The following is a 230,422-nucleotide window of genomic DNA, read 5'->3' as shown; positions in this document are numbered from 1 at the left end:
AAATTCTAAGGGGTGGGGTTGGGGGTGCTTTGAATCTGTCCTTGCTAGCTTTGAGGACAGATAAAGGATATAAATTAAAACTACTATCCTGAAAGTTAGGAATAACTGGTAGTTGACAACTATAAAGGACTTGGGGGTCTCCACCCAGAACTGTTCTATCACAACTCTGGGGGGCCCTTCATCAGAAAGGAACACAGCTCAATCCAAACCCTGAATCGACTGTGTGGCACCACTCACCTAAAATAATCACTTTGTGTTGAATAAATTGTTAAGCATTCAAAACAAATTGAAAAAAAACACAAAGAATCAATATTAAAAGTTTAAAAGGACATCAATAGAGATCCTGAGGACTCTAAAAAGAATAAGATGCTATAAATAGGGTCCAAAGCAATAGTACAGTGGGTAAAGCGTTTGTTTTGCATACAGTCAACCAGGGTTCAACTCCCTGACATCCCATATGGTCCCTTGAGCACCACCAGGAATAATTTCTGAGTGCAGAGCCAGGACTAACCCCTGAACATGGTTGGGTGTGACACCCCTCCCAAAAAAACCCAACTATTAACATGTCTTTACAGTCTGACAGTATATATCAAAATATATATTTTAAAAAAACCCTTTTTTTATATATTGAAAAAAAAAAACATTGTGGGGGCTGGAGCAATAGCACAGCGGGTAGGGCGTTTGCCTTGCACGCGGCCGACCCAGGTTTGATTCCCAGCATTCCATATGGTCCCCTGTGTACTGCCAGAGGTAATTCCTGAGTGCAGAACCAGGAGTAACCCCTGTGCATTGCCGGGTGTGACCCAAAAAGAAAACATTGTGGAACATGTGGGCCTAAAATCAATTATGAATAACTTTGTAAATCATAGTGCTTTAATAAAAGTTTTTAAAATAAAGAAAGAAAAGCCCATTTTGCCTAAACTGACAAAGAAATATAAAATCTCATATCTATTAAAAGATTAATTTAAAATAAGAAGACCATAAAAAACACATCAGTATTTTCTAGAGTCTGAGGAGAGTGAGGGCTGAAATTTGAAAGAAATTTGGGAGAGTTGCTGGATGTGTTCTTGATTTTGATTGTGGATCTTGAGCTGTGTCAAAACTCATATAATTAAATAATGAGATAGGTAAACTTTACTGTGTCTTAATGATTATTATAAAATCCTAGCCAAAATGTGTGTGTTGGGGGAAAGATTTCATACAGAAAATATTCTCTCTGAGAAAAGAAGAGACCATCATTCATTTTATTTTAAAAGGACATTATAAACTTGATTTTAAAATGTAGCAAAGGCATATTAAGGAAGGAAATTTAGAGCACAATCTCTTCTAAAAGCATATATGTAAAATTCTAGATAGGTGTAATAATTCTAAGGAAAATATAGCCCATCCATATGTCTATGAGTAATAATACTTCATGACACAGTGGAGTTGGTGTAAGACTGGTTTCATGTTAAAAAATAATATATGGGAGTGATTAAAACTCTCTCAGCTCACAGATGAGTTGGAATCACATAGAAGAAATTAAAGAATGTATAAACACATAACTAACAAATTCAGCAAAGTTGTTGGATACAAAAAACAACATACAAAAGTCACTTGCATTTTTATTTTCTAACAACAAACAACCCAAAAAAGAAAATTAGGAAAACAATCCTATTTATAAGAGCATCAAAAAAACAGCTCATTAAAGCAATATTTGAAAGAAAAAAATCTCATTTTTCACAGATGGCTTAACTCTCTATAAGTTACAAGCAATTGGGGCCAGAGAGATAGTGTAGGGGTAAAGCACTTTCCTTGCACATAGCTGGCCAACACATAATATGTGTTGATCCCCAGCAACACATATTATTCCTCTGAGCATTGCCTGGTATGCCTTCCGAGTGTGCCAAAAATTTTATTAGCAGTTAGAATTTATAACTTAATTAAACAAAGTCAGTACATAAAAGGTAAATGTATACCTAATATTTCTATATATTTTATTATGAATAACAACAAAAAACACAATTCTAACATTGTCAAGAAATGTCAAATTATTAGGACTGTATCATAAAAACTGTGCAATATTAACAGTAAAACAAAAAATTACACAATGAAGAAATTTTAAAAGTATTGAATAAACAGAAGAATATACCAAGTTTATGAAGGGGAAGACGGAAAGTTGTTAAGCTGTCAGCTCTTGCCAAATTTGCCTATCGATTCAATACAATTCCAGGCAAAATTTCTGCAAACTGTTCATGGAAATTGAAGACAAAGGAATAAGAATAGCAAAAGCAACCATAAAGAAGTTGAAGGACTTCTTACATATAATCAAATTATATGATTTTAAACAATCTGGTTATAGTAAAATACAGATATATGGTGATTAACACACTATGGTTTGGAATTAGGACAGATAGACCAATAAGAGGAACCTATATAAACACTTTCATGGGGTTGGTTCATAACAAAGGTGACCCGCAGATCAATAGGACAAAGGATGTACTGTTCAATAAATGGGGCCGAGTCAATAGCCATCTGCTTGAAAAACAAAATTAAACTTGACCTCTACAACACACAAAAATCAGTTGCAGATTTATTGTGTCCTAATGCATCTAAATATGAAGTGAAAAGCAACAAAGCGTTCAGGAGAAAACAGAATAAAATTATTATGATCCTATACAAAGTCAAGATTTCCCAAAAATATCTATGAACAAGGAAAAAATAATGTATTGACAACATTAAAATGAAAACTTTTATTATCATAAGACACCATCAAGACAATAAAAAGAAACACCAGGGATTGGAGAAATAGTACAGTGGGAAGGGCACTTGCCTTGCCCATGACAAACCCAGGTTTGGTCCCCCGCTCTACAAATGGTCCCTTGAGCACCTCCAGGAGTGATTCCTGAACACAGAGCCAGGAATAAATCTTGAACACTACTGGGCGTGGCCCCAAAATAAAAAGAAGAAAGAAGAAAGAAGAAGGAGAAGGAGGAAGAGAACGAGAACCACCAGCAGTACATAATGATGTCTGATAAATGTGTGTACACATATAAATCTGACAAAATAATTCATATCTGGGCTATATAAGAAAATTTAAAAATTCATAATAAAAAACTGGTAAGTCAATTTGCAAGATTTCTGATTTAGGATGTTTGAAGGTCCAACTTGAGAGGTGAGACCTCAGCAAAAAAGAAGATTTGATAAAGAGCCATATGGAGAAACTAAGGAATATGTTAGGCTGTTTAGGGGGTCCATATCTATAGTTGTAGGCTAGAATACAAATGGAAGTCACATGCATAAATGTCGATATGCCAAACACAGTAACAACAAAGTCTCCAATGGAGACGTTACTGGGCCCGCTCGAGTAAATCGACGATCAACGGGAGGGCCTTTACTTTTACTTACTTTTATATTTAAAATTTGAGGGTATGTTTCTGGTGATGCTAGGTTTCCTGGGCTGTAATCAGTGATACAATGGGAACCTTAGGTGGGCAATGTAGTATCAGGGGTCAAACCCAGAGCTGCTGCATGCAGAGCATGTGTTCCAGCCCTCTGAGCCCCCTCTCCAGCCCTGGTCTTTGTTGCGCTTAAGCACTTAGGAGGCAGAATTATTTCACACTTCAAGGCTGGAGAGATAGTACTGCAGGTAAGACGATTGCCTTGCATGCAGCTGACCTGGGTTCGATCCCTGGCATCTCTGAGCATCACAAGAAGTGATCCCTGAATGCACAGTCAGGAGTATGCCCTGAGCAACACCAAATGTGACCAAAAAAAACACAAAAAGAAAAAAAAAGAACTCTTTTACACTTCAGAACCTTTTGAAGACCTCCTTGAGGATGAATGCCCATTAACTCATCGATCCCTAAAAAACCTTCATGAGCAGGTCAAGGACAATGTTGTACCAGTGCTACATTACAGCACCTAACAGAAGGTCCGTCCTATGGTAATACACTTAGTAAATACTTCCTGGGTTTTTGTTTGTTTCGTTGGCTTTGGTTTGGAATCATGCAGAGGTCCTCAGGGCTCACAGCTGACCGAGTATTCAGGAGTCAGTACTGGTGGTGCTGAGGATGAAACTGGGAATGCTGAGTGCAAGGCAAGTACTCTATCTGGGATACTTTCTCTTTCTCAGAGTTAAAATTTGTTTTGTTTTGGGACAAAAACAAAATGGTTCTGGGGTCTATGAACCTGGACCTCCTACATGGAAAGCATGCACAGATTGAGCGATCTCTCTAGCCCCAGTAACTACTTCTTGAATAAAAAAACAGGGGTTCAGGGATTTTTGTTTCAGCAGGAAAGCACTTACCTTGCAGTAAAGCAATGAGTTTGATGTGCAACACAATCCCATGCTGACACTTGTGATCTCCAAACCACAACCAATTGTGCTTGAACATTGCAGATACAGTGTGGAAGGTCCCCACCACCATAACAGTGAAAGGAAAAGGGGGGATGTTCTAACTGTTAACAATTGATGAGATAAATGTATACCACGATCAGTAAGTTAAGTAATAAAATGTCATGTTCTCTTATCAAAGAAAAATTTAATTGAAAACAATAGTAGTTTAGTCATAGAAGTAGTTTAGTCATAGAACATTTGCTTTTATTTACTTACTCATGTATTTTGCAATTGCAAGATTTTATTTTTTCTTATAGTAAGTGCTATTTCATCATGTCTGTATACCACAACTTCTTTAGTTATCAGACATTTGGGCTGTTTACAATTTTTGGCTATTGTAAGTAAAGCTGCAATAAACGTGAGTAAGTAACTATTTCTTGGCTTCATGTTTTTATGCTCTTGAAATGGATATTAAAGACCCACTAGATGAAGAAGCTATTTGCTGGGTCACACACTGAGTGGATGTAGCTAGCTCCATCAGACAGAAGGCCTGCTCTCTATACCAGTGCATTGCACCCCACCCAAGTTAATCTTTTAGAAGTTCCAACAGTCATCTCATGATTGTGTCTGTTCTTTCTTTCAGACTCAGATTACTTCTGAATTCAGAGGAACTTATTGGTTCCCACAGTTGAAGTTCATTGCTTAGAAATCAAGAGGCCTGGGGACTTGGGGAGAATGCCCAAGCTAGAAGCCCTCTATTCAGATGACGATGGCACAGGATGGACAGAAAGAGAATGACCAGTCTCTGAAGCCACCAGTTGCTCTGATATTGCAGCTCAGGTGCTTCATCTCTGCAAGACTTGAGACCAGGTACCAAACTCCTCAGGGCCTCAGATTCTTTGCTATTGTTGTTGTTGTTGTTGATGATGATGATGGGTCTATACTCGGTGCTGCTTAGGACTAACTCCTGGCTCTGGACTCAGGGATCACACCTGCCAGGAATCAGGGGACCATATGCAGGGAATCAAACCCGGGTCAGCTGCATGTATGGCAGGCACCTCAACTGCTACCCTAGTTTTCTGGCCCTATCAGAATAATATCTTTGAGATATTAGCCCTCTCTTTGGGAAAGAATAATAATGTAACAAGTTTGAGGATTAACTGACATAACATGTCCAGTGTGTGGTTGGCCTAAAATGAACAGTCCATAAAGGAACAAGGACTAAGTTTAGATGCTGCACTTAGAAAACATACTGCCCCCACCAACCGTCCACCTCCCCCAAATTGTGTTTCTGTGTGGGTGTGTGGAGTTGGGATATCCCAGCTGGTGAGCACCAACACCTTCATTTCTTGTTCTTCGAGATGGCAGTCTCCAGATGTGGTTGGGGAATGTTAACATCACAAACCTGTCTAATGCTTCCTCTTATGTACAACTATTCCCTTGCTCAGCCTGCACCCCACACCATCCCAGGCTCACCGGGTGCTCTGGCCTGTCATTTTCAGCCTGCAAAGCAAGTTCTGGGCATCACAGCTCCTTCTGTCGTATTGTTGACGGGCTCTCAGATTAAGATCTCTAAACACAGGTCAGTAGTAGACCTCCATCCAAACACAGGAAGGCTGGGACTAAGCAATGAAAATGGAACTAGTAGAGGCTGGGACACCCCCACACTGTGGCTGTGAAACAGAAGGATTGGAAGAAGCCACAAAGTTCCCCAGTCATTGGTAATACTGATCATGGTTTCCCCTATGACCTGATGTTGAGATTCATGTCAAGGTGTGTCTGTTGCTTAACAGATAGAAACTTGGCTGAACTTGCCTGCAAGGTGTCATATACTTGGGGGGGGGGGGCGGGTTACACCAGGAAGAGACTATGACTTTCTCATTTTATGTTCCTTCAAGTAGTTCTCCAAAATAATTCCCGTTGGAGTGAACTTATCAGTGCTTTGCTAGAGTAAACGACATGTGGGCAATATTCCTAGCCACATTGGTATTTGAAATAGAGTCTGAAAAAAGGAGTCATTCTCAACACAAAGATCATTCATCCACCATCGAACAAATCCTTGTTCCAGATAATGTTCATGGTCTAGAGGACATGGGAGAAAATGAGAGCCTCTGTCCTGGGGGAAGCTTCTGTTTTACTGGATGCTAGCCAGAGGAATTCTGATTAGAGTTCCACACATTCTCAGTTGCTGCTGCTAGAACTTAAGGTTGGGTGACAACTGAGTGAACAGGAATAGATTCCGGAATTTGTCACATCCCACCAAGAAGCTGGTGTGTCCATGTGTTCCGAGTCTTTTCTCCATTGAGTTATTCTTCTGGTATGAACCCTATGACTGCTGCACAGAGAGAAGGAAAGTGGGAAGATGACACAGTGATCTATCATGGCTGGAAGCTGGTACCCATGACCTCTTATCCAGATGCCTCTGATGAAGCCCACACACAACCTTTGCGTGGATCATGTTGTTTCAGTCTGGAGCGTGCTCAAAGTTTGCACACAGGCTAACAGACCTGCAAAAAACTGACTCAATTAGATGTTGGTGGCGGTCTTTTTCAGAAATCAGCCTCCAACATGCTAGCAAAGAATTACATTTCCAGACAGCTGTTGGAAAATTGTATGACTGAAACCCAATCATGAGCAACTTTGTAACTGTGTATCTCATGGTGAGTCAATAAAAACATAAAATAAAATAAATCTAATACATTTCCATGGTCCAAGGGGGAAAGCTTCAGTCAACAGCAAGAGAGCACAGTCACAGAGTTTTAGTAAAAGGGTAGACATACATTTCTTCCCCATCCATAAGCCATGGAAAAAATTAAGGGCATCTCAGTAAGAGAGGAAGTAGCAGATATCCCTGCTTTTCCCAGAAGAGGAGATGGTGGCAGAGAGAGAGGACACAGAAATTCAGTTCAACCTCGTGCTGCTCAGACCCTGCATGGTATCTCCTGAGCGGACATGGCCCAGGCCTGCAGTGTTGGTTTTTCTTTTTTGGCAGGGGGACGGGTCACTCCCAGCGATGCTCCTGACTGTAGAACTCCTGGTTCCTTTTTTTTTTTTTTTTGCTTTTGGGGTCACACCCGGCGATGCACAGGGGTTACTCCTGGCTCTTCACTCAGGAATTTTTTTTTGCCATTGACAATTTAATATAAATTAGAGAAAATTTATATTCAGTTATTCTTCTGCACTGTTATCAAAAGTTTTCCAGTTTCCCACAAAGTAACATTTTCTGATTACAACGTTTAATGGTCAAACCAAATTCAACAAAAAGTTGCTAGTGCCAGAGAGACAGCACAGAAAGTAAGGTGCTTGCTCAGCACCACTTATGTCCCCTAGTACAATCTCCAGCACCACTTATGACCCCTAGTACTACCAGGAGTGACCCCCGAGCACCAAGCCAGGAGTAAGCCCCTGAGTACTTCCAGATGTGCCCCCAAACTCCCATCAAAAACAAAATAACATTAATTCACAATAAGATTGTGGTTCTGCAAACTTTTTTGTTCTGTGTTTTTGGGCCACATCCAGTTGTGCTCTGGGCTCAATCTTGGCTCTATGCTCAAGGATCAATCCTGGAGGGATCTGGGGACCATACATGGTGCTGGGGATCAAGCACATGTCAACAGCTTGCAAGGCAAGCATCCTATCTTCTGTATTATCACTCTAGCCCCATGGTCCCACAATTTCCCACATAAAAGTAAACAACGGTCAGTCCAAGAAAATCACAAATTCTATAAAAACATACAAATAATGTTACTTTTGATAAAAGTTCTTCAAATAAAACGTTGCTTTTGGTAAATACATACTTTGTTCTTGTCTAGATAATGTAAGGAAATGCTCTAAGAGGTGATCTAGTTAACTTGTAACCACCAATATCAATCCTTAACAAATTAATTTTTTTTATGTAGGAGCACTGCTATTTATTCAGCCAGTGATTAGCCAATTGAATTGTGCATGAACTTCACCTTACTTTTTTTTTCATTTTTTATAATTTTATTTATTGAATCACCGTGAGAACAGTTACAAAGCTTTCGGGTCTAAGTCTCAGTCATACAATGAAACACCCGTACCTTCACCAATGCCCATTCTCCACCACCAAAAACCCCACTATACTCCCATCCCACACCCTCCCCCTACCTGTGGGGCAGATGATTTCCACATTACTCTCTCATGGGAGTTTTAGTAAAGTTTTAGTTTAGTTTTAGATCTCTACTTTGATCACATTCAATATTTTGACACCAGACCCACCACATTTGAGATTTTACCCCAACACTCAGATCTGCTGAAAAGGCAACAGTAGACAATTTGTGTTCTACTGCTGGTTATGAATAACATATGATGTCACGTGGCTGCAGTAGGGCCATGTGATTTTGAAATTCCGAAATTTTAACACTTAAATCTGGAGGGATTTATGCCAAAAGCTACTGGGTTTTGAGATTTGCTCCTGAGTCTCTTGGATCATGGCCATTGAGCAGCTTGATCAGGAGCCAGAGAGGCCGTTCGTGGGCGATGAGCTGTTCGTGGGCGATGACTTGGGGCCTCATTGGGACGGGGAGACCAGGACCGACTCCACTCCCATCCTGTGAGGCCCACAAGTTTCATCACTGCGGGCCCAGACCTGACTGTCCAGTGGCCTCTGGAGGATGATGGCCACCGAGCCGCCAAGGGGGAGCAGGCGGAGGGACAGCACCCTTTCCCCCCTGGGGTGGCCCGGCGACAGTAACCTACTGCGTGGTCCAGATGCATTTCTGCCAAAAGCCTCTGGGTTTTGAGATTTGTTTCTGTGTCTCTGGGATCATGGCCATTAAGGAGCTTGATCAGGAGCCAGAGAGGCCATTCGTGGGTGATGACTTGGGTCTCATTGGGGTGGGGAGGACAGGACCAGCTCCATCCCCATCCCGCGAGGCCCTGCATGTCTCATCACTGGGGGCCCAAACCTGACTGTCCAGTGTCCTCTGAAGGATGGCGTCCACTGGGCAGCTGGGGGGAACAGGCCAAGGCACAAAACCTATTCCCACCTGGGTTGGCCCAGCCCGGTAACCTACTGCAGGGACAGAAAGCATTTCTGCCAAAAGCCGCTGGGTTTCGAGATTTGTTTCTGAGTCTCTGGGATCACGGCCATTAAACAGTTAAATCAGGAACCGGAGAGGCCATGCCTCTAATTATATAGCTGAGCCGGAGGTGGTTTGTGGGTGTGTTTCCCACATACCTAACTTTTGGCCATTTCCTTTCTTGGTAAACTTTGCCCCAAGCTTTTGGGGTCTGACCAAAGGCACAGCAGCAATTTGGGGTATCTGGAAGTCTGAAGGTGCCATCAGGCTGCTGATGCACTCGCCTCACAGGTACAGATTGACCTGCTGGCGGCACCATACCCCCCTCTTCATTCAGGAATTACTCCTGGCATTACTCCTGGCGGTGCTCAGGGGACCATATGGGATGCTGGGAATCGAACCCAGGTCAGCCGCGTGCAAGGCAAATGCCCTCCCTGCTGTGCTATCACTCCAGCCCCAGAACTCCTGGTTCTACAGTCAGGAATTACTTCTGGTGGTTCTGGGGGATCATATGGGATGCTGGGGATGGGTTGGCTGCATAGAAGACAATTTATTTTATTTTCATTAAGTACTTCACAATATTTTATTACATTTAATATTCGAACACCAATCTCACCACCATTACACCTTCCCACCACCATATTTTGGATGTGTCCATCCTGAACCCCTACCCGTGACCCAAAGCAGAACCGAAATAATTTATTTTGTATTGTTTGTTATAAATAAACCACTGAAATTGCTCCAAAAAAGCTTTCCTTAGAGAAGAGTGTGTGAAGATTGTATTTCACCCAGGGGCCATTAAGCCCTTCTACATGAGAATACTAATATGTTGTTAAGGGTTGAGCCGTGTGTGTGTGTGTATGTATGTATATATATGTGTGTGTGTGTGTGTACATATACATATATATGTAAAATATATTTCCCTCTAAGGTTGGTTGCCTTCTACTTTAAACCCCATCAAATGTATGAGTGATATGAGGTATGAGATGTTCAGGGATAGGTTTACTCGTGGGTGAGGCTCAGCCTGAGCATGTGGAGACTGGCCATGAGCACAGTGGTCGTTGAGTCCTGGAGGTTTTCAGCTGCCAGGGCTGGGTCCCTGGGGACAGGAAGAGGCCTCACCTGCCCCCCTCCAGGATGCCCCGAATGAACCAGCCTGGTGCAGCGTCCATTGGCATGGCTATGGCAGTGTCGTTTTATGTTCTTTTCTGGGAGAGAAAGACAATGAGTCTCTGGACCGTGGCCATTGATGAGATTATCTGGCACCAGCCAGAGGTGGCTTGTGGGTGTGACTGCCGAGTTGCTGGAAATGTGAAATGCCTGTCATCTTTAGGAACTTATTGCAAGTAAAGAAATGGAAAAATAATTTGAATATGAAGTAATTCTGAAAGGGCTGGTACAATGTATACACACACACACACACACACACACACACATATCAATCTTTGACCTGTGAGTTTACAAAGTGTGGGGGTGTGCAATGCGTGCATTTTGTGGCTGAAAACTGCTTCCCCAGCCTCCTCAGGCCTTCCCAGCAGAAGAACAAAGAGACGAGGGACCCACAGACTGATGGTAAAAATGGGCCGTTTAATGCAGAGCTGTTAGCATACTTATAGAACATCTTAAGGAGTTCAAGGTATAGATACGGGACTGCATGTAGGTGTGACTGATCATTTACAGAGGTAAATGTCACGTCAGTGGAGGTAATTCTTTTGCGGGGATTAAGTTAAAGAAACTCTCTTTTTCCCAGGGATGTCTATATTGCTTTTCTCTTTCCCTTTAATTGTACATATTAAACAATTAAGTTTACTTCTTATTAACACTTGCAGTTATTTGGATAAACACAATAAGAGATATAGGTTCCAAAACTTAGTTCTCTGGACTCTGAGGGCAAGCAAGGATTTTACCATAAATCCCAGACTAAGTACGGTCCAGCTTGTCCTTCCCCATGGGGGTCCTGTCTCTTAAGTCATAATATCTTGCCTCAAGATCGTGCATTTATGCTTTCTAGACTGTCCCATTTTGATTCCAGGGTTGCTTCACTACTCTCCCTGGGTCCATCTCAGTCCCAAGGCAGGACTTCCCTTTTGCAGTGTTAGGAACTACAGCAACTGAAGCCTGAGTCAAGTAATTATGATGGGTGCTCAGGAGTAGATATATTTCAGAGTCAAATATTAGGAGCGTAACATTAACGGTCTTTCTGTGTTTAAGCAAAGAACATTGCTCTATAGTAAAATATAAAAATGCTATAGGGGAAATAGAAAAGCAAGTAATTCATTTCAAATACAAAGTTCAGAGTTACCTGTGTTTTGGCTTATAAGTAACCAAGACTGACTTGGGGGAATTGTGACCATAAAAGGTAAAACACGCGACTGGAATGATAGCACAGTGGGTAGGGCATTTGCCTTGCAAGCAGCCAACCTGGGTTCAATTCCCAGCATCCCATATGGTCCTCCAGTCACTGCCAGGAGTAATTCCTGAGTGCAGAGCCAGGAGTAAGCCCTGAGCAACACTGGGTGTGACCCAAAAAGAAAAAAAAAAAGAAAAGGAAAGGTTAAAGATAAATCAAGGACCTGGAACGATAGCACAGCGGGTAGGGCATTTGCCTTGCACGCAGCTGACCCGAGTTCGATTCCCAGCATCCTATATGGTACCCCCAGCACCACCAGGGGTAATTCCTGAGTGCAGAGCTAGGAGTAACCCCTGTGTATCGCCGGGTGTGACCCAAAAAGCCAAAAAAAAAAAAGATAAATCAGGGGATTAGGGATGCTCACAAGAGTACTGTAAGCTTCTCTGGGATGAGGAAAAGGGGCAATTCACTGATGAAACCTAAAACATTTAGGGTTAATATTCAACAAATGCCTAATTAAATTGCTCTGGGGGATAAGTGAAATGTTATATGAAATTATATATAGTGAACATGCAATGTATCATCACATCTATTTTGCAATTTTAAGCCTCTACTCCCTAAGAAATAGTGTAAATATTCCCTCATTAAATTCCTTTTTTTTCCCTTCAAAGTTATGTAGCTGTACTTCCATTAAAAGGTAAGGTAAAGGCCCTCCCGTTGATCATCGATTTGCTCGAGCGGGCCCAGTAACATCTCCATTGGAGACTTTGTTGTTACTGTGTTTGGCATATCGAATACTCTCGGTAGCTTGCCGGGCTCTCCAAGAGGGGCGGAGGAATCGAACTCGGGTCGGCCATGTTCGCCGCTTGTAAGGTGAATGGCCTACCCGCTGTGCTATCGCTCCAGCCCGTACTTCCATTAAGATTTATTAACTGTTAATGGAATTAACATCAGAAATTTTACTCAACACATGAAATGTAACTTGGAAATCTCAGAGTTTGAAGGCATGGAGATGTTTCTGAAAGGGTGTATAGAACATGGCAGTAACAGCCCACACTTGTTTCAGCTCAGCAAAGAACTTATTTTTCTTTTCTTCGGACTCAAATCAGAGGGACTGAAAATGAAATTTTTAGGCTTAATATTACTGAATCCTAAATCCTTCCATATAACTCACCAACTGCCTATGCCAATCAGGGTGGCAACCAGGAAGAAACCAAATGAAACTTCTCATAAAACTTCTAATAAAAGTCCTGATGACTTTTATTAGTTCTTGTGTCTCATTTCCTTTGGTTCCCCACAATAAAACGTATCTTGGGAAGGGGCTGCCCCAAGCAGTGCTCAGGGGTCCAGAGTCTCCACCAGCTGGAGGATGAGGTGCTGCTCAGTTCTGTAGTCCTGAAGCCTCTGAACCCAGCAATACTCTGGGGATCATATGGTGCCTGGAATTGAACCCAGGTTGGACACATGCCTGTTTAGAGAAACTTTCTCCTGGTCCCCAAATATCTCATGTTTATGTAAAGTTAGCTCACTAAAACCATTTAAAATATTTTTAATTTACTTTTCAGATTTTGGGTTATTTTTTTTTTGGTGGGGGGGTGTCAGTGTTCAGGCTTTACTACTAGTTCTGTGATCAGAGATCACTCCTGGAAGGATTCAGGGAGCATATGGGGTTCCAGGGATTGATCTTGGCTCAACTGTATGCAAGATTAGGGCCTTGTTCACTGGATTATTGCTCCAGTGAGAAACTGTCTTTATTAAATTAACACTGGGGGCCAGAGACATAGTACAGTGGGTAAGCTTTGCATGCTGTCAACCAAGGTTTGATCCTGGGCATCCCAGATGGTCTCCCAGCACCACCACAAATGATCTCAGAGCACAGAGCCAGGAATAAGCCCTGAACAGAAATATATTCCCCACACCCCAGACCACAAATATGACGGGCCATAAAGTAAAGTTGGTTTAAAACATTATTCAGGTTTCAGGTATAATTTAGACTACACCATCTGTTCATATGATTGTATAGTGCCGCAAAAGTTTTTTGTTTCCATTCACAACCACGTAATTGATCCCTTTTAGTCAATTCCTTCCCTCGTGTGCCTTTCCATCATTTCATTCTTCTAATCGAAGAGCTTGTGTTTTGTCAAGTTTGCTTGTTTTACAACACACCTTTTTGATGACCTCGGGTTGAATGTTAATTTTGTGGCACTGTTGATGCACACTTGTTTTCTTTCTTCTACTTGAATCTAGATATTGCTCAAGTAAGCAGAGGCTTCAGTGCTGCAGGAACAGCAGTCCTTCAAGGCTTCATGCATAAACCATGATGCTGGCTTGTTTGCAGAATTGCCTGCGACGTCAGCAGAGGTGTCAGCTCACAGTTGCTGGGAGGTGCCATGGTCCAAAATTGAAGTGTAGAAGTAAATAGATTCCTGTGGTCAGCTTTGAAAAGGCAGTACCTGGCTTTCTCAGGTTTTGAGATAATTCAGGTATCTGCTTTTTGACTCAGTGGAAAGTGGCTTCACATCAAGGTAAGCAAATGCTCATGTTTACCCCCTTTTTGGTTTTCTCTGAGTGCTTACATGCTCATGGTTTTCACCCAATGCTGGATTGCAGGCTTTTGACAACTTAGACTCTTGGCATAGATGATCTGTAGGTATATTCAGAAACAGGAATAGTCACATTTCCTTTCTCCTTATGTGCAAAATGTGTTGCTCTCTGGAATAGTTTACTTCCTAAGTTTGGTGTCTTAACATGTTTCAATAACTGAGTTTATTCTAAATGTATTATATGCCTTATTTATTTTTAAAATGAAAATGATCAATAGTTAGCAGCTGGATCAATAGTTGAGCAGCTAGGGCACTTGCCTTGCACATGGACAACCTGGTTCAATCCCCGGAACCCCATATGACCCCCCAAGTCCCACCAGGAATGATCTCTGAGCTCAGAACCAGGGCTAAGCTCAGAGCACCACCAGGTGTGGCCCCAAAACAAAAACAAACCAAAAAAATGAAAATGTAAGAGGCCAGAGAGATAATACAGGGGCTAAGGTACATGCCTGAATGCTGCTGATCCTGGGGCCATCTCTGGTACCACATGGTTCCCTAGCACTGGTGGTACAGGCCTGGAGGCCCCACTGAGGTGTCCTGTGTCCCCCCTGACCCAATAGGGCCATGGAAGCACCATATTCAGACACTCTGACCTTGAAATGACAGCCTGGTTGGCTGAGAATAGCTAGCAGTGGCTGTGGGGTCCTGGAGCATGACTTGGCAGGCCACCCCAGACCCCCAAAAGAGAATATAAGGTCTGAGGAGATAGGACAGGGTTAGGATGTGTGCCTTGCATTTTGGGACATAGGTTTCTTCCCCGGTGCCACATGTGCCCCTGAGCATTGTAGGGTACAGTCCTGGAGGCCTTGTGCATCTCTGGGGCAATCCCTGATACCACATCACCATGGCATTGATAGTTAGTTAGTTGTTAGTTAGTTAGTTAGTTCCTGGCATTGAACTATCTTGAGTGGCTGACTGAGGATCACTGGAAGTTGCCCCTAAATTCCCTAAATCTCCTTGGGAGAGCCAATCGTTCAGGAAAGATACTGCAAAAGCCACTTAAATAAGATCATAGTGAGACTAGTCACCACAACCTCATTTTCCTTTTCATAATTGAGGGAGTGGGCTGGCAGCTGATAACTTCTAGCACTTTCTCTACCACACAACATGTGGCTGCTGCCCCAGTGCAAGACAGTCCCCAGCTCACGAATGCCCACTGGGCTTTCCAACAGCTGGAGAAACAGTGAAACAAACAAGCAAGAGGATGACAACTTTGGCCGGAATCAAAGGGCTTTGGTCCTGAGTTGAGGACTTGTTCTCAATCTCAGCTTTCAGCGCTGGCTCTGTCCACAGCAGCCACCACTGTGGGGATAAAGTGATCATCAGCAGTTCCAGATACATAGTCTAGATCTCAACCCATTTGTAGGGTTCAGCTCAAATGTCTAGATGCAGACTGTTTTCTTCCCCTCCCCGAGTAACAACCAGGACATGTCAGTGGGGAAGGGTCTTGGCTCAGCCTCTTCAGAAGCTAAAACAAGAGGGAGTGAGGAATCAACCCTTTGGGGAGAAGATGTTTGGGGTGGGTGGAAAGCACAGATGTGGGCTGGAGTCAGGAGTAAGCTTCCAGGCTGGAAACATGAGGGACCCATCCAGGGGCCTGAGCCTCCCACATGTTGTCATTCTGTCAATGAGACCCACACTCTGGCGGAAGGGGCTTCTTCCTAGCAGGGCAGCTCTGTCCACTAAGTGAGTCCCCGGAGAGGGAGCCCTTGGCAGCCCACATCCAAGGGCCTCACACCCTGGAGAGTGTAGGGCTGGTAGGGGCACTATGGTGCTCGCATCATGAAGGTCCCTGGATCTGCTGGGGGTGCACACCAGTGGTGGGGCCAGTCCTGCTGGAGCCTGAGTCTATGGTTGGCTAGACCCGGAAATAGCTTCCCCTAGGGGTGTCTGAGAAGGGCACTTCCATCCTTACCTCTCTATCCTGCTGCCATTGTCTCTCATTTGGCTCTCAACAGTTCATTTGAGAACACTCCATCTTTTTTTTTTTAAATAAAAAATGCATTGGATCACTGTGGGATACAGTTACAAACTTGCACGATTGCATTTCATTCAAACAATGCTTGAGCGCCCATCCCTCCACCAGTGCACATTTTCCACCACCATTGTTCCCAGTGTCCCACCTGCCACCCCCACCCTACCCCACTCTCTGCCCCTGTGGCAGGTACAGTATTTCTTACTCTCTCTCTAATTTTGGGAATTGTGATTTGTGATACAGATACTAAGAGGTCATTGTGTTTGGTCCTTGGTCTACTTTCAGCACATATCTCCCAACCTGGACAATCCTTCCAATCATTATTTACTTAGTGGTCCCCTCTCCGTCCTAACTGCCTTATCCCCCAGCACATGGGACCGGCTTCCAAACCATGGTGTGATCTTCCTGGCTCTTATCTCTACTGTTCTTAGAGAACACCCCATCTTGAAGAATAATAGTGTCCCATTCTTTCTAACGGTCACTTCCAGGTTGCCACCTGAGCTGCATATGCTTGGGGTTAGTTTAGTTTTTATTTGGGGGCCATACCTAGAGGTGTCCATGAGTGACTCTTGGCTCTGTGTTTGGGCTCACTTCTGGCAGCACCCAGGGAACCATGCGAAGAGCAAAGTATGGAAATGGGGCCTTCTGCACGCAGAGCCTGCATGCAGTGTGTTGTACTCTCTCTTGGGCCACCATTTGCAACTCTAAATGCCCATTTCTCTGCTTTGTCAAATTGGCACCTTCCAGACTGTGTAACAGTTGTGAGGAACAGAGAACTTCACAACCATGGGCCTGCTGCTGCAGCTCCTTTGCCCTAAAGAGGGTCCCTTGACTTGAAGTAAGAGTTTACAGGATCTGACATGAGAAAATAATTTCCACTCAATAGTAGTGCTGACCCAGGCCCTGTGCACGGGAAGGTGTTGCTAACCAGCCTCAGTCAGGATGGATCTGACATGTGGTCTAAGTCTAGATTCCCAGAGAAGATACCCAGCTTTATTTCCTTATCAAAAACACCAGACAGGCTGGCACCGTCCCTACTAGCACAATCAACTGTGCCCAGGAGACACTGGCCCACTGCAGCTCAGGTCTGTCCCTCAGTGCTCAGAACTAGCTTTGGCCCCTGCCTCCCAGAGTCGGCTCAGCGCAGGTCTGTGCAGCTGCCACTCATATGCCTAGGACAGACCCTCTACCCTCTGTCCAGGAATAAGCTCAAATGACTTTATTTATGCCTACTCTTTGCATGACTGTCTTACGTTTTCTTTACAATGAATTCCCTTCCTGTAGTCGACTCCACATCTCCTGCTCACTCGCCTCTCAGAACTAACTAATCTACAAAAAGCAGAACCTTCCTGCTGAGCAGCCTGGAGACACACATGCCAAAGCCTCATCCAGCCTCATCCTGTGTTCTAAGGAGATGGCATTTTCTTTCTTTTTTTGTTTTAAATTTTTATTAGTGAATCACTGTGAGGGACAATTACAGACTTAGAAACTTTCATGGTTGCGTTTCAGTCATACAATGATCAAGTACCCATTCCTCCACCAGTGCCCATTCTCCACCACCAATGATCCCAGTATCCTTCCCACCACCACCACCACCCCCCCAAACCCCCACCCCCACTGCACCTCTGTGGCAGGGCATTCCCTTTTGCTCTCTCTCTCCTTTTGGGTGTTGTGGTTTGCAATACAGGTATTGAGTGGCCATCATGTTCGGTCTATAGTCTACTTTTGGCACACAGGAGATGGAATTTTCTGAGACCCCTGCTGAGTTAGTCTAGCACTGTACTTCTTCTCCTTAGTAAACTGACTTTGCCCTCCCCTAAGCTTGCTCTCTCTCTCTCTCTCTCTCTCTCTCTCTCTCTCTCTCTCTCTCCTAGCAAATTTTTTTACCATTCCCGCTCTGCCTGGGTTCAAGTTGTGCTCTGTTCACAAGTGGTCCCTGGTAATCAGCTGTTCTCCCATGTGCAAAACATAGACTCCAGCTGTCTGTGGCATCTCCTGAGCCCACATTTTAGTGGCGTGGCTTTTAGGAAGCACCTCATGGAGTCTTGTTGCTAGGGGATCCAAGCTGATTTGGATCAGAAGTTTGGAACTTTCAGTCCCTCCCTACCTCATCTCCAGAAAAAAGAAAGCCAATCACCAACGGTCAATCTGTCAATCACGTCATTGCAATGAAATCATTCTATGTAATAAAGCCTCCATAAAAACACAAGAGACATGATTTCAAGAATGGGTCGGTGACTACATGGAGAGTCACTCACTTCCCATACCTTGTCCTCTTGCTTTTCTTCCATCTGAATGAGTTATATGCTTTGGTAATAAACTGCTAGTTTAATCATGTTTCTCTGAGTTCTGAAAATGACAGTTGCTATTTCATCACTGTCAAGGTGGAGGGAGGGAGTGGAGCCCCTATCTGGGGGGGTCAGAGATACAGATAAAGTTATGACCTTGTGGCCGGCACTGGAGTGGAGTGGGACTAGAAGCCTTGAGTCTGGGGATCAGATGCTCTCTCTGGGTCAACAATGTCTGAAATGAGCTAAACGGGAGGATGCTCACCTGGTGCTAGAGTATTGTCCAGTGCTGAGGACACGAACACTTCAGACTGGCATGAGCATGCTCGAGTCAGTTGGAAGTGAATGCTCCACCCCTGCCAAGGCTGGAGAAGGTGCAGCCCCCTTAGACAGCATGGCTACAATCTTTCGAGTGCCTCCACCCCTGGAGCCAGAACTACCCAGAGAAGCTTGCTTCCATGTTTCTGACCTGCCGAACTCTGAGATGCAACAACTCTGTAGCTCCAAAATGCTGTGACTTTTTTTGGGGGGTTCACACCCAAAAAGCGAAGTAATCCCGGTGATGCACAGGGATTACTCCTGGTTCATGCACTCAGAAATTACTCCCGGCGGTGCTCGGGGGACCATACAGGATTCTGGGAATCGAACCTGGGTCGGCTGCATGCAAGGTAAATGCCCTACCCGCTGTGCTATTGCTCCAGCCCAATGCTGTGACTTTTTGAGGTGATGTTTTTTGGGAAGGGGCTTTTGGGGGTCACACCTGGCAATGCTCAGGGGTCCGGAAAGCGTCCTGGAGCATGGCGGCGACTGGGTAGTGGAGGTAGTGGAGGTCTGCCAGTGAGGTATTTATCTGGTACCTGGAGGGTGGGTCTTCTGTGCATAATCCAATCCCTGGGTCTCTGGCGGTTGGTGGAAGCAGACAAGGCAGGGTAGGGTGGGGCTCCTGGTTTTAATCCCTTCAGCACCTGTGGTTGGTGGGAGCAAACAGAGGATCTCTGTCCCCAGGTCCATTGAGTCTGGAGTCCAAGGTCTCAGAGTTCCTCTTATCTTGTTCTGTGGGGCTTCACTTGCGCGTGAGTCTCGGCTCGAGCATCCGGAAAGCATCCTGGAGTGTGGCAGCGGCTGGGTAGTGGAGGTAGTGGAGGTGATGACATCGTTCTAATAACACCAAACATTAGCCAAGCAGCACAAACTCTGGCCGACTTCGACTGTGAGTGTGGAAAGGTCGGACTCCAGCTGAATCTCACAAAGACAATGTTTATGAGAAACGGTCTCATTCCTGACATTCCATTCATTCTCAACGAGACAAACATCTCTGCTGCAACAGCTATGTGTACCTAGGTCGAGAAGTCAAAAGACGAATGACCTGGCACCTGAGTTGCGCAGGAGGAAGAGAGCAGCTTGGAACGCCTTCAAGAGCATCTAAGAAATAGCTAAGAGGACCAAGAACCTCCAGCTCTGGGCACATCTCTTCGATTCCACTGTTCTTCCTGCATTAAAATAAGCCTCAGAGACCTGGGCCCTATGCAAACAGGATGAGAACGCTATTCAGGTCTCCCAAAGAGCGATCGAAAGAGCTATGCTTGGAGTATCATGTTTCACTCAAATGAGAGAAAGAATTCAGAGTTCCAACCTCCGTCGAAGGTCAAGAATCTGGAACGCTGTTTTGTTTGCTAAGGCGTCGAAAATCAGGTGGGCTGGACACGTAATGAGATTTGAAGATGACCGCTGGACTAGAGCTGTTACCGACTGGATTCCACGGGACATCAAAAGACCGCGTGGCCGCCCACCTACCAGATGGTCAGACTTCTTTGTCAAGACCCTGAATGATCGGTTTGAGGCTCTTGCTGTTCCTAGAACAAACAGACACAATGGGCTACACTAGCACGCGACAGGGACAAATGGAGACGGTACTGGTGCCTGCTTGAGCAAATCGATGATTAACGGGAAGTCAAGTAATCAAGTGATAATTAATTATTTTATGATATTATTTTATTGATGTCAATAACTATGATATTGGTGTTCACACACCAGATGTTCTGAGATTTGGGGGAAGTGGATGCCGCTTCCACTTGGATATTCCTGAGTTATATCCATTTAGAATAAACCAGTTGATCTATGAATTTCCTGAGTTCTGTTAGCTATACTAATAAATTAACCTAAGCTGAGGAGAAGGTCCTGGGAACTTTTTACACCCAATTGGTTAGTAACACAGGTAAGAACCTGGGGCCTTTCGACACTTGCCTGATTTCTAGGGAGGGGTGAGGGACCTGTGACCGTGAGCACGGAGGTTGGAAGTTCTGGAACACCTGATCTGAGGAAGAGATCAGTGATGGGAGATCAAGCCTTAAGCTGCAGAATCTGATGCTATCTCCAGGAAAAAGAGTGTTGCAATTGAGCTGAATTCTTAGACAGCCTGAGTGTCTAAGAATTTCTTTTAAGTGTGGGAAGCTTCCATACACGTTCACGGGGGAAATAGAGCCAGAAACCTATTCGCCTCCCTACAGGAAGAATGAATGTATATGGAAATTACAGCAATTCTAACATAATGAGTTTGCAGAGGCTTAAGTGATCTCAGAGTTAATATGGTAATAGAACTACTTGGCAACATCATGCCTTAATATAACAATAGTCCTGCCAACACCGTGATTACAGTTTTGGGAAAGAATGAAATCAGAGGACCTGGTAGGTTATGTCCAGATTCCTGACACAAAGAAGCCATGAGATGACAAATGTTACTGTTCCAATTTTTCAATGAAATATCAGTGGCTAATAGCACAAACTTTTGGTTTTGAAGTCACTGACTGCGGGGGCAATTTGTTCCGCAACAACAGATAGGGTGTACAATAATTCACCCTTGGCCCAGAGGTAGGGCTTTTGCCTTGCATGAGACTGACCAGGGTTCATTCCATGGCATCCCATATTGTCCCCCAAGCACCGCCTGGAGTAATTCCTGAGTACAGTCACATTATAACACACTTAACACTCATCTTTCAGGATTGACGCACCATATTTGATAGGGTGCAAATATGGTTTGAACCATGGGAACACTTGCAAGGGCAATTAGAGGCCACCCCAAAAGCCTCTATCCCTCTCGGAGAGCCTGGCAAGCTACCGAGAGTATTCCGCCCACACGGCAGAGCCTGGCAAGCTATCCGTTGTGTATTCAATATGCCAAAACCAGTAATTACAATGGGTCTCATTCCCCTGACCCTGAAGGAGTAATTACAATTAATTATATCATTGTAATAATTAATAAACAAAAATATTTCATTAATAGGGAAAATCAGTACTGCCTGTAAAGGAAGTTTACCAACCCCTAGTAATAGTACTTGGAAGATCTTTGAGAGTTTTGCTTTGAGATGCACATTCAATGCAAAAGAGAACTTTCTCTTGCCACATGGTTTTTTGTCCCTTGTTCTAAGAAGCTGCATAGAATAAGTCAGGCAAACGTGTTTCCTCTACTGAATCTACATGTAATGAAGTAGTTACATGCTAAACTACTAACTCTACATGAAATAAAGTACTTACATGTTACAAGTAACGTGACTTTAATCATGTTCTCATTATTAGATTAGCCATTTCTTAAACCGTTTCATACAGTGGGAATCATTTTCCATTCCATTTGGCTTTCTTTGAACCTATCTCATTGGCTTTATCCTACTTTTTTTAAAATAAGTTTTATAAGTTTTTTTTATAAGTTGTGGTTAAGTCATAACCTATTCTAAACTTGTAAAGTCTTATTTCTCCTTTTAGAGTTCTGTAAGTTTCTTTTTCACCATAGATGTAAAATGAGATGAATATCAAGTGAAAGAGGAATGTTTTGACATATCATATTGCAGTGCTATGATCACAACATGCTTTCGTTCACAGAACACAAGCGATGGAATCTTTCCTCTTTGAGGACATTGGCTCCATAATCCAGAACAAGGCCATTGAAAGGATCATCTCGCCAATGGCTATACAGCTTTGCCATCTGATCATCTCAATGGAGAGAAGAGACATGGACGATGACGTGTTTGCCTCTTTGGAGGAGATGGCAGAGGAATTGGCTCAAGCTAGCGAAAAGTTTGTTCAAGTGGCAAAAAGGTAATTTTTTCAAAGAACTCAGGCCCTTTACTTGGATCAATTTGCAGAAGAGTATAACTAGATCCTTAGAAGATTTCAATAAGAAATCATGTGGGAAGAATAAATTGATAAAACCCAAATCAACTTATTTCATAAGTTGTTATTTACTAGTTGGAGTATAATTTCAATAAGAAAAGGGGCTGGAGTGATAGTACAGTGGGTAGGGTGCTTGCCTTGCACACAGCCGACCTGGTTTGATCCCCAGTTTCCCATTTGGTCCCCTGAGCAACGTCAAGAGTAATTCCTTAGTACAGAATCAGGAGTAAACCCTGAGTATTGTCAGGAGGGACTCAAAAAACAAAATAACAACAACAACAACAATAATAAATAAAACAGGAGTGATAGCACAGCGGTAGGGCGTTTGCCTTGCATGCAGCCAGCCCGGCCAAGCTGGGTTCAATTCCTCTGCCCCTCTCGGAGAGCCTGGCAAGCTACTGAGAGTATTCAATATGCCAAACACAGTAACAAGAAGTCTCACAATGCAGACGTTACTGGGCCCACTCGAGCAAATCGATGAACAATGGGAGGATAGTGTTTGTTTAGTGTTTGTTTGTTAAAAAGCACCATAAAAAAAGAAAATATGAAGAACTAGTTGACTGGATTTTCTGCTAAGAAGCAGTTTTATGTCTCATTAAAATGTTTCTAGAGAAAAAGAAAAATAGTGCCTGCCCCGCCCTACCGAGGTCACGAGTTGCCCCCCATGAGCAGCTCTCCAGCATGGCCATGCCTCCAGAGCCACAGAGACCAATCGTGTAATTATCTGGTCTCGGCAGAAATACTTCCAGGACGGATAGGTAGAATATCAGAAATCCAAAATCGCAATAGTGGCCGCGCAACATCATTTGGTACTTGCAACCAGCTGTAGAAAACAAATTATTTCACAATGCCTTTTCAGCAGGTCTGATTTTGGGGTGTAAACTCTAAATAATAATGGTGCATCTTTTGTCGAAACAATGAATCTAATCAAAGTAGATAGAGTGTTAACTAGAATTCATCTGCCTCACAGGCATTGGGAGGGTCGGGAGGGGGGGTTTATTGGGGTTCTTGGTGGTGAAAAATAAGTACTGGTGAAGGGAAATGTGTTTGATGATTGCATGACCGAGACTTAAACCTAGAAGCTTTGTAACTTTTCCCACAGTGATCCAATTAAAAAAAAAAAATAGTGCCTGCCCTAGAGGCGGGTTGGAAGATAGGAAGGAAAGTGGGGACATTAGTGGATGGAAGCAGACATGAATGAAGAGATTGGTGTTGGAACATTCTACTCCAGAAACTCAATTATGAATAATTTTGTAACTTTGTAATTGACAGTGATTCAATCTGAAAAAAACATAAAAATTGTTTTTAGACCTGCTAGAAAAGTAGTCACAAATCCTTTGGGTAAAAAAAATCTTTTTAGGGGCTGGAACAATAGTATAGTGTGTAGGGCATTTGCCTTGCATGAGGCCGACCCGGGTTCGATTCCCAGCATCCCATATGGTCCCCTGAGCACCGCCAGGAGTAATTCCTGAGTGCAAAGCCAGGAGTAACCCCTGAGCATCGCCAGGTATGACCCAAAAAGCAAAATAAATAAACAAATAAAATAATTTTAAAAATTGCAGAGAAGCAAGTACTTACTTCTCATCAGCACTTCTAAAAAAAAAAAACTTTTTTGAGGTCAAGAAGGTGACTCAGGAACTTGTCTTAGCTTGTGTAATGCCCTGGATCCCATCCTTTGCTCCTCATCACCCTCGAAGCACTGCCAGCATGGCCTCCAGCACAATAACAAATAAAATAAGCAGCATCAAAATTTTATTGATATGTTATTTTGTTTACTTTCTTTTACTTCAGCATTGACTTTCCATTTCTTTAAAATTTTTTCAGCATTGCCTTTCTTAGTACCATAAATGGATATCTATTGAAAGGACAAATATAAGACTTTTTCTGATGTTAACATTAATGCTGTTTTTAGGGGGAAAAAGAAAAATATTTTCCAAAACGTTGGGGGAAAAATTGTGTGTTAAAAAAGTGTGGGTACTCGACATGTGCATTTGCTGCCAACGGAGGCATGAAGGAAGGAACAGGGCCACCAAGCTGGTTGGTGGTCAGTCACTGTTTATTCCAATCTCCATCCTATTCTAGTCTCACACTCTGCCCATCTTCCAGTCTCACTGCGTGCCCCATTCCAGTTTCCTCCTGCCCCTCATTCCCAGGTCGCTTCATTCTCGAGATCATCCTCCCCCTACGTATTTGTTGGGGGTAGCAAATATACATAGGTGAGGTAGCGCAATCAGTATACATAAAGCCCTTCCCTCAGGGGAAGCTTCTAGGACAAACTCTCATCCTGCAAGGATACCATCTGGGGCATATTAATTTTCCCTTTACTTACTCCAGATCCATTTAAATGGTCATTTTAAATTTACTTCCTAATATTTCTAATCATTTTGTATGGACACAGTAAGAGCTTAAAGAGTGGCTCTCCTGGGGACATCCAGCTATATATCCCAGACTACAGTCCTCAGGCCAGATTAGTCCTTCCTAACCACAGCAGGGTCCTTATTCAGTTACTTCTTTTTGGGTCATGACAGAGTTTGTCCATGACCGTGCTTTTAACTTATTATGTAAGTTTTATGGCACTTGGCCTGTTCCTTTTCGATGCCAGAGTAGCTCACAGCTTGCCATGGTTTCATCCAAGTCCCTTCATCAGGACCCTCCTTTTGAGTGCTAGGAACTAAGAGCAACTGAGGCTTAAGTTGAGTAAATATGACAGATGCCCGGTAGTAAATATTATTCAGAGTCAATTATCTCCCATATTACAAAAGCATCAACTGTCTTCCTGTGTCTGTATAAAAAAGGGCATTGCTCTGAAATAAACAATGCAATAAAGGAAAGAGACAAGCAATATTTCACTTCTTATACAAAATCCAGAGTCCCAGAAGAATCTGACTTTACAAGTCACAGGTCTGATTTGGGGATAAGTGATTAACAGATAGGGGAAGCAGAGAGCAAAAGAGAAGTTAAAGACAGAGGAATGGGATTGCCTTCGGAGCACTTGATGGATGTGACCCAATAAACCTGAGCTCCTTGCATCAGAGGAGGAAGAACAAACCAATGTTATCCAACAAAAACCAAAACAACTGTTGGGCGGGGGCGGGCTGGAGATATAGTACAGGAGGTAAGGCACTTGCACTGAGCACCTCCAGGAGTGATGCCTAAGTACAGAGCCTAGACTGATGCCTGAGCATGGGTGGGTGTGGCCCCAAAACAAACCAAAAAACGCATTAGTTTATCTAGAAGGCTAATAAAATACATTGAGTAGAAAGCAAACAAAAATGCCTCTAGAGTCATTCTTTCTTCATTCATTTTTGGGTAACACCTGGTGATGCTCAGGGGGTACTCCTGGCTCTGTACTGAAGAATTACTTTTGGCCATGCTCAGGGGACCATATGGGATGCTAGGAATTGAACCCAGGTTGACCACCTGCAAGACAAATGCCCTTCCCTCTGTACTATCACTCCAGTCCAAATTATTTTCTTTTTGAGTTCCAGTTCCATGCTTAAGAGAAAAGAAACTCCAAGTACAAAATCAGACTTTATGAATGAAAGTTGAATACTTCAACGAAAGTTTTACAGTTTTACTGCCTCAATTTAATGCAGGCATTGGATCAGTCCTTCATCTATGTTTGAATCCAGATTCCTGATGTTTGGCTGCAAAAGTTTTGCAAACTACTATACTTTATCTCTGAAGGTGGAAGTAAAAGTAATCTTATTTCCTTCATTTGGTTGTAATTTGAATATAAGAAAGAAATAATCTACCCAAATGAACATAGTGTCTTACACAAGGAAGATAATGCATGATAAAGATATACCTTTAAAGTGGAAAGAGATCTCATAAATGTTCTTCTTTTCCATTGAACAAGCACTTATGATCACTTACTGTGAGGTCAGGCACTAGTCCAAGTACTGAAAGCAGCAGTGACTAAGACATTCATTAGCCTGCCTTCAGAAACAGAGGAACAAACAGAAAACAGAACATATAATCAAATATAGAATAAAAATCAGTATGTAAATAGAAAACTGGTTAAAGTACAGATATTTCAGTGAAGTGAAAATACATATCAAAATATAAGAAGTATATTAAACTTTACAAATACTCCATAATTATTTTACCAAACATTTAGCACTGTAGCACTTGTTCATCCCCTTGTTCATTAATTTTTTTCAAGTGGGCACCAGTAATGTCTCCATTGTGAGACTTGTTGTTACTGTTTTTGGCATATCAAATACATCATAGGTAGCTTGTCAGGCTTTGTCGTGCAGGCAAGATACTCTCGGTAGCTTGCCAGGCTCTTCAAGAGGCCTGTTTTCAGGGGAAAAAAGAAAAATATTTTCCAAAACATTGGGGGAAAAATTGTGTGTTAAAAAAGTGTGGGTACTCGACATGTGCATTTGCTGCCAACGGAGGCATGAAGGAAGGAACAGGGCCACCAAGCTGGTTGGTGGTCAGTCACTGTTTATTCCAATCTCCATCCTATTCTAGTCTCACACTCTGCCCATCTTCCAGTCTCACTGCGTGCCCCAAATTAATGAACAAGGGGATGAACAAGTGCTACAGTGCTAAATGTTTGGTAAAATAATTATGGAGTATTTGTAAAGTTTAATATACTTCTTATATTTTGATATGTATTTTCACTTCACTGAAATATCTGTACTTTAACCAGTTTTCTATTTACATACTGATTTTTATTCTAGGGAATAAAAATGGGGCGGAGGAATCAAATCCAGGTCATCTGCATGCAAGGCAAATGCTATGCTGTCGCTCTGACCCACCAAACATTTAACAAAAAAAAATACAAATAAAAAAAGATAATATTTTTCTGGCATAACATATCAGCAATATTATTATTATTGCTTTTTGGTTCACACCCAGCAATGCTCAGGGGTTACTCTTAGCTGTGCAGTCAGGGGTTACTCCTGGCAGTGCTTGGGGGACCATATGGGATGTCAGGGATTAAACTCGGGTCAGCTGTGTGCAAGGTAAATGTCCTACCCCCTGCACTATCGCTCCGGCCCCATAATTAGCAAGATTAGAGAATAATGATAAAGCTTCATGTTGGTAGAAATTGATTTTCTCATATCCTTATGATAGACATGGGAAATAGGTATGTTGGGGCTGGAGAGAAAGTCCAGGGGTAAGACATTTGCCTTCCTGTGGTCAACCCTGGTTCCTTCCCCATCATCACTTTTCATCCCCCAAGCACTGCCAGGAGTAATCCCTGAGCACAGAGTCCAGAATAAGCTCCGAGCACTACCAGATATGGCTCCCCAAATGAAACAAAACAAAAACTTTAATTGATGCCTGACAGGGTAATTTGATAATACAGATCCAAAGTTTCAGAAAACATGTGCCTGTTGATCCATTAATTCCAATCCTGCTAATTCATCCGAAGGAAATAGTCATAATATGACTCAAGACATTTATCAAGATATTTGTTGTGTCATTATTTTAAATTGTGGAAAAGAAGGGCTCTGTGGACTGCTCAGTGGCTAAATGAGCCTTTCTTGCAAGCCTGAGTCTGTGGATTCGATCCTCAGTGCTGCCCACATGCATTGGGCATGGCCCAGGCAGCTCTCCTTCCTGGCCTTTCTGGTGCAGCCCCACAGTCGCAAGCTCAGGTGCACAGTCAGATTTGTGGAGATACCACAACTCGAAGATGTATGAGCAATGTGGCCAGGCATCGGAAAACACATGTGTGAGCACCACTACACCCCAGTGAGCACTAGCACTAAGAGTGCTTGTGAGCACCACAGATAAATGAGCACTCCCCTTTCTCACAACAGCCACTGAAGGAGGGGAAGGGGAAAGAATAAGTCAGTAAAAGAATGTGGGCTTATTTAAAATCCTGTGTTGCAAATAGTCCTCAAGAGTAGAACTGTGAGAAAGTAGAAGCAAGCCTAGCATCCTCATTCAGACAGTTCTGACAGAGGATGGTGTAGATGTTTTGCTAACTCGAGGGGCACATGGCGTTGCTTTACCTGTGGAAGCACAGTTTGTTGTCATTATTGTGGTAGTGGTAGAGTGGTGCCTAGGGGTACTAATAGTGCTGAGAGGGGGGACACATATGTAGTTGTAGTTCTTGCACATAGCTGGTTTTTGTCACTTGAGGTCTCATTCTTGGTTTCGTGTGCCTGAGTTGCTCAGGATTGCACCTGGCAATATGAGGGTGCTGGGGATTGAAGCTTGTGGCCTCAAGCATAGAAGATAGGGTTTCTACCACTGAATCACACTTTAGAAATCATAAATAAGAAAAAAATTCTTTTTTTTAAATTTAGGTACCGTACTGGGTTGACCACGTGCAAGTCAAGCACCCTATCTCCTTCCCTTGAGTCTATGTTTTGTATATAGGAACTCCAGTTTCCTACCCCAAGACCACATGGTCTTCTGGGCACATCTGGGTGTGGTTCCCTCTCCATCCCAAAAAGAACTGAAAAAAGAAGATGACACCAAAAGCCAAGAAGGAAGCTCCTTCCCCCGCTCCCCCCAAAGCTAAAGCAAAACCAAAGCTCTGAAGGCCAAGAAAGCAGGGCTGAAAGGGATCCACAGTAACAAAAAGACTAGTGTCTCGCCCACCTTCCCAAGACTCCAAAGGCTGTGGTTGAGAAGGCGGCCCAGAGATACCAGGAGAAGTGTCCCTGGGAGAAACCAGCAGGACTACTGTGCCATCATCAAGTTCCCTCTGACCAAAGAATCGGCCTTGATGAGAGAAAAAAACACATTTGTGCTCATTGTGGATGTCAAAGTCACTAAGGGCCAGGTTAAACAGGCCATGAAGAAACTCCATAACACTGATGTGGCCAAGGTCATCACCCTAATTAGCTCTGATAGAGAAAAGGCATATGTTTCACCAGCTCCTGACAGGATGCCTCGGGTGTTGCCAATAATATTGGGATCATCTAAATAGTCCAGCTGGCTAATCCTAAATACAATTTTTATTATTAAAAAAACTATAGCAAAAATATCAAATGGATATTTGGGTAGCTAAGTTCATGTGAACATTATCTACAGTAGTCAAAAGGTGGAAGCTACCCAAGTGTCCATAGCTGGGGGAATGGATGCACAGAATGTGTCAGACACAAACAGTGGAATATGATTCAGTCTCAGCAAGGAAAGAAATCAGGCAATATGCAACACTGTGGCCAAACCTTGAGGACTTAAGGCTAAAGGAAATGAGCCAGTCAGTCACAGACATGTGCTATGATTTATGGTAGGTTCTGCAGCAGCCAAATTCACAGAAGCAGAATAGACGAAAAAGAGAGTAGAAAGTGGAAGCAGTGGAGGCAGGATAAGAAAAAGAAATGGTAGACACACACACACACACACACACACACACACACACACAAATCTCGGACCTGAGCAACTTGCTGCAGAGATGACTCTGGACTTTGCAATAGGCCACTTTCACCAGGTCACTCCAGACGGGGGCAGGAGCCATCCCTCCGCCTGCTTCCGAGGAATCCCGGTGGCCTCCATCTTCTTGAACTCAGTGAAAGCTCCAGGTATGGGGTGGCAGTAGTGGCAAACACCAGGCTTCACGGGACAGGGGAGGAGTCAGCCCTTCTCCTTCCCCCCTGCCCTGATGGGACTCTGAGATGACACCCACATCCTGCCACCACCACATACGGCTTAAGTTCTCACATGGCCATGATCCAGAGAGACACACACAAATCTCGATTCCAAGCAATTTGCTGCAGAGATCTCTCCAGACCCTAATTATTAAAGTTTTAGAATTCCTAGAGCACGTGGCCACTCTCACAGCTGTGCGACATCATACTCTATCCATAACAAGCAATACAAAACAAATTATCTAGCATTGCCTTTTCGGCAGGTATGAGTGGTGGTGGGACTGCTGTCAAAATAATGAAAATAATGAATGTAACCAAAGTAGAGAGAGAGTATAGGGGAAGTTTTCTGGCACACAGGCAGGGGAAAGTGTGGAATGAGGGGGTAGAGGGTACTGGGAATTTTGGTGGTGGAAAATGTGCACTGGTGAAGGGATGGATGTTAGATGATTGTGTGATGGAAGCTCAAACATGAAAGATTTGTTACTGTAAAAAAAAAGAAAAAGAAACAGGAAGTTATTGTTTTATGGGTAAAGCGTTTCTGCTTGGGGAGATGAAAACAAAATTCTGGAGATGACTGATAGTAATTGTGTAACAACGAATGTACTTAATGCCTCTACACTGCACAAAGGGAGGTGGGGGATAGTAAAGGGTCCCAGTGGGTGGCTGTCATGTGTTGCTTCTGGATATGATTTCCAGCACTGCAGGGTCCCCTGAGCACCACAGTAGTGACCCTGGTGGACCCCAGCACAGATGGGTCAAGCACTACTGAATGCAATTTGGCCTGCAGTGGACCCCAGCACCAGAAAGAAAGAAAGGCTTAAGGTCCGTGGAGAGAGCTCAAAGGGATGGAACTCATGAGCGCACGTGTGAGTGCCCGGGTTCCATCTCTGGTACCCCACGTGCCATTTTTCAGCACCGTTCCATGCTGCCCTGGTGGCTCCACAGGACTGCTCAGCCTCACCATGCCTGCACAGCTAGGCTGAGTATCGCTGGGCATAACCCCTGAGCACTGCATAGGAGCAGTACTCCAGATGATTAGGATGGTCATTTTTATATCATGCATATTTTACCATCTATATAAAGTATGTGGTGGAGTAGACAGGACTGTCAGTGGTATGACCTTGCTATACAATATGTAAGGAATCTGTGGGAAACTAAAATGTTTATAGTAATTTACTTAGGAGTTTGAGATTAGTATTTTTACACTAATTTCTGTTGCACATTCTTTTTGGTGAGGGGGGACAGGAAGAGCTACACCTGGTGGTGCTTGGGGATTGTTCTCTGAGCTCTGTGCTCAGGACCATATGTAATGCTGGAGATCCAACTGGAATCAACCATATGCAAGGCAAGCCCCCTAACCTCTGTGGTAGCTTTCTGGCCCCCTTTTTGCACATTCTTCCTAACACAAAACATTTTGTGTCACAGAGAAAGACATTTTGAGAGAATTTAAACTATTTTTTAAAATCCATTTCAATATAAGTACTGTTGCAGTACTTTTCTGTTCTGGGCAGGTGAATTATTTATAAAGAGGGTTATCTGTTCTCATAACCATGGGATACGGTCCAGTAAAGATGTCAGGGAAATGATGCAGATGATTCCCGTCCTGATGTGGGTTTGGCTCCAGTGACTCTCAGAGCAGCAGCTCAGGCAGTTCTCAAGGAGCAAATGGAAGCAATAAGTACTCAAAGTGCTAAGTGCTTGGCAAGTTCCAGGGTCTCAGGAGGTCAGAAGAATCTTGCCACATCAACAGAAGAACAACATTGGCAGCAGGACGGGGCTTCAGAGAAGTCCCAACAAGAGGCCAACACAAGTGAATGTCTCCCTTTGCTCGAAAATAATCCTATAGGTGGGAACACAGAGAAAAGGGAACACTTCTTCACTGGTAGCAGAAATATAACTGGTTTAACCTGTATGGGAAATGGGAAGGGAGCTTCTGAAAAAATTAAAACAGAGTTACTAAATGACTCAGTAGTTCCACACCTTAGCATCTATCCCATGAACACAAACACTAATTTAAAAAAATTTTTTTTGGAAAGAGCTATGATTTACAAAGTTACTGATAGTTGCCGGCTGGAGCGATAGCACAGTGATAGGGCATTTGCCTTGCGCACAGCCAGCTCTGCCAAGCCGGGTTCAATTCCTCCGCCCCTCTCGGAGAGTCCGGCAAGCTACCGAGAGTATCTCACCCACACGGCAAAGCCTGGCAAGCTACCCATGACGTATTTGATATGCCAAACACAGTAGCAATTGTCACAATGGAGACGTTACTGGGCCCACTCGAGCAAATCGATGAACAATGGGAGGACAGTGACAGTGATTATCTGCAGCACAATTTACAGTAGCTAAGATCTGGAAATAGCCCAAGTGTCCACCTATAGCTGAGTGGATAGAGAAGTGTTGCTTAGACACACAAAGGAATATTATTAACCTATGAGAAAAGATGAAACCTTGCCTTTTGTCACAACACTGGTGGAACTAAAAGGGTCATTTGAGCAAAACAAACTAGAAGGAGAGGAAAAAGGAAAATGCCAAATGATCCCACTCATGGGTAGTATATAAAGAAACAAATAAAAGGAATAGATGGTTCCCGTGACAACGACTACTTGGATTTTGAGTTCAGAACCGAGTTTACCAATTGGGGCAGAAGTAGAGGCATACTAGAAGTGACACAAGGAAAGCAGTGGAGGATCTTGGATGGCCTGGTAGTAGCGGAAGGGTGGCATATTTGTGTATTATTGTAACCATGGTACCTCAGGGGACAAAAATGGGAAAAGAGGACGGGAGAGATAGGAATTAAGACTGGATAGATGGTAGAGGAATTACGACTATTGGCTAGCAAGCAGCCAACCTGCGTTCAATTCCCAGCACCACATATGATCCCCCAAGTACTTCCAGAAGTGATTGCTGAGCACAAAGCTCAGATTAAGCCCTGAGTAGAGCTAGAGCTGGATTTTTTAAAAAGGAAAGGAAAAAGTCTATGAAACAAGTCCCTGATGTTCGTTGGGAAGTAAAAAAAAAAAAATCATAATCATGTGACGGGTCAGGCTCACTGGCAGAGTACCTGACTTGTGTGTGTGAGAACCTAAGTTTGACCCCTGGCTCTATACAGACACAAATTAGATGATGAACATTAGAAAAAATAGTGAGGCAAGAAAGATAAAATTACCATAAGATAACCACAGTGAACATTTAAGTAAACATTTGTTTTTGTTTTGGGCCACACCCAACAGTGCTCAGAGCTTCTCCCACCTGTACACACAGAGACCACTCTTGGCGGGGGTTGGGGACCATATGGGCTGGCGAGTGTGGAACTTGGGTTAGCTGCATGCAAGACAAGAATCCTAGACACTAATACTATCTCTCCTGCCCAACTCAATTGTATCTTAAAGAGGCTTCTATTGGAGTAAAGTAGCAATGTCCTGTAGCACTGTCCTCCCATTGTTCACGAGTTGCTGAGTGGGCCCAGTAATGTCTCCATTGTGAGACTTGTTACTGTGTTTGGCATATCGAATTTATCACAGGGAGCTTACCAGGCTTTGCCGTGCCAGTGAGATACTCTCGGAAGCTTGCCGGGCTCTCCGAGAGTGGTGGAGGAATCAAGCCTGGGTCAGCTGGGCTGGCCAAGTGCAAGGCAAATGCCCTACCACTGTGCTATCAAGCAATAGAGTAAAGTAGATATATGGTAAATATAGACACTTTCATGCCTCGATAGTGTTCTATAACTTCTATGTAGCATAATTTAAGCTAACATTTCATGTGTGGAGGGGTCAGGAAATGCTGAGTGAAACCCTGTCTGTGCAGGCTGGCAGAAGACCCGGAGGAGATGTGGCTCCAGGATGAAATGAAACCCGCGGCAGAGTCTCTGATCTTATCTGGGAGGAACCTGACCCTGGTGGCTCAGAAGCTCCGTCTCCAGCCTGGGTGTCAGAGCCACCAGGAGGAGCTCGTGAGCACAGCTCAGCAGATCCTGGTGGACACCGCCAAGGTGAGCCTTTACTGCAGGTCCGGTTGGCAAACATGGAGGGCACATATCACTCCCACAGACTAAGGTCCAAGTTTCCGGAGAGATCACAAGCAGAGGGTTTAGTTCCAGTTTTACAAATGCTAAATCTAGGGGGCCAGAGCGATAGTACAGCGGGTAGGACGTTTGCCTCGCATGCCGCCAACCTGGGTTTGATCCCAGGCGTCCCATATCGCCCCCCAAGCACTGCCAGGAGTAATTCCTGAGTGCATGAGCCAGGAGTAACCCCTGAGCATCGCTGGGTGTGACTCCCCCCGCCTCCCAAAAACCCTAAATCTAGAAGCTGTCATAGGAAGAAGCCCAGGAGACAGAACAAGTTGGGGGCACTGATACTGAATACATATGCAGTCTCCTCACCCACACAAGGCAACCATTCCCCGAAGAAAAAGGTGCTTCTGGGGTGCATCTTACCTGCCCATGCCTAGCAGCTATTCGCAGAAAGCCACTGGAACTCTGCCACTCTGAGCTTATTTGGCAAAGTGGTTCCAAATGGAAAGCTCTGTGGTGTTGTCCTCGAGCTGCAAGGGTCTCAGGGGAAAGGATGGCCTCCCCATCCCTCAGTGGGACATTACTTCCTGTTGGAATCTAGATTCCTGGTACTCAGAGACAGTTCAAAGGGCTGAGCCCATGGCTCTGCATGCCGGAAGCTGGGGAATCAATCTCTGTTCTACATGATCCTCTGCCCATGGCTGGGAATGACCACCCCCCGCCCCCAAGCATAAATCCAAGAGTAACCCCAAATACCTATGTGTTCCCAAAGCAAACAACAATAGAATCTACATTTCTTAAATATTGGTGAGTGCAGAGCCAAGAGGAACCCTCGCCAGGTGTGATCTGGAAAAATAAAAATAAAAGGCACCGGGGATGCACACTCTCCTGAGCTGGTCCTTCCAGCACCCAAACCTTATTTGCTCTTTTGCCTCTTTAATATGTCATCCAACTTTGTCCACTGGACTGTGTGGGTGTCTCTGTGTGTGTGTGTGTGTGTGTGTGTGAGAGAGAGAGAGAGAGAGAGAGAGAGAGAGAGAGAGAGAGAAGTTATCACTGTCACTGTCATCCTGTTGTTCATCGATTTCCAGGCACCAGTAATGTCTCCTTCAGCTTAGCCCTGAGATTTTAGAAAGTGTCACATTCGAGGCTTTTTGAGGGTCAGGATAATGAGATCTATCATTGTTACTGGTTTTTGGCATATTGAATATGCCACGGGGAGTTTGCCAGAGTCTGCCGTGTGGGTAAGATATTTTCAGTAGCTGCCAGGTTCTCCGGAGTAAGAACTAGATAATAAGAGAAGTTACCATGTGGAAAAATCCATTAACGTTCTTTTTTTGGGGGGGGTCACACCTGGTGATGCTCAGGGGACCATATGGGATGCTGGGAATCGAACCCGGGTCGGCCGCATGCAAGGCAAACACCTTACCCACTGTTCTATTGCTCTGCCCTATCTGCTGTGCTATTGCTCCAGACTCCATTAAACCTTCTTTACATCTCTGCCCCTCTCGGAGAGCCCGGCAAACTACCGAGAGTATCTCACCCGCACGGGAAAGTCTGGCAAGCTACCCGTGACATATTCAATATGCCAAACACAATAACAACAAGTCTCACGATGGAGATGTTACTGGGCCTGCTCGAGCAAATCGATGAACAACGGGAGGACAGTGACAGTGACAGTGACAGCTATTAAAAAGCTCACTAAGGGGGCAGGAAGAAAGAGATCAGAGGGCGGGAGCACAGACTTTTTATGTCTAGCCCTGGGGCTGGGTCAGGTTTAATCCCCACACTGCAAAGTCCCAGGGACAGCCAAGCTCCACAGGGTATGACCCCAAACAAAACAAGCAAAACCCCATCACTAAGACTCAAGGTTAGGGGAAGGACATATTTGTAACTCATTTTAACATCATAAGACACTCCCTATCCATTTTTCATAATTACCACACCATATTTGATGGAGTGATAGCATAGCGGTAGGGCGTTTGCCTTGCACACAGACAACATGGCCGACCCGAGTTCGATTCCTCCGCCCCTCTCGGAGAGCCTGGCAAGCTACCGAGAGTATCTCGCCCGCACGGCAGAGCCTGGCAAGCTCCCCGTGACGATATGCCAAACACAATAACAACAAAGTCTCCAATGGAGACGTTACTGGGCCCGCTCGAGCATATTTGATGGGGTTCAGACAGTAGGCAACAAATCATAGAGGGAAATATATATATATATATACATATATATATACATACATACATACCCATGACGTATTCGATATGCCAAAACCAGTAACAATAGCTGACCCTGAATTAGCCTCCAATATGGCAACGTTGGGAAAGACGAGTTAGGAGAGGCTGCTAAAATCTCAGGGCTGGGACGAATGGAGACATTACTGGAACCCACTCAAGTAAATTGATGAACAACAGGATGATAGTGATACAGTGATAGCTGAAAGAGGGGTTGGAGGGTCGTTAAGAGGGGCTTTTCAGGGCTGCAGATGGAAGGAGAGCGGACAGCAGAGGACAGGATACAGGAAGCAGGAGCACCAGGTCTGCGAAAGGGGGTGGGTGGAGGTTGCGGGGTGGGGCAGTGCGGGGCTGGGAAATCACTCACAGGTCCTCTCTGGGCACGCCAGATCCTCATCCTCATCTTTGTCCTCCCTCAGCTCTCTTTCCTTATATGCTCATGGAACTGGAACTGGGTACCAAATCCAAGCGGGACCCCATGTCATTCAAAAGAGCCCAGAGTTAGGCAGCCCCACATCTTCAAACCGTTACGTTTCTTTCCTTGGTGGGTATGGCGGGTGGTTTTGATGTTGGTGGACCCCACGGGTGACTTATGTGAAGCGGGTAGGAGAAAGACGGTCACTTTCTCCACAACCAACTCTGCCACTTGGGACCCAGGGTTACTCGCCTCACAGAATGGAATTTCAGGAGTAGACAAGCAGTGAAATAGATAGATTTTATTTGGAGGGTTTTTAAGGTGTGGAGGAAGAGGAGGAGGAGGAGGTGGAGGAGGAGGCAGAGGAGGAGGCGGAGGAAGAGGAGGAGGAGGAGGAGGAGGAGGAGGAGGAGGAGAGAGAGAGAGAGAGAGAGAGAGAGAGAGAGAGAGAGAGAGAGAGAGAGAGAGATACTCAAGAGAGAACGCCGGCTTCTCCAAGGGCGGAGAGAGCCTCTACACACATACCAGCATTAAACACGAAAGCATGAAAGTGCACATCTCAAGAGGGGAGATGTGGGCGACACATGTGCTTGGCCACATGGGTGCAAGCAGCACATGGGCTCAGGCAATATATGAGCATCTTTCCTTTCTTCAAGGTGGCCTTTATAGGGTTTCTCCAACCTGCCCCCAAGTGGGGCTTCTTCCCAGGTAAAAGTCCGTGGCTAAGAAGGTTACCAGGGAGGTTGGGAGTGGTGATGATCTTCTTTGGGCTGAATCACTAAGGTTAATCAAAGAGGTTCGAGGGAATTCGAAGAATTTCCTTCATGGGAAGGGTCCAGTCTCCTCAGGGTTCGCTGCTCAAGGTCCTATCCGTATCCACAAAGTGGATCAGCCTTGGAATTTTCCTCCCAGAACTTTTGCTGACCTGTTTCATTGTCCAGGGCCTTTCCCTATCTACCTGCCTACATCAGTTTGGGCCATACCCGGTGGTGGCCAGGACTTTCTCCTGGCCCTGCACTCAGGGATCACTCCCGTTGGACGGGCATACCCTATTCGGTTTGGGTTGGGAGGGCATCAAACCTGGCTTGGCTACGTGCAAGGCAAGCGGTCTACTGCTGTGTCCATCTTTCCGGCCTCAAGTCAAGAGTTTTCTTTACAGGTCACTTTTTTGTCTTCCCATTCTTCTTTGCTGCCCAGAGCCTCTCTACACTTTTGACTTGGGGGCTGGAGTTGGGGTTGAGGCATTTATTTGTAAAACCTGAGCTGGGTGAGCGGGAAGCAGCAGTCTTAAGCATTCCCCGCGTCCCGGCAACTGTGCGAGCGCATCATCAGGCCTCTTTCCCACGACTGTCCCCAAACAGGTCCTGCTCCTGGAAGACGCGGCCACGGCGAGGAAGATGGTCCGAGCGGCGGGATGGTGCCTGGCCTGCCTGGACGCGCTGGAAGCCGCGGGCGACGCCGCCTGGCAGCAGCGCGGGCCCTGGAACGAGCTGGCGGCGGCGCTGCAGCGCCTGTGCGACCTGAGCACGCGGGGCCCGCGGGAGCGCCTGGACCGGCTCCGGCGCCTGCTGCGGGGCTGCGTCCCCGCGCTGCTCGCGGCCGCCGGCGCCCACCTGCGGCGGCCGCGCTCCCCCGAGCCGGCCGGGCCCTGGCTGGCCGCGGTGGCGCTGACCAGGAAGAGTCTCGGCGAGCTCCTGCGCCAGCTGGAGCCGGGTGCGGGGTCCCCGGAAGCCCGCACGCGGCACGGTGCGCTCAGCCGGCGCCTGCAGCAGCTGCGACACGGCCGGCGCGGGGCCACGGGCACGCAGGACGCGCGGCTGGCGGTCGTGCTCTGGCACTGCATGCGCCTGGCCGCGGGCGCCGCGCCCCCCGAGAGGCGCCGCCTGCTGGGGGGCTGCCGCCTGCTGCTGGAGCTGCGGCGCGGGAGCCAAGCGCTTCCCGGCTGCACCGACCCGGCCAGCCCGGAGCCCCGTGGGGAGAGCGAGCCGCTGCGGGCCGCCGCCGAGGACTTGTCTCGGGGTGTCCGCCTGGCGCTGCTGCGCCAGATCCTCGACACGTTCACAGACACGCAAAGCCCCTTCCAAAGGCTGCTCCAGGCCGCTGAGACCCAGCTGGCCGGGGATTCCGAGGGCCACCTGCAGCTTCGCCTCGCGGCCTTCCAGGAGCACGCCGCGCAGATGCGCCGGGTGGCCCACCTGGTGCTGCTGTGCTGCTCTCGGCCCCAGACCGGCCAAGACCTGGAGGCCGCCGTGGCCGGGCTCTGCGCGCTGGAGGGGAGAGTGCGGCAGCTTTTCTCACCCAGACCCACCGGGTCCGGTCTGTACCTGAGTCCCGAGACGCTCGTGGGGCTGCCGCAGGCCTGGGCCGACGCCTCCGAGCGCCTGGTGGCCTGTTTCGATGACGTTCTCCACCTTCCCGAGTTCCTGAGTGTGTCCGTCCAGGAAATGACCAAGCACCTGCACCTGTTTCCGCGGGCTTTGAAGAGCGGAGATGCGGGAGCGTTTTCCAGGCACGTGGTGTACTTGCAAGGTCGGGCCACGCACATCGCGCAGGTAATGGACAGGTTCGTGGGTCAAGACCGAGACCCCATTTTCCGGAATGGCCTCCGGGTCTTGATCCACCACTTGAACCAGTCGTCTCTGGGGCTGCGTATGGCCGCTGAGCGCTACTCCGGAGACCCCAGCCCGCGGGACGTTAATGATGTCTTGATCACGGCCCGGAATCTGATTTCTTCAGCCCAGAGCCTCCGTGAAGGACTGGACGGCACCAACCACCCCGCTATCCTCAGCCCTCTTCGAGAGCAAGTACGAAGCTTCCAACGAGCAAGAGGACAGAAGTATTTTGTTCTCCCCAGCCTGTTGGACTCTCTAGCTCCTGAATTGAAATGTCAGAGGCTGCTTGGGCCTGGAGAAAGTGGCCCAGGGACCTCTTTTCCACCAAGGGACCATCTTTCTTGCCCTTTCATCACTGAATCACACCTGCTCCCCGCCCCCAGCAGACCCAACCGCCCTCTCCAGAAACATCAGCATCCAGCTCTGCCTTCAGTTTGCATCAATCTGCAGGACCAGAAGGTGGCTAAGAACACAGCTCAGAGGGTCCTCACTGGGAAGGGGCATCTGGGGCCAGAGGGGATGGCTGTACTCCAAGAAATCCCAGCACAGTCACCTTCTGTGGCTGGTCTAGCACCCTGCTCACGGGCTATATCAGGCAGGCTCCTGGAAATGGTTCCCCAGCTGTCTGGGAGAATGAAAGAAACCAGCCAGGCTTTGGCCGCGATGGCTGGTGACTGGTACCCACTGTGTCAACAGCTGTTTTGTCAAAGGCCAGATAGTGATCTGCAGGGGAGCCTGGCGGTGTTCACAGAGCTTCAGCAGAGTTTGGCGCTGGTGGTGCAGCTTGCAGCTCAAAATGCGTCCATGGATTTGGGTAAGAAGGACCCAGACTTGACTGGGAATCCAGAAGCACTTTTACAGATGCAAGACCACCTGGAGGAGATGACTGCCCACGCAAAACGGCTTTTGGGCCAGGTTCTGGCCTCTGAGGGCCCCCAACCCCCTGTGCCGTGGGAGAGCATTGAGGCTAGGTGTTTCCTGTGGTCTGCAGCTGTTCAAGCCTTGCTCCGGTGCACAGAGAGGCTCTGCGGGGCCCATGGCCTGTTTCTGCTGCCCCTGAGGAAGGCCATAAAGAACCAGCAGGGGCTGCAGGAAGGGCTGGCTCAGGCAGCACATGTTTCTCGGAGTTTGCAGGAGGCGGCCAGGCTGTCCAGCCGACTGTGTGGAGAGGAGCAGGTCCTGGAGGAGATCATCTTTCTGGCCAGGGAAGTCCAGGTGCTCACGGATGCTCTGATGGAGGTGGCACAGATCCTGGCCACCCCCACCGGTCCATCCCCCAGTCTGTCCACTCGCTTTGAACTTCTCTGCCTGGAGCTCACCCTTCAGGTCCAGGCCCTGACAGGCCACCTCAGCACCATCAATGCTCACTATGAGTGCGTCCTCCAAGAGGCCCTCTGCCCAAGTCTTGCTGAGCACAAAGACCCCCATATCAGGTCTGAAAGCTCCCTGAAAATGATGGTGTCTATTGTTCAAGCTGTGCAGAGAACCGTGGCAGCAGGCTGGGAGCCTGGACCCCAGGGGGGAGACCTTCTCATGGCTCTGGAGGATGTCCTCACCATCACCCAGGAGATGGCCCAGAGGGTCTCTGTGCTCCAGCAGCGCCCCGAGGAGTGGGGGCTGCATACTGTGGACTGGCTTCAGTGGGAGTGGGCAGCCAAGGCTCACCACGCTGCGGCTCAGCTCCACACCTGGAAGGGCGGCCACACCGAGGCCTGGAGACTCCTGGCCCAGTGCTTGAAGCTCAGTGATTTGCCAGTGGAGGCCTCAGGACAGGGTTCTTCCCAGCCCCGGCTCTGCTGTGGGGAGGATGTGTCAGGAACAGCCGCAGGCACTGTGGATTCTCCAGATGCTGCCACCAAACCTGAGCAACCCAGTGTTGATTTGCTCTACTGACAATCCCAACACTAAGACAGTTGCAGCGGGCCCGGGCACCACAGTGGGTGAGCCAGCTTTTCCTCCTCTTCCTCCTCCTCCTCCTCCTCCTCCTCCTCCTCCTCCTCCTCCTCCTCTTCCTCTTCCTACCAGAGCAAGCTATCTCCAAGCCGTGTGAGGAAAAGAAATCTGTTACAGGATGATTTGGGTTTGGTGCTTGTACATCTTTTTAAAAATTTTTTTCTATTTTGTTTTTTCTTTTTTTTTAATCCTATTTTATTGAATCACCATGAGATATAGTTACAAGCTTTCATGTTTGAGTTACAATCATACAGTGATCAAACACCCATCCCTCCACCAGTGCACATTCCCCACCACCAATCTCTCTGGTATACCCCCCCCTTTCCCACCCTCCCCCTGCCTCGGTGCCACAACTTGAAAGTTCTTTATTCCCCTTACAGGACTCTCGTGAACAATTCTAGACCTCACTAATGATGAAACACCTGGAGACCCTGCCAGCTTTGGACTCCCAGAAATTGGCTTTTCAATATGAGTTGAAGAGAATGATTCCCCGTTTCCTAATCCTTGGCCCAAGGACCATCAAATCACCAATGCACCACTTGAGCTCATCCTTGTCTTCAGGCGCTGCAGATGGGGCTCAGCCAAGTTCTCACCTCTTCTCTGCTTCTCTGCTCCTCAGGGAGCCCCGTCTGGGTAGCACACTGGCCCTCAATGTGGTCTGGTTCTTCTCCAGAGAAGAGTTAAGTCATCTCACCACTCCCAGTTTCCAGGACACACCCCAATATATCTAAAAGCTAGCAAATAGTCTCAAATGCTGGTGGGTTGGGGGGATTATTTAACCAAAGCTAACATAAAAATGGGAGCAGAGGGGCTGGAGAGATAGCACAGCGGGTAGGGCATTTGCCTGGCATGTGGCCGATCTGGGTTCGATTCCCAGCATCCCATATGGTCCCCTGAGCACCGCCAGGAGTAACTCCTGAGTGCAGAGCCAGGAGTAACCCCTGAGCATCGCCGGGTGTGACCCAAAAAGCAAAAAAAAAAAAAAAATGGGAGCAGAGCCAGCAGAGGCCCTGGCTATCACTGGCTCTGAAAAGCTCAACTCTCAGTTGCTGAAGTTCAGGAAATTGTCTCATTCAGCTTCACATCCCAAGAGCACAGTCAGTGACTTTGAATTCTCCCCAGCCTTGCAGGTAACTTAGATGAAGTGGGGGAGAGCAGAAGGGGAACATGCTGATGACTTTCCTATCCCACCCACCTCAGTGTCTGGGAAATTGCCTGGGGTGATGGGTTGGTAAAGTGTCAGGGGCACTTACCTTGCCCAGACATTAATGTTCCACTCACTCCATTGTTCAGCTGTCCACCAGAGTTCCACTTGATCCTCATGGTATGGGAGCTTCTGCCGACTATCCAAATTCTTGGGGAGCCATGGTCTCAGGTGGAGACCTGAGACCAAAAATCCTTATTTTTTTTTTCAGGAATAGAAAAGCCAATCCTGTTCACCACCTGAGTTTCCAGACTCATCATCTGTCCTTGCAGAAAATAATTTTAGAAAGAAGCTGAATAATGAGATAAGATCTTTATTTGGGAAACATGAGGAGAGAGAAACATGTTCAGAGAGACCGCCACTTCCCCACAGATGGAGAGCCTAGAACCTATATCTGAAGTTGAGATGTGGGGAACTCCCCAAATGAAGAATGAACTCCACTTGCCTCTGCGGAGCTAGTTTTATAGAGATTTTTCCAAAATGTCCTCACTGGGCACTTTCTATATGGAAAAGAATCTGTTGCTAGGGTTCTGTCTAGGGAAAGAGTTTGGAACTTTGGTGGTCTTTCATCTTCTAGCATAGCCCTATAATCCTGAACAAGTTTCTCCTCTCCCAAGGGGATCCAGCTTGTGCTAGAGTCAGAATTTTACCTGCTCTTTATTTCTGCATCTCATGGGCATCTAGCCCTCAGGATTCTGACCTGCTTGTGGGTTGAAGACAATGTGACTTCTTTAATCCACCTCTTGGTTTTGATACTTGTAAAAAAAACTCCTGCGTGGGCACTTCCTTGCTTGACTGCCTGCAACATCAGGGTGCCAAAAACAGCCTGGAAGTACAGTGCCAGCTCATATTTGGGGGATGGTGGTACTGGGAGTGTTGCAGCAAAAGTTCAGTCAGGAATAGAGCTGTGAAATTAGCCAGGCACCAAGATTTTTTACTTCAATGTGGGAAAGAATTCGAGAGGAAGTCAGAGAAACAAAGAGAGAGGAGTTTACTAAAGCAAAGTCTGCACAAGAGACTGAGAGTTCAGGGCTGGAAGAGAGCTCAATGGACTAAGCACAGGCTTTTACATGCAAGAGCCCGGGGTTCGACTCTCAGCATCATGTGAGGTGCCAAGCACTGCCACATGTGACCCCACTCAGCGAAGACCCAGGAGAAGCCCTTGAGCACTGTCAGATGTGGCTGCCCAATAACCAGGTCTAGATGCTGGTGCCCTGCCCCACTTGCAATGCCAGAGGCTCCTCTTCATTCTTTCAAAATCACGACCAAGTTGCTGATACCCACCAGCGATAGAAAAGCTTGGTAGGAATCATCCCATTATTTCATATGGAATCCTGATGTCAGAACATTTTGTGTTCCAAAGCTGGAACATTCAAGGAGTCCTGATTTTTTTCAAGAAGCTATAGATTTTTGGGAGCCCTAGAGAGAGTACAGTGGTTAGGGTGCTTGCCTTACACATGGCCGACCCAGGTTCAATCCCCTGCACCCCATATAGTCTCCTGGGCATTTCCAAGAGTGACTCCTGAGCACAGAGCCTGAGTAACTCCTGAGCACTAAGGGTATGGCAGAAGAAGGAAAAAAGGAGGAGGAAAAAGGGATGGAGGTGGGGGAGGGGAGAGGGAGGAGAGAGGAAGGGGGAGAGGGAGAAGGAGACGGAGGAGAAAAAGAAGGAGAAGAAGGAGAAGAGCTATAGATTCTCCCCTTCTCCAGCTAAAGAACATTCATATATTCATTCAGAGAAGAAAATATATTTTGACTCTACTGAGATTTTAGTAGTGTCCATTTATGCAAATTCTAGATGAAGGCACTCTGCAGAACAAGAATTTATTGGTACCTTTTGTTTGCTTGGTTGGGTTTTGGATCCCCAGCAGAACTCAGGACTTACTCCTGGCTCTGTGCCCAGGCATCACTCCTAGTTGCTAGGTATGGTGTGAATTTGTCTTCTTCTGCTCTGTCTTTGTGTGCAGCAGCAGGACCATGCCCCTGCCAGCACCTCCTATTGTGCGCCCCGCCTGTACCCCCAGCTGGACCCACTTCTCCCTAAGGATAGCAGTCTGAGCATGGAAACAGAATCATCTGGATAACCCAGGAGATAGCCAAGGAGGTGTTCCTGTTGGTGCAGAGTTTGAGGAGAGGACACATCTTGGTAACTGGGCATCACCAGTGATCCGTGGGGGATGGGGGGGACTTGCAGGATGGGGAGCAGGAGAGCTTGGACAGCAGCACTTCCAGGAAGGAAGGACATAGGGCGGCTATTCGGCATTGAGTATTTTCCCCATGTTCTTCTTTCTCTGGGCATATTGTGATTGTCACTTCACTTCTCCCTGTCCCTCCCCTCAATTACTAAAGTTTTTTTTTATTCCACTATGGCAGGGAATTCACCCGAATCTTCAATTAAACCCAAAGGATTCATTTAGATACCACAAGGATTCATATGTACCACAAAGATTAACTGAGAGATCTACAGGTAGACAGATAGAGATATATAACTCTCTCTCTCTATATATATAGGATGGTGATCTGTGTGTGTGTGTGTGTGTGTGTGTGTGTGTGTGTGTGTGTGTGTATACCAATGGTGCTCAGATCACTCCTACTGGGCTCAGGTGACCATACTGCAGTGCCAGAGATTGAATCCAGGTGGGCAATGTGCAAGGCAAGCGTCCTGCTTGCTATACTATCTCTCCAGCCTGGAATCACTTACATCTTTAAAAATTTTCTGCACTAGGGGTCGAAGAAGTAGTAGAGGCCAAGGCACTTCCCTTACACAAGATCATCTCTGGCTTGATCCCTAGCACCATATATGATCTCCTGAGCACTGAACACTGCCGGGTGTGGCTAAAAACAAAACAAACTCCTCTAAATAGCTATCAGGGAGGGCCACGGAGACCATCACAGACTGGAGAGAAGGGGCTACTTTCTACTTGCTTTGGGGGGCCAACTTGAACCATATGTGGATTGCTTTAATGCTCTTCAGCCTGCTCTTTTTATGTATTTAGACTTTTTAAAATTTTGTATTCTGCTTCGTTTGCCAGGGGTGGGTGGTGGGGAGATCACATCTGGAGGTCTCAGGGACCAGGCAGTGACAGGGTTGAAACAAAATCTGTAGCTAGTGCAGGCTGCAGCTCCTGTGGAGAAAGTGCCTGCTTATGGCCAGGAGACGGGTGGGGTGTCCTTCAGCAGCACCTAGAGGCAGGACCCCATCACTTAGCTGTTTTTCTAAAGAGTGAGTCTTTAATGACCCAGCAGTGCCTGGTCTTAAAGCCTTTGGAGATTTATCTATTTTTAAAAAATTTTTTATAGTCTCTTTTTAAAAATTATTATTTTTAATGACTCACCATAAGGTATAGTTACAGACTTACAAACTTTCATGCTTATGTTTCAGTCATACAATGATCGGGTACCCATCCCTCTACCAGTGCCCATTCTTCACCACCAATAATCCCAGTACCCCTCCCACCATCCCCACCCCGCCTCTGTGGCAGGCACATTCTTTGAAGGACATTTCAAAGATCATAGATTTACCATATGACTCACATAGTCCACATCTTAGCATCAACTCCAAGGGCCCAGAGGAGTACTTCAAAAAGACACTTGCACTCCTGTGTCCATTGCAGCACCATTTGCAAGAGCCAAGATCTAGAAACAACCCAAGTGTCCCCAAACAGATGTGTGGATAAACTGTGGTATGTATACACCATGGAAAGAACAGGTGAAATCATGTGATTTGCTATTCCATGGATGAAATTTGACGGTACCATGATGAGTGAGTGAAGTTAGGAAGAAGGAAAGGGACAGGCACAGAATATTCTTTCTCCTATATGGGATATAAAGAAACAGTAAGAGAATAACTAATAACCTAAGAATTGTCCTACAGAACCAATGCTACCAATGGTGGGGTGAGGTGGAGGGGTGGAAGAGGACCTTGGAACACTGGTGGAGAGGTGCTAACAATATGGTGAAGGTTGTGGTGTTGGAACATTGCATACCTGAAGTTCTATCATTAATGATATTGCAAATCACAGTGCCTCAAGAATTCAGGGGAAAAATACCACCGAGGGGGGAGGGGAGACAGTATTTAGACCCAGCAAAAATATGTTCCTTCGTTCTGCGACTGACGTTAGTTATGCCAAGGAGATTTTGAAATACCCCTAAGAATTTTTTTTGGAGGCTTGGAAATGCACCCCGCAGTGCTCAGGGGTTACTCCTGGCTGGGAATCAATCAAACCCAGGTCTGCTATGTGCAAGCCAAGTGCCCTTCCCTCTGAACTATTGCTCCAGGCCCTGTAAGGAATTTTTTTTATAATAGTCACACATCCTGCCATGCTGTCACTCCAACCCCACTAGAAGACATGTGTGTGTGTATGTGTGTGTGTGTGTGTGAGTGTATGTGTGTGAATGTGAGTGTGTATGTGTGTTTGGGCCATGTCTGAAAATACCCAGGGGCTATTCCTGGCTCTGTTTGGGGGACCATGTAGTGCTGGGGATCAAACCCAGACCACTGCCTGGAAAGCAAGTGCTTAGCTACTGAATCCTCTCCAGTCTTCCCACTATATATTTTCTTTTTTTCCTTTTCTTTTTTTTGGCTTTTTGGGTCACACCTGGCGATGCACAGGGGTTACTCCTGGCTTTGCACTCAGGAATCACTCCTGGCGGTGCTCAGGGGACCATATGGGGTGCTGGGAATTGAACCCCGGTCGGCCGCATGCAAGGCAAACGCCCTACCCGCTGTGCTATCACTCCAGCCCCCGCCCACTATATATTTTCTTTAATTATTAAATAATTTCAGGTGTTAGAGAGGTAGTACAGGAGTTAAAGCCCTTGACTTGCATGCTCCCAACCCAGGTTTGATCACCAGCTCCATGTAGGGTCCCCTACTTCCCACCATGAGTGACCCCTGAGCATAGAGCCAGGAATAAGCCCTGAGCATCACAGGGAGCCTGCCCTGTTGTCTTTGAAAAAAAAAAACCCATATTGAACATGAAACCAATTATCTCTAAAAATACATGAATTACAGAGTATTCTGTAATTAAAAATACATGAATTACATGTTGAATATCATTTGTCTAAGAAAAATTAAGACCATTCGCTGAAAGTAGATTATAGACTGAACATGATGGCCACTTAATACCTCTATAGAAAAACACAACACCCAAAAGGAGAAAGAGAGCAAAAGGGAATTCCCTGCCACAGAGGTGGGGGTGGAGGGGGTGGGGGATGGGGTGGGGGTGGTAGGAGGGATACTGGGATCATCAATGGTGGATAGTGGGCACTGGTGGAAGGAGGGGTACTTGATCATTGTATGACTGAAACACAAGCACGAAAGTTTGTAAGTTGGTAACTGTACCTCATGGTGATTCATTAATAAAAAATTATTTAAAAATTCAGGTGTGCGGAGAGTGGTCTCAGCATGGTGGTGGCTGGTCCTGGAGGTCTCCGGCTGCCGTAGCCCTGGCCGGGGCGGGGAGGAAAGCTCAACCCGCTCCCCTCCAAGGGACTCCGGGAAGGAACACCGAGGCGCGGGGGCAGAGACTGCACTGCTCTCGTCCGGGATCTGGATTTTATAGTCTCTGAGTCTTGGCCGCTGATGGGATTACACGGCGCCAGGGGGCCAGGTGGTGGGTGTGACCCCCGCCTACTGGAATTTGGAGGATCTGGGTGGAAGATGCTCGACTCCAATTCGAGTAGGCTTGGAGGTCTCGGCCCCGGAACCCGCGTGGCTTTGTCCCTCTGCCAGTACCTTCAGGTGTGCGGAGAGTGGTCTCAGCATGGTGGTGGCTGGTCCTGGAGGTCTTCGGCTGCCGTAGCCCTGGTCGGGGCGGGGAGGAAAGCTCAACCCGCTCCCCTCCAAGGGACTCCGGGAAGGAACACCCAGGCGCGGGGGCAGAGACTGCACTGCTCTCGTCCGGGATCTGGATTTTATAGTCTCTGAGTCTTGGCCGCTGAGACCACTCTCCGCACACCTGAAGGTACTGGCAGAGGGACAAAGCCACGCGGGTTCTGGGGCCGAGACCTCCAAGCCTACTCGAATTGGAGTCGAGCATCTTCCACCCAGATCCTCCAAATTCCAGTAGGCGGGGGTCACACCCACCACCTGGCCCCCTGGCGCCGTGTAATCCCATCAGCGGCCAAGACTCAGAGACTATAAAATCCAGATCCCGGCGAATGCGGCCGCGCGACATCTTATCAGAACTTTTCTTTATGACATCTTATTATCTCATTCCTACTTTGGACAAACTTGCAGGCTGTCGAATGTAGCCTGCCCACAGGGCAGAGTCTGGCAAACTCCCCGTGGCCTACCAAATATGCCAAATACCAGTAACAATGATGGGTCTCATTCTCCTAAAGAGCCCTGAATATAATCTCAGGGCTAGGATGAAAGAGACGTTACTGGGGCCTGCTCGAGGCAATCGACGATTAACAGGATGATGAAATGAAATGAAAAAAATATTTAAAAATTATCTTATCAAGCAAAAAAAAAGAGTACATATCCATTAATATAGCTATTTAATTTCTTGTAAAAAAAGAAAAGAAAAATTAAGGTCAGCAAGAGAAAGAGGGAGAAGGAAAGTGCCTGCCATACACTCATAGAGGCAGGCTGGGGGAGTAGGGATGGTGGGAGGGAAACTGGGGTCATTGGTGGTGGAAAATGGTCACTGGTGGAGGGATGGGTGTTCCCCATCATTGTATGACTGAAACAAGATCATGAACAGCTTTGTAACTGTGTATCTCATGGTGAAGCAATTAAAATTTTAAAAAAAATTTTAATTAAAAATTGTTTAAAAAAAGAGAAATTAAGACCAGCACAGAGCTGATGTTGAACTTAATTTATTTAATGTATTCAAATGCTGGAACTGCATTTGTCTTTAGAACAAGTTTTATGTCCATAGCAGAGAGCATTATAACACAAATATGGAATGGTCTTACTTTACCTTGAGGACCTTCTTGATGGCCCCTTGAAGACCTCCAATGGTATATATTTATCAGAAACAAATTCCTATGACTAACATTTGTTTATTTATTTATTTATTTATTTATTTATTTAAAGATCTTATTGACTTTATTATTAAACAGTTCTCAAATTGGGAGACTCCCCTTCTAACAAGTAGGAATCCCAGCCTAAATTTTATCTTTTGTTTTTGTTTCTGTGCCACACCTGGCAGTGCTCAGGCCTTACTTCTGGCTTTGCACTCAGGGATTGCTCCTGAAGGGGACTTGGAGAACCCAGGTTGTTTGGTGCAGGGCAAGCTCCCTATCCATTGTACTATTGCTCCAGGCCCTAGTATAATTTTATTTTGGAAAAACTGATTGTTAAAACTATTATCAGGACTGGGGAGATACTTGTCTTGCTTCAAAGACACAGTTTGATTTCCAGCATTACATAGGGACTGGAATCCTGCCAGAAGTAATCCCTGAGTACTGCTGTGTGTCGCCCCCAAATCCAAACAAAACAGAACAATCCTTAAACTAGTCTCGATGTTATGATGCATATATACACGGCCAGGTGCAGGGAGATAATGCAGGGACTGGGGTGCATGGACCCGAGATCTTGGGACCCACATGCCCTGACCCATTCAGTGCAGCCATTCAAGTCCCCAAGCATCATCCCTGTGTTCCTGGAGGTTCCCCATTCCTGCCCCCAAGGATGGCCAGGGTGTGCTGGGAAACCCAGGCAAGCAGCTCCATCCTCAGGCTTCACATTGAACTACCACCAAGGTGGCCAAGTGACACCAGGAATGACCCTGGGCCCCCTGAGTACCACTTGGGAGCCCTTCTCCTCCCAAAAGAAAAACAAAACAAAACAAAACAAAATAAAAACCCAAGGCCAAGAGCAGGGTCTACAAAAAGTCCTTTTGTAAACAATGGTTTAAAAAGAAAAGCTGCGTATCCTTCTCTAGCAAAGAGTGTTTCATGAACCTCTCCAGCTTAGCCGACCCCGGCAATCTCCTTCACTGGCCAGCATTGCAGTGAATGTCTGCATTTCAGGTATGCTGAGAGGGTGCTTGGCATTTGTATCTCAAGCATGGAAATGACAGTCGCAAAGGCATCAGGGCCCTCACTGCTCCTCAGAAGCAGGAGGAAGAGCCTGCCATGCAGGACCCAGCAGGAAAGTGGAGGGTTCTCCTCCAAAAGCAGGAGGACCGTGAGAGGCAGAAGTGGCCAGAGAGTGGCGCTCAGTGCTCAGCACAGCCTGACAGCAGCACATGGTACCCTCTGGCCTGCTGCCCCTGGTGTTTGGGGGTTGTTCCTGTCTTCAAGTTCTTGTGCTGGTCCAGTCTGTTGTAGAGGTGGTCAGTGCATTCTTCCCTGGGCACTGCCTGGGAGAAGCCCCCATAAAATGAACCCCAAACCAAAGAAGTGAGAGGAAAATGTGGGCAAGAGCCCTCATTGTTCTGTGAGAAGGAAAGGACAAGGGGAGGGGCGTCAGCTCAGGAGGCTTAAAATGGGCTCATCCGGTGAAGTTCTGTGGCTGGGGACATGGGGGTCTGTGTAATTTCTGGGTGGCTACGGAACCCCGTGCAGCTCTCTCTCGCTGCCTGTGTTCAGTGGACTTGGGCCATTTGCCCACCCAGGATGGCCAAAGCCATGGGCAGAGGAAGGAGGAAACAAGGCTACCAGGCTGGTTGGTGATCAGTTGCCATTTATTCCATTCTCCCACTTGCCTGTACCAGTCTCACTAAGCCCCTCATTCTAGTCTCACACTGCCCCTCATTCCCGTCTCCTCCTGTCTCTCCCACTCATCTCTCTGTTCTCTTTCTCGCAGCTGCCTCTCTCATCTCTCCGCGCGCCTGCTCCTGCATTCTTTCCCTACATTCTTCTCCCTCTGTCCCCCTTAGTAGTCTCTCTGTGCTCCATCTCGCTGCCCTGGTCTCTCTCCCGTCTCTCACCAACTCCCCACATTGGGGGTAGCCACCACACCTATCTGTAGCACAATCAACATATCAAAAGTCCTTCCTGATTGTTGATCAGGCTCAAGGGAGGGAAATACCACCTAGGGGTATTTCTCCTCTCCTTAGTCCAATAACTTAATTAACATCTTAATTAACATCTTAATTCTACTTCTTAATATTAGTTATTTTGTATGGACACAGGAAGAGATACATTGAGCTTGTAGGGTGATTCTCCTGGGGACATCTCCCTATAGATCTCAGACTATAGTGCTCAGGCCACATTTATCTTTTCTAACCCTAGCAGGGTCTTAGTCTAGTTGTTACTTTTTGGATTATGACAGAATTTGTCCATGACCATGCTCTTAACTTACAGTTAAGTGTTATGGGGCTTTGGCCAGGCCCATTTTGATGCCAGTGTAGCACACAGATTGCCCTGGGTCCATCCAGTCCCTCTTTGGGACCCTGCTTTTGGGATGTTAGGAAGTAAGGGCAACTGAGGCCTAAGTTGAGAGAACAGATGTCCAGGAGGAAAATATCATCCAGAGTCAATTAACTCCCAAATTACAAAAGGATAGCATTAACTGTCTTCCTGTGTTTATACAAAAAGGACACTGCTCTGAATTAACTGTGCAAAGGACTTAAGGAGAAGAGAAAAACAATATTTACAAGTCAACAGAGTCTGATCTGGAGGCAAAGGTAATTGACAAGTTGGGGGAGCAATCAACAAACCCAAGCTCCCTGCAGCCAGGGAGGAAGGGCAAACCAATGTTATCCTACAGGGGTTGACACTAATGTCTTGACACCCCCATTGTGGGCTGGGGTGGGGACCAGGTCCAGGGTCCCAGGCCCTGCCCGGTGTGCAAGCTGGTTTCCCCCAGGGATGGATGTTCTTCCTAAAAGAGCAAGGCCTGAAGAAGTCAGTGGCCCTGGAATACAGAAACTCCCAAGGCAGGATTGGCATGGGCCTGTTTATCACCTTCACAGGCTCTCTGCAAGTCTGGAGATGTCACCCAAAATCAGTTACTTAAATTTCAGAGCACCTACATCTCTTTACTTTTCTTTAATTGATGTGTTTTTGATAATAGATACATCATAAATTTAAATATCCATTTAATCACTGATAAGGTAAAGGTAAAAGGTAAAGGCCCTCCCGTTGATCATCGATTTGCTCGAGCGGGCCCAGTAACGTCTCCATTGGAGACTTTGTTGTTACTGTGTCTGGCATATCGAATACTCTCGGTAGCTTGCCGGGCTCTCCGAGAGGGGCGGAGGAATCGAACTCGGGTCGGCCATGTTGGCCGCGTGCAAGGCAAACGCCTTACCCACTGTGCTATCGCTCCAGCCCAATAGACATTTGGATTTTTCTGGATTTTTGTGATGACAAATAAGGCTACATGGGACATTCCTATGAAAATATTTGTCTTTTAAAAAATTTAAAGTTTTGTTACACTTTTATACTTTTGGTAACATGGTTACAATAGCATTAACACTTATGGTTTTATGGTATAAATTATTGCACCTTCACCACCAAGAAAGTTCCCAGGACCCTCCACCTCTGTCCCTGTGTTCCACACCCCCAGGACCAGTTTTGGTTATCTCAGCTCTGTGATCCAAGGCCAAGGGTTTGTCATGGTTCCATTCTGTCTATTCCCTTCTTTCCTTTTTCTACATACCACTGAGCAGCTTCATTTTCTTTTTTTTTCCTTTTTGGGTCACACCCAGCAATGCTCAGGGGTTACTCCTGGCTTTGCACTCAGGAATTACTCCTGGCAGTGTTCAGGGGACATATGGGATGCTGGGGATCAAACCCGGGTCAGCGCGTGCAAGGCAAATGCCCTACCCGCTGTTCTATCACTCCAGCCCTTCATTTTCATAGGTAGAAAACAATTTGTCTACCTAAATTGTTATAGTTTAATACAAATACCTTGAAGTGTGTAATTCAGTCCAGTCATATCGTTTATTATAATTTATATAACTTTTAAGTCCTCCCTGCAATTCTATTAAAAATATCTCATTTCTCTTTAATATAGAAGGACATTGGCTTTATTTGACTACTTCTCTTCAGTTATTTTTTTTATTTAAAAAATACTTTTAGGGCTGGAGCAATAGCATAGTGGGAAGAGTGTTTGCCATGCACACGGTCGACCAGGGTTCAATTCCCAGCAGACCATATGGTACCCCAAACACCATCAGGAGTAATTCCTGAATGCATGAGCCAGGAGAAACCCCTGTGCATCGTCAGGTGTGACCCAACAAGCAAAAACTAAATAAAATAAAATAAATAAATAAAATTAAAAAAACCTTTCCCCACTTATAAGTGATATGTTCTGAGTATCAATATATCAATAAAGGTAAAGGTAAAGGCCCTCCCGTTGATCGTCGATTTGCTCGAGCGGGCCCAGTAACGTCTCCATTGGAGACTTTGTTGTTACTGTGTCTGGCATATCGACTACTCTCGGTAGCTTGCCGGGCTCTCCCAGAGGGGCGGAGGAATCGAACTCGGGTCGGCCATGTTGGCTGCGTGCAAGGCAGACGCCCTACCCGCTGTGCTATCGCTCCAGCCCCTTCTCCACGCTCCAGCTTCTTCTCCACGAAAACACCAAATGGCGGATGACACTGGTGCTGCGGGAGGGCCCGGAGGCCCGGGGGGCCCCGGCATGGGAAGTCGCGGCGGTTTCCGCGGAGGTTTCGGCAGCGGCCTGCGGGGGCGTGGCCGCGGCCGTGGACGTGGTCGCGGGCGCGGCCGCGGGGCCCGTGGAGGAAAGGCCGAGGACAAGGAGTGGATCCCCGTCACCAAGCTGGGCCGCCTAGTCAAGGACATGAAGATCAAGTCGCTGGAGGAGATATATATCTTCTCACTGCCCATCAAGGAGTCGGAGATCATCGACTTCTTCCTGGGCCCGGCGCTCAAAGACGAGGTGTTGAAGATCATGCCGGTGCAGAAGCAGACGCGCGCCGGCCAGCACACTCGCTTTAAGGCCTTCGTCGCAATCGGGGACTATAACGGACACGTGGGTCTGGGGGTGAAATATATCAATATATGTTTGAAATTTTAGATTCTTTTTTTTTCTTTTTGGGTCATACCGGCGATGCACAGGGGTTACTCGTGGCTCTGCACTCAGGATTACTCCTGGTGGTGCTCGGGGGATCATATGGGATGCTGGGAATCGAACCCAGGTTGGCCATGTTCAAGGCAAATGCTCTACCCGCTGTGCTATTGCTCCAGCCCCAGACTGTTTCTTTAAAACATCTTTTCTCAATGAAGTGCTGAGAGAGCAAATGGTAGAGAGGAATGGTAGAAGGTCTTTAGTACTTTGGTAGCAGCAAATGTGAAGACTTTGTACATCAGTACTATAAACTTACACACTATTGCAGCATTGCAACCAAAATAGAATTAAAACTTGTTTTTTTTTTTGTTTGTTTGTGTTTGTTACTGTTGTTACTGTTGTTACTGTGTCTGGCATATCGAATACTCTCGGTAGCTTGCCGGGCTCTCCAAGAGGGGCGGAGGAATCGAACTCGGGTCGGCATGTTTGTGTTTGTATGTTTGGTTTATCACACCTGGAGGTACTCAGACTTACTCTTAGCTCTGTGCTTCAGGGATCGTTCCTAGTGGGCTCAGGGGACCAGTGGGATGCCAGAGATAAAGTCCAGGTTGCCCAGATACAAGGTAAGTGCCCTACTCACTGTATTTGCTCCTCTGGCTTCTAGATTTTTTTTTTCTTTCAAGGAGAAAACAATATTTTCTTTGACTAGTTCCCACAGAGGCTTTCTGGAAGAGTCTCCACCTTGTAAACTCTGGTGTGTGTTTCTCTGAAGCGGTCCCTTTTAGCTGGTGCAGTGCTAACCGCTTCCCCTGCCCTCCAGTGTAAAGGCGTCTCTGGCAAGAAGCAAGTGCTCTGAGGAACTCCTGGTGGAAAATGCACAGCAGCTCCTCCACGCCACCTCCAAGACTGTGAGGGCCACCAAGACTGCAAGTTTCCGGGTAAGTGGTGGCCCCAAGGCACAGATCACACCCCTACATCACCAAGTCTCAAGACCTCAGACTGAGAGGAATGCACTCTGGGCAGATGACCCCAAAGAAAACCAAGCTTCTTCACTGTTAGACTCAAGTTCATTCTATCCCCAGGCTCTGCCCCATATACTCATTTCTCTGAATCTGCCTTCATGTTCTCTGCCACCTTCTTGAGATGGTCCAGTTTGCTGATGCAGTGGTCAGTGCATTCTTTCCTTTACTACTCTGCTAACACTCCCTGCTTCCCCTTTTTATGTTCATTCTTATTGGATTTTCCTAACAGTGTGTCTCTACTAAAATTCTCCACCTGGGCTGGAGAGACAGTGTAGGGTTTGAGGCGCTTTCCTGGCATGTGGTCAACCCAAGTTTGATCCCTAGCACCACATTTGATCCCTGAGCCCTGCCAGGATTGATCACTGAGCACAGAGCCAGGAACAAGTCTTGAGCACCACTGGATGTGGCCCCCAAACAAAATTCTGTTTGTGAAAAATCTATATATTTTCATCACCCTGTAAAAAATTGCCCATATTTTAGCAACAAGTTCCAAAATCTTGAAGGGAATAACGCTCCTGTGGAGTGAGGTCTCTGTGGAGTGGGGTCTCTGCCCAACAGATTCTCTTTGGAATGGACTCTCTGTGGAAGAGTCTCTCTGGAATGGGATCTCTGTAGAATAGGCTCTCTGTTGAACAGGGTCTCTTGGAAAAGGGTCTCTGTGAAATGGGACCTATGAGGAATGGGGTCTTTGTGGAGCGGGATCTCTGTGTTACGGGGTTTTTGGAACTGAGTCTCTGTGGAGCAGGCTATCTCTTTGTTGCCTGCTTGACCACTGCCCATCAACCTCTGCTGACCTCACTACAACTCTTGAAGCAGGGTTGTGCCATGCCTCATGTCCTGGAAGCTGAGGAGGCTGACAATTTGCAGTGCACATTAGTATCCTGCCTCTGCTGGACACTGGCCAAAGGTCATGGATATTTTGCATAAACCAAAGAAAGTAAGGTGCAACAGGAGGCAGATTTAGGGTATACAATTCTTCGTGCCCCCCTACCCCTGCCAGGGTTCCACATTCAAAACATTCTATTGTAATTAAGACACTTTACTTTGTTTTGAAACTTTCAAAATGTGCAGGCTCCAGTTCAGTGGACCTCTCCAAATATAATTTCTCAATGTCTCTTACATTAGGGCTACCAGATCAGACAACCCGTACCCCAATCTCACTCAGGAAGCTTTTAAGAAAAGGTCTAATCTGCTGACACTAGGAAAGTGTTCCCCAGCATATAGGAATTTCTCTTTCTCCCCAGGGATTGAGACAACACTCCCAAGATCCAGAGGAACTGGAAGTTACTGCCTTCTGCTTACAGTAGAGAAAAAAACTACTAAGGCACAGGTTTCAAGAAGTCTCAAATGTAGACTGCAATGATCTGGGCCTGAGAAACACCTGCATGAGAAGGCCCCTGACACTCACGGCCCTGGTTCAAGAAGAACCGTATAAAGCACCACCTAGAAAAGCTGAGAAATATTCTCTAGGTCAAGTTGTCACTGTCCATCCTGGTCTAGAACACACTGGGAGTGAATTGGAGAGCACCTGTAGGCTGTGATCAATTGTAGGGGACTCAGGGGATCGAGGTTCAGGAGAAGGGGAGGGGTGAAAGGAGGTCAGTGTTGGGTTTTGCATGTGGAGGGGTATGTCCTGGTAAGAGTCCCCTCAGGAGGTGGGAGCATCCCTGAGATCCCAGTGAGACTAATTTCCTCCTATGTCTGTGCTCAGATCAATGTCACAGAAACTGTGAAAGGAGGGAGGTAAAACCATCCAAATGCCGTTCACTGATGCCTTTACTGAGCTGGCACAACATAACATTTTAGAGGGAGCCAGGAACCAACTGCTTGCTAGGTTAGATGGAGGAGATCAGGGCGGTGGGTCAGAGTTCATCCTGTCATTCACACTGTTATGGTGGGGACACAGAGCATGTGTCTGTCTGGCCAGGATGCAGGGTCTGTGCCCCTGTAGTCCCTAAGCCAAGGTTTTGTGAGTCGGGGTTTAGCATCTGGGGTGGAGAGGTACTGCTGAGACACAAGAGCCTGTCAGAGTTGGCGGGAATTTGTTGGCACCTTAGCATCTTTCTTAGTAAGTGCTTATCTGGTTTGGTAAAGAGCAAGGCAAAGGAAGAGAAGAAAAGCTGGGACTGAGAACTCAGGGCTGGACCACTTTTTGGAGACAGTGTTTCCAAAACTACTGTATGCCACCAAGGGCTCTGATCAGCAGGTCTGCTGCCTGGAAGAGCAATGGAAATGCCTGCTTATTCCTGGTTATAGCGAATGCAGCCTATGTTGAATTTCTGCTTTGCTTTATAGGAACATCTTGTTTTTTCCACTGTCCTGGATGCCACTGCTATGACAGTGGTGGTCCTTCCAGCTCCACAGTTGCCTGTCTTATTGCCCAGAACATCCCAGGAAAGAATATTTGGCGTTCTTCCTCATTCTTCAGGGACTTGTGTACTCAGTGTATGGTAGAGCAGGCAACCCAAGTGTGTGGATCTTTCCAAAGCATTTGTAAGTTGAAATGACTCAATCATTATGTGTTTATTGACCACCACCCAACAACAGAAACTAATCTCTGGAGTGAAAGAAGATATCTGTGAATCATAATTCTTCTAAGGGACTCATTAAAAATATATAAAGAACTCATGCAATTCAGTAGCAGGAAAAACAAATAAGAGAGTTGGGGTACCATGGAGGGCTGGAGAGCACTGTCTGGCATGCAGAGGTGCTGAATTCATTCCTCAGTACTGTATGACCCCTGAGTGCTAGCTTCCAGAATCCCCACATCGCCTTGTCTGAGCATTGAATTGTTGGCACAGGCCAACAACTGAGCATCAGTGGGAGGAGTGGCCCCTGGGGTCCCTGAGCAATGGTTATGAGACAGGGGGAGGAAAGGGTCACAGGAATGGATAGACATTCTTGAAAAGAGGACACATGATGTCCATCATGAAAAGGTGCTCAGCATGCTCAGGGAGATGCCAGACAAAGCCGCAGTGAGCGAGTGAGCACCTCACACCTCTAACAGAGAAGAGAGGAAATAACAATCACTTGTGAAGGTGCTGAGAATAGGGATTCCCAGTATTCTATAAGTGGGAATAGAATTATGAAAAATGGTACAGAGTTTCCTCAAAAATTACATAAGGACCCATGTATATATTAAATCTAAAAAAAAAATTCCTTCAGATTTATCAAAAACACACTGGTAGTTTTGCCAGGACAAAATGCATGAGTCAAAGGTCCAAACATGCAGTTGTAAGTCTGAGGATGTAATGTACAGTCTAATGACTGTCACGAATATTGTCATTAAAAATTAGATGTGACTTACTGTGCCCCATCTTGTAATGTACATATCAGGTCATGCTGGGGAAATGAACTCGGTATATGTCAATTCCCTCTCAACAACAATACTCATTGGTTTATTTGTTGGGCATTTTATTGATGAACTGATCAAGAATTTTTTTTTGTAGGGAAAAACAGAAGGCTGCACAGACTTCTCACGGTGAGAATTTATAACTACTGCAGGACCGTATTTACTTAGTTCTGCCTGGTACACTACTTTAGTATAAAGTAAATCTCTAAGCACTTAAAACAGTTCTTTATCCTTCCTAATGTCTCATTGTTAAGCAAGGAGGGGGATTTAACACCAGCAAGTCTGAAATTCTCTTCAACATTAAAAAATACCCCCGGGGGGGGGGGGGGGCTGGAGAGATAGTATAGCAGGTAGGGTGTTTGCCGTGCATGAGGCTGACCCAGCTTCAGTCCCCAGCACCCTATATGGTCCCCTAAGCTCTCCAGGAGCTCTCTAATCCCTGTGTACAGAGCCAGGAGTAATCTCTGAGCACTGCTGGGTGTGCCCCCATCCCCGAAAAAAATACTTCAGGATTTTCGCTCTTCTATAGAACATTTAAGTTCTAAACTGCGGGGGGTGTGGGGGGGGGTGTGTGGACAAATGTGTCATTGTGGGGATAAAGTGAAAGAATCAGAACCAGATATAATGTGACAATGTTAAATGCAAGATTTGATTTGAAAAAAAAAATAGAGCACTATAGACACTTTGTTTTTTGTGTGGCCCCTAGTTTCTATCCAGCAACTATGAAAATGATCAATCACTACAAAGCAATGTGACTCCACTAGCTTTGTAAAAAAAAAAGTCGAAAGTAATCAGGCCTGGGGCTGGAGCAGTAGCACAGCGGGTAAGGCGTTTGCCTTGCATGCAGCCGACATAGGCTTGATTCCCAGCATCCCATATGGTCTCCTGAGCACCACCAGGAGTAATTCCTGAGTGCATGAACCAGGAGTAACTCCTGTGCGTCGCTGGGTGTGACCCAAAAAGCAAAAAAAAAAAAAAAAAAGTAAAAAAGTAATCAGGCCAGAAATAACCTCCTGGAAGAGAGCAGCATAGGCCCTACCCATAAATGAATCTGCTGCATAATCATATTCTAAATTTTAGAATTCCTGGAGCACATGGCCGCACTACTCTACACTGCTAATGTGCCAAGAGTAGCACACAAGATTTGATTGGGTTTAATAGAAATATTAGTAATCTCTTATACAAGGACTTAATGGCTCCAGGATGAAATACAACAATCTTCACTACACACTTTCCTCTAAGGAAACTTTATTGGACCATTTTTGCAGATTATTCATAACAAACAATACAAACTTGTTTTGTTTCTGCATCGGGGGGGCACCGTTTGGGGTTTGGGGTGGATACATTTGAAATATGGTGGTGGGCAGGTGCAATGGTGGTGGGATTGGTGTTTGAGTATTAAATGTAATGAATTATTGTGAACAACTTTATAAAAATAAAATTTAAAAAAACAACAAAAAACAAAAACCAGTTAGGGGCCAGAGATAGTACAGTGGGTAAGGCACTTGCCTTGCATGCGGCTGAACCAATTTTGATCCCAGCATTCCATATGGACCTCGAGAACTGCCAGGAGTGACTCCTGAGTGCAGAGGCAGGAGCCACACCTGAGCATCACTGGGTATAGCCCAAAACAACAACAACAACAACAACAAAAATCAAAACAAAGTAGCTTGGATTATCTCTCCTTGCAATTCAAGACCTCATAGCAAGAAGCTATGATAGTGACTCAAGCAATCCTGAATCAATTTGCGAATGCCATTGTCCCAAGCTCCAGAAAGTCCTGCCTTGTATTACACTGCCAGTGTTACACTGCTCAGGAGAATGTTACAGGGCTGATGGTCTCAAGGAAGAAATTTTGAACAATGAGTTTCTCAATAATTAAATTCTATAATCCACTAGGCAAACTTCTTGAGACAGTTTCTTTGGCTACTGGGCATTCTGTAACAGAAGTCAGCAGGTACCTTCATGTTGATGTTCCCCTAAGCTCTAAAGGAAGCATGACTCTCTAATGGCCTGGTGTGGGAGAAGCTACGTTGGTGATAAGATCCTGGATGTAGCCCTTTCCTGTAATGAGATCATACTGACTCTCAACAGTTCCTGTTCTAAGCTAATATCCTTTCAGATTCGGATCCTTTAATAGAAAATTAAGTTACTGTAAGAGGCTCTTCCCAAAATGAAGGTGACCACAAGAAACAGGATCTTAAGTGCTATTAATGCATGGGGCTCTGGTGCTAAAGCTACATGAAAGGGCCCTTCGTGCCAGTCCCTTCTTTCAGAAAGGCCTGGGATGGGTTCCACAGTTATATCAGTGCATGTTTTCACCAGTCTGTTTTCAAATACAGATTTATCAAATCAAGGCAATTCACTGCCAGATCATTAGAAATACTTTTTATTTAAAGTCAGACAATAAAAAGGCTTCACAGAAAAAAAATGTACAGAAACTTGCAACAACAGAATGAAACTTAGAAAAGTAGTAAATAAGAAGAAAAAAATATTGCCAATTGTACCAAGTGTTTTGTTAGTCCTTAAGCAGGATAATTTATCAGCTCAGCAATGTACACTCTGGCTTGTATCTTTTAAACAGTGAAGTAACAATCTACTAAATGAGCTTCAAAAGTGAAATAATCGAGGCAGCGTTGTTCTAACATTTGAGATACAACTTGGGGAATTGGACTAAAAACACTAAGAAGCTTAAAACAAACCACCTCATAGTGAATAGGAATAACCTGGATTTCAGGCTACAAAGCCAAAAAAAAAATCAAAACAAAACAGAAAAACTGCTGCTCCCCCCACCCCCGCCCAACACACACACACACACACACACACACACACAGAGCATTCATGGACACATGTGCTATGAATGCCCTTGGCATGTGCAGACATATAAGTCCTAGACTAAAAACAAAATGCCTGGGCCCTGGAACATCTTCCCTTTCTGAAGGGGTGGGTGGGCAGGAGATTTACCTTTAAGAATGTATAAACTTGTAAAACTTTGGCAAGTCAGTATACAAATGACTATTTCTTGATTGTCATTTTTATTTTTAAAGGAAATATTCTACCTCTTGAAAAGATATTATCCTATTTGACTTTTCTCTCAACATTTGGAGGGCACACTCCTATAAAATAGAGGTGGATTAAAATCTTTTACCTGTAATCATGGTTAGTTTATTATCTTCACATCTCTATTTAAAAACCATATAAAATGTATATTTTATCATTAACAACCCAAAGATATTGCTTATAAAAGGAGGATTGGGAACAACATGGCTAATTAAAAAAAATAGGTCTCTATATATTTAATTTTCAAATAATGAGAACTATATCAGACCTGACAAAATATTAGCTAATGCAAGTTTTACCTTTTCTCTCAACTTCAATACCTTCATAGAGCTATTAAAGCCAGATATTAAAACGGTCTTAGAAGTATGGAGTCTGATAATTCAAAGAGCCGATTTTCCCTAAAATGTCCTAATTGACTGCATGTTAATTAAGCTCTAAGTTTAAAAAAAATAGACAATCTTATAAAATACTATTAGAAGAACTTACAATTGTATTTGAAGAACGAGTTGCTTTAAGTTTTCACTGATTTTGCCAACTACAGCACTTCTCCAAAGGGTAATAATGAAGGGTGTTTAAGGACCAGACATAAAACGCAAATATAGAGCATATTTCATGAAAGGGAAAATTACGGCTCATAGTATTAGGATAAAAGGAATTTTAAGTGCTGTTGGTAATTTACTAGGTTATTTCTTTATTATCTTGGTTATAGTTTTAAGAAAATAATAAAGGGGAAATCACGGGAAATACATTTTCAAATAAAGATCTAAGAATCTGGTTAGGTAGTGCTTTTCTAAATAGAATCCTTCCTAGACCTCTAAGACTGAAGTCTTAGACTAAAGACACTCCCACCATGAAGTAGCAGTTATCTGGCAAATCTGGAGGATTCTCGGAGTTAAGAATTATGGAGAAACATTCAACTTCTAAGTAAAGCTGCCACAATGCTACAAATATAGATTGATTGGGAGTGGAGAGAGAAAAAAAAATCAGTTCCCTATGTTTACTGGAAGAGCAGTAATCCATGAGCTGCAATTTTCCTAATGCCATCATAGGCTAGTTCTGCTACGTCTGCTCACAAAGGCACCAACACCTGGAAAATCTAACCGTGGGTGCTGGGAATCAATCAGGCAGCAGCTAACCAAGCACTGTGTGCCTGGAACTAGGCCTGCCACTTTGTGGAGGCAAGAGGAGATATGTATGGGTCCTAGCTCCAAAGATATGAAACAGTTTTAAATGTGCTTTTCATTTATTTTTTTGGGGGGTGGGGTGGGGTAGGGTATGGTGATGGTCAGGGCTTACTCCTGACTCTGCTTTCAGGTATCACTTCTGGAGATGCTTGGGGGAACCATATGGGATGCTGGGAATTGAACCTGGGTCAGTCGCATGCAAGGGAAGTGGCTTACCTGCTATACTTTCTCTCCAGTCCTGCTTTTCATTTATTTTAAAGTAAGAAATTATAAACATTATGTTGATATTCACCTAAAATCCTTTGAGGTCCATATCGTCTCCCAAAAAGGCAGGTTAATTTGGGCTTTGTTACAACTGGAATATACTGCTGATAAATAACATGCATTTAAAACAAAACAAAACAAAACAACAACTAGCATCACAGTGATTGGAAGCTACTGAAACTGATTCTGCAAATCACACTAAGCTACCTGGGGAGAAAGCATCACATAAATGCTAAGTCACAACCTCTAAGCAAAGCTTTAAGCACTCAATACCTATTTGGTAACATATAGTCAAAGCTTAGATTCCTAAACTAAGCTAATTAAGTTTATTAGTGACACATATCCTATTAGACTTAATTTTGAACATTACTGTCAAGTGCAGCCAGACCATTTCAGAAAAGATAATTACAACTGTTCATTTCAGAAACTCTAGAAAGCCCTGTTCATGAAAGTTGAAGGGGCCTTTGAGTGAACCATGTGAATGCAGTCCATCCCTTCAAAGTGGAGCCTGCGGTAGACTACTCCTCAAAGGTCAGCCCTCAGTGCATTTTTTTGGTGTGTTTTTTCCCCGCTTGGTTCCCAGGATTAAACCAGGGGTTCTCACATCAAAAGACTGTGCCAGATCCTGGCCTATAGCACTCGGTGAACTCAAAAACAAAATCTCCACCATCAGACTCTCATGTAAATGAATTTTTGACAAGATGGCTCAGCTGAGTCCCTAGGAACTCCCCAAATTCAAGTCACCGTTAGGCAAAGGAAAACAACACCCTATCAATTAAGTGTTCACTCAGTAAGACCTCAGAGCCATATGCTTACAGAAATATATATTGAGTGGGAAATAAATATTCATTTCTAAGAGTCAATACCTCTTAGAGTGAAGAGTTGGCTACTCTGATCATACCTCACCTACTATGGGTAAAGCACACTGTACAGTGGACTGTCATAGCAGAATGGATAGCCAATCTATATAAAATGTACCGAGAAGTCAGATCTTGAAGAGATACTACAAGTCTATACAACTCCAAAGTTGAAAGACCCATGTCTTACTGTAACAGAGAATATTTAAGGAAACTGCTAATTTGCTAAGCTAATATTCACTGAAATAAATTCTCAGTAAATTTTATTTAATGCAACCAGTATAAGATTATATTTGTAAAAGTCAGTGGTATCAATTTTCTATTTGCAAAGACTTTAAAATGATAATTCTTACATCATTTCTTGTATCAAATTGATGAAGTAAAAATCAGACTACATAGTCAAAATCACACATAAGGATTCAGACACTGGAATACAATGTCTATAAATCAATTCAGATTAAGATAATCATCTTTAAACTTTCTTTCCTCTTAAGTTCTCCCTTCTTTCTCTCTAATTTTAATAAAGAGGCTTAGATGCACACACATATTTAATTTCCGTACTAGTTACTATTCTTCCATTCTTAAAACAGGCAGAATAGTAAGAGAACTACTATGTAGAGTCTTGGTAAGTTACAAGACAAAGAGGAACCTGGACCAGGGATGTGACTTGATTGATGATAAGGCATATACCTTGCAGATATGAAGCCCTGGGTTTGACAGCCATCAACAGAAAAATATTTAAAAAGTGGGAGAGAGCGATAAAGAGGGTGGAAAGATAGAGGGAAGGTAGTGAGGGATGGGATTGTAGTTAGAAACATCCTTTCATAATTAGCCTAGTTTCACTGGCCTTTCTCCCAAACAGTTGGGTAACACAGAGAATCCAAACTGAAGCAAACCTATTTTTGAATTGGATTTTAAATAATGTCTTCACTGGGAAAGGTCCACAGACAGAAGCCTGGAACAAAAACTAGACATATATGGCAGAGTAGTTGTTCATATGTAATACGCTCATTATGGTATTCCACTCAACATTTTTCACTGTACTCACATCAAAATGAACAGGTAAAATTTTTTCTGTCACAAACCAGTAGAAATAGTTGTTATATTTCAACTAATTAGCCTAATTCAGCTCTTAAAAGATAGTTTAACTTTAAAAGTGTGGTTTTGAAAATTAAGTACAAAGCTTACTTTTCAGTGTACTTTTCATTCATTAGAGTATAAACAGTATTACATTTCCAGGATAAAGTACATGGATAATAAAATATCAAATTAAAGACATTAAAGAAGGATTTATTCCTAGGGGTGAGTGATTATTTACTAAATTTTGGTGAGAAAATATGAAAAATAATTAAAGTAATCCAGGTACACAATACCCCTAAGCTAAAGTTATCTCAATAAAAGACAATAAATAACAAAAATCATTATGTTAAGCATAAGAGGATATTTTGGTATAAAATATACTGCTGAATATGAAAGCTCAAACTTTCTTATCCATACTGCTGCTAGAACATTAGTTGACTTAATTGGGGCTTACAGAATCCTGAGAAAATGAACAATACAGAATTTGTACTGATGATTGTAAACCTCACTTTAAAATACTTTAACTTTGCTTTTGCAAATCTTTTGTGATTTGCTAGGTAGCATTATTTTATTATTATTGGTGGTAGTGGTGGGGTGGTGGTGGCTATACCTGGCATACTCAGGGCTAACTCCTGGCTCTTTGGTTAGGGATCACTTCTGGCGGTATTTGAATAGATATGCAGTTCTGGGGTTTGAACCAAGGTCTGCCCTATGCAAGGGAAGCATTCTTCCCACTGAACTATTTCTCCAGCCCAACTCTCTTGATGATTAAAAAGTCTTACAAATTCAAAGGTCTTAAGAATATCCCAGGGGTGGGACTAGAGAGACAGTATAGTGGGTAACCTTGCCTTGCACCCACCAACCAGGGTTCGATCCCTAGCACCATACCTTGCCACCCAGGACCTGCCAGGAGTGATCCCTGAGCAAAGAGCCAGGAGTAAGCCTGGAGCACCACTGGGTGTGACCCAGTCTCCAGTGCCAACCTCTCTCCTCCCAAACAAGAATGTTCCAGGGGCTAGGAAGAAGCTCGGAGCACTGGAGCACGGAGCATTCAGCAGCTCCCGGTCTGACCCCAGCACCATATGGTCCCCTCCCTGCCAGCACCAAAAAGAAATAAAAAGGAGTTTCAATTCCACCTGGATCTTTTAACAAAGCAAATTATCTTCTTGTATGATATTTAAAATGCAAACAGCATTTAACACAAGTATAAAATACAATAGTGAATGAAAAGATTTTCTAAAAATTTCAGTTGCTAAAACTTAATAATTTTATCAATTTTATACTAATAAAAACACTATACTTTGGAATAAAAGTGTACATGTTTTTTCCCATCAGTTTGTTCATTTTAAAACTTTTCAATTAATAATAAAATTCATTAGGATAGCAAAGCAGAAAATACTTTCTATGGTGGCTTTAAACATTTTTAACTAAAAAATGTTACTGAGAGTCAGTTCAGGTAACAAAGTAACTGAAGTATAAACAGTAGGAATTCACATTCCTTTGAAAAATTGTCCTGGTCTTTTAGAATACAATAAACTTCGTAAGTAGCCAGTTCTTGCTTCGTTTAACTGCAATCCCATTTTAGCACTGAATTCTATTTTTCAAAAAGTTAAAAGAAGTAAAGAAAAAGCATATGCATTAGTATTAAACCATATGCAATTAGGTTCCAAAAGAAATGTTTTGCTATAGATTTATAAAATCACTTCTCAAGAGTTACTATTTTTTTCAAAGACTGATTTTTTCCTATTATTATCTTTTATAATTAAATACTCCTTTCTTTGAGTTACTTATTAAAGTTGTCACTAGCAAACATTGTCATATACTTTAGGTCCAAGATATGACTATCAGTATAATACTTAGTTTCAATAATAAAGTATATAAAACAAATAGGGCTGCCATTATTTATATGCTACAATAAATACATAAGAATACAAATAACTTTTCATAAAAATACAATTTCTAATCAATTTAGGAGATTGCACTATGAAGACATTAAATACTTAAAACACCAGGCAGTCCTCTCTGTTACAGAATTTCAGTCAGGTGATATCAGAAAGACATTCTTTATTGGTACACATATATAGTCAACTATACCTTCAATCTGTTTGCTTGCTATTTAAGAAAAAATAGAGAACCTTGACATTTAAAACATTATCAATGATACAGTCTCACTGGATCTTTCAAAATGTTAAAAACTGCCAAAGTCATGATCAATAAAATTATTGCAGCTACATCATCTGAAACAGTAATACATTATGCTACTGAAGACAAAAAACATCAAAACACATAAACATCACAATATAACCAGCAGTAATTCATAACTATATGAAAAATTAAGTTAAAAAATTTTATGTCAAAGAATGGGAATTTTTCACTTTAGCAAAACAATCTATGTGTCTCCAACTTCTATGATACAGCATCAATACTCACATTCAAATGCTCTGTATACACAAATAATATTACCAATACTAAATGTGATGGCCTTAACCAGGAACTGCTCTGCTAATTGTGATTAAGAAAATGTTTTCTACTTTATTTTACATTTTAGTTAGCAGTGAACATTATATATTAATCAGTTCTGGCTGACAAATAGAGAGGATCCTAGTCAAAATACTGCTTCTCAAAAGTAATGTACATTAGATTGCTGGAAACTAACAACCATTATAAAAGTGATCATTTATCTAAACAATGATTATGAAAGACAAATGGCATATATTCAAGCAGAATGTAGAGTTCATGATGGTTTATTTACAATAAAAGCATTTTTACTGAAGCTAACATGATATATAGGTTTCTATGTCAATTACTACAGTCTCTTAAAGTTATAAAAATATCATATAAAATACCCACAGGCTTTAGAGGATATAACTTCATGTGGTTCTGATACTAGCAGCTGAAAAGTGTTCATAATTTAAAAATAAATAAACTATAGAGGTAAACCAGTTACAAAACAGCAGAGGACTGTAATAGTCACGAGAATGAAAAGAATTGCTTAAATAGACAATAGCTAACAAAACGGTGAAGCAGTTGGATCGAAAGTTTTAAAAACCTCTTTTAGAGATTTGTCATCTGTTTCTCGACTGGGATCATTCTCTGGGGTGGGGCTCGCCTGCCCCGGCTGTCTTCCCTGCCTTGGATCACTATACTGCGGTCTAATTAAGCCCGTCAGTGCCTGAATAGGAAGGCTGTGCACTGCTGGAACCTGAACCGTGCTGGAGCCCTTGGGACTATCAGCCTGCGGGTCAGCTGCCTCATCACCAGCGTTTTCCACATCTGGAGTGGTTTTCTGTGGCAGGACTGCTTCTCCAGAAGGCTCATTTTTATCACCACTTTTTAAGCCACCACTTTTTTTCTGGCTGTCCCCGTTTTCTGTTGTTAGATCTGAAGCTGATGATGAACCAGGCTCTCTAGGGTCATACAGGCTAATACTGCTAAGAACTGAACTTGTCGTTCCCAGCGGAAGGCCAGTTGCTGATGAGAGTTTGGGAGCATATGGAGGTAACGCCCTGGGACCAGAATTACTAACTACTGTCCCTGAGGGCTGTGATGAAGCAGAACTGGATCTGGCTAAATACGGGGCACCCTTTGATACGTGTGAATCTTTCAGAATTGCTTGATGAGACTCGGTATTGTGCAGTCTATGAAGCCTGGGATCAAAGGTTTTTTGCAGCCTGGGATCTCCTAATTTACTTCCTGAACTATGCCCATCTCCAAATGGTTCTAGGTATCCTTCTCTGTTTGTTGTGTTAATTTTGGTTTTAGCTGCTAATTTGGAATCACTGGGCACTGTGTTTTGATGAAGATCACTTTTTGTATTCCATAACCTACTGAGTCTCTGGTCAGCTATAAGAGGGGGCAGAGGTAAATTGATTGAAGATACTGGGTCAGGTTTAGGTAAAGGGACAGGAAGTAAGTCTTCTGGAGCCCACACAATGTGTTTTGCAAAGTTGGGTTTGGTTAGGACAATATCCATTTTAATGTGACTGAACTGTCTCAGTTGTGACCTTGGATCCTGTAGCACTACACCAGGGGGAGAATCCAAAGGAATTATGAAAGCTTTTTCTCTCAGTTCTCTCTCTGTATCTTCTTCATCATCATCTCCTCTTTTATGTTTGACATTACTGCCAGCATTTGCATGATAAGAATCAAACTTAGCTCCACCAACAGAAGAGCCTACTTGACTACTTCCATTCCCTCTGAATTTCCTGGGGTCCCAAGCAAGTCTAAGATCCAGAGGGGTAGATTCAGATTTTCTGATATCTTGCCGTGGGATAGTCCTAAGTCTAGGGTCAACAACTTGGTTTCCTTTGCTTTTGTCTTTAGCAAGTCTTGGATCCGTAGGAGTGCTAAGTTCTGTGAAAGTCTGCTTCTTATTCCTTAAAGTTTCTGTTTGTTTCTGTAATGTTTTCAGTATTGACTTGACACTGCTTCCTTCTTCCTCTTCACTACTGGAATACCAGTTAACAGTATCATCTAAATGCAGATAAAAACTTGTTATAAAGAATGAAGCATTTATATTTGGCCTTAAGATTAAAAAGTATACTATTTCTGGTCAGAGAGGCAGTACAGCAGGCTACCAAATTCAATCTGACACCACAGGGTCCCAAGAATGACCCCTGAGCAGAGAGCTAGGAGTAAGCCCTGAGCACCACTAGTGTGGTCCCAAAGCCAAAATTAATTATAAGTATACTAGTCCTGAAATATAAGTACCCCATCATTGTCCACATCACACGTCCTTCTCTCATGTAAGGGAGAAACATGACGCTCTCCATAACCATGCCACCAGACCCTGCGCCAGGCTGTGTTGGGGCACCCCGAAGAGGGGCGGGTGAGAGCTCTCCCACCCCCAAAAAATCCAGCTTCGGCAGCTGTAAACCTCCACAACTCAGCTGCTGCCAATCTCAAGGCCACTCCCACACGCTGGGGTCAAGCCTCACCCACAAGTGAACCTATTTCTGGACATCGTGGCTTCGAGATACTTCAAACCAAATACTCTACCCACACTCCATGATTACTGCACCACATTTGATAGGGTTCAAAATGGAGGCAACCAATCTTAGAAGGAAATATATATATATATATTTTTACATATATACATATATATACACATATATATACATATATAAAAAACAAAAGACTCAACCTTTAACAACATGTTAGTGATCTCTTATAGAAGGGCTTCATGGCCCCTGGATGAAATACAACAATCCTCACACTATTTCTCCTAAGGATATTTTTTTCTAGCTTTCTCAGCAGATTTTCATAACAAACATACAAAATACATTATTCTGGTTCTGCTTTGGGGCAGGGATTGGGGTTTGGGATGGAAACATCCAAAATATGGTGAGGGAAGGTGGAATGGTGGTGGGATTGGTGTTTGAATATTAAATGTAATCAAATATTGTGAACTACTTTATAAAATAAAAAAATTAAAAAGAAAAAAAATAAGAATAGCCAAGTTCAAGAAAATGTATCTGAAAACAGAAATAATATAAGATGTGATAGCACAAGGATATATTCAATCAATACACTCTATTAAAAAGGAGGTATGAGGAACTAGAGTGATAGTACAGTGGGTAGGGTACTGATTCCAGGGAGATCATATATTCCCCCAAGTCCCACCAAGACTGATTCCTCAGCACAGAGTCAGGAAAAAGCCCAGCATGGCCTGGTGTGGTCCCAAAGCCAACTACCCAACAACAACAACAACAACAAAAAAACACACACACAACCCAAATGAAAAAAAAAAAACAGGAGGTATAATATTAGAATGTATGTAGTTTCTTTTAGTCAGAAGAAATCTATTCTGACAGACCAAAAGGAACTCAGAAGTTTATATAGTATGACAGGGATAGAAACACAGAACAAAGGTACAAGCTCTTCCCTTGCATGGGGAGGATGCCAATTCAATGTCTGACACTGCATATGGTAACCTGAGCACCACCATATACTCCCTGAGTACAGAGCCTGGAGTTAGCCCTACACACTGAGAATTAGAAACCCCGCCCCCCAAAAGAGTATATATAAGTGAAACCCTCGTTTCAATTCTTGAAGCCATACAAATACAAAATTTCTTTTGGAGATTTCTCAGAAAATTAAAATAAAAGTACCATGTGATCCAGTAATTCCACTCCTATATATATATATATACATATATATATATATATATGTGTGTGTGTGTGTGTGTGTATCCAAACAACACAAAAATAGTAATTCAAAAAGATATGTACACACTTACATTCATCTACAATTCATCTAAATGCAGTGCTACATATTATAGCCAACCGTTATAGCCAACATTTAGAAGCAACTAAATACCTAAAGACAGATGTAGACAAATATATGGTATAGGGGTGAGGAGATAGTTCAAAGGAGACTGGAGCACATACTCTTTTATGGGTTCAACCTATGGTACCACACGGTCCCTTGAGCACTACCAGGTGTGGTCACAAACAAAATGAACAAAAAAAGAACATTTGAGTACAACTCAGGTATCAGAAAACATGAAATAGTCTATCACAAATCGATAGAACTTGAGGAAGTTATGCTAAACAAAAGAAGTCAGAAAGAAAAGTACTGAAGGATCTCACTCTTGAGACAAAGCAAGGGAAGATACAACGTCCAACAAAATACACCCTTAGTCTGACCACTGAACTGAGGTTACCAAGGGCTGGAGCAATGGGCTAAAAGAATGGAAGGGATATGACAGGCTATGATACAGAGTAATTGACACTTTGGTGGTAAGTGTGGTGTGGCAACACTATCCCTCTGAAATATATATTGACAATACTATGAACCAATGTTACCTCAAAAAAAAATTACTGAGGGTCCAGGGACAGCTCAGTAGTACAGTGGCTGATTTGCAAGCGTAAAGTCCCTAATTTTGAACTCTGGAACTTGTCCCACATAGCTAAGTGTGATTCCAATGACTCTGCTATTTGGTAACCCCAGTGCCACAGAACAGTGTGGTATCTGGCACACTGAAACCAAATATGTGTGGCTCCTGGTCATTACAGAAACAACAACAAAGGAAGGGGGAAATGAATGAATATTTTTTAAATTTAAAAATCATATACACTATTTTTCAATAGCAAAGTCAGGCATCAGAAACAATACAATGGGCAGGGTGCTTGCCTTGTGAGCAAACAAACTAAAAAACAAGACACAATAGCAAAGTCTTTGTTTTGGGGCCACACCCAGCGACACTCAGGGGCTCTTGCTCTGCACTCAGGTATTACTCCCGGTGGGGTTGGGGGTCCAGGGGATCAAACCCAGATTGACTGCATATAAGGCAACACCCTATCCACTGTACTATATATACTCCAGCCCCCACAAGAGCAAAGTCTTGCATATATCTGAAAATGACAAAGAAAAACAAAACAAAACCTAGAGCCTTGGAAGTGGGTCAGTAACAAAGCACGTATCTGATTTGTGTGTGAGGTCCTGTAAGGTGTATTCTGTTGTTATTGTTATTTGTTTTTTGGGTCAAACCTTGTTGATCCAAAAAACCAGGGATGCTAGGGATTAAACCTAGGTTGACTGCATGCCACACACATGCCATACTATCCTATCCCATCAGCCCCATGTGGGGTATATTTGGTCCCTGGTACTGCCCTACATCTCTGTGTAATAAAATCTTTGGATGGGGGGTGGCGCACAAGGCAGTGCTGAAGACTTAGTCCTGGCTCGGTGTTTAGGGATCACTCCTGGTGGGCTCAGAGGACCATACGGGTGTGGGGGATCAAATTCCAGCTGCTGCATACAAGGCAAGGCAAGTGTCCTACCCATTGTACTTTTTCTCAGGACCTACAATCTTTTATTTAAATCTCTTTTATTCCTCTCCTTGATATCCAGAAAGTCAAAAGGTAGTATTTGTGATTCTGGGCCAGAAGATAGGCATTAGGACACATGCCTCACCTTTGCCAAACCCAGTTCAATCTCTGACAGCACATGCTTCCTGAGCATCATTGTGTGTGGCCCTGAAGGTTCCTGAGCATTTCTGAGGAGACAGCAGTAGAGCACCAGCCTAGCATAGAGAGTCTGAGCATCACTGCATCCTTGGCCTGGTGAACCACCAGCCTGGTTGGCCATGTAACACTGGTTCTGAGTGTGTGAGTACATTTTCTGGAAGAGCCCCCACACTCATCAAAGGAAAAAGGCAAATAAATTCCAAAACACTAGTAATTAACATTTTTATCTGATGTAGTTACTTAAAAAGTATTTAACAGTAATTTTACTCCTCACAAACAGACAACTGGTTAAAGAAACTATGAGGGGGTATGGTGCCACCAACAGGTCAACGTGTACCTGTGGGGCAAGTGCATCAACCAACAGCTTGCTTCAGGCTTCCTGATACCCCAAAATTGCTGCTGTGCCTTTGGCTGGACCTGAACAACTTGGGGCCAAGTTTACCAAGAAATTAAACAGCCAAAAGTTAGGTATGTGGGGAGCCATGCCCACAAACCACCTCCAGCTCAGCTATACAAGCTCATTTATTGGCCTCATTTCAGAAACCTATAAATAAATCTTGAAAGAGATCAAAAGCCACAGTTAATCTTGGACCCATGCATGGCTGACAGACTGGGGTAAATTGGAGAGGGGGAGGTTGGCCTGGTGCTCCCCCCTCCCCAAGCAGAGCCGCTAGAAGCCACTTGCTTTCACAATCCAAAATCGCCACCATAACCCCAGCCTGACTCCACCATCTCAGGATGGACCTCACCAAGATATAATTTGCTGAAAATTCGGGTATGTGGGTTTTGTGACTGAAATCTCCAGACTTTCTCAGGGTTGGGATGAGCTACCTCCCCCCACCTCCCTGTACTTCTGGAAGCCTCGGCAGTCACATCCACATCCCAAAGCAGTCACCCAATTGGAAAGCTACTCCAGCCTTACTGTTCCAATAAAAATATTAAATGCCCTGAATAAACACCATACCCTGTTAGCACCTGTACTGAAAACCATGATGCACAAAAGGAAACGGAGAGAGAGAGAGCAAGAAGGAAAGTGCCTCTCATAGAGGGAGGTTGTTGGTGGGAGATGGAGTGTTGGGGGGTGGTAGTAGGGAAAGAGGGAACATTGGTGGTGGGAAATGTATACTGATGGAGGAATGGGTGCTAAATCACTGCATGACTGGAACCCAATTATGAACAGCTTTGTTATGGATATCCCGCATATATTCAATTTAAAATTTTTTAAAAAGTAATATGGAGTTCATGCCCAATTCAATCAGATCAATGGCTGAATAAACAACAGTACTTCAACATTAAATAAAGTAAAAAATAAATAATCTATGGTACATCTACACAATGGAATACTATACAGCTGTTAGAAAAAATGAAGTCATAAAATTCACTTATCAGTGGATGGAAGTGGAGTGTAAAATAAGTGAAATAAGTCAGAAGGAGAAGGACAGACATAGAATGACTGTACTCATTTGTGAGATATAAAAACAAAAGAAACAAAACATAGTAAGAGACTAATACCCAAGGACAGTAGTAGCAAGGGTCAGGACAAATGGTCCACAGTTGCAAGCCTGCCTCAAGGGCTGAAGGAAAGGGCAGCTGAGACACAGAAGGGACCATTATGACAATAATGGCTGGAAGAAACTGCTCCAGATTTTGAGATGTGTGCTGAAAGTGAGCAAATGACTAAACACAATGGCCTTTCAGTATCTGTATTGCAAACAATAATGTATAAAAGGGAAGGAGACGGGGGGGGGGGGGGGGGAGAAAGGGGGACAGGGAGGGAGGGAGTGAGCATAGAGGCAGGCTGAGGGGGTAGCAGGAGGTACATGGGGGTATTGGTGGTGGGAAATGTGCACTGGTTAGGGAGGGGTGTTAGAATGATTGAAAATCATGAAAAGCTTTGTAACTCTATGTCACAGTCACATGTGATTCAATTAAAAAAATTTTTTACTAAGAATCTGTCACCTGTTTTTATTTATATCAATATTCGAAAATTTTAAAATATTTTTGGAATAAGAATATAGAATAGGAAGAAAATAGTACATTAAAGATAGGTGAATGGAAAGCAATAATTAGAAAAGAATAGATTAAATTTTAAGTTTTTATCACCTTTTCATCAAAAGACAGAGGAAATTTATAAAACAATGAACAAAACATACAAAAACCTAGATGGTCAACATTTTCTGTTTACATAAAAACACACACATCACAATTTTAATACACTATAAAACTGTATGCCTAAGAAAGTTTCATTTTTCACTTTATTTTTGTAAATTTTATTTTATTTTTATAAAGTTGTTCACAATAATTTATTACACTCAATATTACAACACCAATCCCACCACCATTACACCTTTCCACAACCATTATTTCAAATTTTCCCAACCACCTACCAAGCCTGTTCAAACAGTAGGCCCTAAATTCTTTTATCTTTTAAAAAAATTATTTGGGGGGATTCCAAGCAGTGCTCAGGGAGCCCTAAGGAACTCTGGGGATAGCTGGCCTTATGGTTCAGTACTTAGGCCTGGGGTGGTAGTGGTGCTCAGCACTCACCAGGGCTATATCCGACAATGCCCATGGCTCGTACAGTGCTGGGGATTAAATCTAGGCCCTCTGCAACTTTATTTTCTTCTTTGTAAATATATAAATTATTGCAACATTTTATAGAAATAAGTACCACAAGAATTACTATTTCTTACATTAAGTTTTAGTACTACAAGACATAAACTTAAATTGTACAGAATATTAACTAAGGCACATCCCATGAGTCAAATACCATCTTGCACATCATGTGTCTTAGAAGTGCACAATCCCTACTTGTTGAGTTATAAATATGGAATATTAGTGATAACATATTGTTATGCATAATAATAAATATAATTTATTATTTTAATTTTATTTTATACTTTTAGTATCCTCTGTGCAGCTAAGGCTTAATGCTAAGTATCTTAATTAAAATCATAATAATAATAAGTAGCTATGGCATCTTTGTAGATATAGGAAGGACATGAAATGAGATGCTGCATATATGTTCCTTAGATCATTGCTCACTACCTCAGATAACTAGTACTTTTTAAAATGTTAAATGGGAAATGGCCTCATTTGTAATGTTACAGAATTAGTCAAAGTTATCTCTAAAATCACTTTCAGTTTACACAGTTATAATGCAAGATCAAGGGTAAATGCTATATAATATTTCAAAGATTAGCAGTTGCTAATGTATTTAGTGTATCGAGTTTCATTTGAGAAGTCAAACATACCAATTTTGTAATTCATTAGAACTGATGCTTTAAAACTTTCTCTCTTTGAAGGGAACACCAAATAAAGGGCGTTGGGAGGATTCTCCCAGGATGGGAGAAGCATGCTGAAAGTAGACTATAGACCAAACATGATTGTCACCCATTGCCTCTTTTGCAAACCACAGCACCCAATAAGAGAGAGAGAACAAAAGGGAATGCCCTGCCACAGAGGCAGGGTGGGATGGGGGGATGGGGGGTGGGAGGGATACTGGGATCCGTGGTGGTGGGAAATGGGCACTGGTGGAGGGATGGGCATTTGATCATCGTATAATTGAAACCCAAGCACAAAAATTTGTAAGTCTACAACTGTACCTCATGGTGTCTCACTAATAAAAATTTTAAAAAAACCTTTCTCTCTTTAATTGATTTAACTATTTGTTGCATATTTATCAATATTAAAAATACAAAGATAAACTTAATGTGTTCATGTAATCTTTCAATAAAGTATCCCTTAATAACATTTAATACAGAATGTGGCAGAACCTTAACTACAAGGTCTGTATCCATACAAATTTTCCAGTAATTATTTTATTTCAATAAAATAATAATTCCAATAATAAATTATTTTTTTAACTTTAGGCTAGATATCTCCATTTCCAATAGGAAGCTGTCCTGTTTCTGTTCAATTTTATTTATTTATTTTTGCTCTTTGAGTCACACCTCACGATGCACAGGAGTTACTCCTGGCTCATGCACTCAGGAATTACTCCTGGCAGTGCTCAGTGGACCATATGGAATGCTGGGAATTGAACCTGGGTTGGCTGCATGCCAGGCAAATGCCCTACCCGCTGTGCTACTGCTCCAGCCCCCCTGTTCAATTTTAATTTAAAAAGTTTTTCAAAGGTACTTGCGGGGCTGGAGCAATAGCACAGCAGACAGGGCATTTGCCTTGCACGCAGCCGGCCTGGGTTCGATTTCCAGCATCCCATATGGTCCCCCGAGCACCGCCAGGAGTGATTCCTGAGCGAGCGCAAAGCCAGGAGAAACCCCTGAGCATCGCCCGTTGTGACCCAAGAAGCAAAAATAAAATAAAATAAAAATAAAAGGTGCTTGCTTTGGCAGAACATATACTAAAAAAGTTTTTGAAAGGGCCTAAAGAGAGAGTTGAAAGGGCTGAAGTGCATGCTTTGCATGCAAGAACCCTGGGGTTCAACCCCCAGCACCAAATAACTCCTAAGCAATGAACAGGGAAACCCTAGCACCTTCATTCCTTCAAAGAAGGACTAAATATTAACAACATTATTTAGAACAGCAAGACTGTTCACTGAGGCTTCACACTGTGAATTCAAACCTATTTACGGCTTCAAGTAAAATCTTTTGTGATCTACTATTCATTTATTAATGGTACTGGAAAATCACAATCAATTCTAAGAAGAGCAGGACTATGAGGTAAATTATCAAAAGAACAACTAGTTAAGAGAAATGTGAACTTTTCAAGTTTTAACCTACTCAAGCCCATTTTAGGAACTACTGCATGATCAAAAAAAAGATAGGGGGTATGGTGCTACCTAGCAGGTATCTTCAGGCTTCCTGATACCCCAAAATTGCTGCTGTGCTAGGCTAGTTCTACTGGGGCACCTTGGAGTGGGGCAGATGTCCTCTCTGCCTAACCCAAATGAACCCCGGCAGCTGCAAAACTCCAGAACCCAATTGTCGCCATGCTCACGGCCAACCTCCACAGGCTTGTATCAAGACTCCCCATGCAGGAGAATGAACCTGCTAAAAAACCCAGGTATGCGGGACCAGTGACTGAAAACTCTAGGCTTTACTGAGTCGGGATGGGCCACCTCCCCACCTCCCCACCCTTCCGGTTTCCTGGCAGTTGTGCCCAAGAACTGCCTCTGGGTGCCATTTAAGCACATTAACAGCCATGATTCAGACTCACGAATGAATCTTGGAAGAGAGCAGCACACCACAGATATGGCTTCAGAACCCAAATATTTAAAAATTTTAGAATTCCAGGAGTGTATGGCCACTTTTGTGGCCATGTGACACCTCATACTATTCATGGCAAGCAATACAAAATAAATTATTTAGCATCTGCCTAAGAGGCAGGTTGGGGTGGTAGTGGGAATATTCAATGTAATGGTGGTGGGAAGGTTCAATGGTGGTGGGGTTGGTGTTGAAATATTGAATGCAAACAACCATTGTGAAAAACCTAATGAAAAAAATTTTTTTAATTTTAAAAAGTAAAAAAAAATAGGTAAGATGCTGGGTCTGGGGAGCTAGCACAGGGGCCAGGGGTGCATGCTTTGCATGCTTCGGGGAGTGATGGGATCCTTACTACTGTACGTCCACTAGCACCATTAGATTTGGCCTATGTGGCCCTACCCCAAAATGAGTAGAGCTGCATTCTTGGGCTCTAGGACAGAACCATTCAACCAGGTTAGCAACTATTGCTGAGAGCAGCTTCCCACTCTCAAATTGGCAAGATGCTATCACAACACTTGACATACCTTCTTCCTTGCTTTGTGCTCTCTGGGTCTGGGTGATACTTGGTTCTTCCCCTTCCTGGTATTTCTGAGTAAGTCTGACAAAAAGAGCTCTCTGCACTGCCGGAAGGAGGCCTGGTGTGGGTAGGGAGCCATGGCCTGTCATACTGCTGCTGCCGTCAGAACCACTGCCATGGTTAGGTGCCTCTTGAACAACGGGAGGTTGATGCTGGGTAAATTCACCAGGCCACATTCCATCTACAGACAGAATATAGAAGGACAGAGACATTGATTTATGGAAACTGAGATTCCCAGGGTGAGTTATAAAAAAATCGAAGCTCTAATTTTAATCATATGTGATTATCAAATTACCTGTGATTATATATTTTAAATGAACATTAAGTTAATTTAAATCCTATTATAACGTTTCATCACATTTTGCTTATTAGTTTTACTTAAAACATACATTCTGAGAGAAGCTCTGCTTAACAGCCTGCCTGCTACTTTACAGTGACTTCTTCAGCCCTGCCAATTATCCGTCACTTCTATATATATAAGTGACAGAACTAAACAGTACGGTAGGTAAAATAAGAAGTTCAATGAAAGGTCCCCATTCAGAGTAACAAGAGCTGAGAAAAAAAATTGTGAGCGCCAAGATGGGATGCAGGAAAACTCTAGGACCAACAGAAAAAGGAAGAAAGTCTAAAAAGAAATAAACAACACACCAGTTCAAGAGGGATAATATAAGAATCATCAGAGTTGCTGAAGAACAGGAAGGAGAATTCATTGAAGAACCAGGAGACCAAGAAATCAGGTGGGCAAGTAAAGGATGTTTGGAGGAATTGCTCAGGATGCGAGATGCATGCTGAATATAGACTATGGACCGAACATGATAGCCACTCAATACCTCTATTGCAAACTACAACACCCTAAAGGAAAGAGTGAGCAAAGGAAATGCTCTGCCACAGAGAAGGGGTGAGGTAGGGGATGGGGGTGGGGGTGGGGATGGGAGGGCTACTGGGATCATTGGTGGAGAATAGGTGCTGGTGGAGGGATGGGTACTCGATCATAGTATGCCTGAAACCCAAGCATGAAAGTTTGTAAGTCTACAACTGTACCTCATGGTGTTTCACTAATAAAAAAAATAATTAAAAAAATTTTTTTAAAAAGGAAAGAAATCAGGTGAGATTTTCCAAGAGTTGATAAGTGCATGTACCCAGATTCCAAAGGCCTCAAGGGCCCCAGCCAAGAAAGATCCAAACAAACAAACAAAAAAATCCAAGACACTTTGCAATCAGAATGACAAAAACTGAAGACAAAATACTACAAGCATCATGATTTGAGAAGGAATTCACACATGAAGGAGATCTCTAAATCAGATGAGATTCTATGGACCAGGAGAGAATAGTGGGATATACTATAAAAAGCTGAATAAAATGAACACCTCACCAAAACTACTTTATCCAGATAGATTTTCATTTATATCTGAAGGAATAATACAAAATTTCATTGACAAGCAATAGTTTAGGAACCACAGAGGTGTTTCTTTCAAAGGGAAGGCAAAGTTCATAATCATACATAACTAGTACAATATGATTGCAATAAATTCCTTCATGTAATAATCTCACTCAGTGTCAATGGGATGAACTTACCAGTCAAGAGACACACAGTGGCAGACCAAGTCAGAAAACTGAACCCAACATTCAGATGCCTACAAGATACATACCTGAACAGTCAAGGTAAACAAAAACTCAAAACAGAGCATTCAGCCGAAGAGAAGAACATGGAGGGCGGGATCCAGAGATCCCGAAGGAAAAAAAAAAAAAAAACAGTTTCCAAAAAGAGCCGAGATCATCGGGAAGTCCGAGATGGGGTAGGTACCGCATCCCGCCTCCCCCAGATGGACCCCCGGTGACCAGAAACCTCTACAAGCACAGCTCGAGTATGCGGGAACTAGGACTTTTCCTCAAAACCGCGCGGCCGCTTATGCGGCCGCGCGACATCTCTCTAAATACAAAGTGATCCATGGGAAGTAAACCACCTAACGTTTCTCTCTGAAAATCATAGTTAAGCTTTGAGCACGGCCACAGCCCCAGAAGCACAAGGACTTAATGCAGAACCCAGCAGCTTGGAGCAGAAAAGTGAACGGGCTATGTGTTAACCCAGGCCATCAAGTCTGCCAGAGGGGAAAGGGTGTTGGTCCCTTCCGCCCTCCTCCCTCTGGAAAGAAAGGTGGCGGCCACATGGGAGCCTTGTGGACAGCAGGTATGAGCCGGGGGTGTGGGGGCGACTAAAACCTCATGGGAAGGGGGGCGTTCCGGTCCGTCCTTCACGCCCTACCGAAGCCACCAGTTGCCCCCCACGAGCGGCTCTCCAGCACGGCCACAGCCCCAGAAGCACAAGGACTTAATGCAGAACCCAGCAGCTTGGAGCAGAAAAGTGAACGGGCTATGTGTTAACCCAGGCCATCAAGTCTGCCAGAGGGGAAAGGGTGTTGGTCCCTTCCGCCCTCCTCCCTCTGGAAAGAAAGGTGGCGGCCACATGGGAGCCTTGTGGACAGCAGGTATGAGCCGGGGGAAGGGGGGCGCTCCGGTCCGTCCTTCACGCCCTACCGAGGCCACCAGTTGCCCCCCACGAGCCACGAGCGGCTCTCCAGCACGGCCACAGCCCCAGAAACACAAGGATTTAATGCAGAACCCAACAGCTTGGAGCAGAAAAGTGAACGGACTATGCGTTAATCCAGGACATCAAATCTACTGGAGGGGAAAGGGTGTTGCCCCATTCGCCCTCTCCTCTCTGGAAAGAAAGATGGCGGCCACATGGGAGCCTTGTGGACATCAGGTATGAGCCGGGGGTGTGGGGGTGACTAAAACCTCATGGGAAGGGGGGCGTTCCGGTCCGTCCTTCACGCCCCACCGATGTCACCAGTTGCCCCCCACTAGCGGCTCTCCAGCACGGCCACGACTCCAGAGCACAGAAACCAATTTCTTAACTATCTGACTTTCAGTAGAAATACTTCCAGGGTCAATAAGTAAAATAGCAGAAATCCAAAACCAACATTTAATTCTTGAACCCAGCTGTAGAAAGCAAATCACGTCACAATGCTTTTTCAGCTTGTCTGATTTGGGGGGGGGGGGAGGGTAAACTAAATAATAGTGGTGAATCTTTTGTTGAAACAATGAATCTAATCAAAGCAGATAGAGTGTTAACTAGAATTCATCTGCCCCACAGGGACTGGGAGGGGTGGGGGGTGGGGTTTTATTGGGGTTCTTCATGGTAAAAAAAAAAAGTATTGGTAAAGGGAAATGTGTTTGATATTTGCATGACTGAGACCTAAACCTGAAAGCTTTGTAACCTTTCCCACGGTGATTCAATAAATAAAAAAAAAAAAAAACTCAAAACAGTACTATACGGAAACAGTTCCTTTAAAAAGACTGTAGTGGCCATATTTATATCAAACAATAAAGATTTTTAATTAAAGCTGGATATATATCGAGGAAACAATACATTAAGAACTCACACTCCTAAACAAATATGCTCCTAATTATGGCCCATCAAAATATTAAGTCAACTGTTAACAGACAAGAAAGAAGACACTGACAATAACACAATAGTAGTAAGATGTTAATACTCCTCTTTAACCACTGGACAGATCATCGAGGCAAAACTCAACAAGGAAACCCTAGCCAAGAAGGAAGAAATGGAAGACAGCAGACATATACTGGTTACTTTACCACTAAAAAGTTGAGTACACATACTTCTCCAGTGTACATGGGACATTCTCCAAGACAGATAACATACTTGGTCACAAAATATATCTCCATAAAATCAAGAAGATAGAAATTTATCAACTATCCTTTCAGTTCCCAAGTATTTGAAAGTGGAAAGTAATCATAAAAAGAAGTGGGGAAAATTCAAACAAATTGAAAATTTAACAAATTACTACTGAACAATCAGTGGTTCAAAAACAAAATCAGAGAGGAAATCAAAGATTCCTAGAAACAAATGGAAACAAAAATATGAGCTACCAGAACATAGAGGACAAAGCAAAAATGGTGTTCTTAAGAGGAAATGTAAGTGTTCACTAAGAAGCAAGAAAGGGTCCACATAAATAACCTAATTTCAGAGCTTAAGCAGCTAGAAAAAGGCCAAAAGGAAAGGAAAGCAGCAGAAAGAATGAAATTATAAAACTTAGAGTAGGAATTAATGAAATGGAAACTAAAAAGCAATTCCAAAGATCAATGAAACCAAAATCTGGTTCTTTGAAAGAATAAAGATTGACAAACCATGAGCAATACTCACAAAGAAAGAACAAAAGGAATCCCCGGAAATGAAAGGGCAGACATCACAACAGATACCACAGGAATCAAAAAGATGATTATCAAGTATTACTTTGAAAGTCTTCATGCCACAAAAATGAGAACACAGGAGAAAGGGATAACATTTTTTAACTTCTATAACTTCCCAAGGTTAAATCAGGAGGAAACCGAGCCTGCACAGGCCAATTACTACCGAGGAAATCAAAACACTGGTCAAAAGTCTTTCCCCAAACAATAGCCCAGGACCAGATGTGTTTATTAGTGAGTTCTTCAAAACCTTTAAAGAAGACCCACTCCCAATCCTTTTCAGGCTCTTTCAGAGAGTTAAAAGAAATCCTTCCCAAATGCTTCTGTAAGACAAACATTACCCTGATATTAAACCAGACAGAAACAAAAAATAAAACTATAAACCTATGTCCCTGATGGACACAGATGCAAAGCTCCTCATCAAAATATGAGCAAACAGAATCCAACAATACATCAAAAAAATTATATACCATAGCCAAATAAGATAATCTCAGGTATGCAAAATGGTTTAATAAACACAAGTCAATCAACATAATACACACCTTACCAACACAAAGAAAAAGAAAATCATATGATCTTATCAATAGACAAAAATAAAGCATTTGACAAGATCCAATGTCCACTCATTATTAAAAATAAAAAAGTAATAGAACTCAATAAAATTGGGGAAGGAATGTTTCTTAACACAGCTGAAGCTAATTACATACAACAAGCCCACTGCAAAAAAAAAAAATCCTATTCAAAGGTGAAAAACTGAAAGCTTTCCCTCTAAGATCAGGCACACGACAATGTCACCACTACTATTGATGTAGTATTGAAAGTCATTGCTATAGCGTTTAGGAAATGAAAAAGATAAAGGCACTATCCAAAAAAGGCTACTTGAAATAACAGACTTGTAAAGTGTCAGGCTACAAAATTAATGTGCAGAAATCCATGGCTCGTCTATAAGCAAATAACGAAATGAGAGAAAAATTTAAAAAAAATCTCATTAACAATTGTGCCTCAGAAAGAGGTGAAAGAGTTATACAAATAAAACCATAAATTAGGGGCTGTAGAGATAGCACAGCGGGTAGGGCATTTGCCTTGCACGTGGTCTACCTGGGTTCAATTCCTAGCATCCCACATGGTCCCCTGAGTACCACCAGGAGTAACTCCTGAGTGCAGAGCCAGGAGTAATCCTGGTGCATTGCTGGGTGTGACCCAAAAAAAGCAAAAATTACAATTAAAATAAACAAAAGAGGACATGAGAAAACAACAACACATCCCCTGTTCATGGATTTGAAGGAATAATATTGTCAAAATTGTACAGTCCCTATAAAAATACCCAGGATATTCTTAAAAGACAATTTTTAAGCATCCTTCTCCAAACAGTCAAAGTAATCCTAGGGGGGAAAAATTGGTCCCTTCTAACTTCCCATCTTCAAACTACGCCATAAAGCATAAAGCTATAATAACCAAAACACTGTGGTACTTTGCTCGAGCGGGCCCAGTAACGTCTCCATTGGAGACTTTGTTGTTACTGTGTCTGGCATATCGAATACTCTCGGTAGCTTGTAGGGCATTCGCCTTACAAGCGGCCAACACGGCCGACCCGAGTTCGATTCCTCCGCCCCTCTCGGAGAGCCCGGCAAGCTACCGAGAGTATTCGATATGCCAGACACAGTAACAACAAAGTCTCCAATGGAGACGTTACTGGGCCCGCTCGAGCAAATCGACGATCAACGGGAGGACCTTTACCTTTACCTTTACTGTGGTACTAGAACAAGGGCCTATTCTCAGACAGATGAAAAAAGAATTGAGTCCAGAGACAAATCTACAGGTATATAGACAGTTAATCCTTGACAAGGGAGCAAAAAGTATACAGTGGAACAAGGAAACATCTTCAACAAATGATAGTGGGAAAACTGATCAGTCACATGCAAAACAAAACAAAACAAAAAAAATTTAAAAAATCTCTCAGACTCTTTTCTAACATGATGTATAAACATAAAGGTAAAGGTAAAAACCCTCCCGTTGATCATTGATTTGCTCGAGTGGGCCCAGTAACGTCTCCATTGGAGACTTTGTTGTTACTGCGTTTGGCATATCAAATACATCATGGGGAGCTTGCCAGGCTCTGCCGTGCGGGCAAGATACTCTCGGTAGCTTGCCGGGCTCTCCAAGAGGGGCGGAGGAATAGAACTCGGGTCGGCCATGTTGGCTGCGTGCAAGGCAAATGCCCTACTGCTGTGCTAGATGTATAAACATACAAAACAGATTTAAGGAGCCAGAGTCATAGTACAGTGGTAAGGCATTTGCTTTGCATATGACTGAATCGGTTTTGATCCTCGGCATCCCACATGGTCCCTTGAGCCCATTAGGAGTGATTCCTGAGTACAGAGTCAGGAATAAGCCCTGAGCACTACTAGGTGTGGTCTCAAAACCAAAATTAAATAGAATTTAAAAAGTGGACTCAAAATTTTAATAACAGACCTGAATCCATAAATTATATTGGGGGAAACATAGGTAGAAAACTTCATGACAATGGATCTAGAGGTATTTTCAATGATTCAATGCCAATGGAAAAGCAAACAGAAGCAAAGCTAAACAAATGAGGGGCCCCGGGGTGGGGGGAGTGAGACCCCTCCCCGTGCCAAAGGACCCAGCCCCTGCAGCCGAAAACCTCCAGAACTCAAACACCACCATGCCCACGGATGCTCTCTATGCTCAGGCTGAGCCTCACCCACGAGTGAACCTATTCCAGGACTGTATGACTGCATTTGCAGCCGCACGACAATCATACCTGACACCACCCATACTCCAAGAGTACTGCACCACATTTGATGGAGTTTTAAGTAGGCGGCAATCAATCTTAGAGGGAAATATATCTTTTTACAAATATACATATATATAAGCACACAAGGCTCAATCTTTAAAAACTTATTAGTAATCTCTTATAGAAGGGCCACTGGGTGAAATCTACACTTTCTTTCCTCTAAGGAAACTTTTTTGTAGCATTTTCAGTGGTTCTTCATAAGAAACGATACAAAATAAATAATTTCAGTTCTGCTTTGGGGTAGGGGCTGGGGTTCAGGATGGAAACATCCCAACTATGGTGGTGGGAAGGTGTAATGGTGGTGGGATTGGTGTTCGAATATTAAATGTAATCAAATATTGTGAACTACTTTATAAAATAATTTTTAAAAAAGAGATAAACAAATGACACTGTATCAAACTAAAAAGCTTCTGCACTGCAAAAGAAACAATGACCAGAATTAAAAGGCATGGCACAGAATGGAATCTGACCACTAGTCATCTGACAAAGGGTTAATATTCACATATACAAATGACTGGTAGAAATTAGCAAGAGAAAAGCTACCAGCTCTATCAAAAAATGGGGAGAAGAGATTAACAGAAACTTCCTCAGACACAAAGATGTCCAAAAGTTGTATGAAGAAAATGAGCTGCATCACTAAAACTCAGGAATGAAAAATCAAAAAGAGATATCATCTTGCACCAGTAAAACATCACAAGCGTATCAAAAAGATATCATCACATCACAAAAAAAAAAACAGAAACAACCTCTGTTGGGGCCAGAGAAATAATATCACTAGGTGTGGCATGAAAAACAAAATAAATAAATTTGTTTAAATAAAACAAAACAAAAAAAACAAAGCAGGGGAATAAGGACCCTTACCCACTGCTGGTGGGAATGCAGAACCCTTTCAGAAAACAATATGGAACTTCTTCTTTAGAAGACTAAGAACTAAGTTTTCATATGATCCAATATTCTGGGCATCTACCCAAGGGCCCAAAAACTCTATTCAGAAAAGACATCTGCACTCACATGTTCATTGCAGCACTGTTATATTAGCCAAAATCTGGAAACAAACTAAGTGTCAAAGAACAGATAATTGGGGGCTGGACGATAGCACAGCAGGCAGGGCATTGGCCCTGGACATAGCCGACCCAGATTCGATTCCCAGCATCCCATATAGTCCCTGAAGCACCACCAGGAATAATTCCTGAGTGCATGAGCCAGGAATAACCCCTGTGCATTGCTGGTGTGACCCAAGAAGAAGAAGAAGAAAAAAAGGACACATAATTGGATAAAGAAACTGTAGTACATATACACAAAGGAATACAACTTGAGGCAAAGAAAATACGAAGTTATATAATTTGCTGCTATGGAGATGAAGGTGAAGAATATCATACTAAGTGAATTTAGTCAGGAGAGAGATACAGAATGATTTCCCTCATATGTGAGATATAAAGAAACATAGTAAGGCAAAGCAGCTGAAGACCTCTGGGACCCAGCCACAGCCATGCTGAAACCACTCTCCACATTCTAGGAAGAGCCTCATGCATGAAGAAACCAGCAGAGGAACCCAGGTATGCGGGGCCCAGGGCTGAGATCTCCAAGTCTGCTCGGTTTGGGACTGGGCCTCCTCTACCCAGATCCCCCATCTTCCAGTAGCTAGACAGTTATACCCACCAGCTGCTGTGTAACCCCATCAATGGCCAGGATCCAGAGACTATAAAACCAAGCTCCTGGAAGCTCACAGCTGTGAATGTGGCCTCTTATTGTCTAGTTCTTACTCTCAAATAACCCAGCAGGCTACTGAGAGTTTCCTGCCCACACGTATGCCTGACTGGGAACACCTGTAAAGGTGATTAGAGGCAGCCCCAAAAGCCTCCATCCATCTCAGAGAGCCTGGCAAGCTACCAAGAGTATCCCGCCTGCATGGCAGAGCCTGGTAAGCTACCTGTGGCATATTCGCTATGCCAAAAACAGTAACAATGATGGTCCTCATTCCCCTGACCCTGAAAGAGCCCCCATTATGCCATCGGGCTACACTAACATGTGACGAGATGAATGGAGATGTTACTGGAGCCTGCTCGAGCAAATCGATGAATAATGGAGTAATAGTGATAAGAAAAAAAAAATAACAACTGCTCAAAGACAGCAGAATCTAAGAATTGGTCTTCAGTAGGAAACGTAATGCCACATGGGAGATAAGGAGAAGGGGGGGGGTGGGAGGACATAAGACCCTGGGGGCAATAGGACAATGGTGGAGAGAAGCAGACTCTGGCGGAGATGTTGTGCTGGAATGTTCAATGCATGAAACCCTACTAGTCACAGTACTGTAAGTCACGGTGCCTAAAATAAATTTACAACAACAAAAAATTCATTCTATGTTTATAGAATGAATGATAGGACTTTTAATGTTTGAAATTAAAATGTTATTTTCAAAAGGTAAACTTACCACTAGAGTTGTTGGGTGACTGGAAATTATGTACAGCATGCTGCGAATAATAGTCATCATAGAACTCAGCTGTGTTTTGTAGAGAATCATAATCAGCGTTGAGATGCATTTCACCTGGATTTTGCATGTGAGAAAAACCAGAACAGTGATTCTCTCTAGGTACTTTCATCACGTGTTCTGGAAAGCCTGAAAAATGGTAAGCATCATTCATACTTGGTGCCAAAGGTATATCTGGTTGAACAAGTACTCCCGATTGACCATGAGGGCCTACAATTCCAGGTGGAGCAGGTGGCAAAGGTGGGCTCTGAGGCATTGGCAAACCAGGTGGTCCTGCACATGGATGATGTCCCGGGGAGCCTGGGTGCATCACAGAACTGTTGTGTCCCTGAGACATACTAGGTCCAGGACCTGGACTTGACCCAGAACTATAGATATGTTGATTATGTGGGCTGTTTTCCTGAAACTGTGGTCCTGGTGGTGAGGCACTGTTATAAAATGCTGGTGGCCTGTAGATAAGACAAAAGAATATTCCTTAGCTCAAAGCAATGATACAAACGGGGGCCAACGGAGCACATATTTTACATGCTTGAGGATCTATGCAAGTACCAAATAATTAAATAAAAGAAACGGGCTGGAGAGATAGTACAGCAAGTAATTGCACTTGGCTGACCTGGATTTGATCCCTGGCATACGAACCCCCAAGCCTCCCAGCAAAGATCCTTAAGTGCAGAGTCAGGAGTAAAACCTGAGCACAGCTGGGTGTGGTCCAAAAAGACCTACCCCCCAACCAGAAAAAAACAAAAACAAAAACAGAACATCACATTTCTAAATATATACTGGATAGTAAGTGTGTTTTTCTGTATTAGAATAGGATATTAAGTTTATAAGATGATATAATCTGTAAACAGAAACAGTAACAAACACATTCTCAATTTCCTTTAGTCTATGCTTTTCTTTTCATTTCTGAGTAAAGGGGATTTGTCCACACTTTGAAATGCTGGCTCTGTGTTCAGTGATTGCTCCTGGCGTTGCTCAGAGAACCAGGGAGTGCTGGGAATTGGGTTGCCCCCTGCAAACTAAGTGCCTTAGTGCCTATACTATATTTTCAGTCTGGAGTCTATAGTTTCTTAACTGTCACTTATTAACTGCTCTCAAACTTATTACTGATATCTTGAAAACAGATAATGAAGTAAAAAAGATGTCTGAGTCTCCTCTAATTCTACCACCCAGAGATAAAATTTTGAATTGGTCTTCTTCTATTTTTCCTCTAGGCACATACAAATCTTTTACTTTTAATAACCTAGTTAGTATTATATAAACATACATCTTTTATTATAATTTCTAATTCTTTCTGGCACATAAAAAACTTTCAGTGTTGGATGTTGTTTTTTGAACATAGAACTAATTTAATTGCTATTTATAATATTTTTGTAAGTTTATTCTTTGAGTTTGGGCTGGAACAATAGCACAGCGGTAGGGCATTTGCCTTGCACGCAGCCAGCATGGCCGATTGAGTTCGATTCCTCCGCCCCTCTCGGAGAGCCCGGCAAGCTACCGAGAGTATCTCGCCCGCACGGCAGAGCCTGGCAAGCTCCCCATGATGTATTCAAACACAGTAACAACACAGTAACAAACACAGTAACAACAAGTCTCACGATGGAGATGTTACTGGGCCCGCTTGAGCAAATCAATGAATAACGGGAGGACCGTGACCGTGATTCTTTGAGTTTAGCTGAGAGAAACTGTTCAAATAATGACCTGCTTCTTCATTTCTAATCTGTGTATCTTTCTTTTTTTACATGACAAGGATCTGATACATAATATTAGCAAAACAAGGCATACCTGTCTTCTTAAAAAATACTTTTACTGGGGGCTAGAGAGATAGTACAGTGGATAGGGCACTTGCCATGCACATGCTGCCTAAATTCAATCCCTGGCATCCCATATGATCCTCCGAGGACGACCAGGAGTAATTCCTGATGCAGAGTCAGGAATAACCATGGAGCATCATATAGCCAACTGTGGCCCAAACCCTCAGCCTCCCCAAAAATACTTTTAATAATTGACATTGTAATTTTTGCTATAGATTATTTGCTCTTTATCTGATATAACTTCACTGCTTCCCTGAGAGTTTAAGATTAAAAAATAATTAAAAAATGATACTCAGGGTACAGAGCCTGGGGGATGGACAGCAGGTCTAATGGATCCAGCTACCTAGAGACTTTCCTCTAACAGTGCAAAGAAATACTCTCAAAAAAAAAAATATGTGAGATGTTAAATGAGTTCTAATTCAGGGGCTTAATGGCTCCAAGATGCAATAAGTTTCACATACTTTCCTCGAAAGAAATGTTTTTGAATCATTTTTAGTCAACTATTCATAATAAGCAATACAAAATAAATTGGTTAGCATCTGCCTTTGAGGCAGGTGGAAATGAATCGTGGTGGAAAAACTCAAAATAATGGTGGTGGGAAGATGTGAAGGTGCTGGGACTGGTGTTGAAATATTGAATGTAATGAATTACTGTGAACAATTCTTTGAAAATAAAATTTTAAAAATATGTGGGAGATGCTATACATCACTTAAGAATATTATCAACCTCCTATCAAAGTTGGAGGAATATTAATCTTGTATACTTGGCGGTATCCTTCAGATTACGCATGAAGAGGTTCTAGAAGCTAATTTAAGGACTTCTTAAAAAACCAAATAGCACTGAAAGTTGGTATCTGAGCAACTGCTTCACAAAGAGCAGTGAAGGTACCGATCAGAAATGTGCCCTAAGTTCACATGGACTATGCTAGTTTCTCCCCAAGAATTTTTTTTTCAGCTTTTTGGGTCACACCCAGCAATGCTCAGGGATTACTACTGACTCTGCACTCAGGAATTACTCCTGGCGAAGCTTGGGGGACCATATGGGATGCTGGGGATCGATCCCAGGTTAGCTACGTGCAAGGCAAATGCCCTACCCACTGTACTATCGCTCCGGCCCTTCACAAGAATTTAAGGTGAAGAAATGCCACTGTTTAAAAATTTTTGCTTACTTCTTCCCAATCTTGTGTGCTAAATCTACGGTAGGTTGTACAATTATCTCAAAGAGAGATGGAATTTTCTTGAAATCATCAGAGAGATCAGTCCGAAAATCTTCTTCAGGCTCAGAAAAGGGAAAGTGCTCTGGTGGGGTTGGCAGAAGTCCAACTCCTGGAGGTGGTTTGGGAAGAGGAGTTATACCACGCTTTCTAAGTTCTTCTAACTCTCTCTCATCTTCATTTGCTTCTTCATCGGTATTCAATACCTAGAAATAATTGGCAAAGATTACTATTTCAAAACAAGCTTCTGCTTCATGTTTAATACTGTGAAAACTTCAGCTTCACACCCTACCGAGGCTACAAGTTGCCCCCACGAGCGGCTCTCCAGCACGGCCATGGCACCGGAGGCACACCAGAGGACCTAATCAAGAGCCCAGCAGCTTGCTGCAGAAATGTGAATGGACTCTGCGTTAAACTATGGTGCCATGCCTCCACCCCCCTGGAGGGAAAGGGTGTCTGTCTCTTCCGTCTCTCCTGCCCCCCCACCTCCCCAGCACCATAATGGCCCCCGCCTCAGAGCTTATTGGACTGCCAGGTATGAGCCGGCAGTGACAAGGCAACTGCAGCCTCATGGGATGGGGCGATCGGAACCGGCAAGTCCTTCACTCCCTACTGAGGCCACGAGTTGCCCTCCACAAGCGGCTCTCTGGTATGGCCATGGCACCAGGGGCACAAAAAACAAACTCGTAATTATCTGGCTCTTGGCAGAAATCCCTCCAGACTTAATTAGTAAAATATCAGAAATCCAAAATCATATGGTTTTCATAACCAGCAATAGAAAACAAATTATTTCACAATGCCTCTTCAGCAGTTCTGATTGTTGGGGGGAAATTCCAAACAATAATGGTGCATCTTTTGTCGAAATAATGAAAGTAATCAAAGTAGAGAGAGAGTTAAGTAGAAATCATCTGCCTCACAGGCCTTGGGAGGGGGTATATTGGGGTTCTTGGTGTTGAAAAATAATTACTGGCGAAGGGATGTGTGTTTGATCATTGTATGACCGAGACTTAAACCTAAAAGCTTCGTAACTTTTCTCATGGTGATTCAATAAATAAATTTAACAACAACAAAAAAAATACTATGAAAACTTCAGTAAATTTGTTTTATTAATAGAACTGTCTGCTCTGTCCTCCTGTTGTTTATCAATTGCTCGAGCAGGTCCAGTAACATCTCTTTCAACTTGTTGTTACTGTGTTTGGCATGCGAATACATCACGGGTAGCTTGCCAGGCTTTGCCGTGCGGGCAATATACTCTAAGTAGCTTGCCGGGCTCTCCGAAAGAGGCAGAGGAATTGAGTTTGAGTCGGCTAAGTCAGCCGTGTGCAAGGAAATGCCATACCCGCCGTGCTATTGCTCCAGCCACAAAATACATAATTAAACTAGATTCTTTTCCATCTTCTTTTCCATCTCTGGGAACTCAGCAGTCACGCCCATAAGTCACCTCTGCTGGTGCCAGACAATCTCGTCATTGGCCACCATCTAGATCACATGTTCTTCTCTCAGCAAAGAGAGCATAACATGATGCTCACCATAACCATGCCGCTGGACCTTGCGCCAGGCTGTTTCACATGGAGATCCTAGGAGGGGGGCAGGTGAGACCCCTCCCGCCTCAAGAGACCCAGCCCTGGCAGCCGAAAACCTCCAGAACTGCTGCCATACTCACAGTCGCTTGTCACACATTCGGGCAGAGCCTCACCCATGAGTGAACCTATTCCTGGACACTTCATCGGACATACTTTACCCATACTCCAAGAGTACCGCACCACATTTGATGGGGTTCAAAGTAGAAGGCAAGCAATATTAGAGGGATTTTTTTTACAGATACATATATGCACACAAGGCTCAACCTTTAACAACATGTTAATGATCTCTTACAGAAAGGCTTAATGGCCCCTGGGTGAAATACAACAATCTTCATAGTCTTTCCTCTAAAGATACTTTTTTTGTAATATTTTCAGCAGTTCATAACAAACAATACAAAATATATTATTTTGGTTCTGCTTTGGAACAGGGATTGGGGTTTGGGATGGAAACATCCAAAATATGGTGGTGGTATGGTGTAATGGTGGTGGGGTTGGTGCTTGAATATTAGCACTGTAGCACTGTTCTCCCGTTGTTCATCGCTTTGCTCAAGTGGGCCCAGTAACGTCTCCATTTTGAGACTTGTTGTTACTATGTTTGGCATACTAAATACATCCTGGGTAGCTTGCCAGGCTTTGCTGTGCGGGCGAGGTACTCTCAGTAGCTTGCCAGGCTCTCCAAGAGGGGCTGAGGAATCAAACCCTGGTCAGCTGCGTGCAAGGCAAAAGCCCTACACGCTATTAAATGTAATTAAATATTGTGAACTACTTTATAAAATAAAACAATTTTTAAATAGATTATTTTGATATAGAGGAAAAAGTTCAAAGAGAAAAAAGGTTGTTTCACAATGTAAATTAGGTTTTAAAGGCATAAGAAAGAATACTCTGGGTTTCCTTTTTTTTCTTTCTTTTTCCGGGGAGTAGGGCAGAGAAGCACAACTGGCGATGTTCCAAGGTGACTTCTGGTTCTGCACTCAGGACTTATTCCTGGCAGGCTTGGGGGACCATTCTGGATGCTGAGGATCAAACTCAGGTTGGTCACATGCTAGAAAAGTACTGGCTGTACTACCACTCTAGCCCTAAGAATAAAATATTCTGAAGTGTTAGTCCAATTTTTAGGCTTTTCTACAACACATATTAGAAACAGAATTAAAATTAAAACCTTTGACTTTCAGCAGGTTTATAAAAATATAATTTAAAAGACAGGATTCAATCAAATGTATCTGTGAAGAGACATAACAAATAATCCACCACGGTCCACCACGGTCCTCCCGTTGTTCATTGATTTGCTCGAGCAGTAACGTCTCCATCATGAGGAGTTCCAGTGGCGCAATCGGTTAGCGTGCGGTACTTATATGGCAGAACAAATAATCAAGGTGAAAAAATATTACTCACCTTATCCAGGAGCTTCTTTGTTTCTTTAGTCAGATCATCATGTGAAAATTTACACTTGTCTCCTTGGTAACATTTTGCTCCAGTATGATAGAACTTGCATGGAAATTCATGTAAATAAAAGTATTAAGGAAAAGACCAACTAAAATCAAATTAATATTTTAAGCCAAACGATAACCCGAAGACAACTGTGCTGAATCAATACTGTATGCTACATATTGTATTGAATTTTCTATAATCACATTAGATAATTTTCTTTTTGAGATGAAATATCTTAGTAATGTAGTAAAACATTTACATTTTACTTCTAAAACTAGTAAATATTCTTCTATGGAAAATATAATGATTATAGCAAATACTATAGTACTTTAGTTATAATGTCCCTATTACTTTCTTCAAAAAAATATTATAAAGGGGCCAGTAAGATAGTGGGTAGGATGCCTGTTTTGTACATGGTTAACCCGGATTCAACCTCTGACCTGGAGAACCAAAAACAAATGAATCTAAAAACTAGCAGGAAGAAGGAAACAATAAAAACCAAAGCAGAAATTAATGATATAGAAAGTAAGAAAGCTATGCACATACAAAAGATGTATGTTATCTCTCACATGCAAAAGAATCAATGAAACAAGGAGCTGATTCTTCGAAAGAATAAACAAAACAGACACCTTTGGCTAGATTCACAAGGGAAAAAGAGAAAATGCTCAAATAAATCAGATCTACTCGTGATGTATAAGTAATTTCTAAGTTTTTGATTTCTTAGGAGAGAAATGAAATGAAAGGAGAGAAATTAACAACAGAATCCTCAGAAATCCAAGTAAGAGCTTACTAAAAACAACTCTATGTTAAATTGGAGAACCTAGAAGAAATGGACAGTTTCTTATAAAATCTTGGGGCCGAAGCAACATTATGGTGATTCTGGGCTTTTGCCTTACATGTGTCCAACCTGAGTTCAATCCCTGGCACCATATACGGTCCCCCAGGCCCTGTCAGGAGTGATTTCTGAGCACACAACCAGGAATAAATCCTGAGCACTTCTGGGTGTGTCCCAAAAAAGAAAAACAAAAAACTAACCAACAAAAAAAACCCCATGTAATCTCCCAAATCTGAATGAGGAGAAAGAGAAAACCTAAACAGGCCAACCACATGCAAGGAAACTAAATCAGTTATCAAAAATCTCCCCAAGAAGAAAAGTCTGGTCCACATGGTTTTACTGGTGAGTTTTATTAAACATTCAGAGAATTCTTACTGTTGTTGATCTGCAAGTACTTTCAACATATCAAAAAAAAAAGGAATCTTTCCTGACACCTTCTACAAATCTAATATTTCACTGATACACAAAGGAGACAGAGACACTTCTAATAAAGACATTTCAGACCAATCTCCTTGATGAACACTGATGCAAAAATCCTCAACAAAGTCTTAATACACCGAATCCAACAGCATATCAAAAAATATATATATATATATATACCACAGTCAAGTGGGATTCATTCCAGGGCTGCAAGGATGGTTCAATATACACAAATCAATTAACATAATATACCACACAGTAAAAGGAAAAGTAAAAATTATATCAATCTATGCAGAAAAAGCTTCTGACAATAAATCTCAATAGGATATTAAACCTCAATAACCAAACTTAAAAATGTGCCTGTCCAGTGGCAGGCTGGGATGGAGGGGTGGAGGGAATAGAGAAGGAACCTGGGGACAAAGTGGAGGGAAGCTGACACTGGTAGTAGGACTGATGCTGGAACACTGTATGTCTAAAGCTTAACTATGAACAACTTTGTAAATCATAGTGTTTTAATAAAATAAAAATTTTAAAAAAACAATTTGGAAAAAATTTCAGTTAAACTATTAAGGATATTATGCATATAAATGCAATTCTCTCCTTTGGTACAATACCCTTGTAAGTAAAATTTGCAGATCTCTTTTTTCTTCTCCAACTCTGCATCATGATCAAATTTACATTGATCTCCCTGTTTAAAAAAAAAAGAGAAGAAAAAGAAAGAAAATAATTTCCTCAGTGGTGCTTTATGGTACAATTCTGCCTTTGGTCTTTAAGTTTAATAATTCAATAGTCAATCCCCAAGACCGTGGGTGTGGCTATGTGCAGAGAGGCAGCACAGTGATCAGGACTTCAAAGGACACTGCCTGAATTTCACCAGAATTGTTAGGTGAGTTATGGTGGGGACTTTAACAACATTGCATGGCCCTGCCAAGTAAATGAAAGTAGCTACTTTACAGGATCACTATAAGACTGGACCATTTAGTATCAACAATCTACTTGGAACAATACTTGTCACGCAGCATTGTTAAATAAAATTAAATTTCTGTTGTTCCAAAATATAATTAAACAGCTGATGTAAAATATTTCCATGTACGACATAGTGTGCAAAACCAGTTTATTATAATTATGTGAGATTAAGAAACTAACCACCCCATAGAATTTAAATTACAAAGACTATTTTAGAAGTTAAAATGGTTGGGATACCCCTATAAATTTACCTTAATACATCGCCCCTCCAGAAAATATTTACAGATTTGTTTTCCTTTGTGTTCCACCGTGTGCTGATTAATAAATTCCTGAGTCATAACCTTCCACTTTTTCCCTGGTTTACTATACTGCAAGAAAAAAGTTTAAATGAAACAATAAAATATTAGACATTATACAGTCAAATACATCTAGAAAGTCACCATTAAATATGGTCAATATTGGATGCTATTCACCTCCTGGAAAGCACTTCTAATATATCAATTTCCCTAAATATCCCTACTTCTATTTTAATGAGAATGCCTAATTATAATTAAGAAATAAAATTATTGTAAGTATACAAATTAACAATAATACTAAGTTTTGGCAAAGGTGCATTAAGTACTTTCATGTACTAGTGGTAAGGATGCTATTAAAGATTTAAAAAATCTGTTTGACACAGAAGTTTTACTTATCAGGATTATTCCAAACGAATTATCAGAAAGGCACACAAAGATTTATTCACAAAATAATAACTGAGAATGACTCATACAGTAAAAGAAATCAAAAACTTAGAAATTACTTACACATCACGAAGAGGAAATTAAACACTCATGAAGAGCCAGGGAGATGGCTCAAATGGCTGCAGAGCACATGTATCAGGAGCTCTGCGTTTGATCCTAGACCCCACCCCTGAGCACCACCAAGATTGCCCTCCACAAAAAATATAATGAAAATTTAAACGATGAGCAATGGGCAAGAGAGATATACTAGTTAAGGAGCTTGCCTTGCATGCAGCCAAATGCCAGGAGCAAGCCTTCAACAGAGAGCTGGTAGCAGCCCTGAGCACCGGCAAGTGTGGCCCAAGCCACTCCCCCCAAAGTAAATAAATTAAAATAATATAATGAAAAAATAATTTTGGTATATAAAAATTCCCATAATACTTTGCTAGGTGAAAAAATTATTTCAACATCATAACAATAAAGACAAAAAAGCCTAAGACTACTTAATGGGGTGTATCTGTAGATAAATCTCTAAAAATTAGAGGTTATTTGCATTTGTATTTACTGTACTCTTTTTTTGTGGGGGGAAGCAGGAAGTATTATCTTCTACTTTTAAATGAAAAAAGCCTCCCTTCTCCCCTCCCTCCCAGATCCTTCCTTCATATTTGGAAGTAGCAGTGGATCTATAATCTTCCAGTAACGTTTGGCAAAGAGAAACACAGGCTTGGCACCCAACAATACTATTGAGAAGACTGCCTTTCTTGCCATTTCTGAGTCCTGGTGCTCAAGGGCTACTCTTGCTCCTGCTCACTCCTGTAGTGCTGGGGGACCATGAGGTGCTGGGAATCTAACTCTGATCTCCTTCGTGCAAAGGATGCACTCCAGCCCTTTGATCTATCTTTCTGGTCTCTTTTCATCACTTAAATAGACAAAGTTTTCTTAGACTATTGATATATTCATGGCTGTACCTGGTACTTGAGGACACTCCCACTAGTGCTCTGGGAACCATGTGGTGACAGACTGAATGCGGGACTTTTGCACGCAAAGCATGCATTCATATCCATTAAGTTATCTCTCTGGTGCTTGATATTTTTCAATTTTATTGTTATTATATTTGGGTTTTTTTGGTTATTCTACATTCAATATAGTAAAACAATAAAACACATCTTTAGAAGTAAACAAAAGATAATAATAAATTTTAAAAGAAAAAGACCTCCACCACTACTGGGCCAGAGCAGTGGAGGAAGAAAAATATCACAGTTGTTTTCTTTAGTTCTACTCAATACCCTATTCCATTTGTGCCAACGAGAGTATTATTAGTAACAAGATAGAATGATGCTTAACCCTGCTATGTACATTCACAATCTCCTAATGTGAGACTGTGGCAACAGCATGTTTTTTCAAGCACCTGGTCTGTATGCAACCTGCGTATCTCAGGAGTAAAAAATACAGTTTTTGCTAAATTCACTTGAGTTTAGTTTCACCTTTGCCCTCATTTTGCTAATGTAGGATATATTGAAAACATGACACTGTCTCCCAGCAAACACTTGAGGTAAGAGGTAGCTAGATTTAAATCTGGTCCTCAGTGCTCAAAGTTACAATACACATTATTACTGCAAAAATTTGTGTATTGTGAGGGAGGGGAAGTGGGGAGTCCAGAGAAATATATCAATGGGTTAGAAGTCATGCTTTGCATGGTGGAGGCCCAGGTTTGATTTCTGGCATCACATATGGTCTCTTGAGCACTGCCGTATGCGACCTCCAAGCTCTGAGCTAGAAACAACAACTGAGCAATGCTGGTTGTGGAACAAAAACAAACCCAAAAAAGCAGAGGTATTCCAAAAGAATAAATCATTCTTGAGGCTCTTTTTAAAACAATGAATATACCCAAACTACACCCTAGAAAAATACAAGATCAAATTTCTAAGATCTCTTACAAGAACTGAAAAAAAAAAAAACACGGAAATAATCTAGTTCAAAACTTCCTTTGGAAAAATATGGAAACAAAGGTTAGAAAGTAACTTGCCAAAAGTCACATGATGGCAGAGTACAGACAGAGCTCGTCACATTATATTATACTATCTTTTTAAGAAATTTTAAGAAAGAGGTAAATAAGGGAAAGATGGAGGGAGAGAAAAACAATCTACCTTGACCATTTTTTTTAAATGTATTTATTTCCTGCAGTAGGTTACCGGCGCTGGGCCACCCCAGGTGGGAATAGGTTTTGTGCCTTGGCCTGTTCCCCATGGCGGCCTGATGACCACCATCCTCCAGAGGCCACTGGACAATCAGGTTTGGGCCCGCAGTGACGAGACATTCGGGGCCTCACGGGATGGGGCTGGAGTCAGCCCTTTCCTCTCCACCCCAACGAGACCCCAAGTCGCCGCCCACAAACTGCCTCTCTGGCTCCATATCAAGCTGCTTAACGGGCAAGATCCAGAGACTCAGAAACAAATCTCGGAACCCAGCAGCTTTTGACAGAAATCCGTCTGGACCCCACAGTAGGTTACTGTTGCCAGGCCACCCCAGGGGGGAAAAGTGTGCTGTCCCTTCGCCTGCGCCCCCTTGGCAGCTTGGTGGCTGCCATCCAGCAGAGGCCATTGCACAGTCAGGTTTGGGCCTGCATTGACGAGACATGCAGGGCCTCACAGGATGGGGGTGGAGCCGGCCCTTTCTGCCCCATCCCAATGAGACCCAGAGACACCGCCAACAAACAGCCTCTATGGCTCCTGATCAAGGCGTTTAATGGGCATGATCCCAGCGACTCAGAAACAAATCTTGAAACCCAGCGGCTTTTGACAGGTACCCGGTCCCTGCAGTAGGTTACCAGTGCTGGCCCAACCCAAGTGGGAATAGGCTTTGTGCCTTGGCCTATTCCCTCTGGCGGCCGGGTGGCCGCCATCCTCCAGAGACCACTGGATAATCAGATTTGGGCCCATAGTGACAAGACATGCGGGGCCTCACAGGATGCGGGTGGAGCCGGCCCTTTTCTCCCCATCCCAACGAGACCCCAAGGCGTCGCCCACGAACAGCCTCTCTGGGTCCTGATCAAGATGCTTAATGGCCATGATCTCAGAGACTCAGAAACAAATCTCAGAACCCAGTGGCTTCTGCCAGAAATGCATCCAGACCATGCGGTAGGTTACTGTGGTCAGGCCACCCCAGGGGGGGAAGGGTACTGTCCCTCCGCCTGCTCCCCCTAGGCGGCTCAGGGGCTGCCATCCTCCAGAGGTCATAGGACAGTTAAGGTTTGGGCCCTCAAGAGACGAGACATGCAGGGGCCTCACGGGATGAGGGTGGAGCCGGCCCTTTCCTCCCCGCCTCAACGAGACCCCGAGTTGCCACCCACTAATGGCCTTTCTGGCTCCTGATCAAGCTGCTTAACGGCCATGATCCCAGAGACTCAGGAACAAATCTCAGAACCCAGCAGGTTTTGGCAGAAATTCCTTCAGATTTAAGTGTTAAAATTTTGGAATTTCAAAATCGCGCGGCCACTACTGCTGCCACGCAACATCATAACCAGCAACAGAAAACAAATTGTCTACTGTTGCCTTTTCAGCAGAACTGAGTGTTGGGGGTCACTGTCACTGTCCTCCCATTGTTCATCGATTTGCTCGAGCAGGCCCAGTAACGTCTCCATTGTAAGACTTGTTGTTTTTACTGTGTTTGGCATACTGAATACGTCACGGGTAGCTTCCCAGGCTTTGCCGTGCGGGCGAGATCCTCTCGATAGCTTGCGGGGCCCAAATAATAATGGTGGGTCTGGAGTCAAACTACTGAATGTAATCAAAGTAGAGAGAGAGAGTAATGTGGAAATCATCTGCTCCACAGGTAGGAGGAGGGTGTGGGATGGGGGTATACTGGGGTTTTTGGTGGTTGAGAATGGGCACTGGTGAAGATACGGGTGTTTCATTGTATGACCGAGACTTAAACCCCAAAGCTTTGTAACTGTGATTCAATAAATAAAATTACAGAAAATGGAAAAAAAGTGGAGTTTATGCCCAATTCAATCAGCTAATCAGCGGCTGAAAATAGCAGTATTCCTACATAAAAAAGAATGTATTTATTGTGCTCAATTCTGAAACATATATTCTAAAACTGGAATGACACAGATTAGATTAAGCATGGACCCTGTTCAACAATGAAATGTAAATTCATGAAGTGTTCCATATTTAAACAAAAAATTAACAGGAGGCTGGAGAGGTAGTACAATGGGTAAAGCACCTTCCTTGTACATGGCCATCCTGGGTTCAATCCCTGGCACCCAATGATTCCCTGACCACTTCCAGAACTGACCTGATTACAGAGCCAAAAATAACCCCTGAGCATTGCCAGCTGTAGTCCCCCTCCCCAAACATATTTAATCTTGAAGATGTATTATGCTGGTATAAGGAACAAGAGCATATAAAAATAATTTTTAATAGTGGCTGGAGAGAGTGTACAGAGAATTTGGTGTTTGCCTTGCACATGGTTGACCCAGATTTAATTTCAAGCATCCATATGGTCCCCTGAACCCTACTAGGAGTGATCCCTGAGCCCAGAGCCAAGGAGTAACCCCTGAGCAACATCGGGATGTGTCAAAAAGCCCCCCAAAATATTTTTTAAGCATACAAGAAAAAAAATAGGATCTACATGGTAAAGAATTTTTAGGAAATTTAACAGCAATTATAAAGAATAAAAAGCTGAGTTTTCAGCTAACAGAATGTTTTGAAATTCCATCAAAATGTTTGCTCATTCTGTGAATAGCACTGGGTTTTAAAGAAAACTAATATAGTCATGTGGTATCCCTAAATTTATCTGGCATTTGGGGGTATCTTATTATAGTATCTGAAAAAGCTGCAACGGAAACGGATCTACTTTAGGCTATGTTGGCCTGGAATAAACCTAGCATGTGCATTCCAGTGAGACAGGCCTACCCAGATCACTCCTAACCATGAGCTACTTCCTTGGACTCTGGAGCTTTCCTATTTGTTTCAGAAACCACTGAAGAAACCTCTCGTGGTAGAAAATATAGGACCATAGTCAATAACATTTTAATTTAAAAAAAATATTCTCAATCTGATGCAAGAAGAGATGAAAAATCTTCTAGTTATAGTACCAATGTATAAACATCTAAGATGTAATAGTGATTCATGGGGGTCTGAGATCATTTAATATTTCATTTTCCTCTTACAGATTAAACTGATTAAAACAGAGCCTTTTTTTTTTTGCTTTCTGGGTCACACCTGGTAATGCACAGGTGTTACTCCTGGCTTTGCACTCAGGAGGTACTCCTGGCGGGGCTGAGGGGACCATATCAGATGCTGGGAATTGTACCCGGGTTGGCCGCATGCAAGGCAAATGCCCTACTCGCTGTGCTATCTCTCCAGCCCCTCAGAGCCATATTTTGCTAAAAGTTCTTATGGTTTTTGGGGGGCTTCTTTGGTGGGGGGAGACACACTGGTGGTGCTCAGGGATCACTGCTGGCAGGACTTGGGGGGACCATATGTGCTGCTGGAGATTGAACTCAGGTCGGCCACATGCAAGACAAGCACCTTACTAGCTGTACCATCTCTCTGTCCCCTTTGTTTTATTTTAGGTATAGATTGTAAGCACTGAATATTGAAGGATTAATTTGTATTGGAGAGTAGTATATTTTAGAGATCAACTGATAACTGTCAGGGCAGACAGACAGGATATAATCACCCAGAAATTAAGAATTACCAAAGCTGTCATTCCATGAAACAGAAAATGATTAGTAACTGTTAATAGGCATATATGAAATAAAGAGTTCACATAATCAAATTCACTTTGAAAATAATGGGTTGATAATGCCCAAAAGTAAAGAGAGATTATGGGGAATATTATCTGCCATGGAGGCAGGGGAGGGTGGGAAAGGGGGTGTATACCAGGGATATTGGTGCTGGGGAATGTGCACTGGTGGAGGGATCGGTGTTTGATCATTGTGTGATTGTAACTCAAACATGAAAGCTTGTAACTATATCTCACAGTGATTCAATAAAGAAAGAAAATAATGGGTTGTACAAAGCAAAACAGGCTTTTTTATGCTTAACTTGCTCAGAATCTTTAACGCATTGATACTGATTGAGAATCTCCAAGAGTAGAGGAGCATGTGCTAGATTTTATAAATTTGTATCTGACCTCTCTATTTTTAGATCATATCTATTAACATTTCTCTAAATAGTATACTTAGAAGAACATGACCAAGAAAGCTATCTTAACATCCAGGGATAGGAAACAACACATTTTAAATTATAATGTATTATCCATTTGTTCTCACTTAACAATTCAGCTTTTAATAACATACCCTTTACTCTGTAGAGTTCAATAAAATTTTACTGGAACATGGGCAAAATTAGGAACTGAACCACTCTAATCACTATAAAGTTAAAATGTGAACAACCAGGGGCTAGAATGGTAGCACAGCAGGTAGGGCGTTTGCCTTGCACGTGGATGACCCGGGTTCGATTCCTAGCATCCCATAGGGTGCCCTGAGCACTGCCAGGAGTAATTCCTGAGTGCATGAGCCAGGATTAACCCCTGTGCATTGCCAGGTGTGACCCAAATAGCAAAAAAAAAAAAGTGAATGTCCAGAGTTTGATTCATTTCCGTATATATTTAAAATCAACTATATAAACATAAACTGATCTGTATCTCTTCTCAGGGCCCTGATGTATATTAGGCTATTAGCATCTTATTGCTATTTCTGTCTGTAGAAGATGACCCCTATGAGAGAAAAGCACAAAAGAGAACTAATGAGCACTCATTTTTGTTTTTGGACATTGTATAGTCAGCTAGCTGGTTATTTCATTTTGTTTTGGTTGTTTTGGCTTTTTGGATCACACATACTCAGGGGATACTTCTCGCTCTGCACTCAAGAATCACTCCTGGGGGACCATATGGGATGCCGGGGATCAAACCCTGGTCTGATCCACGTGCAAGAAAAATGCCCTACCCACTCTACTAACACTCTAATCCCGTATTTCACTTTGTTTTGGGACTTAAACCCAGTTTCTCCTGGCTCCATGCTCCAGGGGTCACACGTCAGTAGAACCTCGGATCTCCTAGGGATCAAACCTGGGCCTACTGCACATGAAGCATATGCTCTACCCAGTCTGATGAGCTACCACTCAGGCCTCAGACAATTTAATCTTGAGGTGTTTTCCAAACATACCAATATTACTTTGAGGTTACTTATTTTGAGGCTATTGCATCTCTCTATTAGTATCATTACAAATTAAAACAACAATTCTTTTGGCATTTGTACTCATTTTATCTGAGCTGGAAATTTTTCATTTATTAGAAAAGTGGCATTAAATCAACAATGTTTTCTTTGTAAACAACCAGGTTGAAAGATGGAAAAGTTCCTCTCCTCGTTATATATAAATCCTTAGTACCTCTTGAAAGTCATCCATTCCTGAAAAAGCATTAGGCCCTTTACTGGTTCTTCCCCCTCGGTCTTTGCGTTTGATTTTCTTCGGCAAACCACGTCCACGGCCAGTATTAAAATTTTTAACCCTGTGTTCAGTACCTAAAAAAATTAAAATGTATTTCAAATACTATAGAAAAACAGCATACCTGTCAATCTAATAGTTTATAAGGAGAGCATATTAAATATGCTCATTTATAAGCATATATATGTGTGTGTATATATATATGGAGAGCACATTTTAAATAACGTCATTCTTTTTCCCCATTAGGTTCAATAAACACCATTTTAAATCTTGATATTCATATTTTTTCTTACATTATTCCCTCCACATTTCCCTCTTCTCATCATTATTGTTGATACTACTAAAGCAAAGACTGAAGGCTACACATATATCTGGCGTTATAAGTGGAGTACCAGGTATGTGGTGCTCACATACTTTAATAAGCTACGATACCGGCTGGGTATCACACAGCAGGTTGTGGTAGTAGCATATTCAACCAGGGTGCGCATCAAGGTTTGTACTCCTTCAGTGCTTTGTTTGCACTTGTGCTTGCAAAAGCTCATTTTCTTAGTTGAAGCGCAAAGCTATGATTGTGGGGTTGTGTGGTGCTCACACATTGTGGCTGGAGTTCATATTTCCTACTATGGTGCTCATACATGCAGAGGTTTCCAAGGGCCACACCCCCTTTGTTGTGCTTACACACAGAAGACTGTGGTATGGATGGAAAATCCTTGAAGCACTGGTAATCAAACAGAGGAGTTACTAAGTTCAACAACAGGATCACATTCAGCCCATACTGGACACAAATTTGAATGTGTCATCATACATTTGCAAGGCAAATGCTCAAGGCCAGTGTTTCTCAACCTTTTTTCTGAATGGCCCACCTGAGCTTCTAGTTGGCCCCCAAGACCTGTGTCATGTCCTCCCATTTATACATTTTTACAAGTGGCCCCTCTGGAATATCCTAGGGGCCCACAGTACCACTGGTTGAGAAATGCAGCCCTAAACCCCTGGGCTATTACTCTAGGTTCCCTTTGGTTTTTTTAAGGAATGTTAACAATGTTAAAATTGTTAAAAAGACAAGAAATAAGAATATCTGAGTCAGATACACGTGTTTGTAGAAAATGTGGCCCCAAATCCCAGCTCACCCCCAGCAAAAAGTAGAAAAATAAGAAACAAGAATACACATAATTGGAGAAGTAAAATCTAATTTTATCTTTTCAATTTTCTTAGAATACAAAATTAATAAGGTTTCAAAAAATTATTACGATAACATGGTTTATAACAATGCTAATGTTTTTAGTAGGTATACGATGCTGTTGCATCATAAGACTTCCTGCATTTTTAATACAATAAAAATTATATTCACCTCTAAAGAAGACACTGTAGATATTAGTTATTAATTTGTAGGAAATTGAGTTCAACTGATAATTTGGAGTGGATACTATGTACTAGTATAATTTAAACTTGTCTTTTACTTTTGAAAATCTCCATACATAAAAGAATCTAAAAAAAAACACAAATCAGGGCCAAAAAGACAGATGGGGGTTAAGACACTTGCCGTGTACGAAACTGACTCTAGTTCAATCCCAGATACAACATATGTTCCCAGGATGGGGGATGCATGCTGAAAGTAGACTACAGAGGGATACTGGGATCAATGGTGGTGGAGAATGGGCACTGGTGAAGGGATGGGTACTTGATCATTGTATAACTGAAACCTAAGCACAAAAGTTTGTAAGTCTACAAATGTAACTCATGGTGTTTCACTAAAAAAAAAAGAAAAAAGACAGATACAACATATGATTCCCTGAGACTGCCAGAAGTAATCCCTGAGCGCAATGCCAGGAAGCCCTGAGCACTGCTGGATATGGCTCAAATCAAACAAATAAACAAACAAACATATGCAAATTACATATGTTGGATTGTAGGTTTGATTTATGGGATGGAAATAATTCAAATTATAAATATAATATTGAGCAAATAAAAGTAGTCTATCATTTTACCGAAGACATAATGAACTAACAGGTTTTCTATTAGTTTTCCATTAATGACACAGAAACTTATAAACAGCCAATAAATGTATGGAAAAGTTTAATTCATTAAAAGCTACATAAAATTTATTAGCAAGATACCAATTTTTACCTCAAATAACAGTGTTGGTAAGGATTTTGAGATATTGGTATTTTCACACAAATATTCAGTGTTGTTATAATTTGATACTTTTTTTAAAGTTTTTGGGTCACACCCAGCGACACTCAGGGGTTACTCCTGGTTCTATACTCAGGAATTACTCCTGGTGGTGCTTAGATCATATTGGGTGCTGGGGATCCAAATTGGTTGAGCTTGAGCGTGTGCAAGACAAGTGCCTTACTCACTGTACTATCTCTCCAGCCCATGTATAGTGTATCTCCTTTTTGGGTATCTGTTGGTGCTAAGCCAGGATATTAGGACGAGCCTCTGGATACTGCCCTGCAAGCAGGAAGCAGAACCGAGGCCCCACTTTTACAATAATGGGCAAGATAAAACTTGTGAGTCCGATGATCTGGAGAAGTACAGCATGTTCTCATATGTCTGCCTGATCATACCTTATCTTGGCAGTACAAGGCAGCAGTTTCCCCCTCTCTTACATATTCTTAATCTGTTTTGACCTTCAAGTTATCAGTATGAGCCTTCTCTATGCCATATGAGTAACTGACTACAAGAATGTGGGAGATGTTCATACTGTTTTCCAAAAGAGCTGAACCAGTCGGCATTCCCCCCAGCAGAGTAGGAGGGGTCCCTTTCTCCCCACATCCACTTCAACATTGGTTGCTTTTGTTCTTTTGGATGTGTGCCAGTCTCTGTGGTGTGAGGTAGTATCTCATAGTTGTTTTGATCTGCATATCCAGCATGATTAGTGAAGAAGAGCGTTTTTTCATGTGCCTTTTTGCCACTCGTATTTCTTTCTTGAGAAAGTTTCTGTTCATTTCATCACCCCATTTTTTTGATGGGGTTATAGATCAAACACGATGGCCACTCAATACCTCTATTGCAAACCAGTATACCCAAAAGGAGAAACAGAACAAAAGGGAATGCTCTGCCACAGAGGTGGGGTGGGGAGGGGGGGTTGGAGTGGGGGGGAGGGTGGGACACTGTGATCATCGGTGGTAGAGAACGGGCACTGGTGGAGGGGTGGGTACTCGAGCATTGTATGACTGAAACACAAGCACGAAAGTTTGTAAGTCTGTAACTGTACCTCATGGTGATTCACCAATAAAAAATTTAAAAAAAAAGAATGTGAAGGATGTAATCTGTAGAGCCTATGTGTCCAGCTCTGTATCTTCCTCTGACTTTTAAATCATGACAACATAGCTTTGACAATATTACTTTGACAAGACAATGTATGCCCTGATGCTATTTTGACGAATGCTTATCCTATCCTGTGACTGTACTCTCATTAGTGATTCTTTCTCTGTAATGAAGTCATTAGGATGTAACTGATAAATAATAGAATAAAAGGAGGCCTCTGGTAGTCGCTCTTTACCTTGAACCAGATCGACGCCTTGGCCCTCCATGCTCTCTATATTCCTCTCGCATGTCTTATCTCTGCACCTCCAACCGATGGATCAATCACTTCAGGCAACAGGTATGGGTCAAAAATATTTTTGTCCCATGACATTTTGTTAACATGTGTAATATATTTAGTTTTTTTACAAAGCTGTTCATGACTGCGTTTCAGTCATACATGATGCCCCATGACATTTTTTAAAGACATATATCTAATGTTGGTGAAATTTTATATGGAGTAATAAAACCCCATATAAGGCAATTCTAGAAAAAAAAGAAAACAAGAGCCTTTTCTTTCCCCAACATTATACAATAAAGTTACAAGACAGTGACTTGTAACAGTGACAGTTACAAGGCATTATACAAATCAAGACAGTGTGGTCAGGAGACCAGAGCAATAGCACAGCTGGCAGGGTGCTCGCATCACATGTGGCCTATGCAAGTTTGATTCCAGGCACCCCATATTATTCCCTGAACACACCAAGGAGTAATTCCTGAGTGCAGAGCCAAGTGTAAGCCCTGAGAACCACCAGGTGTGGCCCCCAAACAAAACAAAACAAAACAAAAAAACAGTGGTGTGAGGAAAGGCTCTTCAACCGCTTAGCCACTTATAAAAAACACCACCTCACACAACACACAAAAGTCAATTTAAAATGAATCAAAGAACTTTATATTAGACCTAAATCCATAAATTAAATTCAGGAAAACACAGGAAGAATCCTTCATGACACCAAATCCAGAGGCACTTCTCAATAAGTTAATACTATTAACCAAACAAATCAAAGTAAAAATAAACGTAATTCTATCAAATTAAGAAGCTTTTGCACTGCAAAAGAAACAATGACCAGAATTAAGACATGCCACAGACAGGGAGAAAAAATATTTTCCCACTAATTTGACATAGAGTTAAAAATGTCTTCAAAGAAGATATACAGTTATCAATTTGTATATGAAAAATTATTTTGTATCACTTTTGTATCACTTTGATACAAAAATGCTGTTACCAAAGAAATGCAAAATCAAAACAGCAATGAGATAACACCTCAAACCAGTGAGATTGGCACACATCAAAAAGAGAAAAACAACAACATAACAACAATGTGGATGTGGGGAAAAAAGGGAACCAACATCTACTACTGGTGGGAAGGTAGCTGAGTTGAATTCTTTAGGAAAACAGTATGGACGAATCAAAAAACTAAGAATTGAGCTTCCATTTTTTTAGTGGGACCAGTAATTCACTTCTTGGCACCTACCCCAAGAGTCCAAAATCTATAAAGAAAGGAATCTGCAATTTTATGTTCTTTGCAGCACTATTCACAATAGCCAAAATCTGGGAAACTACCCATGTATCCAATAACAGATGATTGGACAAAGAAACTATGGTACATAGAATAGCACTCAGCTATAATGAAAGACGAAGGTATTAAATTTGTGGCTATATAAATGATCTGCAGAGTATTATACTGAGTGAAGTTAGAGGAGAGGAACAGGCACAGAATGACTTCTCTCATGTGTGGCATATAAAGAAACACAGTAATGGAATAACAAATGCCCAAAGGCAACAGAGCCCAACAGTCTACAGAACTGAGCTTAATTGAATTACTGTGAGATTCAAAGTTATAACTTTGTTGTTCATGATTGAGTTTCATCATAGGATATCCTAATAATACCCATTTCTTCATCCTAGGTCCTTTCTTGTAGGGCAATTCTGTTGATCTGAGCTTTTTTTTTCTGTTCTTTTTTGTTTGGGGCAACACCCAGTGGTACTCAGGGGTCCTGGCTCTGCATTCAGGAATTATTTCTGGCGTGATCGGGAACCATATGGGATGCTGGGGATCAACTTGGGTTGGCCGTGTGCAAGACAAGTGCCCTACAGGCACTATACTATTTCTCCATCTCCCTGATCTGACTGTTGTGTTATCCATAGTTCACAGGGCAAGTTGCTCTTTTCTCTCCAAGGATCATACAGCTCAGTATAGCACAAATAAGTGATCACTCCAACAATTTCTTCATTTGTACTTTTTCGGTGAGGGGATATTTGGGCCACCTGGCTGAGCTTACTTAAACCCTTTAAGGATTAAGCTCTTGTTTTGCACTCAGGAGTCACTCCTGGTAGTGCTCAGGGGTACATATGCAGTGATGGGGATTAAACGCAGGTTGACTCCATGCAGGCAAGACCATATCCACTGTACTATCTCTCTGGTCTGACCAGGATTTTTCTTTTTAGATCATGCTCTAATTTGCAATATTGAAGGACATCTATAGTCTGGTATAGCAAAGATGATCAACATGTTCTTAAACCTAAATTTTACAAAAATCATTCCAGGAGCCATAGTGATGGTACAGTGGTTAGGGCAATTGCCTTGTATGCTACCAGCCCTGGTTTGATCCCCAGTACCCTAAACCAGGAATTATCCCTAAGTATAGAACCAAGGATAATACCTAAGCACCACTGGGTATGACCCAAAGCAAACAAACAAACAAAAATTCCAGAATTCTATCCTTACAGGGCTAAAATATAAATCAGTATGAGTAATAACTTAAAAAAATGAAAAAGCTACACTGTTTTTAGTATACTAATATATAACAGTAGAGGGATTTTTTTACATTTTTATAATTTTAAAAATATTAAAGTCTAATACAATATTGATAGCTTCATATTGCTTTGTTTGGTTTTGGGTCACACCCAGCAGTGTTGGGGAAACCATATAGTACCAAAGATTGAACCCAGGGCTCCTGCATGTAAACCATGTCAAATGTTAAGATAAAATATAAATTAAAATATTTTCTATTTTTGGTCTCCAGGTATACGAGATAAATTTTAAAATAATTCACACACCAGAAGAATAAATAACCTTGAGAAGAACCTGTTTTAAATAAGATTCTCATATTTAAAAACAGGCTGAAGAAAACATTCAACCCCATCAAAAAATGGGGAGATGAAATGAATAGAAACTTTGACAAAGAAGAAATCCGAATGGCTAAAAGACACATGAGAAAATGTTCCACATCATTAATCATCAGGGAGATGCAGATCAAAACCACAATGAGGTATCACCTCACACCACAGAGACTGGCCCATATCCACAAGAACAAAAGCAACCGGTGCTGGCGCGGATGTGGTGAGAAAGGGACACTCCTTCACTGTTGGTGGGAATGCCGACTGGTTCAGCCCTTCTGGAAAGCAGTATGGATGATTCTCAAAAAACTAGAAATTGAGCTCCCATTTGACCCAGCAATACCACTCCTGGGAATATATCCCAGAGAGGCAAAAAAGTATAGCCGAAGTGACATCTGCAATTGTCTGTTTATTGCAGCACTCTTTACAATAGCCAGAATCTGGAAAAAACCTGAGTGCCCGAGAACAGATGACTGGTTGAAGAAACTCTGGCACATTTACACAATGGAGTACTATGTAGCTGTTAGGAAAGACGAAGTCATGAAGTTTACATACAAGTGGTACTACATGGAGAGTATCATGTTAAGCGAAATGACTCAGAAAGAAAGGGATAGACATAGAAAGATTGCACTTATCTGGGGAACATAAAGTAACAAAATAGGAAACTAACACCCAAGTATGGCAGAGATTAGTACCAGGAATTTTACTCAATGACCCGGAGGACAACTACACATGTTAGGGGAAGGGGGAGCTCAGAAAGAGAAGGGAACACCAAATAAAGGGTGTTGAGAGGATCCGCCCATGATGGGAGAGCATGTTGAGGGTAGACTGTCGACCAAGCATGATTGCCACTCAATGCCTCTTTTGCTGACCATGGCACTCAAAAGGAGAGAGAGGGAAATGCCCTGCCACAGAGGCAGGGTGGGATAGGGCTGGGGGGGGAGGGGATGCTGGGATCCGAGGTGGTGGGAAATGCGCACTGGTGGAGGGATGGGTGTTTGATCATTGTATAATCGAAACCCAAGCACAAAAATGTGTAAGTCTACAACTGTACCTCATGGTGCCTCACTATTAAAAAATAAATAAATAAATAAATTTTTTAAAAAATTAAAAAATAAATAAATAAAAACAGGCTGACAATTTCAAACTTACCTTGAACTCCTTTCATTCTTTGTTTTTTGCCTGATTCCTTAGAATATGATGATCCTAAAGCAGTATTTGAAGTGTCTTTAGCTTGTCTATATTGTTTGAGCTGACTGGCAAAATCTTCCTCTGTTTCCTGGCTATAGTTGCCAAAGTTATCATCACTGTAGTTACCAAAGTTGTCATCACTGTAGGTACTATATTCATCATATTCTTTACTCTTAAATTTTTTGTTGTGTTGACTCTTCTTTGATGTCATGTAACTTCCTGATGCATGTCCATGCTAGTTCAAAATGAAGAGCAATATTAGGATTTTTCAGTTATGCACTGAAATAGATTAATTTGTATATCTCTCATTATACATATATACATATATATCCTAATATATAGGAATTCATAGTAACACAAAACATTTTTTTTACCAAGAACGTTGGTAAAAAGAAGGGGGAAAGATAGTGCCCAGTTGTGTCTCTTGGTTCTTATTTATCTAAGATATTTAAAACTAACTACAGGAAATCAACAAGCTGCAGAGATGCCTCCAGACCCTGTGCCAGATTGAATCTCATATCTGGTGTACCCCGGGGTGAAGGGACTCACCCACTCTGCAAAGCAGAGCCCCAGAAGCTGAAAACTTCCAGAACCCAATTGCCACCACACTCACAGCCAATCTCCACAGCTTTGGACAAGCCTCATCCATGAATGAATCTGTTGAAAAACTCAGGTATGCAGGATTTGTGACCGAAATCTCCAGCCTCTCACAGAGTTGGGAATGGTTGACCTCCCACAATCTCCCTGTTCTTCTGGGATCCTGGAACGAATTGCCTCTAGCGCCATATAAGCTCATCAATGGGCCATGATTCAGAGACTCATAAGTCTCGGAAGAGATCAACAAGCTGCAGAGATGCCTCTATTCACTTAAGAGATGCCATCATTCAGTTAAAAATTTAACTCCAGCTGAATCACCTCTTTTTACAGCCATCGATGCATGGGGTGTTACTCTTGGCTCAGGAATTACTCCTGGCGGTGCTCAGGGAACCATTTGGGATGCTGGGAATTGAACTCTGGTTGGCTGCGTGCAAGGCAAACGCCCTACCCGCTATACTATTGCTCCAGCCCCTGAATCACCTCTTAAAATCTTAGAATTCCTGGAGTGCACAGCAGCATTTACCATACAAAAAAAGAAATTATTTAGGGCCTGCTATTGGGGCAGGCTTGGGTGGTGGCTGAGAAAATTTGAAATAATGGGTGGTGGGAAGGTATAATAGTGGTGGGATTAGTGTTGGAATATTAATGTAATAAGTCAATGTGAACAAATATATAGAAATAAAATTTTAAAAAAATTAAAAAAGACTAAGCACAAAAGCTAAATGCTATTGATATTACTATTATATAACAGATCGTTATTAGTATATTTGTTCACTTTTTTGTTTTCTATATTTCATGTCTCAAGCTCTAAAGAAATACCAAAAATACATGATTATATATAAACTATTCTACAAAAAATAAAATATTTGGGCCAGATATATGTCTCTGTAGTGAAATACATAAATTACATGTGTGAGGCCCTAGCTTTAACTTATATATTTCAAAAACAACCAAAAAACATTTATTTCTAATAGAAATAGAAAAAAGGAGAGTTTTCACTAAAAGTGTAAAACTTCCAGTGAGTAAATTGCTCATTAAGAATTATTCATTAAGGAGAACAAAAGGGAATGCCCTGCCACAGAGGCAAGGTGGGATTGGGGGGGGTGGGGGGTGGGAGGGATACTGGGACCCGTGGTGGTGGAAAATGGGCACTGGTGGAGGGATGGGTACTTGATCATTGTATAACTGAAACCCATGCTCAAAAATTTGTAAGTCTATAACTGTACCTCATGGTGTTTCACTAAAAAAATAATTATTCATTAAAATATAAAGTGACTATCTGCCAGAATATTAACATAATATGTTATGCTGATACTATGCATTTTTAATAAATACACATATATCTTTTAAAAAATTAAGATCTTTATATTGACTATGGGCTGGAGCGATAGCACAGCGGGTAGGGCATTTGCCTTGCATGCAGCTAACATGGCCGACCCGAGTTCGATTCCTTTGCCCCTCTCGGAGAGCCCTGCAAGCTACTGAGAGTATCTCGCCCGCACGGCAAAGCCTGGAAAGCTCCCCGTGACATATTTGATATGCCAAACACAGTAACAACAAAGTCTCACGATGGAGACGTTACTGGGCCTGCTCGAACAAATCGATGAACAATGGGAGGACAGTGACAGTGATATTGACAATAAAGAAAAATAAAGCAGTTTTAAATTCTGAAAACTAAATTACGACTTCTCATTAGTTTTAAGCAGTATTTCTAAAGTTTATAAGCTTTTTAAAATAGCTAATTTTAAAAATAAAATAGCACACTTTTAAAATACTATAAATTTTAATTATATTTTAAATAAACACATACATTAAAAAATAAAGTTTATGTTTTTCTCTACGTAGCACTAAGAAATTCAGAAGGAAATTTACAATTATAAACAAAAGGCAGTGTTCCTGATATATTTTTTAAAACCACTGTAGCACTGTCCTCCCGTTGTTCAACGATTTGCTGGAGCGTGCCCAGTAATGTCGCCATTGTCAGACTTGTTACTGTGTTTGGCATATCAAATACGTCACGGGTACCTTGCCAGGCTCCGCCATGCAGGCAAGATACTCTCAGTAGCTTGCCAGGCTCTCCGAGAGGGGGCAGAACCTGGCTCGGCGGAGCCCATCGTGCTCAAAGCCCTACCGCTGTGCTATTGCTCCAGCCCTTAAAACCATTATGAAAATAAAACAAAAATAATTAGACTAAGCTGAAGATTAATGCCTCATATTTTCTTTTATAAAAATATAATTTAAAATTTCAATGATTTTTTTTTTTTTTTTTGCTTTTTGGGTCACACCTGGCAATGCACAGGTGTTCCTCCTGGCTCTGCGCTCAGGAATTACCCCTGGCGGTGCTCAGGGGACCATATGGGATGCTGGGAATCGAACCCGGGTTGGCCGCGTGCAAGGCAAACGCCCTACCCGCTGTGCTATTGCTCCAGCCCCTCAATGATAATTTTTATGCTTTATAAAGATTCATGGGTGATTTGAATTTTTCCCTAGAAATTAGATCCTTGTCATATAGTGTGATAATCATTCAACTTTTATTCAACCTTTACAAAAATAATCTCCATACTGCTACCTTTAAAAATAGAATTATACAATCAGCCTAATCAATGGCTGAACAAACAGCAATGCTCCTACATTAAAAAAAGAAAAAAGAGGTAAGGCTGGTATTAGACTTAGGTTGAAGACTCAAACCTATGTTCTCCAAGTCTGGAATTCATCTATAAGCAGGAGGATAATGCCCATTACACAGACTATGTCAGTAGTTATTAAAGTTGATTTAAATTAGAGTAAATGTAAATTTCTAGCTCAATAAATATTAAACTTTTCTGTCTCTAGTTTAAGCTACCTGTAGTAGACTGGTTCTCTGGCAAGGTCGGCAGGAGGTAGAATGTTTTTAATAACTGGTCATCAATTTTTCTAACAGTGATCACTAGTACCATTTATCAGTTAAATTTTTAATACATTGCCTATACTATGTATTTTATCCAGGAAACTAAACAAATGTGAACTTGTTTCTCTAAAATTTTCACATTTCTGGGAGGGAGAGATAGCACAGCGGGTAGGGCGTTTGCCTTGCACGCGGCCGACCCGGGTTCCATTCCCAGCATCCCATATGGTCCCCTGAGCACCGCCAGGAGTAACTCCTGAGTGCAGAGCCAGGAGTAATCCCTGTGCATTGCCAGGTATGACCCAAAAAGCAAAAAAATAAAAAAATAAAAAAATAAAATTTTCACATTTCTAATCATTTTTTAAATTGTTACCATATTCAATGGTCATCCCTCTTTATTTCACCCCAAAATGTTTTCATTCCCAAATAAATCACATTATATTTATTTATTTAAAAATAAATAAATAAATAAATAAATAAATAAGAATAGAATTATGGGGCTGGAGTGATAGTACAGCAAGTAGGGCATTTGCCTTGCATGCGGTTGACCCAGGTTCGATTCCCAGCATCCCATATGATCCCCCGAGCACCACCAGGAATAATTCCTGAGTACATGAGCCAGGAGAAAACCCTGTGCATCACCAAAAAGCAATAAATAAATAAATAATAAAAATAGAATTATGGTTTATCGATGGGGTAGCCAGTGAGAGGACGAATTGGGGATCTGGCTTTTGGGTAATCTTGGGAAAGACAAGGGGCTATTAGCATGAGGGGAGGAGGTTTAGCGGGCAGGAATTCCACCTGGCAGAGATGGGAAGATGGGAGGGGGTGGGGGATGGGAGAATGGGCAAGGGGCCAAAGGGCACTGGGGGAGCGGTGCCTTGGCGTTGGATGTCAAGTGGGTACCACTGTGTGAATATCTTTTAGGAGTGTGGGGTCTGATGAGCTGGTGAGAGTTAGTAGTCAGAGCCCTTCAAGTAGTTTGTGGGAGACTGCCTGGGGAAATAAAGGGTGGAATAGAAATGAGAAGTCTAAGTGGGTAGAGGTGAAGGTATTCACAGAGGAAGGGGTAACTAGGCTAGTTAAGGCACAGGGTGTTTTGGTTGTTGCAGATGGGATCACAGATCTGGGAGTTTTCAAATAAGGTGATAGAACACTATCTACTGAGAAGTGATGGTTTTAAGATTTTCAAGATGGTTATAAGCTCTGGTCTGTCCTGAGCCTTGTAAGAGATACGTAATACTGCTATCATTCCTTGTAACCATAACCAAGTTTTCTCCATGTTCTTAAAAACCTTCCCAGGAGTTCACATGCTTACTAGACAGTCAATCAAGGATCCCAGGTGATAGGAAAAGACAAGGGGTTTCTCATGTCGTGCTTTTTTTTTTTTTTTTTTGCTTTTTTTGGGTCACACCCAGCAATGCACAGGGGTTACTCCTGGCTCTGCACTCAGGAGTCACTCCTGGCGGTGCTCAGGGGACCATATGGTATGCTGGGAATTGAACTCGGGTTGACTGCATGCAAGGCAAACCCCTACCCGCTGTGCTATCTCTTCAGTCCCTGTCACGTGAGTTTTTATTAGATTCTGGCAAGTAGGTTCTAATAACAGGAAGTTAAATACAATTTCAAAAATCTTGTACTATGATGTTCAATATAATAAAAAACAATGTTAAAAAACTAGATGTAATTGGCATGTTAATTTCAGGAGTACAATCAAAATTGAATATTTGTGTATAATAAGAAATGATCATGACAATAAGTCCATCACTCTACATAGTGACAATATGCAGTCTTACTCATAGATTACCAGCTTCATCTGGAAGGAATTATCTCACTATTCACTCAGTTATGAAATAGTGTATTATATTTTCACAATCTCAATATGAAAATTCATTGAATTCTTGATTTTGGCTAATAAAAGTAGTATATTTGTTTTTATAGTGATCCAAAGTTAAGACTTTCCATCCCATGATCTGGTTCTCTTACCTTTCTAGTTTAACAGTAGATCAAAGGGTTCAACAAGTCTTAATTAGTTTGTGGTTCTGAGGCTTTGCTCAAATGAAAAAAATCTTCAAGTTGAAAAAATTTGTTCACTTCCTACTTTGTCCTTTTTTTTCTTTCATGTGTAATAGGATTGCTGGGAAAGTTTCTTGTTTTTAGGCAGTTTTGACAAATGATCTCTAATGGGTGCTCTTTTTTTTTTAATTGAACCACCATGAGATAGAGCATTACAAAATTGTTAATGATTGCATTTCAGTCAAACAATGTTCCAACACCCATCCCTCCACCAGTGTAATTTCCCAGCACCAGTGTTCCCAGTTTCCTTCACATTCATTCAAGGCACCCCTCCACCCCAGCCTGCCTCTATGGCAAGGCACCTCTCTTCTCTCTCTTTTTCTTTCTCTTTCTCATTTTAGGAATTATGGTTTGTGATTCTGATACTGTAAGGCCACGGTGTATATTCCCTTACCTGCTTTCAACATTCAGTTCATGTCCAAAGCGATCATTTCCAATGAGTGTTGTCATAATGGATCCTCCTCTATCTTAACTGCCATCCATCTCCCACACCATTGACCACCAACCATTGACCAGTCCTCCTGGCTCAAACTCCCTAGTATTGGGTATTACTGTTTTTTTTTAAATATCCCAATGGGACTCTGCACCAGACTGTGGGGTTGGTGAGAGCCCTCCCAACCCTGAAGAACCCAGCCCCGGCAGCCAACCTCCACTGCCCAACCACTGCCACACTCCAGGGTGCTTTCTGGATGGCGCAATCGTGCTAAGACACTTCCTACCCACTTGTGCCTCAAGGCAAGCCCAGCAAGCTACCGAGAGTATCCTGCCTGCAGGGGCAGAGCCTGGCAAGCTCCCTGTGTGTATTCGATATGCCAAATACAGTAACGACAATAGGTCTCATTTCCCTGACCCTGAAAGAGCCTCCAATTGTTGGGAAAAGATGAGTAAGAAGAGGCTGCTAAAATCTCAGGGCCGGGAGGAATACAGATGTTACTGGCGCCCGCTCTAGTAATTCAAGGATCAATGGAATGACAGTGATACAGTGATCCCAATGGATGCTCTTAAACCTCTCCCCCAACCCTAAAAATAATGGCCCTTTTATTCCCCCTAAAAAAAAAAAGAAAAAAGAATTATCCCTAAAGTTTCCATTTTCTAACTGCAAATATTCCTAACAGTCCCCTCATTGTGTAACAGTCCCCTTCATTTTGTAGGCCTCCCATGAATGGACTTCTACTATAAAGACTCTACTATAGTTTGCGGATATGTCTAGCACTTGGATCAGAGCACTGCCCACATGCTGTGAACACTATAGGAAGCTCCAAATGGATGACAGTGGACGGTGGTGATAGCTGCACAACACTGAATATGCTTAGTGTACTTAACAGTATACCAAAAAGTTAAAATGGTAAATTAAATTGTATTTTATTAAGGCAATACCTGAGGAAATGGAATGTCATAATCTCTGTAGAAACCAGTTCTTTTTTTGTGATAACTCTCTGTATGTTCAACATCCGAACCAAGGCTATAGTCTGAACTGTCATCACTAGATGGAGAATTATGCTAAAGGTGAAAAAAAACAAATGTTACATATCTGCAAAAGAAGATGATTTACACAAATGCATTTAGACATAAATTATCTGAGCAAGCTAACATGTTAAAACTAAAAAAAATATCTTGTTTCAAAGGGCACAGTCTCCCCAATTTCTCTAAAAATTTCTGAGAAAAACTGCATCTTTCTCCTCTTTTGAAAGATTTAAGGTAGTGTTTACCTCATTATCCCTTGCCCAAGGATTTTATGACCTTGGATTTAAGTTGCTCCTTTTAAAATCTATTTATCTATTTTTGGTTTGGGGCCACACCCAATTCTGCTTAGGGCTTACTCCTGGATCTGCACTCTGGGGTCACTTCTGGTGGTGCTTGGGCAACCTTATGGGGTGCTGGGGATCAAATCTGAGTTTGGCCACATGCAAGGCAAGTGCCCTATGTTCTCCGCTATCTTTCCAGCCCCGTAAGCTGCTCTTTTTTAAAAAATAGAGGGTCGGACCCAGAGGTACTGGAGAAATGGGGGGAAGGAAACATGAGTATCCTGGATTGGATTCAGGAATTCATATATGCTAGGTTTCTGAGCCATCTCATGAGCCCCAAATTTAAGTTCATCTTAATGAGAATAAAATTGGTTGCTGGGCCCAAGAGATAATACAATGCATAAGGCATTTACCTCACACACAGCCCATCCAGGGTGAATCCCCAGCATTACATATGCTCCTCTGAGCCCTGTCAGCAGTGATCCCTGAGCTTGGAGCCAGAATAAGTCCTGAGCACAGTCAGGTATGGACCAAAAGCAAAAAAGTGGTACTGAAGACAACTAGGCCATGTCAGTAGTTCAATGCAAGACCTCAAGGATGCAATATTGCTCTGTCCCTGCAGTGCTGGGGATTGTCATGGCCATCCCTAAGAGGTTCTTGGGGGGATTCTTTCAACTCTGTGCTCAGGAGAACATATAGTGCCAGGGATTAAACCCAAGCCTCCCACCTGCAAAGCATCTCTCTGGCACCTGGCCTTACTTTTTTTTGGAGGAGTTGGGGGGTCATACCCAGTTGTGCTCAGAGTTAACTTCTGGCAGTGCTCACAGGACATAAGTGGTTCTGGGGGTCAAATCAGGATTGGCCACATACAAGGGAAGAGTCTTAACCCATGCACTACTTCTCTAGTCAGGCCTTACTGTCTTGAGGCAATGTCCTTCTACTCACATCTTATCGGTAAGTTTTTAATCATAAATGAGTGTTGATCTTTTCAAATGCATTTTCTGTATCTATTAACATAATCATTATGATTTTAATTTTTTCTTCAATCACACTAATGGATTTAGGAATACTGAACTATTTCTATATCCCTGTGATAGATCCCATATGATCAAAGGGTGTGACTCTTTTAATGTATTGCTCAATTCAGCTTCCTAAGATTTTGTTAAGGATCTTTGCATCAGTGCTCATGAGGGATATTAATCTTTAATTCTGTTTCTTAGTGAGGTGTCTCATTTTACCATCAGAGTTAATATTCATATCATATAAACTAGTGAATTCTTGTTTTCTTCAATTTCTGGAAGACATTCAAAGCAGGTCATTGGAAGAACTCACTAGTGAACCCATCTGGACTTGAGATATTTTGGGGGAAAAAACTTTTATAACCAAAATAGCAACTGAGTGCTCCAAGTTTTACTTCCTCCAATTCTTAGGAAGTTACAGATTATAAATATATATATATATATATATATTTTTTAGGTTCTCCAATTAAGTGGCATACAATTGTTCATAGTAATATCCAATTATCACTTGTATTTCTTAGTACCTATTGTAACTTTTCCCCTTTTACTTATGATCTGATTTATGAGTTTTCCTTTTTTTCTAATTGATCTAGCTAAGTGACTGCCGATCTTAAGTTATTCTTCCCAAAATCCAACTTTTGGTCTCACTGATCTTTTTTTGGGGGGGGGGCGTCTATATTATTTCTCTTCTATTTTGTATTTACTGTCCCCCTTCTATTTACATGGGTCTTTCTCGGTGTTCTTCTTCTAGTTGCTTAAGATGTAAGGCTAGATTATGAGTTGTTTCCTAATTCCTGATAAATACCTGTATTGCTATGCTCTCTTAGGAAAGCTCTCACTGTCCTAGACATTCTGGTTGCTCATGTTCTCATACTTTTTTTAGAGATTTGAAAAAAAAATATTTTTTGATTTCCTCTTTGACCCATTGATTGTTCAGCAGTATGTTATTTAGTTTCCAAGTGTTTAAATTTTTCTCACTTTCATTTTTTGGCAGGGGGTGGGAGTGGTTAGGCCACACTTGGCTATGATCAGGAATTACTTCTGGTGAGGGGACATATGTGGTGTCAGGAATCAATCAGGTTGGCTGAAAGCAAAACAGCACTTTTTCTGCTGTACTATCACTCTGGTCCCTTGTTTTCTGTGATTTATTTCTACCGTGGAAGTATTGCAGTCTGAAAAGATACCTGATACAATTAGTTTATTATCATGAAAAGATACTTAATATAATTAGTTTATCATCATGATTTTATGGATACTTGTTGGCATCTCAACATATGGTCTAGAGAATATTCTATGTACACAGGAAATGAACGTTATTTAGTTTTTTGCAGGGTAGTAAACTCTTATCTGCTAATAGCTCTTCCCATTTCTTCTTTCAGGCTAATTCTTTCTTACTGATTTTTTTATCTGGTTGATGTATCCAATAATGAGGGAAGCATTAAAATATCTTCCCATAGGTCAGGAAATATTACAGCAATTAGGGTGTAGGGAACATACCTAGCATGTACCAAATAAGGTTCAATCCTTGGCACCACATGGTCACCTGAGCATGATCCCCTAGGTGGCAGCCATGAAGTTCTCTAAGCACCACAGGCTGTGCCTCGATTAGGGAAGGGTGGCTCAGGTAATCCTTGGTACCACAGGTCTAAGTCGTAAGTAATCTTTGGGTACTTGTATTAAACTGTCAGCCCAGATGGTCAAGTATAGCCTTGCTCTTCCTTGAAAGCCACCAACTTCTCTATTTTTTTTCTAACATGTTGCTCCATTATCTCATGGCTTGAAATACTGATGTAAAAAATATAAATAAGTCTAATTTTCTTTTGTTAATTAGGGTCTTATTTGTTTTTTGCTGAGATAACCAAAAGATTTTCATCCCAATTCTATTTATACTATTTGGCCATAGCTTATATTTTCTTAATTTTTATCATCTTAAAATGTTAGATTTTTTTATGTTAAACATCTTAAAATATTAGATGTTTCCATATGTTTCAGAGCATTTTGCCATTCATGAGAAAATAGTCTCCATTTTGGGGGGTGGGAGGAGAGAACTTCCCAAATGGTGTTCAGGGATCCAGGAGCCACTTCCAGAGATTCTGCCAATCGGGTCAGTGATTAAATGCAAGGCCTGAAGGCTTATTTGAATGCAATGGTGTCAGGGAACCCTGGGAAAAGCCCTACAGTGCTTGAAGGCCACCACAGGCACACTCCAGAGGCACAAAGAGCAGTACCTAGGGGTCTCTAGGGCTAGAGTCTCTGATGTCTGAAGGTGCATGTGCCAGGAAGAGAATCAGGGCTAGCTGTAAGGAGAGCATATGCCCTAAACCCTGAATTATTTCCCTGGTCCTCCTTTCTCTTCTTTTAAGAACAGCATAGGGAATATAACTATGGTTATAATTTTTAGCTCAAGTGTAAAAGGGGAAAAGAATCAGGAAAGACTTCCTAATTTCATTTCTCTAGCACTATGTTTTCTTTTTTTAAATTTGTGAACGGTGTTTTATTATTTGCACCTCAGTACAATTTTAATAGACTTACACTTGATTACATTTGCCAGCACAATACTGTGTAATCCGAGGACAAAACAGGCTGAACAGCCTCTTTGGGGTGTATTGTGTAAATTCATCCCTTTATTTCAGCGCTTTAGCTTACTATTTCCAACATGAAAAACACAAAGAATTATGCAAGAACACTAATCAAGAGGAAGAGATTTTCCTGATGATCCAAAGTAAATGTTCTAATATTGCCCTGATGGGGTCCTCGGAAGTCTGCCTTCGATACAGCAACAGCCATAGGCTGCTCTAAACACGCCTGCCGTGGGGAAAGGAGAAAATCTGCACAGCCGGCAGTCCTGGCAGCAGAGCCAATAAATATCCTCACCCTTGAATCCACATCAGATAGTTCCTTATAGAGGAAGTGGGGAGAAGCATAAAGTAGGATACAAAAGGAGTTTGAATCTTAAGCCCCCCACAAAGGACTGATGAGCATTCTCAACATTCACAGAGGAGAGTCTAGCTCTATATTTTCTATTGTTAGCATAATATATTTAAACATATGGTTATGGGCCAGCGAACAGCACTGGGTTGTTGTTTCCAACCCAGTATCCTGCCTTGGAAATGTATGGTCATGAGGTCAATCTTCCTAATGTAATGTAGTGATTCTGGCTGCTCTGCCATCTGCGATCCTTGGTGCTATATGCTCTTTCTGGCCACATGGCAGTCAAGCGTGTGACAAAAAGGGGTGTGACCCCCTGCAAGCACTAAAACTTAAAAGATGGGCAGAACTAGAAATTCCTCTTCCTGGTTTCTAGCTATTCTCAGTCTGGCCCAGACTTTCCATGTCAGATGGAGACTTCTCTGTATAAAATAAATGCTTCTGCTTCTTCATGCAGTTGTAGATACTCCACCAGTTTTGTTGCTCTCTCTGACTTGTCCTCACCTATTTGCACTTTTTATGTGTGTGCAAATAACTGATTATCACATTTTATAAAAGATATTACCATTGAGGTTTTAGTATTGTTATTCTAATTAGTTTTTGTTCTTTTTATGGGAGTTGACAGTGATCAAACCCAAGGCCTTATACATGGAAAGCATGCACTTTACCACTGAGTTATATTCCTAGTCCCAAAATGCTCTGCTTTTTTTTTTATTATTTTAGTCATGTGACTTACAATTTTACAATAATAGGGTATCATGAACAAAACGTTCCAACACCACTCATCTGACCAGTGTCCATTTCCTTCCGCCATTGTTTTAGGACTCCCCATTTTTCCTTCCCAAACCTCAACATCCACCCTTCTCCCATCTTACTACTATGGTAAACTCCTTTCTTTAGACCAGTTCTTAGATTCTGTTGTTTTTGATCGTTTTTTGTTATTCCCCTAGTATGTTACTTTATATCCCACAGATGAGAGAGATCATTCTATGTCTATCTCTCTCCGTCCTGCTGACTTGTCAGCAAAACATCCTCCAGTTCCATCCACAAAAAAGCAAACTGTATGATTTTGCTGTAAGAAAAGACTGTTGTTTTTAATGAAGAAAATACAGGAAATTTTGAAAGTTAGCCCACTACTGCTGCCAACTGCTTCCTGTGTTCTATGTCAGCATGCATTTCCTTTCCTTCCTTCCCAAACCATACACACTGCTCTATATGCAGAATTTTATTAATTTTTTTAAAAATTTCATTGAGGTAATACTAATTTCAAGAGTGCAAATGTTTATAATTTTTTAAGTACACTTTATTTTTTGCTTTTATGGGTCATATCAAGTGATACTAAGGGGTTACTCCTGGCTCTGCTCTCAGGAATTACTCCTAGCAGTGTTTGGGGGACCATATGGGATGCCAAGAATTGAACCCAGCTCAGCTACATGAAAGGCAAATGCTCTAGTGCTGTACTGTCACTCCAGTCTCAGGTTTTAGAGATAAAATGTTATCAACTAGACCCAACACCAAAGTGCCCTTCTTATTTATTTTCCTGATAGCAGTTTTTTGATTTGTTCCATTTGAATGTAATCTCTGAAGGAGCAGAATGAGCTTTATTAATCTCTACAATCCCTAGCATAGAGCAGAGACTTCCACAGGGATACAAATGAATGGTTAAATGAAGAACAATGCTAATGCTACTAATCCTATTTACAGAGAATAAAACTTACCTTCCTTAATCTTTCAAGATTCTCACTTACAATCCTCCTTACAATCACTTCAAAAGATTTAACTTAATTAAGTACTTGGATGGGTGTTTTTGTTTTTTATTGTTTTGCTCTGGGTCACATCCAGCAATGCTCAGGACTTCTCCTGGTTCTCCTCTCAGGAATTATTCCTGATGGTGCTAGGGAATCAAACTGGATCAGCCACATGTAAGGGAAGAGGCTTTACCTCTGTACTATCTCTCTGGTGCTTCTCATTATTTTTAAACCTCCCATTAGTTTAATATTTATATTTGAGAATGGTATTTTTATGTGATAAAAAGATGAACTGTTTTATAAAAATAGACAAGATTTATATTTTCTAACTCTTAATATTTCATGGAAAATTTATGATAAGAATAAAAAGAAAATTCTAACCTTATGTTTCTCACGTTTTCTCCTTTTGGATTTTTTCTTCTCTCTTTCTTTCTTGTGTTTTTTTCTTGATTTTCTGTAGGCTTTCTCATTTTTCTGCTTTTCATCCTCTTTTGCTTCCTGTCCTTGTGTTTCTTCAAATCCTGCATCATCTATTTCACCATCTTCTAATTCACCATCTTCTCTGTAGAAGACATTAAAATTTTAATTTTCAAATGTCCATTCTAAAATGAATCATATAGACACATTTATAAAAGTAAAGCATATGTTAAGAACTTAAATTATACTCATTTAGTTCAAGGGTGGGAAAACTTTTTCTATGAAGGGGAAGAAAATAATGATTTACACAGGAAGGCCACATACAATTTCCGTTGCAAATGCTTCTTTTACATAGTGCTGGGGTGTGTAAGGGGGGCAGGGGCGGGGATTGGAAACCAGGAAGGGTGTGCTGCTGAAAAGAGATCCCAGGGCTCCCCCCACAAAGCACACACGTCAGCCCTTTCTTGGATCCACCTCACCTTTTATTTTTAAACAACCCTTCAACACTGTGAGAACTAATTTCAGAAAGTTTGCCAACCTCTGATTCAGATTCAGATCATGGATTCTTTCATAACAAATGAACTTCTAGCACTAGCTCAACATATTACAAGTTACCATCTACTAAACTATTTCAATTTTTTTAAGTTAAAATAAAACAATGTTGAAAATAAACAGTTCAACTACAGGAAGGAATGGCCCAAAGATAGTTTTAAAAGTAATATATAACTATATTAATTCTTGCTAAAAAAGTGAACTTCAATTAAAAAATAATTTTCATAAATAAGAAGTAAAACTCAAAGCCACAGAAACAGAATAGCAAATGTCTCAGTCTAAATCTTTAAAAAAAAAAACAAAAACTTAAAAACACCATAACCATAAATATAATTCTACTTCCTATATGCTAGTATTTTTGTCATTATGGGCACTTAAATTGTACTGACATTTTCATAGTGATGGAAACAAAAATGCTCAATAATAGCATTTTAAATACAAATTACAACTGACACACTGATTACATGGGAAGATAAATACATAAAAGATTCCATAGTGTGAAAAATCACAGACTACTTACACATAGTATATGATAATACAGAAAGATACATGTCCCTGTGACTGAAAGCAAATGAAAAAAATCTACACTATGGGGTGTGCACTTAAAAAATACCTTCAAATTACTAGGAATGTGTGATTTCTCTCTGCCATACTGATATCACTTTTGCTAAAATTTTCAGTGAAATCATCTCTTAAAATTACTTCAAAACAGTTCACTGGGAAGCCTGGGCTCAAAATGGAGGAGCACAGGTCTTGATGTCAGGTACCACGTGGCACATGTGTGGCCCTGGTGTCCCTGGACAGGATAAATACCCTTACCCTTGAGTCAGGAAGTCTTAACAAGATTCGTTATGGTGGTAGTTGTTACAACTACAAAATGTATATAGGAAAATGCATTTCCTATTCTTATTACATGTATTTGAAGTTCTCCACAACAATAAGCAAAAAGACACCAATTATTCTCTCTAACCTAAGGATAATATCAAAACATCTTTATACTGCCAAAAGGCTCTTTATAACTGCATCCCAACTAACCCCTCTACTTTATTTCTCAAGTCCTAAGGCCTTAAGCTTTGTCTTAAAACCTTCTCTCAACAATATACCCCTCATATTTATTACCTGCCTAATTCTAAATCAGTCTTTAGGATCCAGCTTAATGGCACTTACTCCAGGATGCCTCCACTGACCACACAGGTCAGTGAAACAAGGTCAGTAAAACAAGATGCTTCCCACTAAGAACTCCCCCAACTAATTCTCATTTCTTTATCACTGCACTTTACATAGTTTTTCAGTGACTTTTTTTTAATTGATTGGTGAAAACAGAGTATGTAACTTTCAGTATTTCAGAGCTATTATCTCTAAGCCCTAGAATGATATCCTGCTGTTTACTAAGTGAAGGTATAATATTCATAACCCTTGCACTATACAAATAGCACATAATGCCACCCTAAGTTGTCTGTGAAGTCAATATTATTTTCTCCTAGCTTCTTGTAAAATTAAAGAGTTTTAAATACCTAGTTAAGGTAGACTTGAAAATTTCTTGATTCAACATTGGCATTTTGGCATTGTTTTAATAAAAAATGTTCTGGGCTTGGAGAAATAGTATAGGGGTTAAGACATTTTCACCAACATGTTCAATCTTCACCACAATATGATCAGCTGAGCATCAAAAAGTACAGTCCTGTGATCCCTCAAGTACTCCTGGGTGTAGCTCAAGCCCCACTAGCATAACAGGGATGCATGAGTGACCCCTGTGCTATGGAGCCTAAGAAACTGTATCCCCAGGCTCTTGCTTTGCACTGCTAGCCCAACTGACCAAGAATCACCAAGAGGAGACCGCAGGTGTCCTGAGTATTCCTTGGGAAGATTCCCTAAAATATAAAAATAAAAATTTTAAGTGCTGTGAACTTTTATAATACTTAATAAAATCTTATGGCTCAAAAAAAGTGTATATATTCATCGAAAACTTGTCTAAGAAGATTCTTGACAGTTTCAGTCCATAACAAGTAAAAATCCAAATCTCAAAATAACAGATGAATGGATAGTGATTTATATAATGGAATACAATAAAGCAAAAGAACAAAACTGCTACACCTAATTTAGATAAATCTTGGATACATAATTATCCAAACAGAGAAGACTGGTTTTGATTCTGTTTGTATGCATTTGAAGAACAGACAAAATTTATATATGGTGGTGGCAGTACAGATTAGCTCTTCTAAGATTGTAACTAAAAAGGGGGGGCACTAGAGTACTTTATAGAATGTTAAAAATTCTGTATATTGATCTATGTGTTGATTACTATAAGACATATAAATGTACAAAGATTCATCAAGTTAAAGATGTACTTACTGTCTACATATCATAAATAAAATGTTAAATACTAAGAACACACCACCAGTATGGCCCCCACAACAAGAGTAACCAAAAAAATATGACAGGGGCTAGAGCAATAGCACAGCGGGTAGGGCGTTTGCCTTGCATAGGGCCGACCCAGGTTCGATTCCCAGCATCCCATGTGGTCCCCCGAGCACCACCAGGAGTGATTCCTGAGTGCAAAGCCAGGAGTAACCCCTGAGCATCGCCAGGTGTGACCCAAAAAGCAAAAAAATAAATGACACCTGGATTTGGACCCTACACTATATAAATTCTTTAACTACTGGGGCTAAAGCTAGAGTACAGTGGGTAGAGCTCTTGCCTTGCACAACCACTGATCCCTAGTGGTTCCCAAATGGTTCCCCATGTCTGCCAGGAGTGATTCCTGAGTGCCAGGAATAAGCCCTGAGCACTGATGAATGTGGCCGAGAAAACAAAAATAAATAAGTTCTTTAACTATGAAATATGGGGCATTTACATTATTAGACATAGATACAAGAAGTTATTATTATTCCTCATTCGGCACAAGACAAAAGCCAATTTAAGCTTGTGAAGTTATGTTTAGCTACAAAAATAGTACAGAGAAAGAAAACAAAAAGGATCCAACTCCCATGAACTGTTTCCAAATACCTTAAAAATTAAGGGTTGGGGGCTATAGTAATAGTTCCACTGGTAGCTATTTGCCTTGCATGCAGCCAGCTTGGGTTCAATCCCCAGTACCTAATATAGACACCTGAGTACCACCAGGAGAGATCCCTGAGCATCTCTGGGCCTGGCACCCCAAATAAACAATTAAGCTTTGGACATACATAAATGGAAAGTATTTGTAATATAACAGAAAGAGGAGAGAACAGAAAGGAAACTAGATTCAATTCCTACTTTACCATTAAAATATTTTCTTGATGGAGCACCTAATATAATCACCTAATAATTCAGTTCTGTGAAAAATTAAAACTAGTAAAGATAATAGAAGAGTATCTGACATCCTCAAAAATTGAAATATTATGAAACCTGTTTTACTAGAACCAAGATAAAAAATATTCACTCAGGGGCCCACTCAGTGATCCTGAGGAGCCATTCTTAGCAATGCTCAAGGGACCTGTGGAAGCAGGGATCCAAATAGGGCTCCCAAATGCAAAGCATATACTCCGCTTCTTCGAGTTATTTCCCCATTCCTCCAAAATAATACTTTAAGTTTTTGTTTTTGTTTTCTTGCTTTTTGGGTCACACCCTGCGATGCACAGGGAGGGGTTACTCCTGGCAGTGTTCCGGGAACCATATGGGATGCTGGGAATCAAACTTGGGTCGGCCTTTTGCAAGGCTAATGCCCCACCCTCTGTGCTATCACTACAGCCCTGATAATAACAAATCAGAAAGAGAAGTTTTTACCTTGATTATACATGGGTGTTTTTTATGTGAAAAAAAAAATATAGTGATTACGTCCTTTTAAGGAAGAGGTATATGCATCATTAAGGACATAAGAGGTATATGCATCTTTAACTGGCCAATTATAAAACAAGAAAAAAATTAATGTAGAATATATTTCCTTTTATCCTTGGAACTTCCTACCCCCAACCCCAACACACACACACACACACACACACACACACACACACACACACACACATACACACACAATTTAGGTAAAAAAGATAGTAGATTAGGAAGAGATTTAAAGGCAGATTAGAAGAAGGATAGGAGAATGACTGCCAATGAGTATGAGGCTTTTTTTGAAGTGATAAAAATGGTTGAAATTTATATAATAATTCATTGTACAAGTCTAGGAATATCCTAAAAAACAGTGAATTATATACATGTAAAGGATTTATTTTCTCTTGATGGAGCTGATACTTTGAAAATAATAAACTTTAGAAAGAAATTTTATCAGGTTGGGAGATAGCTCAAAGAGCTAGAGAGGTAGGTGGTCAGAGCTAGATCTCCTGCATTATATGGTCCCCTGAAATCTGCCAGTGACCTCCAGCACTGCTAGGTCTGAACAGCAGGACATCACTGGACCAAGCACTGGACTGTCACACCCACCCAAAAGGACCAATTCGCATCAGGATCAACCCCCAAACGCTGCCTAGAAACACCCTCTCCTACAAAATGTAAGATTTTCTCTAGATTTAAATATCTAAACTGGACAAAATCATAACACTATGGTAAAAATTAAAGACTGAAATAGGGCAATACCCTCCCAGTCTATTTGTTCTTATTAGAGGTAATTATGCACTAACTTCTTATTAAGTGATGTGTTTCAACAGAGGACCCTACTTTTCTCCATTTTGATAATGATGTCTTTTAAAGAAAATTAACCTAAACCATTCAGTCTTCAGTCTTACCTCCAAAGGTAGTTTCTGCTAAAGGCTCCTGTTAGAAGCTACAGATCAGAAACTGAGTTTTCTGGAAGAAACACAAAAGCCTCAATAAAAGACTATACAAGAACTCCTGATATATGGTATTATAAAGACATTACTCATGTATACAAGCTACCTGGGATAAGTTGATACATAATCACCCAAAAAAGAGAGACACTTTTTAGAATATATCAAATGACTATACCAGGATAGCCAGGATTTCTTTACAAACAACTTATGAAAGCGTGTGTACATCCTAAAACCAATAGATGACAGATATCCTAGGTACTTGAAACCTTACAACACTTTTTATGCTATTTTTCAAATTCATTCTGTCATCTCTTTTACCATGAACAGTAACACCGGGGCTGTTCTGTACCTGTGCGCCCCAGCATCCTCACATCTTCACAAAGACCATGCAGGGAAGACTCAACCACAAGCTTAACTAAGCCTTGGAATGATCCCAGAGATACCCCAGATGGAGGGTCCCAAACTTATTTGGCCTTCCATCCCTTTTCAAAAAAAAAAAAAGAAGAAAATAACCCTGGTGTCTCCCTCTGGAGATCTACCCTCTAAAGCAAAGAAAGAGAAACTGACTTCTCCATCAAGTGTGCCTTAGGCTACTAACGCCAACACCCAAAACAACCACTCTAGTCCCACTTTGCACACCCTCCAGGAGGTGGTATAGCCCATTAGGGAAACTGCAGGAGTTTGGAAAGTCAAGCAATCTTACATGAAGTCGTTTTTTTCATGCACCTTATCAAGTTCTAATGAGGTTTGAGATTTTATATTTTGCCCACTTTTTATGGTACAGATGCAGCTAAAAATATACCTAGCTGCATGGGAAGACAGCTCAAAGGGCTGGAGTTCATGCTTTGCAGGAAAGAACTTCACATTTTACATAATTACCAAATCACCTCTAGGCGTACCCTCCCCACAAATTCTTATAGCTGCTGGCTGGAGCTATAGCACAGCGGTAGAGCGTTTGCCTTGCACGCAGCCAACATGGCCGACCCGAGTTTGATTCCTCCGCCCCTCTCAGAGAGCCCGGCAAGCTACCGAGAGTATCTCGCCCGCAGGCAGAGCCTGGCAAGCTCCCCGTGACATATTCGATATGCCAAACACAGTAGCAACAAAGTCTCCAATGGAGACGTTACTGGGCCCGCTCGAGCAAATCGATGATCAACGGGAGGGCTGTATAGAAATGACTTAAATATACACTCAGGCTGCCTTATGATACATTGGCTTCTTCAGGTTCAGTCTGATCTATAGGACAAGACATGAGCTACTGACACCTCTTTTATGTAATAAACTGACTCTTACACTGCTGGAGTCCATCAATATGCTTGACAGAAAATATGCTTGAGTCTAGGCTTTCTCCAGACTACTCTGGTCGTTTTCTTCAATCTATATACTTCTTTCTGTGTGATTCTCTTTATTAAGATACCCTAACTAAATATTTACCATCAAGGACAATACTGTTTCATCATAATGGAGCCATTGAAGTGACACCTGACATGAAGTTTTGTGATTTCATATTCATTCCTTAATTGGACCTTGAACATTTATATCCTAGATGGCTTATCTTGCTTCAGAAATTTTCTCTTTACAACTTTCAGGGTTGTAGCCTGATATCTGTAGCTTCAAATCAGTTTTATCCTGTCTTTTATCCAATATATTCTTAAACTCATTGGAATATACGTGGTTGGTAGAAACAGTTTATCCCCTTTTCCCCCATTCTATATACATGCCAATTTTCACATTTTTTTTTACTTCTCTAGTTAATCTTACATTTGTCAAAACCTTAACCCAAATGAAAGTTTCTTCAGAAATGGAATTTTATATAAAAATAAGAGCAAAATACACACCTTAGTTAATCTAACATCTCTCATATAATAACTACTGCAAATTCTAACGTAACATATAGATAATAACTATATGTAAGAATGTTTAGACATAATTTTAGTTACTTCCTTCTCATGTCCTTTAAGAAATAATACATTTATGAGAATATCTGAAAGATACTGATTTCTTGGGGGGGGGAGGAGGAACAACTCCTTTTTTTGCTAGAATCATTAGGGCTCTATTTTGAACTCTGAAAGTCATATAATTTTTTAAAAAATCAAAAATCTGTAATTTGGGGGCTGGATAGCACAGCAGGTAGGGCATTTGCCTGGCATGCTGACCCAGGTTCTATTCCCAGCATCCCATATAGTCCCCCTGAGCACCGCCAGTAATAATTTCTGAGTGCAGAGCCAAGAGTTCCTGTGCATCACCAGGTGTGACCCAAAAACCAAAAAAAAAAAAGTAATTTATGTTAGTTAAAAAGAAAAATAGTACAGTAAAACTCTAAAATGTAACTAGTCATAGATCCAATTGATTGTAAGATTTTTGTGCATAGATCCATTTAGCTGTACTTTAGATTTCTTGCTGGCAAGCCCAGTCAAAAATACCCCTGATATACTGCTATTGCCCCTACTGTATCACAGGGAAATCCAACTTGTCTATATGCTGAGAAAAAGAACAATGTGGCAGTCAAAGTAAACTCACGAGGAGTCTTTAAGAGCTGATCTCAAATTTTGGGGAATCATTATTACCACTTCAAAATGTCTTCTGGCTAACCTTATAATAGTTAAGGCTATTCTAATTTCTCAGTTTTCCAGTGCCTGCTTTCTAGAGCTATACATACTACCATACAGCTTTTATTTCTTCAAGATGGCCAACATGGCCGACCCAAGTTCGATTCCTCCGCCCCTCTCAGAGAGCCCGGCAAGCTACCGAGAGTATCTCACCGGCATGGCAGAGACTGGCAAGCTACCCGTGACGTATATTCAATATGCCAAACACAGTAACAACAAGTCTCACGATGGAGACATTACTGGGCTTGCTCAAGCAAATCGATGAACAACGGGAGGACCGTGACCGTGACCAGGGGAAAAATGTTTTACAACAGAAAGTGAAAAAAAAATTCTGCTATTCAGGCAAAATCACCAATGCCTTTGATTGGAATTCCTACAAAAATTACAATCCCTACTCAGTGAACATGTCATTGTTACAGCAATTCTTTATGGGGTTAGTGGAGATGACTAAAATAAAATCCTTCTGGGGGCACTGGGGGCAGAGAATAGTACAGAGGTAGGACATTTGCCTTGCTTGTGGCCGATCAGGGTTCAATCCCTGGCACCCCTTACTGTTCCCAAGCAATGCCAGGAATAGATTCCTGAGTGCAGAGTCAGGAGTAACCCCTGAGCAATGCTGAGTCTGGCCCAAAAACCAAAGGAGTAAGATAAATAAAATAAAATAAAACAAAACACGTCCAAGTCTCCAGCAAGTGCATATAAATGTTCTAGCTGTATGCTTCAGAGTATAACAGATCTCTAAGAAATCACACCCCAGCCTCTTTATAAAGCAGTGCAGAAGCGGGGGGGGGGGGGGGGGGGAGGGGAAGGATTTCTAGTTCCCAAATTAAGCAATCAAACTTAACATCTAGAATATTTTTATATGTAATAAACTTAACCTTTATCCTTTCCATTTTTAGCATGGAGATAAATACTGTAGCACTGTCACTGTAGCACTGCCCTCTCGCTGTTCATCAATTTTGTTCAAGCAGGCACCAGTAACGTCTCCATTGTGAGACTTGTTGTTACTGTGTTTGGCATAATGAATACGTCATGGGTAGCTTGCCAGGCTTTGCCGTGCAGGCAGGATACTCTCAGTAGCTTGCCAGGCTCTCTAAGAGGGGCAGAGGAATCAAACCTGGGTCGGCCACGTGCAAGGCAAACGCCCTATTCGCTATGCTATCACTCCAACCATAGCAGGAGATACATACTACCATGCATAATTTCTTTCTTACCCAGAAACTGGGTTAATTCCGCTTTTTGCCCCTTTTGGTTAAATTTTATTATCCCTTGAAAAACATTTATAAAGCCCTTTAATGAACCAACCATAAAGTATGTAAATAAATTAGTCAAAACTCTAAGGATTAAGGGATGCAAAGAACGAGATTGGTTTCCTCATAATTATGCCAAAAACTCATTGATTTTCTTAGATGTAAGCTGCAAACTGAAATTTGGGCTTTAAGAAACAAGGATTAGATATGAGACTACAGTACTTCCCAAACAAAAGCAGACCAGGTACTCATGAGAAGAAAAATTTTCTCTGGCACTGAGATCAGAGAAATTTTTTTTGTCATGATAAAGACAATTATTATCTAATCTTGATAAAAAAAAGATACTATCATCAATAATGTTCATATACCCAATGCAATAGTATATAAAAAGATATCCCAATCTGAACTAATGTGGCCAAATTTCAGTTGAGAAGAACTGAGGATGGAGATAGTACAAAGGGTAAGATGTCTTACCCATTGTAGGCAGGCAAACTGGACTCAATCCCCAGCACCCCATATTGCTCCTGAACGCTGCCAGGACTGATACCCAAGCGTAGATTCAGGAGTAAGCCCTAAACACCATCATATATGGGTGGAAAAATATTTTAAAATTTGTATGAGGAAACAAAGTAATGTTCAAGTACATACTTTGGTGTTCTGTGGGAAATCTGGTTTAAAACTAGCCGTTGTAATGGGTAGATCATGCAGAACTTGGAACATATTTAGAGTTTATTCTAAGAGAAACTAAAAAGCTCTGAAATGTTCCCAGGAAAAAAGGGTGATATGTTTGTATCTCCATCTTGAAAAGTAACTGAGAATGATAAACAGGTATAGCATATCTAAAAGGGAATCAACATGCTGCAAAAAGCAATTAGGACGCCATAATTATATAGCAAGTATCTGGAACATAGATGCTCCCTACTCAAACACACGCATTTTCAAAGATGAAAGTGTTTTTTTCTCCAACAATAATGTCAAAAAAAATAGTTGAAAACTACAAACATGGAGACATGAGGCGATTGTCCTTCAGGCAATTTTCCATGAATATTCCAAATACACCATTATTTATTTATTTTGGTTTTGGGACCACATTCAGTGTTGCTCAAGAATCACTCCTGGAAGGGCTCAGTGGACCATTTGTGATGCAGGGAACCACACTCAGGTCAGCCAAATGCAAGGCAACCACCTTACCCATTGTACTATCTCTCTGGTCCCACATACCCATTACTTATTCCTTAAGTTGACACCTCACTTTTGCTAAAAGTGTCAAGATTTTCCTTAAAAATTATTACAGGAGCTGGAATGATAGTACAGCAGGTAGGGTATTTGCCTTGCACGCAGCCAATCCAGGTTCAATCCCCAGCATCCCATATGGTCCCCCAAACACCGCCAGGAGTAATTCCTGAGTGCAGAGCCAGGAGTATCACCTGAACATTGCTAGGTATGACCCAAAAAGCAAAAAAAAAAAAAAAAGTAAAGTAAAGTAAAGTAAAGGCCCTCCCGTTGATCGTCGATTTGCTCGAGCGGGCCCAGTAACGTCTCCATTGGAGACTTTGTTGTTACTGTGTCTGGCATATCGAATACTCTCGGTAGCTTGCCGGGCTCTCCGAGAGGGGCGGAGGAATCGAACTCGGGTCGGCCATGTTGGCCGCGTGTAAGGCGAACGATAGCACAGTGGTAGGGTGTGCGCCTTACACGCGGCCAACATGGCCGACCCGAGTTCGATTCCTCCGCCCCTCTCGGAGAGCCCGGCAAGCTACCGAGAGTATTCGATATGCCAGACACAGTAACAACAAAGTCTCCAATGGAGACGTTACTGGGCCCGCTCAAGCAAAAAAAAAAAAAAAAAAATTTAGATATGTGCTAAAATGTGCTAATTTTCTAGAAGCACAAAATTTTAATCATTTCGCTTTAGATTTTTTCAAACTAAAATATATATATATGTATATATATATATATATATGATCTGGTCACTGTCACTGTCCTCCCATTGTTCATCAATTTGCTCAAACGGGCACCAATAATGTCTCACAACAAATTTGTGAGACTTGCTGTTACTGTTTTTGGCATATTGAATACGTCATGGGTAGCTTGCCAGGCTTTGCCATATGGGCGGGATATTCTCAGTAGCTTTCCAGGCTCTTTGAGAGGGGCGGAGGAATCGAACCCGGGTCGGTCGCATGCAAAGCAAATGCCCTACCCGCTGTGCTATCGCTCCTGCCCAAATTATCTGGTAGATATTATCCTGATATTATCTGGTAGAGGTAATAAATATATTAGTAACATATTAATGAAAAATCTAAATTCAAGCAATAACTTCCTGGTGAACTTCCTGTATAAATCTGATGCAGAGTATACTATGAAGTTATTAAAAGGTCTCTTTAAAAAACAAAGTTCTTAAGAGTTGACTCTAGTTGTTGTTGCTGTTATTTTGCCACATCTGGTCATGCTCAGGGATCACTCCCAGTCGGGCTTATGGGATCTTATGTGGTGCCAGTTATTGAACCCAGTCAGCCTTGTGGAAGGCAAGCACTCTGCCTGTTGTTCTATCACTCGTCTCAGATTTATGATTTTATTTAAACACATTGTGTACCTACTGTGCTATCGTTCCAGCCCTCCCCGCCATTCTAATTTTGCGTATATTGCCCTCTACATCTGAAAGATCCTTAAATGTTTTTTTCTGGGGGCATATTTGCAGCCATCATCTATGCTACTTTTTATACTTTACTGAACACATGTTTGCAGCCCCTTATATTCCAACACCTAAACTTTTGCCCAGGGGACTATCTCAACCTTGGGCTTTTTTGTTAGGGGGATGACCTCCCGTAATTATTATTATAAAACTTAAACATCTGAACTTATTATGACATCTTATTTTCTCATTGCTACTTTGGACAAACTGGCAGGCTACCGAATGTAACCTGCCCACATGGCAGAGTCTGGCAAACTCCCCGTGGCGTACCCAATATGCCAAACACCAGTAACAATGATGGGTCTCATTCTCCTAAAGAGCCTTGAATATAGCACTTTCTTAAAAATCTCAGGGCTAGGATGAAGGAGACGTTACTGGGGCCTGCTCGAGGCAATCGACGAATAACAGGATGGTGGTGACTCGTGATTTGTTTTAAGAAATAAAAGTGTTCAAAACATACGAGCTTAACTAAAGAACTTGAACAAGTGAAAAGTGTAAGAATGAAATAAAAATACAAAACTCAACAAAACAGAGAATAAATTCAACAGAAACAAAGCTAAAGTCTATTTATTAAATAGACATTATCATTCACTATCACTATAGGACCTGTTGTTCATTTGTTTTTTTCTAGGAGTTCTATAAATTTTTATTCAAATCCAGGTATGAACAAATAGTAAATGTAAATGATTCCACTTTAACTGTACCTTTTCTAGAAGGGGGTAAGTTAATACGACTGTTTTTCCCATAAAGGCTGTAGCACTGTAGCACTGTCCGTTTTTCATCGATTTGCTCGAGGGGGGCCAGTAACGTCTCCATTGTAAGACTTGCTGCTACTGTGTTTGGCATATTGAATACGTCATGGGTAGCTTGCCAGGCTTTGCCGTGCGGGTGATATACTCTCGGTAGCTTGCTGGGCTCTCTGAGAGGGGCGGAGGAATCGAACTCAGGTCGACCGGGTTGGCCGCATGCAAGGCAAACACCCTACCTGCTGTGCTATGGCTCCAGCCCCCCATAAAGGCTAAAATGCTAAAAAAATAAAAATAAAATGAAGCCAGATAGAGAAAGAAGCACCAAATAAAGGGTGTTTGGAGGATCCTCCCAGGATGGGAGATGCATGTTGAAAGTAGACTATGGACTGAACATGATTGCCTCCTTTGCAGACCACAACACCCAAAAGGAGAAAGAGAACAAAAGGGAATGCCCTGCCACAGAGGCAGAGTGGGATGGGGGGGGGGGGGATGAGGGTGAGAGGGATACTGGGATCCATGGTGGTGGAAAATGGGCACTGGTGGAGGGATGGTATTTGATCATTGTATAATCGAAACCCAAGCACAAAAATTTGTAAGTCTACAACTGTACCTCATGGTGTTTCACTAATAAAAATTAATTAAAAAATTAATTAATTAATTAAATGATGCCTGGAATAGAACCTTTAAAATGCATCTGACTATCAGACTTATGGATGTGACTAATAATTTCAAAATTTGCAGCACTTTTTAGTCTATATCATCTTATGACCTAATTCTAATTGTTTTTCCTTGGTTATTATTGATAATCTATATTTTTACTTTTTAAGTATATCTTCAATTCCAATTAATGTATGTATAATAAAATAATAATTCTGAAATAACTCAATACAAATTTGTAGTAAGAAAATAAATTATAAATATTAGGGCCAAAAGAATAGTACAGAGGTTTAGATGCTTGCCTTGCCTGCAGCCAAACCTGTGGTTTCCAACCCTGAGCACCGCCTGGAGTGATTCTTTAGCACAGAGCAAAGAATGAGTCCTAAGCATAATACAAACACACCAAAAGAAGCCCTAATGATTATATTTAATAATTACTGAGCACTTACAGTGCTGCCAAGAATGTTAAATTAATTCATCTTTATGTTAACTCTATGAAGTACTATCACTCCTATTAAAAATATGAAGAAAGGGAATAACAGTTTAACTGTTAGTAGGTACCAAAGGTAGAATCCAAATCTAGGCAGTCTGATTCCTAGACCTAGAGTTTTAAAGCAAAGTTGCTAGAAGATCTACACTGGTTTAGTCTTAGGAGGAAGTTACAAATAGAATGTGTCAGCTATGTAGACACAAGAACCTCACCAATTACAGGATAGGATATGAGGACGTTGACTATAAAATTCAACATTGTTTGAAATTTTTCATAATGTTCAGAAAAAGAAGTTATTAAGTGGCATTTTTTTTTGCGCTTTTTTGGGTCACACCAGGTGATGCACACGGGTTACTCTTGGCTCTGCACTCAGAAATTATCCCTGGCAGTGCTAAGAAGACCATATGGGATGCTGGGAATCGAACCTGGGTTGGCCACGTGCAAGGCAAACGCCCTACCTACTGTGCTATTGCTCCAGCCCCTCATTAAGTGGTATTTTAAGGTATTATAAATGAGCTCAGAGACATATCACAGGGGTTAAGGGGCTTTACATGCTGCTGAACCCAGTTCAACCACCGGCACCTCCTATGATGCAAGCATCACCAGGAGTGACCACTGGATAAAGAGAGGCCTGTGAGCACTACAAGATTGGCCCAATGACAAAATGGAGAGGGAGGCGGGGGGAGAGGGGAGAAGAAATAGATGAAGGGGGGGGGAGAGTGAAGAGGGGTAAGAAAGAGAATTATAGCCCCCACAAAAGTTCCAAAAGTATATGAGAGAACATGAGGGCTGGAAAGATGGTTCAAATGGCTGGAGTGCATGAAAGGCAAGTAGACACCTCAAGTTTGATCCCTCAGTTCAGCACAGGTTCCCCTAGTTCTATTTAGAAACACCACCCCCAAAGTAAATGTGAGTTACTTCAATTCCACAGGAAGTATGTATTTCTTGTTTGGAGACTACCCTAGGCTGTGCTCGTGTTTACTCCTGGCTCTATGCTCAGGGATTACTCTAGGAACTATATGGGGTGTTGGGGATCAAACTGGGTGAGCTGCATTGCAAAGCAAGTGCCCTATCCCGTGTACTAGCTCTCTGACCAAAGCACTATTTTATTCTTAATTTTCCCCTGCCAAGGACACCACAGAACTTGGGACAGCCAAGATTGTCTCAGCATGTGAGTAGAAATGGGGAGTAATGTCAGGCTGCCAATCTGGTGTGAGTACTTCCTAAGTCACTGAGGCATCTACTCTGTCCTTTCTTGTTGAGAAGCCCTACAGAAGAGCTGGGATTTCAACTCACGTCCTTATACTTACTGATGCTTTAAGCCACTGAACCATTTTCTGGGTTCTGGCAGCGTTATTTTAATGTCTATAAGAAAATAGGAGCCATCAGGCTTGAGCAGTTGGACTGAAATATGGGACTTGGGAGTTATGAGTTGCTACAGTTTTCCTTTTATTGAACAGAAATTAATTAGCTCATATTTTTACTGTAGATGTTTTAGAGGTTAAACAGCTTAATCACATCACACGGAGCAAGAAAATAAATCTTCATATTTCCTTCAAGATTAGATGAGAGTATCCATATTAAAAAAAAAGAAAAAAGGGGGAAATAACATTAAAATTAAAATCAAAAGGAGAAAAAAAGAGATGGATGCTGGAAGAAATTAAACCACTATAATTACTAAGGTTGACTATTTAATTAAAAAAAAAATGAAGTAAACCCCAATGACCAGAAACGCGGGCAGAAGTAGCTGAGATAGCTAGCTGCCAGAATAGTGATTTTCACCTTAAGTTAAAGAGGATCCAAATCAAAAACAAACCCTGAAGTACTTCCTTTTTAATGAGGACCCAGTGTTCTGACAAAGAAAGAGCACCTGCACCTGAAAAGTAAAGTTGGATTGCTAAATAAAAACAACAAGTGTTCTGTAAGGACTAGTTAATGCTCTGAACTTGTGGTATGCTAAAACTGATTACTTACAAATACAATGCAACAAACTCAGTGAAACTGACTATGATTTGAGAATAAATGAAAAGAATGCTTGGACTGCAAGTAACCAATATCTCAAATTACCAATACCAGATTAACTGTTATGAGCTTCAAGGGTTCTAGGATCTGGAAAGGTGGTGAGACTAAATTTTTTTGTGTGTGCACAAATGCACAGGCAAGAAAAAACTGCCACTGAGCCACATTTCTGGACTAGTTCTGAGAATAAATTTTGTTTTTAAAGGTATTCCAAAATTAAACTTTGGTTTAAGCATTCAGCTAAAGGTATAGTTCTCAGGGCCAGAGAGATAGTGCAGTCATTAGGGCGTGCATCTTCCTAAATCCTCAGGATCCCATATGGTCCTCTGAGCACGGCCAGGAGTGATCCCTAAACACAGAGCCAGGAATAAACCCTGAGCATTGCTGGGTGTGGTCCAAAAAAAAAAAACTGCACTGCATTGCACTGCACTGCACTGTCCTTCTGTTGTTCACTGATTTGCTGAGCGGGCCCAGTAACATCTCCATTGCGAGACTTGTCATTGTGTTTGGCATATCGAATACCTCACGGGTAGCTTGCCAGGCTTTGCCGTGTCGGCAAAAAGGACCTACTTCTCCATTCTGCCTTCATCTGTTTCAAGCTACTTTCAGTAAATGATCTGATCAGTGATCTTTAGGTTAATATTGTAGCTAATCAGTGTAAGACATATATTTAAAAAAGCCATGTCGGGGCTGGAGAGATAGCACAGCGGGTAGGGCGTTTGCCTTGCACGCGGCCGAACCGGGTTCAATTCCCAGCATCCCATATGATCCCCTGAGCACTGCCAGGAGTAACTTCTGAGTACAGAGCCAGGAGTAACCCCTGTGCATCGCCAGGTGTAACCCAAAAGGCAAAAATAAATAAATAAAAAATAAAAAAGCCATGTCAAATATTTAACTTTTTCTGAGAGCCATACCCACAATATCCAGGGGGCCACATATACTGGGAACCAAACCCAGATCTCCCGCATTATACACATAAGCCAGAGCTTGTTTAAAAAAAAAAAAACTCACACAAGTAAGCTATTTCCCTGATGCAGTAATTACTATGTAATTGATGCAGTAATCAATTTCATTTTCATTTGCTTGCACAGAACATAATTTGGGGAGGGGGCTCCCAAGAAAGCTCTGGGGACTTTGGAACCATTCCCAATAATATTGGGTCAACTGTGTCAGATGAGTCAGAGCTTGGGAACCAGCAGTGGTGGGGGCCACCAGGACCATGTGGTGCCAGGGATTCACCCTGAGGCCTGAGCATGATGCCCCTATAGCTCCTGTGTTGCCTTCTGTGCCCCCAGTAGAAGTTTTAGAGACGACTATTAACTCCAAGAACATAAACAAGAAATCAACCAATGACATTCTTTACGGGCAAAGCAAAGAGGTTATAAAGAATTCAACCCCATACACAAGTACCAGTGATCTAAAATCATTTTATTATTAAATGTCAGTAATAAGGGAAATCCAAGCAAACACTGTGTCAGTTCTTCTGCACTCTATGCATTTTCAATGAATTCCCTTAATAGGCTGTGACTTGTATACAACAGAATCTGTATTTTCTACAGCTAAAAAATATTTTAACAATCACTTAACAAATACTTATTTTTTGTAGGGTTTCATCAGCGGTACATGAGGGGTCAATCCCAGAGAAACTCTATAACTAAGGTAAGGTAAAGGCCCTCCCGTTGTTCATCGATTTGCTCGAGCAGGCCCAGTAACGTCTCCATTGGAGACTTTGTTGTTACTGTGTTTGGCATATCGAATATGTCACGGGGAGCTTGCCAGGCTCTGCCTGCGGGCGAGATACTCTCAGTAGCTTGCCGGACTCTCCGAGAGGGGCAGAGGAATCGAACTCGGGTCGGCCATGTTGGCTGCGTGCAAGGCAAACGCCCTACCGCTGTGGTATCGCTCCAGCCCTCTATAACTAAAAAATTATATTTAAGTTAGCTAGAATAAATCTTGTTTTCTTAAAATATGTGGGGAAAATAATACTCTTTAGAAATTGAAAAAAAAATGTGGGGGGGGGAGGTCATCTAAGTAGTGCTGGGAACTAAGGGGCCGCTCCCATCAGGAACAGCACTGTGTGCCTGATGGATCCATGCCCAGTGATGCAGAGCTGCTTAGGTGCAGACCGACCAGGTGACATGGATCGAATCTGGGCCTGTTTCGAACAAAGCATGTGCTACAGCCCTTTGAGTTATTTCCCTACCCATATATTTATTTTTTAATGTTTAATTTTTTTTTTAAAAAGTCATGTAAGGTTAATTTATAAAGAACTAGAATTAAACTGCCAGTGATCAAGTAAGAAACATTCAGAAAGCTCTTTTAAATATTCATTATCTGATTCCAGCACATGGAGATTAACAAAGGGTTAAATGAAAAAGGGGGAAAAGTTAGAGGGACAAACATAGATAGTGTCCACAGGAGCAAAGCCTAGAAGAGAGGATGTCCAAGGTAGGCAGACAGATGCAAGTATCTTCTTGGCAGCTAAACTACAGAGCTAGAAATATCAGAGAATGGTGCCACCTACAATCCTAGTTATTTATAATGATTTGCCTCATCCTAACACCGTGTTCTTGAATATACTCCGATGCAAATATCTGTCATCATTTTACATGAACTGATATTTTAATGTACACATATATATGTATTCACCTATGATGAACACTTCTAGCTTTGTCAAGATCAGAGAGGATAAACAAACTGTGGTGTGTATGCACACATTTGCAAATTCTACACACACAATACTACTCAAATATAAGATGAAATCCTGTTGTTCCCTGCTGTGTGGCAGAATGTTATCAGACTGAGTACAGTCAGTCAGAGAAAGAGGACAAATACAGAATGATCAGTTACATATGGGATATAAAGATAGAAAGGGAGTAAAAAACGACCAATGCTAACAGACTGGGAGTTGGCCTGCAGAACTGAATTTGCTAAGGGGGTGCATGGAGGAAGATTTGAGGTAGTGGCGAAGGGAAACCAACACTTTGGTGGTAGGTGTGGTGCAGGAACACTGTAGATCTGGATCATTACTATAAGCAATACTGTAGATCAAGGTGCCTAAAGAAAAACTGAAGCAAGTTGAGGAGAAATTTTTTTTTAACTACGGGCTCTAGAGTCACCTTATTTCTCAATGATTTACTCTGTGGTCTTAAGAAATTCATGGATGTCTGAAGACCTGGTTCATTCGTAAAAGAGTTACTTTCTAGTGCCATTGTGAAGATGAAATGAAGCAGTTCATGGAAAGCACTTGGAGCTGTCAGAAAGTGCCAAATAAATATTAGTCATTAGTTTTAGCATTAACACCCTTAAGTCATCAAGCTCTGAAACTGATCCATTTCTGAATTTGAAAATGAAAGCAGGGCCACTGTATCATAAAACTCCAAGGGACATCTCTGCAGAAAAGAATATCTGACAGCCCAAAACTGGAGACTTAACCTGGAATTCAACTTCACTCACTTCTCTTGAGGTTCAGAGTAGCCAAACCATCAGTGTGTTCAGGTGAAAACAGTTTCAGTGCATAAAATGGATTTACAAATTCAAATGTTCAGTGCAGTCACCTAATAAGTGACCTCTAGTGCCAAGTTTTCAAAGGCAAGAGTGATAAGACTTGCAGAGGATAGAGAACTTAAGACAAGCCTAATGGCACCCAAACACAATTTATTCTAGGCATCCTGACAGGCAAACAGCATGGGCAGATCTTAGGCATCAGACCATCTATTTGCAAATTCTACCACATTCATTCATTCAAGTTTATGTCCAAATTTCGTATATCCTATAGTTCACACTCATTCATCCTCTGCCTGTTCTGTAATCCCTTCCTTGATATCTTCACCTCTGGTCTTCTCCATAGTCTACTAAATACCTACCTGGGTGATCTTATCAATTCAACTAATACTTCTGCTAAGACATATCTTTTACCTCCGGTTTCAACAACTCAAAGAAATACCTCGAATTCTGCCCTTCTTTTCTCATTGCGAATGCTTTCTGTTCAGGTCTTCATTATTCAATTCCTTACATTTCAGTAGCTCTAATTCACTTTTTCTTTTTGTTCAAGCTCTTTCTCCACCATCAAGTCCAACTGGTCATAACTCCAAATCACATTTTTAAAAGTGAAAACATTTTTACTTTCCTGGCCTAAAACCATTACACCTTGACTTGGCAACTTCTTTTCTACCACGCTGACCAAAGAGGATCCTGCCCCTACTCTGTTAAGAGTAAAATTCTGTTTAAGAGTAAAATCCAATTTTCTTATTTTGACTAACAAGGTCTTTCACAATCCATCACCTCTGTAACGCCACTATCTTTAACCTTTAATACTCTTCTTGCTCATTCTTTTCTGTAACCATAATGTTCCTTTACGTTCATTCCTGGCTCCATAGTTGTCTCACCTTCCACTGCCTTTATAAAAAATTTTATATATATATATATTTTTTTTTTTTGGTGTCACCCTGGACAGTTCTCAGAGGTTACTCCAGGCTCTGTGCTCAGGGATCACTTCCGGTGAGGCTCAGATGCCAAGGACTGAACCGCAGTTGGCCTCATGCAAGGCAAGTACTCAAGGTACTATCTTTCATGCCCAGTCTTGCACTTTTTTTTTTTTTGGCTTTTTGGGTCACACCCAGCGATGCTCACGGGTTACTCCTGTCTCTGCACTCAGGAATCACTCCTGACAGTGCTGGGGAACCATATGAAATGCTGGGTATCGAAGCCAGGTTGGCCATGTGCAAGGTAAATGCCTTACCCACTGTACTATCCCTCTAGCCCCAGTCTTGCACTTTTTAAATTTATTCCTAAATTTATCCCCGTGCTGCCCATGGCAAGGCTCTAAGTCATAGTGTTCAAGGCCTCTGACTGGGCTCCCCAAGACATGGGCCCTTCCCCTTAGAGCCCTGGACACTAAAGTTTCCTTTGTTCTGCTTTTGGCAACTGTTCATTGAATACCTACTACATGACATTAACTGTGAAGGTAAAGGGCAAAGAACTTTCCTATCTGGGTTCTTACCTAACTTTTACCAGTTGGTATCTCAGATAAAATTACTGAATATTATACTATCTTGTGGGGATTTATGTGAGAATCTAATGAGAGCTCCTGGTCCAGGCAGATAGCTCAAAAGGCTACAAACTTTGCATGCTGGAGCTCCAGGTTCAGTCCCCAATACCGACAGGTGGCCAAAAAAACAAAAAAAAAGAACCTTGTTATAAATGGAAAGTATAGTCATTTTCTTCATCCTGTTTTAAATTCTCCTCGGGGAGAGAACAAAAGGGAATGCCCTGCCACAGAGGCAGGGTGAGATGGGGGTGGAAGGGATACTGAGATCATTGGTGGTGGAGAATGGGCACTGGTGGAGGGATGGGTACTCGATCATTGTCCAACTGAAACCCAAGCACAAAAATTTGTGAGTCTACAACTGTACTTCATGGTGTTTCACTAATAAAAATTAAACAAAACAAAACAAAAAAAAATCTCCTCTGGGAAAGGTTTCAATCATGTGAAGAGGAAGGCAGAGGAAGAGGAAATAAACCATTATGATTCTAAATAGTTGGACTTTATGTTTTACCTGAGGAACAAAGGAAAAGGAGAGAAAGGTGGAAAAACTTTTTATAATGGGCAAAGAAAACCACCTTCTACAGGAAGGTATTTTCCCTTACTCCTATCAATTGAAAAGATCCTTGGGCTGAAGCAATAGGCTGACCCTGGTTTAATGCCTGGAATTCCATATGGTTACCCAAGCACTGTCAGGAGTAATTTCTGAGTGTAGAACCCAGGAGTAATCTATGAGCATTGCTGGGTGTTACCAAAAAAGAAATTTAAAAAGGTTCTTTAAGAAATGCCAGTTCTGGGGTGGAGCAATAGCACAGCGGGTAGGGCATTTGCCTTGTGTGCAGCCGACCCGGGTTCAATCCCCAGCATCCCATATGGTCCCCTGAGCACCTCCTGGTGCATGAACCAGGAATAACCCCTGTGCAATGCCGGGTGTGACCCAAAAAGCAAAAAAAAAAAAAAAGAAATGAAATGCAGTTCTTATGGTATTTTTATAAGACGTATCTTTTACCCACTACAAGTCCTGTATGATGTATCTTCAGAACATTTTAAAAGATTTTTTCATAGTTATCTGGATAAAATAGCAACTCAGAGAATCTAGTTTTTAAAAGTTGTTTGAAAATTGTTTTAAATTGGTTGAACAACAAGCTGAAACACAGGTGGCTGGAGTTCTGCCTAGAATAAAAGAACGAAGAGGTAGTGATTCTATCTCTTTTGACTTTCACCCATTCCTTCTATACCTCTACTATTTCTAAAGAGTTATGCAAAAGTTCTCTATATTAAAATCCTACATGTCCATAAATATATTTATATTAATAAAATTTTATTAAAAATACAATGTTTTGCAACCAGAGATAAAAGGAGATAAGGCACCTGCCTTGCATGTGGCTGGCCCCTGTCCAAATCCCCAACACCACCAGGTGTCCCTCCTGAGCAGAGCGAGGGATAGTCCCTGAGCACGTTGAAGTGAAGTGTGCCCCACCATCAACAAGAAGACCTTTTTACTGGGGGCATGTAACTTCTAAGTATAGTTCCCCCCAAATCTTAAAGCTACCCATTTGGCAAACACATTTACAAAGTGCTCACCACGTACATGCTGAAAGAATGCAAATTTTAGAGGGCTAGAGAGAAAGCACAGTGGATAAGAGTGCTTCTTTGCACACAGACCACCCAGTTTTCATCCCTGGCATCCCATATGGTCATCAAGCAAAGCCAGGCGTAATTCCTGAGTGCAGAGCCAGAAGTAATCCCTGAGCAGTGCATGGTGTGACCCAAAAGTAAAACCAAAAAACTCAAATTTCTTTTAAAAGAATACAAAATTTAGGGAGAAAAAGCTGTGCATTATATTAATTTCTAGCCCCAGGATAGGATCTATTTCTCATGTAAAATTACAATTACTTTATAAATTGCCATTATAAATAAAACGGTATTTAAGTCATTATGAACAAAAATGGTATTTAACCTTTTCCCTATACTTGCAATGAAACCTTAATTTTTGAAAATGTATCTTTGAGAACTAGCTCCAAATATCAGAATTCATATCTTTCTCCACTGACAAAATTTTCATTACAGTATAAATTTACTAAGCAGCATGTACGGAAGCACGAAATATCTGCGAATTTTACAAAGTAAAATTCTACTCCAAATTTCTTCAAGAATAACCAGAGGAGTCTCTTACAAATATAGATAACCACAGTTTTCTCTTAGAGATTCTGATACTCTCTTAGAAATTCTGATACTCTAGGAAGAACAAAAATCTTTGTTCCTCAAAGTGATTCTGGTAATTTAGTACGGTGATTCTCAATTTGGCATACATTAGAATTAGCTGAGGAACTTTTTTGGCAGGGCTGAGGAAACAACTCAGAGCCTCCCTACATGCAATGCATGTGCTCTACTGAGCCATCCCCCCACCCCAGCTCAGGAACTTTTGAAATCTTAAAATGCAGGTTGAGGTTCAAACCAGTGAAATCAAGTAGACTTTTTAAAGCTCCCTAGAGAACTTTGAGAACCACTGATGTTGTTGGATGTGAAAAATTCTTCTAGAATTCCTTTAATAAGAAACTAGGTTTGTTTAAGTTCAAAAAGTCCTAGGCAAAGCTGGAACTAGCAGCCATTTCTCCTGATACCTTGGTGTTCTGATGAAGCTGTTTTATCAATTCGGCTGACAAAAAGTGTGAAAAACATAAACCACATTTTTTTTTATGTCTAGGTGCACAATTCCTTGCTAACAAAATTATTCCAATATCTGAATTTGGTCACGTGGCTTCTTCTTTACACGGAATACCTAGTTCTACATAGTGAAACTGTGTATTGGAAGAAATTTCTAGTTTTGTCATAGGGAAAATGGACAAATTTTAGGCTGTACAGCAAAACCTCATTATGGGTTTTTCCAGACATACTCTGAAGGTAAACCTCTAAAGATAATAGTTAACTCATTCAAGGTCTTTTTACATTTTAATAACAATGCCTTTTTAAGTGTGACTTGCAAGCTTATGTTCCCTTATTCAAAGCGTCCTCGACTTTCTAAAAATCACTACTTTTGACTGACTTTCTGGTGATCTACTTTCTTGAACGCAAAAGCTCATCCTTCCCAAGGCTGCAAGATATTTAAGTACATTTAAGTCCAACGTGTGATTTCTGCTTCCAGGTGTCCCTTGTTTTGAGTATCTAAAATACTTTTTATCAAAAGCAGATCACGTTTCTTCACAGTAACTTCAGCGATTTATATATAACAAAGTATGTCTAACCCGTGCTAGTCACGAAAAGAGACAGCTGCCAGTGCCTAATTTTTTTTAATACTTCAAAGATCCAGATGTAACGGATTTTGCTCCAGAAATTTTAATTCAAGTCCTCCATTTGAAAAAAAAATTTAAAAAGATCCTAGAGATCAATAGGCATCTAAAACCTAATCAACATCTAAGTATGCCATCTGCTCTATTTAAAATCACGTCCGAAACAATTTTAAGGAACCATCAAACGTGTTTTCCTGCACATTTTTTTAGAAAGTACTTTTTTTTTTTCATTTTGTTTAAAAAAAAATTTTTTTTTTTAACCAGCATCTCAGTTTTAAATGTTCCAATGACACATACAGACACATTAGAAAACGCGTCTAGACGCAGGAACCCGTGGAGGCTTCTAACTTAGAAACACTGGGGCTCCCCCAAGGTCCTTGACCAAGCCTTTCTCCTTTGTGTTATCAGCTTGAACTTGCAACTCCGAACTGCAAATTCCGAGCGGGTGAGACTCTTAGAAATAGACCGGGCGTTTCCAGATTTCCTAAGGAAATAAAAGCCACCCCGACTCCCACCCAGGGGAAAGTAAAAAAAAAGAAAAAGAAAAAAAAAAACGAAACCCCCATACCAAGCGTGTTTATTGTCAGGCGTGTGCTGGCTCGGGGGCCGAGGGGCGGGGGTTCGGGGGTGGGGTGGGGTGGGGGGCAGGAAGGAGGGAGGCGTCAAATCCGACCCCGCGCGGTCCCCCAGCAAGGCGGCGGCGGCTCCGGGCGCCCACGAGCGCCCGCCCGCCCCCGCCTGGGGGAGGCGTCAGCGCGCCTCCCGGCGGGACCGCCGCCCCGAGCCGCCGCGGGCCCGGACGCCGCGGGCGCAGCCCGAGCCCAGCCCGGGGGCGGGGGGCTCGCACGTGCCGGCCGGGGGCGGGGCCGGCGAGGAAGGACCCCGGCGCGGCGAGGCGCCACGACGGGCGGCGCGGCCCGGCCGAGCTTCCCCGCGAGCAGCCGCTCGCCGTTGCCGTCGCCGCCGCGGCCGCCCGCCCGCCCGCGCCGTCCCGTCCCGTCCCGTCAGGGCACGGAGGGAGCCACACAAGAGACGTCGAAGTCATGCAGCCGGCGCGCGGCCCCGGCCCGCTCCCGCCGCCCCGACCCCTCCTCTCATCCGACAGAAAGACAGACAAGAAGGGTTCCCGACCTGTCGTGCCCTGCATGTTCAGAGTCTGTCATGTTTGGTCAAGAACGGGGCGGGGCTGGAGGGCAGATCTGCGAGGCCGCTGGCGGCGGCGGCGGCGGCAGCGGCGGCGGCGCGCGGGAAGGAGCCCCCGCGCCGCCTGCGGGCACCTGCTCCCGGCCGCCGCCGAGAGGTGACGAAGTGGTAAAAACTCACGGTTACTAGTGAGCGACACAGACACAGACTTTCCAGTCTATTAACAACCACGCCAGAGAGGTGGGGCTCTAACTGCAAACACTGGGCAACGGCCTCGCGCTGCCGGAGGCTGCCGCGTTAGTCTCTATTCGCCGCCGGTGGCTGAGGCTTGGGAGCGAGCGAGCGGGCGGCGGCGGGCGGCGACGCGGGGATTTGGACAGTGGCCGTAACGGCGATTGCTCTTCACCAACATGGCGGCACCCGAGACCGCGGCTCGAGAAAATGGCGCCGGCCGCAACGCCGAGCCCGGGACTAAAGGGCAGGAGAGATTCCTCCGCGCGCCGCGGCCCTTGCCCGGCCCGCCGAGGCTGAGCGCGTCGGCCATTGGAGGACAGGGCCCGTCCATCACCGCCAGGGGGCGTGTCTCCCGCCGATCTGCGTAGCGGCGGAGGCAGCAACTGGACCGCGGGGCCGGGAAGCTTCTCGGCTGGTCGGGGCGGAGGAGGGCTGCTTCTGGGCGCCCGCGGTCCGGTCGCGGCCAGTTAGCGGTTTTCGCTAGGGGGTCCCGGGTCCCGGCCGCGCCCAAGGCCGTGGGGCCAGCGTGGGCCCGAAGGAGATAATCAGACGTAAACGGCTGTTTGAGTTGCCTTTAAAAGGAAAGCGGGTTTTTTTTTTTTCCTATTCTGGAAAAGCCCGTGTTGGCTCTTGGAACAGCTTTCTCCCCTTACACCAAGTAAATTTCTTAAAATAAAACGACTTTGATTAATTTAAAAAAAAAACCTCCCGCGTTCCTTAGCTAATAAAGGGAAGACTCACTCTCATTCCAGAGCGATTCCCATAATCACTTTTTTTTAAAGAAAAAAGCCTGGCCTGTAACTTTTGATACTTAAATTTATTTGGCCCCGGATCCAAGCGGAAAAACCGTGTAGGGGTTTGCTTTGCAGGCGGCCCGTCCAGGTTCGATCCTCAGCATCCCCAAGACCCCCCCAAGTACCGACAGGAGAAATTTCTGAGTTGCAGAGCCAGGAGTAACCCTAGAGTATCGCCGGGTGTGACCCCCCCCAAAAAAAAATACCCAAAAAATTCATTTGGCCCACGCGTTCACTTTTAATAAGGAAAAATGAGATACAAACCTTTATAAAAACAAAAAAACCTGAACATGTTTGAGGGCTGAGCAGTAGTACCGCGAATAGGGCATGTGTCTTGCACTTGTCCACCAGGATTCAATCCCCGGTGCATGATATGGTGCCCCGGGCACTGCCAGGAGTGATCCCTGAGTGCAGCTTGACTGCAACGGAGCAACACCAGGAGTGATTCCTGAGCACCGCCAGGCATGGTCCAAAAAGCAAACCAAAACTAAAAATGTCAGCATATTTCTTGTAAAATGTTCCTGCATATTTTATAAACAAAAGCAATCAGGCATATTTCTTTCCATTAAGGAATGCAGCCTTTATTTCATTTTATTAGCATTAGGGCCACATCCAGCAGTGCCAGGACTTACTCCTGGCTCTGCTCTCTGGAATCACTCCTGGCAGGCTGCCGGGTGGGGGTGGGGGAGAAATGAATGATACGAGGGTGCCATAGATTGAACCTGGGTCAGCCACATGCAAGGCAAATGCTCCAGCCCCACCTGGAAAGCACTTTTTAAAAAGCCTTGGGATTAATTGCCCAGTGAATGTTGCCTCCTCAATTCAATCAATACTGACAGTTTGCACACTGTGCTTCAGGGAAGACTTCAGTGGCCCCTTCTCCTATTTTTCATCTGGAAATCTGACAGGGAAAAGGTTAGGGCTGGGCCATCACATGCTCCAGAACCAGTCTCAAGGTAGAAATCAGAGATCAGTTATGTCCTATCAGAATTTGGCTAAACCCATTTCTTACTTTTCTCTAAATCATTGTTGTTCCACAAAGACAATGAACTCTGAGACGGGTCTCAGAGACTGAACATTTTCTGATAAATATTAACAAAATACAATATCCCAGGGCCCAGGTGGTAGTCAAAGGGCTGGAGCCCATGCTTTGCATGCCTGAAGTCTGGGTTTGATTCCCAATGCTCTAGTGTCTCCCAGCACCACTAGGAGTGACCCCTGAGCACTGAGAAGAAAGTAGTCCCTGAGCATGGCAGGGTGTGGTTCCAAACCAAAACCAAAAGGCTTTATTTTAGGGTATCGCTTGTGTACCTCTGAAGGAGAACTGTAGGCTCTTTAATAAAAAATTTTATAGGGGTCTCCCCCAGCAGTGCTGGGGAATCTGCAGTCATTCCCTGGGATACTTGGCATAGCTGTACGCTTTGGTGCTTGGACTGGCAGTGCTTGAGGAAGGGGGGGCACACTGGGTGGTTCTGGGGATCAAACTTAGGGCCTCACATATGCCCAACTTTTCAAGTAATATCCCTAGCCTCACAAGCTGATTTTTTTTTTTCAGGGGATGGGGGAAAGAGTTCCAATAGAGACGTTACTGGGCCCACTCGAGCAAATCGATGAACAACAGGAGGACCATGACCGTGACCGTGACTGGGGGAAGAGTTGGGGATGGGCTACACCTGTTGGTATTCAGGACTTACTCCTGGTTCTGTGTTCAGGGATTATACCTAGGCCCAGGAGACCATTTGCAGTATCCAGGATCAAATCTCTGCAAGGCCACATGCCAAGCCTTAATTCCCTATTAGCTTTCTAGCCACTAAATGCATTACTTTTAAGAACTGCAAGTGATATGTGCTGAAGGAAGGTATATTCCTTCCCCCCTCTCAAGTTTCGAAGCATTATTAGGCTTATTAGGACACAACAGAGACTGTGGAGATGACTGGTAGAGGCACAGGCCTTGGAAATTTGAGTCCCTGGGCCCAAAAGTAAATAAAAACAATAGCATACAGCAGTTACTTTGCATAAGCAGGATCTAATAGTTGTTAAGCTACACAGACACACAAGGGAATCTTTGCTCAAGAGGTCAGGCACCTCTGGTTCATCTTCTATATCAGGTGCTGAGATAGAACGCAGTCAGTGTCCCTCCCGTCCATCCCAACTCACAAGAGAACAGGGAGAATCCATGCACATCTAGGAATGTGCTCAAGTATGCTCTCTCTCTTCCTTTTTTTAACAGCCTCATTTATCCACAATATTTACCAATTTACTTCATAACTAGTAGCTTAAGAATTATTAATGGGGGGGGGCTGGAGCAATAGCACAGGGGGTAGGGCATTTGCCTGTCACACGGCCAACCCGGGTTCGATTCCCAGCATTCCATATGGCTCCTCAAGCACCGCCAGGAGAGATTCCTGAGTGCAGAGCCAGGAGTAACCCCTGAGCATCAGTTGGGTGTGACCCAAAAAGAAAAAAAAAATTATTAATCTGGGGCTGGAGCGATAGCACAACGGGTAGTGCCTTTGCCTTGCACACGGCCAACCCGAGTTCGATTCCCAGCATCCCATCTGGTCCCCTGAGCACCGCCAGGAGTAATTCCTAAGTGCAGAGCCAGGAAGAATCCCTGTGCATCGCTCGGTGTGACTCAAAAAGAAAAACAAAAGAATTATTAATCTACATCCTCATGAGAACTATGTCCATTTTTTTCTTTTTTTTTTTTCATGTAGGAGTATTGCTATTTATTCAGCCATTGATTAGCTGATTGAACTGGGCATGAACTCCACATCACTTTTTTTTTCCTTTTTAATAATTTTATTTATTGATTCACCATGAGAGCAGTTACAAAGCTTTCAGGTTTGTGGCTTGGTCATACAATGAAACACCCATCTCTTCACCAGTGCCCATTTTCCACCACCAGAAACCCCAGTATACACCATCCCACATCCTCCTCTTACCTGTGGGGCAGATGATTTCCACATTACTCTCTCTCTACTTTGATTACATTCAATATTTCAAAATCAGACCCATCGTTATTATTTGGGATTTTACCCCAACACTCAGATCTACCGAAAAGGCAACAGTAGGCAATTTGTTTTCTATTGCTGATTATGAATAACATGTGATGTCATGCGGCTGCAGCCGCCCGATTTTGGAATTCCGAAATTTTAACAATTAAATCTGGAGGGATTTCTGCCAAAACCTGCAGGGTTCCGAGATTTGTTCCTGAGTCTCTGGGATCATGGCTGTTAAGCAGCTTGATCAGGAGCCAGAGAGGCTGTTGGTGGGCGGCGACTTAGGATGTCTTGGGGAAGGGAGGAAAGGGCAGGCTAGACCCCCATCCCCTGAGGCCCCACGTGTCTTGTCACTGAGGGCCAAACCTGACTGTTCAATGACCTCTGGCAGATGGCTGCCACCAAGCCGCCACGGGGGAGCAGGCAGAGGAACAGCACCCTTTCCCCCCTGGAGTGGCCCGGCGAGTGTCCACTTATTTTAATATTTTAGTTTTTTATTCTTGAGCTTGGGCTGGAGGGATAGCACAGCAATAGGGTGTTTGCCTTGCATGTGGCCGGCCCACCGAGCCGGGTTTGATTCCTCTGCCCCTCTTGGAGAGCCTGGCAAGCTACCGAGAGTATCTCGCCTGCACGGCAAAGCCTGGCAAGCTCCCCGTGACATATTCAATATGCCAAACACAGTAACAACAAGTCTCAAAATGGAGATGTTACTGGGCCTGCTTGAGCAAATCAGTGAACAATGGGAAGACAGTGCAGTGCAGTGCTATTCTTGAGCTTAAATTCATTTAGTCAAAATATATGCTGTAGGAACAAGTCTCACAATGGAGATGTTACTGGTGCCCACTCGAGCCTTGTTCATCAAATCAATGACCAACGGGAAGACAGTGCTACAGTGCATATGCTGTAGTATTATAAGCATTCTTCTTCACCTTCAGCAGTGAAGAAGTAATAGTAGTTGAAGATGGAGTAGTTGCACTATTAGCGTGATAAATTTTCATTATTTTTCACTTTGTTTTCATTTTTGGGGCCACATCTGGCAGGGCTCAGGGCTTACTTCCACATCTGAGTTCAGGAATTACTCCAGGAGTCATGTGTGGTGCTAGGTACTGAACCCAGAACCCAGATCAGTGACAAGCAGGGGACTTCATCCTCTGTAATATCTCTCAAGCCCCTCTTTACTTATTTCGTATTTATCTTTAATTTTTGAGCCACACCCATTGGTGCTCATGGCTTACTCCTGGTACTGCTCAGAGAATCATCTGGTAGGGTCTAGGGACCATAAAGGGTGTCAAGGGTCAACCCATTGTACCATCTCTCCAGTCCCTGTATTTTACTTTCAGTACATGAAGCATAGTATGATTCTGAAAGTCAACATTACACAAAAACATGGACATAGAACTGTCATTCCTCACTCCTCTCGTTCATGTCCACACATTCATCTCTCCACATCATCATCATCATCAACCCTCCGTAATAAACAGTCTCACTGATATGATTTGCCCTTTCTACATTGCCTTCTGCAGAAGAGAATATTACAGCGCACACTGCATTTTTCATTGTTTCTCACAAGTCACACATATACACCTGGGCTCCAAATATTGTGGGAGGTGACAGTACATATTTCACAAAGCAGTTGTGAGGCTCGGGTCACTGCGATGTCCGTTAAAGAGTCTTTCCTAGGAGAAAGGGGGAAATCCTGAAACAAAGTTTCCAAATTCGAGAGTACCTACCTACACTCTAGCTTTAGTATCAAAAAGCACGCGGAAACACGATCAAACGGCGCATGCGTAGAGAGACGGGGCGGGGCGAACCCCGCGAGTGCGCGGAGGGGCGGGGCCGCGCATGCGCCGGGCAGCAGGCGGCCCTCTGCTCTGCGCGGCCGCCGGGTGCGGGTGGCTGGTGTGATTTGTAGGTGTCGGGCTCGCTCTCGCTCTCGGGACAGCCATGGATTTTGAGAATCTTTTCTCCAAACCCCCCAACCCGGCCCTTGGCAAAAGGTCGGCTACGGACTCTGACGAAAGGTGAACCCCCCTTTTCCCCTGCACTCGTCGCAGGCTCCCCGGCCCGGGGTCCCTTCTCTGGGTTCCGGGGGGAGTGTCCGCGGCTGCGTCTCTTGTCACGCCGCGGCGACCGCGAGGCGGGGGCGGGGGGTGGGCACCGCCGCTAAGGTCGCACGTGCTGAGGTCGTTGGCGGCGGAAGAGGGGGGGATCGAAGCCGAGTTAGCGTGTGACCAGGCGGCCCGGACCGGTGGGAGCAGCGGGAGGACCGGTGGCTTTTACGGGATGGGAGCGAGGCGGGCTCCGCGCTGCTTGCTCCAGGCTCCGAGCGCTCCTCCGGGTTGGGCTAGGGGCTGCCTCGGACCCTGCAGAGCCTGTGTTGGCACCACCCCGTCCGGAGGGACAGGGGTCGGTTGTCGTTTTTTCGGTGACACAGGCACGGTGCGTCGTTAGAGGGGTGCCGAAAAGGGTCGGATCAGCCTTTAGTCCAGCTATAGAGCGCGAGCCTTGCAGGGTGCGAATCCTGGGTTCGATCCCCAGCATCACACATATATACGAAGCAGCTCTAAAAGACCACATATAATAAAGCAAAAAACAAACGAAAAAAACACATTTTGGGTATATTTGCTTTGGTTGAAAAAAGACAAGAGATTGTTGGTCCCATTCCTGTGGATGTGAAGTTTGGTTACATCTCCAAAAAGATTACATTTTTTCTGAGTCTGAAGTTCTATCATCCATCTTTACTTCTAAGCCAACATCTGCCCCTCTCTTTCCCCTGCCACCTCCTGCAGATTTTCGTGAGCTGAAACTAGTCACACATGCTTTATCTCTCTCAAGTCTCCTATATCTTGTTCAGGTTGATTTGACTTTCTGATCACTCAAAACACTTTTTGACTTCTGTCATCATTAAAACTTAACCTTAATTCAGGTCACTGTCTTTACATCACAGTGCTATCATTTAACTCAGGATCACCTGGAAAGATAATCTTGTTCTTTCTCATCTAGCAGATGAGAAAATGGAGACACAGGATAAATAATATGCCAAGATTAGGCAGTTTTAGTGACAAGGCTGAGGATTGCGACCCAGATGGCTTCACTCCAGGACTCAGGACTTCTCCCACAGCAAAATGACACAAATAAAAGTAAGACCTAGGTTGAAGAGAGCCAAAGATGCTAATTGCAAACAAGTTCTTCTGCAAAGAGAAGCAAGAGAAATCAGTAAACTACTTAAGAAAATTCATGGGAATCCTCACAGGGAAGACTGTGATTTAATGTTAGTGATTGGCGGACTGGGATGATAGTACAGTGGGTAGAGCACTTGTCTTGCAGCAGATCTGCAGCATCCCATGTGGTTTCCCCAAGCATACCAGGAGTGATTTCTGAGTGTTGAGCCAGGAGTAACCCCTGAGTATCGCAGGGTATTGCCCCCCAGAAAACAAAGAACCAAATAGTGATGTTGGAGTCCGAGCATTAGTACAGTGGGTGAGGAGCTTGCCTAGCACTGGGCCAACTCGGGTTTGATCCCTGGCATCCCATATGGTTCCTGAGGCAGCAAGGCATGATCCTTTAGCCAGGAGTTAGCCCTGAGTACTGTGATGATCAATTTGAAAATGTGTTGAGCAGAAGATCCCAATCGGAGAGCTAAGGAAATATGTAAAGGTAAAGGTAAAGGCCCTCCCGTTGATCGTCGATTTGCTCGAGCGGGCCCAGTAACGTCTCCATTGGAGACTTTGTTGTTACTGTGTCTGGCATATCGAATACTCTCGGTAGCTTGCTGGGCTAAGGAAATATGTAAGAGCTACATAACTACTTCTGGTGTTTTGTTTTGTTTTGTTTCTAAAATGTTAGGTGAAGGATTGTATTGGTATGAGGAATTTCTATAAATTTTTGGACCTTCAATCTGCAAATACCTTAGCCCTAACTTCTTTTTTGTTTTTTTTTCTGGTTTTTAATCTTTGTTTTGGTTTTGGGCCACACCAGTTATGCTCAGGACTTAATGCTGGCTCTGCACTCAGGAATCATCCCTATCTGGGCTCCATAGACTATGGTGTCAGGGATTGAACTCGCATCTGTTGCATGCAAGGCAAGCACTGTATCCACTGTACTATCTTATGTCTTGAATTTGCCTATGCCTTATTCTCTATGTAAAACTTTCTTGTTTTAAATGCAGTTAGGGGAATCTTACAGTTTATGGTAGTAGTAATTTTAGGATAGGACTGCTCATTTATTAAGTTGTTGGTATAAGTGAAACATGGGCTCAGAGGTTATAGCCCATAATAATGGGCTGTTTATTATAGTCCATAATTCTGGACTATTATAAAAACTTGTAAGAGAAAAATCCATGTATTCTTGAGCTTTTTTTTTGGGGGGGGGGTCACACCCAGCAATGCACAGGGGTTACTCCTGGCTCTGCACTCAGGAATCATTCCTGGTGGTGCTTGGGGGACCATACGGGATGCCAGGAATCGAATGCAGGTAGGCCGTGTGCACGGCAAACACCCTACCCGCTGTACTATCGCTCTAGTCCCCTCATGAGCTTTTTATTCTTGGGACACAGACAACCCTTAAATAATAATGTTTTAACTAATGATAAGTAAATGGAAGAAATGAAGGGAAGGGAGGAGGAGGATGTGGAAATTTAGTTATTATTTTGGATTTTGGAGCCATACCTGAGTAAGCTCAGGGCTTACTCCTGGCTCTACTTAGGGATCTCTCCTGGTGGGACTCTGGGGACTATAAGGGGTGCCAGGGATGGAACATGCATGGAAAGTTCTTTACTTGCTATACTATCTGGGAGGGTTTTCTTTTCTCATTTTCTTTGAGGGCAAAGGTGTCACACTTGACTCAGTAGCCACTTCAGGCAGGGGCTAGGGGGGATCATATGGTGCTGTGAATGGATCTCAGGGCCCATTGGGAAAGCATGCACCTCCAGTTTCTTTGAATTATCTCCTGACCCTACTGGAGAGTTTACAGTAAAGTGCCATTTTAGGATAGTTCTTACTGTGTGGTGAATAGCTTAGAAGGGGGCAAGAATAGCTTTGGATCATAGAATCAGTGACAAGAAATGGTCAAATATGGATCTATTTTGAAAATTGGATTTACCCACAGAGTGGATAGAAGGAAGTCCATGATGACCTACACAGCTCTCTGTAATTCAGTTTTCTCATATGTCAAACAGACTTTTAAGTGAAAGCATGCATGGTGGTTGTATGAGGTATCATGCGTGTGGACTAGCACCTGGCTCCAAGTAAGCACAATAGAGTAGTTAGCGTAGCACTGTTGTCATTACTGTTGTAAGGAAAAGTTGGTTCTTATGCCAGTCAGTGATTCGCTATGACCAAAAGCACTAACAAAAAGGCTCCTAGTAAATAAAAGTTTATTGTTTCTGATGGTGTGTTGACTTCTGTGGATGTTTCATGACTTGGCACCACATCTGATAAATGTAACTCTTGAGTCTGTTGGATAACTTTTCAGTCAAGTGGAACTGTAAACCCTGAAACTTAGAAAAAGACACAAAGTTGCTGTTCACTTTGACTTGCTAGCAATGCTATCTTTGGAAAAAAAATCCTAGAAGGTTCCCATTTTCTGGTCCTTTTTGTGGCATGCAGCCTACGCCTTCCCTCTGACCTTGAATGCAAAAGTTACTTCTTACTGGAAGGCAGTTTCGATGAACAACAGGAGGACAGTGCTACAGTGCTACCCCCATAGAGAATGGAGCAAACTCTGCTCCCCTGTACCTGTATGCCTTATTGTATGCTTTTCTAGATTTTTTCACTCTTTGGGGAGAGGGGTGTTGCACACCTGGTAGTGCTCAGGACATTATTCCTGGTTCTGTGTTCAGGGATTGCTCCTGGGGGGAATTCAGGAGCGACTATATAGGGTGTCTGGGATCAAACCTGGGTTGGCCATGTGCAAGGCAAGTGCCCTCCCTGCTGTATATCAATCCAGCCTCTTTTCTATTTTCTTATATTTGCTGCCTTCCTCATTCTTGTTTTCCTTTTGTTGATTTATTTTTTCTTTTCTTGTAACATCTCCTTGTGGTTTAATCTCTCTGCCCTTGTGAATATGAAAACAACTTTCCTTTTGCATTTTTGCACTTGAATGTAAGTTTGATTCTCTCCTGACTCCTAAAGACACACTGTACTTACCTGAAATATTTTGTTGCATTTTTTGCTTTGTTGCTTTGTTTGCTAATTCTTTGGTGTCTTTCAGGTTCGGAAGACCTTTGACCCCATTTGGATAAAGGCACCTAGTAAATGGATCCATCCTTATCCCACCATTCAGAAATTTTTTTCTTTGCTAGGAAACTTCTCAGAAGTCAGGGACAAGCCCGGCTACTTCATTGTTGTTTCTCAGGTCTTAAGGCCCAGAGTGCCTTATGATACTCATTTTTGTTAAGTGAATGGACTAAGTGGATAATATATATTAGCAATCAAACATTACTAATATTTGAACATTACGATGATATCTAAAGTGCTTTTTTGTTTACTTACAGCATTTGCCATTAGAGCTCATCATAATTTTATGCATTGTTTTTCTGGCATATTTGGATTATAACTTGAATTTGGATTTTTTGAATGACTAATTGAAGATATGCCAAAGTAGTGATTTTGAATGCTGAGGTGTAGACTGTCTAGGTTGACAAATCCTCTCGTGTTATTTGATATTTTTGCTACAGAAACCATGATGAAATAGATGATACAGAAGTTGAAGAAACACAAGAAGAGACAGTAAAATGGAATGTAAAACTGGAATGTGAGAAAATTCCCAAAAAAGTAAGATTAAGTTGGCATATTGAAAAAAGACAGCAGCGAGAAATCCATTGGGGAACCCTAATTGTCTCATTTTTGTGAGCATTTATATGCTTATATTTGGTTCTAGTTTTTAAGAAACATTATTATGGACTATGTTATCATTTAACATGAATTGCTTTTAGTGCATGTGTTTTGTTTTTTAATATTTCAGAAATGAAATGTTAGCTGTTAAAGCTTCCTTTTTTTTTTTCTAGCTTTCCCTGCAATGCTTTTTTTTTTTTTTAAGTTGAGGTACTGTGATTTGCAATATTGGGTTTTTGTTGTTTTGTTTTGTTTTTTTGAGAATAGTTTTTAAATTTTTTTTTCATTGAATCATCGTGAGATATAAAAAGCTTTAACTTTTACAGTGTTCCGACACCCAATATCCCTCCCTGTGTACGTTTCCCACCACTAATGTTTCCAGTATCCCTCCCCCCACCCCCCAACCCCTACCTCACCCCGCCTCTGTGGCAGGTACTTTTCTTTTACTCTCTCTACTTTGGGGCATTATGGTTTGCAATACAGATTCTGAGAGGCCTTCATGTTTGGTCCTTTACCTTCTTTCAACACACATCTCCCATCAGAGTGATCCCTCCAGCTCTTGTTATCTTAATGGTCTCTTCTCTACCAACTGCCTTCTTCCCCCCCCTCTCCCCCCAGCATTTGAAGCAGGGGCTTCTAGCTGTGGACCACTCTTCCTGGCCCTTGTTTCTACTGTCTTTGGGTATTAGTCTCACAGTTGTTACTTTATATTTCACAAATGAGTCAGTCATTCTGTCTGTCCCTCTCATTTCACTCAGCATGATACATGTCCATCCATTTGTAAGCGAATTTCATGACTTCATTTTTTTCTAACAGCTGCATAGTATTCTGTTGTGTAGATGTACTATAGTTTTTTTTAACCAATCATCTGTTTTTGGGCACTCTGGTTGTTTCCAGATTCTGGCTATTGTAAACAATGCTGCAATGAACATACAAGTGCAGATGTTATTTCTCCTGTGTGGTTTTTTTTTTTTTTGCACCTCCAGGGTATATTCCCAGAAGTGGTATTGCAGGGTCATATTTGAAAGCTCAATTTCTAGGATTTTTTTTTTTTTTTGGCTTTTTGGGTTATACCCAGCAATGCACAGAGGTTAATCCTGCCTTTGCACTCAGGAATCACTCCTCACAGTGTTCAGGGGACCATATGGGATGCTGGGAATTGAACCTGGGTCGGCCACGTGCAAGTCATATGCCCTACCCACTGTGCTATCACTCCAGCCCCTCAATTTCTAGTTTTGTGAAGAATGTCCATTTTGTTTGCCAAAAAGGCTTGATCAGTTGGCATTCCCACCAGCAATTAATGAGAATCCTATTCTCCCCGCATCTAAACCAGTGCTGGTTGTTTTTGTTCTTTTTGATGTATGCCAGTCTCTGTAGTGTAAGATGATATGTCATTGTTGTTTTAATTTGCCTTTCCCTGATGATTAGCTATGTAGAACATTTTTTTATGTACCCTTTGGCCTTTCGTATTTCCCCTTTGAGGCAGTTTCTGTTCATTTCTTCTCCCCATTTTTTGATTGTCGGAATTTTTTTTCTTGTAAATATCTTTGGATATTGACCCCTTATCTGATGGGTTAATATCTGATGGGTAGTGAGTAAATGATTTTCCCCATTCTGTGGGCTGTCTATGTATTTTGGTCACCAGTTTGCAGTATTGTTAGTGATGGAGTATTGTATGTGTACATAATACCAGCACAACAAACATCCCCAGTTTTTCCACCTCACATCTGTCCAAAATCCCCTTTCAGATCTGTCCCAACAACTCAATTATGTGGATCATTTCTGTTGTGTTGCCTTTGGCTCATCATTGCCACCTTGCTGTTTATTTAAAAATCCCACCTATGACAGAGGTCATTGTCCATCCCTTTCCTTCTGACTGATATACTCAGCATGATAGCCTCTAGTTCAGTCCATGTCACAGCAAATGGGCCGATTTAGTTTTTTCTTAGAGCTTAGTGTTACAGTTCTAATATGAACCACAGCTTCTTGATCTGTTTATCCACAGTTGGACATTTGGATTGTTTCCACATCTTGGCTATGAGCAATAGTGTGCAAATATCCTTTCAAATTCATGTTTTTGGTTTTGGGGGATAGATCTCAGTAATTGGTATTACTGGATCATATGGTAGCTCTTTCCTATTTTTTTTTTTTTTTGGAGAGATCTCCTTATTGCTTTGCATGGAGGCTGAACTACGTGACATTTCACAAACAGTGGATGAGGACAGGAATTTCTTACCATAACTCTGCTAACAGACTCTATCTGTGTCATTCTCACTGGTGTGAGATGATACATCAGTATTATTTTGATTTCTTTCCCTAATCCTGAGTGATAATGAGCACTCCTTCTTTCTTTATTTGGCTTTTTTGAGGTCATACCTGGTGATACTCAGAGGTTAATCCTGGCTCTGCACTCAGAAATAACTCCTGGCGGTGCTTCGGGGACCATGTGGGACACCAGGGATTGAATCCGGGTTGGCCATATGCAAGGCAAACGTCCTACCCGCTGTACTATCACTCTGGCCCCAAACATCCTTTCATATGCCCTATTGGCCATCTGTATATCAAAGTTCCTGTCTTTCAAAACTAAATTTAAAGGTACTGCAATAATTTAACCTCAGTGATTGGTAGCTTATAGCTTGTTTGTGAGACCTAATTTTTTAGCTGTTTTTTTTGTGAGAGCTAATTCCAAACATGTATAACCAATGACATGGCTGAGGTCTTTTTTATTGGTATTTATGTCAGAAACTTGAGTCCACAGATATAAGCAGTATATAACCAGAATACAAGTAAACACAGATCATGCATGCAAATTTTTGTTCACAGAGTCACATGTGCAGGTATATGAATTAGAAGTGTGCGTTTAGATTATGCCCAAACTGTTTTTATTTTATTTTATTTTACCCAAACTGTTTTTAAAGTGCAGAAATGTAAAATTACATCTTGAAAATACGGAGATGGTCTACACACTTCAAAAACCAAATGTTGCTTATACCAGATGTATGACAGCTACAGGATTCAAGTGACAAGCAATAAGATCCCAAAAAATTAATACTGGTCAAAGAGAACGGGAATATTTTTACATTTCACTGAAAATACATTGACTACTAGAATACAAAATCTAGCAGAAACGCAGGGAAAACAATTACAAAATCTAAACCAAATTACTTAATACTTAAACAACATGACAAAAAAGTGCACCTGCATTTTAGTCACCGATCTGACATGAAATTCTCCAAAAACGCAACAACCAAAAAAAGCTTTCAACTCCAAAAGAAAAGTCCTCAAGGCTCAGATTAAATGTGGAATGTTTCAGATGACAGTAATAATTAAAATTAAAGATAAAAAAACCCAATTGGTTTTGTTCTTTATTAAATGGAATCAAAAGCTTTGACATTTCTTTGAAGTGTAGAACTACTAAATTTAATTTCTCTGAATGGTTCAATGTATCTTTTTTCAGCGGTGCAGGTTGTCTTAAGTTGCTTTACAAAACCAGACTCTACAAAGTACTTTTGTTACCATTCTGATAAAACAAAAACAATCTCCATTAACTTAACTGCATATGTATTTATGCTATGATATTTAACACATGAACCAACATCTATTACTTTTCCACTAAAACAAAAGAATACAATAGTTTTCTATCTATTATATTTTTAAAAGGTTAACATTAAAAACAAAGAGCCATTATTTTCTTTGAACAATCAGAAGACTGCAAGTGGAGTGGCTTGAGAGAAATGTGCCATCTAAAGTTGGCGGAGGGGGAAAGTCACCATGCTGTGGGGTGGGCAGTGTGGGTTCTTCTGCGGTGGCTGTAAAGAAGCCGTACCAGGCCCATGCCCTCACCTCTGGCAATTTGGAACTGCCTGGCATTTCCTGTTACTTCAGTCTGTAGTGTGGTCCTGTGGCTATCTTATGTGTGAGTGTCTAAATTTCCTCCTTTTGTGAGGTCCCTAGGGCCTCACATGCCCCCGATATATGTCTCCACATACACTCTACACTGAGCTGTTATACAAATTCATAGTCATCCTTCAGGTTACTGAGAAGGCTGGCCATGCTACTTTATTTCTGGAAAGTTTCAAATACGTGAGTAAAGAGAATTTGAACCTCCATGAACCCATCGCTCAGTGAGAAAAATTATTAAACTCTTGGCCAGACTCTGTTTTCTCTGTATTTATAACCAGATTACTTTCAATAATTCATGCGAAGGTTTTAAAATTAAACATTGAATTTTGACATAGCCTCGACGTTCCAGAAACTCCACAGCATCACAAAAGAATTCTCCCCGTAGAAAATCAAGGAGTAAAGACTATGATCCAGAGAGTGACAATGATATACTCAGTCAAGACTCAGAAGATCATTTTGCTAAAGCACTTCAGCAGTATATACAAGCTAAGGAAATGGCCAGTGCTGCTCAGGCATTATCCGTTCCTGAAGACTCCATAAAGAAAGATGAAGGGAAGGAAGCCCGGAATGGTAAGTGTCTGATGAGTCTGTCACAGAAAATTTTGTCATAGAATTTCCTGTTTTGGGGGGCCAAACCCTGTCGTGCTCAGGGCTCACTTCTGGTACTGTGCTCAGGATTCAGTCCTTGAAGACTTGGAGGACTATGTGGGATGTTACAGTTAGAACCTAGGTTGGCTGGGTGCAAGACAAGGACCCTACCCTCTGTTCTGTCATGTGAGAGTAGAGTTTCTTGACTTTTTCTCACCATGACCTGGTGACCTGGTTTTCTTCCAGTCGGCCCCTAGGCTCATGTCACGGCCATCCATTTATGTGATCTTTACCTGTGTCCTCCTGTCGAGCTATATACCGTGCCCCATGATGGCTCCTCATTGAGAAATGCTGATCTAGAGAACTAATCATAGCGTCCATGTGTGAATGGGGGAGGGAAGTTTTCATGTGTTTCATAGAATGATGTGGGGTTTTTTGTTGTTCTTTTTTTTCTTTTTGGGTCACACCCAGTGATGCTAAGGGGTTACTCCTGGCTGTACATTCAGCAATTACTCCTGGCGGTGCTTGGGGGACCAAATGGGATGCTGGGAATCGAACCCAGGTCGGCCACATGCAAGGCGAACATACTACCTGCTGTGCTATTGCTCCAGCCCAGGATGTTGGTTTTTATGGGTGCTTTGAGTTCATTGTGAGTTGCATGATGATCCCAAACACTGACTTGGCCCCTCACTGTGAAACACTCGCTGGGGGAGTCCAGGAGCGTTATCAAGTGTCATGGCTACTTGGGAATAGTAAATGCTAAGTCCCTGGCCACTGCTTGTTAGAAGGGCAAAATGTGCCTGTTTCCACTGCTATTATCCTGCATTGACTTAATTAGTTTGAGAATCTGAATAGACTGAGAACATGAAAGCCTGTGTTTTCAAATTACTAAAATGAAGCTAGGGGATGGGGGATAGATTGGGGTGGTGGAGTGTGTGCCTGGCTTCCTCCCAGCACCAACCCCAGGTACTGCCAGGATAGCCTGGTGCACCCCCCCCAGCCCACCAGCACCAGTTCCATTTGCATTCAGGACTGAGTATCCCGGTGAGCCCTCAGCACTACTTGGGAGCCTCCCCCCACCCTGCTAAATAAACTTAGTTGAGAGAAAACGACAGTTGTAAATGAAATTCTTAATTTTCTCATTTTATTGTGTGTTTTTCTCTTTAAATGTTTTTCTATTTAAAGTAGATCTTCAGGGGCTGGAGAGATAGCACAGCGGGTAGAGTGTTTGCCTTGCATGCGGCCGACCTGGGTTCGATTCCCAGCCTCCCATATGGTCCTCTGAGCACCGCCAGGAGTAACTCCTGAGTGCAGAGCCAGGAGTAACCCCTGTGTATCTCCAGGTGTGACCCAAAAAGAAAAAAAAAAGTAGGTCTTCAAATGCACTTTATGTAAAATGTTTTTCAATGAAGACAAATACAAAGGTACTCGATCTGACAGGCATTTTATGTTTAAAGTTCCCCCTAGTAAGGTGCTATGCTAGAACACTCCTGGGTTACCCCGTATGCTGGGCACTTCAGACGGATCTGACATCTGACTTGTAGTTAGAAGTCTGCTTTCTTTTCCCAACAATTCCATCTTTATATTGTAGCAGATGAGTTGGGGGTCTAGAAGTACTTATTTTCCTTTTGATTTCTCTGTGGCTTTTTTTTTTGTTTTTTTTTTTTGTGGTCGGAGAGAGGGTAAGTATTGGGGACTTGGGGGCTACACCTGATCTCTGCTGGATGGTTCCTCCCTGCTCTTTGCTACCAGGGGTCAATCCTGGTAGTGCTCAGAGGTTCTTTTGTAGTGCTGGGGATTGAACCAGGGTCAGCTGCATTGTAGGCAGGCTCCTTGAGCTCTGCACTCTCTCTCCAAGGCCAGAGAGAGTTTCTTGGTTTTTTAATCCCAGGACTGCTGGAAAGGTGTTGTAGGTTACGTAATCAATTTTTCAATCATTGAGTTGGTTTTTGTTTGTTTTGGTTTTGGTCCACATCAGTCAATGGCTTAGGCCTTCCTGCCAACTCTACTCAGGGATTACTCCTGGTATGCTTGGGGGACCACATGGGGTTCCGGGGATCCAACCCGGGTTATCTATATTCAAGGCAGGTTATCTATATTCAACCCTACCCACTGTACCGTATTTCCAGCGCCTGCAATATTAATTCTTATGGTGGAACTGCTTTTGTGTCATCTCTTGAAATGAACTTTCTTGTTCTGAGCAGCACAACAAAAGAATCAAAACCTTAGAGCTGTTCACAAGAATGGGAAGCAGAAGAAAGTGAAGCGGAAACGGCGTAGTGCCGGGGACAAAGGATCCAATGCTTTACCAAGGAAGCAAGGCTCTCAGGACCAGGTACACGGGCATACATGGGTACATAGACATGAATACGTGCTTGCATTTCTGGCAAAGCACCCTACTTGGACTATCTCTGACCTGAAATAATTTTCTGTGTCTACTTTGAGTTTCATGTTTTTATTCTTAAAGGATGGCAAACCTAAGGAGAATCCGCCACGTGTGAGAATGAGCCAGGGATTTATCAACCAACATACAGTGGAACGTGAGGGAAAACAAATCTGTAAATATTTTCTTGAAAGAAAATGTATTAAGGTACATAAGAATATACGTTACATAAATGTATTGAAGGCAACTGTTGTTGTTGTTTTCATTAGATCCTCTAAAAACATGGTTTGACATTTATTTGAGACTTTCTTCTAGAAAAGGTTTTAACAAGAAAATTACAGTGTTATATTCTTTTATGTTTAAAAAGCAAAGTATGTATGTATGTGTGTGCGAGTAAGAGGGAGAAAGAAAGAGAGAGAGAGAGGGAGAGCGCATAGCTCATTAAGAATTAAACCTTCAGTGGTTAGAACTAACCACAAGTGTGTGTTGGGCTGAGAGTAGGTAAAATAGAGAAGAGACCTCGGACACTGTGACAATAATAGCAGAGAATGATCACGCTAGACAAGATCTGAGGGTTAAAATTAGGTAAAGCAATATTCTTGATAATCTTCCAGTATCAGTTTTGTAAACCACAATGCCCAAAAGGAAATATATATATTTTTATATTTACATATTTAAGTGGGGGGTCATGGGAAGGAACCTGGGGATGCTGGTCCTGAGAAATGTTTACTGGTGGAGGCATGAGTATTGGAATACTGTATGACAAATCTAATCATGGACAGCTTTATAAGGATTGCTCTCACAGCGATTCAGTAAAAAAGTAAAAAAAAGAATTAGACTTAACTGCAACTAAGACATTTTTCTTGGAATTACTTATTAACATAAAGTTTAGTAGGAATTGTGATGACTCAAGAAATAATGACTTTTCCTTGTCCCTTCTCTTGATCTAGGGAGACCAGTGTAAATTTGATCATGATGCAGAGATAGAGAAGAAAAAAGAAATGTGTAAATTTTATGTACAAGGATATTGTACCAGAGGCGAAAACTGTCTATTTTTGCATAATATCCTTTATCACAAGATACAACAACTTTCATTTTCATGAGCATTTACTTTGACATTCTGAATTTATAAAATTTTGAGTGAAACAAGTGTTTCAGCTATGGCAAGATTATGTTCTCCAAGCAATCCCATATCTAAGTGATTAAAATAGACACAGATTTCTCCCAGACCCTAAATTCAGTCAATTCCTGAGCTGCAGGGATTGTATTTCTTAAGATATCCCTTTCTTATATCAAGGAAACTTGCTTGTAGTTTGTTTTAAGAATGTATATGAGGGGCTGGAGCGATAGCAAAGTGGGTAGGGCATCTGCCTTGCACCCGGCCAACTCGGGTTCGAATCCCAGTGTCCTGTACGGTCCCCTGAGTACTGCCAGGAGTAACTCCTGAGTGCAGAGCCAGGAGTAACCCCTGTGCATTGCCAGGTGTGACCCAAAAAGCCAAAAAAAAAAAAAAAGAATGGATATGAAACAGTACCTCTGAGGACCAATACTCTTGACTTAAAGAATTATTCTAAAATTAGACTTTTTATGTAACTTATTTATTGAGTCATTTTCAGTAGAGAATTCTAGTACAAGAGTCCATGGGACTAGAGAGATAGTAAATGTGTTGAGGCACTCGCATGTCATATAGCCAACCCCAGTTGAAATCTGGGCACTGCTTAGGGTCACCCATGCTTCAAGAGTGATCCTTTCGTGCAAAACATTAGTAAACCCTGAACTCTGCCTGATGTAGCTCCAAACAAAAAAGCTTTTTTTAGGAAAACAGCAATTTTTTAAAAAACCAAAATTTTAATTGGGTTAAAATTGTTCTCTTCTTTGGGCTAGAGTGATAGTACAGTGGGTGGGTGTTTGCCTTGCACGTGGCCGACCCAAGTTCAATCCCCGGCATCCATATGGTCCCCCAAGCACCACCAGGAGTAACTCCTGAGTGCAGAACCAAGAGCTACCCCTGAGCATCTCTGAATGTGACCCAAAATGCAAAAAAAAAAAAAAAAAAAAAAAACCAACTGTTCTCTTCTTTAACATTTGGGATACATGAATATCCTTGCAAGTTTTACCATACAGGAGCAAAATGTTATCAGGGAGAGTATTGCAAGTTTTCTCATGCTCCACTGACTGCTGAAACACAAGAACTGTTGGCTAAAGTAAGTACAGTTTTAAGAATATATTTGAACTTAAGGTGAAAACTTGAAAAACTAAAAGATAATTCCTCATAGGTTAGATACGGAATATATTAAGATTGATTATCCAAAAAATTTTTTCAGTTTGGAAAATCATTGTTTATTTGTATATTTTCCCTTGTAGCTTAAAGAATATTTTATATTTAATACGGATGTGAATTGGAATATTATTAAAACCAGTGTTGTTAGTAATCTTATAGCTAAGCTGAATAAAGGAAAACAGTAAATATAGCAGTACTATTATTGTTATATTCTTGGAAAGTTAAGGATTATTGGTTGATAAGTATTTTAGAATTATTGAGAATTCTTAATTAGTAATTTTAAAATATTTTGCTCAGATGTTCTTTTCAGTCTGTGAAAAAGGTAATAGAAATTTTATTTTCATTTTTATTTTCATTTCCCATATAATAATTAAGCTGGTTGCTTCAAAATTGAATATAGATACAAAGTGCAAATAAAAGACTGATACCATCTTGTAGTAGAAATTCCCTTGAGCATAAACAAATATTAAAAAGTAAAAGGAGGATCAGGGAAATACTACAGCGCGTAGGGTTCTTGCCTTGCTGACCCAGGTTCAGTCTTAAACATCCCTTATGGTCGGTCACCTGAGCCTTCCAGGAGTGAATTCTGATGCAGAGCCAGGAGTAACTCCTGAGCATCACTGAGTAGGGCCCCAAAACCAAAAAACTGAATACCTTTTGATTGTAGATACTCCAAGGGTTTTAGAAGTCATAGCAAATGTTTGGTTTATTAGTGTGAAATATGGAGGTGATACAAATGACACATGTGCAATGTTTTTTGGCTTCCAGTTCCTGCTAGTTATCATTAGATGATTACCAGGATGGATATTATTTTAATTCATCCTGATAATTATTTGTTTGTGTACGTTTATTAGACATTCATGCATAAATGATTTTATGATTTTTTTCTTTCATATTAGGTTTTAGATTCGGAGAAGAAGTCATCATGAATATAAAATAAGGTAAAATTAGAATTAGCACATTATTTTTTTTTACCCTCTCTGAAACATTTCTTGAAATTGACATAGAAACAAGACTTTCTGTTTTTCCAAATAGAAATCTCTCAACTACCCCACTAAAAGGATTATAAAATATTTGATAGTTCTACATGGATATGCTTCTACTGGCTCCTTCTCTCTGGGCATGTCACTGTCTTAATATTTTCATTCCCAGCTTTTTTTTTTTTTTGGTAGACATATCTGATGTGCATGATTCATTAAAAATTGTATTTAGCTTTGCTTCTGTTTTGATTTTGTTATGGGGCCACGCCTGGCAGCGCTGGGATTTGGTGCCAGCGATCTAGCCAGAGCATGGACATGTGAACTGTTTGCTCTCTCTTGTGAGCCTCACCCCCAGCACTTTTCTGTTTTATGGGGGTAGGAGGGAATACCTGGCAGTGCTCAGGGGTTACTCCTGGCTTTACTCTGGTTGGGTTTTTTTTTTGTTCGTTTTTTTGCTTTTTGGGTCACACCCGGCAATTCACAGGGGTTACTCCTGGCTCATGCACTCAGGAATTACTCCTGGGGCATTCAGGGGAATATGGGATGCTGGGAATCGAACTCCGGTCAGCCGCTTGCAAGGCAAACGCCCTACCTGCTGTGCTATTGCTCCAGCCCTGTGGCTTTGCACTCTGAAATTCACTCTGATGGGTTTGGGGAACCATATGGGATTCCAGGGATTGAACCTCATTGGCCATGTGCAAGGAAAACACTGTGCCCACCTTATACTATTTCTCTGGCCCCCTAAAACTTCTTACTTTTAGCCAAACTAAAACTCTTTTTTGTGTTTTGGGGGGCCAGTCCTAGCAAGGTTCAGGTTCAGGGACCATGTGGAGTGCCAAGGATCAAACCCAGGTTGGCTGCTTGTAAGGCAAGTGCCTTATCTATTGTATCTCCAGTTCCTCTTTTTTTTTCTTGGTAAGTGAATTAAGCCCAATTATATTTATTGAACATTTGGTTTTTGTCATTTTATATTTTACTCTGTTTATTTTGTTAGATTTTCAGTTATTCCATGTCTGTGATGTGTTTTCTGTTTGGGTTGCTAGTAAATGTTAACTTTTCATCATTTTTAATTCTTTTTTTGTTTTTCCTTTTTGTCCAGTAACCCAACCCTTATTACATTTCCAGTAACATTTTTCTTGTGATACTGTCTTCATTTTTGATATCTTTGCTTGTATCTTTTCTTACATCAGACAACACTTGTTTAATTACTTGTTTTGTGTAGTCATTAATGTTTTATAAAAATGGGAATGTACTATATGTTTACTTTTATTTTTTAATTTTGGAAAAAGTAAGGTCTAGCTTTTGTTCTTGGTAGCTATCTCTTAGTCTCTTCATATTCATCTCTAGAGCCCTTTCAACTTTGTAGTGATAATTAATCCCTGGTATGCATTTTTCATCCCCTAATCTGTGTTCATATATCATACGAGTTTGCATTTTTATGCTTATAGTCTTGGTTTCTGAATTTCAAGTCAATGTCTTCCTTCCTTCCTTCCTTCCTTCCTTTCTCTTTCTTTTTCTCCCTCCCTCCCTCCCTCCTTCCCTCCCTCCCTCCCTCCCTCCCTCCCTCCCTTCCTTCCTTCCTTCCTTCCTTCCTTCCTTCCTTCCTTCCTTCCTTCCTTCCTTCTTTCCTTCCTTCCTTTTGGTGGGGGAGAGGTTGGACCCACATCCCACCAGTTGCTCAGGGCTTACTACTGACTGCACTCAGGGATCACTCCTGACATGGCTCGGGGGATCCTGTGCAGTACCAGGGATCAAACCAGAGTCCACTTTATGCGAAAAAAATCACTTTAACCTCTGTACTCTCTCTCCAACTTTTTGTCATATTTCTAAATGAGGTGGTTTCATTCAGCTTTTAAAAATAAAAGTTTGTGGGGGCTGGAACAATAGCACAGCAGGTGGGGCATTTGCGTTGCACTGGCCAACCCAGGTTCGATTCCCAGCATCCCATACTGTCCCCAGCACCACTAGGAATAATTCCTGAGTGCTGAACCAGGAGTAACCCCTGTGCATTTCTGGGTGTGACCCCAAAAGCAAAAAAATAAAATAAAAAGATCGCTGGGTATGACACAGAAAGCAATAAAATAAAATTAAAAAAATAAAAGTTTGTGCCTTTAATTGTTCTGTGGCTGGTGTTTTGAGGAGTGGTTGAGATTCAGTAGCTGATGGGTTCTTGTGTTTCTTTCTGCTTTGTGTAGAGTGTTTCTGCGAACTCAGGAGGCTGGTGTTGGAGTGGCTCACAGAATTTCTTATTCTAATACGCCCCCTTGTGTCACTGTGATGATGTGCTGAGAGTCACTTGGATAAGAGTGAAGAGAGTTTCTCCATCCAGGTGCTGCCACCTTTGGAACAAGAGCGGAGGGTCTCTCTGCTGGCTGCTGACCTCAGGTTGTGGTAATAATTGCAGACAGCTCTGCTGACTGAGTTTGCCCAGTAAGATAGGAGCCCCGGCCCCAGTGATTGTGCATGAGGGAAGAAAACGTGGGTTGCTCTGGGAAGACATTAAAATAATAAACAGTGGATCTCCTGCCATAGCTTTTCAACTATTTTTACAATCTTTATTTTCAAATGTGGATTGTGTTTTATTACTAAGAAAAAATGTTTTTCTTGCCAATGCCTGGGTACATATTCAAAGCACCCCAAGAGGCACCCCTAGAGCACAGCTGACAGGATGTAATGATGGCTCATAGTTCTGTGGCGTATTTTGTTTGTGACTTTTCATTGTTTTCCAATTTTTGGACATTTAAGTGTTTTTCCATTTTTCCATTATTTTAAATAAAATGGGACAATGTCTCCTGTTACAGTGTTTCAAAATTTGACGGTCTGAACTTTTTAATCAAAGTATATGGATGGTAATGTTTCTCCTTGGCTCATACTGATTATACACTTGTGTACAATGTCTATCCGGAGTATGCAGAATTCCTTCACATAGTGTTCAAATTTTTCCTGCCATAAGTAACAAAATCCAAAATATGCACTTTAGAGATGATTAGAATTTACAGTGAAATACTGACATCATTGTTTTGTTTTGCTTTGGGAGAAAATGAGAGCATCAAGAATTTGCTTTTATTACTTAACCAAATACCCAGTTGGTGAAATTTCTTAGCTAAAGTCCTACGTGGAATATGAGTCAAAGTTATTCTTGTAATCTAGTCCCACTAAAACAAGAAAGGGAATTGCCAGTACTCCCTGCAGAGATTTATCACACATGACCTAGGAAAGAAAGAAACCAAATGAGACCTAAGCCCTTTGCAGCAGGACTCTCTGGCACCGCTCTGCTGTCTGCCATGTCCATGAAGTCACCCCCTGACTATGGCCTGGGAGAAAGAGAAAACAATGCACTGAAAGCTGCCAGGTCAGTTGCACAGAGAGGCAGAGTTCCAGAGGGACCATTAAACCTTTTATAAGTAAATGGTGAAAGGAGGGGCTATATTGCCTAGAGAATGGTTATTTTATATCTGTTTGGTTTGTTTTGGGTTTTGAGCCATACCTGGCAATGCTCAGGTGTTACTCCTGACTCCGCACTCAGATACTATTTCCTCGTGATGCCTGGAGGACTATATGGAGTGCTGGGAATCAGACCTGGGTCATTGGTCTGCAAGGCAAGTGCCTTACCTGCAGTACTATTGCTCTGGCCCCTTATATCTTCTTTAAAACACATACAATCTAAAAAAAATTCAGGATTCTGGACCAGAGAGAATTCTCTCAACAACTTGAATAAATTTGGAGGTTTATCACACATTTGGAAGCATTGCTCCTGGCTCATTTTGTATGTGCTCATCCTAGTCTGCAAATCAGCCACTAATTTTTTTAGTGATTTTTTTAGTGAAGCAAGATAGTCTTTATTGAACAAAATTTGCAGAGAAAGTTGTGAGGGGCGAGAAAGAGAAGCATATGTGTTCTCAGAAAGAACACGGGCCTAATAGAACAAGCCGCAGCTACTTTTTAAAGCCCAGATTCTTTTAGTTGAGGGTCTGTGTGATTCAACATCTGGATTCTGAATATGCTTCATGCTCTTAGGTCTGGTCCACCAAAGATGGACTGTGGGGTACCATATAGATAAAAGCCTAATACATATGTTTAGGGACTGGAACTTCAGAGGAACTCCAGATTTGTTCTTTGGTTGGTTGGTTGGTTGGTTGGTTGGTTGGTTGGTTGGTTGGTTGGTTTTGACCACACCTGGCTGACCTTAGGATACTTCTGGCTTTGCACTCAGTGATCACTCCTGGCAGGGTTTGGGGGACCAGATGGGATGCTGGGATCGAACCTGGGTGGATCACGTACAAGCCAAGCATTTAACCTGCACTCCAAACCTGTTCTAGCCACTCTGGCACTGCTAAGTACTAGGTTTTATTTTTATAGTTTTTGAGTTTGTTGATCTTCAAGTCTTCTGGGAAGAGCAAGATATTAGGACGTCAGCACATGCTAGTATGCCACAAAAACCATGACTGAGATTTCACTGTTTCTTGTGAACATTTTTATTTGAACTGTTGTAAATAAACATTTGATTGTTAGAATTATGGAAAAATTGATTGTTAGAGTTTTGTCTCATTCCTTTGGGGGATTGGTGACATTTCAGAGATGCTTAGTTGCTATGTCCAGAGTGGAAACTTCGGGTTCACTTGCAAGTATTGTTTGCCATCACAGTATCTGCTTCCCATATCTGCACTTTATAAGTGTTTGCGATGGTGGATTTCATCTTTTCCTTTCTTTTTTTCCGTTTCTTGCCTGACTGCCTAGAAACATGTTCCTTATTCCTGAAGATTTGGGACCTTCAAATTTTTAAGCCACACTTAAAAAAAAATAGAAATTCCACAGAAGAGGCCTTATTTACCATTCACATAAGTTTTACATAAATATGAGTTTTTGTATCCCCGCTGAATCCTATGAAGAAGTATTTCCAAGTTTATTTGGCATGAATGTGTTGCTTGGCATGTATATTTGTTACATGATAATATATAAATTGCTGTTCAATCTTGGGTTTCTTGAACAAATTTGATTCATTCCCATATCTGCTAACACACAAGTTCTTTTCAGTCCATATGCCAGTGGACAGCAAGCCAATTTAAACTTCCTTGTGTAGCTCTACTCAGGTTGGTAAACCTGGAATCAACAGAAATGCCCTCTTTCAGCCAAATGCACATAGCACAGTCATTTCAGTTCACGGAGGGAGAAAACCTAGTCCCAGTGAATTCCTGGTTGTCTCAGAGGCTGAATGCCTGGCCTTGTACAGCTGTGAATGGTTTCGTTTTCCCCAAGCTGAGGAAACCATGTGAGCAGCCCCTCAGCAAATAGAAACTATCCGCCCGCCCCCCCCACATCCCCGATCACCCCCCACCACTGCCCCACTACACTGCCTGGGGTTCAGCAGGGAGGGCTGGATTTTTCTGGGATATGCCCTGCAGCCAGAAAGCAAAGTGGTAGGACTAGCCTTGATGTCTGAGATGGTTTTACAGCATCTGCTAGGGGCCTAAAAGGCGATTCAAAGAGTGTACCTTTCACCAATGGGGGAGAACCACAAAGATAGTTGTCTGATTAGACACCGCTGGGGCCCCGCTCTGATTAACTCTCAGCAGGAATGGATGTGAGAGCTGCAGGAAGGCCTGTGAATTAGTGTGTTTCAGGGTCCAGCAGGAGCCAGTGAGGGCCTGTTCTGAACAGTCCAGATCAAGTCAGGTTGTAGGAGTGGGTTCAGTATTGTGACTCAATGACTGTGTTTATAGTGAGTCTCTGGTCCTGTTCTCTCTGGCTTGCCCTCCAACCTCTTGAGTTTCTCCCAGCTCTTCTGTGTGGTCACTGGGAAACTAGTGAACAGCAGGCCCTCCCCTCCTCATTTAGTACCAGCAGCCCCTTGTTCAAAGTGATCCTGCCGATAATCTGGCAGCAGCCTAAGCATGTTCAACATCTCTATCTTGTCCTAGACTGTGTTCCTTGCAAGAATCAGGCACTCTTACTCAATATTAATTCAAAATTAGATGTTGAGAAAACATGAATCTTGCTCTCCCCTACCTCTACCCTCATGAACAAGCATATAAAAATTTTAGGTATTAAAAAATGAATTAAGTAAAGAAAAAAAACACCCTATTTTTCTTTAATGGTGACATTTTGAAGTGATTGAGCAAACAGCACAGGTATGTTGAGTCTTGCTTGGGGGTGCTGTGCTAGGCATCTTTCCTCATTTAAAATGTGAGCTCTTAAGTAGTACCAGTCACCAGTTGGTGGATGCGCCAACCAGTGGGGCAAGGACCAGTGGGGAGATTCCTGGTTTCTTGAGTTGGGAGTTAATGCCCCGGAACCTATTTGGGTTTTATTACTTGCTGCAAGAGAGACCACAAGTTTTCTAGGGAAAACTTGACCTGAGTTTGTCAAGAGTTAATCATTAAATTGTGTTTGAGACAAGTCATTGGATGATTTTGGTAAGCACTAAGCAATCACTGGGAAAGTTGGTAATTTTGTGTCAGAGTAAGGCCAGGATGACAAATTCATGCTGAGATGGTTTAAGATGACTAGTCCGAATAGGTGTGATTTATGGAATTCTTGCATTCTAAAATTGTCCACTTGGAAAAGTTGTGGTTCCTACTTCAAATCTTAGTTCTCAGGTGGCAGAAGAGTAAGTCTCTGTTGAGGACAAAGTATAAAAGGAAATGGAAGGAATGCAGGGCAAAAGAAACATTAAAAAAATCATTAAAAAAAATTAGAGGCATCCTACTAAATGGCAGAGAATGTTTGCACAGAGGTGAGTGGGTTGATTTGGCCAAATTCCCCAACATCTGTAACAAATGCCAAATTTTATTTTGTGGTTTGTCTGTCACTTGGCCCAGGGTCCCTTCATTTCCACTAAGAATTTCCATCTATACAAGGACCTCCTTTCGCTTCTGTGTTTCTGGTATTCTCTTTCCCAATCCACTTTCTCAAGGCCCTAAACTTCACTAACTAAAGCCAAACAAGTTGTTGGTGGCAGTGATGTAACCCATGATAGTTATTGTTTTCATATCGGTCTTCCTGTTCAGGGTTGTTCAGCCAAACCCAAAAGCAAGGGGTTAATCTGAGGGTATATGCCCAGCTGTAGAGCTGGCGTTCTAGCCTGCTATAGACAGGATGCTTTGGGCCACCAACAAGAACTCCATCTCAGCCCCAATGAGAAAACCACGAGCACATTATGTCATGTAACAGGAAGTCTAGAGGCTGGAAAATTTCCAGGCCTGTTTCATCTGGGACCCTTGCTTCATTTCCTTTGGCTCAGCCTTTTGCCAACAAGTTTTCTCCTATCTTGGCATGTCTCAGAGCCCAAAATGGCTTCTTAAAACAATTGTAATCTATTTCCTCATTGAGTGGAAAAGAAAGCACTCTTTCAAAGAATGAAGTAAGAACACCTCAAAGTCACTCTGCCAGGGACAGTCGCGGGATATGTGGCTGTCACCAGGGAAATGCCATGCATGGCTGGGGCTAGTCTGGGTCTTTGCTTTCCCTGGCCCAGGATGAATCACTGGTTGTCTTGGAGCTTAGAAGGGGGGTGCGGGGGCGGGGGGGACGGTGCAGTGATCATCTTCCTCTTAAAACACAGGCTGGGATGAGGAATGTGTTTGGTTTGCTAGGATGGCTAAAACAAAGTGCCAACGACTGGGGGGATAAACAACAGAACTTTATATTCCCACAGTTATGAAGACTTGGAAGCATATCAGGGTGTCAGCAAGGTGATTTCTTCTGAGACTTCTCTTCCCGAGTCTCCACATGCTGCATGTGTTCTAATCTCTTTTTATAAGGACATTGCTCAGATTAAATGAAGGCCTGCCCTAATGACCTCATTTTCACTTAATTTCCTCTTCAAAGACTAGCTTCAAAGGAAGTCACATTCTTCAGCATGCAGGGTGAGGAGTTCAAGGTAAGAATCTCGAGGTTACAGTGTAGTTAGTCCCTGTCAAAGAAGAAAGGTACCTGAGCAAAACAGAGGTGGTTTTGTTTTTCTTTTTGAAGGTGGAGAATGGAATGAAGAGAGAATGGGCAGTAAGAAATGAGGAGAGATGGGGGGAGGGGTGGATGATGACGACTAAGGCAAACAAATCTAATAATTTTACGTGGTGACTTTTCTTGTGGGTGTTTTTGTTTTGTGCTGGGAATAACTTCCTGTGCATTATTCAGGGATTGCTCCCATGGGTGTTTGGTGTTTGGGAGCTGGGGAACCATGTGCTGGGAATTAATCTTGGCCTCCCACGTGTAAATCATGAAATCCCACCTTTTGAGTGATTTTTTTCTGGCCCTAGAGAGTCACATTTTTATTTTTTGTAATTTTTATTTTATTTATTGTTGTTTGTTTGGGGGCCACACCCAGTGTTGCTCCTGGCTGTGCACTCAGAATTTATTCCTGGCAATGTTTGGGGGACTCTGGGGATAGAACCCAGATTAGCCATGTGCCAGGCAAGCACCCTACCTGCTATACTATTTCTCCAGCCCAGAGTGATATTTTTAAGGAAAAGTAAATAAAGCAAGGTAATCAAAGGGACTTTAGAGCAGATAGATGCATTAGATGGGGTGCCTGGGCATAGCCTCTCAGAATCGGAGCCATTTGAGCTGATACCAACAGGAGAGCTGAGACAGGAGAAGACTCAATGAATATAAAGGGCCAAAGTAGGAAGGAACTTGACAGTCAAGGGATATAAAGTAGGCCTGTTGAGTCTGTCAGGAGCCGTGGTCCAGGATATCAGCTGATGTTCAGTCAGTCAGGGTTCAAGGGATTTGGGATTGTGCGCTATGGTCAGTTTGCTTTTGGAGAAATAGTGATTATGATTGAGTAGCCTGCATTATATCTATACGTGGTCAGTTAACTGCAAAGCTGTCTCTGACCCATGGACACAGATTGCCCAGAGGTGGTAAATCCAGCCCTGAAGTACTCATTAGAGAGTAAAGTTCTTGTGTCCAGCTAGCAAGTCCATCCTCTGCCAAACCTGGCCCTCCCTCTGGTCTGAAAGTCAAGTGAAGGACAGGAAAAGTGACAGACATCCCTTAATATGCTGGATCAGGGAAAAGGGTAAGGAATGAACCAGCTTCCGATGATGGAACTTAAGAACTTGGGTAAGGAGGACGAATGAGTTTGGGGAACAGAGACCTTCAGCTATAAAAACTGGTCACTTGGAAGGCAGGCAGGCAGGGAACTTATGCATGGCAGATCTGACGTGAACCCTGGCACAGGATCCATGGGATACAGCCTGAAGAGCTGGCCTCCCCCATAAGAAACACAGTTAAAGAAATTCAAGGAGAGGTTGAAGAGATAGTACAGGGGGCGGAGGGGAGGTAGGGCACTTGCCCATAACGTAGCCAACACGGATTCCATCCCCAGCATGCCATATGGTCCTCCATCCCATAAGGAGTAATCCTTGAGTGCAGAGCCAGGAGTAACCCCTGAGAACTGCCAGGTGTAGCCCCAAAACAAAACAAAATGTTCAAGCAGATAACATAATTATAGTTTCATTTTTTCATTTGTTGCTGGTCAGATTCAGAAAATTCTTTTGGCTTTTTAGTTCTAATTTTCACATTGCCAGATTCTTACTTGCCTCCTAGCTGACATTCTGTGGCTGTGCCAAAAGTTTTATTGGAAATCTTCCTGTGGCAGCAAGTCTGCCAGAATAGGACTTGCATACCTCACCAGAGTTTCCCACTTAGAAACCATTTTGATTCACTTTCTCCTGATGCCCACCCGCCTTCTCATAAGTCCCCTTGTTGGGTTGGGAAGAGAGCTAAAGTGGTATAGCACATGCCTAGCTAGCATGTGTGAGCCATGAATTTGATCCCTGGCACTGTGCACCTCCCCCAGCACTGTTGAGTGTAACTTGGGCAGCCCCCAATTATTTCTGAGGGCCCAGCACTGGTTGTCAGACTTATGCTGCTCAGCAGAGCATGAAAAAAAAAAAAGAAAAGGAAAAAAAGAAGTGCCTTCTTGTGATGTATGTGGAGATCTTATCTCCTGGTTTGAGTCAAAGCAGGAACCGTTTGTTTGAAAAGAACATCCCCACAAAAGTGTGAACAATGGAGAACCAAAAAGGCACAGTTTTTCTGATAAAACCCACAAACCAGAAGTAAGATTTCATGAGACCCCAGAAACCAGGAATAGCCAATTTTTATACATGGTCCCATCTACTCAACTGTACAACTTCATTCACCGAGGACTCACTGGTCCATATCTCCAAATCTGAAGTCCTCTCTTCTTTCCTGCTTTTCTGGAAAAGTTCTTTTTGTTTATTTGGCACCCACCCCAACTAATTCTCAAAGATCACTCCTGGCTCTGTGCTCAGAGATCATCCTGGCAGTGCTTGGGGCTGCATAGGGGATGCTGGAGATCAAACCTGTGTCGGCTACAGGCAAGGCAAGTGCCCTGCTTGCTGTGCTATCTCCAGCCCTAGTACTTTTCTTCTTCCCTCCTCCTCCTCCTCCTCCTCCTCCTCCTTCCTTCCTTCCTTCCTTCCTTCCTTCCTTCCTTCCTTCCTTCCTTCCTTCTTCCTTCTTTCTTCTTCTTTCTTCTTTCTTCTTCGGGATCACAGTCTTCTGTGCTTGGTGGAGCTGGAAGTTCTCCTTCCAGAGACAATTGGCCTGGAGATAGCACCTGATGGGCCATTGCTCAGATCCAGCTTGAGGTGTTTGGGAACCACCAGGGCCACCTGGCTGTGTGCTTCACTTGAGCTATCTTCCTGGCCCCATACTCTTGTTAAATGCAAGCTTCATGGACTCAGATTTGTCAGCCTGGCCATCCATTGTACCCTCAGTAACTAGAATACTGCCAGGTGGGCAATCAGAAAGATCCATGCAGCTTATAAACATTATCCTTCTACCTATGTCCAAAGTGACAGTCATAAACTGTCACTTTCCATCTCTGAGTGTGAGCTTGGTGAAAGCAAAGGCAGTGATCAGTAGAAAGTGACCCAGGCAAGTCTTGACTTCATGGCCTTGGGGAACATGCTCAGCTTCTCAATACACCAAGTTTCCTGTACAGTACACCAAGTTTACTGTAACCATGCAGTGATAAATTTTTGTTTTCCTTTTTTCTTTGTTAGTGTTGGAAGATTTCAATGAGTGATTCAAAATCCAAGTTATTTATATATAATATGTATACACAATATAACACACATATCTATGTTTATCCTGATATTGTTTATAATTTTTTAAATTATTAATTGAGATTCTGTGGTGCAAATACTACTAATAACGGTTTCTTATGCACATAATTCCAACATCACACAAATTCTCAAAAAACTTTAGCATTCTCAAGAAGCTTTAGTCCTCTGGTCTTCCCTGTGTTTTATTTAATTAGACTGTGTTTACTTTTGTATTAAACACTAGGCTGTATTTACTTGCAAGTTAGAGATTTGGTATCGTTCTGTATTTCCCTGAATTTCTTTTCTTTTGACATACATCTTATGTAAATACAACATAAACATTATCACACAGGAAAAAAAAATCCAAGTTAACAGTCCATCTCTCAGGAGCCAAAGATTGAGCCGGCTAGCCTCTCACCTTGGCCTGGTGATTATCGATGGCTGCTCAGAATCCAGATGTGCAATGGGCTTGCTGGGCAACAGCCCTCCATTCTGGCCTCTGTGCCCACCCAGAGGGCATTGGGTGGTGGCACAGATGTGAGAACGATGGAGTCTTGGGGGTCTTCTTTAATAACAGGAACTCTCTTATGCTTATGTGGCTGATGAAGCAGCATAATCCTTATGGAAGAAAAACCGACCCCAGAGATAGAGGCAGGAATCCATGTAGTATACGTGCTGTAATATTTTTTATAGCAAAGGACAGGAAAGCCACTCAAATGTCAATCAGGGGTGACTGGTTGACTAAACAATGGCATAAGCTCAGAACAGAGACTGAGAATATACCGTTGACTAGCCCATATAGTTCTATGGCTAGTTCCTTGCATCCATGCAATATTATGTTGAGGAAGAGGAAACAGCAAAATCAGACAAGGATGAAATAGTATTTTAATTTCATTTTTCATAAATGAAATGATCATTTCTTTTTTTTATTAATGGAAAGGTAAAATAGAAAAAAATATCTGTAGTCAAAGGAGAAAATGGGTGAAGAGAAATGGGTGACAGCAATTCTCTGGATACAGCTTATGTTGTGCATTTGACTTTGGAATCACGTAAAGAATTTATATAATTATAAGACAAAATTCAAATTTAAAAACTGTTTGCTAAAATTTACAAGCAATTTAAAATGAATAATCACAGCCCTGATTTAAGTTTGGGGCACAACCACCAAGAAAAGAATCAGTTCGTTATTTTAAAATAGTCATTTGAGGACTGGGGACATAGCTCAGTGGTAGAACACTTGTATTGCATTGTGAGGCTCTGGGCTCAGTCCCCGACAAACCAGAACAAACAAGCACACACACACAATTAATGTGATTGTACAGCCCTACAGCAGAGACCCTAAGGACAACAGGGATTGCAAAAGAGAAAATTTCATTATTTTCAATAATCACTTTCTGTGAGAAATTTGACCTTGTTCTTCTGAGGAAAAGAATAAAAATAATGTATAAATGTTATTTTAAAATATATGACAACTATCTTGGTGACTTTGAAAGGGAGGTTTTCAGAATGAAAGATAAGATGTGTGATAAGTGGAATTATGTAAACAAACCCCTCTAGTCTTTTTTTTTTAAAGACAGTGATGCAATTTTATTTTATAATTTTTTATAGTCATATATTTATTAGGTTTACATTCTCTCACATTCCCACTATTTGCTTTTTCAGATTCAAATGAAAAGTATAGATAACATATATAGAAATCAAATTTATTTTTATATTTAGTTTGACAATAAATTCCTTTTTTCTTTTTTTTATTATGATTCCATTTATATAAAATAAATGATGCAAAGTTGTCAAGGTAAAGTAGATTACTGGTTACTGAGGCTTTAGATAGAGGTACCTGACTATAAATAGATACGGCCATTTTGAGGTGATTATAATTACATTATGTTCACTGTTGTGCAATTCTGTATACTAAAAACCTGTGAACCCCTCTAGTCTTGAGTTGAATGGGAAATGTTCATATAAATTCATATAGTGTTATTTTTCAGATAAAAAATATTTTTTTAAAGTACATAGTTCTTACTTCTGGTCACTGAAAAAAAGAAACTGATGACCAGATCATTGCCAGTGAACATTCTAACTCTCAGAGTTCTGTCTTGCATTCTTATTCCCCACTCACAGGAACAAGGATCTCTGAGGGAAAGGCTTTAGGGGCTGAGACATAAAAAAAAAAATGTGTACAGGATGGTGATGAAATATCCTGCCATTCAAGGTACTAGAAAAGCTGTCAGAGACCACCAATGTCATGTCAAAGGGAAATCAGCTATCTTATTTTTGTTGTTGTTTTGTTTGGGGGCCACACCTGGCAGTGCTCAGAGCTTATTCCTGACTCTGTGCTCATGTGTCAGTCCTGAATCTGATTACTCAGGGATCAGATTCTCGGGATCATACCTGGGTCAGCTTCATGCAAGGCAAGCACTCTGTATGCTGTATTACCTATCCAGCTCTAAGACATCAACTTATCTTGATGTCAAAGATGAGCCCATTTGAGCAACAATTCAAGATGCCGCTCTGTTTAATGTTCATTGATTTAAAGAAGGCCTTTGATTCTGTTGAGACGGAAGCGGTCATTGAAGCCCTAGCCAATCAGGGCATTCAAGCCTAGTACATCAGAATCCTCCGTGAGCTGTACTGCGGATTCACTACCAGGATCTCACCATTCTACAAAGAATTGATTGTTGATGTCAAGAGAGGGGTGCGGCAGGGTGATACCATTTCACCAAAACTCTTCAGTGCCACCCTCGAGAACATCATGCGACGACTGGAATGGGAAGGAATGGGAGTGAAGATAGATGGTCGGCAACTACACCACCTTCGCTTTGCTGATGACATTGTTTTAATAACACCAACATCAGCCAAGCGGCACAAATGCTGGCCGACTTTGACCGTGAGTGTGGAAAGGTAGGACTACAGCTGAATCTTACGAAGACAATGTTTATGAGAAACAGCCTTGTTCCTGACGCCCCATTCGCTCTCAGTGGAACGACCATCTCCGAATGCAACAGCTATGTGTACCTAGGTCAAGAGGTCAACATGACAAATGACCTGGCACCCGAGCTGCGAAGGAGGAAGAGAGCGGCTTGGAACGCCTTCAAGAACGTCGAAGAAATAGCTAAGAGGACGAAGAACCTCCGGCTCCGGGCACATCTCTTTGATTCCACTGTTCTTCCTGCATTAATATATGCCTCAGAGACCTGGGCCCTACGCAAACAAGATGAGAACACTATTCAGGTCTCCCAAAGAAGAATAGAAAGAGCTATGCTTGGAATATCACGTTTCACTCAAATGAGAGAAAGAATCCGGAGTTCTGACATCCGTTGACGATCAAGAATCAGGGATGCTGTCTCATTTGCCAAGGTGTTGAAAATCAGATGGGCTGGTCATGTAATGAGATTTAAAGACGACTGCTGGACTAGAGCTGTTACCGACTGGATTCCACGGGATGTCAAAAGACCGCGTGGCCGCCCACCTACCAGATGGTCAGACTTCTTCGTCAAGATCATGAACGATCGGTTTGAGGCCCTTCATGTTCCTGGAGCGAACAGATGCCATTGGGCTACACTAGCACGCAACAGGGACAAATGGAGACATTACTGGCGCCCACTCGAGCAAATCAACGACTAACGGGAAGTTAAGTGAAGTGATTAAATGATAGAGAATACCATCAAATATGTATAAAATCCAAGTTCATACTATACTCCCAAGAAGAAATTTTCACTAGACATCCTGAAAACAGACCAAGGGGAAAAACGAATTTCTCCTGACTTTTCCATACCAAATAACTGATCAGAGAAAGTGTGCCATCTTAGAAATGAAGAAATAGTAGCTCTCAAATATTATTTGCAGCCCCTTAAAAAGTAATGAATTTATGTGAGAATCATCAGTTACTGTCAATGTCAGAAAATAGAGGCAGCCAGAGATTATTTAGCTCCCAGTGGAATGACTGCTCACCACTAATGATGTGGTCCTGCAGAAAGGAACCTAATTTAATTCTGATTAAATCTCTAGAGCCAACTATTGGCACATAAGGCATATTCAGGACAAGGAGTACGCCAAGAGACATCACAGAGATGCACAGAGAAGACCGAGACTGTAAGAAATTCTATGGGATAAGTGACCCAGTAACCCCGTCTTCTAATAACCAATTATCCCAATAGATGTTAAAGTACGAGAACTGCTCACACTTCACAGAGGAAAGATTTAAAAAGCACACCAACAAGTTAGAGCATATTCAACAAGTTGAATAAAGTCAACAAGTTAGACCTTATTCAAACAGTTGGTCATGAGCCACACAGAAATTTGAACAATGACTATTTGAAGGTATTTGTAGTGCTGGGTTGGAAAGGGGGAGGCAGTGTGGGAAGGGAAAAGACAAGTTGTGGGGGTGTGGCATGAACTAAGGCATCAAATGTGCTTGACTAAGGCATATGTTCTACTATTGAGCCACATCCCCAGTGCTAGCTATATTTTTATTTAAAAATTACATAACAGCAGGTAGGGTGTTAGACTTGCATGTGGCCAACCTGGGTTCGATTCCCAGCATCCCATATGGTCCCCTGAGCACCGCCAGGAGTGATTCCTGAGTGCAGAGCCAGGAGTAGCCCTTGTGCATCACTGGGTGTGACCCAAAAAGAAAAAAAAATACTTAGCATCAATGATAAGCATGCAATATTTACAGATGGAATGATACCCCCAAGGTGTTTGATCATTGTGCGATTATAACCCAAACATGAAAGCATGTAACTATCTCACGATGATTCAATAAAATTTTTTTAAAAATGATACCCCCCAAATCCAAGATCTGCTTTTAAGTCATCACAGGGTAGGGAGAGAGCCAAGATGAAACTATGGCTGAATGTTCATTTCTGAAGCTGGTGATTTAGGCATGGGACTCAAGAGACTCTTCTTGATGATAATTTTGTTATGTTTGCAAGTTGGGCATAATAAAACATTTCAGGAGTTCCTCACATGAAACTCTGTTACCTGGAAAGTGGTGCCAATCAATACCTGTTCACTCTTTGAAGCTCTGATCTAGCATGAATTGGAAAAGCAGAAAGAAGCTTTTCACTAGAGAATGGGGAGCTGAGGTGATGTACAGAACAGATCACTTGAGGATTCATTTGGGGGATAGATCCCAACTACTGTTGGTGCTGATGGGTGGGATTTCATAAACGGGAAGTAGATTTGGTGATGAAAATCAGCGCTGTAGACTGGGCCTGTTTGGCATCCCAGTCACCATCATCTACCAGTGTAGGTAGGGTTTCTGTTCTGTAGAACCCAGATCCTCATTTGCTGGCTCTACAGCAGGAGAAAGTGTACACAAACACAAAATGTTATTTTCAGAAACACTAAGGGCGCTGCACAGGGGACCACCATCACAGCACCATTTGGAAAGGCTATGGGAAAGTTTCAGTAAACTCTGGGGAATCAGAAAAGCAGATTTGCAGGATCTTGTTCTGTTGGAGAAATTGCTCAAGAGAGTTTCAAATTACCTCTCGAGGTTGGGAAATAGAGAAGTTAGAGTGACTCAGGTTAGATCCTCAGCCCCACACAGTCCCCCAAGCATTGTGGGGTGTATCCCTGGAGCCCCACCCCACTCTCAAGCTCCAGGATGTGGCCCTGGAGACCCTTGAGCACTGCCAGGGTGACCCAGGGATGTCTGGCACCGAGGGTCTTGAGCCACCACACCACATCCTTGGCTTTTGCCTTTAGCTGCTGCTCTGGTTGGCTAAGAATCACCCATGGTCCCTCAAGCCTCCTGAACACCGATTGAGAACTCCCCCCACCCCCCAAAAAGAAAACAAACAAACAAACAAAAAAACCCCAACTACCTCTTGACCATGTCTGATTCTTTAATGAAAGGACAGGAGTCCCAGAAGCAACCTTGATGGAGGTGTCTATCAAAGTAACAGCACATTTCTTCTGCTCCCGTCTCATACCAAGGTAGAGAGACAGAGAAGTTTTTGTTTGTTTTTAATATGTGGTATTAGGCCACACCCAGTGGTGATCAGGACTTGCTCCTGGCTCCGTGTTCAGGGATCACTCCTGTCGGTGCTCCTATGGGGTGCTGGGAATCGAACCCGGGTCAACCAGGTGCAAGGCAAGCACCCCGTCCACTGTATTCTCATCTGTATGGCCCCAAAGAATTGGTCTTTTTTTTTTAAGTCATGATCACAGCAGCAGTGCTGGGATACAGGGGAAGCCCAGGGTCACTCCCAGTGTTTTAGATCTGAAAGTCCAGTGCCCAGGCCAGGAGGCCTGGAGGATCATCAGATCCACACTGGACAGTACTCCGGGGGTCATGCAGTACTAGGGCTGGAACTGAAGACCCTGCACAGGCAAAGCCTGTGTTCCACCTCTGGGAGCTGTCTCCCTGGACCCATGGCTGGCTTTCTACCTTGATCTTGAAAGGTCCCCCGGATGCTAGCCTACCACACTCCTAGCCCAGCAGTGTTTTCTCTTCCAACACCTAGAGGATATTACCTCTTGGCTAGTTCCTCAGAAGCAGGTGGTCCTGGAGTCAAGGGCAAGTCAGGTGTGTGCCACTACCATGCCTCCCTCCCAGTGACCAAGCCCAGTACCTGGGATAATTCTGGAGTCACATCTGAAGTTCTCTCTGACCCATTCATCACAAGGAGGCACTGCCTGGGAGCAGGAACACTGCTCAGAGTCAGGCCTGAGGGGCAGGGAAGACCACCAGCCTTCATTCTCTGCTCACGGTACCAGTGACATTTTGAGAGATGGTTTCTCAAAGAGACTTCAGGCAGAAGCAATGCTTTAATGTGGCTTCCAGGTCTAGAAAGACCTGCAGCGGGGAATTCAGCCTCCCCAGCGCTGGCTTCCTGATGAGAAGGCTAGTGGGGCACGGCTGCAAACCACACGCCGGCTCATGGCAAGAGAACCACTACCTCCCTCTGCCATGTGTGTGCAGCTGTGGCTTCCTCCCGCACGTGGCCAGAACACTTGCTATCTGGGACCACCCAGGAGGGTGTCATCTCAGTATCATCTAGAAATCATCTCAGACTCCTCACAAGGAGCTTTTGCCTCCCCAGCTTGTTTGTTGCTCATCAAGGCCATTCACATGGGATTTGGGGAGGCTGCCTATTCCTCCGTCAAAGAAATCTTCCAGGAAATGCACATGCAACCTAAGAGAAGGGCCGTTGAGCAGAGAAAGTCATGGTGGCGGGAGGGTTCCGTGGCTGTCACTGTGCCCTCCGTGGCATAGCCTGCGGAGCTGCTCTAAGGCTTGGGTGGGCAGAGCCGGGAGAGGGGGTGAGAGCCTGTGGCTCGTGTGCCAGCAGCTGGGTCTCTGCCAAATAGAAGTGAGCCCAGGTCTCCCCTTCCCCCTGCAGCCTTAGAAATTATAGCGCTGTAGCACTATCCTCCCTTTGTTCATCAATTTGCTCAAGCGGGCACTAGTAACATCTCCATTGTGAGACTTGTTACTGTTTTTGGCATATCGAATACGCACGGGTAGCTTGCCAGGCTCTGCAGTGCGGGTGGGATACTCTCAGTAGCTTGCCAGTCTCCAAGAGGGATGGAGGAATCCAACCTGGGTTGGCCACGTGCAAGGCAAATGCCCTACCCGCTGTGCTATCGCTTCAGCCCCCTAGAAGTCATAAGGGGACACAAAGATGGTGACCTTTGACATGTGGTTGGTCTGAAAGGAGCGGTCCAGGTATTCGGACATGTCCACGTCCACCTCCAGCGTCTGCGGCCCTTCCAGGGGCTGGATGAGGATCAGCTCTCCCGTCTGCCGGTCGGAGCGCTGCATCACAAAGTGGCCGCGGTTGTTCCCACCCACGATCCCAAATCGAAGGCTGTTGGGTCCAGATCGGCCCGGCACAGAGGCCGTGGTGGCCATGCGGAAGAGCGTGACGGGAGTCTGCAGGTTGGAGGGCAGGGAGAGGTAATGGAAAGAGATGGTCTTGGGCAAGTGGCGGCACGGTCTGCTGTCCATGGGGCAGGGGTTTCGCTCACACTGGCTGGAACAGAGAGGCAAAGAGTCAGCCGTGGGGAGTCCAGCGAGGGGGTGCTATGACCTGGCTCATCCATCCCACCTGCTCTCTTGCAGAGGCTAGGAGAGTGACCTCTCCCAGCCTCGGGGTCCTCTCCACTGTCACACAGGCTAGAGCTCCAGGCACATGTGGCAGCTTTGGGTATGGTCGGGGAAGGGGTGCTCTCCTGGCTCCTGCTAGAGTGTGCATGTGTTGATAGGAGCCCTGGGCTATGTACAGACATAACAATATCTATTTCTGGCAGTGCTGGGAATTGAACCCAGGACTCACACCTGCATGAACTGTCCTCCCACTGACCCACATCCCTGGCCATACTGCTATCAGTTTGCTTTTGAGGCCATACTTGGTGGTGCCCATGGCTTACTTGTGGCTTTGTGCTCAGTCTGGCAGGGCTCAGTGGACCTTATGTGGTACTGGGTCAGCTGTGTGTATGGCAAGCACCTTACACACTGCACTTTCCTTCTGGCCCCTGCTATATTTTTACAGATAAATGAAGTGCAACTGTCTAACACTGGTGATGCTGCTGTTCAGACCCCAGGAGTTAGCTAGTTCCACTGCACATAGGTGCTCCTTCCACTGCACATTGGTGCTCCAGATGTGGAGAGCATTCCTTAAAGCAAGTAACGCTGCCTCCCAAAACAATCTTAAGAAAACTGCTTTTGCTGCATCTCTGCCTTCTCAAATGTGAAAGGCAGATCTGCCTATTGGTGATGGGACTCATCCCGGTGATCAGGGTAAAGAGTAAATAAAGGTGTTCATCAGGGATGTCCCCAAAGGCAGGACACCCTGTCCCTTCACTAGGTGAATCCTGAGGAATTTGCAGTTCCAAGTTTCTCATACTTTCTACTCTGCTAAAGCCCTGAGCCCCCTGCCCCCTCCCCAAGCAATTCAAGCATCACTGATTCAGGCAGCAGTAATCAGTAGCTTGGGAAGTCAATTCTGAAAGACTGTTTGCGGTGGTGGGGGGGGGGGGCTTTGATTTCTGGTTCAGGAGGAGATGTGGCACATCTTGAACATTATCCCTCACATTACCCCTCCTTCTGGGGTGGGGTGCAGGAATTTTGATGTGTCTGATGCTACTAGGCATCAAATCTCCTTGCATTTGTTGCCTCTAGCTGCCACTCCCAGTGGCCCTCCTTGACAGCATAATAATAGGATGGGTACAGCTCCGTGATCCTCCAAGTCAGCAGAGGATGATTTCTGTCAGGGTAAGCTGGGTTATTAATGCTCCAAGAAGAAGTGAGTTTCAAAACCACTGAAGGGACCTGAGCTCCCAAAGCCAGACTACCAGCTCCTACCATTCACCTTTCTTTTGACAGTCATCTTCTCCCAAGAGCCTCCAGGAGAGCCCAGCCCTGCCACCCTGAAGGCCTGGCCTAGGGGGTATGCCAGCCCCACCATGCCCATACGTACAAGGGAGACGTCTTCACGTAGCTGACATTGCTACTGCCCTCGGGACACTGTGGGCTGACGCACTGGAAGCCTCCTCCAGTGTTGATGCACGTGGTCCCTGGGGGGCACACCTGCTGTGGACTCACGCACTCATCGATATCTGAAACACGGGATGGCCGGTGAAGGAAGACCCCACACAAAGGGCCCACACTGGCGCTGAAATGTGGGGCTCCATTTATGTGGACTGTTTCAATACCCAGAGCTTGTTCTTCAAGCAGGAAATCTTGTTGCCTCTGACCATCTGAAGTCCAGCTCTTGTGTCAGTCAGCTGACCCCTGCTGGGTATGTGCCTCCCTGGATTCTCTCCTTCCCTGAGGCTCTGCACTCTCTGCTGCTAATCATGCTGCTCTCTGATTTGCCTCTTCCAAGGGCTCTGAAGTCCCCTCCATAGCTGTTCTCATGCCCTTTGTAGTTTCAGATCAACCGCACTTTCCTCTGTAAGAGCTCAGTCCTGCCTACAGCATGTGAATTGCCCAACTGGAGGCTATTCATCTATCCTTCCATGGATGGATGGACAGCTGGGTGTTTCGGCAGATGCGTGTATGTATGTATGTATTGATGGACAAGAATATGGGTAGATGGACACATGTGTGAACAGATAGATAGATGAACAGATGGAAAGATGTGCAGGTGGATGGATGGGTGGATGGATGGACAGATAAATGAATGACTAGACGTATGGATGGGAGGATTGGCATATGGATGGACAGATGGATGGGTAGATGTATGAATGGATGAATGGATGGGTGGGCAGATGGATGGTGGCTATATAGATGCCTTCTACTCTATTTCTGGTTACCTCTGAGACCCTGCAATAGATTCTTTCAGGTCATGTACCCACGGGAGTAGCCCAGCTGGGGGAACACAGATGTGCCTTTCTTAGTGCGGCCCGCACTTGAAGACTCAGTTCTCTCACGGAGACTGGCTAAAACATTGGAGTTCCAGGGATGAAGTCTGAGTTAAACAACTGGAAACCCTACTTTGCCTTCAGGTCTAAAAATGCACATCCTGACTATCAGCTAGTGCCAAGATTGACATATATGTGTCTCTTAATATGTATATACGTCCTAAGAGGCAGTGTGAAAATGGGAGAGTGCTAATAATAGTTGTCATAAGAGTGAACACAAACCACTGGCAACAGCCCCAAATGTCCCATATACTCCCAAGTGTGTGGTGAATACCGTGGTTGTACCTGTGCCATAGGGACCAGACTGGGACTATCATGTGTTCCACATGCCCAGGTCCTGTCTGCTGCTGATGAAGGATCCTCAGCCTCCCAGTCTACCAGCTGTGTCTACAGCTTCCTACCTTGCATATAGTCTCTTGTTGCACTGCTTGCTAGTTAGAGGAGTTGCCCACTGTGCCTAGAATCAACCTTGGAAACCCAGACCAGTCCTCTGGGAGGCCAAACAAACCCAGGGACAGGATTCTGCACCTCGACCCTCCAAGTACTCTCCCATTACCTGAGACGCTGACACCTCTAGACTGCATTTCCTGGTTCCCAGCCCCACTGCCCCCTCCAGAATCAACAGCTGTGACTCAAAAAGCAGAGAAAAAAACATAGGCCATAACTGATTTTAAACCAGTTTGTAAAGCATGTGGCAGTCTCCTGCCCCAGCGCCTGACTGTCCTCGCCGCCAGGGCCCCTTGGAGGGGAGCAGGTTGAGCTTTCCTCCCTGCCCCGACCAGGGCTCCGGCAGCCAAAGACCTCCAGGACCAGCCACCACCATGCTGAGACCACTCTCCGCACACATGAAGGTACTGGCAGAGGGACAAAGTCACGCGGGTTCCAGGGCCGAGATCTCCAAGCCTACTCGGATGTGGGCCGAGCATCCTCCACCCAGATCCTCCAAATTCCAGTAGGCGGGGGTCACACCCACCAACTGGCCCCCTGGCGCCATGTAATCCCATCAGCGGCCAAGACTCAGAGACTATAAAAACCAGCTCCCGGAACTGCGCGGCCGCGAATGACATCCTATTATGACATCTTATTATCTCATTCCTACTTTGGACAAACTGGCAGGCTACCGAATGTAGCCTGCCCACACAGCAGAGTCTGGCAAACTCCCCGTGGCGTACCCAATATGCCAAATACCAGTAACAATGATGGGTCTCATTCTCCTAAAGAGCCTTGAATATAATCTCGGGGCTAGGATGAAGGAGACATTACTGGGGCCTGCTCGAGGCAATTGACGATTAACAGGATGATTTGTGATTGTGATTTGTAAAGCATGTGTAGAAAACAGTACCCTGACTTTAATTTTGCTTTTCTCTTTACTAAATCCCAAATACATGTTAACTCACATACCCCCTAGCTGCATAATGAGATGCAAGTGATATGTGTGACATATGTGCAACATGTATTTCTTTCTTTTTTTTGTTTGGGGGTGGCACCCAGCGATGCTCAGGGGTTACTCCTGGCTCTGCACTCAGGAATTCCTCCTGGAAGGATTGAGAGACTGTATGGTATGCTAAGAACCAAACCTGGATTGGCTGTGTGCAAGAAAAGTGCCTTACCCACTGTACTATCTTTCTGGTCTGCAATATGTAGTTCATGTGTAACTTCAGTATCACTCAAATCCTGCTAATGTATCTATACTCCCATGCATGTTCATTCCCCTTACCCAAGACCTGGTGCATGATACTCTCCTTTGAGAGTCCCACTTCCAGTTTATACTATGACTGTAATAGCACCTTCTGCTTTTATCTACACCATCTTCTTGAATTCTTTCTCAACATGAAGACAAGAGCCTGGACACCAAGGGGTATCAAACTAACATCTTTTTTTTCCTATTTCTGCTAAGAGTAAGAACTTGTCCTTGCCTGAGATTCTTTGAATATTGGATCACAGGAACTCAGGCCCAGGCTGTGTAGATCAAGTAGAACTCAGCACAATCTTAGGGCAGCCTCAGGAGGACTGTCTGTGAAGGAGCTCGCATTGTGTCTCAAGTTCTCCTCCTCTGCAACTGACTTTCCCAGAAACTACTCTGGCAACATCAATTTGGGTTAAAATTGCTTTCACAATACTTTCTGGACCTAAGAGTTCCATCTCATCCTAACCTAGGCTCCTCAGGGTGATCGCTATCTTGGGTAAGGCCTTGGGTAAGGGGAATGAACATACATGGGAGTATGGATAATTAATTCTCAGACATGTAGATAAAGTGGGCCTACGTGTGGTGTGAAACACACTGTGTGTGCCAGGTAGGGTAGTGGCCGCACTGTGCAGGAACTCACCTGAGTCCTTATCTCTGGGGCCTCCTCCAAGTCTAACTGCTGACAACAGCATGACCACACCAAGGCATATGTGCACGAGGGCTCTCCTTTCACTGATTGTTTTTTTGGGGGGAGGTTTGGGGTCACACCTGGCAATGCTCAGGGGTTACTTCTGGCAGTGCTCAGGGGGCCATATGGGATGTCAGGGATTGAACCCATTCCTATGCAAGGCAAATGCCCTACCCACTGTACTATCGCTCCAGCCCCCTCACTGATTGACTTTTTGTCACACCCAGGCACACTTTGGGGCTATCCTCAGAGGTGCGTGGGAAAGTATGTGGTGCCAGGGGTTGAACCTGGGATTCCTGCATCCCAAGCATGTGCACCAGAATGTCAGGCCACTCCTGGCCCTGCCTTTTAGAGGCAAGTGTGCTGGTGCCTATAGGGAGCAATGTAGAGGGGCACTGTGCCAGGAGCCTACTTATCATCTCCAGGCCGCATAGCATGATGACCAGCTGACTGTCCTGCCTTTGGATTCAGACCTTACCGAAGGCATAGCTAGGAGAGGATGGGATCCAGTTACCAGAAGAGACTGTTTGACACAATATTAAATGACTCATTTTTCTATTTATATGGAGGGCATTGTAGGCTAAGAGAGACTTTTGAAATAAATATATAAATACATAGACACACACATATATATACATGTGTGTATATATGTATATGTAATGTATATATAAACATATGTATGTTGTATATATGCATGAGTATGTACATGTGTATATTTGTGTGTATATGTATGTTATATTTGTATGTATATACACATATGTGTACATATGTATGTATATTTGTATATATATTGAGGAGCTGGAGTGACAGTACAGCAGGTAGGGCACTTGTCTTGCATAGGGCCAACCTAGGTTCAATCCCCAGCATTCTATATGGTCCTTTGGGCCTCTCCAGGAGTGATCCCTGAGTTCAGAGTCAGGAGTAAACCCTGAACACTGCCGGATGTGATCCCCAAAACCAAAAAAAAAATTAAATATATCTGAGACTTTGACCCTGTAATACTCTTCCTCCTCCCTATTCTGAGGTCTTGGAGGTTCCGGGAGCAGAGAAGTGCTCCCCAGTTCTGCTGGCCCCTGCCTTGATACTGACCTTCACAGCTCTTCTCGTCCCCCAGGATCCGGTACCCAGGGGGGCAGCTGCAGCGGTAGGATCCAGGGGTGTTCACGCAGGCATGCATGCAGAGCCCGAGCAGGCCGTCCTGTCCATAGAGCTCACACTCGTTCACATCTGCGGACAGAAACGCCCAGTTTGACACCGGAAGTTAGACTCGGTTCACAGACCCACCTGCACTCTCTGGGCATTATCTTGGGATGGAGGGTCCTCTGTGGCTATAAAATGATGCCCTCAGCACCCACTGGCCTGCTCCAGGTTTGCAGCCCCCCCTCACCTGAGTTGTTTATAACTTGGGATCTTGAGAGATTAGCAGACATTAGCACAAGTGGGTGAGTCAGTAAAGCCAAGGGTTTCGAGAGAGGAGATAAGGAACGAGCCCCAGGTGCCCCCTCAGCTCCAGCAGGCTGCAAACAGACCCGCGTTTCAGTCTTCTCCTGGCCACCTGCCCCTGAGACTCCCGCTAGGTTGAGGAGTCAGGGGCTCAAGGCTCTTCGGAAAGGAGGATGCACAGCTCAGGTGTGGCCAGGACAGGCCTGGGGTGGGGATGAGCCTGGAGCTCAGAGCTTGCTGTCTTGCAGGGGTCGGCTAGGCGTTGGGGGCGTGGAAAGGCGTGCGGGGCGGTTTGGAGGGCAGGTCCCGAGCGGGGAGCACTGTCTGGTGGCCGCGGCTTGCCTCCCACTCCGCCCCAGCCCAGCCCGCCTACCCTGGCAGACGCCGTCGCCGGCGGGGGCGCCGCTCAGGTGGAATCCCGCCTCGCAGCTGCAGTGCTGCGCCCGCTCCACCTGCGCGCAGCGGGGCGCGCGGCTGAAGGACGGGCTGCTGGCCTCGGGGGCGGCTGCGGGGAGAAGACACACTCTCACTGCCCGGCCCTGGCACCCCTGGGGGAGTGGTCTCGCCCCTTCTCAGAGCTCCCTCTGGAGAAGGGAAAGAAAGACAAGTCATTGACCATCCGTGGCGCCCACCACCCAGGATTCACCCACAGAGGACAGCCACAGGCCAGGGTCACCCCGATACCCCCACCGCCCTTTACACTGCACAGAGTCGCAAAAGACGTTTATTATTGAAAGACCTTTAAACGCAATCAAATAGTAGCAGGGGGTTGAAATCGCGGAGTTTAAAACATCACTTTTTTTTTTGGAGGGTGGGGGGTTAGTCATTATTATTGGAACTTTTATAAAGTGTCTAAGTTCTGTGATGTTGGAACACAAATGACTTTTTTTGATCAGAAAAATAAATTGTTCTTGGAGCTGGAGCACAGCGGGTACGGCGTTTGCCTTGCACGCTGCCCACCCTGGTTTGATTCCCAGCATCCCATATGGTCCCCCAAGCACTGCCAGGAGTAATTCCTGGGTGCATGAGCCAGGAGTAATCCCTGTGCATTGCTGGGTATGACCCAAAAAGAAAAGAAAATTGCTCTTGAAAAGTTTTACCCTTTTTAGAGCACAACTCTGTTTAGTGATTGGAGACTAGGGTACAGGAAGCACAAGAAACCAAATGACGCTCACAGGAAGTAAAACTCAGAGGACATCAGAAGAAAATTAGAAATCAATTCTTTTTTTTGGGGGGGGGGGACACACACAGCAATGCTCAAGGTTTACTCCTGGCTCTGCACTCAGGAATTACTCCTGGCTGTGCTTGGGGGACCATGTGGGATGCCAAGAATTGAACCCAGATTGGCAGAGTGCAGGGCGAGAGCCTTATCCACTGTACTATCGCTCCAGACCCTGAAGACGTTGAAAGCATATCTGACATTCTGTTTCATAGGGGCTGGATGGGCTTTGCAAGGTGGAAGATGTTTGGGAGATGGATGGTAAGGATGTTGATTAGGACACTGATTATTGTGCTGATTAGCATGGTACTGACAAAAAATGGGGTAAAATGGTAAACTTTTATATTATGTATGTTTTACCTCAGCAGAATAATCATTATTAAACATCAAGCCAAGAGAGGCTCCTTGAGGTGACTGGAAAGGCAGAGGCAGGGCTGATGGGGCGGCAGGCTCTGGGCCGAGGGACCATGGGACCAGAAACAAGCTGTGACTGGGCTGTATGTGGGAAGTGAGGGACACAGCTGGCAATACTCCTTCCTCCTTCCCTTCCTGTTGGAAGCTCCAGGGAGAGGCGGTATAGAAAGTGACTGCAGGACTGAGGAATGATTTGCTGAAGCTGGGGCCAGCGACCTTGAGGGGCCTGGACAGGTTCATGTGGGTGGAAAGGGACCCATTTCTTTCTTTCCTGTCTGTAAGTAAAGCTGCCAGGATGGTTCCACAAGGAACAAGGAGCAGCTGCTGGGACTGAAGGCTTTGGGGAGCCTCTGGGCTCCCTGGGGGGCAGGCTCCTTCTGAGCAAGAACCAGCACGCTGACTTAGCAGAACCATAGTAAGGCACAGGAGGCTGCTGCATCACTCGGGGACATATCCTCTTCCTTCTCCTCCTCCTCATCATCTTCATCCTCCTCCTCATCATCATCATGCTCATCCTCATCATCACCCTCCTCCTCTTTCTCCTCCTCCTCATCATCTTCCAGAATCAGGGCTCAAATCCAGGTCTACCTCTGGGAGGCCCACAGTTCACCACTGACCCATATCTCTGCCCCCAGGGATAATATTCAAAGCAGACCTCAGGCAGGGGTCTAAGGTCAGGGCAACCAACACTGAGAGCGACTGTTCTCCTCACTGTTGACCACCAATTCTTCCACCACCCACAGAGATGCCACAAAGAAATCAAGACAACCAGAAAGGACACTGCAGCCTATTCTGGCAAGGAGAGCTTTGGAGTTTCTCTCTTCTATATAAGAAACGCGTGGGAAATTCCATCCGTTCTCCAGAGTCCCATCAGCAGATCTCCTTGCCCGCTGCAAAAGCAGCCATGGTTGGACTCCTAGGCCTTCTATTTGGGGATAAGCTGGGCCTTGAGTATCTCTGATAACCTTCTCAGCTGTGACATGCCTAATTATCCAGCTCTGGAAATGCCTGGGCCTACTCCAATAGCCACTGATTTATTTAGTTTTTTTGATTTTGTTTGCTTTGGGGTCACACTGGGTGGTGCTGAGGTGATTGAGCTCAGAGCTCACTACTGGCCCTGCACTCAGGAATTACTCCAGGTGGTAATTCTGGCTGAGAGAACCAAGGATTGAACACGGGTCAGCCACATTCAAGGCAAGTGCCCTTCCAACTGTACTATTTCCCTGGCTCCTCACCACTCACTTCTCAGGATGGGTGGGATCTGCTGGGAGGAGTGATCTGCTGAGCCAGTATCCACCAAGTGAGGTGACAGCAGCAAAGATACTTTACCGCTCAAATTCTGATCTGGGGAGTTTTCAGGCTTAGAGTCAGTCTCTGCAATTATATTTCCATCCGAAGAGCTAAAGTTCATCCCAGAGAACCACCTCAAGGAACTAGGGTGATCTTCTGTGCTCTCAAGGACCCAGGCCTGAGCTCCGACCTGGCAGCTGGGGGTGGCAGCAGACCAGGGTTTTCTGTCCATACTCTCTCACAGTCCCATAGCAGCTACTCACCAGTCTGGGTCTGATGCTGACAGCGACTTCCTGTCCTTCCCTGAGGACAGATGCATTTGTACTGGCTGATTCCTTCCACACAAGTTCCACCATTTTGGCAAGGCTGACTGGAGCATTCGCTGATATCTAGTTAAAGAAATACTTTTCAAATACAAGTGTGTGAGTTCTAATTCATTTTTTGGGACGGGGGTGTGAGGCAAGCCACACCCATCTATGTTCATGGGCTACTCCTGGATTTGTGCTCAGAAGACCATGTGGTGATGGGGGATCAAACTTGGGTCAGCCACCTGCAAGGCAAGTGCCTTAACCTCTGTACTTGCTCTCCATGAGTTCTATTCTAAAACAACAACAACAACAAATTAGGGGATGGAGGCCAGAACCATATTATACTTATGTTGTACATGGCCATTCGGGGCTTGACCCCTGCACCCCATATATCATATGGGCACCAAGCACTGCCAGGAGTGATTCACAAGTGCAGAGCCTGGAGTAACCCCTATGCATTGCTAGGTGTATCTCAAAAAAATAATGAGGGCTGACTTTCTTTACGTGATAGAATGACTCTAGCTTCCCACTTCACTCTCTGCCCTTGTCACTGTCCCTTCCACAAGAGCTGGGAGGGAGCAAATGGGGAGATGTAACCCACACTCCCTTCAGCAAGTCTCTGAATGTACTTTGGCACACCTGGAGTTCTGCCTGGAGGTGCTGTTCTATCATCAGCCATGTGCTAATTTGCAGTCTAGACAGTGGCCTTGGCATATGCTTGGGCTGCCTTTGAATCAGCTACACCTTCACTTCCAACAGCACTTCTGTCAGCCATCACACAGTTCGAATTCCTTCAGAGCAAGAACCCAATTCTCAAGAGTCATGAGAGAGGGATGATCCAGCCTATTAGCATGCCCAAGATGGTGGAATTCAGCTCTTTACAAGAATTCTTTGTGTATGACATTTCCTGTGGGACCATAGAGGAGTTTTTCTTGATAGTATTTAATATTAGAAAAGGAGGGGCTGGAGCGATAGCACAGTGGATAGGGCATTTGCCTTGCACGAGGTGGACCTGGGTTCAATCCCCAGCATCCCATATGGTCCCCCGAGTACCGCCAGGAGTAACTCCTGAGTGCAGAGCCAGGAGTATCCCATGTGCATTGTGGGTGTGACCCAAAAAATAATATATATATATGTTAGAAATATATTAGAAATATATATACATATATTAGAAAAGTAAAAGGTTCCTTGATCATAGGCAAAACAGTCCTGATGCAAAGCTTTATCTACAGAGACAGGTAATTAGTTATATACTTTTATAGGTTTCCCTCTGGTTATATTCCTTTGCTCTCCCATTCTTTTTCGGGTACTCTCCTATTTTCCCACAATACAGTTTAATATTTTCTAATTAGAAAAAATAAAAGTTGTCAGAAATATGTTTGTGAGGAATTCCTTCAGCACACAGTACCCAGGCTGTGTCCACTGGAGAAGGGGCTGTCGGCTCACTGACTGGGCCACGGCCTGTGGGGAGGAAAGCTGGGGATGCCCTTTCCCACAAGGCCATCGAGAGTAAGGAAAATGTGCTACGGCTGAGGAGAACCACAGCCCTGCACGAGGGTGGTGTGTGGAAGGGTCTCTGGTTTCCCATGAGGCCCCTCGTGACTAGATGTTCTGTGGATGATGCTATGGTTTCTATTCATCACCAAAGGCCCAGGGACTCTAAGTGCTGCTGGCCTGGGGGAGGGTTCATAGCAGAACCCAGTGACCTCAGCCTGGTGTGCTCCCTCACCAACATGCTGTTCTCAGGGGGTCAGTTTCCAGGAACGTGTTGGGGAGGACACAACACAAATGCCACTGTGCCCAGAAGCATGGTATCTCCCGGGGGGAGGGGGAGTCTGACCAGTTATTAGGCCGCAGGACTGAGGGCAGAATGCCAAAGCGTGGGAACATGTGCATCTCTCATCTGGGCCTGGCGCCACAGATCGCCTCCCACAGGCCCTTCTGAAGAAGGTGATGAGCAGGGCACCCAGCTGCAATATCAGTAGGGGGAGGGAAGGGGGTCACTAGCCCAACAGAAATGCACCCACTTCCCAGGACCCTAGGCCCTATCTCTGTATAGATCTTGTATGCTTTTCTTTTCTTTTCTTTTCTTTTCTTTTCTTTTCTTTTCTTTTCTTTTCTTTTCTATTTTATTGATTCACCATGGGGCTGGAGTGATAGCACAGCGGGTAGGGCAGTTGCCTTGCACACCGCCGACCTGGCCAACCTGGGTTCGATTCCTCCACCCCACTCAGACAGCCCGGCAAGCTACTGAGAGTATCTTGCCTGCATGGCAAAGCCTGGTAAGCTACCTGTGATGTATTCAATATGCCAAACACAGTAACAACAAGTCTCACAATGGAGACGTTTCTGGGCCCGCTGGAGCAAACTGATGAACAACGGTGCTACAGTGTTACAGATTCACCATGAGGTACAGTAACAAAGCTTTCATGTTTGAGCTTCCACGAGGTACAGTAACAAAGCTTTCATGTTTGAGCTTCCACCGTACAGTCATCAAACACCCATCCCTTCACCAGTGCACGTTTTCCACCACCAAATTCCCCAGTATCCCCCACCCCCACCCCATTCCACACGTCCTCCTGCCTGTGTGGCAGACAATTTGCACAATAGTCTCTTTCTCTACTTTAGTTACCTTTGATATTTCAAGACCAGTCCCACCACCATTCATACTGCCGAAAAGGCAATGCTAGACAGTATGTTTCGTATTGCTTGTTGTGGATACAATACCATGTCCTGTGACTGCAAGAGCTGCTGCTCTTGTAGGATTTTCTAAATAGGCTTCTCGAAGACTTCTCTTCCCCTTCCCCTTCCACTTTCATCCTTCTCTTCCCTCCCTTCCCCATCACTTCCTCTTCTGTTTTCATCTACTGTTTCGTGAACACTTCCAGTAGCCCTGAAATCCATAAAGTGTTTTACAGACACCATCTGTTTATTTATTTATTGGGAGGGGGTGTGTTTGAGCCACACCCAGGGGTGCTCAGGGCTTACTCCTGGTTCTGCACTCAGGGGTCACATCTGGCAGAGCTTGGGGAACCTTATGGGATGCCAGGGATGGAACCTGGGTCAGCTGCATGAAAGTTCAGACCCTTCAACCTGATTTTATCTTTTATTTTCTTGTGTTCTGTCATCTTGTTTTTAATTTTCCATTACTCCCATCACTTGTTTTCTAAGGAGTTGTGATTTTTACTTATGCTGTCCTTTCATAAGTTTTTGTCTTTCAATTTTGTCCTTTGGGGCCAGGGAGATAGCTCAAAGGGCTGGAGCTCAGCCTTGCCCAGGTACAGTCCTCAGCACTGTACCCCACCCCCCCGCCACCAGGTACCACATCACAGTCCTGGACATGAGCACGGGACCATCTGGCCCTGTTGACCAAGTATCACCCGGAGTGACCCTCAAGCTCAGGATCCCCTAGTATTACTGGGAAGGTTCCTGGAAAAATAAATGAACTAATTTAAATTTTGTTTCCAACTTGTTTAAAAATGTTAGGGACATATTTTTCTGGCATTTCCTCATCACAAACTTTATTTTATTTTCTTACATGGATTGTTTGGAATTTGACCAGAGTTCCTTTCTTTTACTCATGTTTCAGTGAAACAAGTTTCCCCACATAACTCTTCTAACCGCCGGCCTCTCAGGCTCCCAATGTCACTATGTTCTTCAAAGTGGTTCACCCACATTCTCTCCCAGTTCTCCCTTTCCCAGCTTCACAGATCATATTCTTCATTCATACACATTTCCACTATTGGATTTTCCTTCCACGGTCCCCTCAGTATTTGAGATTTGTCCTGCAAAATTGGGGTGGATCCTGGAGACTAGATCCCTCCAGCAATGGCATTTCCTACTTGAAAAGATGAACCTCCACCCAAGTGGGCCCTAATTCAAGGATGTAGTGTAAGGGAAACAGAAAGGAATCCTTTGGTATCCAGGTAAAAAGTCTACAATAGTTATGATGTCAACAATGGGCTCAAAACAGGAGATAGAGGGGCTGGAGCGATAGTACAGCAGGTAGGGCGTTTGCCTTGCACGAAGCCGACCTGGGTTCGATTCCCAGCATCCCATATGGTCCCCTGAGCACCGCTAGGAGTAATTTCTGGGTGCAAAGCCAGGAGTAACCCCTGTGCATCGCCAGGTGTGGCCCAAAAAGCAAAAAACAAACAAACAAAAAAAAACCAGAAGATAGAGCAGAACATAGACAAATCTTCAGGAAGAAGAAGGGGACCAAAGTCCAACTAAATGATTGTAGGATGCAGTCAGCAATATTTAATATATAGAAACCAACCCATTCTCTTCCACCAATACAATTCAAAGAAATATGGAGTGAGGAGAAGGAGAAGATAATCTATTAAAAAAAAGTCTAAGAGGGAGGGGCTGGAGTGATGGTACAGTGAATAGGGCACTGTCCTGGCATGTGGCTAACCTGGGTTCTATTCCCAGCATCCCATATGGTCCCTCAAGACCTGCCAGGAGTGATTCCTGAGCACAAAGCCAGGAATAAGTTCTAAACATTGCTACATGTGATCCCCAAATCCAGAATAAATAAAAAGATCTAAGAGACCTAACCAATGATAATATTTAGACCTTATTTGGACCCTAGTTCGAAGTATTGTGTAGAGGCAAAGTAGCACTGTAGCACCGCACTGTCCTCCCATTGTTCATCGATTTTCTCGAGCGGGCACCCGTAACGTCTCCACTGAGAGACTTGTTGTTACTGTTTTTGGCATATCGAATATGCCACGGGGAGCTTGCCAGGCTCTGCCATGCGGGTGGGATACTCTTGGTAGCTTGCCGGGCTCTCCGAGAAGGACAGAGGAATCGAACCCGGGTTGTCCTCGTGCAAGACAAACGCCCTACCCACTGTGCTATCACTCCAGAGGTAAAGTATATGTATCTAAATCACCAGACCCAGCATGGGATGCCAACTATAACAAAGTTAAAAATGTAACTGTCAAGGAGTCAGACAGCAGGGTAGAAGGGAATCTGGGGTGATGGGACTGGAGATGGGAACATTGCATGCTTGAAGCTCCATTGTAAATAATCACATAAATCATGGTATCTAAATAAAACGGAGGGGCGAATATATGAGACAAGAGAGAAATTTTTTACCTTAAGTAGATATTAACAAGTTTTTTTGAGCCCAGAAAAAAAGTACAGGGGAGGGGTTGGAGCACTAGCACAGCGAATAGGGCATTTGTCTTGTATGCGGCTGACCCGGGTTCGATTCCCAGCATCCCATATGGTCCCCTGAGCACTGCCAGGAGTAATTCCTGAGTGCAGAGACAGGAGTAACCTCTGTGCATCGCTGGGTGTGACCCCAAAATTTTAAAAAATAGAATAGTACAGGGGCTTAGGTCACCATCTTGTAAACTTATGGTCATGAGTTCAAATTCTAGTGTCCCCACATATACCCAGTGAGATCCTAGCAGCTCTGCTCTTTGCCATCCCTGGCACCATAAGTAATTTCTAGTCACACTGTACCCAGGTATGTGCAAGCACCACAAAACAGGTACATTCCCCAACAATCATGTGCGCAAGTCCCAAAGCCAAAGGGGTGCAAACCTCAGTGAACACCTGGTCAAGTGTGTGAACATCACAACATGATGGGTGATTCTGGGTGAACACCACAGCTCAGGAAATGTGAGCACCTGTGCCAGGCATGTGGGCAAGCCCCAGTCACTTCCACAACACTGATGGCAGCAATGAAGGGAAGAGGGAGAGGCGCTGGGGAGGGAATTTTTAAAAAGTGAATAAAAGTAGGGGCTGGGGTGATAGTACAATGGGTAGGACATCTGCCCTTCATGTGGCCAACCCGGGTTCAATCCCTGGCACCTCATCTGGTTCCCCTAGTCTGCCAGGAGTGATTCCTGAGTGCAGAGCTAGGAATCAACCCCAAATAGGACCAGGAGAAGACTAAAATAACAAAACAAAACAAAAACTACTGGGTATTATTTATTATTATGAAAACCCTGAAACAAATAGAGAAATTATTAAATACTCATAGAGTATGTCTTATGAGGAAGTGTTTCTTCATTATTTTATTTATTTATTTATTTTTACTTTTTGGGTCATACCCGGTGATGCACAGGGGTTACTCCTAGCTCTACACTCAGGAATTACTCCTGGCAGTGCTCAGGGGACTATATGGGATGCCGGGAATCGAACATACCCTACCCGCTGTGCTATCGCTCCAGCACCCATGTGTTTCTTCATTATTAAGTTATGATAGGGAGACTGGATTTATGCTAACCCTATACATAGGTTTGAAGCTTGCATATACCTGAATAGGCAAGAGTAGGAGAGAGTTTTCAGGCCAACTGGAGTGGTGGTTCAAAGCAAGACTCTGAGCATGAGGTGCAGATCAGGACCTGCTGGGGTTTACCTCGGCCACCCTGTCAGGACCGGGAGCTGCCAGGGTTTCCCTGGCAATGCTCAGGGGCATATGTGGCATCAGGGATCACTCTGGTTACATAATACATTTGTTCATTCCTTCATCTATGCCACAGGCTCTCCTTCCACAGGTTTTTGTCCATGTTGCAAATCTTCTCTTCGATTGCATCTGCCACCCCACACCTGTTGGTCACATGACTAGATCTCCTTCATCCCGAGTATCAGTCTTGGGTCACCCCCTTACAGTGATTCTCCACAGGTCCTCTTCCTCATGGCATTTATTCTCAGCCTCAGGTGAGGTCCCTGCAAAGAACTGACTAGTCGTGGAGCCATTTAGCTTTCTGTTTGGCTCCAGTTTTGGTTGCTTCCTCTTTACACTGCGAACCCCGCAAAGTTGGGCAGTGTTCAGAGGCTCCCGCTGAGGCCCCAGCACTTAGCACACTGTTTGATACATAGCTGGTGCTCAGCGAAGACTGGTGCATGAACAGAAGTTAAGGAAGGAGAGTGAGTGAATGCATGATACACACACTCACATGTTACTTTTCTCAAAGCATGAATGTAATTATTTTTTGTGCATTTTCCCTTTAGCTATCCATGTAGTCAAAGGTACAAGGACACGAGGAACATGAGGCTATGGATCCTCCAATTCAGAAAGCCTCAAATCTTCAAAACATGCCTTTCGGGGCTGGAGTGATAGCACAGCGGGTAGGGCGTTTGCCTTGCATGCAGCCGACCCAGGTTCAATTCCCAGCATCCCATATGGTCCCCTGAGCACTGCCAGGCGTAATTCCTGAGTGCAGAGCCAGGAATAACCCCTGTGCATCGCCGGGTGCGACCCAAAAAGCAAAAAAAAAAAAAAAAAAAAAAAAAAACCATCCCTTTCAAAGAAAAAACAAAGTGAAGAAAGGAAAAAAATGTCTATGGAGCCAAATGGCTGCTTTCTGTTGTGGAATTCTGGAGCCTCCCTCTGCTGACTGGGTCTTCGAATGGTGTAATAGTGTTCCATTTCCTTTTTAGGTGGGCTGGGGTGAGAGCTTAGTGGGTAGGGCATTTGCCTTGCACGAGGTCGACTCGGGTTCGATTCCTCTGCCCCTCTCGGAGAGCCCGGCAAGCTACTGAGAGTATCTTACCCACACGGCAAAGCATGGCAAGCTACCCGTGATGTATTCAATATGCCAAAAACAGTAACAACAAGTCTCACAATGGAGACGTTACTGGTGCCCACTGGAGCAAATTGATGAACAAATGGAGAACTGTGCTACAGTGCTTCCTTTTAAGGCAAAGTTGGATTCATCACCTTCTTTCCAAGCAATTGACTAGGGATAGGGCAAAGGGCAATGAAGACACTGCCAAGTTTTGCACTGGCGCTGGCATTCCGGGACTTGCCTCTTCTGTAATTTAGAAATGATTTTCTCCGCCACCCCCCCACCCCCCATGGTAAATGCAGGACTGCAGGCTTCAGAAATGAGGTGGATGCATACAGTCATGACTGATAAGATCTAGAACTATGGGGGAGGAACATTCTCCCATGGAAACTTCAGATTGCTGGAGTAAAGCCTGTGTCCTGCCTACACTCTTAATGCCATCAGCATGGGAAACCAAATAGCAGAGACACATCCTATCTCCCACCTGACAAGTTTGGGAGGCACGTTTTGAGGCTCAGATTGGACACGGCATCACTAATCAACACGACCTGGCTAGGAGCAGAGGTAGCCACGCAGCCCTGCACGCTAACTTGGCAGGGGGCTGAGCTCCGTGGCTGTACATGGAAGTGATCTGTTCCATCATCACAGAGAACGATCCCTCCTCTGTCTCTCTCCCAGTCTATAGGAGGCTTCATGCCCAGCATCTTGAGAACTATGAAGTGACCTAGCAAAAGCCCCTGAAGAGATGCCACGCTTAAGTCCCTATTCAAAGTCCTAAGAGGCTGAGACCATCCCTGTCAGGACAGTCAGCCGTGCAGTCTCTGCTCACACCATCAGCGGTGCCCAAGACACTTTAAAGGCCTCCCTGTAGCTCAATTCTGCTGCCCAGTTCACAGAAATGGCTGCACATTTCCTGCTCACCCACCTCTGAAAAATTAACTCATCTCTAGGAAGCAGAAACTTCCTGTCTCAGCCCAGAGACACATAATAAGAGACTCTCCAAGTCTGTGCTAGGCAGTCTATCTCTGGAGGCTTTCTCTGTGTCAGTATGACCAGTCAAACTTACATGGGCCGGAGAGATAGGACATGGGGTTAAGGCGTTTGCCTTACATGTTGCATGGTCCCAATCCCTGGCACCACATATAATGATTCCCCAAGAAAGGAATCAGGAGTAAGCCCAGAGCTCTAGTCCTGTGTGTCTCCATCCCCTCTACCTCTGACAAACAAACAAATAAGTGTACTTTAGTCTGCCTAAACCATCTAGCTGTCCCGGTCAATTCTTCTTCTTCTTCTTCTTTTTTGTTTTTGTTTTTGCTTTTTGGGTCACACCCAGCAATGCACAGGGGTTACTCCTGGCTCTGCACTCAGGAATTACTCCTGGCAGTGCTCAGGTGACCATATGGGATGCTGGGAATTGAACCCCAGTTGGCCGCATGCAAGGCAAACGCCCTACCAGCTGTGCTATCGCTCCACTCCCCTCCCAGTCAATATTTTACCACTCACCTCTCATACCTAGAGAGCCTGGATTCAAATTTCTCCTCCCCCTGAAAGCTAATCACCAGCACTGGGGCAGACAGACGCGGTTTGGACATCGAGGAGCATGCACACTGGGGCCTGAGGAGAGCGGGGAGTACAGATCAGCTTAGCCCAGGCAAGTTCTTTTATTGTGGGTACAGCAATCCTCCCACACACAAATCAAGACTAAACTGCTACAGGACTTAGTGAGAGAATGCAGATAGGCAGCAGGAAGGCAGGTTACTGGACTCAGCCAGGCATGAGGCATTCATCAGGCAGAAAGACACCGTAGGAGGGCCCCACCCTATTTGAACTCCTGCTGGGTGTGGAGGGGTCCAGTCAGGGCCTCGGGCAGGAGGGACATACCTCTGCAGCGGGGCTGCTCCCCTGTCCAGGTGCCGTTGGGAAGACACAGCACACTGCTGGGCCCGAGCAGCTGGAAGCCAGGGTTGCAAGTGAAGTGGACTTCGTGATCCACGAAGTACTTGCTCCCAAACTTTCTGCCATCGGGAGGCGTGTGCAGAGCCGGGCAGGAAACTGCAAGGAGAGAGGGCAGAAGAGCCATTGAGTCACCACTTGTGACACGACTGTCATTGGCAGGAGGCCCTCTGCTGAGTGTTGGGTGTCCACTCAAATCAGATCAGACCGCACATTTCATTTCACTTCATTACACTCATTTCATTTTATTTTTTTCATTATTTCTAATGTGATATTTTACTTCACTTTTGAAAAATTTTAATAAAACATCTGACTTCATTTTATTAGCCTCTATGTAATTTTCTTTTATTTAATCTAATTCCTTATTTTCAGTACAATATTTCATATTTTTTCTACACTAATTTCACTTTTTTATTTATTTCTAATTTTAATTTATTTCATTTCATTTTAGGATTTGGAGCCACACCTGGTGGTGCTCAGGGGCTATTCCTGGCTCTGTTCTCAGGACTGATCCTTGGCATTCCCTTGGGGCAACCATGTGTGGTGCTGTGGATTGGAAACAGGGAGGAGACTGCCTGCAAAGCATGTGCCCTAACCCCTGAAGTGCCCTATTCCTTAGGGCTCCAGGGCCCCAGACTCTAAATGCTAAGTCTCCCCACCGGCTCAGAGGCTCCTGCTGCTGGGTAAAAGGCAGAAGCCTGGGCTCAGAGGCAGAGACTGGGTTTCTAGACACCCCTTCAACACAGGTGCACTTGAGGGCTCAGAGTCAATATCCAGGGGCTCTGGCCATCCCGACCGTCCTCGTCTCCTGAGCAGAATGGCCTCAGCCCTTCTGCCAGAACCTTTGGCCTTCTTGGCCTTATCTCTCTGACCTGGCAGGACCTTTGGCCTTCTTGCCCTTCTCTCTGCCCTGAATCTGCTTTCTCCAGAACATCTCCACCTTAACTTCTCACTCACCCGGTCTTTCTCTCCCCTGTCAGCTGCTTTCTCCTGGATTCACTCAGACCTCTAACAGAGCCTCTCTGTGGGAGCTTGTACCACTATGCCTCTGGAAGCACTGACTTGGTGGGTCCATGGCTTTATCTGCACGCCTGTGGCCAGTGTGCTCCTACAGCAAGCAGTGAGAGGCCTCGTGGGCAGAGAAGAGCCAGGAGCCGCCGGCTCTGTATGCCTTAAGAAGGGGTCTTAGAGGGTCTGAGTGGAGGTGGAAGGGAATGTGGGCCTGTGAGCCTGTGGGCTGAGAACATGATTGTCAGGTCCCAGGGAGGGCAGGGGCATGGCGCCCAGATGCACTCTGGGATCACCCCTGGTAGCACTCGGGGGACTGTAAGTGGTGCTAGGGATGGAACCCGGGTCATTTGCATGCAAGCATGCAAGGTAAGAGCCCTACCCACTGTACTATCTCTCTGGCCCCAATATTCACATTTTTGTAAACTAACTTTATCTCAAATTAACAATTTCAGTCTCTCTCTCTCTCTCTCTCTCTCTCTCTCTCTCTCTCTCTCTGTGTGTTAAGCATCCTCTCTTAGGTATATTTGTCTACATCTCTGCCTGAGATGCGTATTTCCTTTCTTTTACCATAGGGCATTTTTATTCTACATTTGCCCGAGATGTGGACTTCTTTATTTCTGGGGAAATGCCTGCATATCCCTGCCTGGGAATATCCACTCTGGAGAAGCCTGTGTTCTCTCTTGAGCACATATTGCTGACTTTCCTTCCCTTTATTTCCCAAATAAACTTGTTTTACTTCACTTAAAAATAAAATAAAAATACTCTTATTAATTTTTTTATGTAGGAGTACTGTTATTTATTCAGCCACTGATTAGCTGATTGAATTGTGCATGAACTCCACCTTATTTTTTTATTTCATTTTTTATATTTTTATTTATTGAATCACCGTGAGAGCAGTTACAAAGCTTTCGGGTCCAAGTCTCAGTCATACAATGAAACACCCATACCTTCACCAGTGCCCATTCTCCACCCCCAACAACCCCGGTAAACCCCCATCCCACACCCTTCCCCTACCTGTGGGGCAGATGATTTCCACATTGCTCTCTCTCTACTTTGATCGCATTCTACATTTCGACACCAGACCCACCATTATTATTTGAGATTTTACCCCAACACTCAGATCTGCTGAAAAGGCAACAGTAGACAATTTGTTTTCTATTGCTGGTTATGAATAACATATGATGCCACGTGATTTTAAAATTCCGAAATTTTAACACTTAAATCTGGAGGGATTTCTGCCAAAACCTGCTGGGTTCCGAGATTTGCTCCTGAGTCTCTGGGATCATGGCCGTTAAGCAGCTTGATCAGGAGCCAGAAAGGCCGTTCATGGGCAATGACTTGGGGTCTCGTTGGGGTGGGAAGGACAGGACCGGCTCCACCCCATCCCATGAGGCCCAAAGTGTCTCATCACTGCGGGCCCAAACCTGACTGTCCAATGACCTCTGGAGGATGACGGCCACCGAGCCACCAGGGGGAAGCAGGCAGAGGGACAGCACCCTTTCCCCCCTGGGGCGGCCTGGCAACAGTAACCTACTGTGGGGTTTGATGCATTTCTGCCAAAAGCTGCTGGGTTTCGAGATTTGTTTCTGAGTCTCTGGGATCATGGCTGTTAAGCAGCTTGATCAGGAGCCAGAGAGGCCGTTCATGGGCGATGACTTGGGGTCTCGTTGGGGTGTGGAGTACAGGACCGGCTCCACCCCCATCCCGTGAGGCCCTGCATGTCTCATCACTGTGGGCCCAAACCTGACTCTGGAGGATGGCGGCCACCGGGCCACCAGGGGGAACAGGCCAAGGCACGAAACCTATTTCCACCTGGGTTGGCTCAGCACCGGTAACCTACTGCAGGGAACCGGAAGCATTTCTGCCAAAAGCCGCTGGGTTTCAAGATTTGTTTCTGAGTCTCTGGGATCATGGCTATTAAGCAGTTCAATCAGGAACCAGAGAGGCCATGCCTCCAATTATATAGCTGAGCCAGAGGTGGTTTGTGGGTGTGCTTCCCACATACCTAACTTTTGTCCATTTACTTTCTTGGTAAACTTTGCCCCAAGTTTTTGGGGTCTGGTCAAAGGCACAGCAGCAATTTTGGGGTATCTGGAAGTCTGAAGATGCCATCAGCCTGCTGATGCACTCACCTCACAGGTACAGACTGACCTGCTGGTGGCACCATACTCCAATTTTTTGATGTTTTTAATCTAGTTTTTAGTAACAAGTGAGAAATCTGCTCATTGATTTAAAGCTTCCTGTCAAAAATAAGAGCATAAATTACTGGAAATTTTACTGAAAACAGGCTGAATTTATATTACCACCTTAGCTCACATTAGCTTATTGCTAGAAAAATGAAAAAATGTCGAACTTCAATGATGAAGAGAAAGAGAAACAGAGAGAGAAATGGTCAGTTTTAATAATCCTATATATTTCAGGGGAGAATGATCCAGAATCCAGATTAAGAGGATTAATAATGATAGCTACTCTAACACCATGGAAACAGTAGTTTGATTAGAGTGGAACCTCTAGCAGAAAACAAAAGTAAACAAAAACTAAACAATCCCAGTTCTGGGCCCTCTTACTACTCATCCTCAGATTCCCCGTTGTGGCATGAAGGAAGGATGCCTTGCCTACTTCTCAGAGTTCAGAGTAATCAGCCCTCGAGGGCTGGGACCTCACTGTGCCCTGGAGAGTGAGCAGAGGTTTGGCAAACAAGCCCAGTTCTGCGTGGTGGAGCCAAAAGAAACAAACGCCTCATCAAGGCTGGACAGTCTGCACTGGCTCCCAATCCTCCGAGAAGGCAGGAGCCCCAACACCTCCTCTCTGACCTCACCAGACAAGAGAATTTGCCTCAGCACCCTTTGCCCCCCAGCCCTGAGTTTCCAAACTGAAAACCTGAAGCCAATGTTGGTTCATGGACTATACCAGTTGCATGCACTGGTCTCCAGGTGAAGGACGTGTATGTGAGGGAGCACAGCACTGCAGTGAGTCTGGAAGGATGCATGGAAACTCGCCATGCTTCTGCTTGATCTGAGGGAAACTGTAGAACTTAAAACTCTCTGAAAATAGTCCATTAAACACACACACACACACACACACACACACACAAAACTAGAATCAACTGGTCTATCTGCTTAGGGACAGAAGTAGCCCAGGCTTTAGTTGTGCCTTTGGACAATTCTGTAGATAATATGGAGAGATGAGTTTCTGAGCATTCAAAGGAAAGATCTGAAAGGAAATATGGATGGGTGAGGAGAGCGGGCTAATGATTATACCACACACCACACACCAGTTTGTGTTAAAAGTGGGTCCCAAATGGAATACCAGGCGTGGAAATCTGCAAAGAGAACCAGTGAGGCATAGACAGGTTGGGATGGGAAAGAACCCATGGGGAAGTCTGAATACCCCGCGATGCTGATGTGGGGACCCACCTTGCGGGGTGTCTGGGCCCCCTCTGTTCACAGAGTTGTGGAGCGTGGCAAGCCGGCTCTTCATGCTGCGGATGCCCTCGGCAAAGCGCGTCTCCTGGCCCTTCAGCAGCTGCTGCAGCTGACGGATGGCCATGAGGAGCTGCTGTTTGCTGAGGCAGTTCTGGGTAGAGAAAGAAAATAACGTCACTTACTGGGGCTGCATTGCCCCCACAAGCCTGCTCAGGGTCTGCAACATCCAAGTGGTCTCTCAAGGCACCCTTTTCTGTGAGCCTGCCAGCTGGATGATGACATCTGTTCATGAAGGTCACCCGATGGTCCCAAGTGCCCACTTCAGCCTTCACCAAAACAAATCTCCCAGTTCTTCAGTCAAGGGTGGATGCCTCTAATCAAAACAACAATGAGATATCATCTCACACCACAGAGACTAGCACACATTGAAAAGAACAAAAGCAACCAGTGCTGGCATGGATGTGGGGAAAAAGGGATGCTCTTTCACTGTTGGTGGGAATGCCCACTAGTCTAGTCTTTCTGGAAAACAATATGGAAAGTCCTTCAAAAACTAAAACTTGAGCTTCCATATGACCCCACAATACCACTTCTGGGAATATATTCCGAGGATGCAAAAAACCACAGCATAAATGACATCTGTACCTGTATGTTCATTGAAGCACTGTTCATAATAGCCAAAATCTGGAAACAACCCAAGTGCCCTAGAACAGATGACTGGTTAAAGAAACTTTGCTACATCTACACAATGAAATACTATGCAACTGTCAGGAGAGATGAAGTCATGAACTTTGCTTATAAATGGATAGACCTGTAGAGTATCATGCTAAGTGAAATGAGTCAGAAAGAGAGGGACAGACACAGAAGGACTGCACTCACTTGTGGAGTATAAAACAACACAACATGAGGCTGACACCTAAGGATAGTAGATACCTGGGACAGGAAGATTGTTCCATAGCTGGAAGCCTGCCTCATGAGCAAAGGAGAGAAGGCAACTGGAATAGAAAAGGGATCACTAAGAAAATGATGGCTTGAGGAACCGGTCAGGATGGGAGATGTGTGCAGAAAGTAGATAATGGACCAAACATGATAACCTCTCAATGTCTGTATTGCAAACTATAATGACCAAAAGTAGAGAGAGAGTATGGGGAATATTATTTGCCATGGAGGCAGGGAGAAGGTGGGAAAGGGGGGGTGGTATACCAGGGATATTGGTGGTGGGGAATGTGCACTGGTGGAAGGATGGATGTTTGATCATTGTGTGATTGTAAATAAAACATGAAAGCTTGTAAGTATCTCATGGTTATTCAATAAAATAAAAAAAAAAAAGAGTGGATGCCTCTGAGGGGCACTGGAGCAAATTCAGCCCAAAGTGCCTTCCGAACAGACACTCTTTAACTCTCTGGATTCATACTGTGGTGACATTCTCCCTCATTTCTTTCTTGGATGGTTTTAAAAGCAAGTGGATGATAAAACACACAAGGTAGGGACAGCAGCAAAACCCGGTAGTTCCTATACTAAATGGTGTCTCAGGACAAATAAGAAAAAATGTAAGCTCAATAGAGTTAAGGAAGCATCCATATAGAGACAGGGAAATACCTCAAAGAACTGGAGCATCTGCCTTGCATACTAAGGATCCAAACTGAATCCCTGGCAGAGAATGATCTTCCCAGCAAGTCTCCTGGTTCCCAGTACCCAGGAGGCCCAGTAGACATGGAACCATACAGTAGGGGTGGCAACTGTGGCAGGAGAGGCATCCAGGTCCCCTGCTTAGGAGGCCACCCTCAAATACATTTTAAAAATCAAGGTCAATGATTTTTAGAAAGCAACAAAAAGTTCATGATTATGTAAATACAGTTGAACTTAATGTGATACTTGGCACCAGACTCACGCTCTACAGCTCACAATTTCCAACTTTAATCTCCTCTAAAAGCCAAAGCACAGAAGGAGTGAGTACAGTGGAGAGGCGCAGGGACCTTGATCTTGATGCTTATGCATATCTGGGAGCTTATGCGACCTCAGTGGCACCTGGTCCAGCCTGGCTCAGTCTATACAGGTAGAGAGGAGCATATCAAGAAGACACTGACGATGGCCTCTGGGAGAGGCGTGTGACCATGCTAATCTAATAAGAACAATGATTGTTTTAAGATTTATACTTCAGGGGCTGGAGTGATAGCACAGCGGGTAGGGCATTTTGCCTTGCATGTGGCCGACCCGGCTTCGATTCCCAGCATCCCATATGGTCCTCTGAGCACCGCCAGGGTAATTCCTGAGTGCAAAGCCAGGAGTAACCCCTGAGCATCGCTGGGTGTGACCCAAAAATAAAAAATAAAATAATAAGATTTATACTTCATGTTTTTCACAAGAAGCATCACATTTACACATTTAAAAGTGTTCGGGGGGGGGGGGTGGCTGGAGTGATAGCACAGCAGGTAGGGCATTTGCCTTGCACAAGGCCGACCCTGGTTCGATTCCCAGCATTCCATATGGTCCCCCGAGCACCGTCAGGAGTAATTCCTGAATGCATGAGCCAGAAGTAACCACTGTGTATCGCTGGGTAGGGGATGACCCAAAAGGAGAAAAAAATGTTCTAGGGGGCTGGAGAGATCGTACAGTGGATAAGATGATAGCACTGCAAATGGCCAATGGGGGTTCAATCCCTGGCACTCGGAATTGCCTCCTGAGCCCCACCAGGAGTGATCCCTGAGCAGAGCCAGGTATGGCTTCCCCCAAAATAAATAATAAAAAATAATATAAAAATAATCAAGGGTCACCACAGGGCCTTCCCAAGCTGACCTTCCACTCTGGCAGGAAGCCTCACCAAGGCTGTGTTGAGAAAGGGCAAATTCAGTGAGGGTTGGAGGGGGGAGATTTTCAGAAAGTGTGACCAGAGACTCAGGCCCCTCCTTTCGTGGGCTGGTCCAGGATCCCCTATGGGTCCCAATTTTTCCATTTTCTCTTCAAGAGATTCCTTTCAAATAGTACAAATTTCCATCCTTTTAAAAGGTGGCTCCATGACTGGCTTACACCACTGACAACAAATAATGAAAAATAGTTTCCATTTCTCTGGGTTAATAACTCATGTGAAATGAGCCAAGAAAAGACATTCAGCAAACCATTTCCACCATGGAGGAAGAAAAAAAAATCTTAAAAAAAATGTACTGTTTCTGCGATCTCACTTCACCTCAATTTGCCACCACATCCACGACAGTGTTGGCAGACAAGACAAGTGAAGAACGCCTGGAAGTTACCTGCCCACCACTTCCCACTCTGGTCAAGGTATCAGAAACGGTTCTGGAACCCACACATCAGTGTTGGGAGCTGGGGAGTGGGTGCAGGTTGACCCACAGGGCACACATAAGCTCTCAAGGTATGTGTGAGAGGCCTTGGGTGAACCTATTTGTTCTCACATGATCTGCTCTGGGGACTTCCTCACAGTGACCATCTTGGCACAGCGGCTATTACATGTTACCTAGGTAACAGCAGGACCTTCCCATGACCCCAGCTGCCCCTTTGTACCTTGGAGGGACAGTATCTCCTTCTGGTTGCCCCTAAGCCACAACTATGTGCCTGTCAGCATTTTGCTCATGGGAACCCAGATGTTTTGATGCTGTTAGATCTAGAAGGACTAAGTGCACTCGCCAAATGTGTGCCTGTGAGCCAGGGCTCCAAGCCCTCAGCTCTGAGTCATGTCGGATCCATGTGTACTTTTCTCCAGAAGTTGTTTTTCTTGCAGACCAACTTGGAGGTGGGTTATAATTCTGATTTCCCTCATCCCCATGACCTCTAGCCAACACCCACATAGAAAAGGACAGAAAATGGGTGCTTCTCCAGGAAATAAAAGAACTCTGCTCTGGGAGTCATCTCTCACCCTGCTATAAATTGAGGTTCTCCAGAGAAACAGAATAGGCCTGATTGGAAGGACCAATGGGACCCATATATGGACACATGCCTCTATCCCGTATGTACACATCTGAGCAGGGGCTGGCAGGAGAACAGAAGAGGCGGATGCAGTCTTAGAAACTGATCATACAGCTTTGGGGCCAGCACTTACCTTGCACACAGCTGATCTGAGCTTGATCCTGGCACCGCTGATGGTTCCCCAAGACCCTCCAGGACTGATCTTTGTTTTTTTTTAATTTTTATTAGTGAAACACCATGACATACAGTTGTAGACTTACAAATTTTTGTGCTTGGATTTCAATTACACAATGATCAAATACCCATCCCTCCACCAGTGCCCATTTTCCACCACCACGGGTCCCAGTATCCCTCCCACCCAACCCCCCATCCCACTCTGCCTCTGTGGCAGGGCATTCCCTTTTGTTCTCTCTCTCCTTTTGGGTGTTGTAGTTTTCAAAAGAGGCATTGAGTGGCAATCATGTTTGGTCTATAGTCTACTTTCAGCATGCTTCTCCCAACCTGGGAGGATCCTCCCAACACCCTTTATTTGGTGCTCCCTTCTCTATCTGAGTTCCCTTTTCCCCTAGCATGTGTGGCTGGCCTCCAAGCCATGGAGCAAACCTCCTGGTACTAATCTCGGCCACTCTTGGGTGTTAGTCTCCTATTTTGTTACTTTATGTTCCCCAGATGAATGCAATCTTTCTATGTCTATCCCTCTCTGTTTGACTCATTTCGCTTAGCATGATACTTTCCATGTAGTACCACTTGTTTGTAAATTTAATGACTTCATCTTTTCTAACAGCTACATAGTACTCCATTGTGTAGATGTACCAAAGTTTCTTTAACCAGTAATCTGTTCTTGGGCACTAAGGTTTTTTCCAGATTCTAGCTATTATAAACAGTGCTGCAGTGAACAAACAAGTGCAGATGTCACTTCGACTATACTTTTTTGCCTCTTTGGGATATATTCCCAGGAGTGGTATTGCTGGGTCAAATGGGAGCTCAATTTCTAATTTTTTGAGAATTGTCCATACTGTATTCCAAAAGGGCTGAACCAGTCGGCATTCCCACCAGCAGTGAACGAGGGTCCCTTTCTCTCCACCAAGACTGATCTCTGAGCACAAGGCCAGGAGTAAGCCCCAAGCACTGAGAGATATAGCCCAAATGCAAACAAACTAACAAACAAAATATCCAAGAACAAGTACTGAGGAGATGGGGGAAAAAAGAACCATTAGCTAGCATTGATAGAAAGGCAAGCTAGTTGAGCCAATGTGAGAAAGTGTAAGGAGGCATCTCAGAACATTAAAAACAGAGCTGTCATGTGATCCAGCAGTTTTATCCCAAGTCAAGTATCTATGCAAAGAACACACCAAAAAAAAAATCCCTCCTATCTTTTCCGATTACCAAAAATAATAATTGGAAAAGATATGTCCACCCTGTGTTCTTTGCAGTCCTATTTACAACCCCAAAGATCTGGAAACAATCCAAGAGTTCAATGACAGATAGTAGCTAACGAGATGCTATACACGCTCAATGGAACTCTACTCAGATACAAGCAATGAATGGGGCAGAGACACTTGCCTTGAATGTAGCTGAGCCCAGTTCAATTCCCAGCATTACATATACCAGCCTACCCTGAGAACTGTTAGAAATGACCCTTGAGCACAGAGCCAGGAGTAAGTCCTGAGCACTCAAGGACTCAAACAAAAAGAAAAACTTCAATCTTGCCATTTACAACAACATGGGTGGAATGGGAGGTTTATGATAAGTGCAATAAGTCATAAAGAAATAAAATAATGGATGATTTCCCTCATATGTGGAATATAAAGACTCCATGTAAGGGAACAGAAAAAGTTACAACAAAACAAACCTGAGGATTTTGAATACAGAACTGAGGTATAGGAGAGGCATTGGAGAAGGGATGAGAAGAGGAAGTGGGTCCAATGGGCCGTGATGGAGGGCTCTGTGTGGTGGGCATGATGGGTTAACACACATTTGAAGAAGTGTGAAACTACTAAGATACATCATGCCATAAGCAAGGTGAATTTCAAAAAACAAAATCAAAGGAGCAAAATAAACAAAAGAGGTTAGTTGTAGTTGACTAGAGAAAATGGAACAAAATATTCATCTGTCATAAGCAATCACAGTTTAGAATTACAGATCATAGCCAGCATATTTAAAGGAAGCTGCCTCAAGATGGAGAGGAAATTGGGCCAATTTCTTTCCTTTTTAAAATTTGGGTACCATCAGTTCAAGTACTGTGTAAGTTTCAAGAGAACAAACTCACTCACACTTTCATATATTCCACACTCACTACTGAAGGTCCAGTTACCACTCAGCACTACCTAACTGATCTCCATGCCTGGTCTCCCTTGCCCCTTACCCTGGCCCTCCCGTGACCAACTTTTTTTTTGTCAATATAAGGATCTGCTCTTGTTTTATTTGCTTGTTTTAAATAAAGATTTCAAAAAGAGGACACAGTATATTACACAATGGAACATTACTCAGCTCTGAGAAGATGCACGGTTGCCACTTGTGATAGCATGAAGGGACTGTGAGGTTATTATGTTATGTAAAATAATTCTGAAAGAGAAAGACAAGGAGAAAATGTTTTCATTTATATGAACACATGAAGGTACCGGCAGAGAAACAAAGGCATGTGGGTCCCAGGGCTGAGATCTCCAAGCCTACTAGGATCGGGGCTGAGCATCCTCCACCCAGATCCTCCATCTTCCAGTAGGCAGGGGTCACATCCACCAACTGGCCCCCTGGAGCCGTGTAATCCCATCAACGGCCAAGACTCAGAGACTATAAAACCCAGCTCCCGGAAGCGCGTGGCCGCATTCGCAGCCTCACGACATCTTATCATCTCATTCCTACTTTGGACACACTGGCAGGCTACCGAATGTAACCTGCCCACACGGCAAAGTCTGGCAAACTCCCCGTGGCGTACCCAATATGCCAAATACCAGTAACAATGATGGGTCTCATTCTCCTAAAGAGCCTTGAATATAGCACTTTCTTAAAAATCTCAAGGCTAGGATGAAGGAGATGTTACTGGGGCCTGCGCTCGAGGCAATCAACGAATAACAGGATGGTCGTGATTTGTCATGGACCAGTCTTTTCAAAGCCACAAATTACCAAGGATCACCCAAACAGCGGGGGAAAGCTAACCCTAAACAGTTCTGTATCATTCAAAGAAATTGAATAAGGCATTAAAAACCTTCCAGAAAAGAACTGACTCACATGGTTTTTAATCAAATATTCCAAAAGGAACTGATACTGATTTCAAAAAACAGCACATAAAGTAACATTTCACAATTTATTTATGAGGCCAGCATTAAGTTGGATAAAAAAATCAAACAAACAGGCAAAGGAGGTAGAAGAAAACTCTAATCCAAGGGTCAGAAAACTATAGAGAGGACGAGGAAGTAAAAAGGTTCATCTTTGCACCCCAAACAGTGTCAGTAGTGAAAATGCACTTCGAACAGACGTAATGAACCACTCAGTCTGCAACTACATGAGAGGAAAAAAATAGAAGGGGTAGATTTGATCAATCATATTTGACCAGATATAAATCAATGTGGTTGGGTTTGAATGTGGTTCATGGGCATAGTTTGCTGACCCCAGCTGTATATCTCTGTCTCTCATGAACATACATAAGAATTTTCACAAAAGACAAAAGGATTTCAGTAATATAAAGAAGCCAAAAGATACCACAATCAAACAAGGCTAACAAGACTTACCTGAGTATGCAATGCGAATTTAAAAATTAGAAACTCAACTAAGGTCACCCACCCTGAACTAAAGAAAAACCACAGAACAGTATCTATTAAAGCAGAAACGGCAGACCCAATATCATGGGTTGGAGCACTGTACTTCTGCCTTGCAATGAGGTCAATCTTGTTTCGATTCCTGGAACTGTCTATGGTCCCCTGACCACAGAACAAGGAATAGTTCCTGAGCCTCTCTGGGTGTGGTAATCCTTCCCTCAAAACAAAACAAAAACAATATCCACTCATAAATACTCTGTCAAACTATAACAAGTTATGACAAACAACATCAACTCCCAGCTAGCACCACAATGTGACAAAAGTAGTGTAATTTTCTGTGTTCTAGAAGCCAAGACACCATTACCTTTTTCAACAAAATATTTAAACTTTTCTTTGAAGGTGCTACCTAAATAAATGGCATACAGATTAGAAAGGAAGAACCACAGCTATCTCTGGACACAGATGACATGATTGCTTGTATGAAAAAAAAATACTAAGGTACTCTACCTCAAAATTCTCTACAATAACTTCATAAAATGGAACCTGGGCTGGCTATGTCCAAAGCAAACACCTTACCTCTGTACTAACTCTCCTGTCCAGGACAGGATTGATTCCGAGAGCTGGATCCTCCTGGCTCTTAAGCTTCATTAGAATCACTTAAGGGACCAAACAAAGATGCTGACAGCCCAAGCACCAACCCTGACCAATAGAATCAAAATCCCTGGGTTGAAGCAGGCAGGAAGAGTGTAGAAGCTTATCAGGGAGCTTGAAGTGGCACAGCCAAGCCTGTCCCCAGACTGGCCAGCTCCACTCTGCTCAGCCCAGCTTGATCCCACCCATCCCACAGAGAGGGAAACAATCAACCCCAAATCTGCCCAGCTAAATCATTATAGACGTACTCAGTGTAAGGCCAGACCCATCTGGAGGGCCAAGTGGGAAACAAAAGTAAAAGAGAGTGGATGTTTTAGCCAGCTGGGAAAAGCATGCCTCTGAGCTGAGACTGGTCATGAGACAAAGCCTTGGAACAAGAGTTCCACAGGCACCAACTCCTGGAGGTGCTGATCTTTTCTAGGGTCCATCCCTCAGGCTTCCCAGAGTGGGGCTGAGTGGACAGGTCCCCAGCCACACTGGACTTTCACGGAGCTAGAACGTGTAAACCAGCTCCCAAGGACAATTCACGTGACTCCCTTTCTCTCTCACACATCCCAGTGAGGCAGATCACCCTTGCATGTGGCCATCCAGGGTTTCATTCCCAGCATCCCATATGGTCCCCCAAGCATTGCCAGGAGTAATTCCTGAGTGCATGAGCCAGGAGTAACCCCTGTGCATTGTGGAGTGTGACCCAAAAAAGAAAAAAAAAGATGGGGTCTGGGCAATGTCCCACCAATACCTGGGGCTGCCCAGGTCTTGAGTTGGCCCAGTAAAAATAGGTAAGGGCTCTCCAGCATGCCCCTGCATCCTGACCATCCTGCTCCAAACTGCTGTCATGGGCTGGATAACAGCCTGGACAGGTTCTGACACGTGGGCTTTGGGCCTGCAGTGGGCACCCTTGCTCTGTGGAGGGTCTTCGTTGTGGGTCCAAGTGAGGCCTGTCCTGACTTCTGGTGGCTTGGTTAAACACGCTGCAGTAACATTGCCATGTTTGGTTTGATGAAGTTTTTCCAGCCTGGAACCCACTCCCTACTCCCCAGGGGCCTCTAGCTGGCCATGGATGTAATCTGTGGGGTTCAGAAATGGAGAAAGGGAAAGTCTTGGCGTCCAAGAGAAACCTTAAGGAAGTCTCTGGCTGAGCAGCCTTAAGGAAGCTGCAATCTCCTGTGCCTGGGTTTCTTCATCAGCAAACAGGAACAAGAGTTCCCACATCCCAAGGCCAGTTGCAAGACAGGAGCCAAGAACCTGGTGCTCAGGAAGCACCTGCACTCCTTGCTCCTCCCACCTGCTACCAGCCTCCGTGTGTACTCCAGAATGTGGGGATAGCTGGCCCCCTGTCCACAGGGCCACAATCTGCCCGAGTGAGGAGTCTCAGCAGTCTAGCTAGCCTCGTGCTTCCCTCTTGGCTGGCAACCCTCTTTCTACCTGCGCAAGCCCAAGCCGTTCTTTTTATCTGGGTTCTTATCTCAATCTCAGTTAACAGTCAAGAAACCCTTCAGGTTTCCAACAAAGAGCCAGGGCAGAGAAGTGCAGAAAATTGTCACAGACCTGTAAGCTCAGCCAAAGAAGGGCAGCTTCTTGCACGCTGCCCAGGACACTACAAAGGACGTCCTGGCATGTTTGATTCCTTAGACAGGGAAATGCTGGAGGCTGGCGAGCAGGCGCGTTCTCATACACCCCAGTGCGTGCTGGGGGAAGGGGGTGCTCCAGAATCTTAATCTCAGGGACTCCTTTCCTCCAGCCTCTTCAGCGCAGCGTTCTCCCCCGACCGCCTAGGGGTCTCCACTCCCCCAAAAAGAGCAGCCCGGGCCCAACCAGATGCCAGGTTCCAGGTGCGTGGCGAGATGAAAGCTGGAGGCTGACACCTCACTTTTAGCTCTGAAAAGGGAATGTCCCCATCCAGAATGGCGCCGTGCCCCCACCCCCAAAACTGGAGCGAAGCTTCTCCTGCAGACGGGAGGGAGAGAGGTAGGGGATATGGGGACCACTGACCTGGGAAGCCCGCGATCTGGAGCTGGAGAGCACGAGCAGCAGAAGCAGGAGCGCACGGGGACCGTTTGGCCCCATTGTGCCCCCCCAGACCCTCTGTGCGCGCAGAGGCGCGGCCGCTTTACTTTCCCGGACGGCGCGTCCCGGACGGTGCGGGGCGCGCGCGTCCCGTAGAGCGAAGCGGGAGCGTCCAGGTGCGCCGCACGCCCGCCCGCGACCACCCGCGGCCACAGCGTCGGCGCGGGAAGGCGCCAGCCGGGGGCCGCAGCCGAGGAGGAGGAGGAGGAGGAGGAGGAGGAGGAGGGGCTGCCGCTCCAGGAATGCGCCTGGGAGCTCGCCCAGCCCGCGCGGCGCCCCGAGGCGTCCGGGCGCGCAGCCGAGCCGAGCGCGGGCACCGGCCCGGGCCCCCGCGGGGTAGGGAGCCCGGGGCAGCGCGACCGGCGCCCCGGCACGCGGACGGGAACGTGGGAGCCCACCCTGGACTGTGCCTCCCCCACCCCTTCCCAGCAGGGGAGAGCCGAGGCTGCCAGCACCACCCAGCTCACAGGCAGAACGGGGGGCTGAGAAGGTTTCGCAGGGAGCCGCAGAGCTGCGGTTCACGGCCAGGTGTCGGGGTGCAGAGAGCGCACAGCAACGGAGAGGCGTTTGCCTCGACCAAGCCGACCCGTGTTCAATTCCTAACCGCTTATAGGACCCCCGGATCCTGCCAGGAGTGAGCCCTGATCCCTGAGCACAAAGCTAGGAGTCAGCCCTGAGCGCAGTCGATATGGCCCCAAACAAAAAGCAAATTCAAGTCGTGTCCTGCTTTGGAGCTAGCTGGACCACCCTGGGTAAAGCCAATTTACCCAGGATCTGGATTTCAATAGGGAGCACGGTAACACTGTAGTACTGTCCTTCGGTATTTCATCGATTTGCTCAAGCGGGACTTGTTGTTACTGTGTTTGGCATATTGAATAGGCCACGGGTAATAGGAAGACAGGCAGAAAATCTACCTGGTTGACAGCCCTCTTCCACCCAGCAAACAGAAGCCAAAATACTGTTTAGTTCAGAGGCTGGGGCTGGGCATGTGACTGCAGTAGAGCAAGTGCCTCGCAGGTTTCAGGCCTTAATGTTTGATTCCCAACCACCAATAAACAAACAAAAAAGCAAATGAGTAAAACCTCCACTAATTTAGGACTATTCACACGTTGGTTGGATACTTTGCTGAGCCCTAGGGACAGATAATTGAGAAAGGCAAAGGTCAGGGCTCTGAAGATCCTTGCCCCAGAGGCTGTGGGAGCAACAAGTGAGTCTCACAACTAGGATCCTGGAACACAGTATTGACAGTCTCCCTGAAAGAAAGACTGCAGAAGGTCACACTGCTATGTCCTGGTGAGCAACATGCTTAGTCCAGTGCTGGCTACAGGCTCACAGGCTTCCCTGACATGTAGTCCTGGGTTCCATCGCTTCTATCTGTACCTCCTCTCCCCGCAAGACCTACTGGTTCTTTTCCAAATTTCAAGTAACAGATCCTACTCAGGAGCTCAGTGAACCTTAGTCTTCAAGCAGACAAGAGGGACTAGAGCGGTAGCACAGCTGGTAGGGCATTTGCCTTGCACACGGCCGACCGGGTTCGATTCCCAGCATCCCTTATGGTCCTCCGAACACTGCCAGGAGTAATTCCTGAGTGCACGAGCCAGGAATAACCCCTATGCATCGCCACGTATGACACAAAGAGCCTAAAAACAAAACAAAACAAAACACAAAACAAAAAAAACCCAAAAACAAACAAACAAAGCAGGCAGGAGCTTCTTTCCACTGGTAGGCAGAAAGGGAATGAGGCAGACCCAGAATGCATGGGGCATGATGCTGGCTGGCCACAGGCATTCATCACCCAAGAAATTCTGTTGTGTTGCTCCATCCATCCTCTTGTCAGAAGAGGCAGAATGCCAGGCCCCTGCCATCTTACCTGCATTCCTGGTTCTGCATATTTGAAGAGAAACCTAGGTGGAGCATTGCTTCTCCCTGTTCAGGTACATGTGTTCAGGTGGGGTGGGTGGTGGTTGTGATGGGGCTGGTGGTAGCCTGTAGACATTGTGGTTCTTCCTGGGTCTTTTATGTGCCTACTGCTCATGCCAAAGCCCAATGACCTCCCCTTGCTCTACAACACCTCACCTCAGGAATGAAAGGCTTCATTCTGGCCAGTCTGTTTATTTTGTACTCGAGCCCACCTAGCGTTTGCAGAGGTGAGCGCTCCCAGAAGGCCTCTTGCTGAGCGTGCTCCTTTAGTCTTTATGGGGCCCTCTCTCTGCTTGCTTTAAGCTGGAAAAGACTCTGGCATTACAAAACTAAAGTGAGGCTGAGTTGAACATCTTGGCCAAGGTGTGCAAACTCAGATCTTATAGCCCCTCTAAGCACTTTCCCGGCTATCAGTAAAATCATAGTCACACAGGGGCTGGAGCAATAGCACAGCGGGTAGGGCATTTGCCTTGCACGTGGACGACCCAGGTTCGATTCCCAGCATTCCATATGGTCCCCTGAGCATTGCCAGGAGTGATTCCTGAGTGCATGAACCAGGAGTAACTCCTGTGCATTGCCGGGTGTGACCCAAAAAAAGCAAAAAAAGCAAAAAAAAAAAAAAAAAGAAATCATAGTCACAGAATTTCACAGTCTATTTACAGCAACAGTGTGTTTTTTCTTTTCCATCAATCTTGGAAGTATGCCCTATTTCAATGGGGCTGTTTCTCCCTACTTACTCATTTCCCCCATCTGGCTGCTGTGCTGGTGCTCTAGCACCTACCCTGAATGAACCTTCTCAGGGCCCCATCCCAGCAGTACACCCCACTTCCCTCTGCATCCTCACCAAGCCTGCCATGCAGTTCTCAAGGTCAAGCCTCCCTGGCCCACACCTGTCCAAACTGTCTAAGGCAGATGCCCCTGACAATCAGCCACCAGTGTTCCAGTTGGGACTTCAAAGACTAACCTTTGCTTAATAAAATAGAACTAGAACATTTCTTTCTTTTTTAAAATTTTTATTAGTGAAACAGTTGTAGACTTACAAATTTTTGTGCTTGGGTTTCAATTATACAATGATCAAATACCCATCCCTCCACCAGTGCCCATTTTCCCACCACCACAGATCCCAGTATCCCTCCCACCTCCCATCGCCCCCATCCCACCCTGCCTCTGTGGCAGGGCACTCCCTTTTGTTCTCTCTCTCCTTTTGGGTGCTGTGGTTTGCAAGAGGCATTGGGTGGCAATCATGTTCGGTCTATAGTCTACTTTCAGCATGCATCTCCCATCCTGGGCGGACCTTCCCAGCACCCTTTATTTGGTGCTCCCTTCTCAATCTGATCTGCCTTTACCCCTAGAGTGTGCGACTGTCCTCCAAGCCATGGAGTAAATCTCCTGGTACTTATCAGAGCTATTCTTGGGTGTTAGTCTTCTATTTTGTTATTTTATGTTCCCCAGATGAATGCAATCTTTCTATGTCTGTCCCTCTCTGTCTGGTTCATTTCACTTATCATGATACTTTCCATGTAGTACCACTTGTATGTGAATTTCATGGCTTCATTTTTACTAGAACATTTCTTGAGCTTCCACTCTATTTTGTCTTCAGAAGAATATTCTGCAGTTTTAAGGGATGGAGGCATGCTTATCTAAATAACACTTCTATATTTATGTGTATATATATTTAGGATATATATATATATTTTTTTTATTTAACTCGATACACCATGATTTACAATACTGTTTACCATCGGGTTCCCAAACCACTCTCTGCCAGTGCTTCCCTACCTTACTGTCAACTCTACATTTTTTTCTTTTTTGATTTGATAGAACCAATCGCCATTTCTTGGGATCTGAGTTCTGATACAGTCTTGTGCCCTGTATAAACAGGGTGTTAATGGGGTAGGGAGAGGAACTGTGGAAGCCTGTTTCAAACCTATTGGAGGCAGCGCTCAGCATGCAACATGCAACTGTCCCTCCAGATCTGATCTGCAGGACCTCTGTCCTTCATAGTACCCTTATCATGTTGCTTACCAGTTTGGGGGGAGTGCAGGGCCTACCTGGTGCTTGAGAGGACCAACTGCAGTGTTGGAATATAAATAGGGATGGCGGCTGCAGGTAAGCTAGGTAAGCTTGCTAGGTAAGCTCCTTCACCTTCGTGCTATCTCTCTGTTCCTGTTGCTTACCCTTTAAATTTCATATTTCATTCTTGCTGAATCTTGTCAGTTGATTCATGCAAGGCCATTTCTCTCTCTTGCCCTTCTTCACCCTAACTGGAATCTAATGTCTTCAGACTCTGAGCACCTAAACAGGCCTCAGAAACAAAGTGCCACCTCTTCACCTGACTGAGCTAGTCAGAGTTCAGAGAGTGGGATGGTCTCTCATCACTCGTGATTGAAGACCACTCTAGGCGGGGTCCACCCAAAGCTTTCACTCCACACAGAGTCCCAGTCAACAAAACCACACAGGCCACGAACTGTGCAAAGCCTGTCTGTTCAGGTATGCTGTTGTGAGAGCTGGGAGAGATTCCAGCCCACAACAACCCCTCCCCCCCCCACTGCCCCTGAAAATTATTTCCAACTTTGTGAAGCTAATACCTGTAAGAAATAGAAGATCCAGTTGCATCATGATTAAAGACCACCAAGGTCATTTCTTAAAACACTGGGAATTGAGCTTCCATGTGACCTGGCAATTCCACTTCCGAGTATATACCCAAGGCCCAGAAACTCAGTTTAGAAAGGACTTATACCCTGTATGTTCTTTGCAGTGCTATTTATAGCCAAAATCTGGAAACAACCCAAGTGTCCAAGAACAAATACCTGGAGAAAGAACTATGGTACATACACTTACACAGTGGGATGCTACTCTGAGTCTACAGCTGCTGAGGTCTCCTAAGTTTTGGGAGTAGGGGGCACCCAGTAATCCTTGGTGGATCATGTGGTATTGGGAATTTTTTTTTCCTGCTTTTTGGGTCACAGCCAGTGGTGCTCAGAGTTTATTTCTGGCTCTGTACTCAGGAATTACTCCTGGCAGTGCTGATGGGACCATATGGGATGCCAGGAATCAAACTTGGGTTGTCTGCATGTAAGACAGATGACCTCCTCGTTGTACTATCACTCTGGCCCCTGATGCTGGGAACTGAACA

At 43.5% G+C, this 230,422-nt stretch overlaps 4 protein-coding genes and 1 non-coding gene across 7 annotated transcripts; 3 read left to right on the top strand and 2 right to left on the bottom strand.

Annotated features, from left to right (window-relative positions):
* Nucleotides 1-54,204: 54,204 nt before the first annotated feature.
* LOC130037346 (40S ribosomal protein S2-like) lies at nt 54,205-56,616 on the top strand. The gene is made up of 3 exons (XM_056129158.1): nt 54,205-54,643; nt 55,495-55,605; nt 56,326-56,616. The coding sequence occupies exons 1-3, from the start codon at nt 54,224-54,226 to the stop codon at nt 56,614-56,616; spliced, it is 822 nt and encodes a 273-aa protein (XP_055985133.1). The 5' UTR covers nt 54,205-54,223.
* Nucleotides 56,617-67,533: 10,917 nt separating this feature from the next.
* ZC3H6 (zinc finger CCCH-type containing 6) lies at nt 67,534-151,625 on the bottom strand. Of its 2 annotated transcripts, XM_056128858.1 has the most exons (13): nt 151,541-151,625; nt 126,259-126,439; nt 119,815-119,937; nt 112,842-113,115; nt 105,206-105,339; nt 97,341-97,457; nt 96,700-96,811; nt 94,833-94,942; nt 91,813-92,063; nt 89,095-89,279; nt 88,774-88,959; nt 79,206-79,439; nt 67,534-69,959 (listed from the first exon to the last, which is right to left on the bottom strand). In XM_056128858.1, the coding sequence occupies exons 1-13, from the start codon at nt 151,570-151,572 to the stop codon at nt 68,494-68,496; spliced, it is 3,405 nt and encodes a 1,134-aa protein (XP_055984833.1). In that variant the 5' UTR covers nt 151,573-151,625; the 3' UTR covers nt 67,534-68,493. The 2 variants fall into 2 exon arrangements, with proteins under 2 accessions (XP_055984833.1, XP_055984826.1); XM_056128851.1 differs by having other exon boundaries at nt 88,774-89,279.
* On the top strand, nt 101,877-101,984 carry LOC130038167 (U6 spliceosomal RNA). The gene has a single exon (XR_008794608.1). It is a non-coding gene; the product is annotated as a U6 spliceosomal RNA (small nuclear RNA).
* Nucleotides 151,626-157,489: 5,864 nt separating the features above from the next.
* ZC3H8 (zinc finger CCCH-type containing 8) lies at nt 157,490-175,375 on the top strand. Of its 2 annotated transcripts, none has more exons than XM_056128872.1 (9): nt 157,490-157,603; nt 162,259-162,355; nt 166,654-166,888; nt 169,111-169,241; nt 169,374-169,496; nt 170,240-170,353; nt 171,386-171,493; nt 172,470-172,511; nt 174,746-175,375. In XM_056128872.1, exons 1-8 carry the CDS (start codon nt 157,527-157,529, stop codon nt 172,497-172,499), a joined length of 915 nt encoding a protein of 304 aa, XP_055984847.1. In that variant the 5' UTR covers nt 157,490-157,526; the 3' UTR covers nt 172,500-172,511; nt 174,746-175,375. The 2 variants fall into 2 exon arrangements, with proteins under 2 accessions (XP_055984847.1, XP_055984846.1); XM_056128871.1 differs by having other exon boundaries at nt 169,108-169,241.
* A 15,865-nt stretch (nt 175,376-191,240) lies between these two features.
* FBLN7 (fibulin 7) lies at nt 191,241-225,405 on the bottom strand. Its single transcript, XM_056128868.1, has 8 exons — nt 225,292-225,405; nt 214,967-215,126; nt 210,468-210,638; nt 201,013-201,138; nt 198,200-198,331; nt 197,473-197,610; nt 193,063-193,201; nt 191,241-191,616 (listed from the first exon to the last, which is right to left on the bottom strand). Exons 1-8 carry the CDS (start codon nt 225,364-225,366, stop codon nt 191,241-191,243), a joined length of 1,317 nt encoding a protein of 438 aa, XP_055984843.1. The 5' UTR covers nt 225,367-225,405.
* Nucleotides 225,406-230,422: the final 5,017 nt, after the last annotated feature.

This window comes from Sorex fumeus, unplaced genomic scaffold (assembly GCF_029834395.1).
Source record: "Sorex fumeus unplaced genomic scaffold, SorFum_2.1 ptg000006l, whole genome shotgun sequence".
NCBI classification, from domain to species: domain Eukaryota; kingdom Metazoa; phylum Chordata; class Mammalia; order Eulipotyphla; family Soricidae; genus Sorex; species Sorex fumeus.
Note: the sequence above shows the minus strand (reverse complement) of the source record. Positions and strands in the feature narration are given on the sequence as shown.

Excerpts from the sequence above, each read along its gene's own strand:
- LOC130037346 (XM_056129158.1), top strand. The coding sequence starts at position 54,224 with ATGGCGGATGACACTGGTGCTGCGGGAGGGCCCGGAGGCCCGGGGGGC. Across the intron at positions 54,644-55,494 it reads ACGGACACGTGGGTCTGGGG|GCGTCTCTGGCAAGAAGCAA; the intron begins GTGAAATATATC and ends TCCAGTGTAAAG. Across the intron at positions 55,606-56,325 it reads CCAAGACTGCAAGTTTCCGG|GGTCTCTTGGAAAAGGGTCT; the intron begins GTAAGTGGTGGC and ends TCTGTTGAACAG.
- ZC3H6 (XM_056128851.1), bottom strand. The coding sequence starts at position 151,572 with ATGACAGACTCTGAACATGCAGGGCACGACAG. Across the intron at positions 119,938-126,258 it reads GAAAACGTGAGAAACATAAG|CATAATTCTCCATCTAGTGA; the intron begins GTTAGAATTTTC and ends TTTCACCTTTAG. Across the intron at positions 113,116-119,814 it reads ATGACATTCCATTTCCTCAG|CATGGACATGCATCAGGAAG; the intron begins GTATTGCCTTAA and ends ATTTTGAACTAG.
- ZC3H8 (XM_056128871.1), top strand. The coding sequence starts at position 157,527 with ATGGATTTTGAGAATCTTTTCTCCAAACCCCCCAACCCGGCCCTTGGC. Across the intron at positions 157,604-162,258 it reads GCTACGGACTCTGACGAAAG|AAACCATGATGAAATAGATG; the intron begins GTGAACCCCCCT and ends TTTTTGCTACAG. Across the intron at positions 162,356-166,653 it reads GTGAGAAAATTCCCAAAAAA|CCTCGACGTTCCAGAAACTC; the intron begins GTAAGATTAAGT and ends ATTTTGACATAG.
- FBLN7 (XM_056128868.1), bottom strand. The coding sequence starts at position 225,366 with ATGGGGCCAAACGGTCCCCGTGCGCTCCTGCTTCTGCTGCTCGTGCTC. Across the intron at positions 198,332-201,012 it reads TCAGCATCAGACCCAGACTG|CCGCCCCCGAGGCCAGCAGC; the intron begins GTGAGTAGCTGC and ends TTCTCCCCGCAG. Across the intron at positions 193,202-197,472 it reads GGACGAGAAGAGCTGTGAAG|ATATCGATGAGTGCGTGAGT; the intron begins GTCAGTATCAAG and ends CCCGTGTTTCAG.